The sequence below is a fragment of the Lepidochelys kempii genome, chromosome 7, assembly GCF_965140285.1.
Source record: "Lepidochelys kempii isolate rLepKem1 chromosome 7, rLepKem1.hap1, whole genome shotgun sequence".
Taxonomy (NCBI): Eukaryota; Metazoa; Chordata; order Testudines; family Cheloniidae; genus Lepidochelys; species Lepidochelys kempii.
Window position 1 is genome coordinate 105,038,154 of NC_136386.1, and position 242,737 is coordinate 105,280,890.

The following is a 242,737-nucleotide window of genomic DNA, read 5'->3' on the forward strand; positions in this document are numbered from 1 at the left end:
TAAAGGAAAATTAAAAGGAACAGTCACAAGAGTGAAATGCCTGCAAGTTGCATGGAAACTTATTAAAAATACCATTTTAGAGACTCAAATTAAATGTATACCCCCAAATTAAAAAGAATAGAGGACCAAAAAGCACCATTATGGCTAAATAGAGTAAAAGAGGCAGTTAGAGGCAAAAGGGCATCCTTTAAAAATTGGAAGTCCAATCCTATTGAGGAAAATAGGAGCATGAACTCTTGTAAGACAAATGTAAAAGTATAATTAGGCAGGCCAGAAAAGAATTCCAAGCAAAAGATTCAAAAACTAACAGCCAAAAACAACAAAACACCCCCCCACCATCAGAAGCAGGAAATCTGCCAAACAATTAATCTGGCTGCTGAATGACCAAGGTACTCAACTAGTACTCAGGGAAGACAAGGTCACTGCAGAGAAGCTAAATGAATTCTATGCATCCATCTTCACTGCAGCAGATTGATGGCGATGCCCATGCTGGAGCCATTCTTTTTAGGTGACAAATCTGAGAACTGTCCCAGACTGAGGTGTCAATAGAGGAGGGTTTGGAACAAATTGATAAACTAAAACAGTCATAAGTCATCACAACTAGAGAATATTCACCCAGGAGTTCTGAAGGAACCCAAATATGAAATTGCAGAACTAACAACTGGGATATGTAACCTATCACTTAAGTAAAGTTCTGTACCAGATGACTGGAGGATAGTGAATGTGACACCAATTTTTTTTTTTAAATACTTGAGAGAAAATCCTGGCAGTTACTGGCCAGTAAGCCTAACTTCGGTACCAGGCAAATTGGTTGAAACAGTAGTAAAGAACAGAATTATCTGACACACAGATTAACCCAATTTGTTGGGGCAGAGTCAACATGACTTTTGTAAAGGGAAATCGTGTCTCACCAATCCTTAGAATTCTTTGAGGGGGTTAAACATGGGGACAACGGTGATCCAGTGGATATAGTGTACTTTGAATTTAAGAAAGCCTGGGACAAGGTCCCTCACCAAAGGCTCTTAAGCAAAGTAAGCAGTCATGGGATAAGATGGAAGGTCCTTTCTTGGATCAGCAACTGGTTAAAAGACAGGAAAAAGGGTAGGAATAAATGGTTGGTTTTCAGTCAGGAGAGAGGTAAATAGCTCTGTCCCCCAGGGATCTGTACTGGGATCTGTGTTGTTCAACATGTTCATAAATGACCTGGAAATGGGGGAGAAAGCTGTGAGGCTGCAAAGTTTGCAGTTGATCTAAAGTGACTCCAGCTAGTTAAGTCCAAAGCAGACTACAAAGAGTTACCGAGGGATCTCACAAAACTGGGTGACTAGGCATCAAAATGGCAGATGAAATTCAATGTTGATAAATGCAAAGTAATGCATATTGGGAAAACAATCCCAACTACACATACAAAATGATGGGCCCTAAATTAGCTGTTATCGCTAAAGAAAGATCACGGAGTCATCTTGGATAGTTCTCTGAAAACATCAGCTCAATGTGAGCGGCAGTCAAAAAAGCTAACAATGTTTGGGACCATTAAGAAAGAGATAGATAAGACAGTAGATAGCACAAGCCACTATATATACCATGGTATGCCCACACCTTGAATACTGCAGGTAGTTCTGCTCACCCCCTCTAACAAAATGTGGGTATGTATATATATTAGAAATGGGAAAGGTACAGAGAAGGGCAACAAACTGATTAGGGGTATGGAACAGCTTCCATATGAGCAAAGATTAAAAAGACAGACTGTTCAGCTTGGAAAAGAAATGACAGATCTATAAAATCATGAATAATACAGAGGATGTGAATAAGAAAGTTTTATTTACCCCTTAACATAACACAAGAACCAGGGGTCACCCAATGAATTAATAGGCAGCAAGTTTAAAAACAAACAAAAGAAGTACCTAACACAATTCACAGTTATTTTTTTGGAACTTATTGCCAGGGAATGTTAAAGGCCAAAACTATAAATGGATTCAAAAAAAGATTTGGATGAGTTTGTGGAGGATAGGTCCAATCAATGGTTATTAGTCAAGATGGTCAGGGATGTAACACCCTACTGTGGGTGTCCCTAAGCGTCTGACTGCCAGAAACTGGGACTGGATGATAAACCCATTATCACTTGATAATGTCCCTGTTCTGTTCATTCTCTTTGAAGCATCTGGTATTGGCCCCTGTTGGAAGATGGGATACTGGGCTAGATAGACCAGTGGTTCTCAACCTTTCCAGACTACTGGACTCCTTGAGGAGTCTGATTTGTTTTGTGTACCCCCAAGTTTCACCTCACTTAAAAACCTACTTGCTTACAAAATCATACATAAAAATGCAAAAGTGTGATTGCACACTAACTGAAAAATTGCCTAAATTTTCATTTTTACCCTATAATTATAAAATCAATTGGAATATAAATATTGTACTTACATTTCAGTGTATAGTGTGTAAAGCAGCATCAACAAGTCATTGTCTGTATGAAATTTTAGTTGGTACTGACTTTGCTAGTGTTTTTTTTATGTAGCCTGTTGTAAAACTAGGCAAGTATCTAGATGAGTTGATGTACACCCTGCAGGACCTCTGAGTACCCTCAGGGGTACTTGTACCCCTGGTTGAGAACGACTGGTCTGACCCACTATGTATGTTTTTATGATCTAAAGGATCTTCCATGTCCTCCCAGTCACTCAGGTCAGTAATCTGGGTGTCATCTTCAAGTCAGCCCTCTCACTTTATTCACATACTCCGCCCATGTCTAAGTCTTGTTGCTTCTATTTACATAATATTGTGAAAAACATTGGGTTTTTTTCTGTCTGTCTTGATTGCCCAGCCTCTTGTTCAAGCCCTCATCATCTCATGCCTCTGTTACTATAATCCATTTCTCTCTAGCCTTGATACTAACCCATTGCTCCCCTCAGTCCATTGAAAGCACTGCTGCTAGGATCATCTTCCTAGGCCACTACTCTGACCATGACTTCCCCCCACCCATTTTTTTTTTAAACACACACACTTACTTCAGGTTTCAGAGTGGAAGCAGTGTTAATCTGTATCAGCAAAAACAATGGGGAGTCCTTGTGGCACCTTAGAGACTAACACATTTATTTGGGCATAAGCTTTCGTGATCTAGAACCCACTTCATCAGATGCATGGAGTGGAAAATACAGTAGCAGGTATAAATACAGAGCACATGAAAAGATGGGAGTTGCCTTACCAAGTGAGAGGTCAGTCTGTGAACAAGACAATTCAATAAACAGTAGGATATCAAGGGAGGAAAAATCACTTTTGTAGTGGTAATGAGAGTAGCCCATTTCAAACAGTTGACAAGAAGGTGTGAGTAACAGTAGGGGGAAATTAGTATGGGGGAAATTAGGTTTTGTAATGACCCAACCACTCCCAGTCTTTATTCAGGCCTAATTTGATGGTGTTCAGTTTGCAAATTAATTCTAGTTCTGCAGTTTCACATTGGAGTCTGTTTTTGAAGTTTTTTTGTTGAAGCATTGCCACTTTTAGGTCTGTTATTAAGTGACCAGGGAGATTGAAGTGTTCTCTGACTGGTTTTGGAATGTTATGATTCCTGATGTCAGATTTGTGTCCATTTATTTTTTTGCATAGAGACTGTCCGGTTTGGCCAATGTACCTGGCAGAGGGGCATTGCTGGCACATGATGGCATATATCCCATTGGTGACTTACTTCACTGGCTATCCTTCCTCCACCACAACACAAGTTTTTTCTGTCCTTGCCTTTAAGGCCCTTTGTGTTTAAAAAGATCCATCTAGCAGATCTACTTATCAAGCGGTCAACCCTCAGTCTCCCGCGTTTATTGCACTAATGATGTCAGCCTCGATTATTTTGCCTGTTTCATCTCCTTGCTTTCTCCCATGATGCCCCGGTCAACATTTGTAAAGACGCGATCTTCTTCTCTCTCAGGAGGGATTTATAAGCCTATCTGTGCCATGATGCCAGCAAATCACTTCTGTCTGGCACTCATTAGGCAAGTTATGATATTTCCTGCTAAGTTCTTGTTTTATTGCTATTTCATTCTCCCAGCCCACTCCCACCCAGCTTCTTTGTTTCATCCTTATGTAGTGTCCTGACTGTCATTTGGATCGTGAGGGCTCTGGTGCAGAGGCTGTCTGTTACATGTCTACACTGTGTCTTGCACAAAGGTTGTCCTGATCCTCAACTAGGTGCTTAGGTGCTACCATAACAAACAGTAAGATACATTAATGCTTGAAATAATAAGCCATATTTTTGCTAACTGTGTCAGAAGGGTAGATACTGTAAAATATTTTGTTAAATTAATCATGCCTACCAATGAAAGACCCAGACCACCATGAAAGCTGCATTTCTGCTACTATAAGACAAGATGTCACACTTCTTGGAATGGAGAGGGCACGCTCTTCTGTATTCAGAGGGTCCATCAATCTTTCCCACTGATATTTATTTTCTTTTATGTAACTGAATGAAACCACATAAATGGGGGCCACTCTTTTCAGTACCAGAGGATAAGTCTTTTAAAGTATAATATGGAAAACAAACCATCAAAGATTTTTTTTTCAGACCCTTGGAAAAAAAAGTCAAACTTATATGCATCCATTTCTATTGATTGACAAAACAGAAGTCCTCCTCCTGCATTTCTTATACATTGACTTCAACAAGGAGTTTTGCCACAATATGGAGTGCAGGATCTACTGATTTGATTTAATTAATAGACATTCCTATCCCTCTAATATCTGATCACCCAATGAATTAAGCCTCACAAGTCCCCTGGAGTAGGGAAGAATTATCCTCCATTTATAATGAGGAAACTGAGGCACGGAGAGATTAATAGATTTATCTGAGGTCACACAATATATCTACAGCAGAGCTGGAAACAGAATCCACTGCCATTCCTGCGCCGTAGAAAGGCTTCCTAAGAATGAGGACAGGAATCAATTGTTTGTTGTAAAAAGGGTCTGTTCTATTATGGACTAATTAATAATGGCAATATTGCCCCTTTAAAACCACCACATCATGTATTAGGTAAGATGGTTTGCTTTTAAAATTGCTCATCTCCAGTTACACTAAGAGCAAGATGACAAATTGGATTATTTTGCAAAAGCAGTTTTTTTTTAATTTACACCATAGCAATGTTCAGAAATTAAATATAGCAAGCAACATCTTAACACAGTGCTTTGTATACAAAGTGCTTTTAACACTTAATAAGGCTTATATTCCTAACCATCTGCTTCTTATACAGAACCTGAACAAGATGCTACCATAGTTGTTTAAAGAAATATCAGGGCTTCACAGCTTTCTTTGGTCTCACATGTAAACAAATTATTGAATGCACATCTCCCAATTTGATTAGCATGAATATAGTCTGCTTATGTTCAGGTTTCAGAGTAGCAGCTGTGTTAGTCTGTATCCACAAAAAGAAAAGGAGTACTTGTGGCACCTTAGAGATGAACAAATTTATTTGAGCATACGCTTTCAGGATGAAGTGAGCTGTAGCTCACAAAAGCTTATGCTCAAATAAATTTGTTCGTCTCTAAGGTGCCACAAGTCCTCCTTTTCTTTTTGCTTATGTTCAGTTAATCAGAGGGCATACTGAAACATAGTAAGTAAGCCATACACCAAAGAGTCTGATACTTAGAGTCCTGAGTCTTTTTTATGAAAGATAGTCCATTTATGTTCAGTTAATGAAAGACTGTACAGAATTGTCAATGTCATGTCATAAGGGTACAATCTGATACTTAAACTTCAGGGGACAAATTCATCTCTGTGTATGCTAATTCTACTTTGTCCCCCTCCACTGATGTCACAGATTTGGTCCTAAGTAATCAATGAGGACAAAATCCTTCCGATCAGGGAGGAAATTGAAAAGACCTAGCAAGAACACTACAGTTCTTCTACAAGAGGCCCAAGATGGTGGAAAAAGCCATAGAAAGCAGGGGCGGTGAGTTGCATGGGCCCGTGGTGCCCGGGCTTCAGCAATATTCAGGGCCTAGGGGCCCAGCTCCACCAATGTTTGGGGCTGGGTCTCTCCCCCGGCTCCGCCTGCCACCACCACGTACCTCACAAAAGTGTCCCACTTGCCTCCCCCACACATCTCCTGTGGCCACGCTCCACGCTTACTCTGCTCTGCTGGCTCCTGGCATCAACTGCTGCTGCAGGGTCCTACTGATCCCCATCCAGCCTGCCCTGCCCTGCCCCTGCCCTTCTGCCTCAGACCCTTCCTTTTTCTGGCAGGACCCTCCACCAGCACAGGGGGCCCCCCACCCACAGTCACCGCTCCTGCCCCACACTGGGCAAGGGGCAGCCCCATCCCCCACCCCCAGTGAGGCTACAGTGAGGGGCAGCAGCAGGGAAAGAGGCACACACATAATGGCAGCCCCCCCTCTCCCCCGGCACCCACCACAGGGGAGCCAAGGGGGCTTCCTGGGCCTGAGAGGGGCCGTAGGAGCACAGGCAGTGACTGTGGTGTGGGGTGAGTGTACTGCCGGGGGGGCAAGGAGAGGGGGCCCCTCCCCCAGAGCTCACTGCTGCCGGTGGGGAGAGGGCTGAGGGGAGTCCTCCTTTTTGGCCCCAGCCCCGGGGCAGCCTGCCTGCACCCCAAACTCATCTCCAGCCCTGCCCCACCCCAGAGCCCACATCCCCAGCCAGAGCCCTCACCCGCCCCCCACTTCCCAACCCTCTGCCCCAGCCCTGAGCCTCTCCAACACCCCAAATGCCTCATCCCCAGCCCCAGACAGAGCCCTCATCCCCTTCCGCACCACTACCCTCTGCCCTAGCCCTGAGCCCCTCCCAAACCCCTCATCCCCAGCTAGAGTCCTCATCTTCTCTGCACCTTAATCCTCTGCCTGAGCCCCCTCTGCATCATGAACTCCTCATCCCAATCCCCACCCACAGCCCTCACCCCAAACCCCTCATCCCTGAACCCCCTCCCTCCACACCCCCTCTCACACCCAAACTCCTTCCCAGAGTCTGCACCCCTCACCCCCTTCTGCACACCCCCCCGCTGCCCAAGCCTGGAGCCTGCACCCAGCAACCAAAGTCCATCCCAGAGCCTGCACCCCAGACCCCCTCCCCCACCCAAATTCCCTCCCAGAGCCCAATCTCTCACCCCTTCTGCACCCAAACTCCCTCCCAGAGCCTGCACCCTGCACCCCTCCTACACCCCAATCCCCTGCTCCAGCCCAGGGCCTGCACTCCAGACCTCCTCCCCCCACCCAAACTCCCTCCCAGAGCCTTAGGCAGGTGGGAGGCGTGGGTTCTGGGCATCACCAAAATTTCTACAAACCTGCTACCCCTGCCTGCATCCCCCTGAACTCTGCTGTGTGGGCCTCTGATTTTGCTGGAGAACCTCAGAGGTCTAACCCTTAGGGATGTTTACTGTGAGCTCTAACACTTGTAATCAATGGAACAAAGATTTTGAATCATTATCCAAAAAGGAACCAGTTACTGGGCCTGACATAGGGGAGGAGGAGGATGGGTAGGCTGGGGAAGCAGCAACAGAAACAAGGGGCCCAAAATCTGTACGTTTACACTAGCCACAAACTCCAGCTGTGTGTGTGTGGAGAGGGGCGGGGGGAAGCAAGCAGGATAGTTGCTGCTGGTTCACATGCACCACAACTTGCCTCTTGCTTGTGGGGAGGAGAAGATCTCCTCCCCTAAATCCAGCCCTCCTGTAAAACCTATGTGCTGACATAAGTGGGGAGATTTCTATCCTGAAAGCATTAGTATCAAATGTGACAATGAGGTTAAGACTACTACTAAAAGGAAAACTTAAGGGCTAGATTGCTGACCAGCACAGAATTGCACACTCAGATGCATGACTTCACTGGAAATATTCATGCGTACACGCTGTGTTGTAACTTATGATGACACATTTAAAAAGAAAAAGGAAGCTCCAGGGAAAGAGGAACATGTTGCCCAATGATCTGCAGACTGTGAGTGCCCTTCAGACTATGTTAGCCAATTCAGCAATTAATGATAGATTCAACAGCCTTTGTGCTCCCACATGAACAATAAAACAGAGGATATGAGTTAGAGAATGCCTGCTTCTTTCTTTTTCCCTTCCCCATTCTGTTCCTTCCTCTTGTTGTCTTTCCCATTTTTTCCCTCTATTCTGTCCTCTCCCTCTTTTTCCTGCTCTCACATCCATTCATTTCTTTCTCCTTCTCTCACAGCTCTTCCTTTTCTTTCTTGACCCTTCATCTCTTCCCCTGACCCAAGTTTTGACATCTGTCTGCACCATGACAGTGATCTTGTGAGATCTTTTCTTCTAGTCAGCTCTTTAGTCATCCAGTGGACTTCCTGCTCCTGCTTGTTCTCCAGTGGGAGTTAGTTCATGCTTGGAAAGTTTCTCTAATGACTCCAGCTTCAGAGACTCAACAGGCCTGCATTTTACTTGTGTGCATAGCAGCCTGCCCTCTCCAGGAAAACAAGCAGACCCAGACGCTTCACCTCCTGGTTGGAATTCTGGATGGGTAGTCTACAGTGTCTGACAGACTTGCCAGTTACTATATTTTGGCAGCCGTCTCAATCTGAAAAGTGGGCTCCTAACATGAGTGAGTGACTGTCTCTCTCTCTTCCACCACAAGGCCCTTTGCTGCATTCCTAACGGTGGGTGATACTTAACAAGGGTAGCTCAGGTTAGAGCAGCCAGGTGTGGAAATCCACACTGTGTCACACACAACAGTGTTGGCATGAAAGTGCTGGGAGTGGCACTTACAAAGCAGGCACGAGGGGATAAATAAAGATATATGGAAAACAGTTTAGATCTTTAGGCACCTTTGATTTGGCACTTTAAGGCCTTTTTCGAGTCTGAAAAAATCCCCCAAGTCGTGACTGACAGACATCAATACATCTCCACAAGCTCTGCCTTATTGGAAGCCATTGAGAGGGCAGAATAGTGCAGACAGCTGAGCTGCAGCTTATCCAGCATATATATTCAGTCTCCTTTTGGATACTTCTTACTACATCAAAGACATTGAATGGAACAAATATTGCATTTTGCGAAAATACAATAAATTCTACACAACAGATACTACACATACTCTTCAGCTAACAAAGAAGTGCTATCTGCATCCACACGAATAATAAACAAAGGCTTAAACAGCAACAACGGCAACAGCAACAAGTGGATAGCGCTGGATTGTGGCTGTCTCCTTAATTTTTTAAAGTGACACACTGAGAATTCAGCATTAGTGCGAACAGGAGCTATCATGCAGCAAAACAAAAAGCCACACATACCACTTTGAAAGAATAGCTATTGTACATAAGCTGACAAACAGAGATATCATTAGTTGCACTATGGCCTTATCTGCTAGCTTTCACTGACTCAGTGTACAGTAGCTATCACACAGCAAAAGAGACTGCTTGCTTAACAGCTGTATTGTAATGATGCTTATAGATGTTTCAGGATGACACACAAAGTAACTGTAGCTTTTTAATAATAGATACAACTAATGCTTAATTTCTACTGAGTCCTGGCACCTCTGGGCTTGCTGTGTCCGTTATGAAAGTAAAAAAGTACAGTAAGGTAAAAAAAACTTGCTTGAGCCCCAGCACCTCTTTCAATACAATTTAAGCACTGAATAGGACCACATATGGAGCACTATTTTCCGGTGAAAAGTCACACTGACAGTCAATAACCTTAGCGTGTCTGTTTACAGCTGGTTACAATTAATATGGGGAAAGTACATTGCATCATCCCTAAAGCAATCACCCTCTTTAAATGCACTTCCTTGCGTCAGTGCAAAGACCCAGCCACTTCCTCTTTAAGCAAATGGAAGCACTGTATCCCCTCATAAAGAACACACTCTTTCAAGAAAATCACCTTTTCCTTCTGGGAACACTTACAAGAAGACATATCATAGCCCATGAAACTCGCCCACCATGGGCAGCTGTTGCACTCTCTGCTGCTCCAGCCAGAGCCCAGTATAACAATGTAAACTGCGTTTCCCCAAACCACCCTGATTTCCAGCAAGACAACCCCCTCCCCTTGACCCCATCCCTATTTTCCTAACTTGTTTAATTGAGTTCTATAAAATATTCTGCTCCCTCCTCCCCAGTTATTGTATATTCATGTCTTTACCAGATGATTAAGAAGCAAGGGCCTGTGCTCCAGTCAGGTGTGGGTAAGTAGAGCAAGCAAATAAGGACAGCCGCAAAGTCTAGGGTACTGGGTCCATTCTGTGTGTCCGTCTCCCAGACCCTGCAGAAGCTACTCAGCCATTCTCTGAACATTACTCCCCAAGGCCAAGGGAGAGGAACAAGAACTTGAAGCAGGAACTTGCTTCTTCTCTGGGAGCATGAGCATTCTTCCCCAGCCCTGTTTGCCTCTTCCCAGCAGGCTGAGGAGAGGACTGTATTCTCTCCCCTTCCCACTAATGAGGGAACAGGGTGTGGGGTTTTAGCCAGCAGGTGCCCCTTCCAGCTCAGTTCTCTTTTCCCCAGGCATAGCTACTGTTCTTGACAGCCTTGAACACACTAGGGGAAAAGAGAGAGAAAGACAGGCAAAGGAACCTCTACTGGAAGAGCTGTTTGGCTATTTAAGAGTCATAAAACCATCCTCATTGTTGCTGTGATGTTCCTAAGCAAAAGAAAGGAACAATATTTCAGCGCATTTCAGAAGGGTGGGAGAACCAAAATGGACAGGTTAAAGAAGGTTTTGGCATTGCTGGAAGTATGGAGACGTGTTGCTGAAAAGACAGATTGTAGGCTGATATTCAGGACAAACCACAAGAGATATAACTGCTGGAGGGAGGGGAGTCAAACCCATGGAAAACTGTGGGGGAACTTCATAGAGGGGAAACATTTCTACCAACCTCCATCTCCACCATCACTGCCTCATTCTCTTCCAAGAATGCAGCCAAGCTGCCAATGGATTCCATAGAAAGTAGGGAAGGGGCCAGAGAGTGGCTGCACAGGACAGTCACACTAAGCAGAAATCCACCTAGAAAAACTCCAGAGATAACACAGTAGAAACTGAAGCAGCACCTGTGCACTGTGTGATTCTCCACTGCCCCCTCCTATTAGAAGGCTTAGAGAAGACATCTGTGGGCTGTCCAGTCAATAGCAGCCTGGTTATTGATTAACCCAGTTATGCCACTATAGCAACTGAGAAACTCATAGCGAGAATTTCTCTATATGGCTGGTTGTTATCTGTGGGCTCAGGGACTTGGCATCCCATGGATCCTCATGTTTTTATGGCTCTGCTCGTTCCATGGACTGAGGGGATAATTAAGCTAACCATGACTTTGTACAAGTTGTGTGCTTCTAAGGCTAATGTGTTCCCCTCTCTACATTTAGTGCAGGAGATATGAGTCAAGACAGAGATAATTTTCTTGTAGTTGAGGTAAGTCATGCAACATAGTGACGATCTAGTTTAAGAAGGGATGGTTAACTATGGAGGCTGAAATACAAAAGAGAAGTTTCAAGAATGTGGAAAGAGCACAGAGCTTGTTAAAAGCATAGAAGATATAAATAATAATCATGACAAGAGGTAGTTCCATACCCATTAATATCTTGTAGCAGGCCATGTCTAAAATAGAAATAATACAACAAAGTGCTTGTATGCATAACAAACTCATTATGAAGGGACTGAGGCTAACTGAAGTCACTCTTTTACTCGCTTTTAAGATAAGAAGCTAATAAACAGGAAATAATAGTGTGGGGAGAGAACAGTAGATAGGAAGGGGAGGAAAGAGAAGTGAAGGGATGGTTATTTCTTACAGAGTTTAAATATGAGTGTTTCCAGATTCCCTTAGAATGGGATGAGAGACACCGGTCTCTTTTAGGCCTATCTCAGAGTGTTTGGTTTGCAGGATTTAGAATGTAAACTACATTTTCCTGCAATAATAGAACTGTGAAAAACAGAATAGTTTAACTATTTCAATTAGTCATACATATGGATATCTATCTGTCATAAATATAAAGGGAAGGGTAAACACCTTTAAAATCCCTCCTGGCCAGAGGAAAAACCCTTTCACCTGTAAAGGGTTAAGAAGCTAGGATAACCTCGCTGGCACCTGACCAAAATGACCAATGAGGAGACAAGATACTTTCAAAACTGGAGGGGGGGAGAAACAAAGGTTCTCTCTGTCTGTGTGATGCTTTTGCCGGGAACAGAAAAGGAATAGAGTCTTAGAACTTAGTAAGTAATCTAGCTAGATATGTGTTCGATTCTGTTTGTTTAAATGGCTGATAAAATAAGCTGTGCTGAATGGAATGTATATTCCTGTTTTTGTGTCTTTTTGTAACTTAAGGTTTTGCCTAGAGGGATTCTCTGTGTTTTGAATCTGATTACCCTGTAAGGTATTTACCATCCTGATTTTACAGAGGTGATTCTTTTACTTTTTCTTCAATTAAAATTCTTCTTTTAAGAACCGGATTGCTTTGTCATTGTTCTTAAGATCCAAGGGTTTGGGTCTGTGTTCACCTATGCAAATTGGTGAGGATTTTTATCAAGCCTTCCCCAGGAAAGGGGTATAGGGTTTGGGAGGATTTTGGGGGGAAAGACGTTTCCAAGCGGGCTCTTTCCCTGTTATATATTTGTTAGACGCTTGGTGGTGGCAGCAATAAAGTCCAAGGGCAAAAGGTAAAATAGTTTGTACCTTGGGGAAGTTTTAACCTAAGCTGGTAAAAATAAGCTTAGGGGGTTTTCATGCAGGCTCCCACATCTGTACCCTAGAGTTCAGAGTGGGGAAGGAACCTTGACACTATCCCTTAGGTGCGACATAGGTCCAAGTTAAATCCCTTATACATCAAGAAGTACAAATGATACTTGTAGATGGATAAGCATCTGTGATTCAGGCCAAATTTCCCACTTTGTTCACCAGCTCACTGTTCTTAAATCAACAGTTCACTTTAAATAATCTGTCTCCTATGACGGAAAGCTAGCAGTTCTGTGCTCCTGGCTTTTTCTACAGCACTCAAGGGAAAGAGCTCTTTTTATATTGCTAGCCTGACCAAATACTATGCCAGACACTGAGACTCAGATGAAACTAATAAACTCAGATCATTTCAAATCCAAAGTAGGATTTGAACAGGAATGTAAAGTCAGTGCTTAATTATAGGGGACATTAGAAAATTCTTTCAGGAGATCAAATTGTCTCTCTAATTGGCACTGGGGTGAGAATTTACTCCTCAGTAAGAAATATTCAGTGATGTGACATCTTGATTTACAATTCTGGGCAAATTTTTACTGACAGTTTAATAAACATTTGACACAATGTCAATACTGCAGGTCCCTCCCCCCCCCCCACAACAAAAACAATCTTACTTTATTCATTAGTGTTCTCAGCTGGATATGGAGGATAGCCACTTCTGATAGACTAAACTTAGTGTAAACTTTAACACAGGAAAGTTGAATTAACATGAACTTATTAGTGGAGGTGGTGCCTCGATACGATGGTGATGGGCACAAACAAGAAATGATGCCACTGCTAGCACATAGCAGAAGGCTTAGATTGAGTAAAGGTCCTGGTTCGGATTTCACACTGTTTTTTACATTGAAATGTTCCATACAATGTTAGTCTGTAGTTCTTGTCGTTCTGCAACACTTATGTACCTGAATATAGTTACTCACATGAATAGTCCTACTCAGTTTGACTTTAACCTGCCCACATTCTCCCATCTTTCTGAAATACACTTTACGCGAATAAAGTTACACACATGTATAAGTGATTGTAGGACTGAGACCTATATCAGCTGTCCTGTTACTGCATCATTCTAGAATTACCATGGAGTATCTAGTTTAATGATAGTGGACATGAAACGATCTCTTTTTATGTATTTAGAGAGAAAGTCTTAGGAACATTACACTAGTCATAAATGAGACTATGGTGAAGACAAGAAAGACAGAAATGCATTGGACAACTTTTGCACTATTAGCTACTCTGGTTTGTCTTTTCAGTATAGATATTGAAATTTATATACACTCCAAATAGATTGCAATTATGCATATTGAAATCTATAATTAATCAAAAAGTTTCACATTTATTGTTGTAGTGAGCAATAACTCTAGTTTTTTGGGGATTTTTTTCTATTTCTGGTCAAATAATAGAGACTTGGAAAAGAGAAAAAAAATATAGCATCATTAAAGTCTGAGTCCCTGCTATCCAGGAAGAAGTGATAAGACCAGCTCTGCTCATTAAAATGTCTACTAATTTATTCAACAGAGACTCTGAAAGCATTGGCTGTAATGGAATAATGGCAAGCTACCTGGCAGACAATGCTCCCCAGCATTCACCATTCCTTGGCATCAGAAAGCATGTTCAGATGACTCTAATGTTCAAGATTTTTGTGACCACAAAACCACTTGAAAATATCTACAATAGGAATGAACTCCTTGTATTTGGTATGCAAAACCAATTTCTTTAAAGAAACAATGTACTGTAGAATTGTGAGTGATACCTTCTGTGCACATTACAAGTCCTGTTCTGGAGGGTTTTAGAACTTACTGAAATCAGTGTGCACATTGGGAAAAGTGCCCAAAAGCTATATTCCCATGTCACTGATGTGGAGTTATTCTCCTAACTATTGTACTTTAACTAGAGATTGGATTAAGATGCAAATCTTAGATCTGGATCCTCAAAATTCAGGGGAATTCAGATAGAGGGTTTGGTTCAGGACTATCTACAGTTATATCTGTATAATGCAAAATCTTTGACTTCACAAGTTCATAAATTTGGAAAGTATAGAACCAGAAAATACCTCCAGGGTATCCACTTTGACTCGCTATTTTTCAGAACCACTTATTTTCTATTTCTTAAATCATTCCTATTAAAGGCTGATTGAATCTATTCATGAAAAGTTCTAGAGACAGAGGAAAAGCTGCTACACCTTCCAGTCTGGGTTAGGTGTACAGAGTGCTGCAAAGGGTGAAGCTTCAAGAGGAAGCTTAAAGCTGACTCACATTCTTCAAAACACAATTTACTTCCATACTTCCTGTTGACTTTCCCTCACTTCCTCAAACACTGTGGCAGGAACCAATTGCAGAAACTGTGGCAGTGAATATAGTCAGATGACATAACAGAATAATTAGTATTCTGTTCACTTCATAAAGTTATTTCTTGTTAGCTAAATAAATAGGCTGTCCTAATCCCTGCTGTAGTCATCAGTGAAATGCTACAGAGGAGTAAGAGAAGAGAGGAGAGCTAGACCAGATGCACAGTGAACCCCTGGAGCTCTTGAGTGCAGCTCATAGGCAAGTAGTGAAGAAATGAAATGTCCACCTTAACTATGGATAATACTTAAGGCCCATTGACGTGAACGGGAATGGGTTTTTCAGCAGTAAACAACTTAGGCTGTTCCTTGGCAGCATGACAGGAGCAATACTTACATCAAGATGAAGAGGACATTGTCAGAGTATTTCCCACAGATTAAAAACATTGTTGTTACTCATTATTTATAATAACCCTTTGGAAAAGTTAACTTTCTCTCCTTAAAGAGTTTTAATTGCTTGTCCTTTCAGGGTTTGGTGACACCGAGGCATTTTCTCATGTACACTGGACTGTGGGAGTTCTTCCTGGGAGGACAATGGAAGATGAAATCATTTATTTTAAGATACAAGGAAAATAGCATATGGTAAACTTTATAAACCAAAATCAACAATAAAGGGAGATTAGTTTTGAGGCCTCCCAGCCTTTAAGGTCTCCCTCTAATTAGTTTTCAATGCAGAGCACCAGATGAAAAAACCTTTCAATATCAGAGTTTGTATAGCACCTTGCACAGCAAGGTTCTGATCCATGCCTGAGACGCCTAGGCACTACTGCAGGATAAATTGTAATTAACAATAATACTCACTATGCAAATGTGTTATTTTACTTTTAGCCTAGAAGTACTCATTGAGGTCATTATCCAGCATTTACTTAGTTCTTGCATGGCTAACCCCCCACTGAAGTCAATAAGAATTTGCAAGAGGAAAGTCCCAGATTTTTAATGGTATTTAGGTGTTGTTGCACTTAGTGTTGCAAGCCTAACTAACTTAGGACCACAGATCTAATTTTCAAACTGATTTAGGCACTTGCGAGTCTAAATCCCTTTGGCTGTCAGTGGTCCAAAGAGAGGGACTCAGATGACATCCCCACCTCTATCGCCTCCAGCTGAATCCCAAACAGCACCTGGAATGAAATAAAAGTAGACTTATAGCAACAACAGCTCCAGCCCATCTCCACTAACTTTTTCTCTTTTCCCCAAAAGGACAGTTATTGCCATGTTTAATACCATTTAAGAGACTGGTTTCCTTCAAAACTCTTCAGCTACAAAAAAGAAAAAAAATGTCATTAAAAGAAAAGCCTTATTTCATATTTGACATTTCAAACACTTTAACGGTTTTTTCTTCTGTTCTGAGTCTTTAATACACAGATAAAAATGTTTATGAGTGTGTTTGCCATAGTATTAAGTAGGCTAAAGTCTCTGTATACCAAACTCCAAACCTTATTTAACACTGTATAATGTTAAACAGTAACTAAGTTAATGTTAACTCTTATCCCATTTAGTCCATCTGAATTAATACAACATGTGTAAGGGGGAGGCTGCTTCTTGAAGGATCAATAATATAAAGTTTATTTGACTTTATATAATTAAAAAAGGACACGTCTGTGTTTGAAATTTATGGTCAATTTTGGATCTGGTAAACTCTGTTGATGCTGAACGCTTTGTTGGCAAGTGCTCACTACACAAAAGATACATTGTATGGAGAGAAATGCATTAAAATAACACTTAGTAATTAAGTTTATCTCCCAAGCCGCAATGTCCTAGAAATTAAAAGGAGTGAGAGAAATGAAATAGCTCCTTGTGATAAATAAATACATAGAACAACCATATCTCACTTTGAGAGAGAGAGAGAGAGAGGTCTAAATACATGCATATATATATATATACACATTTGCAACAGGTGGAAATGGGATCTTATTTTCACTCTTATTGGCTATTAAGTAGAGTGGGTTAGAAAATGGAATTTACGTTCCGCAGGATATTCCAGCGTTTCAAATGTTATCAAATTGGAATGAAAGGCTGAAACTTCAAAAATTTCCTGCAGAACAGAAATTCCAAAAAAATGGATTTGGAACCACTGAAATATTTAATTTTGATAATGTCAAAACATTACCATATATACATTATTATATTATATTCATTATATTATAAAAGTCAAAACAAAAACATGAAATGATAAAGTCAAAATGAAACATTTTTGCCACAATAAAATGAAATGTTCCAGTATTACTGAAATGAAATAAGAAAATGTTGTTGAAAATTGAGAAGTTCCCATGAAAGGTTTCAATTTTGATAAAACTGCCATTTTCTGCCAGAAAACTGTTGAGTTGAAATTTTTTGACCTGCTCTATTATCGAGTACGGAGTGCAGTTGCCATGGTACATACAGCCTTGAATGTGTCCTTTTTAGACCACTCTGATGACTGTTTCAGTGAATGCTGTCGAACTAGCAGTCATGGGAAGTCCTTGGCTTATGATGTCCCATCTCAGCAGGGACAGTTTGATATGCTATCATGAAGTTGTCTGCTTGTGCTCCAACCCTGTCTGAGGTATGCAATATGAGCTGCTTCACGCTGACTGACAACTCTATGGTGCCTCATGAGAGCTTAGGAGATCTATCCCTTTAATCATCAGCATCTTCCGCCTGATTCGCACACACACCAGTTCTGGACATCTGGACTAAATCAGGGGTAGCAGCTGTGGGAAGTTTTAGGAAACAAAGTGTAGTATAGACATGGCCTTCATAGGTACCTTGAAAGCACATTTGACTCTATCTTTCTAAAATGAAAAGCCTCATAAATTCATGATTTTTGCTGTTAGAAGTGTATGAAGCACTCAGAAACAAGCTTAGGTGTAATATTGTGTCTGTCAACATCTTGGCTGAGTTTAGATGTGATTTCAGGGAAAATAATGTTTCCTTAGTAGCAGAAAATTGCTTATTTTACAAGATGACATGGAGAGACTTATCTATTTCCGATGTATGGGGCAGCAGTTTTAATACTACACTTCAGTGGTAAAGAGAGACGTGTTTTACAGCACACTTCCTGGTGCTGGGCTTGTATATACAAGCTGCACCTTGACAATTGAAAATACAATAGGGCAGGACCCATATATTTACTACAAAAAAGTAACTAAAAACAGCTAGAAATACTTTCTTATGAGCAACCCATCATGCTACCAGTTGGCCAGATTCAATCTAGTGTAATGATACTGCTCTCAGTGGAGTTACATTAAGGATAAATTTGGCCCGTGATCTGAAACTTTTTGTGGCTAGAAGCACCTTTATTTTCTGATGGGAATAAAATTATTACAAAAGTATACCTGTATATCCAAGAACACTTACACAAGCCAATGTATAAAAGCAGCTTTCTCCACCCCGCAAGTACTATGTGAGGTCAAAATGTGGTCTCAGTTTACATCTGTGTTAATCCATAGTAACTGCACTAGAACCAATGGAGTTGTTCTGGATTTACAAGAGTGTATCTCAGAGCAACATCAGTCTCTTGATCTTTGAGACAATAATGATTTATTTCATGGACCAGCTTAGTTTGGGTTAGAAAACAAGAACAGCCATAACTGTAGGCTTCTGAATTAAAATAAAGTGCCATATTCTGATGCCCTTACTTATGTTGAATAGCACCTTGCTCCATCAGTAGTCCCATTAACTTCAGGGGTACTGTTTATAGTGTAAGGTGTCATTCAACATGAATGAGGGGAGGGGATCTGAATCTGGACCTACTGATATATCTGGTAAAATCTGCAGCAAAGAGGTTTTATTTACAGTACATACTTCTAGAGTGAGGGATAGGCACATCCTTTAAAATCAAAATACATACACACAGGAAACATTCAGAGCTATGGAAAAATGATGTAAATTCTTGGGCCAAATTCAGCAGTAACATAAATGGTGGGGTAGCTCATATGTTCAGTGAAAGATCATCAGAAAACAGGTATAAATAATAAACTAATATAATTTACACTGATCTAGAATGCATTAGGTGTGCAAGCTGACTGGAACTTATATGCCATAGCAACGAATGGGAGGATAATATAAAGTAGGTAGAATGGTATCTGTTGCTTAAATTTGCCTAATGAAGAGCCACTTGGGGCTGAAAATTCACAGTCCTTCCATAGTTCAGTTTTGTTTCAGTAAAGGATCAAGAAAATTGTCATCTAGATGCAGAGAAGTTTCGATGCACAGAGGAAGAAGCATTGACCTTGCAGACCTATGACATCAAAATACACTGGCAAAGAGAGAGCAAGAGAGCCAGATAAAGGTCAGCCAGGGCACAATATAGTAATGGTAATTAAATTACATCATGTCACTAATGAGACTCCTAAGTAGGGGCTGGGCATAGAAGAACATTTTTAGGGTGAAAAAAGATAGAAAGAAAAAAACCAGTCCACTGTCATAAAGGCACCTAAAATCTTCCCTCAGAACTTGGCATGCAGCAATCGGTGCAAAGCTACAAGGGAAGCAGATTTTCTGGGATGACATCACAGCATCAGCCAGCCAGTATTTTCCATTGTGCCGTATAATTCAGGAAGCACAATACTGCTTCCCTCCATGGTATGAATAAAGTAAAAAACACTGGGGTGTTCCCTGTTTTTTTGGACTAACAGGCAGATAGCAAAAGACCTTACTGCCCCTGGAGAAAGCAGAATATCCCTTAGCTGCCTTTGACCAGTTCTAGTTTCACATGTAGAAGATTCCACATATCTGATACAAAAATAATATGTGCCAAATTCTCACTTCAGATAGGGGAAAGGGATAAGTGGTTGGCAATGAGCTGTAAGATGCACCTGAAATCCTGGCAGAAATGGGCATATTTTCTCTACTGAAGGAAAAATTCAATGCAAAAGGTTCAGAAAAGTGCACTGTGCTCAGTGCAGATCAATCCCTAATTGCACTGATTTGGGGTAGACTAGTTCACCCAATGGGTAGAAGACTGGATACTGGCATATGGGTATGATAGGTATAGGTGATTGAATACCAAGGGCATGGGATCTTCATTTGCAGACCAGAAGATATTACTACCCATGCTACACAAGTAGATGATATTGGTAAAAACAAGTTTTTTGTTTATCCTACCTTGTATTCCTCTATGGCGTATTCAGAGGAGCAGTATCCAGATCCATGCAGAAACATTGGAGCTCTGGCATGGCATCAGCACAAAACACACAGAATGGTCCCTAGAGAAATCTTTGTAAATGGATTCCAATCTATTGAGGCCAGCAGGTGTGTCAAAGAGGCAGACAGTGCAGGGGCTGTTATTTGAGTTAGGACTCAGTGCAAACTGAGAGCCAACAAGGGTGGCAAGAATGGTGTTTTTGAGGAAATGGAAAAGAAAGGATACAGGCAGGTAAGTTGTATCTACTTTTAAAGTGGCAGGGAAGGATAGGGAAAAAACCATCAGGAGCACTGTCAACAAAGAACAGAAGCCAAAAGCTTTGACCTCATGAACAATGAACAACCAAAAGCAGCATAATAAAAAAGGGCACATAGGTACCAAAACGATGGCTTGTGTGCCCTTAATACTGAACACAGACATTACCACCACACACTATGGTTACATGATGGATGGGACATATACACCAGTCAGTGATTGTACACTGAACAGAAAAGCACTGTATAAATGCCAAGTATTATTAGTTCTTGTCTTTTAGAAGCTACTTTTGCATTTTTGAGAATGAGTTGGGGGTTCCACCTCCGGTTAGAAGATTTTTAGGAGAAAGACACTCGGCTCAGACACTACAGCAAAGGGGGCAATGTAAGTACCTAAAGTGATCATGATGAGATCAACAGATTCCAATCTTGCAGTCTCTTTTAATAATTATTTAAAGTGTGGTGACACCTACTGTCCTCAGACAGGGAGTAGGGTCCGTTTTCCTAGGCTCTGCACAAATAACAAAGACAGTCTCTGCCCCACAGCTCACTGTCTAGGATTTAGACAACTTGCAACTAGTGAATAAACAGACAAATGAGGTAGAAGCCGGTGGCATGACAAATAACAGCAGGGACAGGAGCATTTCCATTAGTACATATTCTCAGAGGAGGGCATAGTGGCCACAGGTGGTAGTCATGACAAAGGGTCATCAGCCAAACTAAGTCCAGATGGTAGCAATTTGTAGGCATTACAGCAAGGGTAGGTCTGAAAGGGGGATTTATGGCCCAGATCAGCAATCTACTTAGATGTGTGCCTAACTTTAAGTGTGAGAGAGTGGTAATTGTGACATTCCCGTGCTTCAAAAATTAGGCATGTGCTAACCACCATGGAGCCTAAAAGAGGGTAAGTTGGTGGCTTTGCAAATTTTGGTGGCAAGTTCTTCACAAGTGAAAGGGACAGCAAAGGAGGAAGCACAAAAGATGTTTGTGAGAAAAGCGGGGAAGTGGACAACCAGGGCTCCTCAGGGGCTTCAGCTAGAATTCTGCATACAGAACACCTGTAGTTTTGAGCCTGATTTCCTAAAACGGTTTGCATTCCTACAGGATAAGTTTCCATATTAATAAAAACAAAACAAACCCTTACAATGATTTAGTTTGTTAAAACCCATTCTTGTCCTGGTCAGGTTCATGTTCTTCAGAATCATATTCTTTTTATTTTTCTTCATTTACTGAACTGAGGGATCAATAGTCTAGTCACATAAACCATCTAAATCGTCTTTCTTTATCATTTCACTTCTTATGACTTTCCTGAAAAGTTTCAGAGTAACAGCCATGTTAGTCTGTATTCGCAAAAAGAAAAGGAGTACTTGTGGCACCTTAGAGACTAACCAATTTATTTGAGCATAAGCTTTCGTGAGCCTCAGCTCACTTCATCGGATGAAAAGGGTTCACACTCAAAAGAATTTTTACAAAAGATCATTCATTCTATTGGGGTGGATCAAAGCCAAATCTATAATATGAAAGGAAAACAGAACTCAGAAAGTAAGAAAAAAAGCAAAGGGATGTGGGACATAGAATACAGATATTCTTTTAGTTGTGGTTCTTCACCTTCATGTCTCCCACAATGTCCTTGTTCTCATGTAGAAGTGAAGTAGCATTTCAAATATAAATTATCTATTTTCACTGAAGTATGAAAAAGACAGAGAGAATTACCCAAAGATATTAAATTAAAATTAGCATAATTTAGAAAGTATTTAGTAGAGCAATGTCTTCAGCATACATTTGAAATTGCTATGGACAAACAAGCTGTAATTAATAAAGAGCAAGTTAAAAGCTGACGGATCTCACTCTCCAGTTGTGAATTTTGTAAATAGGAACTGATTATAACAAATATGGCCAATCTATTTGACATGAAGATCAGTGACTCACAGGCTATAGGTATGAATGAATGAATGAATAAATAAATAAATCAATAATAGCTTCACAGAATACTGGTATTGGTGATCTTAAGAACTCTAGTTTTTAGCCCTAGTACTGTATATTTGTCCTAGTATGGTTTTGAAAGAGAAAAAAATTCTTTTTTCAGTTTTCTTCTTTCATTTGGTACTACAGAAATAATGGGCCAGATCAAGGGAGCCTGTTATTTACACCATCTGAGGATCTGGCCCATAGAGTGTAATTATAATACGTTCAGACCATGCGTTTATAAACTTTTTGTGCATCAGCCAGTGTCTTACTATATTAGGACAACGTAGTTATTGAGCCTATAAACCATGATGCACCTTATCTGAAACTATCTCAACAAATCTTTGCAAGTAGAAGAGGAAAATTCAATTTTATGTACAGATGGAAAGCCATATTTATCATATCACAATATATTTTGTAATGATATGTCTGTAGCTTTCCAAAGGATCACACAAACACATTTAAGGAACTGGCTAGAGAATTCATAAGCCTGTTCAAGAAGCAAACATAATACGATGCAAAATGGCTGATGCAGCCGTAAAGAAAATAGAATGACATGATTTTTCACCTCCCAGACATTTGAAAAAGGCTTCTGAAACTATGGTTTAGAAGTATCAAAATGCATAAGGGGAAAACTTCATGGCCCTGGCTTAGAGGAGTTACGCAGGCATAAAGATTGTGTCACTGAGTAGAGAATTGAGGCCAATATATTCATGGGCAGAACGTTTCATAGCAACTTGCTAGTATAAATGTATTGGTCTATTATTTCTACCGTTATGCCATTAGATTCTCTCTTGCTGGACTTTACAAGCAACAAATAGATATACATGCATGGAATATGGGTAATTTGTTATTCCTCAAAATCATAGAATCATAGAAATGAAGGGTGGGAAGGGACCTTGGGAGGTCATCAAATCCAGCATATCACAGACCAGGATGTGAGCAGTCATGTCTAATGGTTGGGGCAGGAGTCAGCAGTCAGGAATCAGAACCAGGGTCAGATATGAAATCTGAAGTGAGGAATTGGAGCCAAAGGTCAAAGCCAGGTTACCTGGAGAGAAGGCAAGGCAGGAGCAGGGCTGGGAACAAACAGGTTTGGGAGCTATTATAGCCATGGACAAATGCTATGAGCAGCCGTCCAGCAGCTATTGCTTGTGGGCCCACCAGTCAGGAGCTGTATCCAACCAGGCAATCTACTACACACCAGCTGTACTTGTTTGGTGGCCTGGAGACTGGCTTTGCTGCAGGCCCTGATTCCTGACAGTGCCCCCTGATTGAGGGCACTTCCTAGGCCTCAGATCCAGTTTCTCAGGATACTTCCAGTGGCACTCTTGCAATAGGTCTGGACTGTAGCCTTCCAAGTACACAAAGTACTGGAGCCTTCCCTTAATTCATAAGACTTGAAGATTCTGTGGACCAATACTTCTCCTGTCCACAGACTGTTATGGGTAGTGCTTTGGGTATGTGCGCTCAGGGTGGGGCTTTAAAAGAGAGAGATGAAAGTTGAGGTACACCAAGGATTCAGACAGCTGCAATCAGAAGGCCACTGGCTTTACCCATTTTATAATCTTGAAGGGGCCCATGTATTGTTAGTCTAGCCTGGCAGTTGGGAGGCTTAATTTAAGGTTCTGGGCAGAGAGCCACACCTTATTGTCAAATTGTGGGCAGCCTGACAGTCTTGGTTTGCATGGTATTTATAGGTTTCTTTGATGGACAGCAGGAGTTTCTTGAGCTCTCAGTGCATGTGGAAGGTTAAATTCTCAGCAGCTGGTGAGAATGGACGATGGTGGGTTGAGGCGTAGATTGCATTGTTCTATATTAATTTGGCATAGCACAGCAGGGGGAGGCAGTCATCCTGGCAGTAACTCAGAAAGCAGTGAAGATACTGCTCCAAAATTTGACTGCCTCTGTTTTCCCACTGGTCTGTGGGTTATAGGCAGACAAAGTGAGAGACTCAACACCAAGGAGTCTGAGAAATTCCCACGAGAATTGTGGTCCCCAGTCTGTCAGGAAGCCATGGTAATGGAAGACATTTTTGTAAGGACCTTGCTATTGAACCCAGGCCTGCCAGGTCTCTAGGTGGTATCCTCTGCTGCTGCACCATGACTGTACACTGACTCACTGTTCCTGACCAATAGCCTTAGTGCTAACAGCTTTTCTTCATGCAGAAATTTGCCTTGCAATTGGTATGCCAACATACAGCTACAGGAGGTTTAGTCCAAACCTTGCAGGCCAGATTCACCACTGGCATAAGAAGGCACAAATCTGTTGACTTAACTGTGCCAGCTTACACTAGTAGTGAATTTGGTCCTAATTTTTCTAATAAAACAGAGTAAAAGATGATGAATCATGTATCTCTGTATGTATCTCACAGTAACATTTCATCTAACAGCAGCATTTCCCTTCTTGTATTGGGCCCTATTGCAGGCTGGTGGCCCTTTAAGACTCAGCCTTGCTTGTGACCTAGAAGCTATCCCTCAGCCACACTGGTGAGGTATTAATGTAATGATCATTAGTGATCCCCGCTGGGTGTGATGGAGTTTAATTATAAGGAGAGATCCCAGCTGCCATGGATCAGAGTCAGGACTACTTAGATAGAGCTATAAACTTGGTCTGGGTGAAAAAACTCAGGAGAGCTCTCTGTCTCTTGGGGAAAGACCTGGGGAAACCATGCTTGAAGACCCCCTAAGATCTGTGTAGGTTTTTGTGGGGGATCCTTGAGCTCGGCCCTACAAGGAGCAGGGAAAGCCCTGAAGGGAAGCTGCTAGAGGCCTTAGGGAGGGGAGGCAGTGGGGGAAAAATCTGCTAGGGGAAGTCATATATGGGAAGCTCTGCAGGGGCTAATAAATGGAGAACTTCAGTGTAGCCCAAAAGGCGCTGCAACATTATTAACTAGATGACATTCCAATTCATGGTTGGATCTCTGTTACTATGAAAGGGGACTGAACTTTTATGTGACTTGGCTAAAGGGCCAAGCCCTGGAGCACCCAGATAGATGGTTGGGAAAAGACAGAGAGAGACAGGCCATTGCAGAGCCAAAGAAGTGGCTCTGAGGGGTCACCAATGATGAAGACCCCTTGCAATGCTGTGTCCAGGCATGGGGAAATGGGGCAGCCTTGTGGTAAGGGTGTGCTATTAGAGACCTTGTGGTGGGGTGTTCACCCCATAAAGAAAGACAGTAAGACCCAGGAGGGAACAGACCTTGACTACTGGCTAGAGGGTCCCTGGGCCAAAACATGGAGTAGCTGGTGAACGGGCAGCATATGGGAAGATTGCTTAGGACTGCTGAAGGAAGACTTTAGTATCCCAGAAGACAAAATGCATATAATGACCTGGGTGGAGGGCTGAGTTACAAAGAGGCAGTAGCAGCTCGTAGAGCAAGTGAGGGGCTGCAAACCACGAGAGCACAGCAGAGAGTCAGTGTGCAACCCCAGGAAGGAGTGTTGACCTTGCGATGCTAATCCCCATTGCAGCAGCAGAAGGCACCATCCTAGCAGTGAGTAGAGAGCTCTGTCACAGGCCCCTTCACATGTCTATTTTAAACAAAAGAGACTGTCCTCTCCAAATAAATACTTAAAATATTAAAGCATAAGGGAATTAAGCATATGTCCAAAATATTTACCGTTCATTCATCTGAAGGTCAAATTCAAAATTTATGAGTGTGTGAAATGGCATGCATGCTTTTTGCTTAGGTTTATTATAAACCCTGTTGAGCTAAAATCTCTTATATGAGCAATTATACTCAAGTAGTATGTTCCATAATCTATTATGACAGCATAATCCATTATGAAAAAGAGCAATCAAAAATATGGAAGTTAAGCCAAACTACTGAAAGTGCAATCAAAGGATATTTCCAGAATGTCAAGCATAGATATTTTAAATGCAAAAACCTAGTTATTCAAGGGCAGGCACTGTTTCTTTTAAATGTACAAAAATCAGGTATTTTAAAGTTATTATTCCTACCACACTGAACTCTGTCACACTGCTCATATATTTTTTTTTATAGTTCAAAGACATTTTATATACTAATACAGAAAATTTAACAGCATAAATGGTAATAGGAAAATAATTCATATAGTATGGGCAAAAGCCCTCAAGCTATGGTTGTGGTCAGGAACTTTAAAATTGCCCCATTTAACACAGTGAGAAGCTCAGCCATGACATTGCATTATAGTATGTTTCTGCATTTCATTATCCTAGGGTCATTGTGTTTGTAAAGAAAGAAGAAGTGGGGGGTAGGGGGGAATGAGAAGCAGTCAACATTTTAATATCCCCCAGCAACTTCCAGGGAAACACTGTGGGTCAAATTTCCCGAGAGTTTATAGTAGATTACATTACTGGATTATTCATACTTATTGAAGGTGACAATAAGGGACTGAAGAAATGATGAAATACATGAGCATGGTACTGTACTATCTAAGGGTAGCATGTTCAACACATTTTGGGTATGGATGTCACTGGGGGAAGCCAGATCGGTTTTACATTGGGAAAAGACAGTTTTCTTGAGGCTGAAAGTTGACAGCTCCTAAAGCTGGAAGAAGATACAGTACTTGTCCCTGGGGCTGGGCAGTTGTGACAGTTGCAAATAGTTACGCCTGTCTTTCTTTGGAGTGTGTGTGGGGGAAGGATCAAGAGGATTTGAATGTGTACTCACTACATCGGTGACTTCAGTCGGATTGTCACATATGTCCTGAGGGCTTTATGTTGCTCTCAGAATGGCCACTTGTCAAATTTGCTTTGCATCACTATTAGTATCTATTATTGCAACGATAAATAGATGCATTTTATATCATATATGTATACATATTATGTGACATAAATATCATTAAATATATTTGTACTCTCAACTTTCTGAATGTGCTGTTGCTGCTTCATCAACCATTCTGATTTACAGTGGTCCTTAAAATCAGAAAAGACCTTCTACTGGGGTTTATGCTGACAGCATTCTTTATTTTGTTCAAATGCAACTTTTCCCAACAGACAGAAACAAGCAGCCAGTTTCTCAGGCACAAAAAGTGAGCTGAATAGATTAAAAACTGCCATGGGTTATCACGGCAACCCAAGTTGTGAAAAAAGGTAGGTAGGTTCCAAAACCATGTGATCAAATATGGCACTAGGGAAAACAACTGTGTCAAGCTACTAGAGTATCAAGTGTCCAGAACCAAAAGCATAACTTTAGGTCTCCAGAAATATGCAATTAAAATAAATATATCATCTGATAACTGTCAGAAAATCAGAAATAGTCGCGGACACTTTGATGATGGAACGTGGAACTTATTGGGTCAATATATTTATGCACGAAGCACATTAATTTTCAGACGGGGACACTAAAATCATCCTTAACGTGGATTTATTCATAGAATCATCACAAAGACTACCCGTAACATTGAATACTGTACATGAGATTTTCTAGAACAGAGGCTCATTTTTATTTCCGCATTCTTTTGTAGTTAACATACAAATTCCACGTTTATACCCAGAAATGAATGTTTAAATCATTAAATACCCCATTTGTGCATACCAGTGTCCTGAAGTTCCTGCAGTTGCATAAAGAAGTTTTCCAAATGAAATGCAAAAGTGCATGGACCTTGACTCTCACATACTGAGCCAGAATTCCACACAGTATCTCATTCCTTAGTGGATGAAATTCACCCCTCTACAGAGGCCTAGTGCAAAGCCCCACTATCTATGAAATGGTGCATAGGACTAGTGCTAACTCTTTGTACAGAGGTGAAATAACCTGTTTGTGTCTATTGTATAATAATGCTTTGCATCTATATATCACCTTTCATACAAGGTTCTCAAATCACTTCCCAAACATAATTAAACTTCTCATCACACAGAGGTAGGCACTTTAATAACAGGAAAAATGAAGCACAGAGAAATTAAATGACTTGTTCAGGATCAGTGTTGTAGTTTTGTTGGTCCCAGGATATTAGAGAGACAAGGTGGGTGAAGTAATATCTTTTACTGGACCAACTTCTGTTGGTGAAAGAGAAAAGCTTTCAGGCTACACAGAGCTCTTATTCATGGCTCTTTGTTCCGTAGCTTTCAGTGAGAAGCAGACCTGGCCATAAAACCCAGGGATTCTGACTCATAGTTCCTTGATCTAACCACTAATAATGACTAACAATACTGATAATTAATAACACTTCTATAGCATTTTACACATTCAAAGCACTGTTCAAACACTAAATGATTAATTCATCCTCACAAAAATGATTGGATGGTAGGTAAGGCCCTGATCCTGCAGCCATTTACAGACCTGCTGAACTCTACACATGTGAGTAGTCCCACTGGAATCAATGGGAGTATTTGAGTGTGATGTCAGAGACTAAGTGCTTATTATGATGACTATTATTTATCACCCCCATTGTACAAATGGGTGAACTAGGAAGTTCAGACAAAGAATTTAAATGAGCTGCATGAGGTTACTCACAGACACTACCTCTAAATTCCTTCCTGCCCTGATAAGTCCAATAGTGGTGAGAATAAGAGAAGGAAAACCTGTCTAAATCTCAGAGGAAGGCATTATACGTGTACAAAAAGTAGCAAAATGTATAAAATACCTTGTGATGCTCTTGGAGTATATTGTAAGTCACAAGCAAAGATCTCTTCAACAATAGTAATTTCTGATGCAAAGCCACAGAAGTTGGAGAAATTTGGCTCCACACCAAACTGTCTGAGTCAGCAAGAAATTAGCTTGTGTGAAGAAGCTCTTCTATTATACTTCTGTTTTTGAGGAACCAGGCTGCAGAAAGTTACTGGTAAGATGAGACTTCATGCAAAGGCAAGTATGCCAATATTTTAACCTAAGAATAGAAACATATGTACTGATAATGGGGTAACAACAAAGGTTTGTGCACTTAGCATGAAATTCACCCTTATACAGAATGCTAGCCCAGGTGTTCTGCATTGCTTAAGCTCTACTTTCCTGGCCTATTTCTCAATGGAGTAAATTTGGCCTAAACTTTTATTGTCTACTTCCCAATGTTTCTTTTAATATTCCTGAAGCCAGAATTTCATTGCAACTATGGTAGTAATTGAAAATGATGATGTTGATACGTATTTTTAATTATCTTTTAAAATGTATTGAAAACTATGCAAAATGAAGCAACTCTGTGATGAAGGCTGAGCTAGCCATTCCCCTGCCTCCCCCACCTCTTCTTCCCCCCCCCCCCCCCAAAAAAAAGGAGGATTATTCAGTTTATTGGTTCAGGAAAGATGAGTTTGTATGTATCAGGGAGATTTTCATTCCTTTTTTTTTAAAAAAATGAAACAAGAGGTACTCCATCTCCATATTTCCATACGGTGTCTGGTAAATCAAATGACTGTATTTTTATATCCTAAAAGTGAGCAACTCCCACCCCCCTGGAATATGGTACAGAGTTTGATCCGTTAAGTGCTCCAGGGAAAATTCAGCCCGTACAGAGGCACTGCATAAGACTATTTAAGTCCCATTTTGAGCAGGCCTTAAGCTTGCTCTTTACATAGGGATGAATCTCATCCTTTCTGTACAGAGATCCCGATGAAGTCAATGTAAGTTCCATAAACTGTACACTTATAGCAGCTGAATCAATATTAACCAAATGGTCTTAGGACAGTTGAAAATATCTTTGATTTATGGCTTACGGAGACATAATTTTTGTCCAGCAGCATGGAAATATTTGTCCAGAATAAATAATTCTTATGAGTCACTTGAAAAGAGAGAATGTGTATGTATATAAAGGGCCTGATCTATGCTTCTTGAACACCCACAGCTTCCATTGAAGTAAATGGTGGCTTTGCGTGTGCAAGAAACACATGGTCAGGTTCTGACTGAGGAGTAACAGAGGTAAGGGATAGAAAAGTACTGTATGAGGGGAATGCAGCTTGTAAAATAAACTTCATTCTGATTTCTCTTGAGGTAGTTAAGGTGAAAAGAGGGGTTAAGGAAAGAGAAATAAGAAACATGTATAATTCAAGGACGAGTTAGGATACATCACTGATCAAATTTTAAACACTGCATTTTGTAGTCAGGAGCTGGGGGAGGAATAATAAATGACATGAAAAGAAAAGCTATGCTGAGCACTGAAGTGCATACAAAATGGCCCAGTGACCTACAATTCCTTATCTGTAGCAATGAAATATATTAGCATATGTAATGTTTCTGGGAAGTGATAGTCTTTGCATCTATGACAGAGTGGAATATGTAGTATAGCTGTAGCCATGTTGGTCCCAGGATATTAGAGAGGGGTGTGTGTGTGTGTGTATATGAAGTAATATCTTTTATTGGACCAACTTCTGTTGATAGAGACAAGCTTCTGAGCCACACAGAGCTCTTCTTCAGGTCTGGGAAAGGTACTTCAAGGCTCACAGCTAAATGTAAAGTGGAACAGACTGCTTAGAATAAGTGTCAGAGTTGTAGCTGTGTTAGTCTGTATCAGTAAAAACAATGAGGAGTGTTAGGATATAGATATTCAGGCCTGTCTGCAAAGGCCTGTACTTTAAGAATTTAGGTGTATTCTTATCACTTGGCTAGTTCTAGAGGTATAAAAGAAAGAATCAAAATCACTGTCTGCTGGTGTAACGGCCTTCTCTTACTGTGACAGTCTGAGGCCCTGTGCTTAGGCTAAGGCCTTTGGCTAAGCAGCAGAGGCAGCCATAAGCTAGGAAGCCAACAGTCACATCCTCACATTCCAAACTAGTCACACTGAAATAAGGTGCTATTGGGCTGTTAGGCACTATCAGGACAGGATTGTATTCCTATCACCTCCAGAGAAAGGGAAGTGCCTAGAAAATGTAAAAGGAAACTTAGTTTGATAGCATCCTGTCTGGCAAGAACTCACTTATCAATAGCTGGGATGTGAAATCCTCACTTCTGTGTTGTCTTGTCATTATAGTTCCCACTTTGCTGTTGTTTGTCTGTATAATCTCTGTCTGGTTCTGTGATTGTTCCTTTCTGCTGTATAATTAATTTTGCTGGGTGTAAACTAATTGAGGTGGTGGGATATAATTGGTTACATAATCATGTTACAATATGTTAGGATTGGTTAGTTAAATTTCAGGAAAATGATTGGTTAAGGTATAGCAAAGCAGAACTCAAATTTATATAGCCTGCAGTCAATCAGGAAGTGGGTGGGTGGGTGCAGGTGGGGGAGATTGGAATCATGTTTTGCTAAAGGGGGAAATGGGAACAGGGAATGGGGGTAAGGCAATTGGAATCATGTTTGGCTAAGGGCAGGAATGGGAACAGGGACACAGGTGTAAGGCTCTGTAGTGTCAGAGCTGGGAAGGAGGATACTAAGGTAGGAAACTGGAATCATGCTTGCTGGAAGTTCACCCCAATAAACATTGAATTGTTTGCACCTTTGGACTTTGGGTATTGTTGCTCTCTGTTCACGTGAGAAGGACCAGGGAAGTAAGCAGTGAAGGAATAAGCCCCCTAACAAGGAGTCCTTGTGGCACCTTAGAGATTAACACATTTATTTGGGCATAAACTTTCATGGGCTATAACCCACTTCATCACATGTATGGAGTAGAAAATACAGTAAGTAGGTATAAATATACAGCACATGAACTCCCATCTTTTCATGTGCTGTATATTGTCATGCATTTAACAGGAGGTTTTCTGCAGACTTTTCTGCCATGTTAAAAAGTTCAATGCAAATAAGGGCTTGATCCAATCAAATTTAACCCCTCTGGCTGCTAGCTCATAGAATATCTGCAAGCTTCTTGGTCTCACTGTTATGGGGGTTCCTCCTCATGAGGAAGGTAAGTAGTTCTTTAATTCCCTCTAGCCTTCTTAGAATTCTGAGCTCCGTGCCCACCCCATACTTTGGCATCAGACTAACTCCGGGTATTGAGCACACTTAGCACAGGAATTGCTTCCTCCAAGTGCCTGTTGGGGTGCTAGTCACCCGAAAAGGTTGGGCAGGAGATGAGGCAATGGCCTTGCTTGCTCCTTCCCAGTTAGCCAGGTGTGCTTAGACAGCGAGCTCATGGGAGGCATGCTGTACTCTAATTGTGTGCACCCACCCCCTGCACTCTTGGAAACTCTGCCATCCTGAGATACACATGCTCTTCCTCAGGTAGAGCAGCTCTGCACCAGCCCTAATGCCAGGCCCAGTTCCTAATAGACATAGTCTTGTCCTTGTTCCTAATAGACATAGTCTTGTCACTCCAGCTGGTCTGTTACTCTGAGTCATCTTTGATTGATCTGTCATGTACCTGTGAATTATAGAATGTGCAGTAATGGAAACCCTCAGGACGTTTGAGCTTTGGCCTGCTAAACCCAGGGTTGTGAGTTCAATCCTTGAGGGGGCCATTTAGGGATCTGGGGCAAAAATTGGGGATTGGTCCTGCTTTGAGCAGGGGGTTGGACTAGATGACCTCCTGAGGTCCCTTCCAGCCCTGATATTCTATGATTCTAATGTGCATGTGTGAGCTATTTCTAGTACTACTTTGAACCCTATTCATTTGTCTTCTAAATGGTGTAACTCTTTATTCATATTCCTTTAGAGAATCACATGGTTGTGCTTGAGTCAGGTTTTAATGCCTTAATTTCCCCAAGCATTTAAAATGTTGTACATTTGTAGTAAATTAGCATGCTAAACTTGGCTTGATGTTTGGCTTGATGTAAGCAGTGCCACAAAAGCGTTACAATATTTTTGAACCCTCTATCCGTTTAAAGCTATTTGAATCAATTTCTGGCTCTCCATGATTCCAATAAGTTATTGGTGATAAAGGTAGCAGGGAGGTAATATCCCCTCTCTGTGCTGCTGTGGTGAGATCACATATAAAATTCTGCATTCAGATCTGGGCACCAGAGAACTGTAGACAAATGGAGGGGAATTAATAGAACAGCAATAAAAATAATTAAGGGGCTGAAGAGATTGACTTTTGAAGAAAGATTAAGGGAACAAAATATGTATAACTTGGCTAAATAATGACTAGGGGAAATTATACCCTAAATAATTCCTTTGCCTCGCTGATGTTTGTCCTTCAAGTATTTCTTGAAGGGTATTACAAGGATGTACCATTAGGAATAAAAAACTGAATCTGAACATTTGAAGGCTGGGGATGTATTTTCAGATAGGCCAAATGCTGACATGTTTACTCAATTCTGACTCTGTTCTTATTCAGACAAAACTCCCATTATTTTCAATGAGAATTCAGACAAAGTAAAGGACTCCAGGTATGGTCCAGGAGTTTATGTGCCTATAAGCATCATTCCCAAGGACAACTTTGTAAGGAAAACAGCAAAATCTGTTTTCAAGCTTTAAGAGATCATCTTCCTGTTCCCCAGAATTAAAGTGAGTGGTCTATCTGTCAGTGTGCTTGTCACCATGGTAATAACAAAATCAACAGCTTATCCTCAGCAGCATACTTCTCTCCTATTAGTTTAAATGAGACATATGCAATAGTACTAAGGGGAGAACAGACTATTAAGGAGAATATCATTTCCTTTAACTTCCCACAGCACTATATCCTTCCTCAGAGCCCAGCTTGATAACTCAGACTAAGGGCTGGAGTATCCTCTGTGGTTATTGGGCTGCTGGTGTTCCTCACCCCTGCTTGCCCAAAAGAGACACTACGTGCAGCAGCAGTTAGTGCCCCCGTAAAGCTGAGCTTTGCTGGACACCAGGGGCATGCACAACTTCTGTTCGGGGGGCTATAGATCAGTGGTGTTGTGGGAATCTCAGGAGCGTAATTTACAGCACATTGCATTTTTTGGATCCACCACATGAAAACTCCCATTCCCCATTCAGAGATCTCCACCTGTTGGAAGGAACTACTGTTTAGTAAAAAGAAAAGGAGTACTTGTGGCACCCTAGAGACTAACAAATTTGAGCATAAGCTTTTGTGAGCTACAGCTCACTTCATCGGATGCATTTAGTAGTAACTTTATTTCCGCCCCCAGTTATCTCTTTGCTTCCATGAGCTGTGAGATGCTTGTTCAGGTAGATACTACTCAAGGACTCTCGGGAGGGAAAGTGCAGCCTCATTGACAACATACCCCTTCCCCCACATTTTCCTCCATCTGCAGAGGTGCTCCAAAGACAATGGGCTTTGTGTGTTGTGGGGTGGGGACAGGCCAGAGGACTCACATGCTTTGGAGGTATTATGTCCCCTCCTCTCTACACACACTGGAAGTGTAGGTGTAAGTGAGTGTTGCCTTTATCTGCATTAATTTATGCTGGTCCTCTTATCTTATAGCAAAATCCCATGAGTAAGGTTTTGTGAGACAGTGGCCAATGCTACCATTGAGGCAGGTGAGACTGGGATGTGATGTAGAAAGAAGCATAAGGTACAGCATGGATGGACCAGACCTTCAGTGGATCTCCTGAGTAGTGCAGCTTTGAGAGATTGAACTTTTTTCTCTCTGAATCTCCATCTTCTGAAAAAAATGACAAGGCAGAAACTCCCAAATTTCTATCTGTGTGTGGGAATAACTTAGAGACCCTAACAATATAATAGGCAAACAGAACAACAGACCTTCACTCCCACCCCCAAAATCAGAATCCCATTACAGCTGTGCACAAACACTGACCTTAATTTTAAAATTGACAAATCTGGCTATCAAGACTCTGTACTGCTGATTGCCAAGTTAAGGGGTCTATTTTCTTCTCCAGATGTGCACACTTAAGTCCAATTAATATCAATGGGAAGTACATGTGTATAAAACACCCCTTAGAACCCACACACTGATGCTGCCAGTTACATGCCTTCTTTTCATCAACATCAGTAAAGAGTTTTCCATTATCTTTTCCCAGCAGATAAACCTGCCCAGAGCCAAGCAATATGAACAAACTTGTTTGAAAAGTGTCTTCATCTTTGTGTGCTGGGGAAGGTGCACGTGGGAACTAGTGATGCATTATATTTACAGAGAGGGGGGCCACCAGCTGATGTCTTATGAAAATCAATCTATTTAGAGACGGTTATACTGATACTCAGTATAAATCTCTCCTCCCTTCCTTCTTTTAATAATGATTCATTTGTGTGAGAACAGGATCTTGGTTTTAAAGAACTCATTTGCTCCTGCTGTTTATTTCCCTTCTGAAGCCATAATGTTCTGTGACATCACAATTAATTGCTATAGAGGTGATTTATTATGTCACAGAAGGTTTATATTTTTTTCTACTCTACCTCACTGCAGTATTGCAAACATAAATTCATTCACATTTGTGGAGTGATAAGACTACCATTATGGAGTACCTATTTGCTAGTACTGTTAGAACCTAGGAACTTATCCAACTCCTGTTGACTTCAGTGGGAACAGAATCAGGCCCCTACATCGATTACAGGACAGATCCTCAGTTGGTGTAAATCTGTTGGTGTAAATCTGAAGTCAGTGGAACTATGCTAATTTATACTAGGTGAGGATCTGCCCCTATGACTTTCGTGGGGAGTAAGCCATGTGAGCAGATGAATCCTGTTTTTATGGCAATGTCTTAGATATTAAAACACCAATAAAAAAAGACAGAAAAAAGTCTGAAAATATGATTATGCAAAATTCTTGCTAAGCAGAATGATGTCCAGAGTCCTTGAGGCATAAGCAGGTCATATTTAACCCAGAATAGGAACACAGAATATGTAACTTTTTAAAATTACAGGCTGTATCATGTATCTACCCAGGTGTTTTACCCAGGGAGATGTCTTAAAATCAGTTGTGGTGAACTGGAATCTGTTGTTTAAACCTTTTTTTAATCTTAGGGTTAGGAGAAATTTACATCTGACATGGAATGAGACTGTCTGATACACCCAGAGCCATATGTGCACAGGAATGGCCTTAAAACTGAATTTGTAGGCAGCTATGGGTTTAAATCAGCCCTTTAGAGTTAAACTTAGTTTTGTGGGTGAATAATCACGCATTGGAAATACTTAAATTGCTTGGCTCCCAGTGATGATTCCGTCATCATCATAATAATAGAAACATTCTGCTTTGCATTTTATTATACCAAAAATGATTTCACTTCAAAAGAAACCCCCACAAATTTAGATATCCCTAGGATGTAGTATTCACCAGCTTTGCACTTAGCTACAAGTAAATGAAATGTTAACTCTAACATTATAGAATATTGAACATGCACATTAAAGCTAATCACTGAGCACATCACTATTGGGAAAGAAATGCAAAGGGCTACAGTTCCCATTCTGGTAACATGCAGCCTCTGCAAAGCACATGCAACTCACAGCAACACCACAACTTTTGGTGATTAATGCTTTTTAAAGGAAACTCTACTGTCTACAACCCAGACAATGTGCCTGGTTACATTGCGTGAATAATCCAGTAACAAGCCTCTCCTCCATTGTGATTTGTTAATCAAGGCAGGAGGCTTTGGACTGAGAGCTATTCTTGCCTTTATTGCTCAGCAGAATAGCAAAATGTTTTCTCAACATTTATTTTGCTGCTGGTATATACACCAGCAGCATATATATATATATATATTAATTGGGTACAATATAACCATCCCATCCTCATGGCAGTCTGTCAATCTCTGGTCTACTCCCTATGAAATTTCTTTCCCTTATAAATGACAGAAGTATGGGCATAACTTCCTTTTCTTTTGCTGCTCCGATAAGACTGGCCCAGCATGTAGCCCACAGTAGAAGAGAAAAATGCACATGAACCAAAAGATGAGTGCTCCAATCTGAGTTTGAATGTTCTAATCACCATGCTCTGAGAATAACTGTTTTTTTACTACATTAGTGATGGCTGAGATTGGGCTGCATCTACACAGCCCAAATCCTTCTATGTGGTGGGCCTTAATGGATAAATCTGTGATCTCTCCAGAAGCTGGTCAGACATCTCCCTCTTCCCCACATTGGGCAGAATTTAAATTGGCTGCTAAACCTTTTTCTGGGGCCCCAATCCTAGGACTGCATGCAAATCTACCTGATTGGACTGGTACTGCTGAAGGCATTCGGCTCTCATTTAGGCTGCTATGAATCCTATCATGCGGTTCGTATTTTCCCTCTAAAATGTAAGCATCATACTGCAGGTGTCTTAATGTTTAGTTTTGCTTTTTTAGCTGGTCACGTTCCAAGTGAAAGTAAGTTTTTGGGGCACCATCCTGGAACAACAGGATTTAGGAAAGGAGTAAAGTCCATCCTCTGAACCTAAACACATCTTAAAAGATTTTAATGGTCATTCATCTACTCAAGAATGAGGGAAATAATGACTTTCTTCCCTTGAAAGGACATAATTGCAAAGATGCTTTCTCTAAGATATTACAAATGATCGGATATAAGAACACGGGAATTTCCTTTTTAGGAAAGATTTGCCAGAAGGGATAGAATTATCTCTTGTTAGATGCACAAACAGCTTTTTGTCATTTGAGTTGTCTCCATCTTCTGACACTGTGCTATATCTATCTGTTTGTGGTTTGATGCCTTCAGGAATATGCAGGGAGATTAAGCTGCAGAAGTTTAGTTATTTTCTGTATTCGGATGACACATAGCTTTGCGTCTTCATCTTGATGGACTAGCAAGAGTAACTGAGCTAAGGTTTGATGGACACTGAAAAGAGCAAAATGATAAAAAAGAGGTGCTGTTGGTGGGTTGGGAGAATAAAGCTGTGAAAGATTATACTGGAGCCGATGATGGAGGTGTCTGCCTGCCATTACTGACCAGTAGATAATCTAAGTGCCTAGTTGGACTAACAACTACATTTGGATGACTAAGGAGAAGTGATGGCCAAAGTAGCTTTCCGCCTTCCCCCGCATTTATACTTGACAGGAGGGGTACAGCCTTTGAGTTTGGACACAGCTCTCGCTACTGGCATCTGTGCCTTTGTGACCTCAACATTAACCATTGCAATGTTCCCTTTGGTGTGAGTCTACAAGTAACTCCATTTGACAGGTTTCAGAGTAACAGCCGTGTTAGTCTGTATTCGCAAAAAGAAAAGGAGTACTTGTGGCACCTTAGAGACTAACCAATTTCTTTGAGCATAAGCTTTCGTGAGCTACAGCTCACTTCATCAGATGCATACTGTGGAAAGTGTAGAAGATCCTTTTATACACACAAAGCATGAAAAAATACCTCCCCCCAACCCCACCCTCCTGCTGATAATAGCTTATCTAAAGTGATCACTCTCCTTACAATGTGTATGATAATCAAGGTGGGCCATTTCCAGCACAAATCCAGGGTTTAACAAGAACATCGGGGGGGGGGGGGGTAGGAAAAAACAAGGGGAAATAAGTTACCTTGCATAATGACTTAGCCACTCCCAGTCTCTATTCAAGCCTAAGTTAATTGTACCCAATTTGCAAATGAATTCCAATTCAACAGTTTCTCGCTGGAGTCTGGATTTGAAGTTTTTTTGTTGTAATATCGCAACTTTCATGTCTGTAATCGCGTGACCAGAGAGATTGAAGTATTCTCCGACTGGTTTATGAATGTTATAATTCTTGACATCTGATTTGTCCATTTATTCTTTCATGTAGAGACTGTCCAGTTTGACCAATGTACATGGCAGAGGGGCATTGCTGGCACATGATGGCATATATCACATTGGTGGATGTGCAGGTGAACGAGCCTCTGATAGTGTGGCTGATGTTATTAGGCCCTGTGATAGTGTCCCCTGAATAGATATGTGGGCACAGTTGGCAACGGGCTTTGTTGCAAGGATAGGTTCCTAGGTTAGTGGTTCTGTTGTGTGGTATGTGGTTGCTGGTGAGTATTTGCTTCAGGTTGGGGGGCTGTCTGTAGGCAAGAACTGGCCTGTCTCCCAAGATTTGTGAGAGTGTTGGGTCATCCTTCAGGATAGGTTGTAGATCCTTAATAATGCATTGGAGGGGTTTTAGTTGGGGGCTGAAGGTGATGGCTAGTGGCGTTCTGTTATTTTCTTTGTTAGGCCTGTCCTGTACTAGGTGACTTCTGGGAACTCTTCTGGCTCTATCAATCTGTTTCTTCACTTCCGCAGGTGGGTATTGTAGTTGTAAGAATGCTTGACAGAGATCTTGTAGGTGTTTGTCTCTGTCTGAGGGGTTGGAGCAAATGCAGTTGTATCGCAGAGCTTGGCTGTAGAGGATGGATCGTGTGGTGTGGTCAGGGTGAAAGCTGGAGGCATGTAGGAATAGCGGTCAGTAGGTTTCCGGTATAGGGTGGTGTTTATGTGACCATCGTTTATTAGCACCGTAGTGTCCAGGAAGTGGATCTCTTGTGTGGACTGGACCAGGCTGAGGTTGATGGTGGGATGGAAATTGTTGAAATCATGGTGGAATTCCTCAAGGGCTTCTTTTCCATGGGTCCAGATGATGAAGATGTCATCAATATAGCGCAAGTAGAGTAGGGGCATTAGGGGACGAGAGCTGAGGAAGCGTTGTTCTAAATCAGCCATAAAAATGTTGGCATACTGTGGGGCCATGCGGGTACCCATAGCAGTGCCGCTGATCTGAAGGTATACATTGTCCCCAAATGTAAAATAGTTATGGGTAAGGACAAAGTCACAAAGTTCAGCCACAAGGTTAGCCGTGACATTATCGGGGATAGTGTTCTTGACGGCTTGTAGTCCATCTTTGTGTGGAATGTTGGTGTAGAGGGCTTCTACTTCCATAGTGGCCAGGATGGTGTTATCAGGAAGATCACCGATGGATTGTAGTTTCCTCAGGAAGTCAGTGGTGTCTCGAAGATAGCTGGGAGTGCTGGTAGCGTAGGGCCCGAGGAGGAGGTCTACATAGCCAGACAATCCTGCTGTCAGGGTGCCAATGCCTGAGATGATGGGGCGCCCAGGATTTCCAGGTTTATGGATCTTGGGTAGTAGACAGAATATCCCAGGTCGGGGTTCCAGGGGTGTGTCTATGCAGATTTGATCTTGTGCTTTTTCAGGGAGTTTCTTGAGCAAATGCTGTAGTTTCTTTTGGTAACTGTCAGTGGGATCAGAGGGTAATGGCTTGTAGAAAGTGGTGTTGGAGAGCTGCCGAGCAGCCTCTTGTTCATATTCCGACCTATTCATGATGACAACAGCATCTCCTTTGTCCATTTGGAAGAAATTGCAAAATGTGGCTGCTTGCTGGGGGAGTGGAGCCTCTTCTCAGGAGCATATCACACCTGTGCTCCATCAATTGCTCAGGCAACTTTCTGGCTTCCAGTTAAAATTTAAGATGTTGGTTTTAACCTGCACCCAAAGCAGCCACATTTTCTGGGCAAGGCCCATCTGTTCACAAGGGTAATAGAGCCCTCCCCAGGAGCTGATGTTGCTGCTGGTTTGAAGGTCCTTCATGGCCTATCCTTTCCCTGGACTATGTGATGGGCCTGTTTCTGAGATACTAGCAATGAAAGCTGAGCTGACAATGAAAGCCGTGTTACCTCTCAGGTCCCTAGACCAAGCAGTGAGGTTGGGACCTTTCTAACCTTGGAGAGGAAGAGGACTGTTTGGATGAGCTCCAGATACTGCCTTTTGTCTCCCCAGGACTTAAAGTGGGTGGCAGCAGCTAGGCTTCTGGTCCTCCCCAGCGCACCTGGCCTATGCAATGGAACTGGGGCCTTCCCAGCCCAACCTGAACAAGCACAGTGATGGGAGCTGAGGGGGCAGCTGCAGCCAGGTTGTCTTCGCATGCTGCGCAGTAGGGCTGAAGCCTTCCTCTACTTGAAAAGGATGGGCAAGGGCCTGGGTCCAGATCATTCTTCTCCTAACCTTGCTCAGTCTGTCCCACTGAAGAGCACAGTGCAAATGGCTGGGAGGGGGCAGGTGGGGAAGCAGAGTCTGTTGGGCGTGGGGTGCGTGCTGGGGGAGAGGAGGTCCAGTGGAAGGGCCAGCAGCTGCAGTGGTTGGAGCAGCCCCTCAGCAGCGGCTTTCTGCCTTGGCTCTGTAGCGGGCCGCTGCCTGCAGGCGGACTGCCCGTCTGGCTGGGCGTGGGAGTCCCCTGGCGCGGCACACGCAGGGCGCTATACCCGGGCCAGGGCGAGGGAGTCTCGCGTGGGCTGCACAGCGCTCGGCCGGGGCTTCGCAGCTCCTCTCCAAGCGCCAACAAACGAGCCAGACTTCCGCCCCCTGCCCTAGCCCAGGCCGGGGGAAGGGGCGCGGCGGGGTAACGCCCGCTCCCCGCGGCGGCCGCACGCTTGGCAAGCCCCGGCCTGCCGCCGCCGCTTCACGTGGCCGCCGCTGCCTGGCTCCTCAGTGCCGGCTGGGCTCGTAGCCGCCGCGGCTGGGGACTGGCGGGCGGCGGCGGCGTCTGGCCGGCCGGAGCGGGCTGGCTCTGCAGACCGGGCGGACCCACCGCGCTGCCCGCCTCGCGGCTGCGGGGCTGGAAACCGAGCGGAGCCGGGCAGGCTCGCCCCCGGGGGCAAGTGTGGCGAGGAGACCGGCGAGAGGCGGGGAAGCGGTGAGTGCCACGCTCTGCCGGCCGGCCGGAGCGGGGTGGGGTGGGGTGGGAAGGAGCCGGCGGGCGGGCGGGCGGCTGCAGCCCGGGGAGCTCGGGAGGGTGCAGCGGGCGGCAGGAGGGATGCGGCGGCAGCGGCTCCGGTCTCTGGCCGGCTCCGCTTGGAGAAGTTGCTGCCTCAGGGCTTGCGGGCGGGGCAGGGGGGAGGCAGGGACCCGACTTGCATTTCTTAGCGACCAGCAGAGGAGCGCCCCGAGTTTTGATCACGGGAGGCGCCCCGCGTTGAGAGGAGAGGCGCCGGGAACTTCTGCAGAAGGGCTGCCGCTGCCCTCGCAGCCGGCGTGCTAGAGCAGGCATCGTACTACCTGCACAACACACACTGAGTGCAGACCCAGCAGCCTGCCTGCACCACACACACACAACACACACACACAACACACACACTCTCTGAGGAGCGCAGAGCGGGCATTGTACCTGCACAACACACACACACACACACACACTCTCTGAGGAGAGCAGAGCGGGCATTGTACCTGCACAACACACACACACACACACACTCTCTGAGGAGCGCAGAGCGGGCATTGTACCTGCACAACACACACACACACTCTCTGAGGAGAGCAGAGCGGGCATTGTACCTGCACAACACACACACACACACACTCTGAGGAGAGCAGAGCGGGCATTGTACCTGCACAACACACACACACACACACACACACACTCTCTGAGGAGCGCAGAGCGGGCATTGTACCTGCACAACACACACACACACACTCTCTGAGGAGCGCAGAGCGGGCATTGTACCTGCACAACACACACACACACACACACTCTCTGAGGAGCGCAGAGCGGGCATTGTACCTGCACAACACACACACACACACACACTCTCTGAGGAGCGCAGAGCGGGCATTGTACCTGCACAACACACACACACACACACACACTCTCTGAGGAGCGCAGAGCGGGCATTGTACCTGCACAACACACACACACACACACACTCTCTGAGGAGCGCAGAGCGGGCATTGTACCTGCACAACACACACACACACACACACTCTCTGAGGAGCGCAGAGCGGGCATTGTACCTGCACAACACACACACACACACACACGGGACTCATGAGGGCTGAGCAGGAATTTTACCCGTGGAACATACACAATGAGGTGTGTAAAGCAGGCATTTAACCTAACCATCCACAGGTTTCTGCATATCTGTTTCATTACTGCATTCGCTATTTAGAGGTCTGCGTTTCCTGTTTACTGCCCGAAGGACGTGCAACCACACACAGCTGTGAGGTAGCGGTTTTTTGCTTTGTTACAGAAATGACTTGCTGATACTGTGATCGTTCAACCTTTACATTAAGATCAGCTTAGCTATTACTTTATGTATTGTAGTAAAGTATGTAATAAGATCTGCTGGGGGAGGGGTTAAAGGTGTGCATGCATAGGGGGTTGAGAGAGTGCTCGTACAGGGGTGTGTATGCGAATGTGTGTTGGGATGTAGATATACAGGAATTAGGGAGGATGGGCTGTGTCTATAACAGAGGGTTATGGGGTACTTGTAGGGGAGTTGGGTTTCTGTGTGCAGGTATGTAGATTTGTGTGATCAGATTTCTTGCTAGAAAGAGTTTGTGTTTTATTTGCTTTGAGAGAGGTCTGTAAGTATCCATTCTTGTTGGGCTTGATGCTCTTTGTGTTGGTCACACTCTCCATACAGAAGGAGAAAAAGAGATTTTTGTCATGTGCTGGTGGTTCTTGCTGACAATTTTCAGTAGCAACTGCTGGTGATGGCAAGATGCTTTAACTTTTTTCCCCTCCCCCACATTGTAAAGTGAAATATGACTGTAACTGCCCAGAATATCTTTGCATCAAAGACAGCAGGACCAGCATCCTTGATTGAGCAGGGACTACCTCTGAGGCCTTAACAGACAAGTGTTAAACCCCCTCTGGGCAAATACTAGGTAACATGCTAAGGTGTGTAATCTACTCTTCTTTATGTACATTCTTGGTTAGTCATTTCTTAATATGCACGCTCAGGGATTTAGCCTGGATGCTGAGCTATTCAGCATTTCCATTCTGTAAACAGATCGGGAGTACTTGACTTTTTTAAAATGTGAAAATGTTAGCCGGCTGTAGCGAGGCCTTGGAAGAAATGCATAATTACTGTATTTCAATAATGCAATTTTTGCTGTCATTGTTCTGGGCTGCCTATTGGGTTGATGCCTGTCTGCCTAAGAACTACCAGTTGGCTAATTACAGTAGTTTTATTTGTAAAACAGCTTTTATCTGGAGCGTTTTCCTTCAGTTAACTCAGCGTGCGCGTACCTTGAATAAAGTTGTGGATGGCTATTGTCATTCAGTTATGCATATTTTTAGATGCTGAAAGATGTTTCTTAAGGGCAAGCTGTTGACAATTAAAAATAGCTTCATAGTATGCATTTATTGAGAATGTAGTCAAGGTTTAGTGACCGCTTGTGGTTGACTCTTTTAAGCTATGAATCAGTCTGAACTTTGGAGATGTCACATGTGATCTTCCTTTTGCTGTACTCCTTGTTTTATCATAATACTACAGCCTTGCTCTGCAGGGATCACAGTTTGAATTGTAGGTTAACAGGACAGTATTTTAGCATGGTACTGTCTACATAGTTATGAAACCTTCAGATATAGATTTCATTCTGTAACCCTTGATTTGGAGACACTGCTTTAGTTTGCTTGTAAATGTGGAATTAAAATAGAATCAGTTGGAATGATTAGCCATGGAAGATCTTTATCATCTGATGCAGCTCCAACATACACCTTTTGTTTTGTGTCCAGAAAATGATCTACTTATAAAATAGAGTAATCAAAAGAACAGATTAGAGGCTGAAATTCAAAGCCCTGTATTCATTGGAATTACTCATGAAGAGTAAATATTTTGAAGGGGTAGCTGAAAAATGCCCTCGTTTACTCATTTGTGTCAACAACTGTCTAATCGAATAGTACTTGGCTTAATGCTGACTATACACTACTTTTGATTTTTGCCAAAAAGGGGACATTCTCCTTAAACCAGTAATAGTAAAAATTGGTATTTTTCACTCTGTACTGTGGTATAACTGTCTTTAAATGTTCTGTTTCAGAGTAACAGCCGTGTTAGTCTGTATTCGCAAAAAGAAAAGGAGTACTTGTGGCACCTTAGAGACTAACCAATTTATTTGAGCATAAGCTTTTGTGAGCTACAGCTCACTTCATCGGATGCATACTGTGGAAACTGCAGAAGACATTATATACACAGAGACGATGAAACAATACCTCCTCCCACCCCACTCTCCTGCTGGTAATAGCTTATCTAAAGTGATCACTCTCCTTACAATGTGTATGATAATCAAGTTGGGCCATTTTCAGCACAAATCCAGGTTTTCTCACCCTCCGCCCCCCCCCCCACAAACTCACTCTCCTGCTGGTAATAGCCCATCCAAAGTGACCACTCTCTTTACAATGTGTATGATAATCCAGGTGGGCCATTTCCAACAGAAATCCAGGTTTTCTCACCCCCCGCCCCCACAAACTCACTCTCCTGCTGGTAATAGCTTATCCAAAGTGACCACTCTCCCTACAATGTGCATGAAAATCAAGGTGGGCCATTTCCAGCATAAATCCAAGTTTAACCAGAACGTCTGGGGGGGGGTAGTTTGTGCTGGAAATGGCCCAACTTGATTATCATACACATTGTAAGGAGAGTGATCACTTTAGATAAGCTATTACCAGCAGGAGAGTGGGGTGGGAGGAGGTATTGTTTCATGGTCTCTGTGTATATAATGTCTTCTGCAGTTTTCACAGTATGCATCCGATGAAGTGAGCTGTAGCTCACGAAAGCTTATGCTCAAATAAATTGGTTAGTCTCTAAGGTGCCACAAGTACTCCTTTTCTTTTTAAATGTTCTGTTCATGTTAGTGATGCAAATGGTGTCACCTCTGATGCCACGAGAGCTCCTTTCGTATTCTCTGCTGCTGGTGCCACTTCACACTCCTGGGCATTGAGTCAGAGTAGTCAATTAGCTCTTCACATGCCAAGAAAAAGAAAATGAATTTAAATGCTGAGAAGAAGGAACAACTTGTATGAAAGGTCAGTGAACACTACCAGTTTTTTGATGATACTGGAACCTTGGGGATCCAGAACAACATACTTGTGTTTGTAAATCCTGTCAACATCGAGTCCAGTGCCATATTCTGAAGTCAACCACAAACTGATTTTATGATTCAAGAATTGTGATAGAAAATCCAGTTACAAATGAAAAATGTTTTACATGAGGGTTTATAAGAGGAATGTGGCTAACCAGTTGAAATTTGCATTACAAAATACGTATAATTCTGCTGGTATAACTGAAGATGCTATAATGGACTTAATTATCTTTACTAAGCTAAAACTACAATGGTTGGAAAGTGTACAAAGAAGGAGATAAAAGCAGAATGTTGATATTTCAGTTATTTCATGTGGCTAAATACAAGGACTGGACTAGACAGTCTACCACAAGTACTAACAAGACTCTCGTTATAGATGCATAGTCCAGTACTGTATATATGCATCATATATTATTGATACTTTTTAAAGTTCATTTAATCAATATAGGCAATTTGCTTAAATAGTTTAGTGCAGCAAAATTTGACAGTTGCTTTTCTTACCTGTTCATTTTTGACATTAGGTGTTCCTAAAATTACTGTCCAGATAGAAATTGGAAACTGCTCAGATCTTAATTTGTTTGCTAGAGACAGGCTGGTAATTTTAAAATAAAAGTACTGTTTCATGTTTTCAGTTTTTATTTGTAAAAAAAAAAAAAAAAAATGGGATTTTTTTCAGTGTTTTCTTTCCAAACATTAAAACTGGGATGAAATCAGGTTCAAATTTTTTAAAAAAAAAGGGGGGGGGGGAATTGGGGTTGGGGAAAAGAAAAACAAAAAAAACTTTTGTAATATACGCATTTTATTACTGTATAATTGAAACTTTTTTTTTAATGTACAAAGGTATATTTTGTCTCTCTCAGAGCTAGTTGTTTTTCCAGAAATCCTGGTTTGCATACGCACGCATAATTTCCTTCAAAGTATCCTCACTCATGTTGAGCCTCTTGCTGCTTGGAGGTAGTCCAACTTTGAAAATATGCACTCTGCCTCAACAGATCCAGGGGGTACACTCAAAGCTTGATGTGCTGCTTTGCTGGAGCTGAGAAGTGTGTCTTGATGACTGTTCCAAAAAACCAGCACATCCAGTTTTGCATTGTCAGGATTAGGCAAGTTCATGTATGTAGTAAACTCCCCTTTCAGATTTGAAATTTCTTCTTTAGTGGCAAATGGTTGAAACACAGTGGCGTAAAGACCATAGTCTGCTGCAGATTTCACCCTGAGGAAGAAGTGCAACACCTGGGCATTCTAAAATATATTTTTGGCACCAAACACTTGGGGAATTCAGATTATGAGCCACGGTCATTTCTCATTTCTGAGTGTTGTGTTTGAAGGTTTTGAATGGTTTTTTGGTTTTTGCATGTTTCAGAGTGGGAAAGATTTCCAGAAACAGCTGAGTTTTCTCACCGTGTGTTTCTCCTTCAGTTTTTGTGCTCAGTTCAGTTGAGATTTTGGTTGTCAAGATCCGGTAAACATCTATATTGGCAAACATGTGGGCAGTAGTTAGAGAAAACGCCAGTGTTTTCTGCATGTCACATAATGATTCCAGGTTTTCAGCAATTAACATTACCTTGGTGCTGAGTATCTGGCAGTTATTTTGGATTTGCCAGTCCCTTCAGAGTTTGTGCTTTAGAACCAACAAACTCAGGATGATCTAGGAGACACATCAGCATAGTCCGCGTGTTATTTACATGACAGTCAGTGAAGTACAAGCTCATCCACAGGTGTGGCACAACAGGGGTAGGTAATCTGCACTCATCTCGCTCTGTGTTAAACAAAGCCTTCGACTTGTTTGCATGCTTGAAAACAGCCCCAAATCCAATTATAAAGATTTCACGTCTTTCATTTCTTCTGTAGCAGTAGCAGCTGACAGTGCAAAGTTAATTAGATGAGCAGGACAGGTAATACTTAGCAGTGCCGGTTTCTGATTGAGTGTAATCTCCTGGGAAAACTTAGCCTTGTAGGAAGCAGAATCTGTGTTAGTTATGGCCACATTTTCCCAAGTTAGTTGGTACATCTCAAACATGTCAGTTATTGCTGTGTTGAGAAAATGTCTGTCAGCAGAGGGGATGACTGTCATATCAGCACAAAACAATGTAGGTTTATTCACTTTGAAATAAAAAAAAGAAAGCAAAAGGCTAAGAATCGGACGGTCCAAAGCATCAGGAGACTCATCAAAAAATCAGACTAGACACCATATTTCCATCAGCTTAGATACTAAAACATTTTCTTTTTCTTTCAGATACAACCTCACTGGTAAGTCTCATTAGGAAGGGTTTTTGATGCTGGACATTATTGATGCACTAAGTCACCAATAGACCCCTCTACTATTAACAGTGGCTACCTGGTAAAACAAAGAACACACACAAATTCATTGACACAGTTGTGCTATGTCCTCTCTTTCATTAAAGCTCTGGTGAAAGCTCCTTATATTGTCTGTTTATGCTGAAGCCCACTTTCTTCCTTAAGCTACTTGTGTTGCTTGCTTTCAATATGCTCCTTTATTCTGTCAGTGCGATCACTGACCTCAATGCTGCAGTATTTGTAGCACAATGCATCACTCCCATCTTTACTTTTCTTGCAAATTTCTAACCACTGATTTTCTTGAAATATTTGCATATTTACCGTTTTACTGTATCTATCTGTAACCCCAAGGAGCTTACCTACGTTCCTAGGGCTCTGCATGCTGATAGTTCAGGGAGAGGCACACAATCCCAGGTAGCAAGGGGGAGCCAAGGGCAGACTCAGTCTGCTAGGCAACCCAGAGGAGGAGAGGAGAGACATTATGTAGAACAACGGGGGCCTCTGTTGGTTTGGGGAAGGATTGCGGGCGTGCCAGCTCAGATGAAGGGGCACAGTCACATCATTGACAAGGGAAAGCCCAGAAAGAAGAGCTAGCCAGATCAATAGGGAGTGAGAAGCCTGCCCCTGGGAGCCCTGGAGGGGGGAGAAGCCATTTTGGGAGTAATCTGGACCCAGCCACAGAAAGGACAGGACTGGCTGTGTGGGGATCCAGAAGAACCCTTGCCCATCCATCCAAACCCATTAGAAGATTGGCAATAAAGGAAGCAACTGGGTGGATAGGGGACATTACATATCTTTATCTGTGGAGGATTGATTGTTTAAATTCAAACTAAACGGACACAAAGAGATAGGCGGGCAGCGTCTCCTTGTGAGCCAATCATAGCACGATATTAACGTTGTTTAGTTTTCCGACCTCCACTTAGTATGTGTTCTGTGTTTTACACCGTGGAACTGCTTCAGAGCTGCAGGACACAACAATCACATAAAGATTTAGTGTCTAACAAAAATAAGTATCCCAAAAATACTGAGTGGATTGATAAAAGGAAACTGAAAATGTGGAACACTAAGTAAAAGTAACGTCTGAAGCGTAATTAAAGCTGGAGGTACATTTTCTGTCTACCTTGCAGATTTTGTTTCTCAACAAAAAATGTAACTTTATATTATTCAGAGTTCAAAACCAGTTGTGAAACCAATCAGTTTGACGTACGTAGACAGTTTCAAAATCAATTGACGTGTCATTTAATCTCCACCCCACAATAACCACAAAGTGTCCTTTAAATGATTGTAAATACTGTAAAATATGGGGGATTTTTTTTTAATACTGGTGCCACTAGGCAGCATATGGCAGAAACTGGGGGAAAATGTGCCTCTGTTTTTGAAAGTTACATTTGCAGCAAAATTACATGTGCAGGGTTTTTTTCCAATGATGATCGATGTTCCTAACAACACTCATACATTTCTCTAAGGATTTATTTATATTTAAGACCAGGTTGTTAAGTGGATGGAGTGTTAGCCCTTCCACATTGAAGAAAAAATAATACACAAATATTAAAAAATAACTGCAGATCTTACCAAAATTTCTCTGCTAAACAGGTGTAAATATAGCCTATTAATTCTTAAACAAACCATGCATTATTAAGTGCTTCCTCACATTTGTGTATGAATCAGATAAAAAACAAAGTTGTAGATCTTGTACTTAGCAATGTATTTAGGTTTTCTTTGCAATTCCATTGTTCACTTTAATAATGTCCGATGTGCTTTCTTTAGATTTAAACTAACACCAATGAACTGTACTTGCCTTAATGATATATTGATTTAGGAAGTTAGAACAGCCACATGTTTAACTCCTTCTGTACAGATACATCAACTCAGCAGAAAAGAACCAGACCTAAAATATGTGCCTTTACATTCTCAGACAAGAATCTTCATTAACATTAAGGTTACTAGACTTTATAGCCTATGGATCAGAACTTCAAGGAAATATGCAATTAAGTGATTCAACACTCCAGGGCAGATTCTTTGGTGTAATTTGTCATAGATACAACAAAGTACATCAGCTGAGGGTTTGTCTCCCATTTATATTGCACTCATCAGTTCCCCTTCTCAGCCTTCAGTGCCTCCCTCCACCACGTACATAGTCCACCTATTTTCCCCTCATCCTGAACAGCTGACGAATGACTTGGAGTCCTATCATGTTCCTTGATGGGGACTCTGGTTATTTAGCTAGAGGAGCCTAATGAAATATGGGGGAAAATGAAGACATTTTCAATCGGGAGCATTAAAAAATATATCCTGTCCAAATTTAGTTTATTTTACAAAAAATATACTAAATTGAATGTTTTACTAAATAAAAACTAAAATTCCATTGTCGTCTGAAGGGTTATTGTAGCAAAATTGGAAATAAAATTCAACAATTAAAGTGTGAAACTGAGAGATTTTAATAGTGCTTTAAAGTGCAAATCTCCATGCAACCCGAAGTCTAGAGATTCCATTGATGTGTCCATAAGATTGAACATTTATCGGTATTGCACAGTTATGTACAGATTGTTAATTCAGTCTAGTGTATGTATGGTAGACCGTAATGTTTCTTTTTAATTAAGGGTATGTTTTACAGCCACGCTAGTTATTTGTCCTTATGACCATTTCACTTGTGTGTTTTGACCAAATAACTGAAAATGTGATCATGATTTTGGACTGGTTGCTTGATCTGATTTTTACATAATGAACAGGAGAGGCAGGCTATCTGGGAACTTGAGTGCAATGAGAGCACTGCAAGTCTTTGCTTACATAGCCATTGTAGGCAATGAATGGCACTTTAGGGGCAAAGGGTTAATGTGGCTTTTGCATGGAATATTCATTTATATTATGCCTAGTTTCTAGCCTCTGTTGAACACTGCTTATAAATGCTAGCTTTAAGGACCATACCATCCTTCATGATAGTTTAGATAATGATCATAAAATAGAGAACTTCTAGCACATGATTCTTAGCAAGAACAAACAGAATTAAGATGCCAAGTAATAATGGTTGCTGATAAGGAGAGAAACAGTGTAGTTGTGCTCATTCCACTCTGGCCAGAGGCCAGGAATCCAAAATATGATTGTGAACATTAATTAAAATGGTAGTGTGAATGTTAATAAAAACAAACACAACATTATTGGGCCTCCCACCCAGTGTTTCTCGTACATAGTCAGTGTGTCTGCCAGAAGTTGTTGTGTGAAATTGATGTAAATCCAAAGTAGATCGTGTCTGTGAAACAACATAAGAACAGTCATATTGGGTCAGACCAATGGTCCATCTAGCCCAGTGTCCTGTTTTTCAACAGTGGCCAATGCCAGATGTTTCAGAGGTAATGAATGGAACATGGCAATTATTGAGCGATCCATCTCATGTCCTCCAGTCCCAGCTTCTGGCAGTCAGAGGTGTAAGGACATCCAGAGAATTGGGGTGTGTCCATGACCGTCTTCGCTAAGAGCCTTTGATGGACCTATCCTCCATGAATTTATCTAATTCTTTTTTGAACCAAGTTATACTTTTGGCCTTCACAGCATCCCCTGGCAATGAGTTCTACAGGTTGACCGTGCATTGTGTGAAATAGTACTTCCTTTTGTTTGTTTTAAACCTGCTGCCTATTGATTTCATTGGGTGACCCCTGGTTCTTGTGTTATATGAAGGGGGAAATAATATTTCCCTATTCACTTTCTCCACCCCAGCCATGATTTTATAGATGTCTATCATATCCTCTCCCCTTCCCCGTCATCTCTTTTCTAAGAGATGAACAGTCAGTCTTTTTAGTCTCTCCTCCAAAGGAAGCTGTTCCACACACTTGCACACAATTGTTGTTGTCCTTCTCTATACCTTTTCCATTGCTAATATATATTTTGGAGATGGGGTGACCAGAACTTCACAGAGTATTCAAAGTGTAGGCATATCATGGATTTAGGTGGTGGCATTATGATATTTTTTGCTGTATTGTCTGTACTTTTCCTGCTGGTTCCTAACATTGTTAGCTTTTTTGACTGCTGCTGCACATTTGAGTAGATGTTGTAGAGAACGATCTATGATGACTTCAAGATATTTTTCTTGAGTGGTAAGAATTAATTTAGACCCCATCATTTTGTACGTGTAGTTGGGATTATGTTTTCCAATGTGCATTACTTTGCACTTATCAACAGTGAATTTCATCTGCCATTTTGTTGCCCAGTCACCCAGTTTTGTGAGATCCCTCGGTAACTCTTTGTAGTCTGCTTTGGACTTAACTAGCTGGAGTAACTTTATCAACTGCAAACTTTGCAACCTCACAGCTTTTCCCCACCTTTCCAGATCATTCACTGATTGTTTGGCAGGCTTCCTGCTTCTGATGTACTTAAAAAAAAAAAAAAAAAAAAAAAATTACTGTTCGTTTTTGTGGTGGTCAGTGTTAATGAAGATGGTCAGCAATAATGTTCCGCAGTTGATCAAGAATTCATTGACTGTAACTGCTCAGGGGCCAAAATGTGCAAAATTAGACAGATGCAGGTGGGTCAAAAGCAAGCTGAAATATAAAAGCTAATGTCCCTCAAATCTCAGTTACTGCGTTATGGGCCCAACTCTGTAGCTTTAGTTAAGCAGAACTCCTGTTTACTTCAAAATAACACCATTATGATGATTCCAACTGGAGTTTTGGCTGACTAAGAATTGCAGAATGGGGCCCAATGATTTGAAACCACACCGCATTTGCAGTTACTGGATGATAGATGTTCTCTTATATTTGACAGTGTGCAGTATATACAGAGTGTCTTTTATAAGCTAATTTACAAGCCTTTGGATTTATAATGCACATACTTAATTTTATAAATATTTCTATTTTGTTGTACATTGTCTGCATTTTAAGTATACTGTTTCTCTGTGATATACAGAGTCTGCAACATATGTTTTTAACAGAAACTCATTAAAACTGAGATTTTTTTTTACTCTATTCATACTTTTCAGTATGAAGAAATATACATTTAACAAAGACTTCCATCTTCATCTTGTAGAAAATAGTCATTTTAAATATAACTTAACCTTATGCCAAGATTACTGCTTAACAAAGCTAATAAGATTGCAGAAGGCCTCTTCAATATTGTTACTTATTACATGTATTTGATCAGCATCCCATTATGCTTGTACTGTACAAATACATAGATATGATCCCTTACCAGAGTCTACAGAGTGCATGTAGTCTAATTAAAATCCTTTTGGTTAAATTTGGACAACTGTGATGACCCAGTCTATCCCAAAGAGGAAGGAGCTGTGAGATCAAAGAAATAATACACAGAAATATAGAGATAAGAAACATGAGTAGAAAGTACCAAAATAAGATTTGCCTTTGAAAAATGCAAGTTTCTGTAAGACATCTGGGGGAAAAATAGCAAGAAACGTAAAACAACAGGAGAATTATTTGAAATGCATTCATCTAGGAGAAGGAAGAGATGGGGGAATACTGAAGGAGCTAGGAGAGATATTGGACAGCAAATTAAACATGAGGTGTAATGTGATATGGGTTCAGAAAAAAAAACGAATGCCATTGTATGCTGCATATCTCTTTCATGGAGCAAGTAGGAATAGTCTGTCTCAACATAGCTGTGGTTGATTGGACCAGGAATATTGTGTTTAATTTTTGCACCAAACTGGAGGGAGTTCAGGGAAAGCAACAAATTGTTTGGGTTCTAGAAAATTTGAATTAGTGTGTGAGGAAAGTTGATTTTATATTTAATATTAAACTCATCAGTGACTTAAGCAGGGCATGACAATGATTTACAAATATCTGTTCTTGAAGGTGTTAACACCAATTATAGAATCACAGAATACTAGGGTTGGAAGAGACCTCAGGAGGTCATCTAGTTCAATCCCCTGCTCAAAGCAGGACCAACACTATCTAAATCATCCCAAGCAGAAGAGGAGTCTCTATTTTGTGTGGTACAGTATAGATAGTTCTAGAAATGGGATTAAATTAAAAGAGGAACAATTTAGGCTGAATATTAGGAAAATATGCCAGATGGTGCAATGTGCTTGGCTTTGGAGTAGCTTCCCAAAGGAACTGGTGGAAGCTTCATTCCTTCGGAATTCTTAAAGTAGACTGGACAAAATACTAGAAAATGTCCTATGAGTAACGCACTTTTGCATGAATATAAAATGAATGATCTAAGGATATTATCCATCTCTGACTTCTTTGATTCTAATATCTAATCAAGTTCTACTTTTGTAAGCTTTTCATTCAACTGATTTATACTTTAGATAGCATTTCCCCAAGGAGTGTCAACTGTTTAAGGAATTTGGTAGATATTCCTCACAGATTTTCCGGGAGAGCCCCTCAGGTCAAATCCCCTCATGCCAATAGTGACTTATATTTGTAGGACTATAGACAACTTGACTGCTCATCCCACAAGTAATCAAGTCTGGCTTGCTGGCTGAGGTATGAGAGAGTTTTTGGAACTACTAATCATGCAGTTTCTTGGATGGGTACCAATTTGTTAAACTAGAAGAGTAATAGGCCCTATTCTTCAAGAAGTGTCCCTGTGGGTGCTCCACTTTAGGTGAATCTGCATCCCTGCACCTGCGATCAGAGAATTTCAGTAGGAGTGCCTATTTGGGTCGAACATGTGCTGTCCCCATCTCGCGCTACCTCTGGCGGCTATGTATCACAGTGTGACCACTCCCCCGCCCCAGTTCCTTGTCTGCTGCCCTTGGCTTGAGATGGAGCAATCAGCAGTGCCTCCAAGTTTGCCTTTATCTTAAAATGTAGATTTGGAGTTAGTAATTTTAGAAGCCAGTTAGTTAGCTTAGTTACCCTTCTCTCCCTCATTTATTTTTCTTTATTTAGAAGAATTTTTTTTTATTAGACTAAGTATCATTTCTTATTATATTCTTTAGCAGAGTATAGATACCCTCCCTTGGGAGAAACTTTATTCTAAGTGGCATGCCTGGATCCCTGGGTTTTAAGCACTGCTTAACTTGACAGGAATCAATCCCGGTCCCTGACGACACACTCAGTTTGTCCACTGTCTCAGTGAGAGACACATTCCACAAAAGTGCTCTCATTGCCATAATCTTAAAATCCGCACCAGAAGAGCAAGGGATCTTAAGCTAAAACTTCTCTTGATGGAGAAGTCCTGCACCTGGCTTCCAGTCCAGGATTGTGGACCCCTTCTGGACAATAGTCTCCAGTAATGTCATCTGACAGACATTCCCCATCACCCTCACAGAGGAAAGATCACTCCTGCAAAAAGGTGGCCAAAAAACAGACTATGACCTCTTCTTTATGGGAATCAGCTAAAAAGAGACTATCCCCAACCTGTCAGATACTCTCGGTACCGACCTCACTGAGGCCGACTACCTCTGGGGTGGCAGGACCCTCCAGTACCATGGGTACCGTGACAGCCAAAGACCCAAGTGGGCAGGCTCAGAGAGAAGCAGCAAAGGGCAACTTATGCTCCATTCCTTGGTTCCCCCGGAGCTGCTCAAACATGTAGCACAGAGCAGCGCTACAGTCTATGTCCCCACCTTCTGCCTTGATAGTGCATAGCGCTCAATCATTGGTACTGACAATTGCTGTAATTCCATCGGCACCGCCAACAATGCTCTCCTAGATACCGATGCTCTTGGTACTGAAACACAAAGACCTCCTGGTCTCTTCAGCACCAGAATCTCCCTTCCTCAGTACCAACGTTACTGCAGCATGCTTGGTACCACACTAAGTTACACCACCATCCAGATCAGCTCCTCCTTTCTCCAGTGAGGATGGGGAGATCTACTCATCACGTCACTCCTTGCCCATCCAGACAGCCACCAGACTGGGTCCACCTGAACAACCTGGATAACAACCCAGGGCCAAAACCCATGGGTGGTATAGACATCCATGGATACCACTACCAATGCCATTTCAGCCCCAGTGGCCCTACTGGGATCTGTGGGTGGCGTAGCGACAGCAGTATTCTAAGCCTCCACTTACCCACAGGGATAGTTTGAGACATTCTTCATCACCCTCAATACCTGGACCCTCTGACCTCCTGGAAGAGGCATTCAAAGAGCTGGAGGAAACTTCTGATCAAGAGGTTACCCCACCTACAATTTCTCCTCCTCGTCTCTGGACGAAGCCATCACGCCTCCAACCATGATGGGTGATGATTTAAAACAATTCCAAGAGGAGTTTAGAGGATGCAAACTCATTAGAAATACCATTAGAAGAAGTTTCAGAGTTTCAACACAAGCTGTGGGACATTTTACAAACATCAGCTTCATCCAAGATTGCTTTTCATGGTCTGTATACATTGACCTTTGCTATCACCAAGAGCATCTACAGCCCCACCAGGTACTTGCACACGCTCCACCAGGTCATTTTCTACGTCGATAGCCTATCTTAACAATGTACCCATCATGGATATCTGTAAAGGAGCAACCTGGGCATCAGCCCATAGGTTCACAGAGTATTATGCAATAGAGCAGGACTTGACATCAGATGCTCTGCTTGGACTTTACTGTCTTATCATCCTTCACAAATTCAACTCTGAAGCCCCTTCCTTCCAACGAAGGGCACTGTTCTACAGTCACCTGAAGTGGAGCACCCCCAGGGAAGGTTACTCACCCTGTGCAGTAACTGAGGTTCTTTGGGATGGTTGTCTCTGTGGGTGCTCCACTACCCACCTTCCTCCCCTCTACTTCAGAGGCATTTTTTGCTAGTGACTCTGTGGTAGAAAAGGAACTGAGCGGGGTTTGTTCGCACAGCGCTATGTAGCCGACCGATGTGGCACAAGATAGGGACAGCGCATGTGCGACCAAAACAGGCACTCCTACTGAAATTCTCTGATCACAGGTGCAGGGATTTAGGTTCACCTAAAGTGGAGAACCCACAGGGACAACTATCTTGAAGAACCTCAGTTACTGCACAGGGTGAGTAACCTTCTCTTTGTGCATTGGGATCAGCAGCTGGATCCCTGCATCGTTGATGTCAATTGGACTCTGCACAGGAGCATGGATCTATGCCAGCAGACCCTGATTTGGTATTGGGGCTCTAGAAAGCCAATAAATCAGAGTGATTGCCTGAGATTACATGATGATAGTTGTGTCATGGCTTTCTATTTATTGCATATATAAAGATCGGTCACAATGACTCAAACTTCACTGGGAAAAAACAACATTGTAATACAAGGATCATCACTTCACAATTATGGTGTGATTTTTTTTTTTTTGCAACTCTCTTCCATATCAAAGCAGCTATTCAAGGTTGAGTATTACTGGTCTGGGTTCTGAGTGTCTCATTGGAGCCTTTCTTGAAGTTTAAAAAAAAAAAAAAAAGTGAGAAATTTTATAAATAATAATGCTATAAAACAGTTAAGTACCTCAGATTGAGGATTAATCTGCCTGGGGAATATAGAAGAATAAATCAAGATGAAACCACAATCACTTTTGACATTTAGTGTTAGAATTTCTTTGCAAAGCTATTTATACCAGCTTCAAAATAGTTTAAACAAGAAATTAGATGTGAGAAGGTGTATCTAAACTAAATGAGTCCCATTATTAGAAAGGGAAAACATTCACTTGCACACTACCAGACTATTTTAAATACTTGTGGGACCAAACCCATCACAGAGGTGTAGTCAAGCAGGGTCTGTGCACAACTGATTGCTTTGAGACACTGGTAGTGGTTTTAAGTGAGTTTTGAGTGTGGTGGCTGGAGAACAGACAAAGTGGTTACTGGTTTGTTATTTTCTGTTTGCTTATTTCGGGTAAGGGAAATTGAGGCAGGAAAATCAGCAAAATAGGTTAAGCTCGGAAGAAGCTAGAACTGCACAGGTTACAAATTTCTAAGAAGGAAAGAGAGAGAGAGCCAGCAAGCCCTGGACTTAAAAGACAAAGAATTTGAGGCCCAGAAACAGGCTCAAATTGAAGCACAAAAGGCTGCCCTGGAAAAAGAAAAGGCTGCCCACAAGCAAACCCTGGATTTAAAAGACGAAGAAATTGAGGCCCAGAGACCAGCACAAATTGAGACCCAGAAGCATGAACTGGCTGTATTGGAGTGGAAGAGGTGCACAGAGTGGAAGTTGGGGTCCTGGTGACTGCTGCGGTGGGAACAGACCCCAAGGACTCTGTAGTTGGAAGCAAGCCCAACTTGAGTGAAAGAGGGCAATTTTTCTGGCCAGTGAATGGTCTGTCATAGCTGGTAGCTGGATCAGGGTCATCTTCCCTTTTGGGAGACACAGGTGTGTCTGACTCAGAGGGGAGCTCAAAGAGGAATTTTAGGTATACTGCATTCACCATGGACAGTGTCCAAGTCTCTGGCAATAAGTTCAGGAGGAGGGTGTAATGTTGCACTCCATATGATTTTATGAAAATATGTTAATGAGTGTGAATATAATGTAACTGGAATATGCTTCACGCAAAAGGTCTCTTGTAAGGTATCATTACAAAGCTTATAATCTACTGAGTGTGGTCATCCTATTTGAATAAATGTATCATTCTTGTATCTGAAACTAGAAATATGAAATATAATTCTGAGGTCCTATTGTAATTATGCAAAGTGTGGGCCATTAATGGTGGTTTGGAGTCTTGATGGCTCCCGTCAACTAGGACAATTGGTTGTAAATGGCTCTGTTTACTTGCAAGCCTTCCTGTGAGTCATGCCAGGAAGAACGAAGGCTTGGGGTCTCACAGGACATGTGACCATGTCACCTGGTTCTGGAATCCATCTTAAACCTGGTGCTTTTCCAGTTAGAAGGAGGGGTGGGGACCCAAAGAGACAAAAGATTCCTGTCTTGTGCCAAAGCTATATAATGGGGTGGAACAGAACAAAGGAGGTTCCAGTCATGAGAAATCCCCTAGTTACCACCTGAGCTGGTGCTAACAAGAACTGTACCGGGGAAAGGATTGGGCCCAGACTAGGAAGGAGTCCAGTCTGTGAAAGATGCTTATTGGAACATCTCTTAGGGTGAGATTTTATCTGTAATCAGTTTCTTAATATATTAGGCTTAGATGTGCGTGTTTCATTTTATTTTGCTTTTTAACTTACTTTGTTCTGTCTGTTATTACTTGGAACCACTTAAATCCTACTTTTAATACTTAATAAAATCACATTTGCTTATTAATTAACCCAGAGTAAGTAATTAATACCTGGAGGAGCAAACAGATGTGCATATTTGTCAGTGTTATAGAGGGTGGACAATTTGAGTTTATCCTGTATAAGCTTTTATACAGAGTAAAACGGATTCATTTGGGGTTTGAATCCCTTTGGAAGCTGTGTGTCTGGGTGCTCGAGACAGGAGCACTTCTTAAGCTGTTTTCAGTTACGTCTGCAGCTTTGGGGTGCGTGGTTCAGATGCTGGGTCTGTGTTGGAGCAGACTGGTGTGTATGGCTCAACGAGGCAGGGTTCTGGAGGCCCAAACTGGCAGAGAAAGTGGCTCAGAAGGAGTCTCAACACATCACACATCAGGTGACAGTCCTAAGGGGGTTTCTGTGATTGAACCCATCACATTATGTTCTTTGCAGAGAAGACTTTGAACCTTACCAAGTATAGCAGCAAAAATTGAGAATATTTCGTCTGAGAGAGAGATATATATTGGCATCTTTAAGTCAAGTTTGGATCTCTATTGCACCTCAGTAAATCAGGTTTAGCTCAACTGAAGTTGCTAGAGTTACTCTGAATTTGCACTGGTGAAAATGGGACAGTATCTGTCCTTTCTTTCGGTGGCATATAATTATGTTGCTCAGTATTGTTAAGCACCGAATATGAGCATATCTGCGAGAGAGTAGTTTCCTGTTTTTTGGAGAAGAGCAGAAGACACTTGAAAGATACTTCAAATCTCATGTACACCACAGACTGATTGTCTGCACCCTGGCCGGGGTGGTTAGGGGGCGGTGGCGAGGGCGAGAGGAGGTATTACTCACTGAGAGGAGGAGCCTATAAAATAAGAGACAGTGGGTTCCCCATCACCTCTCCTCCCCCATCTCTACACGCGGTGACAAGAGCATTTGGAAGACAAAAGGAACCATCATTGAACTGTGGGATGGGTGGTCCCAGGATGGAAAGAGACAGTCTGTGAAATGTATTGCTGCTTATGGTGAGACAGCCTGTTTTGCTTTTAGAACTATTAACCTTGATAAAGTTTAGGAAATAGCTTGTGTATTTTTTTTTTCATAACCAATTCTGACCTGTATGCTGTTATCACTTAGAATCACTTAAAATTTATCTTTCTCTCATTAATAAACTTGTTTTAATGTTTTATCTAAACCAATATGTTCTTGATTGAAGTGTCTGGGGAATCTTTACTCAGATTAACAAAGGCTGTTCCATATTCATTACCCTTTAATGGAGTGATGAACTTTATATGAGCTTAGGCGACATAGTGAGTGAACTGGGCAGTGCGAGATGCATATTTCTCGAGATGCAAGTCTGGAACTAGAGAACTGACTGGGGTTTCCCTGTGCGTAGTTCATGAGTGGCAGGGAGAGCATTCATGTAACTTTTCTGGTTGTGTGCTAATGACGGTGTGAGCCGGTCCTGGAGAGGCTGCTTTTCACTAGGAGACCAGTGTAAGAGACACCCTGGTCTGGAGAATTAATATGACAGTAGTTCAGTGGTTCAGGTCACACCTTCGGGGATGTCACATCTATGTCTTAGATTTTTATATAGCCACCTAGGTCAAGTACCAGCAGTGGCATTCAGCCCTCCATTCTGTACACTTGTGGAATACCCACATCTGCTGACCTAGGACGTAAAGGACCCGTGATACTCTGACTCACCTTGCCAGCCTACAAAGGAGTGGTTTAAGCAGTATTGTAGGATATATATGAATAAGGCATATCCTTTTCCAGGTAAGGTAGTAAAAACCTAAGAAACAGTCTACTGTAACTGTCTAGTACTTTTATGCTGCTAGATCTCAGTAATGAGTAGCTTTTAACTTAATGTCACTGCTATTTAGTTTTGTTAAATCAGATTAAGGTCATTTTATGATTGAAATATTTTTTCAAAGTCACTCATTGATGATTGCTAGACACAGTTTTAGCACTTCAGAGTGTTCTTGCTGATAATATATACTTTTTTAAATGTTACAATAAGTTGTTCTGGAATTATACAATGAAATGTGTAAAAAGCTTCTGCTGGCTTTTAATAGTTTTTTTAATGGTACCCTTTAAGTGAATATAGTAAGTTATCGAGCCTTTTAGGCTCTTCTTCAGCCATGGCACATTGCTTAATAAATGACAAAAACATTTAAGAACGTACTGTAGAAATACAAGTGCTCATGTAGGTATCCCACACCCCTTTAGATATTTTGCCAGATTAATTTGATTCTTTTTATTAAAAAGCTATTTCATAGCTAGAGAATAAATGGAAACCTGAATAAATGGAAACTTGATGACAATTTCTGTTTGTTCATTTTTAAAGACCTTCGTATTATTGAATCAAGAAATTCTCCAAATTTATTTTTTTTCAAATAATAGAAATAATTAAAAAGTTACTATTTTGATGACCTTTTGTTTCTTTCATTTAAAAAATGCTTTCATTTCCCATTGCACTATTATTTGCAATGTTGTGTTTAATGATACAATATAGGATTTAAAGTTAGGTATTGTGTATGGGGGATGTGTTCCAGATAACATTCAGGGTGAAATCCTGGCCTGATTAAAGTTTATGTGAGTTTTGCCGTTGACTTGAGTGGGGTCAGGATTTCACTCTCAGAATGAGGTAAACTTGAAATGTTTTAGCTCTTGATGAGTTACTGAGCCTGGAATGAGGGCTGCCCATTCCTCTTTAGATCATCCAGGAAGTGTTCTATAGAAGATACTACCAACCAGGATGGTAGTTAATGTGTGAAAACGAATGAAGTAATATTTTCTTTTGAAATAATAAATCAGTAATTGCCTAGCAGAAGGAGTGCAGACCATGGAGGCACTTAGTATCTTTTGTTCACCTTGATGCTGAGGGTGTTGAGCATCCTGAGGGAGCTGTGCATTTTTAAGGAGGGTCAGGCCCTACAAAGTGTGAAATTCCCAAGTCTCAATTTTTTGCTAAAAATATTGTTTTATTTCATGGTCTTGGTGGTAGCTCTGAGAGTCTTCTTTAAGTAGCAGTATTCAGAACTAGTCATGGCAACATTCCTAGCTTTGTCCTGTTGGCAACATGACTTTCTATGTAAGTGACCTTTCTTCCCCCTTTTCAAGCTTAAAATGAAGTCTCTCCCAGCACATCCTCATAAGAACATTGCATTGTTTAGAGGTAGCTTGCCATCCTCTTTATTTAGTAGGAATATCCTTGAACTTTCGTGTGGTTAAATGCAGCAAGTGTGTTTATATTCCATTTCCTTCCACAAGGATGATATTTATAGAATTAAATTCTGTGTACCCAAATACTTATTACTGATGAAGCCATGATTATGAACCTTGAAATTGCAGTGTTGTAAGTTTTGTACTTCTAGTTTTGGTTGGGCCATATGTGTAGTCTTAATTATCCTGCACAGATCTTGCTTTCCAAGGGATTTTATTTCAACCTGATCCCATAATAGGTGCTGAGTGCTAATTGTCTTATGTTTGATGTGCATGTTTGGGAAAATAAGACTTTCACTGACCAGAGGCAGTCACAGTTGAAGTAGTAAAAGAAGACAGCAAAGATCTTGTTTAACATGTTTAAATATTCACGCTGGTGATTGCAGTGCTCCTAACCTCGGAATGAAAAGAATAACTCTTATCTGTGCACGAGGGTTCTCTGAAAAGAAATAATGTTCTGAGAACACTGAATTGATATTAAATTCCTTAAGCATGATTCAGGGGTAAATTTTCAAAATTTTCTATGCAGAAATTTTAGCTGCATTGCTCTCATTGACTTTCATCGGAGTTGCCTGGCTAAACCTGTGTAATGCTTTGAAAGTGTACCTGATGCATATTTTCCCCCTGATATGCATATGTCACTCCCATATCTATTGTATGCTTTAGATGGCACCATTCTCATGGATCATAGTACCTAACAATAAGATAAATATAAATATACAAGTCTCTATTAAGAAGCAACAAATTAAAAATAACCAGAGAAAAAGGTAGTCTGAAGTTTAGGTTTGAAACTACTTGTTTATTAGCAGTATATTATTCATCCACTTGATGTCTCTGTATGCTGTATAGAATTCCATGCAGTTTGTGCCCCAGGTAAACAAAGGACACAAAGTTGAAACTCAATCTGTGTGGCAATTCGTTAGTCTATAATTTGTAGTAGTTTTTGTGTGTGGGGGGGAAAATTTCCTCCTTAAGCTGGACTCTGATTCCATATAGTCAGATTCTATATGATTCTAGGGACAGAAGGGACCGTTGTGATTATCTTATTTGACTTCCTGTATAACACAGGCCATAGAACTTTCCCAAAATAATTCTTCAAGCATATCTTTTAGAAAACACAACGAATCTTGATTTAAAAATTCAGTGATGGAGACTTGTTAGCCGACGGCCAAGGATGTTTGGTGAGGTGCCAGCTATGCCCGTTTATACCATCCGTGACTTTAACCGCTAGGACGCACTGTCCCTTCGCGGCGGGCAGCCCGGGCTAGGCTGACGCATGCCCCAAGGTCCTAACCACCCGTGACTTTAACTGCTAGAGCTCAGAGCTCCTTCGCAGCGGGCAGTCAATACTGACTGACAGGTGCCCCAATGGCAGCACTAAGAGCCTCTCCACACCCGTGACTTTAACTGCTAGAGCTCAGAGCTCCTTCGCAGCGGGCAGCCAGGATTGACTGACAGGTGCCCCAAGAGTTTGCCCCGTGGAGGCGGCACAACTCAACGCTAGGCTCTTAGTACTCTCACCTAATGGCCAGGCTTTAGAGCCAAAACGGCTGAGGTTCTTTAATTGTGTTGGCTGCTTTACAGTAAACCAGAGAAACAAGTCAGGCTTATGCATAAATGGTTACCAAAATTTATTAAGCTAGATTCTAATCATGTGGTTACAAAATTGCTAGTGCCTACTTATTTAAATGTAGAGATGTTACACACACAAACAAGTTACAAAACTAAAGCCACAATCCCAAAGAAAGAAAACAAAGTATAGAGCTCTATTTCAAAATATGTGTACACTAAAGATAGGAGATCAGGTGTGGGTGCTTCTTACCCTCCTTGCATCTCTCGATTCCAGCGGTGCCAAGCCAGGATAGGTCACTCAATTCCGCGGAAAGACGAATAAGGGACAAGGCGTAGGGACCCTCTTAGCTGCAGAAGCCTTGGGAGGCTGTCACTTATCTGACCAGCAGATAGATAGTGAAAAGCACTCAAAAATCATGGTGCTGTAGGTCCCCTACTTATACCTCTGTACGCCTTTATTCTCTTTCTCCTTTCTTATGCCAGATTGAGGCTGGTCTGTCTGGGTGACACCAGCTTTCGCAAGAGTAGTTTACACTTGCAAGGGAGAGAAACAATAAGTTTCGTCTACTGGACATTTCTTTTATCAGGGTAAATATTTTCCCACCTAGGATGTTGAGGTGTGTGCATCACGTTATTTAGTAGGGTCTAAGAGCCATGTCTGTCACAGGGCCTCTGCCTGCTGTGAGCTTAATCGTTGTATCTGTTCCCATAGGCACATTGTAGCAGCACACCTGTGGTTTCACAGCTTCAAAGGCTGTGCTGGAATATATGTTAAGTGCCCTGTTCCTGCTTCCTCCTGTGTTTCCAGCAATGCTGGTCGGGGGGGGGGGGGGGCTGGCTGTCTGGCTACAAGACTCCACCATGACCATTGGTAAATTATTCCAATAGTTAATTATACTCACCGTTAAAAATGTATGCCTTATTTCCTGCTGTTGGCTCATGTTATACCTTTCTCTGCTAGACTGAAGAGCCTGTTATTAAATATTTGTTCCCCCATACAGATACTGATAGACTGTAATCAAGTCCCCCATAGCCTTCTCTTTTGTTAAGCTAAATAGATTGACTCTATCACAATAAGGATGTTTTCTAATCCTTTAATCATTCTTGTGGCTCTTTTCTGAACCCTCTCCAATTTATCAACATCCTTCTTGAATCGTGGGCACCAGAAATGGACACAGTATTCCAGTATCGGTTCACCAGTACCAAATACAAAGGTAAAATAACCTGTCTACTCTTACTGAAGATACCCTTGTTTATGCACACCAGGATTGTATTAGCTCTTTTGGCAACAGCTTCACAGTGGGAGCTCGTGTTCTGCAGATTATCAACCCTGACCCCCAAATCTTTCTCAGAGTCACTGCTTTCCAGGATAGAGTCCACCATCCTGTAAGTATGACTTACCTTCTTTGTTCCCAGATGCATACATTTACGTTTAGTCATATTAAAACACACATTGTTTGCTTGCACCCAGTTTACCAAGAAATCTAGATCAGGATGCTGCTAATCTATTTTACTTTTTGAACATCTCTTTAATTTATCATGGATCTTTCTAAAAAATCTGTTCACAGTGGAAGATAGTTTTACTAAAGAGTAGGGAAAATGGGGGTTAAGAGTTCTGCATTCATACTGGAGTGTATACCACTTAGTTCTCATAGATAAGAGAGATGAATGTTTTAAGAATCTTAAATGACAATAACATTCATTCTAAAATTCATTCATTTTTAAAAAATAATTGGCTCATTGAATTTTCACAAGGATAAAAGGACATTTTATGCCCTGCGTAACTTTACCATATGAAATGTCCAAGAATTAGAGATAAATATAGCATTTTAAATAAGCATACATCCCCAGGCAAGTTAAAAGAAACAAGATAAGACAAAAACTAACATGGGACTGGGTAAATAACACAAAGCAAGTATATTGACAGCAAGTGAAAGCAAGACTAAAAAAAAATAGTATCTGTAGAGAAGTGAAGGGTCACTTCTGAATTAATGGCCATTCATCCACAATTTTTAATTCTTCAGAGAGTAAAAGAATGATTACTGTAAAAGCAGCTGAAATGTGGGAAAACAGTCACTTGCACAAACTCTTAACCCCTTACTGATATTGGTAAGCAGTTACTCACATAAATAGCGTTAATTAAATCATTTAGACTGCTCCTATGTGTGACATCTCACTAAGGGAAGTGAGGGGATCAGTCTGGCTCTGTGTTTTAAGTACTGATGATATATATATTTTTTGTTGCTGCTTACCAAAGGTGCTATACTGTCAGAGTTGGAGCCCAGTCATGGGCAATGGCTGAGCAAACTGCACATTTATGCTTCAGCCCTGAGCCAAAGTCAGCACCTCTAAGAATCAGGAGTTTAGTTCTTAGGACTTGTTCAATCCTTGGCTTCTGAGGTTTGACTTCCTGTAAGGGCATTGCTTAGTGCCGTGGTGGTGGTGGTGGTGATGTTTGTATTTATTTATCTTGATTTTTAAAATATACAAATATGTGCTAGTTTCAAGTGCCATGTACCCCACCATCAATGAAAAATAACTAAATAAAACAAAAATGGGGATGTCTGTCCCATCGGAACACAAGTATTATTCACTACTGATCTGGGCTAGATTAATGTTGTAGATTTCTATGCCCCATTGACAGTCCCATGAACCACCAGTCTTCACAACACAATCACTCATGGCTTGATAAAACGTCCATGGTTCACACATTGAATGAACTAGATCATGGATCTCCTGCCATCTGCATGGAAGGTATGGATAGGGAGAGCCATCTCCACATGGGAGGAGGAGGCAGGTACCTGACTGAAAATGGATGGGCCTGTAGTTGTCTCACAGAGTTTAGGCAGGAAGGTAGTACGGTTCCATGCAGTATCTTCATGTTGGAGATCCAAGAGGTAATTTCCCAGTTGATGGCTACATTGAAGCTGAGCTGCTGGAGAGTGCTGGGATCCCAGATCTGGGATGGAGGCAAAATTCCTCCTCTGCGGAGCCCAGAGTTTGGGGGCCAGATCTGTGGTTCAGGGTGAATAATGTAGGAGAAGCTCTTCAAGGAGGACCTTGCTGATTTTTTCTCCTTCTGAACTTCCTCCAACTGCTTTTACTGAGGAGACAGTCCTGCCCTCAGTTATATGATAAATCTAAAATAGAAATCAGGGAAAGGGTGCCAAACTAGATGATACTGAGAAGAGTTCTTTGCTCTCGTGCAGAAGACTAGCTCCAGTAGACCAACTAACGTGTATATGTACTATATGCAAATATCGGAAGAAAACTAAACTAAATATAACTTCAAAACCAAACATTGTGTGTGTATATAGATAATTGATGGATTTATTTCTTTGTGAGTTTGAGTATCAGTCTCGTTTATAATACTGACACGTAATAAAGAAATATTATCAGCATATGATTTATTTTGGAAAGAACTGTTTACTTAGCTAGGCTTATAGAATCATAGACATGTAGGGCTGGAAGAGATCTTGAGAAGTTATCAAGTCCAACCCCCTATGCTAAGGCAGGACCATCCCTGACAGGCATTTTTCCAGCCTGTTCTTAAAAACCTCCAGTGATGGGGATTCCATAACCTCCCTTGGAAATCATTTCAGAGTTTAACTACCCTTATAGTTAGAAAGGTTTTCCCAATATCTAACTTAAATCTCCCTTGTGGCAGATTAAGCCCATGACCACTTGTCCGACCTTAAGTGGACATGAAGAACAATTGATTGCTGTCCTCTTTATAACAGCTCTTACCAGATTTGAAGACTGTTATCAGGTTCCTCCTCAGTTGTCTTTTCTCAAGACTAAATGCCCATTTTTTAACCTTTCCTCATAGGTCAAGTTTACTAAACTTTATATAATTTTTGTTTCTCTCCTCTGGATTCTCTGCAGCTTGTCCATATCTTTCCTAACATGTGGCTTCCAGAACTGGACACAGTACTCCAGCTGAGGCCTTACCAGGGCTGAGTAGAGCAGGACAATTGCCTGTTGTGTCTTACATACAACGCTCCTGTTAATATATCCCAGAATTAGCATTTTGCAGCTGCATCATATTGTTGACCCATATTCCATTTGTGATCCACTATAATTGACAGATCCTTTTCATCAGTACCACTACCTAGCCACTTATTCCCCATTTTGTAGTAATGCTTTTGATTTTCCCTTCAAAGTTGTAGTACTTTGCATTTGTCTTTATTGAATTTCATTTTGTTAAATTCAGACCAATTCTCCAGTTTGTCAAGGTCCTTTTGAATTCTAATACTGTATTGCAGAGTGCTTGGAATCCCTTCCAGTTTAGTGTCAGCTGCAAAATGTATAAGCAACAGCCTTCAGTCCATTATCCAAGTTATTAATGAAAATACTGAATAGTATTCAGGACTAACTCCTACAGGACCCCACTAGGTACATCCTCCTAGTTAGACAGTGAACCATTGATAACACTTTTACAGTCTTTCAACCAGTTATGCACCCATCTTATAGTAAATTCATCTAGTCTGCATTTCACTAGTTTGCTTAGGAGAATGTCATGTGGGACTGTGTCAAAAGTCTTACTAAAATTGAGATATATCATGTCTACTGCTTCCTCCTCTCTTCCTCTACAAAGTCAGTAACCCTATGGAAGAAGGAAATTCATTTGATTTGGCAACATTTGTTATTGACAAATGCATGCTGGCTAGTCCTTATTATCCTTGAGGTGGTTATAAATTGATTGTTTAGTCGTTTGTTCCAGTCTCTTTCCAGGTATTACAGGTAGACTAATTGGCCTGTAATTCCCAGGGTCCTCTTTGTTCCCCTTTTTAAAGAATGGTACTATATTTACCCATCTCCAGCCCTCTTGGACCTCTCCTGTAGCATAAGTTCTTGAAGATACTTCCTAATAGTTCCAAGATTGCTTCAGCTAGTTCCTTGAGTGCACTAGGATGAATTTTATCAGGACCTGCTGACTTGAATACATCTAATTTATCTGAATATGCTTTAATTTGTTCTTTGCCTATTTTGGCTTGCGTTTCTTCCCTCTTTTTGTTAATATTAGTTGTGTTGAGTATCTGATTACCATTGGCCTTTTTTAATGAACAGTCACACAAAATAGATATTAAGTACCCCAGCCACCTTGAAGTCATCAAGTTATTGGCTCTCCTTCCCCACTAAGTAGGAAACCTATGATTTTCCTTTCTCTTGCTCCTAAGGTATTTAAAGAATCTCAACTTATTGCCTTTTATATACCTTGCTAGGTTTAACTCATTTTGTGCCTTAGCCTTTCTGATTTTGTTCCTACATTCTTGTGCTATTCTTTTGTGCTCCTCCTTAGCAATTTGTCCATGTTTCCACTTTTTGCAGGATTCCTTTTCGATTTTCAGGTTATTAAAGAACTCCTAATGGAGACATATTGGCCTCTTACTATTTTTCCCATCTTTCCTTTGCATCGGGACGGTTTGCTGTTGTGCCTTTAATATTGTCTCCTTGAGAAACTGCCAGCTCTCCTGAACCTCTTTTTATGGATTAATCTTATACTGTAGTCACATTACTAACCCCCGCTTTGCAAAATTTCAGCAGCTTAACCTCATTCCAGGTCCCTCTCTATTAAGAAATGATGAAGCAGTTTGTGGCTGTCACAGTCTGGAGCCTGAAAATACCTCTTTTAGGTATACCCCCTCCAAATATAAGACAGAAATAGTATGTTTCCATTTGATCTACTGCAAGGCTTTCCTGTAACAGCATCCGAGAGCTCTTTTCTATATCCTGATTCCTTTTTTCTCTCTCAACATGTCCAGTTCGGTCAGTCTTATAAAGTCAGCCATGAGCTTGATTCTGATCTCAGTTACAGCAGAGTAAATAAAGAACTGCTGCACTGGAGCTACAGTGGTAGAAAACTGGTGTAAGTGACAGAAGAATCAGATGCAGCTCTCCTTTTAAAGGCATGTGGGAAGAGATGAATTAGTAGAAAGAGGAGATTTCCAAAAGCTGGGGATGTCCCAAGGGGACAGTGCCAAAAATATTGGCTCTTGCATTAGGATCCATATGAAGCTCCATTGGATCTGAGTCTGAGAAGGTCTATTGAAGCTCCATGGACAAAGCTGCGGAATTTTTTTTTTTTTTTTAATAGAGTACAGTATAGAGTAGAGGTCTAAGTGACTTTGTCCAATACAGATTTTCTTTGCTCTCTGTCTAGATCATAATTTGCATCACAGAGGGATTGATAGTAGTTTGCTGTGGTGTTTGTGCAAACATATATATTAAATTATTTATATCTATTTAGAGAAAATAGGAGAGGAAAAGAACTACCTCCTTGCTTCTGCAGGTAAACGGAGCATGTTTGTGGAGACATCAACATCCCTGCAGCAGTGGCTGCTATCCCTAAGAGCTTCAATAAGCTTGGTAAAAGTGACACTGTCAACTCCATTTGGCCTCAGACTGAGCTACTTTACAAGTTGTTTGTTATCTTAAGCTCCTCATCTACCCAAATGCGTCTGTGTTGTTTTTTTTTTTTTTTTTTAGAAAATGTTCCTTACAGCCCTGAGAAATTGGTTTACGTAAAGTTGCAGGAAAAGTTAGCTTGTTTTGTTTTTTGTTTTAAAGTTTCTCAAGGGCTACAAGGATCAGTTTTATGCAGAAGCATGCCAGAGGTACTTGGGACTATAATTGGCTCAACAACCACTAGCTTTGAAGGTATTCCAGGTTGACCCTCTGTTGAAACTAACAGTTAAGTAAGGCTGCTATGAAAGTCATTGTGTTGTGCAGTAAAATACGCAATCAAAGGGACAAGAGCATTCCTGAGAAGGAAAGAAAAGAGCATAAAAATAAGTTGAGTTTTTATCACGATGCGGGAAGAGATATTTCTGTGACTGTAAGGGTGCTCTTCATATCACATAAAAACATTGGCACATACATCATTGTGGTATTGCTTATGAAACAAATCAACATGGCATTCATTTTTCAAACCTCTCTACTCTTGTGAGGCACTTACCAAAATAACACATTTCTAACATCTATAGAATTGCAATGTGACTAACTATCTGGACTCTTATTAGTACTGGTCAACTTTCATATACCTTACTTATATCATTTTCATTTTTTATAGCATTGTCTGCGTGAAAAAACAGATATTTTATTTATAGCTGGTTTTGTCATCTTTAGCTGACTGCCATATACATTTTCAAAAGAGAAGAATAAGCTTGCTATTAAGACATTGAACTGAAATACAAGAGACCTGGCTTCAGTTTCCTTGCTCTGCCTCAGGCTTTCTGTGACCTTTGGCAATTCACTTAATCTCTCTGTATCTTAGTTCCCCATCTGTACAATAGGGATAATAACATTTCCTTTCCCTCACCCTTTGTGTCATCAATTTAAAATATAAGGTCTTCAGGGCTGGGAGAGTCTCTTTCTATGTATATGTGCAACCCCTAAGGGTTCTTAGGACACATTATTTGGTGGCCTTGGAGTGCAGCCACCAACTCTTGCTGGTGGCTGCTCTCACAGGTGCCAACTTTTCCCGGGGCCGTTTGGTGCTCGACCTGCCCCCGGCCCCACCCCTGCTCCGCCGCCTCCTGCCCCTTCCCCGCCCCCATTCCAACCCCTTCCCCAACTCGGCCCCCCCCGCCCCACTGGACTCCTTCCCCAAATCCCGGGCCCCACCTCTTCCCTGAGCGCGCCGTGTTCCCTCTCCTCCCCTCTTCCTCCCAGCGCTTGCCGCCATGAAATAGTTGTTTCACGGCAGCAAGCGCTGGGAGTTAGGAGTAGAAGTGGGGATGCGATGAGCTCGGGGAAGAGGTGGAGGTGAGCTGGGGCAGGATGGGGCGGGGCGGGGAGTGCACCCACCAATTTTTCCCCACGGAGTTGGTGCCTGTGGCCTGCTCTCTCGCTTTTTCCTAAAATACTTAATTAGCTTTAGGAAAAACAAATAAAGATGCACATATAGCCGTACAAATCATTGTAGTTTATTTATTTCTAGCTAATAAGTCTGTTTTGAAAAGTGATATTAACAAACACATAAGTATCACTTTTCACAGCAGACTTACTCAGCCCTGGAAAGTCTGGGGACAAATTAAGCCCTGGATGAGAGATGTTGGGGAGGCAGCGGGCACTAGGGGCAGTGGGGATGGGTGGGTGGCTGGGGGAGCCGTGAGGGATCCGGAGCTTGAAGCCCCACAACTGGGGCCCAGGATCAGAGATCGAAGCCATGTGGCCAGACCCTGGGGCTGGAACCCAAAGCCCAGCAGCCAGAGACTGCCACCACACCAGAGCTAAAGCCCAAAACCTGAGCCCCCCCACCCCTGGGAAGGTGAGGAACTCACTGGCTGCCTGTTCCTCCAGCGTTGTGCCCCACATGTCTCCAGAGGGAGGCAGGGCCTAACCCCTGCTGGTGGCCCCAGAAACCAACACCAAAGTGGTGCATCCAGGAGCAACAGGGATGGGGAGGTGCTGCTGCTTCTGCCCTCCCCCACATCACAGCCCAGGAGTCTGTGGTCGCAAGAAAAGCCTCTGGGGGCATTTGAGAAATGCTTAATGGGGCCCTGACCTCGTTTGGGGTCTCTAGATGCTACTTTAATAGAATAAATAATTACAAGAAAACCTACATGCATAGTGCCTTCCAGCAAGTGGCAAAGCAAGCTATATTCCCAAAGACACCCTCCCCCCTCTACCCAGTGCATTCCCTCTCACCATGTTGCCACCAACACAGGCAAATTTCTGATGGGTCACAAAATATTTAATGGGACCGTACTCTAAAATGAGGGCTAACTTCCAATACTTAGGAATTCCTTTAAACAAAGATGGTTCTTGGATTAAACACTTTTACAATACTAAAGTTTGGGTTCATAGAACCTTGGGTGGTATTTGCTTGGAATTTTTCTGGAGATTTTTATTTAGGTCTCTATAGAGCCTCTTAGGTCAAATGTTCTAACTCAATTACTCTGGCATCAGGGACTGAAATTTTGGGGTTGTTTTGTTGGTTTCTCCTCTATGGAATATTTCATGAAAGGGTCCCATGTCTCCTTCAGTGAATGCTGAGGGAGTTGATCAGAAGTGAAACTATGTTCTCCGAGGTGAAGTTCCTTGCATCTTTGAGAGTCCATGATGATTTTCATAAAACTGTGTTGACAGTGGGCCTTGAATATTGCTCATGCTGATGCCGTAGGGTGGAGACTGAAATCATGGGTGGCTACAACAAACTGAACCCATTCCATATATTTTGGTGTTTTGCTGTTGAAGCAAAATCTCACAAGAAAATGTAACAACTAAATTTAGGGATGTCTGGGAACGAGATGCCCTTAAATGGGTAAATTGATCCTATATTTGTTAGTAATTGGAATCCTTTTCAACAGAACAGCCAGCTTCTGAATACTTACCAACAGACAAGCTTTTACCTGTGTTTCTGAGAGAGGCTAGCTGCCAACAGTAATTGATAGAATTTGGGTCATTTAATCAAATGTAAATGTTTGACTGCTCACAATATGATCATCTTTTTTTCTTTCCATTTTCCTTAAAACACATTTCCCCGTGAGAAACATTTCAGCAAGTGATCTCTCTGTTAGTCGAACAAAAACACTCCGTATTATATGTGTCTGTCTGATTTCAGTTGCAACTTCTGGGGGGAAGAGACTATGTCTCAATATGTTTGTACAGAGCTGATGATCAGTTAACTATTATATAAGAATAAGCACCTGAGATCATTCCATTTCCTCTGCTCACTTTGGGCCAGAGTGTGTCCTGCTGCTCTGCAGAGCATGTGGCGTTTTTTAGAGGGCAGAAAGATTTGTCCTGTGCTTCTGTGGGATACTGGGGAAAAATTGCAGTGACTTCCCACCATGACTTCTTCCTCCATGTGTCCCCTGAGACACAAGACACACCCTAAAGGGAATAGGGCGCCGGCAGGGACACAGCCCCATTCCCTACTGCTCACCAGCTAGCAGGCTGGAGGAGTAGACAGAATGCCCTGAAGAAGCATAGCATCAGGCATGCGCCTTTTCACCCTATGGTGCTTCAGAAAACATTCTGCTTTTTGGTGGGGGTGGAGGGTGCGTGCCATTCTCCACCCCGTCAATGCAAGACTGGGCCTTAAAAGCACCCTTGAGCCCTTTATAATTTACAATTTAGATTGGGTTTAGTTTGAGCCAGTCTATATTTCTAATACGAGAAGAATTAAGTGGTTAACACCTCTGTTGAAAAATAAAAATAATAAAAATCTATTGAGGTACTTGCTTTGGTTTGGCTCATGACTACAAATTAACACTGTCTGTTGTGCTATAGCAAATGTTGCCTTTTCAGCAGAGAGAGTGAGAGAGTGCATGCCAAATTCTTCTTGACTCATTAATGACTATGCAAAATTGGTGTTTTTTCCTGGTTTCTTTCCATGTGAATTTTTGGTGGGGAAAGATGTGAGGTTTTTATCTTACTTGTTTGATGTAAAGTGCACGTTATGTACATCATAATTTGTGTTCAGATATCATTGGTTGTATTCTTTCCACGTGCAAAGTTAGGAGTTTGAAACTAAACACACACACATTTGTATTGAGGATAGGATCTGTACTAAAAATACAATTAAAGTCAAGTGTCTTAGTTTGTCACACAGCTGTGGTGTGGACTGTCCTGTGTTTCTCTGAGTTTTAATCTATTTACTGGGTCCTGGTTAGGGCCCATGTATGCTACAACATTTTGCTGTGTTGTAACTGGGTCCCCTGACCAAGTTATAAGTTGATAGACCAGGTCTCGTAGGGTATGTCTACATTGCAGCTGGGAGCAGTCCGGGTAGACAGAGTCATGCTAGCAAGGTTTGATATTGCACTAAAAATAGCAGTGTGGATGCTGCGGCTTGGGCTTCAGCTCAGGCTCTTAAGTCTCAGGGGTTGAGTGGGCTTGAAAACCCAAGCTGCAGCCCGAGCCACAATGGTCTCACTGCTATTTTTAGCACACTGCTTGAGCCCTGCTAGCACGAGTCTGTCTACCTGGCCTGGGCGGCTTGCTCCCAGCTACAGTGTAGACATATCCATAGTGATTTAAGTCCTATATTGGAGACTCCTAAATGCTGACAGGCTGGAGAAAGGGTGAGTTGTATGTTATAGTGCATGTGTGTGTTGGTGGAAGTGAATGATGTAGGTAGTGATTAGTTTTTAAACTCTGATTTTGTTTTTATGAATTACGAACGTGTCGTAAGTACTATATCAAGTGTGAGTGACAGTTCTTGCATAAGCCACATAGAAAAATACTAATTGTGACACAAACTAAGCTTGTCCATATGGAGACAATTGAGAGGAGTAGTATCTTATAAAGTGGTCAATAAAATTATTACACTTGTTAAGGGATGGGTGAAAGAATAAGAGAAAAGTGATGGAGTTCAAGCCTTAGATTCGTTGGTGTGTAGTTGTTGAATGGGGAAGGAGACGCTGGAAATGAACGTCATATGACTGCTGGAATAGAAACACGTTGTCTAGGACTTCGGAAGCCACATATTTCATAGGAAAGGTTTGCTTCTGGTTGTAGCCAGAAGTTATTTGCGGGAAGTTTGGGTTTCATCCAGTGATGCCACATTACTTTTACTTTCCAAAACAGGGGCTTCCCTACTGTGTTTTCTTACGAATATTTAGACCTTGCTTTTGTCCTGTCCCTGGACTGTAATTTACTAATCAGCCATCTATCTATGGAACGAGTGTGTAATCCTTTAGTGCTTTAATTAGATGGATTTTTATACCTTGTGTTAATATTTTAAAAACATAAGTTGAAAATTTGTAAAAGTTATTGCTAAGCATGGAACACTTTTTTTAAAATTATTAAAGCAAAACCACAGTTGTCATTTGCTATCAGTGATTAGTTTTGGTAGACTAATTTTTGTTTGAATTTACAAGAAACTTTAATGACAGACTCTAATAGTTTGTCTTTCCAGGATGCAGCTGTGTATGTTTCTTTTCACCCACTCAGCAGTAGATGAAGTGCCCTATTCATGAAAAAAATACTTACGCAGTAGTCATGTATAGTCTAGATACATTTTTTCCACCCATTTTTAACGCATGTCTTTTAGAGAAGATTCCATATTTGACTCATAAAGATAAATCTAATTTCGTTGTGGGGTTTAGGCAACCAGATTTATTAAGAGAAATCAATTCAGGATGTGGAGAAAATCCCTTTTCTTGTAGTGTAATGATCAGGTAGGCAGCTGTTAAAATAAATGGGGATTTAGAATTGTCACACAAATACTACTGTGATGATGACCAGAAGCATCCTGCAGGATAAATCACTCAAATTCAACCCTTAAAAACATAAGGGGAGATAATGTTTTGTTTTTTGTGTGTGTTTATTTATATATATATAAATATATATATGTAGAGGTCAACAGTGTAATCGGACAGTCCCTGTCTATGCTGTATTCTGTTAATTCAGAGGTCAACAGAACATCTTAACATTTAAATGAACCGTAATTATAGGATATTGCTGTATTCATCTCTCTTTGAAATGTATAGCAAATCACCTGCGAATGGTAGAAAAACTGGCAATTGACTTATGTTGATCTGTGTGAATAATTACTGGTGATGCTTAGGAAATGAGTGTCTGTTGTTCGCCAAGGGACTCCAACCTGTCAAAGAAGGCCTGAAATTGTATAAAAAATGGTTTGGGTCCTCATCCTGTATGTCTCGGATCTGCTTGAGGCTTCATGCAGGGGAAGCCTAAACCATAAGGACTGAGATCCCAGTTCTGACTGGACCGCCCTGAATACAAACATTGGGCTATAACCTATGAACTATTTCTGAAAGAACTCTTTGCATCTACAAAGCTTTCCATCTCTGCTTTGAAAATGAGTTTCAAGATTGTATGTACACTGATCTTTTAACCAGTTCTCTCTCTTTTTCTTTTTTAATAAATTTTAGTTTAGTTAATAAGAATTGGCTGTAAGTGTGTATTTGGGAAAGGTCCGGAATATTCATTAACCTGGGAAGTAATGTGTCTGATCCTTTGGGATTGGTAGAACCTTTTTTATGTGGTGAATAAGATTTTCAGTAATCCTCATCATTTTGACTTGGGTGTCTAGGTGGAGGCCTGCAGCTGGGTTACTTTAATGGAAACTGTACTGTTGACTTCGGAGTAACCAGTGAGGTATAATAGAAGTTGGTTTGGTAAATCTAAGTATTGGAATATCCACCAGCTTTGGGGATTGGCTGCCCCATTCTTTGCAGTTCACCCTAATTGTGTGACCTCAGCTGGCTCCCCTGGGATTCTGGTCACAACTACATTATACCAATATTAAGAATCTATCTTAAAACAGCCCCCTACACCAAGAACACTGATTTATTGCAGAGTGAAAAGTATTGTTAAATGGATTCTAGTAGATAGCATTTTGTTGCATTATTTCAGTGAAGCATGTGGTTGTATGCAAAAACATGTTTTACCAAAGCACAGAATAAAGAGACAATGACGATGTTATGTTGTTCACATTCCATTTATTCCTTTTACTCATAATGGTATTCATCCATCTAAAGAATCCTTAAGTTAGCAGCTGATAACTCAAAAACATCTACAGTTAGCGATTAATGCTTTATGCCATTGAAAACTGGCATAAAGCACTAGTTTTCAGATGGTGTAAAGAACTGGTTTCCAGGTCTAAATTTTCTTGAGATAGCAGCTGGCAAAAATCATGTAAGCCTTAAAGTGGAAAAAGAACAACATGGTAATCAAAATAATGTGATTTTTTTTTTAAATGTCCACCATTTTGCAATATGCCAAGCTAGAAACGCTTGGCACGGGCTGTGCAAATACCTTTAGGACAAAATTTTTCCAAGCAATGGCCCTATATTGGTAATCAAGAAGAGAGAGATAAATCCCTTTTTAAAGTGGCTGATTTAGTGTTAACATTTTCTACTATCTCAGCTATGTTATGCTGCATTTTCATATCTCGGTAGAACAGAAGTGAATTAATATCGAAGAGGAGTTGATGTCTCTTATAATGAAGAGTAATGGAATGATTTTTGTCTAGCACAAACTAGGAACATTTACTGACTTCAATTTTTAAGATTAAGGACACCTTCACCTTCTAATTGCTGAAATAGCAGGGCTGAATGGTAATCTGACACTCATGGTAGAGCTAGACTTGGGGGCCTGCCATTGTTCTTTTTCCCTTACATATTGCAGCCAAAGGGAGTGAAATGTGACAGTTTCACCTTGAGTTCAGGCGGTGTGTCACTGCCTACTTCAGCCTATACTCAGCGTGCAATAAAGTGTGTGTGTGGGGGGATAAACACTACTCTTTCTTGGTACAATATCGAGGAGTGACTCCTTGCTAGTCAGCTGCCGTAAACCATGCTCTCCTGTCCCAGCAGAATGATTTCTGTACCTTTCTGAGGTCAACATACTTTATTCCTCCTTACTGTTACACATCTTTGGTAAACAGTAATTCAGCCTAAATCTTTAATCCTGCAGACAGTATGTCAGTCCGTGAGAGTTTTGTTCTGTTTTACTAGCATGCTCATTAAACCTTACTATCACTGCATAATTGGCTTAACTTCCATCTTGTATCTATGGCAGACGTAACTGAAGTAGTCTTGTGGACATGTGACTTAGAGCCATGTTTAACCTGGCTTCTTCATGGGTGTATTCCTGTACTCTTTCCATTACCCAGTTAATGAAGCACGGACAAAAAGGTACAGGGTGTTCTCTCCCCTGTAAATATATATTATTAAAGAAGCTACCGCTCCTGACATTTAACCGTTGCCAGTTTCAGTAACAAGGTGCTACCACAGTAGTGCCAATGCAATATTCTTACAATGATTTGGGTGAGAAATAGACAATCCAAGATTATTCATGCCATGAAATTATCGCACTTTGATTCTAAACCTTTTTTAAAACTCTTTAACATTTTCACTTTACATTGCTTATTAATATAGTGGGCTAAACTCTCCTGTGTTCCACCTATGACAGCTTCCTATGGCTTCAGTGGTTTTGCATGGATGGAACTAAGGGCAGAATGTTAGTCTATAATATTGTGCAATGTATCAAGGGCAGTTTTTAATGGAAATTAAGTAGGTAAATCCAGTTATTTATGTCTAAATATCAGTGATATTGCAGCAGAATTTTTAGAAGCCCTCATAATCTGTTGCTAATTTTGAGCACTCAGCAGGTGATCTATCAGTGACCTGCTGCACACCATCCATCCATCTCCTTACTAGCCACACCTACAACAATGACACACCACCATTCCTTCCATTATGACTATCTCTAGATTATTTCCATCTCTAGTCCTAATGTGACTAAAGTACATAAGTTTGTGTTGATTTCCATCATCAGGGTCTGCTTCTGTCCAATAATAAGCATTCACCTTTTTGTCCATCCAGGAGATATGCAAGAGTCTTCACCAGCACCACATTTCAAAAACTTCAGGTTTTTTTTGTCAGCAGCATTTCCTTTCCAGGATTCACATCCATGAATGGAAAAAATTAGGCTTTTCACCAGTTACACCTTTCTACATTTCCAGATATCACTTTTTTCACACTTCCTTAAGGGAGGCCATAGCTGAATGAGCCATTCCTAGTCGTCTTCTGACGTCTTTGGAACAGCCTCCTTGTTTGGATATATATGATCCCAGATAGTTAAATTAACCCACTGCCTCTAAGTTTGTCCATTAATCGTTATGTCTTCTTGCATTCTGTTTTAGTAGTCATGTCAACATGCATGCATTTTGTTTTCATCACGGTCAGGAATAGTCCATGTTCCTCACTAACTGTTTTTACATATTCCAATATATGTTGCATTCTATTGGTGGTTGTAATAAAGAATGTCATGTTATCAGCCTGTCTGAGGTCAGTTAAGAGGTGTCCACCATGGAAATCCCAACTCCTTCCACTTTGTCAAAACCTTGCAAGGCTTGTCTCTCAATAAATTCTGCATACATGTTAGAGAGGCTTGGGGACAAAGTACGCTTTTGTCTCACACCCTGACCAGTGGAAAACCACTCGCTGTCTCCAACTACTGTTCTTACTGTGGTCTGTTATTGGTGGTAGAGACTTGTCATGAGTTCAGTGAGATGCTTTGGAATCTTCATGTCTGCCGGTATCCTCCCAAGATGGTCATATTGGACAATATCAAATGCTTTTGAATAGTCAATAAAGCCCATGATCAATGGGTGATTGTACTCTCCACATTCTTCAGTGATGTGATGGATATTCATTATTTGGTCATGCATGCCTCAGCCTCTTTGAAACCAGTTTGTTGCAGTGATACTTCTGTCTGTACCCATCATTTCTTGAGATCCTGAATTATGGAGAGCAGAACTTTGCTGACATGTGATTGCAAACTGTGGAATAAAATCAAAACTGTTGTTGTTGAAACCACCAAAGCACACTTTCTGAAAAGTCAGCATTGGACTGCATCGTGGTTAACTGAGAAGGTGTTTGAACTGGCAAAAAAGTGACAGAGTGAAAGAGAATGACTTGGAGATGGAAGAACATAGGAGAGAATATAAGAAAGTGAGCACACCGAGTCAGAGGCGAGATGAACAAATATGAAGCGAAAAAGTATGGAATCTGAGAATTTTAAAGTAGAGTCATAATCCAAAAGGTATGTTCCCAGTGGTAAGACTTCTTACTGAAAGGTTTTCCCTGTGATCAGACATAATAAGAGATCATGATGGCAGAATTCTCACTGATGATATTAAACTCAGGTGTTGAAATTATTGTGCCAATCTGTATGCCTTACCAGAGCCACTCATAATGGAGGATGACAGAAAAGAGAGCATGGGAGCCGGAGCCATCGATCCTGTGAGAGGAAGTGATGTATGCTATTATGAAAATGAAGCCTGAGGAAGCACCAGGGATAGATAATGTGCCTGCAGAATTGTTAAAAAGTGCAGTAGTGATCTTATTTGGACAATTTGTAATGATGTGTGGATAACTGGAAATTGGCTGAAGGACTGGATGAAGGGAATTTTTCTGCCATTAGCAAAGAAGGGAGACAGAGTGTAGTGGAAATTATAGCTGTATTAGTGAATTAAGCACTTGGGACTCACTGAAGTCAAGGTGAGTCTTTCCATTAATTTCAACATTCACTGGTTCAGGTCCTTATTTCTTTAAAGGCCAGATGCAGAAATCCTTACTCCAACATAGCACCCAGGTTGTAAATTCTTCAGTATTTTCCTGTTTCTCCCTTGTTTTTCACACTGAGATTTTAAAAGCTTTCCTGGCATTAAATTCATGTGATTTTTTGCTTGCAAAACAAGTTCCTGGAATGTGAGTTTTAATAACCTTATATCCAGTCAAAATATTACAAATACAGTATGTTGGATTGGATGTAGATCTAGTTTAGTTGAACAGATCCAAGAAATCTGAACACGTCTGTTTGAATAACTCTTGATTGATGCAGGCAGATACAAGAATATCAGTTGAAAATTAGGCTACAGCAGCAAAGTGCCACTTAAGAAGAATTGTAATTAATCTCCTGTTTCCAATTCAAAAAGTTAATTTGATGGAGATGAGAATATGCAGTTTTTATTACCCTTTCTACATTAATCATACTCTTGAGTTGAAGTGCAGTTTAGTAGATCATAGAAGATTACATTGCATCATGATCTATGCTCATGTACCTCTGTAATTAAGAAGCCTTTGTTTTCTATAACATTTTGGCATTGAAAAGTTAAGGGTCGACCAGTTGTGTTTTCAGATCTGCTGTGAATTGAGAGGAAGGATGGACCTTATAGTAAACTCCTAAAAAGAAGTAGGAAAATATGTTCATTCATCTCAAGAGTAGTAATGACAGGGAAAATGGCATCTTTTCTTTTGTTTCTAGACTTTTTATATATATCTCTAAACATTGTAGGGCCAGATTGTGTTTAGCCTCTGCAACATTCACTCAAGGGATGAATAAGAAGCCTGTCTAGGCTATTGCAACATGCTCATCACCAGGGAATTAGGGCATCAGGACACAGTTGTAGTTTGCATTCTCTTGATCTTTTTATATATACAAAAAGAAAAAAGACTAAGATCAAATTCTCCTCCGAGAGCTCTTTCTATCATGCTTATTACTGAAGTAACCAAAGACCAGGTTGTGAGCCTGTTATTGGTCACTAGTACTATTCCCATGAGTAATGGCTTGCCAGTGTAGGTAAGGGGCTCACAATCTGGCCCCAACCAGTTAAATATGCGCCCAGTACTACATCTGTCTCAAATGAGAACTGCATGTATACATTTGAAAGCAAAGTTAAATTCTCAGTTCCTTTTGCAGAGGAAGAGGTGCCACCTGGTATTGAGAGATATTGAGCACCTGGTGTTCCCATTGACTTCAGTTGGAGTTTTGGGTGCTCGGAATTTCTGAAAATTAGGCTCTAATTATTCAAGAAGTCTTCATGTGTCTTAAAAAGAACATTTAGGAACATGAGTAGAACTTCCCAGCAGCAACCTGGTGTGGCGCGTGGGAAGGGGGGACAGAGTTACTATATCCTTTCCAGATTCCCACAGCAGGTATTGAATGCTGCAGTCAGCTACAACTATAAAGGACATTAATGTTGATTGGCATGTTATTTTTCTGCAGACCCAAGCAACCCAGCCATACAGAACAAACAGGGACGGTGTATTTCCCTATATTCAGATAAAGGAATGGGAACAAATGTATCTTTCCCCCTCTCCCCCATTTAAAACTTAGTTTGGTGGGAAGGAAGATACATTTGTTCCCATTCCTTTATCTGAATATGGGGAAATACACCCTTCCCTTCTTTTGAAATAGGTACTGCAGAAGAGCTACTTTAGATGATTACAAGCAATATCTGTCCAGAAACTCAGATGAGGAAGGAGACTTGGAAGCTTGAAAATAAAGTGGGACATTCAGCTGTCAGAAAGAAATGTATGATGAAAAACAGTCTGTGTTTGATAGGGGAAGTCTGTTAATACTAGACCAATTCTTTGCCTTTGGAGTTTTCTCAAGAGAAGTACTCATTATTTATTTTTGACTATAGCATGACTGCAGGACATCGGTCCTGGGGCTGGTTTTGTTCAATATCTTCATAAATGATCTGGAGGATGGTGTGGATTGCACTCTTAGCAAATTTGCGGATGATACTAAACTGGGAGGAGTGGTAGATACGCTGGAGGGCAGGGATAGGATACAGAGGGACCTAGACAAATTGGAGGATTGGGCCAAAAGAAATCTGATGAGGTTCAATAAGGATAAGTGCAGGGTCCTGCACTTAGGACGGAAGAACCCAATGCACAGCTACAGACTAGGGACCGAATGGCTAGGCAGCAGTTCTGCGGAAAAGGACCTAGGGGTGACAGTGGACGAGAAGCTGGATATGAGTCAGCAGTGTGCCCTTGTTGCCAAGAAGGCCAATGGCATTTTGGGATGTATAAGTTGGGGCATAGCGAGCAGATCGAGGGACGTGATCGTCCCCCTCTATTCGACATTGGTGAGGCCTCATCTGGAGTACTGTGTCCAGTTTTGGGCCCCACACTACAAGAAGGATGTGGATAAATTGGAGAGAGTCCAGCGAAGGGCAACAAAAATGATTAGGGGTCTGGAACACATGAGTTATGAGGAGAGGCTGAGGGAACTGGGATTGTTTAGTCTGCAGAAGAGAAGAATGAGGGGGGATTTGATAGCTGCTTTCAACTACCTGAGAGGTGGTTCCAGAGAGGATGGTTCTAGACTATTCTCAGTGGTAGAAGAGGACAGGACAAGGAGTAATGGTCTCAAGTTGCAGTGGGGGAGGTTTAGGTTGGATATTAGGAAAAACTTTTTCACTAGGAGGGTGGTGAAACACTGGAATGCGTTGCCTAGGGAGGTGGTGGAATCTCCTTCCTTAGAAGTTTTTAAGGTCAGGCTTGACAAAGCCCTGGCTGGGATGATTTAATTGGGGATTGGGCCTGCTTTTGAGCAGGGGGTTGGACTAGATGACCACCTGAGGTCCCTTCCAACCCTGATATTCTATGATTCTATGATAGGGGAGCTATATTTATACACAATAGTCTTTCCTGCCTGCCAACCCCCAAACGCCATAGACTGTGGTGGTAAAAATATCCTGAGTGGAAGAGCTCCATAACAGAATCTGTTTTCATGTTTACTGGGACTTTAAATCTCTCCTTTATTTTATTCCTTTTAACATGGGATGATAGTGTGATTTATTCTTTAGAAAAGCATATTGATTGTTAGATCCTTTTAAAATTAATTAAAATAAATTGCTGTGGGGTTGGACTTGTCACACTGTTAGCTCCAACTGGCCTTGCATTTTGGAGACTGCTTTTGTCCTTATCATGGGAAAAGCTGATTCTTTTCCTTTAGTAATATAACCAAAGAAAAATAAATATGGCAAATGCAACTTGAAAATTCCTCAGTGGTAATATGTCAGTGAATGTGCAAATTGATGTGAGTATAATTTCTTTTTAGGTGGTCCCTTTACTGTAACTGGAAAGCTGGCTGTCATTCTGGATCATCAAGTGAATACTATATGCTTTCTGTTGATTATGGATGAAACTTAATTACTATAAACAGTGGTATTTTGTAGCATTTGTGACATTTCTTGATTGACCCAATCCCTAATTCCTGCTAATGAGGAATTGTGGTATGGAACTGTTTCAGCAGTAGTCAAATGGAGGCATCCTACACTGCTTTGATTTCTAGTTTTATTCTGAATACCTGTGGTTTTAGATATGTTTCCAAGTTGCTGTTTTGAGAAAAGAATGTGATCCAAATGGAATGCCTCCTTTAGACCATCTCTAGTTTTGTGGTATGACCTCAAGGACAATATAGGGAGGTTTGCTAAGAGTAGCTATCAGAATGGAAAAGCTATATTAAACTTGACCACACATCAATTTTGGAAACTTTGTACTAAGTGTGGCCATTTTTGTGCGTTTCCTTCTGTGGAAACTTGTGCTGGAGTAATTTATGTAAAGATGAAATTTTACTAAAGTGCAATTTGTTTCTTATTCAGTATAAATCTGAGTCAGTGTTTCTGGAGTGAAAATATATGTGATACACATAGAAACTAAATTATATTAAAATATGAATGGCTAGAGATGTTACACATCAGGGGCCACAATGTTTTTTTAAAAGTGTTTGAAAGGATGAGGTGTTATAGGCCAAATTCTGCTCTGTTACACCTCAGGTGTGAGTGGGAGCAGAATTTCACCCTGTGTGTTTGAGGTGAAGGACTCAGGTATACTAGCTTGGCAATGGGCTCTGACATATGTCAAAGCATTCTCATCATCTGAAATATATAGTATCATGGGCCAGGTAACTGTCAATAATGCCTTTTTTTTTTCTTCCTCCCTTTCTTTGGAAATATTCTATGGGTCCAATTCACTCCAGGGCAGAGCCCTTGCCCAAGGCTCTGTTGCTCCTACTAAAATCTTTGATGTGAATATTAAATGGCATTCAGTTTTGGGAAAGGCCCCTGTGTTGGTCTTTTTTTGTTGTTAGCCAGATACACAATCTGTCTACCCCAAATACAGATCAATAACAATGTAGTCCAAATGCTAATGGTAGTTTAAGGAGCTGGTTCTAATGTAGCACAGTGTTTACCTGTGTGGCTAATCAATCAATTATAAATCATTTGTAAATCAAGAATTGATAGGAATTTTAACTGTGATTATTCATTTAGTGAGAGTGTTCTCTCCGGTTCGGCTTAGTTTAATAATAGAACACCGATACGTTGATTGAATTTATTAATCAAACAGTTAGCAAAGACAGCACATACTCAGAGAAGCATATAATTGCCAACAGCTGTGGAAGACCTTCCCTGTAGTTTCTGACAGCTTGCATCCAGTCTGCTGCTGATTTTAGTTCCCCTGTAATTTAGGGGCTGTTGTGCTCTTGTTACCCTTGTTATGTATCATTCTGATCCATATCGATTTCCTCTTTCTGATACATATTTGTTATTTCCAAGGTTCCCTGTCCCATCTCAACTTTCCATCTGTCTTAGCACCTGATGGTTAGTCAGTGTTTGTCCTTTTTGGATAATTTCATTGGTTATACATCTTGCGGTTAGCACATGATAAAAATATATGTCTTAAAACAGCTGTCAAAGTAGGTTAAGGATTACTGTTCAGTAAAATTCCATTCTTGGTTAGACTTCTTCATCTAATTGCAAAGCATCATGGGAGTCTTACTCCCAGGCAAGCCTTAAAATCTTTCTTAGCCTATCTTCAGTGTCAATACCAGAGAAGCCATTGGCCTGATTCCCATCAGTACACAAGATTTCTACTGTATTTTCTGACTAGAAATAATTTTATTCTGAAAATAAAATATAGAAATGGACAGTCTACTTATACACTGGAGTAAACTGGAGAAGCACAGGTGTAAAACCTCTAGAGCTGGGCAAAGTTTTCTGACCAAAAATATTTCACACTTAAAAGTAGGGTTTTGTTTTTAAAAAAATAATTTTTCTTGTGAATGCCCTCTGTAACTAAATTTTTTTATGGGAAATTTCAGAACAGAATATAATTGTGGGGTTCCTTCCCCACAGATTTTGACCAGCTCTAAAATCTAGTGTAAGTGAAAAGAGAACCAGGCTCAAAAATTGTCAAGCTTCTTTCAAGAAATAAATGCAAAAAGTCTGGGCCCAGTCCTCAGCTGGTTTAAGTTGCTGTAGATCCATTTACTTCAGTGGAGTTTGCTGGTTTACACAAAATGAGGATATGGCTCAGTGTGTGCACTTTTTATATAAGTATGCTGGTGAGTAGGAATTGGAACATGTTTAGATTCAATCTGTTAGGGCAAATTTTAAGTGTTAGGGAACAATTCTGAAGTCATTATTACTGTCAAAACTACTGACTTCAGTAGGAGTTTTCCGGCTTTACTAAAGACTTCAAGATTGGGGCCTTAAACAGTTATGGCAAGATAAGAGTTGAACAACTGTTATGCAAGCTGTGTATATAATCTTTTGACTGTTGCCAAATGTTCTAGCTTTTGACAAAAGGAATATGTTAGTGCTTCCCTTAAGGAAATCATTTGACAAGCATTTTTTTTTAACAGTAATTTTTTTCCCCGTGGATTGACCATTTTTAGCAGGTAAGGAAGTAAGCTTTTTGCAGAAGGTTGCTGACCTTCATAATGAGTCATGTGGGCTCTCAAAACCCTTACAAGAAGTTTTTGTGGTGAAGTTGCAGAGATCAACAATTTCTTATGTCATTTAGTTTTTTGTGGCTGGGAAAGGAGCAGATTAGTTGATTACTCAGAAGTAAATAGCTGTGAGTTCAGGCAAAGTTTATCATCAGAAGGTTAACGTGAGAAGCCAAATATGTTCATCATCCAGCAGAAGGAGAATTAGTTCTCCTCTGTTCCCTCCCCCCCCCATTTTTCCTCTTTAAGGTGATTTTTTAATTGCTTATATGTTTATTCACTGAGCAGGTACAGCATGTGCAGCAGTAGTGTAAATTTCCCCACACTGACCTGCCAAAATGACTCAACCTGTTTTAGAGAGAACATAATTCAGTGTCCACTCCCATTCAATCCTTTCCCTTTCTGTTGAAATCACTAGCTAGGAAGGGTCAGTGATGATGGTGTTCAGGTTTTTTTTATTAACACTTGTCTCTTACTACACTTATCAGCAAAACTGAGTTCATCAACTCATTTTAAAAATGCCGTTGAATTATCACCAGACAACGACAAGGCAAGTTGCTGCTAACCTGAACCAGGTTGCATCCAGTAAATTGGAAATGCAGTGCAGTGGGTGGGAGCTGGAATTATATTATTATTGATGTTCTGCCTGGATACTGAAATTCAACTCTTTTAAAGGACTGATAATGTTATAAAGGTCTCAATTAAGAAAAACAACTTATTTCCTTTTTTGCCTTCACATTAATAGAGAGTGTATCCTTATATAGCTGTAGATAGCTTTTTCGCTTAAGGCTACCCACAGCTTTTTTATAAACTACTTACAACATTGAATTCACAGTATCTTGAGGGTAACGTATTAATAAAAAAGAGGTGCATTTTTGAGTTGCTGTAGTGGAGTATGTTAAGTTTGCTTTACTTTTAAGACTTCAACAAAACAAATGTTAACACTAGCCCCAGTTGAGAATTGCATATATCTTCCTGATTTGTCATGGAAAGCAAGCAGGTATTGAAAACATTTGTCCAGATCACTCATAACAATTATAAAACTATTGATAAAATAATGTTAGGGAAAAAGGGTTCCCCTCCCGTCTAGGGTTAGGAGGGTAGCCTTCCCTGGACTTCTGTATTAGCCAAACAAAACACAGAGTCTTGGCTCTTTGATAAAGTGAGGCACTTTATTGCTAGCGAATACGACAGCTGAAGGGCTCACCAATTCCTTTTCAGAGGAAAATGGTGAAGCCCCGAACAAAGAACAGGGATGAGCTTTTATAGCTTGGTTCAACATACACTGTGATATCTCTTCCAGTTTGAACCGGTTAACCCAGTCTGTTTGAAGTTCTGGGGTAGGTAAGAGCATGGAGGCTTATCTGTATAAGGAATTCTCTCCCCAAAAGCAGGGAGTGCAGGTTACACACAGTTCGCATTCTTTCTATCCATAAACAAAGTAGAAAGGACAGATAAGCATAGAAAAAAGACAGCAGCGTAGCTTTACATGATTATAGGGTCGCTTTCTGGGTTTTTTTCCTATCAGTTCCCCCCTTTGAGCCTGAAGATAATTATCTTACATGGCTCATTATTCATTGTTTAACATGTTCATGTGTTTCTCATCTTGGTTAACACCACCCTTCTTTACATATAGTATCTTTGCTGGGCTCATGGTTTTGGTACATACCCGGTGGAAGAGAGCACAACAACTGGACGCACAGCAAAACAGCAGACCCACAATCATAAGGAATCCCACTCCATACACAAACAAGGTTTTTAGCCATCCAAAGTTAGGCAACCAGCTGGTGAGCCAGCCCCACAAGTCAAAGCCCACACTGGGAGAAATAGAGGCCTGCTTATGAAAGAAGGCTGACACGTTTGCAATTATGTTAGTATCTGTGACTATGCGTCCGCTTTGATTTACATAAAGGCAGCATGTGGCATTGAGAAATGTGCACACCCCTCCCTGTGCACTTAAAAGCTGATCCAGGGCCAACCTGTTTTGCATACTATAGCGAGCTAGTGAGCTTATTTCTTCTTGCAAAGCTTGGATTGCATCTCGAGTGGCGTTAGTAAATATTTCCATTTCGGCTGACATATTTTTTAGCGCGTATTCAAGTTGGCCCACCCCCACCCTCGGAAACAGAATACGGAAGGCGCGCATACCTGTACTGCCTTCCTCGACAATAGGATTATAACTGGTATCTCGACGGGTTCGTCGGGTTGTGTCTCTGATTTTTATTAAGTCTCTACGATGCATCCCTCCTGGCCAGGCAAAGGCCACCGTGCATCTTCCCAACCACCTTGGGGGCAAGGTCTTTCCTGCCCAAGTGCCACATACCCACCATAAGTGATGATCTCCTAATACTATGCTATAGTTGCCTTTATTGCCCCCTGAGTTCTGAGATACTTCCTGCAATCGTCCCACCAGGGATGCAGCATCATCAGGATTGGGTCCTATTCCCCCCCATTTCCATAATGTAAGGCCGGCAAATTGAGTCGCATTTTTTCTGAGAATGTACCCCACATAGCCTCCAGCACGGGCATAGTTGGCTACCTCAGTACCATTGGGATACAGCAAAAGAGTAGTACTTGCATTGTTTCCCAAAATTAGAATTTTCTCACAGCGGGTTTTCGGGTATTTTCCCAGAGTAGTTTTGCCTTGGGTGCGTAGCGACCTCTTTTCTACGCACAAGGGGGCCTTAACGAGCAAGTCTGGGCGATGGTTCGGGATCCAGGTCCTAAAATCTATGGGTCCCCTTCCCCTTTTTCCCTTTTGGCCGTACGACGCCAAACCATTTTGCCAAGAATTGAGGAGCGCTGGAACCGGCAAAATGGGGAACCCTTGCAGTGAATGGGAAGAGAAGTGGGAACACACCCAACAGTCACTAACATTCCATGCGTTGGTTAAATTTTGGGCTAATTGTAGAAACGTATTTTTATCCCAACCCCCCAGGGCAGAGGTCCAGGTTAACGCCCATAGCCATACATACATTATAAACACTACCAGCTACTAACAACTCTAAAAAAAATAATATTAATACAATATTTGTAACAGTATACTACAGAGTTCTGTAACTGCTTCTGATTCCGCTGATTGACCGGTACCCAGTTCATGTAGAAGCGGCGGTCGTGATGGGAGTCGTTGGGGATGTTGGAGCAGGAACCTTTTTACAGTGGCTGCAGTGCACCCATCTATCGATGCCCTCGACCTTCACTGCAGTTGGAGTAGTCAGAAGGACTTGGGCCGGGGCCGACCACCTTGGTTCCAGGCAATGCTTCCTTCGATGGATTTTAACACAGACAAAGTCTCCTGGAAAAAGAGAGTGCGCACAAGTATCAAGCGGTAAAGGTTGGGCATCTTTTACTCTGGCCCATGCATCACTCAAGGCATCTTGCAACATGCGACAATAACCCGCCAACTTATCTTGCCCAGCCATTAATGAAGTTTTTGCTGGGGCAAACCCGTCTACACTGGTTAGAGGAATCGGCAAGGGTCGGCCAAATAGAATTTCGAACGGTGTCAACGAATGCTTCCTATGGGGTGTATTACGAAGATTGGTTAACACTATGGGTAACACTTCAGGCCACTTTAATCCAGTCTGCTCGCATAGCTTTGCCAATTGGGTTTTTATCAGCCCATTCACCCTTTCTACTTTTCCTGAACTTTGTGGATGATAGGGGGTATGCAAGGCTTGTTTTATGCCGAGGGCCTTTGCTAAGTGTTGAATAATTTGGGAAGTGAAATGGGGGCCTTGGTCACTTTCCAAACGAGTCATTATCCCGAAGCGGGGCACTATCTCCTTGAGGAGACACTTCGCTACGGATACTGCATCTGCCCTTCGAGTGGGGAAAGCCTCAACCCACCCTGAAAAAAGATCAACCAGGACAAGCAAGTGTTTTAGTCCTGTCACTGGTGGTAAGTCCATGAAGTCCATCTGGACCACAGCAAATGGGTACTCAGGCAGTTTGCAATGTCCCATAGCTTGTGGTTTGACTGCTCCTTGGTGATTGTACCGTTGACACAATTCACACTGTGCAGTGACGGTCTTCGCAGCTGCATGGACCCCCGGAGCAAAAAACAACTTCTCCATTTGAGCCACTAATCCCCCCTTTCCCAGGTGCGAGGCCAGGTGGAGTGCCTGGGAAACCTGAGGGAGGAGTTGTCTTGGGAGAACCGGACGACCGTCCGGGCTGACGTAGAGGTTGTCCTCATTTAGGTGGCATCCAATGGATTTCCAACGGCTAACTTCGGCCGGGGGCGTCGTCTGCTGGGCAGAGAGCAAAACGGCTGGCGTCACTGGTTGCAGTAGCAGGGGTGCCAAAAAAGGAAAAGGGGCTGGAGCCCCACAGAGGGCAGCATGACGGGCCGCCGAATCGGCTGCAGCATTTCCCTTGGAAACCTCGTCCGAGGCGCGGGAGTGGCCCTTACAGTGTGTAACCGAAACAGCTGCAGGAAGTTGAATAGCCTCTAACAAGGCAGAAATTAAGGCAACATGGGAGATCTGAGAGCCGCTGGAGGTAAGGAACCCACGATGCTTCCAAAGTTGTCCAGTAGAGTGGCATACCGAAAAGGCATATTTGGAGTCAGTATAGATGGCCACAGTTTTGTTTTTAGCTAATTGACAGGCCCTAACAAGCGCCACAAGTTCTGCTGCTTGCGCTGACTTTTGTGTAGGTAAGGCATGCGCTTCAAGCGTTGCCATCAGGGTAACAATTGCATAGCCAACTCGCAAGGCCCCAAACTCGTCCCGACAGGCGGAACCATCACAAAATAATTGGAGGTCAGGATTCTGCAATGGAATATCAGAGAGGTCAGGACGAGGCGTGGAGATCAAATCCACCACGTGGAGGCAATTATGGGGTTCCCCATCCTCAGGCAGAGGCAAAAGGGTTGCAGGATTCAGGACTTCGCAGCGGCGTAGGGTAACAGCCTGATTGGCGAGCAAGGCCAATTCGTACCTGGTCAGTCTGGCTGCTGTGAGGTGCTGCGTGGATCCACGATTAAGAAGTGCTGCAACGGCATGAGGCACTTGAACTAGAAGAGGGTGGCCCAAGGTAAGCCCCGAAGCTTTCTCGACCAACACGGCGGCAGCCGCAACAGCGCGGAGACAGGGCGGAAGACCCTGAGCCACTGGGTCAAGAAGGACCGAAAAATAAGCCACCGGTCGCTGGCCAGGCCCAAAGGGCTGAGTTAGCACACCAGACGCCGTGCCAGATGGTTCATGGCAAAATAAGGTGAAAGGCTTTGCGTAATCCGGTCTGCCCAGGGCTGGTGCAGAAGTTAATGCTTGTTTGAGGGCGGTAAGGGCGTTATTGTGTAGAGTCGTCCATGGTAAGGGTTCGGGAACGGAATCCAGCAGCAAATCGGTGAGGGGGTGCACTAACTCCGCATAAGCCGGAATCCAGGCTCTACAATAGCCACTTGCTCCCAGTAACTGGCGGAGTTGCTTTTTAGTGGTAGGCCTTGGCATACTCAGAACGCTTTCAATCCTGTCCTGAGTAAGTGCAGTAGAAGCATATGAAATACGATGCCCCAAATATTCCACCTCGGGTTGGGCAAACTGTAGCTTGGAGAGTGCCACCTTGTGACCTTTTTTGGCCAATGCAAAAAGAAGGATTCGAGTGTCCTGTACACAGGCAGCCTTGGCTGTAGAGCACAATAACAGATCATCAACGTATTGAATCAAAGAAGAACCCATAGTCAACGAAATAGAGTCCAGATCTCGCTTTAAATACTGGCTGAAGATGGTAGGGCTCTCCCTGTAGCCCTGAGGGAGGCGGGTCCATACGTATTGACATCCGTCAAAGGTAAAGGCAAATAGGAACTGTGAGTCTGGGTGCACAGGGATGCTGAAAAATGCTGAAGACAGATCAATCACAGTAAAATAAGTAGCCCCTGGGGGAATAGCAGTTAAAATAGTTGCTGGATTGGGAACAACCGGAGCTCTCGGGATCACAATAGCATTAATCAGTCGGAGGTCATGCACGAAACGGTAAACCGGTTTGCCATCGGGGCCAGGCTTGGGTTTCTTAACAGGAAGAATAGGTGTATTGCAAGGGCTGGTAGCCTCCTTAATGATTTCTTGAGTTAAAAGCTGTTGTAGGACTGGCCGAATGCCCTCTATGGCCTCTTTAGGCAATGGATATTGCATTTTTCGGGGCAGAGGGACATCTGTACGGTAATTGATATACACCGGTTCTGCTGACTTTAAAAGTCCAGTTTCAGTGGACGCCGAGGCCCACAATGCTTCAGGAATATCAGATAACTCAGCAGGGACAAAGGGGGCGGTGGGTGTAGTGGCTAACAATGCCATTACCGTAGCTTCAGGGACCGAAGTAGGGACTGAGAGATATAGCCCCTCCGGGCTGCAAGTTATAGTTGCTCGTAGTTTACATAACAGATCTCTACCTAATAAATTTGCAGGACAGGAAGTTGCAATTAAAAAGCTATGATCCTCTGATAACGGGCCAAGCTGGACCGTTTGCTCCGCAGTTAGAGGAAGGGCACACACGGTGCCACCAACGCCTATAGCTTTTACGGTTGCAGAAGTGGTAGGAAGGGTGGGGTCCTGTAGAGTACTTCTATCTGCCCCGGTGTCGATTAACATTGAATAAGTTTTTCCTCCCACCACAACTGGAAGCTCCGGGTGGTTTGCATCCAACTGCACTGTCCAAGAAGCGGAGGGGGTTCCTGGCGAAGGGGACGAAGCATTGTGGGTGGCTAGCTTTCAATCAGTACTTCCTTTTCCTCCCCCCCTTTCCTGTACCCTCTGGTAGGCTTGCATAAGAGGGTCAGCTGGCTGGAGGGGGTAATTTGGGCACTGGGCAGCCCAGTGTCCTTTTTGTCGGCACCGCCGGCACTCATCTGGCCCTGCCCTCCCGGGCCGTGGCTGGAAGCTCTGACCTTGTGATCCCCATCCCTGGGTAGAGCTGCCTCCTCTTCTGCCTCGTCCCCGAAAGCCTCCCCTCCTGCGGCTTGCATCCCGTCCCCGAGAGCCGTCTTGGAAACCTTGCAACTGCAGATTAAGGAGCTTTTCGGACCTCCTAGTGTCTAATTCCTTCCTATTCCTCCAGGCATGGGCTGCTAACCCCACCACCTCCTCCAGCGTTTTGTTTTCATAAGCTGGTTGACTACACACATACTTCCGAGCGAATGGTGATAAATTTTTTACATACTGGCCGATCACTTGTGTTTTCGCTACAGGGGAGGTTGGATCTAAGCCGCCGTGGTTTTTCAAAACCTTACAAAGGCGGTGGAAGAATTCCCCTGGGTGCTCATCGTGCTTTTGAACACATGCATCTACTTTTCCCCAATCATACACAGGCTTAGACATATCCTCTAATGCTTCTAAGATTCGCTTTCTCATTTTATCCCACTCTTGAACGGTCTCTGGAACATCCCAATCCATTTCAGGTTTCTCTTGCGGATAAGCCGCCCTGCCTTGCACCGTCTCTCTAGCTTTCTTATACACCGTTTCCTTCTCACCCTCGCTTAGCACTTGATTTAAAATCATTTCCACATCGTCATAATTACAATTATACATTGTGAAAATACCCTTTAACTTTTTAATAAATTCTTCCGGACACTGTCGAAATGAGGGAAAAGTAGATGACCAATTCATTAGATCCGTGCTGGTAAAAGGGACATACACCATCTGTGTCCCCCCCCTACCGCTCGGCAGTTGTCGCATAGGCATTTGGACTGCACTAGCTATTGCAGCTCCAAGAACTTTTGCCTTAGGGGTGCCTAGAGAACCGTGAGACCGGGTCTTTGCAGGGGTTGCATCACTGGGGTGTCGCGGATCAGGACGTGTCAACCCCCGGGTAGAGGTGCCAGCCTCCGGATCGCCCCCCCGCTCTGCGTTAATTGTGGGGGTATCGGTAGCTAGTGGGAGAGTGGGACCGCTCCTTTCCCCGGTTGGGGGAGTGGGTGCATCAGGGTCAGGCTGCGGTACCCCACCCCATAGCCAGCTACATTCTTCCAATGGTATAGGATCCCCCGCTTCTTTCAATGGGAGTTGGGGATAAATAGACTTTGACGTTTTTAGCTTCTGGTCAGCATGACTAGATTCTGGATTGTATGGTGGGGGCCGCATGGCTTTAAGTTTTTTTACCTCAGCACGCAAACTAGTAGTTACACTGGCACTTTTGCGCCGTTCGGCCTCCCTTATCCATACATCAGAATACTTAAGTTGCCGCGGTTGTAAATCATACAATACTTTTCGTAATTGAACAATGTTATGTAACTCAAATGTTCCTTCCCCTGGCCAGCGATTTCCTGGTTCCGGGTCGTCTTGCGTCATTCCCACCCAGGGACCTTGACACAAAAATATAAACTTATACAAAGCTTTGTTGCCATCCGATTGTAAGGCCTTGATATCCCTATCATAATGTTTTAACATATAGCCCAGAGGCGTAGAAGGATCAACAGTTCTACAGGACCCCCCCCCATCTTTTCCCAAAGACGGGACCCCCGGCTGTTGTCTAGACAATCACAAAGGAAAAATTCAGAACTCACCAAGTTCCCACCGGCCGGTGTTCACCAATAGGTCCGGACCCTAGTGCCTTCGGGATGCCTTATTTCGCCGAAGCGGCGGGTGGAAGCGAGACGGGAAGCCTTCAGGGTTAAAGCAACCCGGGTGCCGGCAAGAAGGATTCAGAGTCCCGACCGTCCACCGGTCCGGAGAAGAGGCGATCCCGGACGAGCCCCCAAATTGTTAGGGAAAAAGGGTTCCCCTCCCGTCTAGGGTTAGGAGGGTAGCCTTCCCTGGACTTCTGTATTAGCCAAACAAAACACAGAGTCTTGGCTCTTTGATAAAGTGAGGCACTTTATTGCTAGCGAATACGACAGCTGAAGGGCTCACCAATTCCTTTTCAGAGGAAAATGGTGAAGCCCCGAACAAAGAACAGGGATGAGCTTTTATAGCTTGGTTCAACATACATTGTGATATCTCTTCCAGTTCGAACCGGTTAACCCAGTCTGTTTGAAGTTCTGGGGTAGGTAAGAGCATGGAGGCTTATCTGTATAAGGAATTCTCTCCCCAAAAGCAGGGAGTGCAGGTTACACACAGTTCGCATTCTTTCTATCCATAAACAAAGTAGAAAGGACAGATAAGCATAGAAAAAAGACAGCAGCGTAGCTTTACATGATTATAGGGTCGCTTTCTGGGTTTTTTTCCTATCAATAACCTATTTTAGGCCTGAAGAAGGGCATTAGGTTTATTATATTAGAGGCCATTTGTTCCCATAGAAACTACTGAGCAGACTGAAACAGGAATGTTTCATCTCACACAAGATATACTGATGGCTAAGTATGGCGAAGGTGTTAGGAGCCTAATCTAATTCCCACTGATGTCAGTTGGAGTCTTTCTGTTGGTTTCAGTGACAGTTGGATCAGGCCTATCATGCCTAGAAAATGCAGCTGTGGAATAAAATAAAACTGGGTCTGGTCAAAAATTGTCCATCAAAAGAGTTTTTTGACTCAAGGAGGTTTTTCATGGAACTATCAACTTTCTGTTGAAAATTTTGATTTTTTTCATCAAAAAACCAAAAGCCTGAAAACCTAAATATTTCTGTTCATATACTTGGCATGGTGCCTCATGGAGGTGTAGTTTGGTTTCCTCATGTCCCCATTCTCCTCCATGGGCAGTACACCCCCCAGCTGGACTGCATCTTCTAAAAATGTACCCATGGCCAGGGATATCTCACCTCCCCTTAATCAGAGACCATGGCGCATCATGGGAGATAGTCTGGTGAGAGAGCCTGTCTTTTAGAGGAGAATGGGAGCATGAGGCACCATGGCAGTATTTCCATATGGAAATTTTTCAATTTTCATTTTTTTCCTGAAAAAAAAAAAATCAAAATTTTCCTTGGAAAAGAGCGCATTTTTCAAACACTTGTAGTAACAACATCAAATGCCAAGTCCTCAACCTAATGCAGAAGCCCAGCATCTTGGGAGAAAGGACAAGGCATCATTTTCCCAAGTCCACAGAGCCCTTTCTCAACCATTCCATGGAGACTACTTAAGTTCTGTGCCTGGAGTAGTCCTGTGAAGCCCCTAACTCTGTAGCAGGAACCCACTGCAGTTGGGTTGCCCACTCCCTGTATATTCTCAATCCAAATCCAGGCCACTCCCTTACACAGCAGCACCAGATTGTTTCCACTGCTGATGGGATCTCTGGCCACAGAGTTGGGGCTGGATTTTAAACAAGATCTGCTACATGGTGTTGGTAAGTGGAGTGCTATGTGACATCTTCAATTCTATCTTTCATATTTAGATTTTAGCTTATTTTATATTTGTGTGTTCTCTTCTCCATGGCAGGTGAGTGTATGGCCCTAAAATGCACAAAAAGAGATTCTTCTTATTAAAAGGTCTTGGGGCCAGATCATCATTTAGACTGACACTGAGGTGTCAAGTGAGGTAGCTCCATTGACATCAAAAGAGCGATCCTAATTTATGCCAGTTGATGATTTGGCCAACTATAAATTTGGTATGTTTTAAATAGGTTTAAAATAGGTTAAAAGCATGCTGCTTTCATGTGATACTAAGGGAGGTTGAAATTACTTAAGAATAATGAAGTCAGTATACAATGTGGGGTTCAGGAAAGAAGACTAATGCAAGTCTTATAAGTTTCAGTTACATCTGTATTTTACAGAATTATATGAAAGATAACGCATCAAATATTAAGACCAGTGAACTGAAAAATAAAAGAAATATATTATCATGTTTTGAAAAATGGGAACTACTCCATCTGTTTTATCTCCTGCCATTACATAGATGAGTGATTTAGTTATTAGCATATGAAAGCAATTTGTATTAGCCATATATTTATTGTAGTCTGCTTCTTTTACATTTATGGAAGAGGAGAAAAATGGGGGGGGAATTCTTTGAGCTATTGTGATTTTTAATTTTAAAAAATAGAAACTTGTAATATCTTCTTTCTAGATACCAAAATACAAAAAAATGGGAATTATAGATGATTTCACTTGTTTTATGTTGCTGATTTGGCCAGTTTTTGTTACATTAAATAGCTCTGGAGCAGAAGCTGGTTGATGTTCCAGGATCATTACTATGTTCCTCTCAAAGTTCTTAGGCACAGCAGATCTGCCATACATTGTTAGCTTCTTGCCTTAGATAAGTACTACCTGTCACATTTGTCTCTCTGGTATCTGCTGCCTGTTCTGCCCAATTCATCCCTGGATGACAGGACAGCGAAAGCAGTGTAGAAAGGGAAATTGGAGAAAACTGTCCCATTACCAACAGATGTTTTCAGGAGCATGATCCTTCCACCAAAATCAGTGGAGCAATTCCCGTAGACTTCTGTGAGATTGGGTTGTGTCTTTAAAATAGTTAGTTCTTTTTTTCCCCTTTCTGCTCCTCTGCATCATTCCTTATACCCAATCCATGCTTCCTACAGTCTAAAGTCTCAGCTCCTCCTTTATTTTATGAAGAGGACCGCTTGCTGGCCAAGGGGACTGCAAAAGTTTGATATTGAATCTCAAAGACTGGTGAACTAGGTTAAGACTGGTATACGTTTATATACAATTGTCAAACGCTGTATGGGGATGGCCATAAATAATGTACCATTCATTTCAACAGCGGGAAATTACATGCTGTTATTCAAGAATAGCCAAATAAATTGCTCCTTACGTAAATCAAGTAATATTCTGGCTGAAGTTTTAGAACTGGGAACTTAAAAACAAAAAAATACACAAAATTGTTTATTTCTAACTCAAATGTTTCATGGTCTTTCTTCTGGTTAAAATTCACATCCTTCTTCAAGTCATATCCTACTTTCATTCCTGAAATATAGCAAACGTAAAAGCTGAAAGTATATCTGTGATCAGGGCTGTGTATTGGAAGTGCTAAATGTTAGATCTCAGAATATAAGATACATATTGAAGGAAGGCATCCATATGTAGCAGGAAAACATAATGAAGTCACATCAGGAAAACAGTCCAAGGCTTATTGTATAACATGGAGCTGCTAGATTAGTTGTAACATTTGTTTTGACTACTTTTTTTCTGTATGGGGTAGTGAAAGACTGTGGTATGAACTTAATTAAATTTGAGATCCTTGTTTGGCAAGGAAAGAGGAGATAATTATATTTAGGAATTACCTCCACCCTTTTATGTGTGCACTACAGATGGGTATTTCATTACATGAACATGACAAATGTGTAATAATATAAAAGGCATCTAACAGTTACAAAAAAATCAGTTTATTTTTATTCTGTTTGCTGAGTAGTCTTTTATGTTGCCCAGTGGTGGATCTTCAAATTGATCATGTAATAAAAAGCCCTTTTGTAATGCATATGCACAGATTGGCAGTTATGGTTGCTGACGGAACCTCCTTCAACTCTCAATTTCATTACTTGTTTGATTAAATCTCAACCTTACAGTGGTATTAGCATAGTTTTTTGGGGGGGGCATATTTCAACTTCCTATTAAAGCATTTTCCTCAGCCATCAAAGAGGCAGTTAGCACTATTTCTCCTCCAGTTCATAATATTTATATCCAAGTTGTGTAAAAAGTTTCTCCACCTGAAAAGAGTTGAATAAATTCTAGTCCATTTTATTAACATAGGGACATTAATTCCATAGGATTTGGAAGCCTTCTGTACTTTCTCTAAGACCCACAAACCCTGCATTGGATAGTATAGTTTTGACAGCTCTTTTTAAAAAAGAATGAGAATTAATATCAGTCAAATACCTCTCATATAGGACTTTAGTGGTCAGATAATGGTGGCTCAGATAAATCTGTTCAGTTAATGGCATCAAAAGACAAGTCTCTAAATCTCTTAACAAAGGACTGGAAAATAACATCTGATTAACTTTCTCTTTAGGCAATGCACGCCATGGGGTCTTTCTGAGAATATAAGGAAAAGAGCTAAAGAAGAGTGTTCTGGGACTAGATTAGAGCTATTCACTTGACACTGCATTAACATATAGGATTCCTGAAATCAGAGGAGTTAACTCTAGTATGGATATTGTATAGGGAAGAGACATGCTCTATGCCACATAGTTATTTCTATCCCAGTTTTGATCACTCCATCAATGTATACTTTGGTGGCTCTTCTTCCTCCCTCTCCATGCTTTGTGTGTATAAAAAGGTATTCTACACTTTCCACAGTATGCATCCGATGAAGTGAGCTGTAGCTCACGAAAGCTTATGCTCAAATAAATTGGTTAGTCTCTAAGGTGCCGCATGTACTCCTTTTCTTCTTATGTTTTAGTGTCCGTCAGGGTCCCTCCTCTTCTCTTTCTCTCCATTCATGCTTGGGGACCCCATCTGCTTCAATCTCCTGTATTCTATCACTAAAGATTCCCAAATCTGCCTTGCTTACCCTTGACTTCTCCTCTTCTGCCCAGTCTCGCATCTCCTAAACTCACTCTCCGACATCTTCTCTCAGATGCCCCATCACTATCTGAAACTTAGTCTTGCCAAAATTGAACTTATTTTGTCCCGAACCCTCCCCTTTGCCTCCCTTCTCTATAACTGTTGATTATTCCACTATCCTTCCCGTAGCCTGGGGTCACAATCCTAGTGTAATCCTTGGACCGTCTCTCTCCTTCTCTCTTTTCTCTGCTGATAAAACTCTCTGTGCCTTGGTCATCTCTTGCTTTGATTTTTTTTTTGTAATCTGCTTCTGTCAAGGCTTTCCGTTTTTCTTTTGGATATTTCTTTGTTTTGTGGATTTTTGTTATGCGTTTACAAAAGTACACTTCTTGATTCTGTATATTTTGTATATATATCATATATAATACTATGATACTGCTGAGTCTCTGATTTGGTCTTTCTAGTCATTCAGCCTTCCATCACAATCATACCCACACCACTGTTTGGAACAGGGATTAAAACTCTAATTTCTTCCAGGAATGCTTTTTCCTCTTTTTTTCCCCCTTTAATCATATCTCCTCATGGTGTCTTCCATAAATGGTTATGCTTTGTCTTATCTTTGATTTGTTTGATTGAGACTGTAAGTTCCTTTGGGCAGGAAACATGTCTTTCACTAAGGATCTGATCTCTCAAATGCTTCTGTATGTGTTTAACTTTATTTACCTGAAGAATTCTGTTGGTCAGTGAAGCCACTCATGTCAGTAACGTTAAACACTTGTATAAGGGGTTGTAGGATATATATTTTCGAAGTAGCATTTAAATTCATGATATTGTATAAATGTTTGTTTTAATGTGAATGAATACCCTAAGTTTTCTTATCCCTATGTTTCTTTTTTTTAAACGAGATCTTGAGGAGATTTTACTGGATCTCTGCAAGGCATCACTAATGAATCACAGCAAATTCCAAAGGTATTAAAAGCAGCAGGCCAACCTGCCTTGTATTTTGTTCTCTGGCCATTTTAATTCTGGAATTTTTGGAAAAACATATACCTCTCTTCCAGCCTGTGGGTATTGGGCCAGTTGGACCTCTCACCTGCTTACTTAGATTGGATGTAGGAGCTACCCATACACAACTGCTGTTAACTGGGAGACATATTTGGAAGTTGTAGAATTCCTTTGGGGAGCTTATAAAAGTATTTAATCACATCTCACTTCAGATCCTGCATTAGTTACTATCTTCCTGGCTATTGTTATATGGCTGCAATTGGTACTTGCCTGGATTGCTGCAGTGCCAACGTTGCTATGAATTTGGGTTATTTATATGTAATATGAGAGAGATTACTTCTGTTCTGTAGTAGTTGCTCTGCATCCTGATTAAGGGATTTTTTTAAACAGCAAAAATAGCTATTGCTACAATAGAAGACAATGATGCTTATAAATAGGAAAGTAGTTGTATCATTAGTAGCAGTATTAGTTAATTACATTTAATGACCAGAGCAGAAGACCCTATAATAACTCCACTTTTTCATTCTCTAGTCAACCATCCAAGTGCAGACTACACCTAGATAAGTTAATCATTCTAGTTAGATGAGATCAAGCCTATTTCCCCCCACCCCAGGACACCACTGCTGTCCCTTCAGTCACAATTTAGTATTATTGTGATCATTTATTCATCCCAAGGTGCACGTTTTCATCTGTAATATCATTCTGAGTTTGGGGTTTTAAAGCCCCTGTTAATTATTGGTTTTGTACATAAGAACGGCCATACTGGGTCAGACCAAAGGTCCATCCAGCCCAGTATCCTGTCTGCTGACAATGGCCAATGCTAGGTGCCCCAGAGGGAGTGAACCTAACAGGTAATGATGAAGTGATCTCTCTCCTGCCATCCGTCTCCACCCTCTGACAAACAGAGGCTAGGGACACCATTCTTTACCCATCCTGGCTAATAGCCATTAATGGACTTAACCTCCATGAATTTATCTAGTTCTCTTTTAAACCCTGTTATAGTCCTAGCCTTCACAACCTCCTCAGGCAAGGAGTTCCAGAAGTTGACTGTGTGCTGTGTGAAGAACTCCTCCTTTTATTTGTTTTAAACCTGCTACCCATTAATTTCATTTGGTGGCCCCTAGTTCTTATATTATGGGGTTTGGGGTTTTAAAGCGCCTGTTAATTATTGTTTTCGTATGTTGCTCCTATGCCTGAAACACCACCTCCTAACCCTGTGTAACATGCAGCATCAGAGTGTATGTCTATACTGCAATAAAAAACAGGTGGAAGCGAGTCTTATAGTCCAGATCAATTGATTTGGGCCTGCGGCTGCAGAGCTAAAAACAGCAGTCCAGATGTTCAGTCTCGGGCTGGATGCTAGGCTCTGAGACCCACCTCCCTCACTGCATTTCAGAGCCTGGGCTCTAGCCTGAGCCCAAACATCTTCACTGCTGTTTTTAGACCCGCAGGTGGAACCCCACAAGTCCAAGTTAGTTGACCCAGTCTCTGAGACTCACTGCCATGGGTCTTTCATTGCAGTGTTGACATAACCCTCTTCAGAACTTAGTTTCATCACTGACCTTCACCTTAGACTTCATTCTGGACACTGCTTTGAGTTTCAATATGTATTGTTTAAGATAAATATATACAGGTTTTTAAAATCAGAAACAAAAATAGATTTTTCAAGAAACATACTTGAAAGCAAGTATATCTCAGGCTCTTTCACCCATGTCCTCTCTCACCCTTTTCTCCACCCTTTGTGTATTGTCATTCCTTGCTGTGGAATATTTTAGTTAGATTTCATATCCCTCAAGGTAGGGACCTGTTATTTTTAAGTGCCAGGACTCGTACGTTATGACACATCAGTAATAAGAAATAATACATTAGATGATCAGAAGGTAGGTTTATCTTAAAGTAGTGCAAAATGTGCACTTTATAAATGTGTGTACATATATATTTATATAGATTTAAAATATAGCAATTTTTTTGTGACCCTTCTTTCCTTGGTGGATTAACAGTAATAAGCTTTGTGGGAAAATTGTATTATGGTGGGATTTGAAAGAAGTGGTGGTTTCTTGATGTGTCAGCAGAGGAAGTGATTCCTAGTCATAATGAGAAAAGGTTTCAGAGTAAGTGAGCTGTAGCTCACGAAAGCTCATGCTCAAATAAATTGGTTAGTCTCTAAGGTGCCACAAGTACACCTTTTCTTTTTGCGAATACAGACTAACATGGCTGTTACTCTGAAACTAGTCATAATGGTTAGCATGGAGGAAAGCAATAGTGAGAAAAGGAAACAAAAGGATGAATTAGGCTGGAATCTGTGATAGAATGAAGGAAGAAGAGAGAACAAAGATGTTTGGAAGTCAAGCAGAAAAAGTTGTACGGGGCCTTTAAAATGAGGATGAGATCTTGGTAGTAAAAGAAACTAATAAAGGGTTAGGAGAAGGGTAGTGATAGCAGCAGCAGGCAAGCAAGATGATCATAGCAACAGCGTTTTGGATTGATGGACCGTGGCAAGTTGGGAAGCAGGGAGACCATCACAGTAGTTGGAAGTCAGAGCTCACCAAGGCATGTCTGTATTGAGGACATTGTTTGTAAATTGGACCTATTTGCAGATGACATGTTGCTTTTTATTACAGCGATTCCTTAGTACATTTTCTATGCCATGCTGATATTATTGAATCATTTTTTCTTAAATATGAATAACCAAACATCTATTTTATTTCATATTTTGATTAAGGCTCCTTGAAAAATGTATTTTCATTTAATAGTCAGAAGATGGTATTGAGCCTTTAGGGATACCATAAAAGCTGGCAGAAGGTTCTCTGTCTTAGTCAAGGCCATAGATTAATTGCATTAAAACCATCATTTAATTACCTAGTGTGTGTCTCTCTCTCTCTCCCCCCGCCGGATTAAAGTTAATGTTCTCTTGAACTCTTCACGCTCTCTCTTCTCTGCTATCTCAGCTTTTATCTGCAATAATTTCCTATGATTATTATGGGGAAGCTGGATGCCCTTTATTGATCTTGCACGGAAGGGACTTTCAATTATCTAACCTGCAGGGTTTCTCAATGACAATTTTTTATAAATGGTTTGCTAATGATCCTTCTGTTGCTCACGTTAATATTGAGGCTGCCCTCACAGAGACTAGAAAATAGAATGCTTTTTTATTTCTGTGGAAGTTATCTCATCTCCAACACAACCCACCGTTGTGGTTCAGCCTCTAGTTTCCATTTTCTCCTTGCAGCTCCTATTTTGGAACATAACTGTCTGATTTTGAAATAAAAACTATGTATGAAGGGTGCATGATGATTGGCGATGCAATGTGGCTTAGAAAGTGCTAGAGCAATGCGGAGTAAATGCCATCTCCTTTCATGTGTGCGAAGAAGAAGGAAATAGAAAACAGGGACCAAGATAACGATGTTTTGGCTTGTATTTCGGGACCATAAGGCATTCAATACTTCCATCTCATATGCCCCTTCCTCCTTATCTAACTTGCTTAGCTGAATTATTTTGTGTGTGTGTGTATTGAGAACTGCAGTTTCCCAAGCTACTCTCTTTGCTTAGGTGGTAAATGTAATCTGTTAATACTGTACTGTTCTTTCTAGTCCTGTGAGACAGAGGACTAGAGAAAACACAGTTATGGAACTTTGGAGGAGAACAGAGGCTGTTATCCCTTTCTGAGTTCAGGGACTAGCTATCGGGGACAATTGATGTTTTGTAAAATCCAGTTAAATCACTGCTCTAAATGGCAACCTTGTTGAAGCTCAGTTTGTGGCAGGCCATTGTGTGGATGGCACAGGGAAAGTGGAGGAAAAAAAAATGAGCACGCCCTTGATGTGCTCTTGGAAGCCTACAGAACCTGATGGTAAGCAAGGAGAAAGGATCATGTGCCTACCTCACTCCATAAAAGCATGTGGGCGAGCATGTACCCTCCTAAATGAGGACAACCTCTTCCCCCAAAGCTCGCTATGGGACAAGATGGACCTCACTGCTCCCTATTTAGGCCATTTGGCTCTTGATGTGTAATTCTTTTTGAGACTCCTGTATAGGAAATATGCTTTTAAGCACTGTCACAGATTCAACCATTTCTCCTTCATCAATCACATTTTGCCTACTTAAGTGTGCAATTTTTTTATTTAAGTGAGTCATGTTATTCCCCTGTCTGACAATGGTGACAGTGGCTCAAGGGAGAAATACTTCAATAGCAGAGATTTGTAAAGAGGTATTAGGTCTTCAATTGTTACTTTGTATTCAGCTTCATAGAACACTTAGGTCAGACCAAGCATATTCACCCTCTGGAAGTAGGCATCTTTGTTCTTGCCCAGCATTGGATTACTTTGGAGTACTGTATATACTCAGGTTGTGCACATTCTTGTCATGGTATCACTTAGCAGGGAGACTGAGTATTTAAGTAGCTTTTAATCTTCAGCTCTTTAAGGAGTGGTGAAGCCGTAATTGGCTTCATGCTGTATGTCAAAATACATTTAATCAGAACTGTAATTTTGGTATTGTTTCATGCTACAGAGTGGTAACTCTTTCAGTGTCCACATCTCCACTGCATAGTGTCCTGACCCAAAGCCCAATGAAATCAGTGGGAGTCTTTCCAATGTCTTCAGTAGGCTTTGTACCAAGTTCTAACTTATGGGTATTTGATTCTTATTATCTTTTTTTTTCTGAAGACTGTGAGAAAGGGAGAGACTTCAATAAGATCCCCCTCAACAGAGACGTTTACACAGTTTACTGGTATATTAAAAACAAAATTAAATATTACCCATTGATAACAATGCATCCCAGCTGTTTTCCTCCTTGGCTTCCTTCATCATTTTGCTATCCCTCTCACTTTACATTCACTGTAGTGTTGTTTTTTTTTTTCCCCAAAATTATTTTAAAAGCTTTTCTGGCTTACTTTGCCCAAACCAAAGGATTATTAGATGTTAAATATACCAGAGGCTAGTATATTTTGTTTGTTACCCCAAAAGCTCTGTGTTGGACACCCTGCCCTCCTAGCTTTGTCGAAAACAAAACAAATCAAATTAATTTTTTTTCCTGAATATGTGGAAACTTAAAAGAAGATAATAACTAAATGAATAAATAAAATAAAAGCTTTGAAGCAAATCAGCATATCTGATTTTGAGTTAAGATACTAAAAAAATAAGTTTCTGGCCTTAGTTAAAAGAATGTAACTCTTTTTGGGAAGCTAATGCTTGGATTTATCACTTCTGATTTCTCTGCTCTGAATTCTTCCTGTAGTAGGGTAATTTCAAACAAAACTGCTTTTAAATAAAGAAGTTATTAATGACTTTGCTCTCTGATTTTACAGGAGCACCTGTGTGGTGAAGTATTTAAATGGCAATGATTTAGGCCCCAATCTAAATAAACACTAAAGCACCTGTAAACTTAAGCTTGTGAGTAGTGCCATTGAAGACTTCAGTGCTTGGAAGTCTTTGCATGAGATACTGTATCCAGCCTTTACCCTGATCAAAGGAACTCTGTCTACTATGACTTCAGTGGGACTACTCCCATACTTAAAGATATGCACGTGCTTAAGTGCTTTTGCTGGGGCCTTAGCTCTCAAATGACACTGCTAATATATATTTTTATTGAAGAAACACAACATTCCTAACCATTTCATTGCAAAACTGCCTTTCCAAAATGTAAACTGACTGCTAATGGTAAGTTTCTCAATGACTTTTCTGTACATCATGGGTCATCTGTAGCCCCCCACAACATCCCAGAGCTACCCAGTCCAACTACCAGAGCTCCTATCTTGAGTTCTTGCTCTTGACTGCCAGCACATCCACAACCTTCACTCAACTGGACTCTCCACTCTGTCTTTAAAAGGCCCTGCAGTGTTGAAAGAAACTGTCAAACACCACTTTCCAACCTTTTGAGCCACTGCTTCTATTACTCCTCCCCTCTGGTTAAATGGATTTGTAGCACTCATAAGGGAATATCAGGGTTAGATTTACCTCTGCTCTGTTCCTTTAAGGATTGACAGTCTGCTGAGGAGGTCAAAGGCGACAGCTCTGGTTGCAGTGGGTGCCCTGTGAAAGGATTGAGCAGCAAAGGGGCTTGTGCAAATTGTGTGTTTGCTTTTTGTTTGATGCTGTCTCTGATCTGGGAATATAATAGAGGCAGTTTCCATGAACAGGAAGAGGGTTGGGTATTCACATATTAGACTCTTGAACACTGAGCAGAAGGGGTGGAATCCAGGATGCTACTTAGTGCCTAAACCCAGATTTAGGCAAATAAGTTCTGTTTTTTGGGTGCCTAAGTCCCTCATTATGGTCCTCTTGAAACTGTTCCACAGTGGATAAATGAAGAGTGATTGGAACAGAGGGACTTGACCCAGGGTTTCCTGCCCCCCAGGTAGATGCCCTACCCCAGGGGTGGCCAACCTGTGGCTCTGGAGCCACATGCAGCTCTTTCCCCTTCCCCAAAGGTCCCTGCCCCTTCCCCTGAGTCTGCCATGCCATTGCTCCTCCTCCTCCCCCTCCCCGAGCCTCCTGTATACCACAAAACTGCTGATCGCAGCAGGCGGGAGGCGCAGGGATGGCGGGTTAGGTGCTGATCAGCGGTGCTGGCGGGGGGGAAGCTGACGGGGGGCTGTTGATATGTTACTGTAGCTCTTTGGCAATGCACATTGGTAAATTCTGGCTCCTTCTCAAGCTCAGGTTGGCCACCCCTGCCCTAACCACTGGGCTACAGAGTCCTTTTATTTGTGTGTGTGTGTGTCGCCCAGTGACTGTTTAAGTATTATTGTACAGTCAAGCAGATTCAAAAGGACAGACTGAGGGAAGCCCCATGAGAATATCCTGGAGTCTCAGACACCAGAGTCTTCTGCTGAGAGGCGGGAGACCCATGTTCAAATCTTTTCTCCCCTCTGCCAGGCAAGGGGGAATTGAACCTGGGGTTCCCACTTCCCAGGTGAGTACTCTAACCACTGGGCTAAAAGTTATTAGGTCATCACCACTGACATGATGGCCCTGATGTAAATCCCGCTGGAATACTGTTCCAGGTCTGGTGTTTACAATTCGAAAAGGACGTTGATAAATTGGACAGGGTTCAAAGGAAAACCACAGGAAGATAAAAAGGGTTAGAAAATTTGCCGTATACTGTTAAACTCAAGGAACTCAGTCTGTTTATTTTACCAAATAAATAAGCTTTTGTTTACCCATCTCTAAAATGGATATAATACTTTCCTACCTCAGAGGGATGTTGTAAAGCTTCATTGTTCATTAACATTTGGAGAGCCTCAGGTGAATGGAGTGCCAATATTATATGAAGGGACATATAGACTTACACAGTTGTATTTGGATGATAAATGTATTGGGAGTTTTCATCTTTGATTCAAAATATTTACCATTATACAGTGGTTTTATATTTAGAGTTGATGGGAAATCTTCATGTCATGAGAAATGAAAATGCAGGGGATACATATCATACATAAAGGAATTTGCAGTTAATCATTGTAGGACTTTTGGGCAATTGGTGGATAAATATGGATGGATAAAAGAGAAGGTTAAGGTGTAATTGGATTAACCTTATAGGTTCCTACCTGGGAAACAAATATTTGATAAGGGGCTCTTCATTCTGGCAGAGAAAGGTATAGTATGATCCAATGGTGGAAAGTTGAAGCTAGCCAAATTCAGACTGGAAATAAGGCATACTTTTTTACCAGTGAGAATAACCATTGGAACAATTTACCAAGAGTCATGTGGATTCTCTGTCACTGACATCTTGTAAATCAAGATTGAACGCTTTTCTAAATGATATGCTGTAGGAATTATTTTGGGGGAAATTCTATGGCTTGTGTTATACAAGAGGTTAGCGTTGATGACCACAGTGGTCCTTTCTGGCCTTGGAATCTATGACTCTATGAAAAACCCCTACTGTCTGTGGCTCTGGCTGTTTCACATGGAGTGAGTCAGGCACCTAACTGGTTCCTACAAGAAATGATATAGGCACCTAAGCTAGGAGAGGGGTTCCTATTCGTGGATAGCTATTAGAGGTAGGCACCTCCCTGCAGCCTGGATTTAGGTGCTTATCTCTGAGAAAGGGGTGGGCCTTAGCACATCAGCATCTCCCATTGGCTGGTTTAGGTAAGGAGCCGTCTACCATGCTCTCTTTTGTGAATCATATTCTAAGGCACCTGTCTCTTCCCATTCATCGTATAGGGAGCCTAGGTTTGTGGATCACAGTGTTGTTCCTATGATTTTCTAGGTACTTTAGGTGCCCTAACACGTTAGTTTGTGATGCCTAAGGGCCTTCATGTATTCAATTGAAGAGATCTCCAAAGAAAGGGCCAGATTATAAACTGTTTAGTTACAGTGGTGAGCAATTATTGAAGACAGTGGTGCAACTTGAACAAGAGTAACAGATCAAGAGAGTGAGCAAAGGGCTCTCAATCTGAGTCTAATTACGGGTTAAAGAGAGTGATAGTTGATTGGAAACTTTTAGCTGAGTTTCCAAATTTTCAGTGTGTTTAAGTTTTGTAACTATACTTTTTTTGTCTTTAAGTAGAAGATACATTTCAATTAAGGTTGCTAAATTAACTAAGAATTTGTTTGCAAGTTATAGATCGTACTTGTATTGCAGCTGATTAATGTAATGGCTTATCCATTGGCATATATCCATATATATATTTTGTTTTGTTTTATTTTAGGTTATGCAACACAGATCTTTGAAGCTACCTTTATGTAGATGAAACTTTCAGAAGCAGCACTCCATTTTGGAACCTACCTTTTTTGAGAGCATATGGGACTTTCCAAGGCACCTTCTGTCTGGGCTACATATATTGCTTACTCCTAAATACATCAGAGGACAATGAGGTCTTTTTATTTTTTGTGTACTTTCACACTATATAGTGAAGTTTCTTCCATCTCATTTTGTTCAATGGGAAAAACTTGAGCAAGACTTGTGGTTGCTTTTTATTTTACTAGATTTCCCTTAAGGAGCCAAATCTTTATGAAACATGTCCACAGTACCTTTATTTGTATTTTTTTCATTTGTGACTGAGGCAGTGTATTAATTTCAGCATATTTTAGGTGTTTTGGTTTGAACCTGGCTTTTTGAATTACTACATCATAATAATGCAAGGAATTAAATTATTTCAAGTTTTCAGAAAATAATTTGTATGCATCAGAAATATTTTCTGGCTATTCATGGCTCATTAATAAGCAGTTTAACGGTACTAATATGAGGCATTGCATTAATTGTTGCATACAGTTATTACCAAATGACTTGCACAAACACTGTTTCAGATGCCGTGGGTCTAATCATAATAACCAGAAGTGTCCTGTGTGCAAACAAGAAAATATAATTCCTTTGTATGTGGATAGTAAGCAGATGAGCTTGCTTGCAGTTTTGGAAGTAAGGACTGATCATAATGAAAGCTGGAATGGATTTTTTTGCTTGAGGAAAGGGAAGCTATGCAGCTTGATATTTGGGTTGATAATAATGACTTTAGTGATGGCATCATACATACTGACTGGAGCCAAACATGGCCTATTGCTAATACCTTCGCCATTCCATTATGGAGCTTTTACTGGCAATCCAAACTTAATGGACAATGAAAGCCTTAGTGAAATGAAAGACCATTACCAGCCTTCTAAAATTAATATTTCATATGTAAAGGATTATCCAAGCATTAAATTAATTATTGACACTATTACTTCAAAGATTGAGTTTATAAACAGACAACGTCCAGATTTAGAAGACCTGAAGAAACAAGAACTGCATGTAAGTATAAACTAAACTCCCCCTGAAACTGATGTATGTTTTTTTTGTTTGTTTGTTTGTTTCAAGTATTCTGGGCTGGATCCTCAGATGAGGTAAAACAGTATAGCTCAATTGAAGTCGATATGCCAGTTTATGCCAGCTGAGGATCTGGAACACCAACTGCTGCAGACTTGTCTCTACAGATAGATACATCTGTATATTTATAATATGCAACTGTCAAATCACTGGACCATGGTATATGCATAAGCGGTCTAATCAAGTGCCTGATGAATCCGCTTATGGCTGACAAGCCCAAAACGAGAGCAACACAGCTTGTTACAAATTTCACAGTTTCATGTGTTGTCTGAGTTGTAGTCCAAGATTATAGCACGCTGCTTTCTTCTTTCTTGCTTTGCTTCCATCCTCTAGATCAAAGCTGCTTCATGTTGAGCTGTATCCAGTGCCAGACATTCTGCACTGGGATTCTGTGCGCCCCTCCCAGCTTTCTACATTGATGCTGAACAACTTCATGTCATTTTTGCACACATCGTTGTAACACATAAAGGGTGACCCCACTTTCTAGAGCTGGCTCGAATCTCAGCGTACAAAATATTCTTGAGGATACAGTCTTCTCCCATTCTCCTGACATGACCAAGCATTTGCAACCTCTTCTTCTGGATAGTGGTTTCTAAGTGTGTCAGTCTGCATGCTCCAGCACCTCTGTGTTTGGTATTTTGTCCTCACACTTTATTTTTGGGACCTTGTGCAGGCATCTCATGTGGAAACTATTCAATTTCCCTATGTGCCTAGCATGTGTAGTCCACGTTACTGAACCATAAAGCAGGGATGACCGCACACAAGTCTTGTAAATTTGCATCTTCACCTTAGTCAATAATTTGCTGTTATTCCATATACATTTCTGTGTGTGTGTGTATGCATGCATGCATGTATGTATTATTTGTATTTGAGCCACAGGCAAAAGAGATGGATTATATAAATGATCTGAACATCTGAGGCAAGAAGTCTGACAATCTTGCAAGAGTAGTATAATTACATTGAACTTATTCCTTGTCGTTTTATTCAAAATAATTCAGAGGAGTTAGTCAGATGTGCCAAAACATTTAACTGATAAAATAAAAAACAGCCTCCCTTAATAACTGAATGCTAGTGTACCTTCCCAGAAATCTAGTAATTGGTATTCCAATCACTCATGCAAATCTTGTATTTCAGAATTAAAAACTGGAAGTTAATTTGATCTGAGTATTTTATCTTTGGCTAAATCAGTGTTCCTAATGATTATTCTTTGCAAGCTTATTTTAAGGATTCCATAAATTAAGTAGCACTGCAGAGTCCAGCAGGCTCCACAGAGTTTAGCTGAGCTCGCAGCATAAAGATAAGGCCTGATCCTGAGAAGGCCGAGCATCTCAGCTCCCACTGGAGTCAATGGGCTAAATTGGGAAGTCTTTCAGTAAAATCAGAAATGGGATTTATCCCTGAGTGAAGGCTGAGTAAAACTTGAGTTAGGATTTCAGGATTTGGCTGAATGGAGGCTGGAAGCACTCAATTTGTCATCAAAGTACAGCACTTAAGAAAGAATCATACAGTGCCTCTGGTTAGACCTGATAGAGCTAACAGCAGAAGACGGTTTTTTACTACATTGATTTTGTCCTCAATCTTTCCTTCATTAACGCCCCCAGCGACCCTCCCCCCTCAAAAAAAACAAAACAAAACAAAAACAAAACTTCTGGTATTAAGTGATACAATACAATGGAAAATCTGTTCAGTTTTATTCTCAAATATTTCTGGACTCAGTTGTTTCTTTAGGACCTAAGCCAATCCCCACTGATGTCACTGGGAGCCTTTCCATTGTCTTCGACAGGAATTGGGCTGGACTCTAAAAGTGCCAGCAGCCATTGGGGTGGTTCGGGGATGCATATTCTCCGGGGGAGCTGTGAGAGGCATTGTATGACTCTTGATTAAGTGCAGTACTTTGACCGTAAATTACTGGGATTTATCACATTCACTTATGGATTCAGGAGGAAGTATTCCTCCACTGTAGGAATTACTGAGTGAAATTCTATGGCTTATGTTATGCAGGAAGTCAAACTAGATGATCATAGTTGTCTCTTCTGGCCTTAAAACCAGTGAGTGTATGAATATTCTCCTTTCTCCATCTAGCTCTGCACCCTCTCTCCACCTCATGCAGCTGTGCAGGATCTGACTCCAGTTCGGTCAGCAGGAGAGGTTTATCTCTACTGTGCAATTGCCAAAAAAAAAAAAAAAAAAAAATAGAAAGATTATGATGATAGTGGTTGCATTGTGTTCACTAATTGTGTTAAATAAGAAAGTGTGATTATAAACTTTGCTGCTGCCTTGACTGAAATTACTGTTCTTTATGTTGCAGATGTTTTCAGTAATTCCTAATAAATTCCTTCCAAATAGCAAGAATCCTTGTTGGTATGAAGAATATAGAGGCAATACTACCACAGATCCTTACACAACAAACTCATATGCACTGTATTCAAAGCGTTTTCGGACCATATTTGATTACCTCAGAAAAGTATTTTGGAACCACTTGTATCATTATAAGGATAAGCACTATCGGCTGCGCTGTCTTCCTCATTTCTACATAATAGGCCAGCCAAAATGTGGAACAACTGATCTTTATGACAGGCTCAGGTTACACCCAGACGTTAGATTCTCAGCAATTAAAGAACCACACTGGTGGACAAGAAAGCGATTTGGTGAGTAAACATGTATTCTAACATTTCAAAAGAAGTGCAGCTACTGAAATGGAAGCATAACTCTTCAAAGAGTAGTCCCTTCTTTTCAAATTATGAGTAAGTCCCCCATTAACTTTTGATAAAATGATAGAGGAGTATATCCGAGGAGGAGGGGAGAAATACCAAAGAACTGGAAAAGGGCAAATATAGTACGCATCTAAAAAAAGGGAAATAAGGACAATCCAGGAAATTATAGACTAGTCAGCTTAATTTCAGTACCCAGAAAGATCATCGAGCAAATAAAACAATCAGTTTGCAAGCACCTAGAAGAAAATAAGGTAATAAGCAACAGTTAATATGAATTTGTCAAGAACAAATTATGTAAAACCAACCTAATATCCTTCTTTGACAGGGTAACAAGACTTGTGGATGCGGGGGGAAGCGGTAGATGTGTTATATCTTGACTTTAGTAAGGCTTTTGGTACTGTCTCACATAACCTTCTCGTAAACAAACTAGAGAAATATAGCCAAGATGAACCTACTATAAGGTGCATGCACAACTGACTGGAAAACCATATTCAGAGAATAGTTACCAATTATTCACAATCAAGCTGGAAGGCCATATTGAGTGGGATCTCACAGAGATCTGTCCTGGGTCTGGTTCTATTCATTTTCTTCACCAATGATGTGGATAATGGCATAGAGAGTACACTCATAACATTTGTAATTGATATTAAGCTAGAAGGGGTTGTAAGTGCTTTAGAGGACAGGATTAGTATGCAATATGGTTTTGACAAACTGGAGACATGGTCTGAATTTAATGATGAAATTCAATAAGGACAAATGCGAACTACTCCACTTAGGAAGGAATATCAACTGCACAAATACCAAATGGGAAATGACTGCCTAGGAAGAAGGACTGCAGAAATGGGTCTGGGGGTTATAGTGGATCACAAACTAAATATGAATCAACAATGTTAAACTGTTGCAAAAAAAAGCGAACATTGTTCAGGGATGTATTAGCAGGAGTGTTGCATGCAAGACATGAGGAGTAATTCTCCCCCCTATACTCAGCACTGACAAGACATCAGCTGGTGTATTGTGTCCAGTTTTGAGCACCACACTTCAGGAAAGATGTAGCTAAATTGAAGAAAACCTAGAAGAGAGCAACAAAAATGATTAAAAGCCTAGAAAACACAGTGGATCTAATTTACCTAGATTTCAGTAAGGCGTTTGATACTGTTCCACATGGGGAATTATTAGTTAAATTGGAAAAGATGGGGATCAATATGAAAATTGAAAGGTGGATAAGGAATTTGTTAACAGGGAGACTACAGCGGGTCCTACTGTCAGGCTGGAGGGAGGTTACCGGTGGAGTTCCTCAGGGATCGGTTTTGGGACCTCAGCACAAAAAGTGGGAGTGTGCTAATAAAGTTTGTGGATGATATAAAGCTGGGAGGTATTGCCAATTTAGAGAGAGACCGGGATATCATACAGGAAGATTTGGATGACCTTGTAAACTGGAGTAATAGTAATAGGATGAAATGTAATAGTGAGAAGTGTAAGGTCATGCATTTAGGGATTAATAACAAGAATTTTAGTTATAAGCTGGGGATGCATCAATTAGAAGTAACGGAGGAGGAGAAGGACCTTGGAGTATTGGTTGACCAGAGGATGACTATGAGCTGCCAATGTGATACGGCCGTGAGAAAAGCTAATGCGGTCTTGGGATGCATCAGGCGAGGTATTTCCAGTAGAAATAAGGAGGTTTTAGTCCCGTTATACAAGGCACTGGTGAGACCTCACCTGGAATACTGTGTGCAGTTCTGGTCTCCCATATTTAAGAAGGATGAATTCAAATTGGAACAGATACAGAGAGGGGCTACGAGGATGATCCGAGGAATGGAAAACCTGTCTTATGAAAGGAGACTCAAGGAGCTTGGCTTGTTTAGCCTAACTAAAAGAAGGTTGAAGGGAGATATGATTGCTCTCTATAAATATATCAGAGGGATAAATACCGGAGAGGGAGAGGAATTATTTAAGCTCAGTACCAATGTGGACACAAGAACAAATGGATATAAACTGGCTATTGGGAAGTTTAGACTTGAAATTAGACGAAGGTTTCTAACCATCAGAGGAGTAAAGTTCTGGAACAGCCTTCCAAGGGAAGCAGTGGGGGCAAAAGACCTATCTGGCTTCAAGTTTAAACTCAATAAGTTTATGGAGGAGATGGTATGATGGGATAACATGATTTTGGCAATTAATTGATCTTTAAATATTAATGGTAAATAGGCCCAATGGCCTGTGATGGGATTTTATATGGGGTGGGATCTGAGTTACTACAGAAAATTCTTTCCTGGGTATTTGGCTGGTGAACCTTGCCCATATGCTCAGGGTTTAGCTGATCGCCATATTTGGGTTTGGGAAGGAATTTTCCTCCAGGGGAGATTGGAAGAGACCTTGGAGGTTTTTCGCCTTCCTCTGTAGCATGGGGCACGGGTCACTTGCTGGAGGATTCTCTGCTCCTTGAAGTCTTTAAACCATGATTTGCGGACTTCAATAGCTCAGACATAGGTGAGAGGTTTTTTGCAGGAGTGGGTGGGTGAGATTCTGTGGCCTGCGTTGTGCAGGAGGTCGGACTAGATGATCATAATGGTCCCTTCTGACCTTAATATCTATGAAAAAAAGTGACCTACGAGGGAGAAACTGAGTTTGTTTAGTCTATGGAAGAGAAGACTGAGGGGGGACATAAATCTTCAAGTATGTAAAATTGTTATAAAGAGGAGGGTGATAAATTGTTCTTTATAACCACTGAGGACAGGACAAGAAGCGATGGGCTTAAATTGCAGCAATGGAGATTTTGGTTAGACATTAGGAAAAACTTCCTAAATGTAAGGGTAGTTCAGCACAGGAATAAATTACTTAGAAAGGCTGGGGAGTGTCTATCGTTGGAGGTTTTTAAGAAAAGGGTTAGACAAACACCTGTCAGGGTAGTACTTTGTCCTGCTTCAATGCAGGGGACAGGACCAAATGACATGTCAAGGTCCTTTCAAGTTGTACATTTTTATGATTGTATTCCTTAGTTTGGTTTAAAAGCATATACTTTTTGCATTAGCATATGCTAACGTGTTTTATCTTTTTATTTTGCTGGGATTTTATATCCTGCACAGGGAAATTGTTACGTGCCCTTTTTAGATTTTATTTGTTTTCTTCTTTAAACTCCCTTGAAAAGTAGCCCTTAGTGAAAACACAACAGTGTTTCATTTCTGGAACAGCAGCTCTATAGAAAGTTGGCTCAGACTTAGGCCATGCCTACGCTACAAAATTAAGTTGACTTAACATATGTTGGCATACAGTCACCACAGTAATCACATTGCTTGTGCATGTCTGCAGTTTGCTCCTGATGTCAGCGGTGCACATCCTCACCGGGAGCACTTGTATCAATTGTACTGTCAGTGTCGGGCATTGTGGGATAGCTCCTGAAAGCTAGTAACAATCAACACAAGCAATGCAGTGTCTACGCTGACACTGCGTTGCCCTAACTATATTGACCTTGACTGTACACCGCTCATGGAGGTGGAGTTAAGTCGGCATAGCAGGGCAGTTACGTCAGCAGGAGTGAAATTAAGTGTAGACACTTCCATAGTTAGGTCAATGTAAGCTGTCTTGCATTGACCTAACTCTGTAGGGTAGACTAGACTTTAGAAAAGCCCAACTTTCCTGATTCACTTCTAATAACATCTGTCATATTTTGTGTAATGTTCATATATGTACCACAAATGGTTTATTTATATAAATATCCTTGAGTGAAGACTGAGTAAAACCTGAGTTAGGATTTCAGTATTTGGCTGAACGGAGATTGGAGGCACTCTGCATTTCTCTGGTTAGACATATAGATCTTGACCCCGCACACATGGAAAAGGAGGTATCTATATCTGTTTACACACACATTTTATATTTGTGTGTGTTCACACACATACGGGGAAACAAAATGAATGAAGGAAAGGATAGATAGATATCTCCTTTTCAACATTAGTTTTTCCTTGTCTGTTACCATAAATAATGTATTTAATTTATTATTATATTTAGATTTCTAAAATGTGCCCACCAGATATTTTGAGTGCACAGTCATAATTTAGGAATCACACAGTATAGCACAAGTACAATCAAATAGATTTTCCCCCTCCAAATTAGACATAATAGGAAAGAAACAATTCCTTCTACTTTAGGAATCACTGGGTGAAATTCTATGGGCTGTACAAAGCAGAAAGTCAGAGTAGATGATCATAATGCATTCTCGCCTAGTCTTAAAAATCTATTAAAATCAAATTCATTCTTCACAGTCAGCCCTTCTGGCAAAAGCCTGGAAATAAATGATAAGCCATATATCATGACCTGATGGTTAATAGGCTCAAGTTCTATCAGATCAATGGAGGGAGTGAATTTCAGATCCTAGAACCTTCCACAGAGAATACCCCGCTTCTAATCTCCAGATGTTTAAACGTAGAGCTTGTCAGCCAAAGCATCTCGGCTGATTGTGTCTGCCATGATGGTGCATATGGGAGAGATGGCCAAATTCAGAGGTAAAGTGTAACATTAGATTTCCTTACATTAACAAACTCCCTAGCACTTAGACTCCCAAAGATCTAAATTGGCGTAATTTGCAAGTGAAGAGCCAGGATGGGTAAATCAAAGTAAGGCAAGGGCAGCTTCTTAGAGCTGGGCCTTACTAATCTCTAGAATAAGAAGCAGGAATGCAGAGACTGGGGGGAACACACAAGAGGGAATGGGGAAATGGGAAGAGGATCAGCAACAAGTGGAGAGAGCAGGCACAAAAGAGGGAAAAGGAGCAGAGGATACCTAAGAGGGGCCGGTGATGCTGGAGATGAAGAATGAGGGCTGGTGATACTGCAAGGTGAATATAGAGGAAAAAGTAGCATAGGGATTGGAGTGTTTTGCTATTGGCTTTCATAGGAATTGGATCCACCCCAAAAGAATAAAATAGGAATTATACCTTGAAATAATCTTGTTACCAGTTCAATTTACTATTATTGTTAATTAGATTGGTAGGTGAAAAGAATTAATAAACAAAACATCTCCTCCAGATTTTTTAATTCCCCTTCCCATCTTGTTTGAAAGTGTCTGTGAAATCCATTCACCCTTAGGCAAAATTGTTGTCGAAGCCAAGAATTGCAGAAAGGTGCTGTTTGCTTCAAATTTGGAAGACAGTCCATGTTGTTAATCTGCTGATTTTCTGATTTGTTAAATGTGGGTGTAATTGACAGATTCAGGGCCAGATTTTTCTCTCAGGCACACCAGTGTAAACCAAAGTCAAGTGACTCCAGTTACCCTGGTGTAAATGAGCAGAATCTGGCCCTCTATGTTCATTTCAAAAGCTAAACTTAGAAGAAAGTTCAAGCTATTCATTCAGGGTCTATAAAACATAGCACTTCAAAATATTTCCTCTCAGAATGAATTTATATCTTAGTATTGTAGTATCTTGAATCACAACTACTTCATAATTGGCTTTTTATCTTAATGTTATGCTCCTTGGCTTAATTCTCTGCTGGTGTGAAATGCTGTAGATTTATTGATGTCAATGGAGTTTTGCTGATTTACTCCAACTGTGGATCTGGCTTTTGAGTTTCATTTTCTAGCTTCTTTTTTTACTCATTAGGGTTTTGTTTTTAGGAATAATTCGTCTGAGGGATGGATTCCATGATCGCTACCCAGTGGAAGATTACCTTGATCTGTTTGACTTGGCTGCACATCAGATTCAGGGTGTGTTACAGAGTGATGTAACAAAAGGGCACAGCAAGATGAACCACATCATCATTGGTACTGCAAATACTACTTATGAAAATATGTCAATGGTACTATATTAGTTGTAACATTTATAGTGATGGTAAAATCAGCTTAATCAAAGTGTCTTGTGTCCGGGGTAAGTTAATCATAGCAGAGGTCATTCATGTCAGTTAAGGCCCCCATCTACAGATAGGTGCATTATTTGTTTTCCTCTGGAGGCAGGTTGCTTTCATTTACCTAAATGGATGTGCTGTGCCTGGCAAGACTGCAGTATTGGGTCCTGTGAAGTTCTGCCATCAGGGACATCTGCAGATAGTCCTGGTTTTTATATTACAGTCTACAATACTTTCACAGTATTGAACACTTAGATAAATTCAGTTCACTTATTTAAATTAGCAGCGTACATTTTTAAGTACTTTTACCTCTTGTTACAACTTTTTCTAAAGTTCATGTTTTTTCTGTATTCTCAGTTTCCCTTATCGCTAAGGTTACTTTGGCCCTTGTTAAGTTTGCAGGAAAAGTTCTGAATTATTATGCTCATTAAATCAGTTTTTTATGACCTCAGTAAAAAACAGTCTAGTCTAGAGACAGTCTACATGATGCATGAAAATCCGGTTTCCTTAGAATGCTGCATTGTTAAACTTCAGATTATTAAAAAGGGAAATTTAATTAAAACTATAAACATTCCTTTAACTTTGTCATGTAACAGTATTTTCAAATTCTAACCATCTTTGAGTCATACCTTTATTGGGTAATATATTTTCTCAAATAAAACAGTAGATCTTTAGAAGACCTATAAAGTACACTGCTATTCTAGCTTCAGGCATTCTAAGCAGGACTTTTTTATTTACAATCATTAATCTGATAAATTCACAAGAATGTTTTATGAAAACATGACATGATTTTATTCCATTAATCTCAAGATAAGGACAGTGTAAATTTATTCTTTAATGAAAGTAGGCAGTTTAATCATACAGTATGTGCTTTAAGTCCATAGGAAAAATTGGTATATATTTGATTGTGCTATGATAATTTGATATATAAATGCAGGGGATATAACAGTGATTAATTCAACATGTGTTGAATAGAGTACTCTCTTTACAGATATTAGATCTGTATTCGGTGTAAAGAGACACTGTCAAATGAGTAGGAATTAATTTCTTTTTCCTTTTAGCTCCTCACAGTCATCCTGTTTTGGTTCCGAACACAAGCTATACTGAATTAACAGCACAAAACCCAGCATCTTTAGCTTAAAGTTCACTCCCCTGAATGAGTAAACTGAGAGCAAGTATACAAAAGTAAACATGTGGGCCAAATCCACATGCAAAGTAAGGACTAGACTCCACTATTCTTATTCTTGTAGGTAAGGACAGCAGATTCTGGTCCTATGTGGGTTGTTGTGCAGAAGAGTTCCAAATGAGTGCAGGCGAGAAGGACTATTTTAATTGTTCAGACACCACGCTTATGTCTGTGGGATAGCTGGCTGGCTAGATGGATGAAAGGCTGCTGATTATTTTCAGAGGCTTTCTGGCACAGTTACTGTAGCCTCTGTAGCTGCTGCCTAATGCTTCCTTGGTGGGTAGATTCATGAATATATGGACTCATGCTTGTGCCTGCACCCGTGCCCTGGACAGCTGCTTGGCCCCCCAAACACCTCTGTGCAATAGGATGGATGGAGTCCACTGTCTGTCTGGATTCCTCACTTCCTACCCTCTTCCCACACAGTAGGACAACATTAGTTCCAATGCATCTGGGGCCTAACAGAGCTCTTAAATTGGCTGGAGCTGTGGGGGAAATTCTCTGTTTTAAAATCGGTGTAATTCATAGACTTCAGTGAAGCTGTGCCAATCTGGATTGTCAGAGTACTCATATATCTAAATGCACTGCTCTTATTCAGTCCATGCAAGATTTATATTCCACATATGCCTTCACACATATTTACAGCACTGGACCTTGTTTGTTACACTGCTAATACAAATACAGACTCTCACTCCTGGTTTGGTGGGGGGATTTTGCTCCAATGCTGCATTTAGTCTTTTGCGGTTCCACTTTATCCAGCTTTTGAGCTGAACTGACCGCTACTGAACTAACATGTCAGATAATCTGCTCAAGGTCATGTAATAGTGTTTATAATTGATTTGGAATGAGAAATCAAAGATCTTCTGGACTTCCAGTCTTAGACTGTAGAGCCCCAGCATCTCCTGTCAAAACAATGGGAATGAGAATATCAGTAAATAATTCTGGTCTCTAATGACTTTCAGGCTCTTTTAGGGAAGTACATTAAGTAAAAGTGGAGTCTAAAGAAAGTGATAAATGCTTATTTAGTATAAAGGCTTTGGCAATTTTTATTTTAAATTTAAAAACTTGATTGGATTTTTCCAAAATGAGGATTCAAATGCAAAGAAGAAGAGGAGGCAAAGAAAGAGAAAAGGAAAATTCCTTACAATAAGAATATATTTGCATATATGTACTTGTACATGATTAAATCACAGAACTATCAATTACAAGGTGTTTTTTTTCCTCATCCCTTTTGGTTCAAAAACTCATTAACAGAAATTAGTGCCTCCCACACTGGCAAAAAGAGAGAGCTTGAAAAAGGCGAAAGCGTACATTTTGTTGAATCAAATTTTGTCTCATAAATTTTAGTGTTACTCAGCAGAAGGAGACAGTACAGTTTTAAAAGATAGATGTAGTATGTGGCACTATTGGCTAGATTCTGATATCCTTTACTCAGTTGAGTAGTTACTGAGTAGCAGCCTACTCCAGGAGTAGTCCTATTAAAATAAATAACACTGCTTTCAGAGTAAGGTTTTTTCTTGACCTAAAGACATCAGAATCTGGTCTTTAACTGTATTTTATTATTCATTGTGAAATCAGTTTATTTTGTCTTCCTTTTAAGTGCATATCTGTACTTGAGACTATGGGACATGATGCTATTGTACAGTATCTCTTATGGTGTACAATAAAGCTCCAATAATAACAGAGGAGAAGGAAAGATTCAATACACTGTAACACAGCAAAGCTGACTGATGCTTTTATTCCCACATTGCCTGTGGATCTCTCAGATCCTCAGTTCATGGGCTAAGCAACACTGATTGGTCTGGTCTGGTTCTTTACATTTTTATCTGGCTGGCCAGTTACAAATGATGTCATTCACTTAGGGCTTACTTCCCTGCAATTAGGGAAGTGTTAAAAGTAACTCTTAGAAAGTATCTTCAAGATAAGGTGGAATTGAAAATCTTGATGGGATATAAGTTCTTCCTGTCTGGACAGTAGGAAATAGTTATAGTACCACTAGAGTACAAATTTTGTCCATTATATAATTGATCACACTCTTTTAAAGTTAAATATATTGGCATAATGATAGTGATAATTTGTGTAATTATATAAATGTCTTTAACTATAACTACATTTAAACAGTAAGAGCTTCCTGATTCTGCAGAAAGATGGGCCAGATCTTCAGCCAGTGTAAATCAGCATTAAGTCCATCAAAGTCAATGAAGCCAGACTGATTTACACCAGCTGAGGATCAGGATCTATATCTTTTGTGCTAATGTAAAGAAAAAAAACTAGTCAAAGATACTCATTGTAAATACTTTTCATTTCTAGGAGAGGCCAGTGCTTCTACAATGTGGGATAACAATGCCTGGGTTTTCTTCTATGACAACAGTACTGATGGAGAACCTCCATTTTTAATCCAGGATTTCATCCATGCTTTCCAGCCCCATGCCAAACTTATCGTCATGCTAAGGGATCCTGTTGAAAGGTTAGCAATAAAGCAATGCGTGGAATTCTTTCTCACTAGAAACAAGAGTTGTGTTTTTTTTTAAGCTGTAATAAGTGTACTTATACTGTTTATATGCCCAAGGTCTAGTTCTTTTCTGGTATAAGTGTTAATACTTGTAAAATCCCTGTAGCTTTATTGATTTATAATTAACTTTAGATTTTGTAAATATTTATGGCTTCATTCCAAGTGTTCTGAAATTTTCAATTTTAATAACATTTGAAAAAAAATAACTGGCACTGGGTAGTGCTTCAATTCAGATTAGGAACAATGGGTAGTAGGGTTTACATCTCCAAAGGGGCAGAATATTTAAAAGGAAGATTGGTAATGGCCCACAAATAAGCAAATTATACAAGGTTTCAGAGTAGCAGCCGTGTTAGTCTGTATCCGCAAAAAGAAAAGGAGGACTTGTGGCACCTTAGGGTATGTCTACACTACAAAATTAGATCGAATTTATAGAAGTCTGTTTTGTAGAAATCGGTTTTATAAATTTGAGTGTGTGTCCCCCCACAGAAAATGCTCTAAGTGCATTAACTCGCTTCCACAGTACCGAGGCAAGCGCCGACTTCCGGAGTGTTGCACTGTGGGTAGCTATCCCACAGTTCCCGCAGTCTTCACTGCCCATTGGAATTCTGGGTTGAGATCCCAATGCCTGATGGGGCTAAAACATTGTCGCGGGTGGTTCTGGGTACATATCGTCAGGCCCCCGTTCCCTCCCTCCCTCCGTGAAAGCAGCAGCAGACAATCGTTTCGCGCCTTTTTTCTTGAGTTACCTGTGCAGACGCCATACCACGGCAAGCATGGAGCCCGCTCAGGTAACCGTCACCGTATGTCTCCTGGGTGCTGGCAGACGTGGTACTGCATTGCTACACAGCAGCAGCAACCCATTGCCTTGTGGCAGCATGTGGTACAATAGGACTGGTAGCCGTCATCGTCATGTCCGAGGTGCTCCTGGTCACGTCGGCCAGGAGCGCCTGGGCAGACATGGGTGCAGGGACTACATTAGAAGTGACTTGACCAGGTCATTCTCTTTAGTCCTGCAGTCAGTCCTATTGAACCATCTTATGGTGAGCAGGCAGGCTATACGGATTGCTAGCAGTCCTATTGTACCATCTTCTGCTGGGCAGGCAAGAGATGAGGATGGCTAGCAGTCCTATTGTACCATCTTCTGCCGAGCAGCCATGAGATGTGGATGGCTTGCAGTCCTTCTGCACCGTCTGCTGCCAGCCAAAGATGTAAAAGATAGATGGAGTGGATCAAAACAAGAAATAGACCAGCTTTGTTTTGTACTCATTTGCTCCCCCCCCCCCGTCTAGGGGACTCCTTCCTCTAGGTCACACTGCAGTCACTCACAGAGAAGGTGCAGCGAGGTAAATCTAGCCATGTATCAATCAGAGGCCAAACTAACCTCCTTGTTCCAATAAGAACAATAACTTAGGTGCACCATTTCTTATTGGAACCCTCCGTGAAGTCCTGCCTGAAATACTCCTTGATGTAAAGCCACCCCCTTGTTGATTTTAATTCCCTGTAAGCCAACCCTGTAAGCCATGTCGTCAGTCACCCGTCCCTCCGTCAGAGCAACGGCAGACAATTGTTCCGCGCCTTTTGTCTGTGCGGACGCCATACCAAGGCAAGCATGGAGGCCACTCAGCTCACTTTGGCAATTAGGAGCACGTTAAACACCACACGCATTATCCAGCAGTATATGCAGCACCAGAACCTGGCAGAGCGATACCGGGCGAGGAGGCGACGTCAGCGCGGTCACATGAGTGATCAGGACATGGACACAGATTTCTCTGAAAGCATGGGCGCTGCCAATGCATGCATCATGGTGCTAATGGGGCAGGTTCATGCTGTGGAATACCGATTCTGGGCTCAGGAAACAAGCACAGACTGGTGGGACCGCATAGTGTTGCAGCACTGCTTCGGGTCCCTGTTATGGCCTCTGTCCTTCATGCCCTGGGAGATTTTGACAAAGGTTTTGGCATTTCGAAAACTGGAACAGAGTTCTGATAGCACGGATTCCTGTCCCCATACAGCGATCAGATCCCATACCTCCCGTTCAGTCCATGCTGGAGCTCTTTTGCGATTCTGGGACTCCATCATGGTCACCTCTGCTGATGAGCTCTGCATGGTCACCTGCAGCTTGCCATGCTGGCCAAACAGAAAATGAGATTCAAAAGTTCGCGGTTCTTTTCCTGTCTACCTGGCCAGTGCATCTGAGTTGAGAGTGCTGTCCAGAGCGGTCACAATGGAGCACTCTGGGATAGATCCCGGAGGCCAATACCGTTGAATTGTGTCCACACTACCCCAAATTTGACCCAGCAAGGCCAATTTAAGCGCTAATCCACTTGTCAGGGGTGGAGTAAGGAAAGCGATTTTAAGAGCCCTTTAAGTCGAAATAAAGGGCTTCATCGTGTGGATGGGTGCAGGTTTACATCGATTTAACGCTGCTAAATTCGACCTAAAATCCTAGTGTAGACCAGGGCTTAGAGACTAACCAATTTATTTGAGCATAAGCTTTCATGAGCTACAACTTACTTCATTGGATGCATTCAGTGGAAAATACAGTGGGGAGATTTATATACACAGAGAACATGAAACAATGGGTGTTACCATACACACTGTAACGAGAGTGATCAGGTAAGATGAGCTATTACCAGCAGGAGAGCCGTGGGGGAGCGGGGGGAACCTTTTGTAGTGATGATCAAGGTGGGCCATTTCCAGCAGTTGACAAGAATGTCTGAGGAAAAGCGGGAGAGTTGGGGGGAATAAACATGGGGAAATAGTTTTACTTTGTTTAATGACCCATCCACTCCCAGTCTTTATTCAAGCCTAAGTTAATTGTATCCAGTTTTCAAATTAATTCCAATTCAGCAGTCTCTCGTTGGAGTCTGTTTCTGAAGGTTTTTTGTTGAAGAATTGCCACTTTTAGGTCTGTAATCGAGTGACCAAAGAGATTGAAGTGTTCTCTGACTGGTTTATGAATGTTATAATTCTTGACATCTGATTTGTGTCCATTTATTCTTTTACGTAGAGACTGTCCAGTTTGGCCAATGTACATGGCAGAGGGGCATTTCTGGCACATGATGGCATATATCACAGATGTGCAGGTAGATGTGCAGGTGAACGAGCCTCTGATAGTGTGGCTGATGTGATTAGGCCCTATAATGGTGTCCCCTGAATAGATATGTGGACACACAGTTGTCTACGGGCTTTGTTGCAAGGTTAGGTTCCTGGGTTAGTGGTACTGTTGTGTGGTGTGTGGTTGCTGGTGAGTATTTGCTTCAGGTTGAGGGGCTATCTGTAAGCAAGGACTGGCCTGTCTCCCAAGATCTGTGAGAGTGATGGGTCATCCGTCAGGATAGGTTGTAGATCCTTGATGATGCGTTGGAGAGGTTTTAGTTGGGGGCTGAAGGTGATGGCTAGTGGCGTTCTGTTATTTTCTTCCCTCCTCTCCTCCCCCACCCCGCACTCTCCTGTTGGTAATAGCTCACCTTACCTGATCACTCTCGTTACAGTGTGTATGGTAACACCCATTGTTTCATGTTCTCTGTGTATATAAATCTCCCCACTGTATTTTCCACTGAATGCATCCGATGAAGTAAGCTGTAGCTCATGAAAGCTTATGCTCAAATAAGTTGGTTAGTCTCTAAGGTGCCACAAGTCCTCCTTTTCTTTATACAAGGTTTTTTTGTTTGTTTGTTAAAATCTTGGAAAGACTTGGTAAAGTACTAAGCTAAAATGTCTGGGGCATATTTAACTTCCACAGCTAACACTTACTTAACAGGTCATCCTTGGACTTGCTGACTTCGGCAGTGGTATGGGGTTGAACTTTTACAAAGATAAACTGTTCTTGAACTATTTTTCCTGTGTATTAGACACAAACAGCGTTTTTTTCCATTTATGTTTTAGCTCTTCCATGGGCAGCTGTGCCCTAGCAGGCTGTCAGTAGAGAGGGATTTGTACTGTGCTCTCGTTTGCACTGTGGTGCAGAGGGTAGCAAAGGCAAAGAACAGAGGCCCTGAGGAGCAGAGTGAAGCTGTGCAGCATGATCCACAGTCCCTTCATGGCAACAACACATTTTGTCAAATATATATTTTCAGGGCAGTTCAACCACCTGCAGGGTAGGGCTTCACCATCCTTCAAGGACGAGGTCTTCGGTAAAAGGTCCCTACCTTGCACAGGAAAGCGGTGAGGGGACCTGAGAGGTTAGTGGAAGAGTAGATAGTCTTCACTGATGTTATAAGGACCACACAGTTTGGGCCAAAGTTTCCCATGTATGCTGTAGCTTGTGGTTGTGGGCCATGCCTCTCTAGGTAGCCTCTAATGCCACACACAAGTGGCAAGAATCTACAGTGGTGTACTTCCTCCAATTTTTTATAGCACTGGAGAACTTTTGACGTTAGTTCTCCTTTACTACTGAGCTAGACACATCTGGCCAAATACACAGTTTCAAAGATAAAGGCAATATATTGAGGACCACAAAAATGGGGGTGAGGGGAAGCACATAATTCTAACGAGGCTATCCAAAACAGGGCTGCACCAAATAATTCCAGCGCTAGACACACGCTTCATGGGTTTCAGTGTGCCCTGCCACACTGCCATGGCTCACCCACGGAAAAGGCATCTACTACGCTGGTAGGGTCCACAAACATGTTTGTTTGGGCAGGTTACCACCCCAGAAAAAACATTATAGGGTGATGGCAGCAAGGGCTACCCACGCATACTATCCCTGTGAGTGAGTGTTGTCAGAGGCCCCCAGAACAGCAGTATGCTGAATTAATAACCCATTAAAATGCATGGGGCAGCTCTCCCATTTGAGAGCAGAACTATAGTTAAAGGCTGTCTATGGACTCAGGCACTGATATCGCTTGGGTCACGTTTTCAGGCTTTTAGAAATATAAAGTCAGATCATCAGTTGATGTCCTCACATAACTCTTGAGCTGAGACACTAGGCTTGTGCCTCTGAGGTCTGATCCAACACCCACTGACCCAGTGGGAAGACTGCCATTGACTTCGGTTGGCATTGGATTGGCCCCATAGGATATGTCTGCACTGCAGTTAAATACCTATGGCTGGCCTATGTAAGCTGATGGGCTCGTGTGGCTTGGGCTAAGGAGCTGTTTAATTGGGGGCCTGAGCCTGAATGTCTACACCACAATTAAACATGAGCCTGAGTCGGGTGATATGGGCCAGCCGTGCCTGTTTAATTGCAGTGTAGACATACCCATAGTGCCTATGTCTTAATCAGTTCCTGTATCTACATGAACTAGCTAAATGTTATTGAGTGATTACAAGGTGAGATCCCATTATCACTCTTACAGAGTTTTATTCCATTTTTAACTAAGTCCGAGATAAACGTCAGCAGTGAAATTTCAGTTCCTCAACAGAGGGAACAGCAAACCCATCTTCTCTCCTGTCCTGTAAATTTTGATAATTATTTTATCAGTACTGTGCTAGAAACCATGCACTAAACTACATCTGGAGGAAGGAGGTGATGGGTGAAGACTTGCCCTTCAGGGCAGGAATTGTCTCTTGTATGTTTGTGTAGCGCCCAGCACAATGGGTCCCCATTGGGACGTTTGGGTGCTAACATAATACAATTTAATTAAAATTCAATTGGAAATTGACAACCTAAGCTAAGGCCTAAACTTATTATAATCTATCCAAGTTATTTAAATTAAATACAAAAAATATTAAGCAACACATGTGTGCTGCCAAATTTTAAAGAAAGTCAAACTATTGAACTGGTGGAAGCCACTATATAAGTACCTAGAAACAAAGTTAGTTGAAATGAAAAACTGACTTTTCACAACAGCAGCTGCAGAGAGAATATTTTCTTTATTTCAGTTTATTCAACAAGCTGAGTTCAGTGACTAGTTCACTAAAAGTTAAGAAACCAATTGGGAGTTGAAAAAGCAGGAATGCTTGCTTCCCTTTCCCAGCATATGAATAAAAATTAATTGGAGAGGATGAGATCTACTAATCCTAACATCTTGAAGGACATATTAATCAGAACAATCCATTCAATTCACTAACTACCAATAATACTTGCTTTTGTATAATAAATCAGTTAGTTTTAAATGCAAAACATGTTTTGATAAGCTTCTAGATAATTTTTTTCCTTATTTATCCAGCACTTTTACAGTAGTTTTATTCAATAAAAAGACCTTAAAATGCTAGTGTTGTGCATATTTAATTGAATTTCCATCAAAATATAACTTGACACAAATCTCAAGTAAAAATTAATTGCCTTTTAATAAATAAAGAATGCATCATTCACCATTTTATAACAAATTAAAAATATAAAATTTAGGAATTTTAATAAATAAGTGATATAACTACTTAAATAAGTGTGTGTGTGTAGTGTAGTGTATCCTTCTTGTGAGCCAAATGAAGCACCAAAATTAGTGTGAAGGCTATATTTAATTGCCAATCAATATGGTTTATTGGTATCAACCAATAAGAATCAAACTCTTCAGAAAAATAACTAAAGTACAAATGCAAAGCATGACTTAAATCAAGGTTTCCTGCTTGCTGATCTGAAATCATGATTAAAATCAGTTATCTAAATTGCTTTGATTTACATCAATCAACATATAAATATTTAATAAGAAGTCATCCCAGGCAGGCTTTCTGAACATGTTTCGTAATAAAGCAGGGCACATCCCTTCCATTTGCACTGGTGGAGGAGAGTGGGAGTTGGCACTGAAATGTTTAACCCAGGAGCATCATATCATGATGCTTACGTATCCAGTCAGGTTGCATGGTATTAGGTGGCAGGTCATCTGCTGTGGTTTCTCCTTGACTAGATTTCCTGACATCATGACTTTGCAAAACAGGAACTGCCAGAGTGGTCCCTCCCTGTTTGTCAGCTGTAAAGAGCCATGCCAGCGTTTCCTGACACAGAGGACAGGAAGAGCATTTCCCAACTGTTAAATGCTCCTCCTGACCTTAGGGTTTAAGACATGATAATTTTATGCAAGAGAGCTGGTTGAAGTACCTCCCTCATGTTACTTATCCAGAATTTTCTCATTACTTTACCATCCTCTGTAATACGGGTGTTTCACTTTGCCAGTTGTAATATGGGTGAGACAAAAAGTGGGTTCCATTTCACTAACTTGGTATTTACAAGGAAGTAGATTCTGTCTGTTTATTTCATTTGCCCTTTTTGCTTGTGCCTCATCTGAAATCATAGGAGCAAGTTTAGCCCTGTCATAAAAGGCTGCAACTCTCATTGGTCCAGATTCTGCTGTCAATTACATTAAGAGACTGCTGGTACAGAGGGCATTCTGGAATGTGTTGGTGCAGTCAGAATTATGGGAAGGGGTGTGGCCAGGCTTGTCTTCAGCTGCTGCAAGGCTCATATGGGCCTTGGACAGCCAGTACACTGCATGAGCCCCTTATTCTGTCTTTGGCTCAATACAGTCATTCTGCATTTAGGGCCTGATTCTGCTTCCAATGAATTCAATGGGAAAGTTCCCAGTGACATCAGTTGTGTAGATTCCCAGTGCAGTTGAGATAAGAAATTGTCCCACTGGTTTCAGTTGGAGTCGCACGTGCTTATATCAGGGTTGACTTGTTTCATAATCCTTTGTGGGTGCCATAACAGTCATGGCCATGTTATTTACTTGTGTGAACTTATGATTGAGTATAATGACTTCAAGTGAGCAATAAGTACCAGGAGCAGCTGAAATCCTAATCAACAAAGATTTTATTTTCATGCAGCTGTCCCTAGAATTGAAAAACAGATGGAAAAAAATATAGAAAATGTAGGCGGTTGAGTAGAGAGAGAAATGCTTTCCATAAGGTGTCAGCAGCTCTTCAATTTAAAAAACATTATTTTAGATGATTAGAACAAATAATCAGAAAAATTAAACCTTTTAAACAAACTGCAGTTATGGCTCATCTTCAAAATGATTCTTGCTGGCTCCATTCCTCCTGCAAGCGCCAGTTCTCCTGTACCCTGGATGGCAAGAACTGTCAGCCTGATCCTATTCTCCTGGAGAGAGATTCTTCCAGCCTGATCCTCATTTAGGGTTTTTGTTAACTTGCCATTACCAAACAGCAGTCTTTGCATGCCCATGTATTACTATGCACTTCCAGGAGAAGATACTGCTGCGTGCTTAATGCCTGCCACATATAACTAAACTCTGCTGTTTATGTCCCTCAGCTTCTCCCCCATCTTTTTCTCATATCCTCTACTCTGCAGCCTGATCTTCCATATACACCAGAACAGACAGATGCCTAAGGCAGCAAAATAATCCGGGCAGCCAAATACTTAGTGGCTGTTTCTTGTCAGTGAGTAGGGGCTTAAAGGGGCATACATTTCCCTGCCTGCCTTCATCAGCCAAACACTAAAAGCTGGTGCCTTCTACTCTGACAATTACCACACTTTTTTTTAATCAGATTACACTAATCAGTTTATTTAGGGGCAGGTTGTGGCCTGACCCTACAGGACTGCATGGAGGCCTGTAAGAGAGTAAGATCCCCCACCCTCCTACATCTTCATGGCTTTCCTAGAATCCATCTCCAACATTTGGCTGCTCAACTGGTATTTCCCTCCTCACCTTTGCAGATGGATGGGAAATATGCAGAGCCTTGGTTCTCTCCCTCAGGTGCTAGAAGGGGGAATTGAAATTTCCGGATGGATAGTAGGATTTTCCTGCCAAAAGCCTGTTCCCTTCACTTCTCATCATGGAATCTTGTCAAAACATTCCTTAAGAGAACTGGTGTTTCTGCAACTGGATTGGAGTGATGTGCTTGAGAATCATACAGTTACAATTATTGCTTACTTTAAACTCTATGGCCTTCTCCTTAAAGAGAAGAATAATTTTGAAGTAGAGAAGCTGAGGCGCTTGATACTTAAAAAGTATCAGTATTTCCTATAAGCAAAAATAACAGGACAGGATTAAATCCATTGGTGGCCATGAGAAATTTTACAAGCAGTCCTTAAACAGAGCATTGAAATGTGTCTATGACTGTGCACAGTCAGAAACGCAGGGCGAGAAGACACCTAATGAAGCCATCTAGTCTATCCCTCTGTGTCAAGGCAGAGTTAAGTGTACCTAAATCATTCCTGACAGATGTGTGTCTAACCTGTTTGTGAAAAGCTCCAAGAAGGATTCCACAACCTCCCTAGGTAACCTGGTCCAGTGGTTAACTATTCTTATGGTTTGAAAGTTTTTCCTAATATCTAACTTAAATCTCCCTTGCTGCAAACTAAACTGATTACTTCTTGTCCTACCTTCTGTGGACATGGACAATGATTAATCTCTGTCCTCTTTATAACAACCTTTTACATATTTGAAGATGTTACATCCATTCTCAGTCTTCTCTTCTCTAGACTAAGCAAGCCTAATTCTTTCACATTTTCCCTATGTTTACTTATATTTTTTTTTATTTTTGCTCTCCTCTGGAGTGTCTCCAGTTGTCCACATCTTTCTGAAAGTATGGTACCCAAAACTGGACTCTCCAGCTAACGCCTCACTAGTGCCGAGTAGAGTGGAACAATTACTTCCCATGGCTTAAATATAGCACACCTGTTAATACAACCCAGAGTGACATTTGCCTTTTTTCCAGCAGCATCACACTGTTGACTCTCATTTAATTTGTAATCCACTAAAAGCCCCTTTTCTGCAGTACCGCTGCCTAACTAGTCATACTACATGTTGTATTTGTATATTTGATTTTTCCTTCCTAAGTGCAGAACTTTACACTTGTCATTATTGAATTTCATATTAGTGTTTTCAGATTAATTATCCAACTTATTAAGATCATTTTGAATTCTAATCCTCTCTCCTGTTGTAGTAGAATATTGCTAAAAACTGTTAACTTCAACAATACAGGTGAACCAGTTTTGTTTCAGTACATAAACAGAAAGATGCAACTAATGTAGGCCCAATCCCATATCACTTCTGCAGATAAATCTAGAGGAATCGATGCACACTTGAAATTTTGCCAAGGAGCAGAAATGTAATAACAGAAGGCTCTGACTGCCTACCAGTTAAATTTTCCAAACAAGATCTATATTTCTCTATGGAAATTCTCTTCAATCTGCTAACAGAATTGCTGGGCTGGGGAGTGGCCAAAAATTAGAAACCATACTGGACAGGGCTCTTAATTGGGTCTCTGGTGACAGACAGCTACAGATTATCTTTTGCTTTTTGAAGAAAATACAAATCATGTCCTTCCTCCTGACATTGCCAGCTAAGGATCTGATTGTGCAAGCCTTATTCATATTGGAGAAGTCTTATTTAGGCGAGCACCGGGTATGTATGTCTACAATGCAGCTAGGAGAGAGCCTCCCAGCCCGGATAGACAGACCTGCACTAGCTCTGCTCCAGCTAGCATACTAAAAATAGCAATGTGGACATTGTGGGATGGGCAGTGGCTTGGGCTAGCCACCAGAGCTCAGATCCAGGGTGTTGGGTGGGCTTGGATTTGGGTGGCTAGCCTGAGCTGCTGCCCATGCAATGTCCACACTGCTATTTTTAGCACTCTAGCTCAAGCAGACCAAGTGCAAGTCCATCTACTTGGGCTGGGAGGCACGCTTCCAGCTGTAGTGTAGACATACTCTTTGAAGTCAATAGGGCTACTTGCATGAGTCCATGTTCACTGGTTTGAGAAAAGGTTGCACAGAGCCCTTAGTGTCTCATCATCAGTTTCTCAATTTTTCTCAAGATTTCAGTACTGTTTTTTGAATATGTAAAAATGAAATTAAAAACAAATCTAAAAGTTCAGAAATTAAGAGTCTGTCTATATGAAACGCTATCCTTTTATTCCTCCAACCTCTCTCTCCTCTACTTACTCTCACCCTTTCATTTGTCCTTTCTTTCTGTCTTTTCATTTTTTAGATGAGTTAGGAGTTCATAAACTTATACTGTGATAAATGCCCTGATCCACCAAAGCACTGAAGCACATGCTTGACTCCAGTGGGAGTGCTCGTGTACGGAGTGCTTTGCTGAAACAGGGCCTAACCTCTCTAAATAAAAAGTAGTATTTTAAAGCTTCTGTGGAAATCTCTGGCCAGCCTGATATTTTTGGTTTAATAAAAATGGGAAGGGCATCGAAGATGGAAGTGGATTCAGTGTTCCTCCGGCATTATAGTTGTGAAATAAAATCCACTTTTACATTTAGATCATGATTTACATAAACGTATGCTCTTACGGAGAGTGAAGTGTATTCAGGATCTCTCGAATTCTGTGTCCAAGAATGGATTCTTTGGGCTCCTAATACTTCTGTACTCTCACCCTTGCTGCAGAGATTGGCTCTGAAGTGGTGCAGAATTTTCAGGACTCTGGATATATCTTATGAGCCCCAAACAGGTGAAAATGACATATGTATCTCATTCAAAGGGTGATAAACTATCTTTTGTTTGTCACATCCTGGCATTTCCCTTATGTTTGGTTTTAAAATGATGTTGACATCTAGATATTCTAATCAGAGTCCCAGGGATTAAAAACAAATAAAATAAATATTTCATTTTACACTTTTATGTCCATCCAAATGAACCAGAATTTGTCATCTTTGTCTTGTAATATTTAAGAAACTATAAATGTTTGAAATGATTTGCACAAATATTTCATATTTGAAATCACAGTGCACCCTGCCATTTGCACCGTAATTCAAATTTGTATGGCCGAGATGGCTAGTAAATAGCTGCAGAGCAAGGTATTGCAGCATGGTTGCTTATAATATTGGTATTGTGTATATATGTGGACCGTAGGTGCTGTAGTTCTTACTCAGGCAAAACTCCTATTGAACTAAATGGGAACTTTGCCTGAATAGAGACAGCAGGAGTGAGACCACAGATTGTGCCATGATACAGCTCCTCATCACGTTGCATACCAAGCATACAGAGAGGCAGTGTGGACTAGGACTCAGGAAACCTGGTTTCTATTTCCAGCTCTCCTACGGGCTGTCTTGGAAAAGTCACTCTACTTTTCTTTGCCTCAGTTTCTTCTCCCACTCTTTGTCCATTTTGTCTGTTTAGACAGTAAGCTGTTTTGAGGCAGGGTCTGTCTCTTACTATGGGTTCATTCAGAGCTTAGCACAATAGGACCCTTTTTAGTTGGGGCTTCTAGGCATTACTGCAATACAGAATAACAATAATTAATACAAAATAAACAAAGATATATTTCAAGAGTTTCTCTTCAGAAAAGGATTGGCTCCTAACTACTTAGGGCCTAATCCTGTTAGATGCTGACTTTAATAAGAGTGGAGGATGCTTAGCAACTCACAGGATTGGACCCTTAAGGTCTGAGCCGAAGCCCGCTGAAATCAACTTCAGCAGGTTTTGGATAAGCTACTAAAGGGTAAATGTTACATTCAGGCCCTCTTGTCTCAAGTAACATTGCTATCTTATTTTCAATAATATAAATTGATTTTCTTGAATTTCATTCATCATTTACACATGTATTTCATTCACAGATTGTACTCGGATTATCTGTACTTTGCAAGTGCGAATAAATCCGCAGAAGACTTTCATGAAAAAGTGGCAGATTCCCTGCAGCTGTTTGAAAATTGCATGCTGGATTACTCACTGAGAGCCTGTGTCTACAACAACACTCTTAACAATGCCATGCCTGTATGTATTTCCAGTAACATTTTGATTCCTTGCTTAACAATAGAACATTTTGTCTGGATTATTAAAATACCAGGATCCTTAGCAAACTATTAATAATAATTATAATTATAATCAAGATGTGGTTCAGTTTGTGACTACCAACAAACTTTCCTCCTTTTTTTTTTTTTTAAGTTGGTGACATAAAAATATATTCATACATGTAAAAACTGATGTGCTGGCTTAGCTGTCTCTTCAGTCTGTTCCCTGATGAGCGCCAGCAGTAAAAATACATTGGTTCTCGTGGGCAGGAGCATGAAGAACACATTTAGCAAAGATTACAGTTTAATCTTCACTTGCAAACCTATCCAAAAAATAGCTCTGGCAAAGATAAGGCAATTTCCGAACTGCAAGTAAGAATACATCATTTATGCTGGATTTTTTTTTCCCAGGAAAAGGCTATTGATAGCTAGATTAAATGTGCTCTCTCTCACGCTTTTTTAAAACTGTGCACAGCAGAAAAGGGCTGAATCTCAGTGTGCTTGGTCCAAAATCCACATTTTTAGTGTTGATTTGTTTCTATATTTTGTTTGAGGGTGAAAAAAGGGTTTTTGCAAATATCTATATCTATCTAGAGATACATAGCAGTATCTCATGTTTACTATGGGATGCATTTGTAAAGCACCAGGTGTGTGTGATCTAGCCCTTTACCTCCCATTTTCTTGATTTGGGTGGAAGGACACTTTACTCCTCCTCTCTCTCCAGATTACAGTAAATTTCATCTCATCATCATTTCCTCCAGTTACTAAAGTAACCTCAGAGGAAATCATGTATCATAGGCCCAAGCCAAAGCCCATTGAAGTCAGTGAGAGTCTTTCCAGTACTGGGAATGGGAATCAAGCCCCATGTTCCTTACTGTTGCTGTTCTCGTCATCCAGAAATGGAAGTTGAAAGAGACACAGAATAGCCGCTTTTTTTTTTATCTAAAGTGAATTTTGTAATGTGGTATTACACCAGCAGGGGTTCGGCTCTAGTGGCTACAGTTTCAAGCTCAACAGAAAGAAAGTCACCTCTGCTACTTGTTTCAGATTTAGTCTCTAGGAACACATAAAGACCAAGGATCTGGACCACTCCCACATTTACAAGTACAAGGTCTAGTCTGTTTTACAAATTTTATTCAAGTTAAAACTAAAGTTATGATTACTCATGCATATAAAAATTCTATAAAGACCTCTGCACAAGTTATAAATATAGCTATACTCACATCCTTAATGATATTCTTAAGGTCTGATGGCTGCCTTGCCAGTTGATCATTTAGTAGCGAGATGGTTCCTGCTGGAGCTTTCCCATAGGGAGCTCAGTTTTCCTGGTCTGGACACCCTCTTTTTATAATGAGATTCTGACTATACCTCATTAGTATTTATGCACATAGTGTACCCTGCAGCTAAGGCATGTATTAGAAAAATATGACTACTGGGTATCTTGTAAGCAAAACATTTTGCTGTTAATTTTTCACAGTATCACAGTATCTTTGGTCACTTACTTATGCCAAGCATTTCTTAAGCCTATGGCCTAGTATGGCTAAGATGACATCTTACAGGTCTCAGCCTGTAGGCCTTGTGTTTCAGCCCTACATACTTAGATACCTAATACATAATTATCACTTCTAACTACTGATCCATCTTGTACTTCTATAATCCTACAACTTAACTCTATTTAGCATACAATGATTATATATGACATAACATATTAGTTAATCATAACATCGCACAATAAATGAACAAAAAATTTAAATCTTTGGCTACAACAGTCTCCTCCCTCCTCAGAGACTGACTATCATGCCCACTCTGGGAATTGCATCACTGTAATGCAATGCTTGCCAACTGTCTCCCTTGCACAAATGTAGTTGCATTGTGGCATGAATACACTTGCTCAGACCCCTCGTATTCCCCCAGGTGCCTAGACCATCATCATTTGTCCCACAGTTTATTCCCCTTCTTAGACAGCACCTTGAAGAAGGTACTTCTGAAAATTAACTCATTGTTCTTTCTTTTGAGATCATTTATATTTCCAGAAAGCTACCAATGGGTATCCTTAATAAAGCATGGAATGCCAGCTAGGCTCCTGAATGGACTTTTCAGCTTCCTCTCAGGCATAGCTGGCAAAGTCTATATATGTGTAATTTGTTATATATTGAAAGACTAGATTTTTTTTCTATGACCTTGGATGTTAGATCAGTAGCTGTGTGACTACAGCAGAAAAAAAGTACTCCTAAGAGACCAGAAGAAAAAGTAGCATAGCGATTGCCACTGCTGATAAGTAACCCTCTGTACAGAGAAGGGGCGTTCGTCAATTTATCTTCACTTACCATCAATAGAAAGTATATTAACCAAAGAAAGGGAAGGAGAGCCAGGGGTGTCAAACTAAAATTGGAGAGACTGCAGTCAGGGAGGATTCTTTGGAAAATGCTCAGTTGCACTGCATAATTTATAGGGGGAAAGCAAATGACTTTCTTGAAAAGGGGATTTTGTTTTGGAACAACAGTGGCAAAACACAGGCCTGTATATCATGCCATTTTTTCAGATGTCCAAAAAGAAGTGAAGGTGACTATCCTGGGCAACAAAGGGACTTTATGTTTGAAGTTCTTACTGGATTAAGTGAGTGTTAATTCTATCCCAGAATTCTCTGTTTGGGTAGAAGCTCAGTAATGCTATAAAATACAGTATCCCAACCTACATTACACAACTGATACTGGTTTCTTACTTGCCCCAGTACCATCCTGTTGGGAGAAAGAGGAATAAAGATGAGGAATACATGTAGATGATTTGCTGTATGATTGTACAGTGCCTAGAATAATGTGGCTCTGATCCTGTAATACTGCAATATGTGAGGCTAATAGTTAAAATAAATTATTTACAGCTTATAGCTCTGGCATGTAATGGTGGTGGTGGGGATACTTTCCTAAATTTTTGCATTATATACAATATGTACCTAAGGAATTTTGCTGCATAGGTTACCCTGTAACTCACAAGCAGCCCAAAACTAATGTCAGGTCACAGTTTCTAAGATAACCATAATTATTAGATTGTAAGATTTTGGGGAAAGGAACTGTCTTCTATTGTATGTTTGTTCAGTACCTGGCATAATGGTTTGTAATGATCATGATTGTACCTCTGGGCACTACTGTCTGTGACAGGGTCAGGTCAGATGGCTACAGGAGTGTGATAGAAGGTAGATACATTAGCCCTAGGTTAAGCAGGTCCCTTTTCCCTGAGTAAGATAATGGGCTGTTCCAGAATAATCAGGAAGTTGCTGGAACCAATTATGGCAGGCAGGCTAATTAGGACACCTGGAACCAATTAAGAAGCTACTAGAATCAATTAGGACAGGCAGGCTAATCAGAGCACCTGGGTTAAAAAGGACCTCACTTCAGTTAGTGAGGCGTGCGCAAGAGGGCGCAAGGAGCTGAGAGCGAGAAAGCATACTGCTGGAGGACTGAGGAGTACAAGCATTATCAGATATCAGGAGGAAGGTACTGTGGTGAGGATAAAGAAGGTATTGGGAAGAGGCCATGGGGAAGTAGCCCAGGGAGTTGTAGCTGTCACACAGCTGTTACAAAAAACACTGTAGACAGCTGCAATCCACAGGACCCTGGGCTGGACCCCAGAGTGGAGGGAGGACCCAGGTTCCCTCAATCCCCCCAACTCCCTATTGGATACAGGAGGAGTTGTCCTAGACTGTCCCACCAGAGGGGAAGGTCCCTGGCCTGCCCCCCGACCCACTAGGTGGGCCAGCAGAGACTGCAGAAATTGTTCTCCTTCCTTTTTCCCCTGCTGGCCAGTGATGAGGTCAGCTGAGTGGACGGCAGGTTTGAGCCATAGCAAAAGTGGCCAAACTGAGGGCTGCCGTGAATCTCTGAGGCGAGCAAATCCACCAATAAGCGCAGGACCCACCAAGGCAGAGGAGGAACTTTGTCACATATGGTACAAATAAATAATAATAATACAATGAGTTAATAAACTGTGGGAACTGTTTACTCAGAAAGGAAATAGTCCACATAACATCTGAGCCAAGAGTAAGGACTGAATTTGTTGAGAGAACTTTTGAATGTCAGTTTCTAAATCTGGTTTCAGAGTAACAGCTGTGTTAGTCTGTATTCGCAAAAAGAAAAGGAGGACTTGTGGCACCTTAGAGACTAACCAATTTATTAGAGCATAAGCTTTCGTGAGCTACAGCTCACTTCTTCAGATGCATATCGTGGAAACTGCAGCAGGCTTTATATATACACAGAGAATATGAAACAATACCTATTCCCACCCCACTGTCCTGCTGGTAATAGCTTATCTAAAGTGATTTCCAGCACAAATCCAGGTTTTCTCACCCTCCACCCCCCACACAAATTCACTCTCCTGCTGGTGATAGCCCATCCAAAGTGATGGTCGCTATCTTAAAACAAAAAAACTTCAAATCCAGACTCCAGCGAGAAACTGCTGAATTGGAATTCATTTGCAAATTGGATACTATTAATTTAGGCTTAAATAGAGACTTGGAGTGGCTAAGTCATTATGCAAGGTAGCCTGTTTCCTCTTGTTTTTTCCTACCCCCCCCCCCCAGATGTTCTGGTTTAACTTGGATTTTAACTTGAAGAGTGGTCAGTTTGGATGAGCTATTACCAGCAGGAGAGTGAGTTTGTGTGTGTATGGGGGTGGGGGGGATGTGAGAACCTGGATTTATGCAGGAAATAGCCCAGCTTAATTGTCATGCACATTGTGTAAAGAGTTATCACTTTGGATGGGCTATCACCAGCAGGAGAGTGAATTTGTGTGGGGGGGTGGAGGGTGAGAAAACCTGGATTTGTGCTGGAAATCACTTTAGATAAGCTATTACCAGCAGGACAGTGGGGTGGGAATAGGTATTGTTTCATATTCTCTGTGTATATATAAAGCCTGCTGCAGTTTCCACGATATGCATCTGAAGAAGTGAGCTGTAGCTCACGAAAGCTTATGCTCTAATAAATTGGTTAGTCTCTAAGGTGCCACAAGTCCTCCTTTTCTTTTTAGTTTCTAAATCTGTGTGCCCAAAGACTGTTTTGTATGTACAAACAGCTACTCTAATGCAAATTAAAAGTTTTTCGGCTTGCAAAAACTCAGGTATTAAAACTTAAGTGCCCAAAAATGTAGATGTGCAGTTTTGAAAGTGCATATGCAGAGATTGCTTTGGAAAATTGGCTCTTTAAGTTTGAATAGATTTTGAGTCAGGTTGAATAGATTAGTTTCTCTACTTGTCATCATCTCATAAAGTAGAAACCAAAATATTCCATTTATGTTCTTGATTTGTAATTGTAATTTAATAACAATGATCTGATAATAGTTGGATCAGATTAATGTTCCTTCTATGCTTTACTGGCAATTCAGAAAGCAGAGTGTTTCTTTTCAAATCACATCAATAAACAGGAAGTGTAGGTTGTTTTATAGATTAATTATAATAATCTCTCCATTGCTGTAGTAATGATTCAAAACTTGACTTCTTTCAGCAGTATTTAGGTCATAACTGCAATTACTCAAGTCAACTAAAAGAGCACAAGACATAGTTGTCTGCTTTTGTCAATTCTATGCTGACTGTGACTCCAAGATGTACCAAGCTTCTTTTATCAAAGGCAGGTTTTCACATCCTCTTTTCTGTTTCTGTGTCTGAACGGGTAAAAAAGAAACAAACACAGGTACAAACAGGAACTTGGAGTTTTAAGAAGCCTAAACTGCACCCTTAAATGTTCGTGCAAAATCGAGCAAAAATGGAGACCAGGTTAATGTCAGACTGAAAATTTGTCCCTTCACATAAAAGAGAAGGATCATATTTTCCTCTACAGTATAATACAGTATAAGTCTTCTGTTGAACAGTTAGCCGGTGTACTACTAAATCTATCTAGGTATTTATGCCATGCCCCTAACTTTAGTTTGGTTCTCTAGGAATTACTAATATTGACTAACAGGAGTATAGTTTAATAGTACACAAGTCCTTCGCCATCTTCATTTTAAGATAAGGTTGGTGACCTTTTCCTTCTGGACATTTGTGAGGTTGAATCTGCCAGGCCCAACTGTCCAGTGATCATTCTTCATCAAGCAAAAGATAACAGATTCTAATTGGCTTGAAAAAATGAGGCTTGTGCCATAGTAATTCATGCCATTCTACGGAATAGTCCAACAGCTGAAGGGTGGTGCAGATATTTTGATCATATCAAAACCGAAGAGGTTTTATGGAAGTATTTTCTCTTTGGTATATTCTGTGACTATAAAGTATCCTTACAGAATGCATGTTTGATAAGATAAGAGGAATGAATTGCAACCCCAATACATCATAAGGTTTGTAAGACATTTCTGAAAGGTGCTGAGTGCCTTCAGCTACCATTGTGCACAGATCTGCACCTTTTGGCCCTGATGAAGGTGAGTTTACTTGTACATATGTTTAGCTTTAAACATCTCCATGAATACCTATTCAGTTCAATGGTTGAGGGTCAGAGTGCTCAGCACTTAGCAAGACAGGGCCCTAAGCACCTGGGCTCAGGCCCTTACTGAATTGAGATATAATTTTACAAATCTAGGGATCCAACTCTGAAGGATTTAATTATGTAAGTAGCCCAACTGAAGTCAATAGCACTGCTTCATGCATAAGAGCTACATGATCAAGGTTTAAATTTTTTCTAGGCATCATATTTTTTAAATCTTCTAGATCAAATCCAAAATAGATTTTCCTTCCCATGGAGAACAGTGGGATGAATATTCATTAATTTTGATACAAGATAGAATCAATGAATTAACTCAACATTTTTGTTTTGTTTTTTGTAGGTGAGGCTACAGGTTGGCCTTTATGTTGTGTATCTCTTGGACTGGCTGACTGTTTTTGACAAGGGTCAGATACTAGTTCTCCGCTTAGAGGATCATGCGTCCAATGTTAAATACACCATGCATATTGTGTTCCAGTTTCTGGATTTAGGTAGGCATCATCTAGCTGGTTTGAGTGAAGTGCAAAAGTCATGCTTACATTCTGGATTGTTAATGCTTACGGAGACACAACATCCAAGATGTGCATCTGTGTTCACAGAGGGGCAAATTGTGCTGTCCTAACTCAAACAAAATTACCATTGGTTCCAAAGCGTGCATTGTTTTCAATGGGAGTTTTGTCTGAGTAAGGACAGTGCAAGAAAGTGTACAAAGAATTAATAACAATGTTATAAAATCAGAAACCTGGTACTTCGTTCATGTGTTTGAGCATGTAGGGCCTGATCCTACTTCTGTTAATGTCAGTGGGAGTTTTTGTCATGAACTGCAGCAGGAGCAAGAGCTGGCCCAAGTGATCTAGACAGCCAGGTGAAATGCTTCAATGGTATGATGTGTTTTGTTGCCAAATCAGCAAATCCAGAATCTGAGTATTTTAAAAGGCAGCATTTCTAGGGTCTTGGGGAATATGTTTTGACTGTCATTGACTGAGACATCAGTTGCTGATTGTCAGAACAACATTGGCAGACAGAACAATGCCTGATATTGGGAAGACAGGAGGAGGAGGAGGATGGAGATGTGGCTGCACATTAACCTGGTTGAGTCCAAACATTGGTCTAGGTAATTAGATTTAGCAGATTGGACAGATAAGGAGTCTGGCCCCTGCGCCTCTCATCTAAGTTGCATTGAAAGAGGTCAGTGCTAGCACAATCAGGCCTGCGGTGCACAAGTACCACTCAGGAGGTAAAGTTTGCTCCTATACTGAGAGTCGTCATAACACCACTTATCCCACCAAAGTCCTTAAAGAGGACTGCAGTCAGAAATAAGTGCTGCACTGTTTGACTGGGTGAAGTTCACCCTGACAGGTATCAGGTGGCTCCTTCATAACATAACAAAAATTAGGAAATAAAATGAAATAATTGTTACCGAAGAATGCACATCAGTGGTTATTTTTACTGTCCTATTTGTTTTCTGAAAACACATCTCTACCTCTAGAAATGATTTATGTTGCTTATTGCATGGATGATTAATTGATATGAAAGGAAAACAAAGTATTTCCATGTATTCTAACTGTGATGTATTTTACGAAACTAAACCCGTAGCCAATATTCTGGAACATAACCACTGCTACCAAAATTCCATTAATCTTTTCTTGACAAACCTATTTACTTGGCCATTTACATTCTTTACCATGAACATTTTGGGAAGAAATACATTAAAATAATTTTCTGTTGACTGCAGGGCCTATAAGTGAGAAACAAGAAGCTCTGATTACAAAGAGTCCTGCTTCAAACACTAGACGTCCTGAAGACCGAAATCTGGGACCCATGTTACCAACAACAAAGGCGATTCTAAGAGACTTCTATAGGCCTTTTAATACAAAACTGGCGCAGGTTCTTTTTGATGATGCTTTTTTATGGAAAAAGACATAATATGTAAATTCACTTCCACAAATACAGTGCTTTAAGGAGTTTTTATTTTTTAAAGTCTATTTTTGCGTGCACATTTACATTTTATCCATTCAAGGAGAAGCAAAACTAATGAGATGAGAGTTCTCTTCCATTAGCATACGATATTTCACTGAAGCTAGATCACATTTTCCTCGTGAGAATGTAAAACATCCTGTTTATCAATCTCTTGCCATTTCTTTCCCCCCCAGCAACAGAGCAGTATGGAAATAGCCTTGGAATGAAGGAGTTCTTTTACACTGTCTGACTGTGGTTTTGAAGTTTAATCTTCTCTAAAACAGTACAATACATAATTAGCATTGGTCTCTTAGAACTACACTTATGTCATCACTTTCAAGGTATGTTCTCCCCTCATTCATTCCAAAGTAATAAAAAATATCCATTAGCCATTAAAATCTTTATTTGAATTAAATCCAAAATTATTTTTTTATAACTACAGTGCATCAACACAGTGCAGAATCACCCAGATTAATGGTATTACCTTACATTAATTAACTAATCTGATACATTGAAAAGTCACTTGGTTATGTTTTTATATATTACTGCATTTAAGTAATTCCCAAACCTAATTAACTCCTCCAATATGCTACAGTTTGTAGTAAGAGAAGAATTGCATATTCAGTGCAAGAATGAGTAATTTGAAAGTATTAAGTTAAAGAAAAAGCTATTCACTTTTTGGCATAATATAGAATAACAGAAATACACAAGTTTCTATTTGATTTTTTTTAATTTTATTTATTTAAATGCACATATGTAGAGTCCACTCATCTACCTATTTTCCCAAGAAACCAATAATGGGTCTCATGTTAAGTCCAGTGATATCAGTGGAAGTCTTTTATTTCAGTGGGATTTGGATCAGGCCCTACATGAATTATTGTGTAGTATTCCATTATAAAGAAACATGTTGATTTTCTGAAACCATTTAAAACTTAATCACTAAATTCATACACTGGTATCATACAGTATCATGCATGACAATATAATGCCTTTCATTCTAGTAGGATAGGTGCAGATAAACTGATGAAGTTGCACAACATTCTTTGTTTCCCTGTTCAGAGTAAGTTCAGCTGTGCAATATTTCATGTTTTTTATTTAAAATACAGCAAGCTATATTCACTTTTTATAGTTACACCCACAGAATCTCATTGAAGGTGGAATTTGGCCCAGCATATATGAACTGTAAAGTTGATTTTTAAAAAAAAATTAGAGTGGATTATAGCCAGATAAAGACACTTATTTCAGTATAGTTTCTCTCAAGGACTGCGTGATATCTTCACTGAAATGACTCCAAACTGGATCAACTAAAGCTGATGCACCAAAGTCCAAAGAACCAGTTCTAACTAGTATATTGTGCTCTTACTTTTGGATACTGTTATTTTGCTCTTGTGCCTGTGTCCATAGTAGAGCTGGCTGAATAATAATAATAAAAAACAGATGCGCAAACATATTTGCAAATAATTATACTGACTTCACTGCATTGCTGTCTCTGCAGTCATATTTATTATTTACCACCTCTCCCTTGACTGACACACAGTGTGGAAATTGTTCACAAATTCTGAACATTTCACAAATGAAAATTCATGTCAGAAGTTCATCATTGGGTATTCACTATTTGCAAATCTCCTGTTTAAAAAGGTTCAGTCATCCAATCTGAGAGCAGAAAAAATACCATGGGATTCAGGTGACCCATTCTCACAGCGCAAATGTTAATAGTTTAGAGACAAGTTGGGAGAAGTAATATCTTCTATTGGACCAACTTCTGCTAGTGAAAGAGACCAGCTTAAACAGAGCTCTTCTTTAGGTCACAAACATTTTATATTCAAAATTGTTCATGAGAACTATTCAATTAATACTTACGATATTTGACACATTTGCTGAAATCAGAATTGATTCAAACATTCTGTGAACAGAAATAAGGTTTAAACTTTCAACAAATATTATTTACATTGAATAATGTGGTCAGCCCTATTGTATACCAGAATCAGTAGTCAGGAAAGGTGGACGAAAACTACCAAAAACATTTTTCTGTGGGAGTTCACTGTACTGGCTCGTTTTCTCTGGTTTCCATTCAGTTGTCAATAGCACAGATCCTGAACTGGTGGTACAGATTCACCAGTGATAAATGCTAAAGATATTTTTGTTAGCACTTTGTATCAGGAATGACTGTGATCAAATTGCATTGAGCTACAATTGTACAGCATTCATCCATGTTGAGCAGCGCTAGCTCACATAAATAGTCCCATTGAATTCAGTGGTTGCAAAGGGTTGTGGGCGGGAGGCAGTTAGGCCCCAGGTGGCTGTTACACCCAGTGGTTCATCTCTGGTGACAACCTCGCCTTGTGAGTGCAGTCCACAAACAGCAGCTTTGCCTAATGGATACAGTTTTTGGCGGCAACCCCACCTAGTGGGTTCAGTTTCCAGGCAGCAGCTCCACCGAATGGGTACAATTCTTGGTGAAGGAAGAGGAACACGGGCCCTCCCGCTCCACCAGGTTCTACCTTCACTCACCCTGTGGTATCTTGTGTCAGCCTCAAGTCAGCTTCCCTGGGTCGCTTCCTGCCTCCTTCTGTATTCCAGCTGGCCGTCGTCAGTCCTTGGGGAACGCTGCGTTCCAGGCTTCCTGCCCTAGTTCCAGTCTATGGGGCATAGCCCGAATCACAGTCTAACCTTTAGCGATCAACACTTTTGTATTAAGACTTATTTGCCCCCAGCACCATGCTGGGACATTACTCAATTCTAACTCATGGTACAGAAGAACACATCCTACCTGTTCACCAACATTATTGCCCAGAGCACCCTGACTTTGTGTTGGAGGATTCCTACTCAAGTTTGGACAATAATGGGACCACAGCCAGAGACCATTGGGTCACAACCAGATCATGTACAGCAACATATCGGAAGGATGCCAGCTGATAATTGGTACAAAGGTTATGGATTCAAAAATGGAAAACGGGGGGGGGGGGGGGGGAAACTAGTATACTCCAAAAAATGATTGATTGAAGATTTGGAAAGATCAGATTTCACTTGTGCTCAAAAGAAGTGCTGCTAAATGTACACAGGCTAGATCTCTGTCTAAGTTTGCCTTCATTGAATGTAAAAACAAAGAGAAATATCTGAGAAGAGCTAGGATGTTTTAAGGTTATCATCATGCATTTATACATGGTTTTGTGTCCTAAGGTTGCATTTAAGATGTATTGCTGCGCTCCAACAAACTCTGTACTTTATCAAATGCCAATTATCATTACTGATTTCTCAGGTTACTGTAGTCATTAGGAAAATGGAAGTGACCTTCTTTCTAACTAGGCTGCTTTTATTGCCCCATCTCTTCAGGTGCTGCCTAAAAGTGACATCACAATTTGACAAATTGCGGCATCATAACACAGGTTTATGACATCACTGGGTAAAACAGCAGGAGCAGGTTGGTAAGGTGGGACTTTTCCATTTATGTGCAGATATCACTGTTGATTCCCAGGATTGGAAAGAAAATATCAAACTAGTGTCTCTCTCAGTAGAATAGCGTTTGGTAAATTAGTAGTCTTCAAAGATGCCACGCTGACAGTTCTCGAGATCCAAACCCTCTGTTTAGCCAGAGAACAGGTATAGTATGGGCGGCATCATGCAAGCTTCCCAGTGCTGCCTATCCAGGGACTTGAAGCCTGACTTGGCAAGAAGCTCTCTGTGGGTCAGAAGATGGATAGTTCAGTTCCCAAGACCCTTTGTTCCTCTGCGGGACAATAATTCAGTGATGATAGCTGTTGGACACTATGGGTGGGGGTTGGATTCTAAGAGGTAAACCAGGTGGGGGAGGCAAAAGTAGTAGTGCTGTTTGCTCTAGCCCAGAGCCATCCAGCACCCCCATAATGGTACTTCACTTTAAAATATGTATATATTTTCAGTATAGTGTGTTTTAAGGCTTGCCAGAGTGTGTCAGTGGCTCTTTACAACCTGAAATACATAGAATACATGTGTCTCACCCACTGTTTTCACTTAATCAGGAAAGCTGGAGATACCCTGGTCCCAGAGTCACTAAGGGAAGGGCCATTTCCAAATGTTGTCTCCACTGTAGTAAAGTTCAGCATCACGGCAGAAGAATGCAAAATGTGCTTTCTGTAAGACCCTCGGCATTAAATCTTAGTATTTTTGATAGGTGGAAAAAAAGAAGTAAAAACACAACAACAAAAGCCTCTTACCAAGATAAACAGACTTTCTTATTTACATAGAAAATGATACATTGTTGTCTATTGATTCCACTATATAGGCTTGTATGCTTCAGCTTAATAAACTGGCGATAAACAATGAAGTTGTTACAGCTTTGAAAATGTCTTCCTGCCAAGAATTAATATAATTTCCAACTAAGCCAAAGGGTCTGCTATAACAGGCAAGACAAAACTGTGTGGCAGAAAGTGATTCACGTAGATACAACATGTAAATCTAATACAGGCATGTGGAATATTAACATGCTGTACTGTGTGAGTGACTGTGTTTCGTCATGGTTTTGAAATATTATGGTGCCTCCTTTACGAAAAAATGCTTATGTTGCAGTGCCATCTTATGGTCAATGTGGGGAAATATTATTTGTCCAATAAACCAACTTCTATTTCTTCTAAGGAGTAAAATAAGAATATTTCAGTTACACAAATATTTGTCCTACTGTATAAAACAGGAATTTATTTCTCAACCCTGTGTCTGCAGGGGATGGAAAAGGAGGTGCGAAACCTTTTTTAATTACTGTCATGAGGTCTTATGCATATTTGCTAATGTCCACTCCATGGATACATTTTCAGTCTTTGATACAATAATGATGAACATTTCAGGCATTTAATTCATCCCTGCTGGTGCAGAAAGATTTAAATTGCACAGCCTTCCAGTAATGGAGACCATGCACTGGAGAATGACGTGCAGCATTTGCACAGCTGCTCTTCCCTGGGGGCTCCACCGTGGGTGAGGATAGCTTTACATTTTAGTTCAGGCTCCTTCTGAGCCCTGCCAGGAGATACTGTCTGGGAGGTGAGCTCAGTCTGTTTCTGTCCATGGGTGGTTCCCTTCAGAGAAGTCACTGCAAGCACATTGTGCTGCAACAAATGCCTTCCAAGTGGGCTTTCCCCCACCAGAGGTCCTTGTCCCCAAGATTCCATTGGTACAATCCACTGTGAGCCCAAGCCGAACCATTTATGGAGGACTGTTCACACATAGGACCTGATCCCGTAAGAATACCATGACTTTGTTCCAGCGCCAGTTAAGTCAGTGGGAGTTTTGACATTGGCAGCAATTGACACTCACCGAGCTCCCCTGTACAGTCAGTGGGAGTTCCGTGTATGTCTGGCTTTCAGGATTATGTCCACTGACTAATTATTCTTCACAATGCTTCTTAGAGGAAAAGTATTGCAATCCCCATTATAGAAGTGGGGAAACTGACGCTCTAGACCCCGTTGCCTCATTCTGAAAGATCCTTTTTTACTGTAGCTCAAATAACAGACTATGATAAAATGTCAGCTTCTGTATGGAAGGGTTCATTAGCACAGATCTAGTTAAAGGTAGAGCCAACTTCTGGCAATTGCCAAACCTGTGCCAGGGACCCAAAAGTCTTAATTCAACATAGGACTGTGAAGTCTGTTGCTTAGTAATAGTAATCAGTACTTGTAGATGTGCTTACCCTTAGGCAGAGGAGAATGAGTGGGGCAGAGCAGCTGCCAAAAATATTCTTGTGGCTATGGGGGTGGTGGTGTAAAATCCTAAAGCCAGCTCTGGTGAGGAGACTGTCACACTTCCACTGGCAATCTACATTGTTCTTTATCACCCTGATTCAACATCCATTGAAGCCCATGGAAAGACTCCATTTGTTTAAAGATTGAGCTTGATACATTTACGAAGGGGCTGGTGTGATGACATTACCTGCAATATCATATGGCCTATCTGTGACTGCTATTAGCAAATATCTCCAACGGCTGGAGATGGGACATTTGATGGGGTGGGCTCTGAGATACTATAGAGAATTTTTTCCAGGTGTCTAGCCGGTGAGTCTTGCCCATATGCTCAGGGGCTAACAATGCCATATTGTGGGTCAGAAGGAATTTTCCCCAATCAGAGACCTGGGGTGGGGGGTCACTTTTCTCTGTAGAGTGTGGCACAGGCCACTAGCTGGTTTGAACTTGAGTAAATGGTGGATTCTCTGTTACCTGAATTCTTTAAATCAAGATTTGAGGGCTTCAGTAACTCAGCCAGGTTATGAGCCTATTGCAGGAGTGGGTGGTGAGGTTCTATGTCCTGCGATGGGCAGGTCAGCCTAGATGATTAGGATGGTCTCTTCTGGCCTTAAAGACTACAGTATAAGTCTTTGAGCGTTGAATTAGGCCCCACATGTGCAATCCTTTGACAGATACTAGCCTCAGTTGATTTCAGCACTGGTAAGCTTCTGCAGGGAACCTCTGTTCTTAAATATCAACTTTCGTAAAAACTCTGCTCTCTGCTCTGCATCAATCAATACAAAGGCATTTAAAATGATTATTGGTCAAATCTGCACGGCAGGGGTCTAATGACTGCCAGGCTCAAGTTTGCGGTACAGCATTAGGATCCTGCAGTGTATATATTAAGCTGCATTTAACAGAAATAATTTTTTTAAAAGATCCAAGCGGTAATCACCACATTACATTTCACAGGAAGGAGATATTTTTTGCCATTTTAGTATCCATATGCTCAATAAAAACAATTGCTTGTGTAAAGTACATATAATTTTCTTAATGCCTCAGTCAGTTAAATGCACTGCAAAAACATTTCATAAGAACAAGTGCTGCTCTTACTAGTACACCTTTGGCAGGGAGTTGTAGTGAGCTGTATGCATTTCAGCACCACTGGAGGCCCTTAGTCCTCAACCTCTTGCTTCCAGGGCAAGCATATATTTCACTGTAACGACTTGCTCTTGGGGGCTAGGCTTTTTTGATATGGCAAAGTAAAACAAAATAAAAATAGTTCAGATTCTGAGGTACAAGGCACAGGCTAATCCTCTGGGGCAAGGATATTTGTGATCTGTGTACTTTGCGGTGCTGGAGGATACTTCTGGGTAAAAGGGCTGGAATAGCAGAAAGGGGCTCTCAGTGTTCTGGAATTGGCAAGGCAGGATTCTTCCTGCATAGGCACTGCAGAAGGCAGCCATAAGGCTAACCTCAGAGGATCCTCTCAGGAGCCCAAGTGTAGGGGGAGCAGGCTAGGGCAGGTGATTTGACACAGGAGCATATCTGGAGCAGAGCCACAACACAGTGCTGGAGCGATTCCAAGCAGTGCTGCAGTCCGTAAGGCAGCCCAAGGAGGTTACCATAACTTAGCTGGGCTCCTTGGCCTAAATTATATAGAGGCAGCAGCCCAGCATGGGGTGCAAAGCTGCAGTGTTTAAACCTGAGTTTGTACAGGTTGGTCCAAAGCTCATTTAAGTCAACGGGAATCTTCATTGACTCCAGTGGGCTCTAAAACAGGTCCATAGTGTTGTAAGTACTCTAAAATGCCCCAGCTCGCTGGTTAGTGTCTTATGTGAGAAATGGTGAGTAGCTCCCATTTCAAGTGACATTGGAAAAGCTCACTTTACAAAACAACAAAAACCCTTCTCATTTGTAATGCGTTTCCAACGGTCATGCACAAGAGCTATTTTCTAGCTTACTAGACTGTCACACAGCAAAAGCAGCATTTCAAATATTCTGAAACTGACAACTCAGCTTTGTGGGGTTGTCTTAAAGTTGCTCCAGGAAGGCAGGCAATGGTTGGGGAGTGGGGGCAGAGAAGGAATTCAGGCCACAGAAAATAAGCAGAACCATACTGAAGGAGAAATAAGAAATGTATGGCATTTTTGCTCCTTTAATCTTTGCAGTGAAGTCTGGGTGGGAGGTAGCCATCTCTTCTAGCCCCCTGCCAGGGCTGGATTAAGGCAGGGGCTTTAGGACTGCAGCCCAGGACCCTCGCTCAAGGGGGGGGGCACAAAAATAAATTACAGGAAGCGATCTCTGGGCCACTAAAAAGGGTGCTCAGGCAGGCTACCTGCCTGCCATAGTCCCCCATCTAGTTCCCCTTCGTTTGACCCTTTGACCGCACTCCTGTCCCTGTTATTTCATTATTTGTCCCCTGTACTCATTTGCCTTCCAGGTCCTGTGGATCCCCCTCTTAGGCTGGAGGGGGATCCTTTAGCAGCATCCACTTCCTGGATCCCAATAGGATAGTCCCACGCTGCTCCTTGAATCAGCTGGCTGCTGGCACGTCTCTGTGGCCCCTGGCAAGTGCAGGGGAGGCTGCTGTGTGCACTGCCCCTGCCCCCAGCACCATCCCTGCAGCTTGTGGGCACAGGCAGCGTATGGAGACCAGCTGTCCCCCTCCCCCCAAGGGGCACACAGAGACGTGCCAGCAGCCAGACGCTTCCAGGAGCAGTGTGGGGCTATGGCGGGCAGGCAGGCAGCCTGACCCCTGCTGCACCGCCAGCCGGGAGCCATTTGTGGTAAGCGCCTCCCAGCCGGAGCCTGCACCTCGCACCCCCTCCTGCATCCCAACCCCTTACCCCAGCTCAGAATCCCCTCCTGCACCCAAACTCCACCCCCTCTCCTGCCCCAGACCCCACACCTCCTCCTGCAACCCAATCCCCTGCCTCAGCCCACTCCTGCACCAAACTCCCTCCCAGGAAAAAGACTTATTTTCCATGTAGATTGCAGAAATGGGTGGGGGGAAGCTTAGAGAGCACAGAACGTGCTCTAAGCACAATTTACTATTTCCTGAAGCTTACCAATTCCTTCCCCTTCCCCTTACATGGTACACTATGTGGCTACCTTTTGGTTATGCATAACAGACATGGAAAACCAAGGGTGAAAATGATGAAAGAGCATGTACAAACTACAAGAGCTTTCAGCCGGCTATTTGTTACCACAGCAACTGCTGCTTTGGTAACTCATCACATGGCACTTGTGGCATCTGAGAGCTACTGTACATGACACGTTTTTAAAGAAAAATACAGATGTGCTCTCAGAGAACACTGCTTCTTAGTGTCACAAAATAATATGGTTTAAGTCACATGTTCTCTTTAAATGAAATACATTTGGGGTGCTGCACACTTTGAAAAATATTCCCCTCTATGTTAAGAAAGGGGAAGCGTTGCATTTGAAGTTGGATGGGAAGGGGTTGGAGTCAGGGAGTCAGTGCTGTGATGTGACAATAGCTCCTATGGCATTTGGAAGAGCTATCTGCCCCTGATCAAAGCCCATTTAAAATCAACTGGGATCTTTCCATTGACTTCCGTGGCTTTGGATCAGGCCTTAATAACACACAGAAATGGTGACTCATGAGGATACTGCCTGTGTGAATTTCAGGTGTTGCCCACATATTTGCGTATGATTCTTCTCTGCCAAACCACCCTCTCCCCAACCCTCACCTCGCTTATACTGCAGTATCATCTAGGGATTAGAGCTAAAGACTAGTTCTCAAGATTTTCAAATTTTCTATTCCTGTGTCATGGATTTGACTTTGATATTGGGTAAATTACCTAACCTCTCTTTACCGTGAAAAAGGAATTAATACAATACCAACATGGTGAACCAGAGCGTGATTATGCGTCTTGGTGGTTGTTTTACTTCCCAAGCCAATATATCCTCTCTCAACTGTGCTCCACACCTTCCACAGCACAGCTCCAGTCTCCTCCAGCCGTGACAACCAGCATTGCTAGATTGCTGCAGAGGATCCTGTTCACTGAACTCTAAGCTAGGGGGACTCTCACAGCCTAGCTATTTGTGGCCTTGAAGAAGTTGTCTCACAATATATATTACCAAGGAAGCCAGTAAACAGGATTTGAAGGATGAGCTCCAGGGAAATGCAACTCTAAGGGATCAGACTTAAAACCTGTTGGTCAGTCCCCGTCATTGTGCAAAATGTTTGGATTTCCCCAGAGACCATCAGATAGTTGGGGTTACCTATATCCTGGGGTACTGTGAGTCCCAATTGATTATTGTTTGCAAAGAGTTGAGTGGTCAAAAGTTTTCAGATTTTGAAATTTCAAACAAATGATTTGTGGGGAAAAATTTAAAATATTTTATAACACTTTTTTTTTCGGTTTTGGTTTTTATCAGTTTGTACAGTAGTCAACATTTGCAATAATGTTGAGAATTATTTTTTAAAAATTCTCTCTAGTTTTCAACCTAACCTGTGAAATTCTGATATGGAAGGAGCATAAAAGGGGTCAGTGTTATTTATGCTCAAATAAATTTGTTAGTTTCTAAGGTGCCACAAGAACTCCTTGTTCTTTTTGCTGATACAGACTAACACGGCTACCACTCTGAAACCTGAAAAAATGCAGTACACATTGAAATACTTGACTTGAGAGTTAGAAATAATTATGGGCCTCCATAAAATCAAACCCTAAGCACTACCCAACGTTATATCAGCTATGCATAAAGAGGACACAGTGCAGAATAACTCTCCTGAAGTATATGGAATAACAGTGTAATTCTAAATAAAAGAGCAATAAAAAGATGCAACATATAACGTTTACAAAATAGCATAAAGGAGTGAAAATGAAGAAAGCAAGCTCATAAAAATGCACTTGAGCCAAATAAAAACTTGGAGTGGTAAGAGAAATTGATAGGTCAAAATTGCACTGAGGAAAATAAAACCAGGAGATGTAGCCAAAAAAAAAAAAAAAGAAGAAGAAGAAGAAAGAAGAAATCAGACAGAAATAAGAAAAAGAGTAAAGACCTATTTTTTGTAGGGGGGGAAGTGGGAAAAAGAAAAATGGAATTTTTGATAAGCTGAAATGGCTGCAAGAAAGAAGAAAAAACAAACTAACAAAAACCTTATAACATCAAACATGCCATATCTCTGGGTGTTGTAAATGGATGTAGTTGGAATGCCCTTAGTGGCACTGGTCCTACGTTTATAACATTTTAGTGAGGTGTATTGTGATTTATTATTTCAAGTGATTATTTGGGATTCTAACCTTGTATTAATAAAAATTTTCCTTTAGCTTGGGACACGTGGAATAGGAGCAGTTCATCAGAGGAAAAAGGTAATATTGACATTATTTATGTACATGGTCATGGTTCTCAGGGTTTATGTGACATCAATTTAGGAGAAAGGGTAACGGAACAAGGTTATTAAGTAAAGAATAATTATTGCCAACTAGTCAGTCATCCATCCTTATTCCGCAAAGCACTTAAGTGCATGATTAACCTTTGGCAAGTGCTTAAATCCCAGACTTTAGTGGGACTTGAGCACATACTTAAGGTTAAGCATATTCTTAAGGATTTTTCTGAATAGGGATAGACTTGATCACTATGGCCAACACCACCATCTGTCTGTCCCCTAGATCAGTAACCTGGGCATTATCTTTGACTTGGACTTCCCTCTAGATCCTCATTATGTCTACATTTTGCAGATTCTTTCGGCATAAAATCTTTAAGAGACACCCATTCTGTCTATCCGTACAGTTAAAACTCTTATCCAAGCTCTCATCCTCTTGCATCTATGTTATCATAAATATCCTTCTTTCTGGCCTTGACAAATGCAATTTTCCCCATTCAGGTCCATTGAGAAAGCTATTGCAAAGATCACTTTCCTAACCCATCACTTTGATCATGCTACCTCTCTCTTTGAAACCCTCCAGGGGCTCCCCGCTGTCTATTGAATAAAATATAAGCTGCTTGCATTCATTTTCAAGGCCCTTGATGGTTAATCCCCACCCTATCTATCATCTCTCATTCGTGATTGAGCTGTCAGTGCTCACTTCTGATCATTTGTTAAATTTCATACAAGTACCTTTGTGCTTTCTCCCATGCTGCCCAACAGCTTGAGAGATGCTCACTCTGGACATCGGCAAAACTGCCTCATTATTCACCTTCAAATCCCTCCTCAAAACTCTCCTTTGCTGGGATGCCAGAACAAACTTGACAGCGGTTAAGCTGTTGGTACACGGATACCACTGCCTATCATACTCAGCAGTTTGTTCTCATCGCTCACAGTCTGTCAGTCTGTTGTCTCCTGTTTTATACGTAGATTGTAAATTCCTTGGGGCAGGGACTGTCAATTTGTTCTGCGTTTGTACAGTGCCTAGCACAATGGAGTCTTGGGCCATGACTAGGGCTCCTAGTTCCTTTGGTAATACAAATAAATATTGATAATAGAATAACTTAAGGATGAATTGGGTCCTCAGTCTCAATGTGAACATGGCCCTGGAGGTTTCATTTTAGACCCCCAGAGAATATCAAAACCATTCTGCAGTTCATTGCACAGAACCACTGTCATTCTCTACTGCAGAAATGCCCCAGAAATAACTACCAAACAGTTTTCCCAACTCCACATATTCAAAAACCATGAGTCCGGCTCACAAAAAAAAATCATGATATTGGCTTTAAAATCATGAGATTATGTAAAAATAATAAATTTGGTGTTATTTTTATTTGCCTTCTGCTTTTTGAGCCTTTAGGGTGCACTGGGGTCACATTATGAAGCTTTCTCCAAAGCCATGAGGGCTAGAAACTTACTTTTTCTTTAAGAATGAAGACTGAAATCATCACATATCCACTTGACTTCAGGAGCTGGGGCTTTAAGGAAAACAATAATTATAATGAGATTTATGACAAAATCATAAGAGTTGGCCACACAATACCAAAGGAGGTGCAGGTCTGGAATGAGGCATGATAGAAAGGGGTCCCTAGAAATTCTTGCACACAGTCTAACTGCATTACAGCTGCTTCCAGCAAGTGCTTTCATGTCCTTACTTTAATAAGCACTGTATACATTCAAGTTGGGAAAAGAACAAATTATGAAGAGTTAGAAAGTTCTGATCTGTATTCTCTGTGGGAAAACACAATTAAGGGATATTCTGTAGTATTAAGAATTCTGGAGAGAGGCTAAATCTACATATGAATTTAAGAAGAGGAAAGAGTGGGTGTTAGAGATATTCTGTGTGACTGTTACACAAGTTATTTAATATATAGTTTAAAACTATCAAGGACAGTGTCAGCTAGACAAGTCACTATTATAAATCATTGTAAAGAGCCTGACAAATATTTGGGTAACAAATATTGCAGGGGTAAAGCTATTAACTCAAAGAATAGGCCATGGCCTCTCTCTCGTATTTCTGTATTACCATTTATGATGAAGAGACAAGGTGGGTCAGGTAATATCTTTTATTGGACCAACTTCTTTTGATGGAAGGGACAAGACTTTGGGCTGCACAGAGCTCTTCTACAGGTCTGGGGAAGGAAATCAGCGTGTCTGAGCTAAATACAAGTTGGAACAAATTGTTAAGCATAAATCACTTTGTTGAAGTGGGCAACTGAGGATTATAATTTAGATGATTATGCATAAGGAGTTGAAACATTGTAGGAAACCATTTAAAATGAAGTAAGCAATTAAGAGTCAAGCAGTGGGGTGAGTTACAAATTGTTATAATGAGAAATTAAACCAGTGTTCCTGTTAAGTCCATGGTTTTTGGTGTCTAGAAGAGTTATGAATTTAAGTTCCTGGCTTGTATTTTGAAGGTGTTGTGCTGGTTTCCTTTGAGGACGAGTATTGAACAATCAAATACGAAGTGATCACTTTGTGAAAAATGTTTACCCACAAATGATATGGTGTCTTTTATAATTTTTCTGAGTGAGTTCATTCAAGGATGTAGTGATTGTTTGGTTTCACCCACACAGTTGTTATTGGGGCATTTGATGCACTGCATGAGGTATGCTACATGGTCTGATAGGTATGTGTAAGAACCATGAATCTTGAAAGGTGTGTCGTGGGGGGTGTTGATCATTGTAGCAGTGGAGATTGTCTACAGGTTTTGCATCTGCTTTTCTGGTGGGGTCTGGTGCTGCTTTGAGTTGGAGTGTCCTGGTCTGTGGGGAACTTGCTTTGGATGATGGGCTTAGTGAGATTCAGGGTTTGTTTGAAGGCCAGAAGAGGGGAGTTGGGAAAGATTTATTTCAGGATGCTTGTATCCTGGGGCCAACACAGCTGCAACAACATTGGAGGAGATATTTACTGAATGACAGTGTTTGGCATTGGTGGTGATGGTGGACACTTCATTGAGATTACATGAAAGATCCCCGTGAAGGCGTATAATGTGGCAGATCTTATGGTGGTTGAAAGTGCTAGCCACAGTGTTCCTGCCAGAGGAGACAGGACACAGAATTCCATGACATGATGACAAAAACACCTGGTCCCTCTCTGCACTAGTACTCATGCTGTTCTTAGCACCCTGCAGCTCCACAGCTACTGGAAAACCAGGTGTGAAATGTTGCCATGTAGCTGGACTCCTTGAGACGTCAGAAGCCATTATAGGAGTGCAGTTGTCCAGCTCAGGGAGCATAGCCAGTTAGCCAACCAGTTTGTAAGCAAGCTTCCATCAAGCTAGTTGGAGCACAGGGCGCACTGTTACAGAAGACCAGTAGTTACAGCTGGTAGCGAGTTTCTTGACAAACCATTTTTTCATTGGAAAATGCCGATTTATCAAAATCAAAACTTTTTCCAGGAATGTGCCAGTTTTTACGAAACTTTGTCAGGAAAGAATTCTCAGGCACAGGATGGAACGTCTGGTCAAAAACAGAGAGAGACCAGAATAGCCAGTAGCCTGCTGGTAAATAAGCATCTACTGTGAACCTCAGAGAGTTATGAACACCAGAATTACAAACTGACCGGTCAACCACATACCTCATTTGGAACCAGAAGTATGCAATCAGGAAGCAGCAGGGACACACACACACAAAAGCAAATATAGTACAGTACTGTCTTAAATGTAAACTACTAAAAAAAGGGAAAGTTTATAAAAAAGATTTGACAAGGTAAGGAAACTGCTTCTGTGAGTGTTTCATTTAAATGAAGATTCTTAAAAGCAGCATTCTTCTTTTGCATAGTAAAGTTTCAAAGCTGTAGTAAGTCAATGTTCAGTTGTAAACTTTTGAAAGAACAACCATAACGTTTTGTTCAGAGTTATGAACATTTCAGAATAATGAAAAACCTCCATTCCCGAAGTGTTTGTAACTCTGAGATTCTACTGTACTTTATTTGTCCAGGAACAGCCAGAGAGAGAGAAGCATCCCCCCTGCCTGACAGGAGTATGTGGATCACCTTTTGGTGACTTGCCTTAGCTCTCAGACATAGAGAACATAATTTGTCTTATATATTCATAACTGCTCGCTCATGTTTATATGTACATTTCACAATGATTATGAGGACCAGTGTGACACAGGCTTTCAGTACAGACCTTATATGACATCCTTTGGTGAACTAGTATGTAGATGCAAGACCCAGGGGATCCCTGTCACCCTTTCACTGCCCTGCTTTGCCCTCTGGTGCCAAGAGGTCTTTGGGTCACAGTTCCCTAACCACCAGACTATTGGCTATTATGGAGTGGGTGCTTTCTCAGTCTTCCCTGGTGGAGCTATTCCACTTTGTATAAATAAATGTTCATTGGAGCAGGAACTTGACCCTAGGTCTCCTACATCCTAAATGAGTGACCTACCCACTGGGCTATAGAGTCAGTCATCCTAGCTCTTTGGCCCAATGAATATTTAATGGAGTGCATGACCAATGGGTTGCTGGCTATTCTGTGTGTGTGTGTGTGTGCGTGCGCGTGTTGGTGGAGAACTTTGGAAGGTGTTGGCTTTGTCTTGATGTGCAATGGGAAAATTGTTGAAATCTTGAAAAGTTTTGTGGGATGGGAAAACTATTTCTCTCCCAGCTCTACCAGCAGCGAGTGCTGCTGCTGCTGTCCATCTTGAGCCATTCTGCCCAGCACCAGAAGGATGGTTTTGTCCTGTGACTGTTGTAGGGTTGGTACCACCCTACTCCACATGGAAGGGCTAGATTGTATGACCTTACTCAGATTGGCATTGTTTTATGGTCCATGCCGGTAGTTTTTTCAGGTGACTCTCTGTCCTGACTCATAGATAGAGACATTTCAGTGATGTAGCTGTTCAAGAGAAGCAGGTTCTGATTGGGGGAAGTTGGAACACTGTGGATTTTCAGATGCCAAAAAGAAGGTTTTAATTTTTATTTTAAAGGCTATCCTCACAATTTTGGATTTCCCAATTTGAAGCTGTTGATGGAAATGATGGGATGCTGGGCCTGGAGGCGGAAATTACAAAAATGTAATTTCTAACAGCCTGCTGCATCTTACAGGGCCTTTCAAAGCAATGTTCTTAATTGACAGCAAGGATGGTCAATGATCCATCTCCCCTATGCACACAAATATAGCTTAGAGTTTTAAAACTTCTGGTACCTTTACAGTATCATTGAGGACTTGTGTAGGATTAACAAAACAAAGTACCACAAAAGGGCAGGATACACCTGGAAATTTAGCAGTATCAGAAATGACTCATTAATGGAAGAACTAGAGAAAGTTCAGCACAGGCTAATACCAGAGTGATGCTGCTGCTGGTGGATTTCATTGGGTCCCTTTCTGATGGAAGGAATGTGAGGGAAAGGAATGGCATTTGGAAAGTTACTTTACTATGAGTTCATGGCTAATCAAACTGAACTGGTCATAACCTGACATGGAAGTATGCATGGGAGAAGAAATCTCTGGGAAGATTCCATCATGGAATTTGCCTTGAGTCATTTCTTCTGGAGAGGGTTGAGGATGGGTTCTGCTCCTCCCTTCTAAAAAATGAGCAGTGGTTCTGTTGCACATTACAGGGGCTTTCCCCACTGTCTCCAAGACCCCATGTAGCTCTCCTTGGCACCCTAAGAGCATAGTTCCAGTGGCACTGAACTTCTAGTCCTTCCCCCAGCTGCCACCATGCAGGACACACACACCTCTGTAAAGGTTTCCCCAGTGCAGAGGACTGTGGTGGATCTTTTAATGAACCCCCAAGCAGCACTGAATCTCTGCTGACTTTTCTGAGGGCCTTGGGAATGCATGTTCTATTATCATAGAATCATAGACTATTAGGATTGGAAGGGACCTCAGGAGGTCATCCAGTCCAACCCCCTGCTCAAAGCAGGACCAATCCCCAACTAAATCATGCCAGCCAGAGCTTTGTCAAGCCTGACCTTAAAAATGTCTAGGAAGGAGATTCCACCACCTCCCTAGGTAACGCATTCCAGTGTTTCAACACCCTCCTAGTGAAAAAGTTTTTCCTAATATCCAACCTAAACCTCCCCCACTGCAACTTGAGACCATTACTCTTTGTTGTGTCATCAGCTACCACTGAGAACAGTCTAGATCCATCCTCTTTGGAACCCCCTTTCAGGTAGTTGAAAGCAGCTATCAAATCCCCCCTCATTCTTCTCTTCCGCAGACTAAACAATCCCAGTTCCCTCAGCCTCTCCTCATAAGTCATGTGTTCCAGTCCCCTAATCATTTCTGTTGCCCTCCGCTGGACTCTTTCCAATTTTTCCACATCCTTCTTGTACTGTGGGGCCCCAAACTGGACACAGTACTCCAGATGAGGCCTCACCAGTGTCGAATAGAGGGGAACGATCACGTTCCTCGATCTGCTGGCAATGCCCCTACTTATACATCCCAAAATGCCATTGGCTGCCTTGGCAACAACGGCACACTGTTGACTCATATCCAGCTTCTCGTCCACTGTAATCCCTAGGTCCTTTTCTGCAGAACTGCTGCCTAGCCATTCGGTCCCTAGTCTGTAGCAGTGCATAGGATTCTTCCATCCTAAGTGCAGGACTCTGCACTTGTCCTTGTTGAACCTCATCAGATTTCTTTTGGCCCAATCTTCTAATTTGTCTCGGGCCCTCTGTATCCTATCCCTACCCTCCAGCGTATCTACCTCTCCTCCCAGTTTAGTGTCATCTGCAAACTTGCTGAGGGTGCAATCCACACCATCCTCCAGATCATTAATGAAGATATTGAACAAAACCAGCCCGAGGACCGACCCTTGGGGCACTCCATTTGATACCGGCTGTCAACTAGCCATGGAGCCATTGATCACTACCCGTTGAGCCCGACAATCTAGCCAACTTTCTACCCACCTTATAGTCCATTCATCCAGCCCATACTTCTTTAACTTGCTGGCAAGAATACTGTGGGAGACAGTGTCAAAAGCTTTGCTAAAGTCAGGAACAACACGTCCACAGAACCAGTTATCTCATCATAGCAAGCAATTAGATTAGTCAGGCATGACTTGCCCTTGGTGAATCCATGCTGACTGTTCCTGATCACTTTCCTCTCCTCTAAGTGCTTCAGAATTGATTCCTTGAGTACCTGCTCCATGATTTTTCTAGGGACTGAGGTGAGGCTGACTGGCCTGTAGTTCCCAGGATCCTCCTCCTTCCCTTTTTTTAAAGATGGGCACTACATTAGCCTTTTTCCAGTCATCCGGGACTTCCCCCGATCGCCATGAGTTTTCAAAGATAATGGACAATGGCTCTGCAATCACATCCGCCAACTCCTTTAGCACTCTCGGATGCAGCGCATCTGGCCCCATGGACTTGTGCTCGTCCAGCATTTCTAAATAGTCCCGAACCACTTCTTTCTCCACAGAGGGCTGGTCATCTCCTCCCCATGCTGTGCTGCCCAGTGCAGTAGTCTGGGAGCTGACCTTGTTCATGAAGACAGAGGCAAAAAAAGCATTGAGTACATTAGCTTTTTCCACATCCTCTGTCACTAGGTTGCCTCCCTCATTCAGTAAGGGGCCCACACTTTCCATGACTTTCTTCTTGTTGCTAACATACCTGAAGAAACCCTTCTTGTTACTCTTAACATCTCTTGCTAGCTGCAACTCCAGGTGTGATTTGGCCTTCCTGATTTCACTCCTGCATGCCCGAGCAATATTTTTATACTCATCCCTGGTCATTTGTCCAATCTTCCACTTCTTGTAAACTTCTTTTTTGTGTTTAAGATCATCAAGGATTTCACTGTTAAGCCAAGCTGGTCGCCTGCCATATTTACTATTCTTTCTACACATCGGGATGGTTTGTCCCTGTAACCTCAAGAAGGATTCTTTAAAATACAGCCAGCTCTGCTGGACTCCTTTCCCCCTTATGTTATTCTCCCAGGGGATCCTGCCCATCAGTTCCCTGAGGGAGTCAAAGTCTGCTTTTCTGAAGTCCAGTTGCCCACCCCAGCCTTCCACTTTATGCCCCACCCATTCCTCCGTCACACTGTTAGCTCTGTGACATCCTGGGAAAGGGAATGGTGCTATAGGGGACTCTCTTCCCCACCAAATATATTCTGTGTGGAAAAATGGGATCCTTGGATAGCGGCGGGGAGGGGGATTCTCCATGAGGGTAATGTTGGAAGACAACCTGGGCCACAAAAATGAGATGAGAGTGTTGTGAATTCACATTCTTTTGGTTTTGACTGAAAGCCCCAAAGGAAAGCATGAGGGGCAACTTCAGTTACATTTATTACTTTCCTTTCCTCGACTTGAAGATTCAATTTCACGAACATAAAAAGTTCCTTGGGAGAGTTGTGGAAAAGACAAAAACAAAAGAACTTGAACAGCATTAGTCTCTGGGTTTTTAGTGTAAGGCCTGAGAGACTTGACCTAGTATTGACTGTATCCAAACATAGATATTTACATTAGCTATGATTTTTCCCCTGTTTCTCTCATACATAACACACACACTCGTCGATCACTTGAAAGGCAAATTGATATACAGAGCAACAGCCACATGCTGGCCATTCAACTACACCAGTATAAATTAAACATAACTCCAATCCAGTGCACTGAAGAATCTGGCCCCAAATCTGTACACAATAAATTACAGTATTTAGATGGCACTAAGTGACAACTTCATTTTCCTATGATGCCAGGCAATATTGGAGGCAAACCTAAATCTGACAGCCTTACTTCTGTCAGTTTATTATTCAGATGCATTATTTATATATCGCACAGCATCGTATAACAGAAAAAAGACATACTCATCATCCCTACTGACACATCTGTTATATATATCTACTTCACAGATGCATTTATTCTGTAACACATTGGTGTTTATATAAAGCCATCAGCTTATGACTTTACAGAATTATTTAAAGGTATTTAAAATTTTTATTTTCCAGCAAAGTCATATACCAAATGTGTCTGGTATTAAGGTCCCAAACATATTTTGGCTTTACATTTGTACATTAAAATAAGAAATGATTGTTTATCTTTTGCAGGTTTCAGTTTTACCATGCCGCAGAAGTAAATACACTTTAAAAACCAACTTAAATAATTCCCCAAAAGACACTTAAGGTCCCCATCCTTGCATAGGCATGTACCAGGAAAGATTTGGTTAGCGCTGTGTATCACAGAACAGGATCGTTCCCCAAGCTTTTATTCCAAACACAAAGCTAAGTAGCCATGCTGTCTACAAGGATAATTATAACTCTTATTATGGCAGCTCTGGAAGTTTGATTGTATGTTAAATGTACCCCTTAGTGTCACTAGATGGCAGTCCTGAGCAGTTTAACTTTGGTTTAAGGACAATATAACTTTTGTAATGATTTATGATTATTGTATTTGTGATGGAATGTTTTCATGTGCTTGCATTCATCTGAAATGTTTTTAAAAGGTCTTTATTCTTATGAATATAGAAGTCTGTATTACTTAAGCAGAAATTAACATACCTGTAAGGGAGCATTTTTATGTAAGCTGAGGTGGGGGCTGAAAGAAACACAACATGAACTAAGAAGGGTGTTTGAAAGAGAACAACTCAGCAATCAATCAAAATCAGAAGCTTCTGCATCCAGAAGACTCTGAGCATTAAGAATTTGGGTGTGATAAAACTTTTAGGAGACAGGAGCTGTAGGAGGCAGGAAGTTTACGGTTTTAGTAGTGAGGTTCAGGAACTTGAAGGAGTAGAAGATTTAAGATCCAGACCCATGAAAGGGCCAGATACAGCTCTAGTATGCAGCAGAGGCCACTTTGTTCCAGTGGGATTCCACCAGCACGCTGGAATAGTTTGGCTGTGTTGTAAAGAGAACTGAAAAATTCTTCATTCGAAAAATATGGGCTGCTGCTTGTCCTCACTTGGCTTCAGGGAATTAAGAAATGATCCTGGGTTGAGACTCAGAGATTAGAATGGTTGAAACTGTAAGTGTGCCAACCAGGGGCATTTATATGGTATCCCCACAAGACCTGCTATAGTCCAAGGTAAATTAGCTTCGATCTAAAGCTATGTCGCTTTAACTGATGATTTTTAATTTAAACTATTTTATAATATATAATAGTGAAGCTGACGGTGTCCCCAGTGGTGAATGCCGAGTGCTTGAAAATGTGGCCCTGAGCTCTATTGAACATGTGGTGCTATATGCACATGTTTTTGTTTAAATTTTCTTAATTTTTATTAAGTGCCTTGTTAGATCAGAGATTTGCTCCAGCGAATCAACTGTGTAGGCAGTAGCCAGTAACTAACGCAGGGGAAAGAGGGTCTTGCAGCTGACACACTACATTAGGACTCAGGAGAGGGAGGTTCAATTCCTGCTTCTGTCACACACTTCCTATGGGATCTTGGGCATGCCAGGAATTCTCTCTGTGCCCTGGTTCCCCATCTGCAGAGACAATAAAAGTTCCCTCCCACACATGGGGTGTTGTGAGGCAGAATTCATGACCATTTTTCAGGTGTTGAGATTCTGCTCTAATAGGGGGCTGTACAAGCACAAAGTCAGATGCCTCAGAGAAAAGCAAAGTCTGCTTTCAGAGAGCCTAGCCTAGCTTTGTAAGGCCTGTGGTATGGGGTAATGTCGGGAGAAATTTTACTGCTGCAAATGACCAGCTTGTTTCCTGCTGGATCAATGGACTTAAAACCAACAATATTGCAGTGTAATATGACGAACAGAAAAACCCTTTAAACTATGCAACTTGAAAAATATATTCAAGCTGGGCTTCAAATACTTCACCATGTCCTTTTAAAATTAGACTTTTTCACACAGTAGGGGTACAACAGTATAACAATCTGAAAGCAGCCAGCTACTGTGTGTCTTTGAAGCTAAGGGTAATGAAACCATTTTGGCTGCTTTATCAAATTTCTGTCCAGAGAAGATAAACATACTTTTCTTTTCTTAACTGTCATTTTACACACAGTTTTTCCCTCTCCCAAAGGAGTCATGTGGTTGATAGACATGCAATTGAGCCTAGTTTCTTACTGAATATTTTTTATTATATATCCATTATTTATCTTGTATGGAATAATTGCAAACAGAATCATAGACTATCAGAGTTGGAAGGGACCTTAGGAGGTCATCTAGTCCAACCCCCTGCTCAAAGCAGGACCAATCCCCAATTTTTGCCCCAGATCTCTAAATGGCCCCCTCAAGGATTGAACTCACAATCCTGGGTTTAGCAGGCCAATGCTCAAACCACTGAGCTATCCCTCCCCTCCGAAGATATGAGTCTTCTGTACTAATGCTTCAAACAGTCAGAAAGCAGTAACAGTACTCAACGCAATGGAGCAATGTCCATAGCAGATATCAACTTCCCTGCTTTCAGGGCTTAGAATGTTTCAATTAACAGCACAGGTTACCAGTGCAGTACCTCACATTTTCCCTAGAGCATGTCAGCAAGATTAACAAAGGCCTATGAACTTTCTTTTGTGTGCTATTGCTCTTTTAGGAGGCCTTGTTTAACTTCTGTTTGGTACTATGTCTATGGGAGTATCTAACGAGCAAAATTTCTAATTTATTTAGGCTGTATAGAATTTATTGTTAGTCTAAGGTATTTCAACTACAAAGAAAGTATTGTATTTTATTAATTTGCACTTAGTCCCATTTTGCCGTTATACTTTTGTCCCAGTTTTCCTCAAAGTGACTGAAACCTGGACGAGTTCTATAGATTTTCATTTCTGCAGCCCACCTGAGTCCACCATGATAAGCAGACTTTTGTTCCTTGTGATCTTCAAAGCATCTTTCACACTAGCCTTGTTTTAATGAGCAGAACTGATACAGATAACAAAGCATCAGGTTTGCAGGTTAGACTGATGTAGGTGCATGTGGAAGCTACATCTGAAATGAATAAATCATCATGAATAATCTTCGCAGTTGGGCTCAGAGTTTCCTTTGCTTTCCTTATATTTAGTTATTTATAGAGTCTAGATGACCACAGTAAGTCCTCATGCTTTGTGCACAGAGGGTTATTGTAATTTTTTGCTCACTTTCACCCTAATATGACATCTCAGCCTATGTTTTCAAAAGGTTAGCTTCCAGAACTAGTTGTGAAATTTTGCCCAAAGATAAGTCCTTTTATTTGTTAAAGAATTTTTAAATTTAGAATTTTTCTACTAGTTTTAATAGCCTTTCTTTTGTAACCACGATTTCAACCCGTACTTTTTGCCACCCACAAAATTTACAAACACAAGTATTAGCTAAATACGTAGTGTACTTCTCTATTTAATGCTTAGGGTTTGTGCTTGGAATTCATTTGCATGCACACACACACACACACACACACGTAGCAACAAAATTAGGGGGTTGCGAAACGTTTTCTTGAAATGGAGGCTGCCAATGGTGACTTTAGTGAAACCCAGCTGAAAATTTAGCTTTTCATGACTGTAGGAGATTCTTAATGTCCGATTTAGCTGTGCGATTTCCTGTGGGTGCAATCAATATTTACCCCTCTGTTCATCATGCGTATCAGTCACTACATCTATATGTTTTATTTATAAGATATATAAGAATAATTATTATTGTAGTGCGTAGAGGTCAAGATTGGATCCCTAGTATACCAGGTACTGTACATACGCATAGGAGGACAATCCCTCTCCCAAAGAAGTTACAGTCTGAATATACAAGACAGAGGATGGGGATATTAACATATCCCCATGATATACAGGGAAAATTAGTCACCAAGGGATTAAATGACTTGCCCAAATTCACACAGGAACTCCATAGTGGAGTCAGGCTTTGAACACATCTCTCCTAAGTCCAAACTGAGTGCTCCACCATAAGAACATTATTCCACTATATAATGAGTCACTTCCGTGAAGCTCCATGTAAATCATACAAGCATAGAAAGGTAGGGATAGAAGGTGTTCTCTCTGGACCCAGTAGAGAAGGTGATTCAGACACAGAGGAGCTCATTTAAGCACAGCTACCTGCTGTGGAAATGTTAATTGTTCACAATTGAAGCCAGCAGGAAACTGATGCATTTCACTGGGGAGGGGAAGAGTGCTCAAACATTTAAAGGTACAGGACATCACGAGGGGACCTTAAGAAGTAATCAAGTCTAGCCCCCTCTACTGAGGCAGGAGCACGTAAACCTGAACCATCCCTGTCAGATGTTTGTCCAACCCAGTCTCCAGTGATGGGGATTCCACAACCTCCCTTGGAAATCTAGTCCAATGCTTAACTATCCTTATAGTTAGAAAGTTTTGCCTAATATCTTACCTAAATCTCCCTTGCTGTGATTAAACCCATTACTTCTTGTTCTACCTTCAGTGGACCTCAAGAACCATTGATCACCCTCTTCTTTCTAACAGCTCTATTTGAAGCCTGGCATCAGGTCCTACCTCAGTCTTTTTTTTCTCAAGACTAAATATATCCAGGGGTTTTTTTTTAAACATTTCCTCATAGATCAGGTTTTTCTAAACTTTTTTTAATTCTGTTGCTCGCTTCTAGACTCTTTCCAATTTGTCCACATCTTTGCTAAAGGGTGGAACCCAAAACTGGACCCAGTACTCCAGCTGAGGCCTTACTAGTGCCAAGTAGCATGGGACAGTTAGTTCCCATATCTTACATGGAAAAATTCCTGCTAATACACCCCAGAGTGATATTAGCCTTTTTCACAACTGCCTGACATTGTTGACTCTCATTCAATTTGTGATCCACTATAACCACAGATGCTTTTCAGAAGTAAAACCACTTAGCTAGTTATTCCCCATCCTGTAGTTGTACATTTGTTTTTTCCTTCCTAAGTGAAATACTTTGAACTTATCTTTTATTGAATTGCATCATGTTGCATTCAGACTGATTCTACAACTTGTCAAGATTATTCTGAATTTTAATCCTGTCCTCCAAAGTGCTGTTCTCCTAGGTTGGTGTTATCCACAAATTTTATAAGCATACTTGCCACTTCATCCAAGTCATTAGTGAAAATATCTAATAGTGCCAGGCCCAGAACTGACCCCTGTGGGATGCCACTAGTTACATCCCCCCAGTTTGACAGTGAACCACTGATAATTACATTTTCAACCAGTTGTGCACCCACCTTACAGAAATTTCATCTCGACTGCATTTCCCACATTTGCTTATGAGACTGTCACAAGAGACTGTGTAAAAAGCCATACTAAAATCAAGATATATCATGTCTACAGATTTCCCTCATCCACTAGGCCAGTAACTCGGTCAAAGAAGGAAATTAGGTTGGTTTGGCATGATTTGTTCTTGACACATCCATGTGTAACCCAGTGTGTGGTGTTTTGCCCCATCTAGTAGCACCGAGACCACTCATGCCTAGTCTACATTGCGGGGGGCGGGTGGGGGGTTGGATCTAAGTTACAGAACTTCAACTACGTGAATGATGTAGCTGAAGTCGACGTACTTAGATTGACTTACCACGGTGTCTTCACTATGGTGAGTCGACCGCTGCCGCTCCCCCGTTGACTCTGCCTGCGCCTCTCGCTGAGCTGGAGTACAGGAGTCGACGGAAGAGAGCTCGGGGGTTGATTTATCGTGTCTAGACTAGACGCAATAAATCGATCCCCACTGGATCGATTGCTGCCCACTGATCCTGCAGGTAGTGTAGACATACCCTTAGAGAGAGTTAAGTAAGTCTGCTCTACAGCCCTAGCTAACAGCTAGTTAGCTTTTAGTTCATGCTGTAGAGGCTCATGCGCGAAGCTTCAGAGGTGTCCGGTTCGATCCCGCCAATGACCAGGGTCTGTTGGCATTACACATGCTGTCTATTCCTTGTAGCCCTGTTATCCTCTAGGTGCTTACAAACTGATTGATTAATAATTTGTTCCGGTATCTTTCCAGGAATCAAAGTTAGGCTGACTGGTCTATAATTCCTGGTGTCCTCTTTGTTCCCCCCTTTAAAGGTAGGTACTATGTTTGCTCTTCTCCAGTCCTCTGGGACCTTACTCTTCCTCCAGTAGTTCTTAAAGATAATTGCAAATGGTTCTGAGATTGCTTCAGCTAGATCCTTTTGTACCCTAGGATGAATTTCATCAAGTCCTGCCAACTTGAGTACATCTAACTTATTTAAATATTCTTTAAGCTGTTCTTTCCCTATTTTGGCTTGCATTCCTACCCCTTGCTGTTAATATTAGCTGTGCTGAGTATGTAGAAAATTAAATAAACACACAATTATGTATTACTCCATATGTTTGAAAAGTGAACCAAAAAAGCTAATCATCCCTTCTGTCTCTACAGATACATGATTCTTTCTGTAACCATGCTTCCTCATACGCTGCAGGGAAATATTTGAGAAAAGAGCAGGGCTATGCTTTGCACTCTGAAAGATGTAAGAAACAGTATTACGTTACTAGTGTGGGAGTGAATACGCTTAAAGAGATGATGTAATGTTAATGAGGGAGTGACTATATTAAGTTTCTGAGCATATCCAGTGTAAACTTAAACCTCCTAGGTTTGTTTGAATCATTGCTTTTGATACATTGTCCTGCTGGAGCAGGGGACAAGAGTGGGGTATGGGTAGTGATGTATTTAAACTTTACCCAAATATAACGAGAAAGGCTACCATTTAAAATGTGTCCGAATACCCTGGTTTGGCAGCCTTATAAATGTTTGCAAAGAACAATAAATAATAAATATCTCAATAATAACTTAGGGTAGTTGAGTAAAATACCAAACAATTCCGAATTATCCTCTTAAATTCAATTTTCAGTTAGTATCTACAGATATATGTGTATCAAGCTCTGCAAGATATATTGCATGAAGAGCAATGATAAATTTGACCCAGACTGACACTGCAGAATGTAATTTAGACAATGAATAGACATAATATATCCACAAAAACCCTGTGAGCAAGTTCTACACCAATCTGTGCATCTCTGAAACTAATTAAATGGGAGCCATTTCCCCATGTGGTTTACTAATGCTTTAATAAAATCTTCTGTGTACTGCATGTTATGTTTTAACCGTGATCCCTAATCTCGCCTACTTTAGGGCCGTGCTACTCAAAGTGGTGGGCCACGTGCGCTGACCCGGCTCATGCTGGCTCGACCCTGGCCACCGCAGCAACAGCTGCCAGCGACTCTGCTGCGGCCGCTGCCATTGGCCGGGTCGCCTCCCCCGACCCCCACCCTTACGCCTCAGAGCGGGAGAGGCGCTGCCCGAGCTGCAGCATGTGTAATGTATGTGTGTGTTTCCTGCACATTATGCCATCCATTCACGCTGCCCCCCGCCCAGCCCCGAGCAGACAGAGCCCATGGACACACTCATAAGGAGAAGACTCATTAATCTCTGGCAATTTCTTGGGCTTGGCTGCCACCCCCTCTCCTTTCCTCACCCCTCCACCCCACTCCAAAAAAAAAAAAAGGAGCCCCGTGATGTTGGAAGATAGTTTAGCGCAGGTTTGGGGAGAGGCAGATTAATTATTATTGTTGGTGGTGTTGCTCCGTGAAATTTGACGGCATCTGCACTGATCAGTGGAGCTGGTGGAGGAAAAAGACACTGCAGCAGGTTGTCGGGTGGGAGCAGATAAGCCCCCTAAAAAATGTCTGCCAACTTTTATATCGGAAACAATATAATGAGTATAATAAATTAATATTACTACGAATGTTCAAATAATATTTTCTTGGATCGTAAACGAATAATAGTCATTTTATACTATCTGCACAGACGCACAGCCTTTCAGTCCATCTTCAATGTATTTAAATGGGAAAATCTCTGCGAGTACGCCACACTCCCATTCCAATTAATACAGTGAAGAATGTTAGATTTTCTGATCTGATGTGCTGCGTGCCTATGCGAATATGATAATAATATGGCACAAATATGGTACCAGTCTCTGGCAAATATGGTACCGGACCCTAGCACATTGGAAAAAAAATTGCCGGTTCGCCACATCAGATAGTTTGAGAAACACTGATCTAGGGGAATGCCCAGATATTGTAGGGCTGGCATAGATGGTTCTATTGTACTTGCAGACGCCAGCTGAATAAGGGAGGTGTGGCCAGCGTCTCATTGTGCTCCAGTGATTCCTGACTGCCAGACAAGCTCCTTGGAGGCCACTGAAGCCAGGTGCAAGCTAGAACAGTCTTGAGGATGCTCTAACTTGCTCTGTTCCAAGGCTGGGAGGGGAACTGGAGCATCTCATCTGCCTCTATACCACTGCCCATCTCACCGCGCACTGATGTCTCCAGGTGCACTGAGCCAGATAATGCCATGATGGGACATTGGTTCAACACTGACTCAGAGGGAGAATGTCATCTACTGAATCACCAGTTCCATTTCCTGCTGTGCCATTGTTTTTCATAGAGGCCTCCTGGCCTTTTACTGATCAGACCCAATGTGCTTAGCCTATGGTAAATTATGAGATCACAGTCCAGTGTTTCTAAAAGTCAAGAAGAAGAATGAGTTTAGACTTTCAGAATTACAAATGAAGGTTAAAGTAGCATTTAATTTCATATGGTATGATCCTTAGACCCTTGGTAGCACTGTATAACACATCAACAAAATTACAGACCAAAACAATATCATATTTTAGCATTGATGTCCTTCAGTTATTGCATGCTTAGAATGTATACACTGAGATACAAACCCAGGAATTATTGCTCAGTAACAAGTTCTGTGAATTCGTCATAAGAGAAAAATTAAATCCTGAAAAGATATGTGGAGTAACATTTACTGCAGTTTAAAAATTCCTTCAAATATTCAAAATCTATTTAAAATGTATAGTAACAGAAGTAATGGATTTTTACTTGTCAAACATCTTGTTTTTATGATAATTTACTGCATATTGAAACCAATACAAATTATTTGCAAGTTTTTTTTGGAAACAGGAATTACAGAAACAATCATGTACTGCAGTAGATATTCTTTTGAGACAAAATATTGTACTTTAGCTATGTATATCCATTTAAGCTGGTCTGCATGGGGCACTGTAAGGTTCTGTGAGGCATATACTTTAAAATATAAACATAAAACCATCTTGTACGTTTCAGTGAGATGCTACCATGCCTTTCCGAAAGAGTGACTGAAAATGTGATAAGAACCATTAATGTCAAGCAGGCTGTCTAATCCAAACAATCCCTTAGTTATGCTTTTATTCTGAGCCATGGGAAAATCCATTTAGCTGGCGTCATTTCCCAAGAGCTGCTGCTGTTTGTTTATCATTCTTTTTCACTTGCAGTATCTATGGTACTTATGTAATGGATGGTTCAGCTTCACAATAGTCTTACAGGAAAGTGTAATTGTTACAGAGAACTCTGGGGCCCACCCAAATGGTCCAACCCATCTTGAATTGTAATAATTTTAACCAATGAAATTCTGGACCACAGGCTTATGTTCCAGTCTTCAGCTGGTTTATCTTCTCGGGGTAGTTGTAAACAGACCTCTCAGAATAAGGTTATTGTGTTATAATTTGAAATACATCTGAGGGTCATCCTGTCCCAAAACTACCAGCCAAGATTAAGGCTTTGTCTACACTAGTACTTTTGTTGGCAAAACTTTTGTCGGTCAGGAGTGTTGGAAAAAAAACACCCCCTGACCAACATAAGTTTTGCTGACAAAAGCACCAGTGTGGACAGCACTATGCCAGTGGGAGATGCTCTCCCGCTGACATAGCTACCTGCGCTTGTTGGGTGTGGTTTAATTATGCCCCTGGAAGAGCCGTTGTGCCACTTTAAGGTTCGTAGTGTAGACAGAATCTTAGTAATGGTCCATCACATCGGTGGTATAATTTACCCAATAGGTAACCCTCTACATAAAGAAATATAGATATCTATCTCTGTAAGCACAGGCTATTATCTTATAGGTTGTTGTTATTATTATTATTATTTTAGTTCAAGGTTCCTCTCCCCAAATATCTCACTGGGTACTGTCAAATGCCCAAGTCAGTCTTTTGAGTCACAAGTGCTTCTTATGATTTCCTGAAGAGATGGACTCGACTCTAGTGATGCTTGCTTGAAACGGGGCACAGTAGACCAGACTCACTGGATATGAATGACCTTTGGTTCTACTGTTCCGGATCTCTGGGACCACATGTATCAGTCGTAGGAGACCACCAGAACCGATGATCAGGAACAAGCAGGAATTGATGCTCCGGAACACGCCCTCAAAGATGGACTGATGTGACCACTCAGCTGTAAACTAAAGAGACCGTGTTCTGCATGTCTGTCTGTCCTGTTCAGCCTCAGTCTCTAACTTATTCTTGGTTTTACACAGTCCTGGTTTTCCTCCATTCCTCTGGCTGGCCTCTCCCCTCACCCTGTTTCTCTTGGTTTACTCACAGACTCTGTTTCTCTCCATCTCTCTCTCTCAGGCTTCCCCTACCTTCCTCTGTCCCTAAATTTAATTAGAATTCAGTGAACAATTCTGTTGATGATGCACAAGAAGGAACTGAATCCAGCTCAGTCTTTTGTAGGTGTATGGGCTCTGCATGGCTAACAGGAGTAAAAAGTAGTAAAGTCTTATTTGCATTTGCACAGAACCCATAGGAAAAAGGGATGCAGAGCTATAGTGCCCCAGAGGGAGTAGCAGGAGGCATAATCCCTCAAGAAGGCAGAATGGCTCCCAGAGCTCCTAGGTGTGCAGTCTCTGTATGTGGAACACAATTGTCTTCCCCCTGTGTGGACAGTGTGTAGAGTGGGGCAAAGGGGTAGCTGCTTCCTATGCCTTTGGAACACCATTCACTGCGCTGGAGTAGGGATGGAGCAGTTCTTGTGCTTCCCAGCGCACAGTGACTGTAATTTTACTTGGCCCTTATGGAGGATGTGCCAGGGCAGGGGAAGGCTTCTTACACCCTCTATTCCACTTGGCACTGGCGAAGCACAAACTGGGCCTAAGTGAACACATACCGCTCTGACTCTGAATACACAGCAGGAACTGCTCTCCTAAGTAAGAAGATGTCATTTTTACATTGGAGTTACAGCTCATTACAACAATCTATAACCTACTAACCCTCCTTTGTCCCTGGATTGCAGAAGTGTTAACTGCCCACTTCACTCTGACTGGTCTTTTGCAACGTATGTTATCTCCTTATGTTTAACAATCTGTTCTACCTTATATTTAGCTGTGACAATCCGAGTACCTTTCCCAGACCTGAAGAAGAGCTCTGTGTAAGTTTGAAAGCTGGTCTCTTTCACCAAGAAGCAATAAAAGATAGCGCTCTGTCCATCTTGTCTCTCATTTTTACATAGTCATTTTTCAGAGTAGGAATCTGGTTTTCAGTAGCAAACAAATTCAAAGCTAAAGTACAGCTTGTGGGGAGACTGTCTGAACTGTACGGCTGACTGATCTAAACTAATTTAAATAGAGGGTTGGGTTTTTTTAGGTGAAATGCTGAATCTTTTAACCCATATGAGATAAGGCCTCATCAAATTTTAATATAGCCGTAGGATGTTGGTGCTTATAACAAGAATTGTAGACTATTGCAGACACATAAATGGCTTAAGACATCAGAAATGATGTCTAACAGAAAAAAACATGAGGGAAAGAAATAAGAGCTCAGAAATGTAATTAAAGGATGAGGGGAAATATATATTATCTATTTGCTAATCTCAGAAATGTGAGATTTTTATTCTATGGTTCCAAAGGAATCCTCCTTCATTCCTGGGGTCCAGATACTGCAAGCAAACAAAATCTCCAGAAACAATTATTACAAATCATACCATTAAGTGTGATCCCTTGGTGTGACCTATCTACTTTCTTTCTGGGAGAAAAAATTGTTAGATAAATTAAATAATATTTCCTTTCAACTAAAAAAGAAAAGAAAAATATGCCTTTAGTCTGGGTTGAGAGCCAGATTTGCAGATTTTGCCAGTCTGTCTACACAGAAAAAGTAATGCTTTTAGGAACTAAAAGTTTGATTCAAATCTTTGAGATACGGATTAAAGTACAGATATAAGGTGTTTGGACTGGTTGCAACATTTTAAAATGCCTCATTTCATTCATTTCTTTTTTCTAGTTAATAAATCCTTATTTAGTTAATTATAGGATTGCCTACAAGTGTTAGTTATCATGTGAGATCTGATGTACAAATTAACCTGGGGTAAGTGGGCTGATCTCTTGGGACTGGAAGCAACTTGATTCTTTTGTTATCTTTGTATATTTTGTATATGGCGATCGACTATCATGTAGTCCACTTTGCCTGTGTGGTAAGCTATATTGGAGTGCCCAAGGGGACTGTCTGTGAGTCCATAGTAAGGCTGGTATAGTGCTTCAGGAGTTCACCCTTGTTCCTGGGTTGGTGAAATCTAATTATAGAGCATGCCACCAGATTGGGATGTCTGCGCTGCTTTTTGACAGTCTGCCATGAGGATGACAGTTGTGGGCCATTCCAGATAGCATGACATTGGCAGCTAAATTATCCAGAGGTTCTGTCTGCACTGAGCATGCTCCATCGCCTCACAACACCTGTGTGCCAACTGGCTTGTGCATGTGCCATCCTCCAGCCCAACTGAGCAGTCTCTGTCCCAGGGCTGCAGGGGCTGAAAGGGTTTTTCTCTGTAGTTGCTTCTCCCATGTGCCAGAGGCCACTGTGGCACCAGGCACAGGAACTGAGAACTAGGACACTCTCTCTCCTGTAGACTTAATGTTCTCCGACCTGCTGCCCAAGCAGCCTGGAGGTGAAGGAGGAAGCTGCCTTACTGTAATGCACAAGGGCAGTGGTGCTCAAACTTTTCCAGTCACGCCCTCTCTTACCAGTAACGGAATCTGTCCATGCCCCCTGTCCATTACTGCACAACCAAAGCTTCCTCAGCAGAGGAGCTTGGCTGAAAGTGGAGCTGGAGCTAGAGGCAGAGCTAGTCTGGGGCAGAAAGGGAATGAGGGCAGAGTCGGGCAAGGGGCGAAGTGGAGCTTTGGGTGGGGACAGAGAGGGAGAGAGGGAAGAGCTGGTCTGGGGATGGAGCGAAGCTGCAACTGGGCTTGGAGCTGGTTTGGGGGTGGAGAGGGAGTGAGGGTGGAGCTGGGCATGGTGGTGGAGCAGGACTGGGGGCTGCATGGGGTTGGAGGCGAAGCAGGCATGGGGGCGGAGCAGGGTTGGAAGCATGGCGCTCCCTCCCCATGGGGGCTGGCCCCAGCCCTGCCACATGCCCCTCTGAATGTTTGTCTGCGACCCTTAGGGGGGCATGAGGCATACTTTATGAACCACTGCAGAACAGTAACAAATGTGAGTGGGGAAGAGCTAGCTGCAAGGTGGTAGCACAGGGGCCATAGACTGGGGTGGAGGGGACTATGAGCTAGAGCCAGGAGGAGAGAGAGGGGGTAAGAGTGATGGTCCTATGGAAAAAAAATATGTGATCACAGATAAATAGATTTTAAGGACAGAAGTGACCATTATGATGATCTAGTCTGACCTCCGGCATAACATAGTCCAAAGAACCTCACTGATAATTTCTGCATCAAGGTGACCATAGCTTGTTAATCATGTAATTAAAGATTGTATCATAAGGCATACTCACAAGGAGGTTGAATTAAGGTTTCACAAGGTTTGGATCAGGCCCTAAATTCCCTAGGATGGGATACTCCCATGGCCTCCTGCAAATGGTATGCCCCTTCCTTTGATTCAGTTCAGACACAATTTGGCAACAAACAGGTGCTCTTCTTACAATAGCATTATGATTAGTGACACTTTTCAGAGCTGCTGGTCAAAACGAATGAGATATATTGCACCCAATGTACTCATAAATCTAGAAATGCTGGAGTGCAGAAAACGGTGTCTCTTCAGAAACTCATGTACTTAAAAAGGTTTGGCAAGATTATCTTCTGTTTCAAATCTCACTAGTTATTGAAAAAATTCTGATCTAATTGTTAAATCACTCTGATGCTAATTTGCTCCAGGTGGTCCTAAGCTGCTGGGAACTGATGCATGTTTCATCAGCATTGAGAGTTTACAAAATGGAAACACGGGAAAGGCTGGCATTTATAATGTGTTTGGTCTAATGTTTATAATTTATAATGGCGTTTATAATGTGTTTGGTCTAATGTGTTAGCTCCTCCTAAACTAAAGTGTATCTGTTATAAGCACGAATGCTACTTACCATTCTACATTTCCTTTTGGGTCCTGATGCATATCATTTACAGAGCTATTGGCTCATCTTGGAATTCGGCTATTACCTGAGCTTAAAACACCAAACCCCTCTGGAAGGAAAGTGGAGCTGAATGAGCAGATGCAGAAATCTGGAAAGGATAGTACATAGGGGAATGCATGGACTTGGGCAATGCAGTGTATGCTGGATCTGCATGTGGCACCGAAGATCCTGAAGTGGTAAATTTTTTCTAAAATATAGGGTACCTATCTTGGATGTAGCTTCAGTTTCTTTACAATGTAGTGTTCTATATTATCTTATTAGATAAAGGAATTATTTAGTTCTTAGACTTGCTCCAAAGTCCACATAAGTCAATGGGAGTCTCATTTCTTATCAGATGTGTTGGGTATTTAATGCCTAGATAACTGTTATAAGTGATTACCCCCATACTGCATACCATATGTGTTTCCTCGAAATGATTTATAAGGAGGCCTTCACAAAACTATGAGTAATAACAGAGCAGATACTTGGGATTTTTACAGAGGTGACCTAGGATGAGCCAGGAAAATCAAGCAATTGTCATTGATTAGAGAAAGAATGGGAATTTTCAAAAGCAGCTAAGTAATTTAGGAGCACACGTCCCATTGATTTTAAATAGGATTTGTGCTTCTAGGTCACTTTGGGCCAGATTTTCCAAGGTATTTAGGTGCCTTAAGATTCAGATATGTGCCTTCCTGCATTCGTAGGCACATCGAGGGATTTTCAAGATCACCTAAGCAGGTTAGATGCCTTACTCCCACTAGGAAGCTATCTGCAACTTTAGGCACCTAAATGCCTTTGAAAATCTGGCCAATAGGCACTTTTGAAAATTCCACCCAAAGTATAACATGGACCCATATATTTCTGTAGGATGCTCAGATAATGCTGTAATGTGCTAGATACAAGTGTCTACACAAACAGATTAACAGACGGACCGACAGACAGATAGGCAGGATGTGGTGACTGGGCACTAGTTGTGGAACTGTTCTGATGGAGCCACGGAAAATGCACAATGTTTTCCTGTGTATCTGTATCCTGTACAACATGCCAAGAGGACACAGATGCATCTGGCTGAAGACTGGCTGGAATGTAGTGGAAAGAAGGAGGAAGAATTCAGCTAGCAAAGAAGTAACTTACCCAGTGGTATTGTGACTTCATCATGCAGGATCTTTTATACACCTTGATTTGTTATCCAATCGAAGAGACCATGGCATTTACAACCTTTAAATGCATTTACATCATTCCCACCATATAGAACATATTTATAATCGTACACACCTATATTTTTATACAAGTCCTTTTGATAGAGCAAAAAAGTCTTCACTGTCCACGTAGCTGCCACTGATGGCTTATTTTGCGAGGGGTGAGAAATGTCCAGAGGAAGTCAGTCAAAGGAAGACCGAAAACCCTTTTATTTTAGACTGATGTTGGGAAGAAACATCATATGTTTCTCAGTGAATTGAATAGTGTTGGGCTGGCAATGTGAGTGTGCCAAACTGGGCTGTCAATCCGGGTACGTGTATGATATGTGGGTACAGTGAACGGCAGTTGCCCTAACTCAAAGAAGTAGTGTAATAGAGGTCATCTCTAATTCATGTATGTGTCACATGTATACGAGTTTGAGAGTAAGGTCCAATTTTTCAAAAGAGCGCCTTTTTTTGTGTGTGTGCCCACTTGGTACCTGTGATTGAACGGCTTTGGGAGGTCTGCCCATTTAAGTTACTCCCACCCCCTGCATTGCTGGGTAGAGGTAACCTGAGGCTCTCTTGCTATCCAGGACCAGCCCTATGTATGGAGAATAGAAAAGCATCATTTCATAGGAATGTTCATGAACAGAATCCTATGGCCCTCTAGTCCTGTGGTACACCTTTTCTTCCTCTTACAATTCTTTCTTTTTATTTTTAGTACCATACATGACTGCTTGAGAGACAGAGATTTTCCAAATGTTTTCAAATTGTTTTGTTTAACTGGTCAATTTGCTAGTTAAAATCTTTTTTGAAATGTTTGTTTCAGATGTACAGGATGTTATTTCCACATCAATTCCTAGTGCTCATTTTTGGCATTTCTACAAAATTTAAGCTAGAATTTTTTTCTTTCATATATCCTGTTTTTGGCTTCAGACTAGACAGCTTTTATACAAGAGCTAAAAATGGCTGCAGTCATCTCTTTGTTTATGAAACTATCTTTGGATATTTGGAGCTTGCCTAATTTCAGAGCTACAAGTTCTCTGCCATTTGAATTTGAGCTTTTGGAGAAATTTGTGGCCATTCTTGTCACTTGTTTCATATAACTGCAATTAGGTTTTGGGATCCAAGTTACTGTGGAAAGAGTTTTATATAGGGTTGTCATAGGGTGACTGGCCCCTCAAAAGGGAACTTGGGCCAGTACATCTAGATTTATTAACTGATTGATTAAAAGGAGGGCACCTGGGCTGTATAAGGGGCTGAGTGCTAAAGACTGGTCAGAGTTAGAAGGGGTAGTAGGAAGTAGCCCTTGGAAACCAGATAGTAGTCCAGTTGGGTACTCAGAGTCTAGGTCAGCATGTTTCAGTAGGACCCCTGCTGACCCAGTGGTGGAACCCTCTGTTACTGTTAGGACTCTGGGCTGGGACCCGGTGGAGTAGGATGGGCCCGGGTCTCCCTTCTCCCTGCAACCAACCCCACTCTGGAGTGGCCACCTACCTATCTTAGACCAAGAGGCCTGTGTTTGCCTGCTGTCTTCCTGAGCGAGGAGACCAGGTGAAGGACTACTGATTGCTAAGTGCCACCTTGAGGGTCAGAGCCCTCTATAGACTATCTGCTGTCTGTCCTAGCCAGGAGGCTGGGCTAGAGATTGCTCTGCCCCGCCCAGAGGAAGATCCTGGCACACATATATCTTGAGTGCACAAGGTTGCAGCTCCTTTTCTGGCTCCTCCGGAACCTTCTCCTTAGGTTTTGGCTACACTTTATGCACATCCCATCCATGGCTCCTTGAAATGGCGAGATCTCCTCAGCAACCTCCTTCTGGCGCTGGCCAAGGTGGCCATCTATCATACTAGGAGAAGGGTGTTGGATGAGAAGGTGCTCTGCGACTGTGGGGCCTATTTCTGATACTCCCTTCGATCACGCATCCAGGCAGAGTTCCTCTGGGCCACATCTGCTAGCTCCCTAGGTACCTTTGAGGAGCAGTGCACGTTGTCCAGGGTTCTGTGCTCGGTGTCCCCCTCTGGCTCCCTGCTTATGACCCTGTGAGCCTCACTCCTGTCTCTGTTTTATCCTTTGTTGCCCCCCAAACTTGCTTGAGGCCTGGGTTTAGTAGCTCCTCCTCTTAGGCTGGCATAGGGGCCTTCAGATGTAGGTGGTCTTGTGCCCGCTCAACCCCTGGGACTTCAATAGGTGTCCCTTTGTTGTAGGTGTACCCCTGAATTCCCTGAGTGGCTTGAAGGTTTTCTTTTGCCAAGTCACCAGCATAGGTAAGCGATACTGCAAGAGGCCCTGGGACGGAGATGGTGTTTGCTGCCAGGTCTCTCGCATAAGGTCTAGCAATTGCCAAGGCTGGTGACCATATAATAACTATTTGGTTGAAGACTGTGGAAGTTCCCGGATGGCTAGCAACAGCATTGGAATTAGCTGATCCCTCCGGTGGAGTTCTGTTAGGATATAGATATTCAGGCCTGTCTGTAAAGGCCTATACTCTAAGAATTTAGGTGTATTCTTTATCACTTAGCTAGTTATAGAGGTATAAAAGAAAGAATCAAAATCACTGTCTGCCAGTGTAAGGGTCTTCTCTTATTGTGACAGTCTGAGGCCCTGTTCTTAGGCTAAGATCTCTGGCCAAGCAGCAGAGGCAGCCATAAGCTGGGAAGCGTACGGTCACATCCTCACATTCCAAACTAGTCACACTGAAATAAGGCAATCTGGGGCTGTTAGAAAGGTGATCTGATCTATCACCTCCAGAGGAAGGGAAGAGCCTAGAGGATGTAAAAGGAAGTTTAGTTTGATAGTTTTCTGTTCAGTAGGAACTCACTTATCAATAGACACAGCTGGGAAACACTTATGTCTTTATAGATGTAGTTGTGAAATTCTCACAGGGAGAGCCCAAAGGGTCACGGCACACAGGACCCTGGCAAATCCCTGCTGGTCTCATCCCAGAATGTCAGGATAGGCTAGCCTAGGGCTGGCCCCACCATCATGACTCTGGTCACTCCATTCACCGTCAACAGAGCCGCACACAGTCTATGGCCTGGCCTCCTAGCTGAGGAAGGCAACAATCCACAGTCTAGTGTCCTGACCCTCTGGGTGAGGTAGAGCAATGAGCAGGCTTTAGTCCAAGGCCTCCCAGCTTGGGCAGACAGCAATTGTCAGTCTAAGGGCTCTGACACTGTGGGTGGGGCAGAGCAATCAATAGTTCTTCGCCTAGTCTCCTAACTCAGGCAGACATCAGGCAAACACAGGCCTCTTGGCCTAAGGTAGGTAGGCAGACACTCCAGGGGTGGGGTTGGTCATGGGGATAGAGGGACCCGGGCCCGCCCTACTCACTCGGTCCCAGTCCAGGGCCCTAAAAGTGGCAGAGGGTTCTGCCCAGGGCTTAAATTCTCATAGAGTATTTCCCATAGCCCTGTATGTCCCCACCCCCAACATGCTATGAAAACTCCCTGGGTTTGAAAATATTTACCAGAGCTTCACCCTGGACAGCTCCAGTTGAATTTAAACCCTGGTTCTGCCACTAGGTCAGCGGGGGTCCCACCGAAACTGAGACTGACGAAGACTTTGACAACTCAACCAGACTACTGCCTGGTTTCCCTGGGCCACTTCCTACTACCCTTTCTAGGTGTACCTCTGGCCCCTGAGGTTCCTTGGTCTCCGGGGTACATGGCCAGCAGTAGTCCCAACAACTCCTCTGAGTCCTCATCGGTCGGCATTCCCGGCAACTCTGCTGGGTCTTTGGCACTGTAGTGCTCAGTCTCGGGTACAGGACTCAGCCGCAGGTGAGAGACATCTGCTTCCTTCCACAGCTCTCACAAAACTGAGCCTGTCTTCTAAGTTTCCTGTCCCACCCATCTGCTTCCGGTGTGGGGAGGGGGCATGATTTGTTCGGCTCAACCTACTGGGGGAGCGGTGTGTAGTCCCTCCTGTCAGTCTCAGAGGGAGGCCACGCCACCTCGCTATGGCCTATTAACTCTGCAGTCAAAGGATAAAAAGAGGAGGTTAGTAGGTTATAGATTGTTGTAAGAAGCCACTATCTCTGTTCAGTCTATGATTTTTAGTGTCTAGCAGTGTAATTAACTTAAGCTCCCAGTTCTATTAGTCCTCATCCTCAAAGGAAACCTGCACAACATTTTCAAAAGATGAGCCTCTGAGCTTAAATTCATAACTCTGCTAGACACTAAAAATCATGGACTGAACAGAGATACTGGATTTATGGCTTATTACAACAATCTGTAAGGCTATGTCTACACTAGAGACCTAACAGTGGCACAGCTGTACGGCTGCAACTATACCGCTGTAAGGTCTCTCGTGTAGCTGCTATATGCGGACAGGAGAGAACCACCCCCAATGAGCATCAATGGGAGAGTGTCTCCCACCGACATAGTGCTGTCCACACTGGCAAGTCTGGTGAAACTTACGTTGATTGGGGTGTGTTTTTTTCACACCCCAACTGACAAAAGTGCTAATATAGGCATAGCCTAACCCACTAAGCCTCTCTTTTTATCCTCTGACTGCAGAGGTGTTAATGGGCCACTCTACCTTGAATGGTCCCTTACAATAGGTGCTAACTGCTTAGGCTAAACAATGTATTCCTCCTTGCATGTTGCTGGGATGCTGGGGAGTATCTTTCCCAGATCTGAAGAAGAGCTCTGTGTGTCTCGAAAGCTTGTCTCTCTCGCCAACAGAAGTTGGTCCAATAAAGGATCTTACCTCACCCACCATGTCTCTCTAATGGCCTGGGACCAATGCGGCATGAGATCAATTGTGTTTTTTTAATTTAATTTTGATTGGTACGGTGATACTGTTTTCAAATATGGTTTACATCATTATCATTATCTCCAAAATAATTATACTCAGGTGTATTTTTCATGAGTACAATGAAGGATACATGATTATGATATTGAGCAGGTATTTCTCAGCTATCGAAGAATAGTTGTCTTCAAACTATCTATGAACAAAACGTAGCACAGCATAATCAAAGTGCTAATTTCCAGGCCTCTGCAGGACATTATTAGAATACATGATTTCTCTTTTTTGAAATGAAGAGCATTACGCCAAAACTGTGTGGCTCCACATCTTGCAATATTTATAAATTCAGCTTCTTCATTTAATAATCGTGTTTCTCTTGCAGTGAGAGCTGTCTCCTATCAACTAGGAAAGAGCTGTATTCACATTTTGTTTCTTGTTTGGAGGACTGTGTTGCTGCCAGTATGACACATACCCTTGTATTTTCAAGGATAGACCTGTTGTACACTGTAACTTCACGCTGAGTGGCTGATCAAAAATCCATCTTGATGAGTTAAACATGGGAGAAAATACTTCTAGGATATTAACTAGATTAAGCAAATATGATCCTATTATGCTGATCTTTAGGGGACTGCACTCAGGTAATTTATGCAGTTTAAAATGAGTTTAATGTTCTTTAACTTGACAGTTTAATTTCCTCTATCTGAACTGGGCTTTATTCTTTTTATCACAAAGCAGATTAACATCTACCTACCCTTTACTAAGTAATACTCTGTTCTTGAGCAATCCTATTTGTCATCACTAAATATAGGTTCATTTGCAGATTCAAGGAACATTTAAGCTGGCATTTTAGATGAACTGAAGAGTTGGCCAGCCAGTTCAGAAAGAACTGTGCTCCAGGTCTCCAACACAGAAGCATAGTGAAGAGCGTCTAGCTGGCCCCAGATCAAGTCTCACCCACACAGTGTGAGGAAGAAAACACTAGCTAGAAAGCTGCTTACCCACATTGAAAACCTTAGACTCAAGTTCTCCACTCTGGAGCAGGTCGAGGGGATTTGCTGATCATCTGGGTTACCATCTTTCAGATCCCGCCCCCCCCAAAGGGCACTGCCAGAGAGTGGGGGAGGTGGAGGTAAAGTTGGGAGGTGCTGGAATGGGGTATTTGGGGAGTGTTGGAGTGGAAGGTGTGTACTCAGAGGGAATATTTGGGGGGTTCTAGAGGGGTGTGTGTACTGGGAGTGGGTATTTGGCAGGTGAGGGGGTATTTGGGGGGTGCAGGAGGGGTGTGTGTCTACTAGGAGTATTTGGGGGATGCTGGAGGAAAGTGTGTGTGCTGGGAGGGGGTATTTGCAGGTGTGTGGGAGGGAGTATTTGGGGAGTGCTGGAGGGGGTTGTACTGGGAGGAGGTATTTGGGGGGCGCAGGAAGGGTATTTGGCAGGTGTGGGAGGTGTGTGTGTACTGGGAGGGGTATTTGGGAGGTGATGGAGGGGCGTGTACTGGGAGGGGGACCTGGGGCCTCACTGCTGAGGTAGGGGGCAGTGTCACTTCCTGTCATGGTGGTTGGGGGGCAGACACAGGCCCAAGACACAGCGCTTGCCATCTGTCAGTGCCTCCCTGGCTCTCCCTCTCCCCAGGGCTGGGAGCCGGGGCCTGGGTGGGTGGTATCTGTCAGCTGTGGCTGCAGCGGAGGGACCAACTGGGACGCAGAGTGAGCTCTTTCTGAGCTGCAATGTTTGATCCACACAAATTCCGGACATTTCCTCTTATTTGAAAAATCCACCCAGACAGAGGATGGAAGATCAAAAGAGAGGAAATTTCCAGGAAAACCTGGACTATGGTGAAAATCCAGAAAAGCTCTATGGGACATAAGTCATAGATAGACCTCTGTTTTCAGTGAATTGAGGTTTCAGTGAAAGGGAGTGCTAACATCTACTGTGTGTGCCATGTCGCCAACCCCAAATGTGAAAAAAATCAAACACGAGTTACCCATCCATAAAAACAGGAGATTTTAAAAATAAATAAAATTGGCTTTCTTTTGGTCCGTCTCCTAGGTTTTGATCCTATTTAAAAACAAAGGGAAAGACTGTGGGGCCCTTACTCATGCTAAGTAGCTAGCACTGCAATTGGTTCAATTAATTTCAGTGCCGTCACTTGAGTAAAGTGCTATTGAGTAGGAGTAAGAATATAACAATCTGGTCCAAAAAGCTGCTATGTGAGGATGGCTTTTGTTGTCTGAGCTCTTGGCACTTAGGGCTTGATCCTGTCAATACTACTGTGCAGGGAATCAGCGTATTGAAGCAAATGCACAGTGGTAAGTGTTTGCTGCTTCCGGGGTTAAGGATGTGCAACCTTTTGGAGCAGGACTGTGTCCACTACTACTAACAAATGCAAAGTTAAAATTTCCCATTTGTTGCCAATATCCTATTAGCCCCACAGATGTTGGTTAGTTAAATATATCAGTGAAGTGATAAGGAAACTGTCTTTGTGAAGTACTACAATACTTACTGTTCTATTAATTACAGTATTACTGAAGTAGTAATTATTTTAAAAAGGAAGATAAATCTGCTGCTCTTGACACGTAGCCAAGTATAAAATTACATTCTTGTTAATACTCTCACCTGCGAAGACAATAATTCCATTGAGGCTCATTAAGACACTAGAAATATAATACAATTTTTTCCTTCTTTTTCCCACTGCTGCTTATTTTTGAAAAACATGTGATTGTCAGAATTAAAAAAAGAAAATCCATTAAAAAAATCTTTTAACTACCACTGAAAGCCTTGGAGGTATTTTCTTGAAAAAAATAAAATGATTTGTTACAGCCCCCCTGGAGAGAGATGAAGATCTTGTGCTGTTGTGATTTGATTTTACTGAGGAACCATAATCTAAGGTTAATCATCAATCTATTTTTCAGTGATCAGAACAATGAATTATGACTTTTTTGTAGCAGAATGAGTGAAATTGGGTGAAACCCTGGTCCAGTGAAGTCAGCAGACGTTTTATCATTGACTTCACTGGGGCCAGGTTTCACCCATTGCACCTTATTCTTACACTGTAGATTACTGTGCTGTTATAGCCAAAGGGCTAGGTGATGTAATATAGACTCCCATACACTAGACTCCTTTACATTCAAACTCTCTTAGCTCTACTTAGATCCACTCTGCTGTAAGGTAGTCTAACTCGGTATAATTTAGAGACTGAGGAGCTGGAAGAAGGGGTAAAGGAATCACCAACCTGCTTTCATTTACACCTCTTACATATTCTTTTGATTCCTCAGCATGTAATTTATACCCACACAGACTCCCGTAGACCTGCTTACAACTACTCTACAAAAAACATAAGGAAGTCCAAGTATACGAGAATCTAATTTTAGTGTAATGGAGTCTTCACCGACACCACTTTAAATGTCACTTCTGAATTTGGTTCATAATCTATAGACCTTAAAAGGAAGAGTAATCATGGATCTATGTGTGTGGGGGAGGGGGGAGTTGGTGTAGGATTTGATAACAATAAGTCTGTACAGAGCAGTACCCTTATGTTCTCTTTGATTGTGTAATTTACAGCTCAGCAGCAATTCTTCTCTCCTTAAATAAATGGTAGCTTCTCTGACTCAGTAAGCTTGCATTCTCTGGGGAGAACAGACAAAATAATTGGCTCTGAGTCAGAGGAGATCCTAGGGCAGCCCAGAAATTCTCTTTCATCTTTATCTAATTATGAGATGTCTTAGATCCAAAGTCACCTTGCTAGCAGGTAGTGCCATGTGGCTGCAAACCCAACATTAAAAGAAATGTTTGGGCTGTGGGTGAAATTCACCCATTGTTGTAGGGTCAGGGGAATGCCATCTATGCTGCAGAATCCTTGCAGGATCCCTGGAATGGGGTAGGAAGAGGGGTTGAATCTTCTGTGCACTGGTCCAGAAGAAAGTGTAAAACCTTGCTTATGACAATGCAGGGGGCAGGTATGAAGAGGGGCAGTGGCTGCTTCTCCTGCCCACAGACAGAAGTCTCTGCTGCAGAGGATCTTAGATGGGTTTATCGCCAAGTTTGAAGCATGGGGTGGGGTGAAGTGGGAATAGAATAGGGGTATGTGGATCTCATCACTCCCCGACCCCAGGCAGGACAGTCTCATAAAGCCTGATTACTCAAGCTTTATGTGGGATTTGAGAATAAGCAGTGATCATGGTTCAGAATTCTTCTGGCTTGGGTGTGTGCTCCAGCAACTTCTTCACCAAGCTGGTCTTTCTTGTGTTTCTACACTTCATTTGGAGAATTTCCCTGGGTAAGTTATGTCACCAACGCCCCCATAGAGAAAGTGGCAGCTGCCACCAACAAAACACATTTGAATGTCTGTCAAGGATCTGCAGATCTTGGTGAATCTATTGCTGTTTAGCAAGCCAGAGAAGCTGTCTTTGGGATAATGTCTCAGATTGGGGGAGAACTCTTTAGAAATATATTTTTGTCCATATGCGTCTTGAGTTTGATTTCACTCACACTAGTAGAAATGAGGAGTAACTCCACTGACATTACATTGGTACAAAATTAGTGTGAGAGGAGAATCGAGTGGAGGCAGGAAAGAGAGAAATCCAAATGGGATAGGTCTGCTGAAACTTATGAGAGTGTCGTTCTGCATAAGTTGCTGCTGTCCTGCCATTTGAAGTGGAAAGCTTTATGGCTCTGTTGGGCTGCTTATTAGCATCAATGCTATTCTACCTCGTAATAGAGAATAATTCTAGGGTTTAAAACAACTTTTGATCTTATGAGTACAGGAAAGCTTGGAAGTCATGGACTTGATTAACTGCATCTGGTAGTTCTTGGAAGTAATTTTAGAAGCTGAATTTGTTCTTCCCCCACAGGTGGCTAGAGCCTTTCATGTCCATGTGGTTCCCCCGGAGGTGTTAGTCTGGGAATTAGAAACAAGAATCCAAAAAAACCAATGCTTACATGGTTGAAAGCTTTCAGTATTTCCTTCTTATCGTCTGGAGACAAAGAGCAGGTTCTATCATGTTTGGTTTTTTTAAAGAAAGATTTTGATATCCCGAAACTTGCTCCCCAATAAGTCATGTAAGGCACAGTCCAGATGGTGTAATTTATTGAGATGTCATCTTACTAACATGAGGGAGACAAAACATTTTTTTTCCCCAGCAAAGCTCTGAGTCACTTGAGGGTAATATGTTTTTTCACGATAATGAAGCGAACACATTTTTGGCATCTAAACAGGAAGAGGATTCTTTATAAGAGAACAAATAAGGACTCTGAGTTTTAATTTGGTTATAGTTGCTCTGTATTGGGATGGTTAATGATTCTTACAATAGTTATTTAAGCTCTGGGGCTTATTACCTGCTATGATATAAACAGTATCGGTATTGGTCTATTGTTATACACAGCCTCATGCCAGAATATAGTTTCCATTTCTGAGAAGCCTGAACATCTGTCACAAAGGTACATGTGCTATTTCTCCTGGGACTATTCTTCTTTTTCTCCCATTAGCAAATATTAAATGACTATTTAATGGCAAAGAAAATGTCACCAATGCAGAGTTAAGGTTGCCCGATGATAGTTCGTGCCCTTCAGGAACATCGAGTTCAGCAAAACTCAGCCTTCTGAAAACCAAGAAATACAGAGGTCAGGTAAACACCTGCACAACCTCAACTCCTCCCCTCTGGAGCTGGTACTAGCCACTGGGAATTATCTGCATGCATTCCAGCTGCAGACACTGCATTCAGAGTATCTGTATTGAATGGTGGAGAATGAGTTGCCCTGCCTCCTCTTTTTCTTTTCCTGAGCCTGTAGACTGGGCACAGTGTCAACAGGGCTCCAAGAGAGGAGTGAGTTCTGGCACTTTTTTTCTTGAGGGCTCAAGCACTGTCCCAGTTCACGTGAAGGTGTTAGGGAGTGGGGCTCAGACACCGATAGATAGGCAAGCCCCCCTCCAGAACCTGACTCATATGACGTGGGGCAGGGAAGGGGGGGTCACACCCCACAGATTGGCAGGGCCCCCTAGAGCTTGGCACACACACAGGGGGCAGGGTAAGGAGTGGGGTTCAGACATCACTGGTGGGCAGGGACCCCAGATCCCTGCTCACGCAAGGGGGTAGAGGGTGGGGCTCATAGCTTCCCAGCTTTAAAAACCTCCTCAAGAACCTGCCTTATATGAGGTGGGGCAGGGAAGCAGGGGGCATCACATCCCTGTAAGTAGGCTGGGAGCCCCAGATCATGGCACACACATGAGAGGGGAATGTGGGGCTATGTGCCCCTGCCACTGTTCTCCCCCCAAGTTCTGCTGTCACTCACCGCTATGTTCCTATTCCCAGGGCCCGTCCCAATCCCCAACCCCTCCCCCTGATTCCCACCTATTCTTCCACCCCAATCACCCTCCCTTCCCAGTAAGTGTTTGCATGTGTAGTTTATTTTTCTTTTAAAAAAATAGCACCAGACCCTTCTGAATATTCTGCTTCACTCAGATTACATTTCCCCACAATAGGAGTCCTACCTTAATAAAGACAGATTTGAAGCAACATGCTTTTTTTCTTTTTTTTTTTTAAACTTCAGATTTCTGCCCTGCATTGGATTTGAACTCAGAGTGCCTAGTGAGAAGCTCAGAATGCCTGACTATGTCAGTTCATCAAAACCACTGCGCTCCTTTAATAAAAAGGTTTTTTACCACATAGTTAATGTCTCTCCCTCCACATGCTCAGTATAATCCTTTAGCACGTCACTTAGTGCATGAGGCTTCTGACACTCTAAATGAGGGAGAAGCAAAATCTTATTCAAATAACATTTTAATTTGATTTCCCCCAAAGGGCTGGTTGAGGTAACTCTTGAATGCTGGCCCTCAGGTGCAGTGATCTGAGCTCTTGTTTGCTCTCTATTAATGAGCAAAAAAAAAAAAAGGTTGCCAGAATCTCTCAACTTTTAGAAAAGCTGTTTTTTTCTGGGGGCTGTATCTTGGAAACTTCTTGGTCAAATGGCACCAAATTTGGATCATTGGCAGAACATTGCACCCCCAGGAAGCACACCAAATTTCAAGGCAATCCTTAACCATGTAGCTTTTACAGCACTTAGAAGAGTTGACTTTTAAACAGAAACCTGATCTTAATCTTAACTATAGCAGGTTTGCTGCTCTGTTATAACTGAGATCATAAGCAATGAGAACAGAATTGATATTTTTCTCTGTTTCTTTTGAGTCACAATAGTACATGTGTATGAGATATATCAGCAATGTAATTTCATGTGTTATTTTATTTTTGCACTGTCACAAAAACAAACCCACAGTAAAACATTTCCTGGAAATTTTTTGAAAGTTTTTACTTTTGTGTGTGTGTGTATGTATGTCAATTTTTAATGGTCAAAACCTTCCAACAAGGTTTTTAGCTAGTTAACATTTTTATTAATGTTTGTATTGAAAATTTGAGGGTTTTCCATTGAAAAATTGAATTTTGATTAAAAAAGTTCAATCATACTTGAAATTTTGATCAGGTGTACCTACAAATTACAATGTAGTCTCCTGTAAAGAGAACTATTGTTTGCAAGATGTTGGCTCATCCAGCCCACTGGTAAATATGTTACTATACCTATAAGCCATTAACAGGAGTCTGAAAAACAGAACAAAATGGAAGTCTTCAATTTGTTGAAAGGGCATTTTAGTTTGGGTGGAGGGGAATGGGGAAGAAAATAAAAAGTCCCTGTTCAGTCATTAATTTATTAAGAGGACCTCATATTATCAGACTGTCATGCAAGATTTTATAGCTAAGGTATAATCTGCCCCATAAACCAAACCAAAGTATGCATAAATAAAAGAACATTAGTACAATCAGTATTTCCCTTCCATTCACCAGTGGAATCTGCACTGAGCTCTCACAACAAGGCAGATTATGATGAGAAATCTCTTTGTGAGAGGGTAATAGCTTTTCTACATCAGCCACAGTACTACTATTAGACTACGTCACTGTTGGAGGAACAGCAAAAAGGAGACAGCTATCTGAGATTCTCTACACTGACTCCATCCTCTTTTGCCCCATTTGAGTGGGGCTAGAATCTGGCGGCAGCTACCAGTTTGAAAATTCCTCTGTTGGGGGCGGGAAGGGGGGCTCTCAGGGGATATAAAGTGGGCAGAGCTGGCTTCTTCACTAACTGCCCCTTCAGCCTGATGTCACAGGGTACTATTTGGAGCATTAAGAGGGATACTGAGGGTGCACGGCAGAGGATAGTTACAGGCCACCAACTTTCCTTAGTGACCCCAGCTGTGTAAGTTACAATAGCCCTTAGGCTGCTCTAAGTTACCCCAGGACCGGTTGAGAATAACAGCCTTCACCCTCTGTCTTCTGTGCCTACATCTGCTCAGATTCTGGCCCTTACAACTGTGGGGACTTTTATAAGTCGGGGGAGGGTTTTGGAAGAGCTACTTTTTTTTCTTAATTTTGCAGAAAGTTTCCAAAGCGTTTTTAAAGTGTTGCCAGTTGTGAATTATTACAGTGGCATTAAGGCTAGCAATGAACAAAGCCTGATATACATGACTAGTATGAATATAATGCTCCTGTGACAATAGTTGCTAGTTTCTACTGTACTGGCTGACTCCAGGAGGGTCCCTGGGGCCTTCTGGTGTTGTATCCGATGAGCTCATGATACTTACAGTGTTAATAATTATATATTATTCCCAACTGGATGGGCTGACAGACAGATTGTCAGAATCTGCCTGCAGGGTAAAAACTGCAGTGAAAGCATAACACAGGACTAAGGGATTCATCTGGTAAGGTGCTGAGTTCCTTCTTCTCCCACTGAAGTCCATAGGAATTGTGAATGCTCCAGCCCTCCAAGGGGCTGCCCAGCATTGTGCAGGATCAGAACCAAACTGAGAAACTGAAGTGGAAACAAACTAGACATTTTCAGGAAATGAGCCTAGACCTTAGCTAAGCATTTCTGTTAAAATGAGTTTAATAGTGAGATTAATGAATCTCATTCTTCATGTTATTTTCTATATTTGTACTGGCTTAATTGTAAGTGTTTTTTAGCTTTATATGCGTCAGATCTCTGATTGCTACAGGCTAGAATAGATAGTGCCCCAGGCACCACCAGACACAGCAGCTGGAATGCCTGGGGGTAACTTCGGCTGAGTCAGCCAAAATTCCCCCTGGGGGCTTCCAGGCTGTGCCCACTGACACGACAGTTATACCACCCTTCAGGTTACGCCTCCCATCAGCTCTGCGGAGGCTACATGGAGGGGAGGCAAAGCAATGGCCCAACACTCAAGGCTTGTCTACCCTGACAGCGCTGCAGCAGCGCAGCTGTTGTGCTTAGTGAAGACCCTACCTACGCCAGTGGGAGGGCTTCTCTCATCAGTGTAGGTACTCCACCTCCCCGACAGGCAGGATCTACATGGACGGAAGAAGCCCTTCCATCAACAAAGTGCTGTCTACCCTGGTATGTCACTCAGAGGTGTGGATTATCGCTTTAGCGATGTAGTTATTGTGACATAAGTTTGGAGTGTAGATGAGGGCTCAGCCTATCCCTTCCCTCCCCATTTCTGACACCTGGAGCTCATGGCTCTACTAAGAGAGAGTAGGATGTGTGATCACCTATGGGTTTTGGCCAGCTCATATACCCAGGCCTGGAGTGTGGGAGGCTCCTCGTACTCTCTTCCTTCCCCCTACCACATCCCTGTAGGGGATTTTCTTTTGTGGGCACCGGTCCCTTTTCAAAGCACTGGTTTCTAGGGTTTCTTGCACTTGGACATTCCTATTAAACTCATTGCTTCCTCAACTATGGTGTTTGCTATTTATCCCCTGGGGTCTCCCGATAACTGGTCTTTAAATTAAAAGGGACTTGGTGGCTGTGTATCCTATTTTTGTAGGTAGGTTTAAAAATATTCTTAAAATGCGTTTATATGAAATATTAGTAACAAAAGCAGGCTGAGGAGCAATAGTAATTCAATCAAAAATAAGCCACTGCATTAAATGCCATAACATGGGACAGAGCAAATCCAATACGAGCCATTATTCATTTTAGAAATGTAAAATTAAAACAAGGGGGATTAGTTTACAGTCCTCTAGAATGCTTCTCCTTAACAAAATTCTGATACTCCAGATGTTAGTCAGCAGACAGTGATTCAGCCCCTAAACTAGCAATATGAAAAATGTGTTTTTCTCCAGGAGTCAAGACTCCAGCTTTGGTATCTGTTTAAATTTATGAGTATATTCCAAAGGCGGCCCAGGGTTATGTTAGTGCAGATGATTAGTGGGAAGCAATTTTTAGCTTGCTTCTCAGGGAGAAGAGAGGCAATACACAGCTGAAGCCGGGTTTTCACTGCCTTCACTAGTGTATGTGCAGGTGTAAGACTGAGCCTGTATTTTGCAGAGGCAAATACAAGAAGTGATAGCCGAGAGGTAGAGGAGTTGGCTCATTCTTCATAGACACAGGAGGCCACTCCTGGTTCGGGATTATAGTTTTGACAGACAGTGGGGATAGGGGATAGACTTAGAGCACTAGAAACAGTGATCAGTGGGTGTCATAAATATAAAGGGAAGGGTAAACCCCTTTGAAATCCCTCCTGGCCAGGGGAAAGCTCCTCTCACCTGTAAAGGGTTAAGAAGCTAAAGGTAACCTCGCTGGCACCTGACCAAAATGACCAATGAGGAGACAAGATACTTTCAAAAGCTGGGAGGAGGGAGAGAAACAAAGGGTCTGTGTCTGTCTGTATGCTGCTCTTGCCAGGGACAGAACAGGAATGGAGTCTTAGAACTTTTAGTAAGTAATCTAGCTAGGTATGTGTTAGATTATGATTTCTTTAAATGGCTGAGAAAAGAATTGTGCTGAATAGAATAACTATTTCTGTCTATGTATCTTTTTTGTAACTTAAGGTTTTGCCTAGAGGGGTTCTCTATGTTTTTGAATCTAATTACCCTGTAAGATATCTACCATCCTGATTTTACAGGGGGGATTTCTTTATTTCTATTTACTTCTATTTTTTATTAAAAGTCTTCTTGTAAAAACTGAATGCTTTTTTCATTGTTCTCAGATCCAAGGGTCTGGGTCTGTAGTCACCTATGCAAATTGGTGAGGCTTTTTACCAAACCTTCCCCAGGAAGTGGGGTGCAGGGTTTTGGGAAGTATTTTGGGGGGAAAGACGCGTCCAAACAGCTCTTCCCCAGTAACCAGTATTAGTTTGGTGGTGGTAGCGGCCAGTCCAAGGACAACGGGTGGAATATTTTGTACCTTGGGGAAGTTTTGACCTAAGCTGGTAAAGATAAGCTTAGGAGGTTTTTTCATGCAGGTCCCCACATCTGTACCCTAGAGTTCAGAGTGGGGGAGGAACCTTGACAGTGGGGATACTGAGAACCATGCAGCCACTTGAGGGGGCTGATCTTATGAGACATCTAGATGAACTTCTAATTCTCCAGAGTGCTGGGGAGGATCCCTTGGCCTTTCATTAAATGCACAGAGGAAAAATATTTTTTTTTTATTAGTGGCTGGCTGGGGCATGAAGCCACATGGGAGATTTCTTAGCATCTCTGTGGGCTAGTCTCACCTTGGAAAGAAACTTCTAAAGGCACATTCTTCCATAATTGCCCATTATGGGATGGCTTCCTCCTTCCTGTGACACAATCATGAATACAGCAAGCATGCACATTACACTCTAGCTCTACATAAAAGCATCTCACAAACTATGCATATGGTAGGAAATTGGCAAAATGATCGATTTAGCTTATAAAAATACTGTTCATATTTTACCGCACATTGACACTCTTTAGTTCATTCTCTCTCTTCTAAAGTAAGTCTTAGGTGTTTGCAGTAGGGAATAGTGGACTGAAATGCTGCATGAAATTTTATTTTTATTTTAAAAGACCAAGAGCTTATTTTTGGTTTTCTTTGCCAGCATAACCTTCCCCGTAACTTTTCATGATATGAAGCTGGCTGCTTGTTCTCTCGTATTCCTTTGACTTTCTACATAGATGTTTATTCTTCCATTGTGTCTTGTGGAATAAAGAAATACTTCACTTTCCCTCAATATCCCCTAGTATTTGGCTGTACAATTAGATTAAAGTATATAATGCAATAATTTCCAAACACAAGGGGTCCAATTCATCCTTGATGGAACTCCACTGAAGTGATTGGAGTGCTCTCAAGGATGAATCTGGCCCCAATTTTTTCTGTTTCCTTAAGCAGAATTTTTAATTAAGTTATATAACACTAGGTACTGATTCTAAAGGCTGTTCTTGAAAGTCAAAGATTATAAAGGCTTAGGGCATATGGTAGAGACCTGCTATTCATTAAAGAAAAATAGAGAGTGGAAACTTGGATGTCTTCAAATCTTTCCTTTTGTCATGGCTAGATTGTGGGCAGCCAAACCTAATGGTCAGAGCCAGAGTCAACAGTGAGGATACCAGGAGATCAGAACCCCACAAGCTAATAACCAGAGTCAGGCTGGGTCAGGATACCAGAGGATCAGAGGCAGGAGACAAGGTGGAGATCAGATCAAGTCAGAGGTTAAGAGCAAAGCCAAAAAGATGCTAGGAAGTAAAGGAGCAGGCACAAGATACACTGTCCCATATAGGGTGGATCCCAGTTGTTCAGACATCTTCCTGGCCCTACTGCTGGTTTAAATAGGGCTAGCAGGCCAATGGGCTGCTCTGGGACTCTACCAATAGGGTATCGGGAAAGAGCTTCAAACTGGGGCTGGGCTTCAGGGGGTCCTGGGTCCATAATTCCCAACAGGCTGCTCCCCTGGACCCAGGTTCAAGGCCTGTAGGTCTTGACACCTTTACATTGGACAAAAGGAAGAAAGTAGACTGTGGTATCTGATTCTGTCCAGCACTGACACTTCTAGATGGAGTTTGATAATTCCATTGCAAGTCTTCTTTCTCCACCAAGAAAACATGAGAAAGAATCACAAGAAGCAAAGCATGGAACAGGAGAAGAGAATGAAGATATTTTGGTAAGTGAGAAACTCTAGAGAAATAAATGAATAAGGGACAGCCTAGGGGGAAAAATCATAGACTATCAGAACCATAAACAAATAGAAGTGTTTTGGGGGAGTTTTTATGTAACAAATCATGCTGGACAATCTTGATCATTTTTACAGTTAAGTGGTGATGAGCATGCAGTCATGTAATACAGCTGGCTTTTTATAAAGCTTTTGATCCATTTTCTCACAAAATCTTATAGGAGAAAGAAATTCATGTTGTGAACACTGGCAAATGGATTGAAAACTGGCTGAAGAATTACAAAGGATTATGGTAGATGGCTAATGGATCAAGATACTGGGATGTGCCCAGTGTGGTGCCTCAGTAGTTGATTTTATTTGGTATCTTTATTAATGACTTAGAATAGTATTATTGGTGGAGGTGCAGGGTGGGAAATAATCTGAAACATAAGACAGGATAGCTGGCCCCTGAGTCCGCAAAGGAGAATGAATTAACCCAGATCCACCAGTGAGGAGCTAATTACCTATGTGGCTGTGCAGCAGTTAATTGGTTAAGGAACACCTGGGCCCAATAACAGCTCATACGGGTTCAATCAGGAAGACAGTGCTCTTGAGGAAAGACTTTTCAGCTGAGCTCGTTCATGAGGTCACCAGAAAAAGGGGACCTAGAAAAGATGATCCTGGAGGGAACAGATTCCAAAAGGGCTGGTAGTGGCAAAGTGCTAGGAAGGCCCAGTCTCTGCAAAAAGACCTCACTAGAAGGCAACAAGAGGTTCACATAGTGGAGGAGCAATACGCTGTTCTAGGGAAGACCTGCAGCAGTTTGACTTTTGCAGGGGCTCAGTATCTAGAGAAGGATCCCTTCCCCAGATGGTGGCAGGAGACCTGATTCCATAAGAGCATCCCTGCTCAGGCGGGTCTTGTTGGTGAACAGCCTGGACAGAGGAGTCTGTTGGACTGAGCGGGGAATATTATCACCCCCCCACACACACACCCTGCCAGGATACTGCAGGAAAAGACTTTCTTAAATAAACTAGAAAGGGTACTATTGGCTATATACAAACCTCACTGAACTTACTAATGTCCAATAAAGCATACTAAGGCAGGAACACACCTGTTGCTCCATACTGAGCTGCTAGTAGGTATGTGGGACAATGTTAGTGTTGTTAAAAAGGGGGGCTCTAGAGGGGGATCACCAATGCTATTATGGATATGCAATATGAAGGAGCTGCTTGTCAAGCATTAATGTCCCAACAGTAGATGATAGATGAGAGACTGAAGAACATACAGTCTTGCTATGGAATATGATAGTAAAGAAGCTTATGTGATTTGGGGCTGTGTATACCAAGGCATCATGTCATGGAACTGGGAGTCCTTTTGTGTGTGGCTTTTGTGAGGTTTCACCTAGGATATTGCAGTCCATTCTAGGCACTTCATTATCTGTAAGAGGTAAACAAATTGGGGGAGTTTAGAGAGGAGGAACTAAAAAGAGGATTGGAGTGGCCGACCTATGAAGAAAAATATAAATATTTGTAAGGTAAAAGATTATGACGAATGTGGAGAGGAAAAAGCGATGATTATCTACCAGTATTTGAAGGGTCAGAGTAATTTGAGGTGGTGCTAGGACTAAGTGGTGACTTTGAGCAAAGGACAATTTAGTCTGAGCCTTATGGAAACAATCTAATGGAGAAGCATTAAACAGTAGACTAGTTCACCAAAATCAAGTTTTTTAAGCTGTCCCATGACTAACTTATAGCTAGGTTGGACAAAGCACTGGAGAACATGCTGTACTGTAAGGGACCAACTTTTTGCACTGTAAGAATGATCCATAGGGCCATATTTTTGCTACTGATATTTATAGTGATATTCATATTCTAGAATGTTTAAAGCAATGTTGAATTGAGTGCTTTGTTCAAAGGGGAAGTCTTCAAATGGGAGATTTAGTTCCAAATTGGACCACTAGGGAGGGCTGTTCATTGGGGCCCCCAGCAGAGGGCAGAGAGATTTCAATAGAAGAGCAATATCCAGCCCGCTGAGGGGGTGTAGAGACTAGTTGGTCTTTCAGTGTGGCTGGGAATAATTTTTCAGCTCAGCTGGGAAAATTGCTGGAAAAGTTAGAGAAGCCCATTGCAAAGGCAGATGAAGACTAGGAAGAGCTGCGTTCAGACAGGAGAGCCCAGCCCAGGGAAGTTAAGGACTCACTGGGAGAAGTGACTGTATCAGACTTATTGCCCTCAAGTTCTCTTCAAAGCTTCAGATGCATATTTCTGTGCTTGTTTTCTTCCCAACCGCTCTTCCATTCACAATGCAGCAAAGCCAGGTTAATCACGTCTCCAGTTTGTAGATTAAATTCATCTCCTGTGCAGATGGCCACGCACAAGTATGCATCTCTGAAATTGCACTTAAGGTCTGTTTTGCGGGCTTGTGCTTGTTCTCTGTGCAGGGTGAACTTCACCATCTGCGATTATATGAGAGGCAATTGGGGGTGGAAGTAGGGAAAAGGAGAAACCAGATGACTAACATCTAGCAAGCTAATCCAAATAACTTAATATGTCTGTTAAAAATAAAGTTTTAAAATAGAATGGACCCTTTCCTTTTCTAATTTGTCCTTATTTTTTTAAACATTATTGTCAAAAGTGTTTTTCCATTATTTATCTTTTTTTAAAAATGTGCACTCTGGCATCTTCTTAAAGGAATATTTTCTATTCCCCTCGATACATCTGTAGTTAATATAAACCAAAACTTAGAGGTGGTCGTGATCCCTTTAAAGAGTGAATTAAAGGAGCAGACAAAATGAAATTAAGCATAGAGCATTAAGCTTTTTATTTAGCAACTTAATAATAAAGGCCTTTGCTGCTCTTATGCAGGTCATAAGAAATGACAGGGAAATGCAATAATATCATACAGTAGTAAGTACAAAGTGAATGGACTGTTGTGGTTCAGGCTTCGACTACCTCTTCTAACCTGGGAACAATTACAGCACAAAGTCTCCAGACTGAACTACACAGTGTGTGTCTCTCTCTACACATATAGCATGTAGTCTGTAGACCCTGAAGAAAGAATTTCTTCGTTAAAGGGAAACCAATTATATGACCTTTATATTTCAAAGATCCATCAGGAGAATTTTAATCACCCAGACAGCATGAATGATTCAAGTCAACTCTGCTTACAGTCAATCACAATTTGTAAGCAATTTTATTCTCACCCCAAACTGGCTAAGAAGGTACCTTGAGAGAAGCAGTGATGCTTACACTTGTAAACGATAGCTTACATTAATATTTTTCTTCTTTCTGATTCTGTATTAATGTAGTGGCAGGGAAAACTTTAGGAAAAGCTAAGGTTTGGAATATATGTAGCATGTTCTCCAGTGTTTAAAAGATGGCCACTACTGATGATTTTACCCATTCTGTTAGCCAAGTTGTGCTCTGTTACACCAGACCAAGTTTATTGACCACATTAACATCTTTAACCAATCAGTATGGATACTGCTTTAGACTGTGGATTCAAAAGAGGGATTACAAGAGCAGACAGGTCTGAATGGTGCATTTTGAAATTCAGTTGCCTTTTCCTTTGTGTTCTGTGAGGTTTTCTGGAAAGGAACTGAAACAAAAGGTTCTAGGGTCATCTGTCAGTGAGGATACATAATGGTGTCTTTGATTTTAAATAGCAAAGGAATTTAGCTTTTCTTCAGTATTTGGAGGGGGGGAACGATAAGAGAAGCAAAATAAGGTAGGTGAGACTTAGAAACGTGAGGGTCTGGAGAAGAGAAATGAGTAGGTAGAAGTAGCGAAGGAATCAGAGGCTGGAAGACACTAGCCGAAATTTATACAACAAGTTTGCAAGCTCTACACTCATGCAAGTTACCGGTGACTTGATTAGCTAGATCTCTGCTCAGTGGAAGAGGGGACCTACGTCGATTCCAGAATGGAAAAGAGGGTGATAATATCCAAAAGGATGAGAATCATTGGTCTAAAAGTCTAATCCAAATTCGCAGGCAATGCTTATTAAATACACAGTTCCAGATTCTTCTTTCACTGAAGGCAGCTCCGAATCAATTCTGTTAGACTGGTGTAATATGGGCTTAACTGAGAAGAAAGTCACCGCTTTTCTTTCTGGCTGTATATGTCCTCCACAGCCCTTAAAAATAAGCTTCCCCCCATGCTGAGAGGTAAGATATGATGTCTAATATCTTGCTATATGGTGCACGAGAACATGTGATTGATGCAAGCGTATGTCAGGAGGCTTAACATCTTACATATGTCCGTGAATTTGGAAGAGATGTCTGTATTATCAATTTTTTTTCTGCTAAAGTGTTCCATGTCTCATGAAGAGACACTGTATATGTCCTTGTGACGAAGTGGGAATGTTCTTAATGTTTTCTCTGAATACTGTGTGAGTGCCTCAGTTTCCTCTATGCAGTTATTAAGTATCTAGGTGGTGGGATAAGCTGTGTGATTGTTGCAGAGTCTAAGAGGGCCAGTGTGATGCCATCTGCACAGAGAATGTCCAACACCCTGTCTCCTGGCAACTGATGGCCTGGGCCTCTCCTCTGCAAAGATGCCAGCTGAAGGTGTTGGAGAACAAAGAGATCAGGTGGCCTCTTGGCCCAGGAAAGAGACAAAGGCTGGAGGAGGGGCTGAAGAGTTTTAGTTTGGAGCTGGCTGGGGAAATGGAGGGAGGCCCAGATGAGGCTCTAGCCTCCCTGCCCCGCAAGATGGACCTGACTGAGGGGACCTGTTCTTGGTACCTACAAGCTCTGTTTTAGACTGCGTTCCTGTCGTCTAATAAACGTTCTGTTTTACTGGCTGGCAGAGAGTCACATCTGACTGCAGAACTGGGATGCAGGGCTCTTTGGCTTCCACAGGAGCCCCACCTGTGTGGACATGCTGTGGGAAGTGCATGGTGTGGAAGGAGATGCTGAATGCTCTGAGGTCAGACCCAGGAAGGTGGAAGCTGTGTAAGCTTCTTGCCCTGCTCACAGAGAGGAGGCATGCTCCCCCAGAGTCCTGACTGGCTTCATATGGAGTAGTTCCAGAGCATTGCCCGGTGAGCCTGTGACAGTCATGCTTCTACCAGACATTTTTGGTGGGTTCTCAGATATGAAAATATCATAAATAAAGTAACCTCTAATTGCCAGAACTCCAATTGTGCATAGATTAAGTACCATTTCCATATGGTGGTGTCACGTATAATAATCTCTTCTTGTTAGCATAGCAGAAATTATTAGAAAACAGTATTCCCATTTTACAAGCCATGTTACACACTAAAAATAGACTATTCACTCATTTTAGGAGCATTTTTCTCATAACATTAAATAGCAAATGTTAATTTCAGGTTTTGAGCTGGGATTGATGTGGCAACTCAGTTTCTAAAATTTCACTCTGACTCTTGTCGCTTATAGTTTAGACAGAGCGTGTACCAAAAATTTTGGTCCCAGTAGAATTTTGGAGTGGAAGAAGGCTAGTATGCCTGATAGCATAGGGGAGGTCTCACCCCAACCATTTGGACACCATCACAATGCTCTGAGCAACAGTATGAGGCTTCAGTTAGTAAACCCTTCACCCTCTTTGTTCACTCCACCTTAATCCACCAGCAGACCTGCAACTCTCAGTAGGGTCCCAGTGATGAGAATGGGGCGATGTTCTGTATTATTTAAAATGTGGTAGCATCTACAATCTTCAGCCAGGTCAGGGACATGCTGAGCAATAAAGTTGGTGGTTTTTCTTCTTTATAATTACTTTGCATCAAATTTTGAAATTTAAAATGTTGTGACCAGTGCTACTGACAGAATATATTACTATGATCTCTGGGCCAGACCCCTTTTCTTCGGTCATTTGAGTCACACTGAGGTGTGAACAGACCAGTGAAAATCAGGGAAGCTATTGCTCACTCTGCCTATCCCGAGCTAGTCAACTCTGTTATAAATTGTCAATAACCAAAGCCCAAGACTCATGAAGTTATCCATAGAAAGGATTATATCTGGGCTTGGCAGTCCCAGAAGCTGAGAATGGGCAACAGGGGATGGATCACTTGATTAACTATTCTGTTCCTTCCCTCTGAAACACCTGGCATTGGCCGCTGTCAGAAGACAGGATACTGGGCTAGGTGGACCTTTGGTCTGACCCAGGATGGCCATTCTTCTGTTCTTACTAGTGCAAAACTTTCACATTAAAAATCTCAAAACAGTCAATACTTCCACCTAAATGTAAGTTTTATTTCAAACCCAAATCTTGGGATAGACTTGCTGAAATATTTCAGCAATGTGCGTTAGCTTATGGCTTCGATTGGAAATCATGCACAAACTGGTGGGCTTGCATGGTTTTGATCTAAAACCAGGCAAAACCACGGCAGTTATGGACAAACTTCTGTATTCAAACTTCTTCCTTTGTATGCCTGGTGTAGAGCAGCAACTGTAATTTCACCAGAAGTTGATTGAGCCAAATGGGTACATCAGGAGTAGCAGAAATGCCTCCTTTGTATTTATAAATTGGGTAGTAGGTGGCGATATGTTAGATGGTCTGTCATGGGGAGCCAGAGTCACACGCCGAGGAGTCCTTGATTTTTCCATTTGTGCATTAGATGTCCACATCTACCATGGTTGGTTCAGAGTTAACCAAGATGACTGTGGAAGGTCAAACCCAGGAACCTTCTGCATGGGATCTGGCACAAGGTGCTTATTTTTAAAGTCTTATTTAGCTCAATCTGCTTTCCAAGCCTCCTTCTGAATGTAGACTGATTGCATGAGGCTAAGCGAATGTTCCCAGAAAGTCTTGTGGGACTTAAGACACTGAGGGGGTGAGGGTGAGGGGGATGTTGTCAAGGTATTGGTGGATAGAAAGACCTCTATTTTCCTGGATTTGCTGGGGTTTGGAGTGTTACGGCAGTTTGGCGTATCAGTGTGGGAACGATGTTAGAACAGGTAGCCATGGTATTGGAGGCGACTTAAGGGTTCTAGAGGCACCTTAGAGACTAACCAATTAAGAATTGAATTAAGAACCAAGATTAAGAATGAGCTCTCAAAACTGGATACTCTCATTTAAATAAATTGGTTAGTCTCTAAGGTGCCACAAGTACTCCTTTTCTTTTTACGAATACAGACTAACACAGCTGCTACTCTGAAACCTGTCATTAAGGGTTCTAGTGATGCACCACTTCACTGTATTCAGCTGGGTGTCAAAAAGGGCATGTGGCTGCATCTGTTCCATAGTGGTGTACAATATTCATCTGCCGAATATACAAGTGCTATTGCAGATGTTCACAACACTGATGCCAATGCACCCCACGGTGTATCTGCTAGTTTCTGGATTATGTTGGCTCTCATTTTTATCTTTGCAGCTTCCTTCTCAAGGTGATCATAGAAGATGAGGGTGCGGTTGAGTTTAATTCTGAGGTATGTTGGGGTGTAGTCACATTACACATTTGTACCACAGAAAGCTACTTTCCATGTGTTTTGGGCACTCCTGTTTTCAAGATGAAATTAATTTACTATTGTTTTTCCAGGGTTTGGTTTGAGGCTCCATTTCTGGAAGTATTGCTCTATAGATTAGAGGTCCTCAGTTAATGCTTTCTCAGTGTCATGGGGGTTTGGTGCTTGGATTGTCATGGCAGGATATGTCTGCATATCCAAATGTTCATGACTGTATTCAAACTGAAACTGTTGGAGTGCAAAGAGATGCAAATCAGAATGATCATCAGAATCCCACTCACTCCTGTGTCCTGAGCTCAGGACATCTTGCATGGTTTGAGTAGAAAGTTTACATAGACTTTAGGCCAGAAGGAATTATTATAATCCTCTAGTCTGGCACCGTGCATAACACAGCCCATAGAATTTCACTGCATGATTCTTTCTTGAAGCCCATACATTTGTGTTGAGCTAGGGATATACCTTCAGCAAGGGAGATTTAGGTTAAATATTAGGAAAATCTTTCTAACTATATAATTACTAACTGGAATAGGTTTCAGAGTAGCAGCCATGTTAGTCTGTATTCGCAAAAAGAAAAGGAGTACTTGTGGCACCTGAGAGACTAAATGCTCAAATAAATTTGTTAGTCTCTCAGGTGCCACAAGTACTCCTTTTCTTTAACTGGAATAGGTTACCAAGGGAGGTGGTGGACTCCCTGTCCTTGGAGGTTTTGAAGAGCAGGTTAAACAAACTCCTGTCAGGGATGGTCTAGGTATACTTGGGAGGGTGGACTAAGAGGTCACCCTCAGCCCTTCACTTCTGATTCTAAGACATCCAAACTTGACTTACAGGCTTCAGGTGATGGAGAACCCACCATATCCCTAGGTAAATTGTTCCAATCGTTAATTAGGTGCAATTTTTTAGCAGTGCTGCTTACTCCTAGTCTGAATTTGTCTAGCTTCAGGTTCTAGCCATTGGATCTTTTTATGCCTTTGTTTGGTAAATTAAAGAGCTCTCTACTGTAAGAAATCTACTCCCAGTGTGGGTACTTATGGGCTGTGATCAGGTCACCTGTTAACCTCCTCTTGGATAAACTTAAATAGATTGAGCTGCTTTATTTTCTCTTGGTTGCTTTTCCAGGCCTGGAATCCTTCTTGTAGCTGGACCCTTTCCAATTTGACAACAATTGTGTGGGTTGTGGTTTGAAACACTGCTATTTCAGCTCTGGTGAAATTAAAATGACTTCTCACTCTTTCAGATTTAACATAGAGTCTCAGTTTTCAGTCTGAAACATTTAGAGACCGGAGAAATACTTACCCCGAGTATTACATTCTGCTTAGACAAAACCAGGAAAGTGCCAGCAACAGCAGTATATAAGTGGCAGCTTTCACTTTTATTTGAGAGGACACTATGTGATGTATTTCCTTGGATGGTATGTCATGACACACATGCTACATTCAGACCACAAGAGAGAAATGAAACAAAGTTAAAAATAGCAGTAAGGTTGTAGTGTTGGAAAACTGAACCAAACCTTTATCTGAACTCATAGAAAACTGGGAAAACAGTAAAAAGGTTGAAACACTCCAAAAGCTCTATTTTTATAGCACTAATTTAAAAAATGATTCTGTCTAAAAGGAAACTTGGAAATGTCTTTTACAGAGAAGAATCATTCATATGGGGAGAGAGCTTCTATGGAATAAATTTGGTTACTTGCTGAGACTCCCTAATTACATTCTTTGGAAATTAGTGAAGAAAGATATTTATGTTCCAGCTCCTGGTAGCAGGGCCGGCTCCAGGCACCAGCTTTCAGGGGCGGCATTTAGAGTGGGGCGGCAGTCCGTGTCCCGCGGCGGCAATTCGGCGGCAGCTCCGCCACTGTTGCAGCGGTGGTGATTTGGCGGTGACTGCTTGGGGTGGCAAAATGGGTAGAGCCACCCCTGCCTGGTATTATTGTACTCTTACTCAGACAACAGAATCTGGGCCCTCTCCTACTTTCATTGGAGTAAGGAGATTTAATCTTTGGGGCCCATTCCAGGTGCTCTGATAACTTTGCAGTGCAGAGCAGCCATAAAGCTGCTCAAAAGAGGCAAGTGAGGTTTCCTCCTGACACAGGGAAACACCTTAGGTGACTGAGCTTGCCACACCCACTGTCCACTGTGCTGTCCCTCCTCCTCTCCATGTAAGGGGCACATAGGGACAGAAAAGAGGAGCTGGTGCTGAAGCTGTGGCTGGCTGCAGATAGGATAAAGAGCAGGTTTTCTCCCTCCAGACTACACCCAGTATGAACTTTGTGCAGCTGAACATTGAACCCAAGGAATTTTGTGATTGATCTCTATCGGAGCAGGATTTGGCCCTCTACCCATTCCAGATAAGCATAGGCATCCAGAATGAAATACTAATTTTTACTGTGTTGGATTTATATCAATATACTGGTGGATGTGCATCACGTATTTAACTAATCCGTTTAAAACAGCATGCCCTCTACACTTAGATATCTCAGCACCAGTGGTTCTCAGCATGAAGTATACTGAAGGCTGGGTAACTAAACACATACGTTTCTTGCAGCTGCATTCTTAATTAATTATAACTGGAATTTCTGTAATTTTTTATTTGATCCAAAACATTAAGAGTGGCTTTTTAAGAGAATATTTGAGATTCCCAAACTAATAGGGTTTCTTCAGGCCATACAGAGGAACAGAGCTGGCCTTGGTTCAGCCTGTATTACCAATGGCATCATTACAGAATTCTTTACATGGATCTACAGTTACAATGTGAGTTGAGTTAACTTATGTCTGTCATTTCACCTGCATAATGATCACTTATAGCAGGGGTTCTCAAACTGGGGGTCATGACCCCTTAGGGGGTCGCGAGGTTATTATATGGGGGGTTGCAAGCTGTCAGCCTCCATCCCAAACCCTGCTTTGCCTTCAGCATTTATAATGGTGTTACATATATTTTAAAGTATTTTTAATTTATAAGAGGGGTCACACTCAGAGGCTTGCTGTGAGAAAGGGGTCCCCAGTACAAAAGTATGAGAACCACTGATTTATAGCAACAAAATACTCCCCTTCCCTTGACACCCAAAAAGGATCCCAGGACTACAATCTGTGGCCCAAATCTTGCCACCACATAAGCACATTCTTAACTTTATGCATGTGAGTAGTTCTACTGTCATCCTGAGTCTGTTACAATCACCCAGTGTTCTCTCCCTTTTTCATTATATATGTCACTTGAACAGCAAAATGACTTGCCTTAATCTTTGCCATGAGTTGTCATGTTAAATGTCTCTGTTCTAGTTTTCCTGGTTTTGTGGCAGCCATAGGCCTGATCATGCAAATATATCTATCGAAGAGGGACACTCATCATTGCGGTATCTGACTGCATGCACCTGGGCATAGTCCCACTGATGTCAGTAGGACACCAGCTGGAGTGTAAGCTCTATGCCAGCAGTGTTTGCATGATCACCCGCACAAAATAGTTTGATAAAAGAAATAATACAATAGTCCGAAAACACATTAGTATATCGTGCGTAAGGTGATGAAAAAAAAGATGAAAAATTCATAATCATTACTATAAATCCCAAATTATAATCTTAACTGCCTGTTTAAATGATACAATACACTGGGCAGTTACAAAATAACAGCCAAGTATTCTGTATATTGCTACCTAAACTATAGCCTATGGCCTGGTTCTGACTTTTCTTATGTTGGTGTAACTAGCAGTCATTGCAGTACTCCTGCTTAACAGTGATGGGAGATTTGAAAAAAAAATCATACCCCTATGGCTAGGAAATCTAACTTTTTTTTTAAAGCTATTTATTATCACATGGGTGATCCATTTATCAGTGGTAGGGATACTGTCGATTTTGATAGGAATCCCATCTCAATTGCCTCCAAACTTTAAATAAATCCTTATCCATCCTAGAACATTGTGGGCAGGCACAGAACTCATGAATTTCACAAAACACAGGCTCCTGGCGGTGAATCCAGCTCTGTGGTCAGAAAGGACTGTTTTGAGAACAATGAATGGCCATGTGACCAGAAAGCTACTGAGGGCTAGAGACTATAGTTACTGATTTATGCCCACAAAGACAGAGAATAATCTCATATCAAGGGCTTCAGAAACTCTACCCTGTGTGTGTCTGTTTGTGTGTAATAGTAAATGGCTAGATCAGCTGTGTGTGATTTTTTTTAAGTGGTATTGTATTTTATTTGCAGTTAGCTTAAAAAAAACAAAACAGGTGTGGGTAAAGATAGAATGGTAGCTACTTACGCCAGTGGTGAGTGACCCCCGTATGTATTAGTAGTATTAACCTTTTGCAACCATAATGCATGTCAGGCAATTAGGAAATAAAGATTAATTAATCTCTTACAAGCACTCCTACATGTCACACTTATTAAAAAAAACTCCATAAAAGTTTTTGTTTAGCGAATGTCACAAGGCATCGCTGGGAATTATTGCCGTTTTGGTGTTAATACACTTGTTTCCCCTGAGTATACCTAGAGAGGGCTAAATATTCAATAATATCAATTCTTACTATCCAAATCATAGGTCTATTCCTCAGAAATGGCACATATTGCAAGGAAGTGTGGCAACACGTTGGACCTTTATAAGGGAAAGTTACATATCATTATCTATACACAAACACATCACTGATCCCATTTAAAAAAACCCACTCTCATTAGCAGTACTGTCAGCCTAGTCTGAATCCAAACAGGGGAGAGCATTAGCATCTCTATCTAATGGGAAAATACTGCATTAAAACAAAACTGTCATTAAGGTATAGGAAGCCAGTTTTGCCAACAAAAACACTTCTTCCTACTGCTGGGCAGCTTTTTAGTGATCTATTTTGTGTCTGAAATGGTAGTGCTCCATTGTGGACTTTTCACTAACTCAGTCACTACTTTTCTGTGAGGTATCCCATTTATTTAGGCATGAGAACTTTAAGTTTTTATACTACACAAGAAAAGGCTTCTTCATTAGTCTCTTGACCCCTAGTAAATACTGTTTTAAATCTGCAGCCTTTAGGCTGTGGTTTTCCTAGCAAATACGGAACATCTTGCTCTCTCAAGCTACGTTCTATTGCTGAATGCATTTCCTATTAGCCTGAATCACAAATGTAGCCAATGACCAATTACATAACAATTAGCCATAAAGTTTTGACAGCCGTATAACCCCAGTAAATTCCATACTAATATTACTGGATTACTAAACAAATTCCATGTCCTTTATATTAAATAGGTACAAATAGTTTGTACTCAAATTACAGGCAAACAGAGAATGGGTCAAATTTATTCTGGATGTAACTCTACTTTAATTGGTGCAAATTTAGTAAATACCCTAATTTTCAGGAAATAGATTCAAAGCTTCTTAGTCGACACAGGCTGAGATTTTTCTTAGGCTTTCCTCCCTTAGGTGTTTTTGAGAGTCCCATGTGTCATTTGCAGTTTTGATAACAGATAATCCACACCCTATCTGGAATTTCAGAGTTAAAAGACCTCAAGACAATTGTGCAGCTTATACATTTCAACAGAAAAGGTGGTGGTAACAGAAAGGATGCTAACAGGATCCACTTTATAAGAAGCATCGTCAGAAGATTGGCTAGCAGTTTATAAGTTGTAAGTTCATGATGAAGAATGGTGTAGAGAACTGACCAACCAGAATCACAGGTTTCAGAGTAGCAGCCATGTTAGTCTGTATTCATAAAAAGAAAAGGAGTACTTGTGGCACCTTAGAGACTAACCAATTTATTTGAGCATAAGCTTTCATGAGCTACAGCTCACTTCATCGGAGGTTGACACACGTTTAGCAGCTGTCAACACACTTCCATCATTGTTGCTGCTGTCAGTGAACATATTAATGAATCTGCCTGGTCCAAGTTTTTGGAGCAAAGCTATCTAATAATGTGAAATGTACAGTTCCAGTTGTGAGATGAGAAGTTTCTTTAAATAATACTTAGTGCTTTGATAAGCACTTTTACAAAGGAGAATAAATCATGGTCCCATTGGCAGATGAAGCAATTGAGTCACAGAAAGATTAAGTGATGGGCCAAGTTCACACAGCAAGTCAGTGACAGCGCCAGAAGTAAAACACAGGGCTTTTATTTTCTAGCCCTTTGTTCTGAGCCAGACTGTCTCATGTAGCGTAGTAGTAGGTGTGTCAGTCACAGGATATCAGAGAGACAAGGTAGTTGAGGTAAGAAGAGCTCTGTGTGGCTTGAGAGTTCATAGAATCATAGAATATCAGGGTTGGAAGGGACCCCAGAAGGTCATCTAGTCCAACCCCCTGCTCAAAGCAGGACCAATTCCCAGTTAAATCATCCCAGCCAGGGCTTTGTCAAGCCTGACCTTAAAAACCTCTAAGGAAGGAGATTCTACCACCTCCCTAGGTAACGCATTCCAGTGTTTCACCACCCTCTTAGTGAAAAAGTTTTTCCTAATATCCAATCTAAACCTCCCCCACTGCAACTTGAGACCATTACTCCTCGTTCTGTCATCTGCTACCATTGAGAACAGTCTAGAGCCATCCTCTTTGGAACCCCCTTTCAGGTAGTTGAAAGCAGCTATCAAATCCCCCCTCATTCTTCTCTTCTGCAGGCTAAACAATCCCAGCTCCCTCAGCCTCTCCTCATAACTCATGTGTTCCATTCCCCTAATCATTTTTGTTGCCCTTCGCTGGACTCTCTCCAATTTATCCACATCCTTCTTGAAGTGTGGGGCCCAAAACTGGACACAGTACTCCAGATGAGGCCTCACCAATGTCGAATAGAGGGGAACGATCACGTCCCTCGATCTGCTCGCTATGCCCCTACTTATACATCCCAAAATGCCATTGGCCTTCTTGGCAACAAGGGCACACTGCTGACTCATATCCAGCTTCTCGTCCACTGTCACCCCTAGGTCCTTTTCTGCAGAACTGCTGCCTAGCCATTCGGTCCCTAGTCTGTAGCTGTGCATTGGGTTCTTCCGTCCTAAGTGCAGGACCCTGCACTTATCCTTATTGAACCTCATCAGATTCCTTTTGGCCCAATCTTCCAATTGGTCTAGGTCCTTCTGTATCCTATCCCTCCCCTCCAGCGTATCTACCACTCCTCCCAGTTTAGTATCATCCGCAAATTTGCTGAGAGTGCAATCCACACCATCCTCCAGATCATTTATGAAGATATTGAATAAAACCGGCCCCAGGACCGACCCTTGGGGCACTCCACTTGATACCGGCTGCCAACTAGACATGGAGCCATTGATCACTACCCATTGAGCCCGACAATTTAGCCAGCTTTCTACCCACCTTATAGTGCATTCATCCAGCCCATACTTCCTTAACTTGCTGACAAGAATACTATGGGAGACCGTGTCAAAAGCTTTGCTAAAGTCAAGAAACAATACATCCACTGCTTTCCCTTCATCCACAGAACCAGTAATCTCATCATAAAAGGCGATTAGATTAGTCAGGCATGACCTTCCCTTGGTGAATCCATGCTGGCTGTTCCTGATCACTTTCCTCTCATGCAAGTGCTTCAGGATTGATTCTTTGAGGACCTGCTCCATGATTTTTCCAGGGACTGAGGTGAGGCTGACTGGCCTGTAGTTCCCAGGATCTTCCTTCTTCCCTTTTTTAAAGATTGGCACTACATTAGCCTTTTTCCAGTCATCCAGGACTTCCCCGGTTCGCCACGAGTTTTCAAAGATAATGGCCAGTGGCTCTGCAATCACAGCCGCCAATTCCTTCAGCACTCTCGGATGCAACTCGTCCGGCCCCATGGACTTGTGCACGTCCAGCTTTTCTAAATAGTCCCTAACCGCCTCTATCTCCACAGAGGGCTGGCCATCTCTTCCGCATTTTGTGATGCCCAGCGCAGCAGTCTGGGAGCTGACCTTGTTAGTGAAAACAGAGGCAAAAAAAGCATTGAGTACATTAGCTTTTTCCACATCCTCTGTCACTAGGTTGCCTCCCTCATTCAGTAAGGGGCCCACACATTCCTTGGCTTTCTTCTTGTTGCCAACATACCTGAAGAAACCCTTCTTGTTACTCTTGACATCTCTGGCTAGCTGCAGCTCCAGGTGCGATTTGGCCCTCCTGATAACATTCCTACATGCCCGAGCAATATTTTTATACTCTTCCCTGGTCATATGTCCAACCTTCCACTTCTTGTAAGCTTCTTTTTTATGTTTAAGATCCGCTAGGATTTCACCATTAAGCCAAGTTGGTCGCCTGCCATATTTACTATTCTTTCGACTCATCGGGATGGTTTGTCCCTGTAACCTCAACAGGGATTCCTTGAAATACAGCCAGCTCTCCTGGACTCCTTTCCCCTTCAAGTTGTCTCTCTCATCAACAGAAGTTGGTCCAATAAAAATATTACCACCTATCTTGTCTCTCTCATACTGTCTCATGTCTGTTGTGAAAGAAAATAGCTAGGAAGGGGAAAAGGAGAAAGTGGGTGGCTGAGTGAGAAACTTAAGGGATAGAGGCTTCTTACCACTGAAATCCTACATCTGACCCTGAAATAACTCAGTGATACTAAAGTTGAGCATGGGATTCTGTCTCTGCAGGATCAAAACCTGTAACGTTTTCTATTTTATTTCTAGAACCACAATCAAAGTCCCTATCCCCTAATAATCAAAATAATAAACATGAATTTTTAAACCTTTATTTGCATCACTGATACGCAGTATCAGGCAGCTAAACTAAAGAGAGTGACAAACCAAATACTCAGCAAAGATTGGGGTGTAACAATGAGACTACCCCACTAGAAGATGATTAAGCTGATAATAAAATGTATTTCAAATGGGGACAAGCTCTGTCACGATCATATACTTGAAAAATCAAAAGCTGCAGAAGCTGGACAGCTAACGGGCCATTTGAAACTCTTGCACTGGTAGTAAAACTCTTCTGGAGCTAGTACTGAAGAAATCACACCACAAAGGGATAGATCACAGAAAGGGGACTCAGGCTGAGCGTAGCAATACCAAACTTTTGACACCCTGCTACCCAGTGGATGCCTCACCCTGAGTTAGGTGCTCAGACTTCTTATACACTGCAGGGGGAGAGTTAGGCATCTCAGGGCTTGTCTACACAAATAATTTGCTTGCACTAAGCTGAAGTCTAAATCTATGAACCCATGCTATCCTGCTGCGTACTAAGTGCCGAACACTAAAAAAGTTCCAGAGTGTGCTTTACTCTATCCTGTTTCAATCTGGGATTATTAAAAGATACCAGAGTCCACCCAGACACTTAGTGCATAGCAGCTAGTATTGGGTAGATTTACACCCCAGTTTGCCGCATAGTAAGTGTTTGTGCAAACAAGCCCAAAGAATGGGATTCACGGAAGCCGGCAAGGTGAGCAGGGAGCTGCTTAAGATAGCCAGTAGAAAATAATGAGGGGCAGAGTTAGACGCCTACCTCCAAACCCTCTCCTGAAGTTAGACACCTAAGCCAGGTCAGCCCTTTCTTAACAAATAGTGGTAGTAGTGTCACCACATATCCTAGTGGTTAGAGCACTCATGGAGGATGTGGGGAAACCCAGGTTTTAGTCTTCTCTCTACCTAATTCAGACCAGTGACCTGAACCCAGCTTGCCTGCCTCCCTGGTGGGGGACCTTGGGCATGGGTCTCCATCAGCTTTACTGCTGAAGCGGTTCTACATTGTATAACATACTTTAATATTTATTGGGGCAGAGAGAGAGAGTCAGAATGACCAGTGGTTAGGACACTCACCTAGAGACCAATTCCAGTATAATGAATATTTAAATATTTGTTCCAAAGGAGAACAGGTGAGAGTGGGAATCTTGTGCCAGAATACCCCATTGCTAGCCTGATGGTTAGGGCCTTCACTTAGGCTATGGAAGATCTGGGTTCAAGTCTATACCCAAATCAGGCAAAAAGTAGAGCTGGATTGTGTTTCCTACATGCAATTTGAGTGCTCTAACACCTGAGATACTGGCTATCGGGGGGTGGGGGTGGGGGTGAGGGCTCTTCTGAATTAGCTGGCTTAGAACATGCCAACCAGCTAAAATGTAGGTACCTACAGGACCACTGGTGCAAATTTAGGTAGCAGCGGAGTAGGGATTTTGAAGATGTAATTTTTGGACCTGGAGCATAATGTGGCACTTAGGCACCTAAATCCCTTTGCAGATCTAGCCCAAAGTACATTGTTTTAATTCAAACCTAATTTAGGAGACAGTAAGTATAAGATATCTAGTCCCATGTTGTTGCACTACGAGGCTTCCACTGTAACACTATAACTTGTAATAGCACCTCAGAAAGTCTGGAAGTTTGGTTTGGATAAATATTGCAAATGCTGGCCTGGATCAGCTCATCCCATGGAAAAATCCATAGGATGAGTGCTATGGGAAGAGCTCTCTGCGTGGCTCCCCTTGTGGAGTTCCTCCTATGGTGTCCTGTGTTGACATTATGGGTTGCTCTGTCAGAAAAAGCTACAAGGCACATCTGTAAACTTTGGCCCAGGATACTGGCCATTGCTTCTGCTACCCAGGCTTATTCAACCACTTGCAGATCTTCCCGAGCCTGGGGAGTCCCAGAGCTGGACATTCCCCCCTTGTGGTCGACATCTGCATGAGGAATGTGCCCATAGAGACAGGAGACCAGAGCCTGGGCAGGCATAGAGCAGGAGCCAAGATAAGGGAAGCCACAAATAATGACTTTGTGGCACGCTCTTTTAACAGCTTTAGCACACATTCGGTGCAGCTGAGAATCTAGGCCTAAAATCCAACCGGACATGAAAAATGTATGTACACATTTGTAAAAAATACTGTAAACACTGTTCCATTAGGCTTTTCAAAAGTAAACCTTTATAAATTAGGGCTGAGAATTCTGTTTGCACAAAGTTTACAATGAGTGGACTTTACATTCCACGTAGGGTTATAAATTGGATTGTTAAGCCTTGCAAGTCAGACTCTTGGTCAGCCTTCAGTGCTGATCTCTTCATGGTCACAGTTGTAGAGAGCAGTAGGGATATGTTCATTTAAGACCAGGCATATAACTTGAAGTGATAGCCTATTTGACCCTCCCATGCACACACAGAGCTATTTTTTAACAGGCATTTTGTGTTTTTACCCAGATTGGCCCATGGTTGAAGTTTTGAAAAGTAAGAGCGTTACTTAGCATGGTAAAAAACAAAGTCCAATAATCTACTCAGAAACGGCAAGGTTTTAATTATTTTCCAGTATATTAAGGATTATCTGTGGAATTTGGCTAGTTTTGTGGAATTTAGTTAATCCTGCTTTGCTTCTTCAGTACACTTCTGTTCTGAGCTACCAGTGCTTTCCAATTCTATTTCAGCATGGCCTTATATGTATTTTTCATGCCTGTAACAGCCACAGACAAGCAGGCAGAGAGGAGTTTACACATGATTGGGTATAATAACAAGAAATATTGTTCCTGTTGCGATTCCAAGCTTGACCTCCTCAAATAAATCACGTATGAAATATGATTTTAGTATTGTCACCAAATTTTTCTAGTTTAAGGAAGATTAATGGTAAAGTGACTGCACTTTGTTCCATTAATCTGGCGTGTATGATAGATTGTAATTAAAAATGAACTGAGGAGAAAACAGCTGTAAGTGATCTGCCATGTTTGATCCTAAGTTTAGTAGCAGATTTTTTCCATTATAAAAGTGAATATAAGAGCTGTGATAGTAGTAAACTCTTAAGGGATATCACTTTTATCTTTGTTATATTGTCCCTCAGTTTGTTTAAAGCTTATTTAGGGCCCAGTCCAGAATTTGGTGGGAGTTATGCAGGTGTAATAGCTACAGGAGAATAACAGGGACCATGTTACACATACTATACAAAGATACATATTGTGAGAAGTAAAGAGATGTTTCTATATTGAATAAGCGTTATGGCCTATATTCACCCCCTCCAATGTCAGCCTGTCACTCACTTATGAAATTTTCAAACAAGTACCTTCATGCTTTTCCCCATGTCCCTCATGCTTGGGAGGATCTCCCTGTAAATATTTGTGAAACTAGCTCATTATCCTCCTTCAAAACCCTCCTTAAATATCTATTCTGTGGTGAGGCCTACAAAAACCTGACAACATTTAGACCGCTGGTGAGCTGACACCACTGCCTATCATGCTGACTGATGTGGTCTCATTGTTTTTTTGTACTACCCCATTTGTCTGTATCATTCTGTTGTCTCTTGTCTTATACTTGGATTGCAAGGTCCTTGGGGCAGGGACTATCTTTTTGTTCTGAATTTGTACAGCACCTAGGGCAACAGGGACCTGGTCTATGACTTGGGCTCCTAGGCACTGCAGTTATACAAAAAATAATAACTCCATGAGTTTGACCTAATGGAGTTTTACCAGCATTTTCTTCTCAAAGCAGAGGGATTTGTAGCATTAGGAGGGGGCACAGGGTGTGGCTGAGAAACCCTGTGTAGAGTGCAGATCTATGAGGATAGTCAAGTCCATCGCTGTGTATCTCAAGGCCCTATTACTGGTATCTATGTGCCCCTCCTCCCCCCCATCAGGCAGAATCATTCAATGAAGTCACTTTGCAGCCAGTGTCTGGAATCCCCCCCACACATTATTCAGGGGTTGTAGATGCACATGTGAAGTTAATGCTGCTTTGAGAAGTATTAACATATGTGTAGGTGTCCACATTTGTTTGAGGAACTCACAAAATGTTCTTATATTTTAGCAGTAAATTTACTAATCACAAAAGATGCAGAATTAACGATCCTGGAGAGTGACATTCTCTATTAATCCATAGAACAGATTGCAGCTGTTTGCATTTCCCCACAGGTGCCTCAGGCCTGAGGTAGCAGGACTATGATTAGGACTGAAAGGGTAGTTCACTTTCTGGGATCATCCTGTCCTTGGTGCCTCTGCTCAGACTTTCATCAAGGATGCTTATTAAGGTTTAATGGTGTTGGGAACACTGGGGCATGGCCACTAGGTAACTCGAGGGGATGGAAGACCACGAGTGTCGATGAAGCCCCCTCGCACTAGGCCCCGGTGTCCTTGCCCCCCCCCCTCCTGCCTGGAGGCACTCGCAGCAGCTCTGCGTGCTAGGCCCAAGTGTCCTTGGCCCCCCCGCCTGGAGGCACACACAGCAGTTATGCTGAGAATCTGCAACAGTATGTTGCAGAGTCAGATTGCCTGAAACTAAGCAAGGCCAAACAGGGGAGATATGGAAGAACAATGCTGAATAAAGCAGCTTTATGTATAGTTTAACAAATGATACAGAGAATCAGGGAACTAGCTGGGAACTGGATTGGCTGGCTATATGGATACTTGGAGCAGCTTGCTATTGGATAAGTATGCTGGGAAAAAGGATGTATAAAAGCCTGTGTAACTTCCTGCTCTGTTGTACAGGATTTGAGATTCAAATCTCCCTGTACCTTTTTGAAGCTTCAAATAAACTTTTCTGCTTCTCCACCCCGTTGTGATTATTGGGTGCAGCACACCGGGTAACGAACCAACTCAAGCTGTTGTTCAGCCTCTCGGCACTGGGTGCCGGCAACAGCTTTTGGCGTCCCTGGGTGGGCGACGAGGCTGCAATTTAGCCTTGCCCGGACCCCTCCTGGAGGTCGAGGATTGCGGCGAGAACCGACGCCCAGCGCGCACCGGTGAGTTCATCGGGGGCCTCGGAGGAGACGCGATTTGATCGACCCCAGAGGGCACAACGGTGCAACGCACTCATATAGTGGAGAAGCTGTTGTGGACGGCGGTGAAGAACCAGTCCCTTAGACGTGGGGGAGGAGCAGCTACAGGACGGCGGTGAAGAACCGGTCCCTTGGATAAGGTAGGAACCTTTTAAAATCCGGATTATATGCTCTGTTGGAACCTGGGGACGCCCAGAGTTACCCTGTAGGTATGGGACAGGGACAGAGCTCAGAGGTTAGGGCACGGTGTACGCCCCTAGAGTGCATTCTAGCAAACTGGAAGGTATTTGGTGCGGATCCGATGACTAAGAGCCAATTAAAATGATTCTGTACAGTTGACTGGCCTCAATATCAACTAGAGGACCAGGAGTGGTGGCCACCAGGAGGGTCAATTAATTACAACACGATCCTTCAGTTACTCCTGTTCTGTCAGAGAACAAGGAAATGGAATGAACATATGTATGCGCATTTGTTTCTGACTTTATGTACTCGACCAGATATTTTACAGCGCTGTAATCTGACTCCAACTGGTTCGGTAGCAGCTAATGTTAGTCCCCAGACTCCCACCCCCACTGTAATGGCAGAGCCGGTGTCCCCTTCGGCCCCCACACCCCCACCGTATAAGGGTAGGATGCCTCGGGTTACAGAGATTGCCCCCTCGGTGGTACTCTATCCTTTGCTTACCGAGACGGTTGTGGCCTGCCCAGGGGCAGATGGACGTCAGGCTACCACTATGCATGTTTAAACCCATGTGCCATTCAATCCAATAGACTTAGCAGCTTTTAAAACACAGGCTTGGGAATTCTCAACAAACCCAAGCAGGTTTATTTCAGTCTTTAAGGGGTGCCTCAGTAGTCACAAGCCGATTGAGACGACTGTAATATCCTCCTGAGAACCCTGTTGTCTGAGGTGGAGAGGGATCAGGTTACAGCTAAGGCAAGGGGAGCGTCAGCGTTCAAGCGAAAGGAATCTATCTGTCAAGTTCCTCTCCAAATAATTGTGAGCGGCTCAGGGCATTTCTGGGTATGGCAGGCTTTTGCAGGATATGGATCCCAGAGTTTGGACAGTGGGCTAAACCCCTGTACGACTGTGTAAAAGGAGCAGATCATGACCCCTTCTATTGGACCCCAGAGGCTGACAGGGAATTTAAAATCCTGAAAAGAAAATTGATGGAAGCCTCGGCTCTGGGCCTGCCAGATCTCTCTAAGCCGTTTCAGTTGTATGTACATGAACGAAGGGGGGTGGTCCTAGGAGTGCTTACACAGCTGTTAGGAGCATGGAAGCGTCCTGTGGCTTATTTTTCTAAGCAATTGGATCAGGTTGCAAAGGGTTGGCCGGCATGTTTACGGGCGGTCGCAGCTACTGCCCTATTGCTTGAGGAAGCCGAGAAGCTAACATTGGGAGGGGTTATGCAAATCTATACTCCCCATATGGTCCAAGCCTTATTGGATGCAAAGGGAGGGCTTTGGCTCACCCAGGCTCGGATTGCTCGGTACCAGGCTAAGCTGTTAGAGAACTCTGAAGTCACCTTACAGCCTTGCCCCTCCCTTAACCCAGCCACTCTCTTGCCAGAAACAGAGGAACAGAAACACGACTGTTTAGAGATCACAGATGTCCAGTACTCCAGCCGTCCGGATTTAAAGAATGTACCTCTCCCAAATGCAGATTATGAGTGGTACACTGATGGTAGCAGTACTGTAATAGATGGGCAAAGGAGGGCGGGTTATGCTGTTGTGACCCTCCATGACACTGTGGAAGCTGAAGGTTTGCCTGCGGGGACCTCTGCCCAGCTTGCCGAACTAATAGCCCTGACCCGTGCACTTGAACTGTCAAAAGGAAAGCGGGTCAACATTTTTACTGATGCTTTTGCTTTTGGTGTGCTGCATGCTCATGCTGGCCTATGGAAGCAAAGGGGAATGCTGACAGCCCAAGGCTCCCCAGTCAAGTACGGGCCCCAAATCCTCCGGCTCCTAGAAGCTGTACAACTCCCCTCGGAAGTGGCGGTGGTACACTGTAAAGCCCATCAAAGGGAGGATCAAGATGTGGCCAGAGGTAACGCCCAGGCAGATAGAGAGGCTAAGCATGCTGCCACCCTGCCATCCCCTCAGGCTGAGAACGCCCATATGCATGCCCTTATCCCATCAGTAGGGGAGCTTCCAACCCCTCAGTACTCTGGGGAGGAGAGACAGCTAACTGACAAACTCGGTCTCTGGGAAAAGGAGGGATGGCTCCATTCCCCAGAAGGGAAGGTCCTCTTACCAAAGGGCCTAATCCGGCCAGTGCTGCAGAAACTACATCAAACCACTCATGCTGGCAGGGAAGCACTTATCCAGCTAATGGGAAAATACTTTATCACTTCCGGACTCCAACCCCTGGCTGCCCAGGTACAAGCGGACTGCTTAGTCTGCCAAAAGAATAACCCCCGACCGGGACATCCTGTGCCACCAGCTGCCCTAGAACCCACTCCGGGCCCTGGACAAGTGTGGCAAATAGACTTTACTAAGTTTCCCCGGACCCAAGGGTTCAAATATCTCCTTGTTATAGTGGATCGGTTCAGCGGATGGCCAGAAGCCTTCCCATGCCGTAACTGCACTGCCAGGACAGTGGCCCTCAAGTTTGTTAAGGAGATCATTCCTCGCTTTGGACTCCCCCTGTGGATGGAATCTGACAATGGGACACACTTCACGTCAAAAATCATTCAAAGCATCTCACATGCCTTACAGATCCCCTGGAAACTCCATACGCCCTGGAGACCGCAAGCCAGTGGGGTAGTGGAGCGTACCAATCAGACCCTTAAACAGCATCTCTCAAAAGTGTGCCAAGAAGCCTCACTGCGATGGCCTGATGCTTTGCCCCTCGTCCTACTCCGTATCCGCGTTCTCCCAAAGGGTAGATTAGGGCTCAGTCCCTTTGAAATTATGTTTGGAAGGGCATGGCCCATGAATGGCACCCCGGTTCTGTCAGGGGAATGGGAGTTGGGTAATGTTTTTTTGTCACAGTATATGTGTTCCCTGTCTGCTGTTCTCTTGTCTCTTCACAGGTATACCAAGGATTCCCAGCCTCTCCCCTTGGACTCTCCCGTTCACTCCTTACAGCCCGGTGACTCTGTGCTTGTTCGCACCTGGAAAGACGAGCCTCTCCAGGAAAAGTGGAAAGGACCCTATACCGTCCTGCTGATCTCCCATACAGCGGCAAAGATAGAGGGACACAAGAACTGGATCCATCACTCTCGTCTGAAGGCCGTACCTGCCCCCTCGTCAGCAGAACAGTGGACCGTCCAACCTGCTGACTCCTCATCTAGTGACGATCTCAGGCTAAAGCTACTGTTTAAAAGACACAAATAGCGGGCTGGGGTTTGTCGTCTTGGCTTGGTGGTTTATTTAGCCTGCTATTGAAATTTCTCTTTCCTGTACTGCTTGTATTACTGGTATTATGCTGTGCGGTATCATGTGTCAGGGCCCTTTTGCAAAAGTTAATAAGTCATTCTCTTCAGGGCTATCACAAAGTGCTTATGCAAAGTCATATTGTAAAAAATAAGTAGGCCAAGTGAGAAAACTCAGAGCCAAGGCTGTTGAGTGTTCTCAAAGGGGGGAGTTGTTGGGAACACTGGGGCATGGCCCCTAGGTAACTCGAGGGGATGGAAGACCACGAGTGTTGATGAAGCCCCCTCGCACTAGGCCCCGGTGTCCTTGCCCCCCCCCCCCGCCTGGAGGCACTCGCAGCAGCTCTGCGTGCTAGGCCCAAGTGTCCTTGGCCCCCCCGCCTGGAGGCACACACAGCAGTTATGCTGAGAATCTGCAACAGTATGTTGCAGAGTCAGACTGCCTGAAACTAAGCAAGGCCAAACAGGGGAGATATGGAAGAACAATGCTGAATAAAGCAGCTTTATGTATAGTTTAACAAATGATACAGAGAATCAGGGAACTAGCTGGGAACTGGATTGGCTGGCTATATGGATACTTGGAGCAGCTTGCTATTGGATAAGTATGCTGGGAAAAAGGATGTATAAAAGCCTGTGTAACTTCCTGCTCTGTTGTACAGGATTTGAGATTCAAATCTCCCTGTACCTTTTTGAAGCTTCAAATAAACTTTTCTGCTTCTCCACCCCGTTGTGATTATTGGGTGCAGCACACCGGGTAACGAACCAACTCAAGCTGTTGTTCAGCCTCTCGGCACTGGGTGCCGGCAACAATGGTATGGATACTAGTCCACTAAGGACCAGATTCTGCCTGGAGCTTATGTTGAAGAAGGAGGAGGGTGTAAAGAACCTTCCCCATTGTATAGGCTTTGTGAGGATCCAGCAAAATTGCAGCCCCCGTATTCTGGGGAGTGTAGAGGCTGCTCCATCCCAATGCACAGTGTCCCAGAGAGGGATGGAAGGAACAAAGAGGAGGATGTTCAGTGAGAATGGAGACATCTACTGGACTGTCATAAATATAAAGGGAAGGGTAAACCCCTTTGAAATCCCTCCTGGCCAGGGGAAAGCTCCTCTCACCTGTAAAGGGTTAAGAAGCTAAAGGTAACCTCACTGGCACCTGACCAAAATGACCAATGAGGAAACAAGATACTTTCAAAAGCTGGGAGGAGGGAGAGAAACAAAGGGTCAGTGGGTCTGTCTATATTCTGTCTTTGCCGGGGATAGACCAGGAATGGAGTCTTAGAACTTTTAGTAAGTAATCTAGCTAGGTACGTGTTAGATTATGATTTCTTTAAATGGCTGAGAAAAGAACTGGTGCTGAATAGAATAACTATTTCTGTCTGTGTATCTTTTTTGTAACTTAAGGTTTTGCCTAGAGGGGTTCTCTATGTTTTGAATCTAATTACCCTGTAAGATATCTACCATCCTGATTTTACAGGGGGGATTTCTTTATTTCTATTTACTTCTATTTTTATTAAAAGTCTTCTTGTAAGAAAACTGAATGCTTTTTCATTGTTCTCAGATCCAAGGGTTTGGGTTTGTGGTCACCTATGCAAATTGGTGAGGCTTTTTATCCAACATTTCCCAGGAAAGGGGGGGTGCAAGTGTTGGGAGGATTGTTCATTGCTCTTAAGATCCAAGAGTCTGGGTCTGTAGTCACCTAGGCAAATTGGTGAGGCTTTTTACCAAACCTTGTCCAGGAAGTGGGGTGCAAGGTTTTGGGAAGTATTTTGGGGGAAAAGACGTTTCCAAACAGCTCTTCCCCAGTAACCAGTATTAGTTTGGTGGTGGTAGCGGCCAATCCAAGGACAAAGGGTGGAATATTTTGTACCTTGGGGAAGTTTTGACCTAAGCTGGTAAAGATAAGCTTAGGAGGTTTTTCATGGAGGTCCCCACATCTGTACCCTAGAGTTCAGAGTGGGGGAGGAACCTTGACATCGTGGCAGAGTGGTGGGATTAACCTGAAATCATTTTGAGATCCAGTTGAGATTTTTTGAACTAGAAATACAGATTTTAAAAAGGAATATTTTTTCCTTTGTAGCTGCTAGAAAAGCAGCTTGTTTTCTCTCTGCTTTGGAGCCAGAGCTGAGACAAAATCTTTGTGAATTGCAGGTTTTCTTTGCCTGGAGGCAGGGTACTTAACTCCTGCAGGGAAATTCACAGTCTTCCAACCCAGAGGTTTTTTTTTTTTTTTTCCCTAAAAGTAAATAGGGAGGGGGGTGTTCTACTCATTTGCCTGGAGACAAAAAGGTCAGGGTTTTTTTGGGGGGGTTTTTTTTTTTAGGATTTTGATTTTTTACAAGGAGCACAAGTTTAAAAAGGATTTTTTTTTCCCTTTGGGCTGCTGGTAAGCAGATTTCCAAGTAGTTGGAGGTTTTTTGCTTTGATTTGGGCCCAGAGCAGAGACAAGGGAATTGTCTTTTTCTGTAGGCTGACAATCACCATCAGAGAATAGGTATTCTATTCCAGCACAGCAAAATTTTACAGCCAAGTTTTGTTTGTTTATTTCTAAACCTCGGGTGTAAAGTTAGTTAAAAACGGAGAGGTTAGAATGACAAAATCCACGGCTCGACTAAAGCTGGAATTAGCCAGATTTCAGGCTGAGGAAAGACAAAGGGAACATGAAAGACAGATAGAACTCATGCGGCTGAAGAAGGAGGAGAAGGAACAAGAAAGGGAGGCAGCGAGAGAGGCAGAACAACACCAAGCGGCTGCTCACAGGAGAGCTATGGAAGCAAGGGACAAAGAACTGGAGGAGAAGGAAAAAGAGAGGAAGTATGTGGAGGAGATGGAGAAGATAAAGGCTCAGCAGAATATCCCAACAAACCCTAGTAATCCTTCTCCAAGTACCACTTCCCATCCCAGAAAGTTCCCCACCTACAAGGGAGGCGATGATACTGAGGCCTTCCTAGAAAACTTCGAAAGGGCCTGCCTTGGGTACAACATCTCTACTGACCAATACATGGTAGAGCTGAGGCTGCAGCTCAGTGGACCCTTAGCTGAGGTGGCAGCTGAAATGCCTAAAGAACACATGAACAAGTATGAACTGTTTAAATCCAAGGCGAGAGTCAGAATGGGGATAACACCCGAGCAGTCTCGTCGGAGGTTCAGAGCCCTAAGGTGGAAACCAGATGTGTCATTTACCCGACATGGCTACCACATTGTGAAACATTGGGAAGCCTGGATATCAGGAGCAAGCGTTGAATCTCCAGTAAATTTGCCCTTCCTAATGCAAATGGAACAATTCTTAGAGGGTGTTCCTGAGGAAATAGAAAGATACATCCTAGATGGGAAGCCCAAAACTGTAATCGAGGCAGGAGAGATTGGAGCCAGATGAGTGGAGGTGGCAGAAAAGAAGAAAACTGGTCACAGTTGGAACGGAGACCAGAAGGGACAACCCCAGACCACACCCTATTACCGGGGGCCGCCCAAGGCCCCACCTACCTCGCAAAGAACCCTCCAGACCCCTTATCGTCCCACCACCCCATTCTCCAGCAACCCACCTCGCCCCAGTGACCCGTCAACTGGACGATGTTTTAAATGTAACGAGCTGGGCATGTAAAGGCCAACTGCCCCAAGAACCCCAACAGATTACAGTTCATTGCACCGGAATCACACCAGAGGTCCGCAGGCCCAGATACCCTTGGAGCGGAGGGAAACTGTGAGAGTGGAGGGACACCGGAGCACAAGTGTCAGCTATCCATGCTTCCTTAGTGGACCCCAATTTAATCAACCCAGAGATCCAAGTGACGATTCAACCCTTCAAGTCCAACTCTTTCAATTTGCCTACAGCCAAGTTGCCTGTCCAGTACAAGGGCTGGTCAGGAACGTGGACTTTTGCAGTCTATGATGATTATCCCATCCCCAAGCTGTTGGGGGAAGACTTGGCCAATCATGTGAAGCAGGCCAAGAGGGTGGGAACGGTCACCCACAGCCAGGCTAAACAAGCCGTGAGGCCTAGCTCTGTTCCGGAAACTTCTATCAGGACCCGGTCAGAGGTGATGGACCCGGACCCCAGGCCAATGTCTGCAACAGCAGTAGTGGATCCAGTCCCAGAGACCCAGATGGAACCAGTCCCAGAACCGGAACCAGCCGAACAACCAACACCAGACCCAGTGTCACCACTGAATCCAGTACTTGCAACCTCAACACCAGAGGGCCCCACCGAACCTGAACTGGCAGCAGCCGATAACCCTACACAAGAGGCTCAGCCGGAGCCTGAATCCCAACATAGTGCACCAGCAGAGAGCGGTTCAGTCAACAGAAACAGCTCCATCCCCTATATCGCTTCCAGAGGGACCAAGCCTATGTCCCCAATCCAGTGAGGAACTGATGTCTCCAGCATCAAGGGAACAGTTCCAGACCGAACAGGAAGCAGATGAAAGCCTCCAGAGAGCTTGGACAGCGGCACGGAGCAACCCACCACCTCTCAGCTCTTCTAATCGATCCAGGTTTGTTGTAGAAAGAGGACTTTTATACAAGGAAACTCTTTCTGAGGGACACCAGGAAGACTGGCATCCTCAGAGACAGTTGGTAGTTCCAACTAAATACCGGGCCAAGCTCTTGAGCTTAGCCCATGATCACCCTAGTGGCCACGCTGGGGTGAACAGGACCAAAGACCATTTGGGGGGGTCATTCCACTGGGAGGGAATGGGCAAGGATGTTTCTACCTATGTCCAGTCTTGTGAGGTGTGCCAAAGAGTGGGAAAACCCCAAGACCAGGTCAAAGCCCCTCTCCAGCCACTCCCCGTCATTGAAGTTCCATTTCAGCGAGTAGCTGTGGATATTCTGGGCCCTTTTCCGAAAAAGACACCCAGAGGAAAGCAGTACATACTAACTTTCATGGATTTTGCCACCTGATGGCCGGAAGCAGTAGCTCTAAGCAACACCAGGGCTAAAAGTGTGTGCCAGGAACTAGCGGACATTTTTGCCAGGGTAGGTTGGCCCTCTGACATCCTCACAGATGCAGGGACTAATTTCCTGGCAGGAACTATGGAAAACCTTTGGGAAGCTCATGGGGTAAATCACTTGGTTGCCACTCCTTACCACCATCAAACAAATGGCATGGTGGAGAAGTTTAATGGAACTTTGGGGGCCATGATACGTAAATTCGTAAATGAGCACTCCAATGATTGGGACCTAGTGTTGCAGCAGTTGCTCTTTGCCTACAGAGCTGTACCACACCCCAGTTTAGGGTTTTCCCCATTTGAACTTGTATATGGCCGTGAGGTTAAGGGGCCATTGCAGTTGGTGAGGGATTTACACCTTCTCCAGGAACTAACATTCTGGACTTTGTAACCAACCTACAAAACACCCTCCGAACTTCTTTAGCCCTTGCTAAAGAAAACTTACAGGATGCTCAAAAAGAGCAAAAAGCCTGGTATGATAAACATGCCAGAGAGCGTTCCTTCAAAGTAGGGGACCAGGTCATGGTCTTAAAGGCGCTCCAGGCCCATAAAATGGAAGCATCGTGGGAAGGGCCATTCACGGTCCAGGAGCGCCTGGGAGCTGTTAATTATCTCATAGCATTCCCCACCTCCAACCGAAAGCCTAAGGTGTACCATATTAATTCTCTAAAGCCCTTTTATTCCAGAGAATTAAAGGTTTGTCAGTTTACAGCCCAGGGAGGAGACGACGCTGAGTGGCCTGAAGGTGTCTCCTATGAAGGGAAATGTGCTGGTGGTGTGGAAGAAGTGAACCTCTCCATGACCCTTGGACGTATGCAGCGACAGCAGATCCAGGAGCTGTGCACTAGCTACGCGCCAACGTTCTCAGCCACCCCAGGACTGACTGAACAGGCATACCACTCCATTGACACAGGTAATGCTCACCCAATTAGGGTCCAACCTTACTGGGTGTCTCCTCAAGCTAAAACTGCTATAGAACGAGAGATCCAGGATATGTTACAGATGGGTGTAATCCGCCCCTCTGAAAGTGCATGGGCATCTCCAGTGGTTCAAGTTCCCAAACCAGATGGGGAAATACGTTTTTGCGTGGACTACCGTAAGCTAAATGCTGTAACTCACCCAGACAACTATCCAATGCCACGCACAAATGAACTATTAGAGAAACTGGGACGGGCCCAGTTCATCTCTACCTTGGACTTAACCAAGGGGTACTGGCAGGTACCGCTAGATGACTCTGCCAAGGAAAGGTCAGCCTTCACCACACATCTCGGGCTGTATGAATTTAATGTACTCCCTTTCGGGCTGCGAAATGCACCCGCCACTTTCCAAAGACTTGTAGATGGTCTCCTAGCGGGATTAGGAGAATATGCAGTCGCCTACCTTGATGATGTGGCCATATTTTCAGATTCCTGGGCAGACCACCTGGAACATCTACAAAATGTCCTTGAGCGCATAAGGGAGGCAGGACTAACTGTTAAGGCTAAGAAGTGTCAAATAGGCCTAAACAGAGTGACTTACCTTGGACACCAGGTGGGTCAAGGAACTATCAGCCCCCTACAGGCCAAAGTGGATGCCATCCAAAAGTGGCCCGTCCGAAAGTCAAAGAAACAGGTTCAATCCTTCTTAGGCTTGGCCGGTTATTACACGCGATTTGTACCACACTACAGCCAAATTGCCGCCCCACTGACAGACCTAACCAAAAAGAAACAGCCAAATGCTGTTCAGTGGACAGAAAAGTGTCAGAAGGCCTTTAACAAGCTTAAAGCGACACTCATGTCTGACCCTGTACTAAGGGCCCCAGACTTTGACAAACCGTTCCTAGTAACCACAGATGCGTCCGAGCGTGGTGTGGGAGCAGTTTTAATGCAGAAAGGACCTGATCAAGAATTCCACCCTGTAGTGTTTCTCAGCAAAAAACTGTCTGAGAGGGAAAGCAACTGGTCAGTCACTGAAAAAGAATGTTACGCCATTGTCTACACTCTGGAAAAGCTACGCCCATATGTTTGGGGACGGCGTTTCCACCTGCAAACCGACCATGCTGCACTGAAGTGGCTTCACACCGTCAAAGAAACTAACAAAAAACTTCTTCGGTGGAGTTTAGCTCTCCAAGATTTTGATTTCGACATCCAACACATCTCAGGAGCTTCTAACAAAGTGGCTGATGCACTCTCCCTTGAAGGTTTCCCAGAATTAACTGGTTAAAATTGTCCTTGAGATGTAGAAAATATTGTTAGTCTTTACGTACTTGGTAGTATATTTAGAGATGCATGTGTCTTATTAACTCTGTTTTTCCTAGAGCTCCAGGAAGAAATCCCAGCCAGTGTTTCACCCTAGCTGAGATTTGGGGGGCGTGTCATAAATATAAAGGGAAGAGTAAACCCCTTTGAAATCCCTCCTGGCCAGGGGAAAGCTCCTCTCACCTGTAAAGGGTTAAGAAGCTAAAGGTAACCTTGCTGGCACCTGACCAAAATGACCAATGAGGAGACAAGATACTTTCAAAAGCTGGGAGGAGGGAGAGAAACAAAGGGTCAGTGGGTCTGTCTATATTCTGTCTTTGCCGGGGATAGACAGGAATGGAGTCTTAGAACTTTTAGTAAGTAATCTAGCTAGGTACATGTTAGATTATGATTTCTTTAAATGGCTGAGAAAAGAACTGGTGCTGAATAGAATAACTATTTCTGTCTGTGTATCTTTTTTGTAACTTAAGGTTTTGCCTAGAGGGGTTCTCTATGTTTTGAATCTAATTACCCTGTAAGATATCTACCATCCTGATTTTACAGGGGGGATTTCTTTATTTCTATTTACTTCTATTTTTATTAAAAGTCTTCTTGTAAGAAAACTGAATGCTTTTTCATTGTTCTCAGATCCAAGGGTTTGGGTCTGTGGTCACCTATGCAAATTGGTGAGGCTTTTTATCCAACATTTCCCAGGAAAGGGGGGGTGCAAGTGTTGGGAGGATTGTTCATTGCTCTTAAGATCCAAGAGTCTGGGTCTGTAGTCACCTAGGCAAATTGGTGAGGCTTTTTACCAAACCTTGTCCAGGAAGTGGGGTGCAAGGTTTTGGGAAGTATTTTGGGGGGAAAGACATTTCCAAACAGCTCTTCCCCAGTAACCAGTATTAGTTTGGTGGTGGTAGCGGCCAATCCCAGGACAACGGGTGGAATATTTTGTACCTTGGGGAAGTTTTGACCTAAGCTGGTAAAGATAAGCTTAGGAGGTTTTTCATGCAGGTCCCCACATCTGTATCCTAGAGTTCAGAGTGGGGGAGGAACCTTGACATGGACAAACTACAAAGAGGTGCATTAGCAGCCATGCCCTTCAGCCCCATGAGTCATACTGTCTCTCTGAGGTAACATATCCCCTGGTGCTCCTGCTGAGGAAGGAAAGCTTTTCCACACCCCTTTCCATGTGCTATGCTTAAATGGCACAATCTCACCCTAAAAAATGGACAGAGAATACCAATTCACTGCACACTGAATAGCTGTCAGATGTAGTGATTTTGCCCATCACTAATGTCATAACTATAAAGGGAAGGGTAAACACCTTTAAATCCCTCCTGGCCAGAGGAAAAACCCTTTCACCTGTAAAGGGTTAAGAAGCTAAGACAACCTTGCTGGCATCTGACCAAAAGGACCAATGAGGAAACAAGATACTTTCAAAGCTGGGGGGCGGGGGAGGATACTGTGTGTGTGTGTGTGTGTGGTTTTTTTTTGCCAGGACCAGAGCAGGAATGCAGGTCAGAACTCCTGTAAAGGGCTAATAAGCAATCTAGTTAGATATGCATTAGATTCTGTTATGTTTAAATGGCGGATAAAATAAGCTGTGCTGAATGGAATGTATATTCCTGTTTTTGTGTATTTTTGTAGCTTAAGGTTTTGCCTAGAGGGATTCTCTATGTTTTGAATCTGATTACCCTGTAAGGTATTTACCATCCTGATTTTACAGAGGTGATTCTTTTACTTTTTCTTCAATTAAAATTCTTCTTTTAAGAACCTGATTGCTTTTTCATTGTTCTTAAGATCCAAGGGTTTGGGTCTGTGTTCACCTATGCAAATTGGTGAGGATTTTTATCAAGCCTTCCCCAGGAAAGGGGGTGTAAGGTTTGGGGAGGATTTTGGGGGGAAAGATGTTTCCAAGCTGGCTCTTTCCCTGTTATATATTTGTTAGATGCTTGGAGATGGCAGCAATAAAGTCCACGGGCAAAAGGTAAAATAGTTTGTACCTTGGGGAAGTTTTAACTTAAGCTGGTAAAAAATAAGCTTAGGGGGTTTTTCATGCAGGTCCCCACATCTGTACCCTAGAGTTCAGAGTGGGGAAGGAGCCTTGACAGCTACCAAACTGGGTTGAATTCCAGCTGGCTCCAATGTGACTGACTATACGTATTCCAATTTGGTGTGACTACACACAGCCCAACTGCTAGGTTCAGCTTATCTGTAAAAATGTACCTTTAAAAGGGCTTACTTCACCTTCTATTCATGGATACTTTGAATAACTAATACTGACATCCAGTGAACCATAGGGAGAGATGTTGTCAAGGTTCCTCCCTCACTCTGAACTCTAGGGTACAGATGTGGGGACCTGCATGAAAAACCTCCTAAGCTTATCTTTACCAGCTTAGGTCAAAACTTCCCCAAGGTACAAAATATTCCACCCGTTGTCCTTGGACTGGCCGCTACCACCACCAAACTAATACTGGTTACTGGGGAAGAGCTGTTTGGACGCGTCCTTCCCCCCAAAATACTTCCCAAAACCTTGCACCCCACTTCCTGGACAAGGTTTGGTAAAAAGCCTCACCAATTTGCATAGGTGACCACAGACCCAATCCCTTGGATCTGAGAACAATGAAAAAGCATTCAGTTTTTTACAAGAAGACTTTTAATAAAAAATAGAAGTAAATAGAAATAAAGAAATCCCCCCTGTAAAATCAGGATGGTAGATATCTTACAGGGTAATTAGATTCCAAAACATAGAGAACCCCTCTAGGCAAAACCTTAAGTTACAAAAAAGATACACAGAGAGAAATAGTTATTCTATTCAGCACAATTCTTTTCTCAGCCATTTAAAGAAATCATAATCTAACACATACCTAGCTAGATTACTTACTAAAAGTTCTAAGACTCCATTCCTGGTCTATCCCCGGTAAAGACCAGCATATAGACAGACACAGACCCTTTGTTTCTCTCCCTCCTCCCAGCTTTTGAAAGTATCTTGTCTCCTCATTGGTCATTTTGGTCAGGTGCCAGCGAGGTTACCTTTAGCTTCTTAACCCTTTACAGGTGAGAGGAGCTTTCCCCTGGCCAGGAGGGATTTCAAAGGGGTTTACCCTTCCCTTTATACTTATGACAGATGTAAAGAGAGAGTCACTTACAGAGCCACTCTTTTTGCATAATTGAATGCCTTTCCCTTTTTCTCCTGGTTCAAATCTCTTCCCTTACATTTGCAAATTGAAGACAAAGTGCATGAAAGCAGAAGAATGTTCTGCAGTCCCAAAATAGAAGTCACTGAGAGTTCCATACATAGAGATCTTGCAAAAGAAAGCAGTCATATAGTTACAACTGTAGTTTCAAAGGAAGAAACAGCTCTCTCAGTAGTTTAGTTCATTATAAGAACTCAGGAGAGAGAATCAGTTCCCTAAGGTCATGTCTGTATTAGTTTGTAAAACTGACCAATGCACACATGAACTGCCTTTAAAAAGCATTGAGGTTCTTAGCTGTGATTTAAAATCCATGTATGGCAAATTCAGTGGCCATTACAAATCCTACCAATACTTATAGAGTACTATGTCCAGTTCTGGGCACCACACTTGAGAAAAGATGTCGACAAACTGCAGAGAGTCCAGAGGAGAGCAACAAAAATAAGAGTTTATAAAACCTGATCTACAAGGAAAGGTTAAAAAAAAATGGGCACAGAAATGTAGGACTGGAAGGTACCTTGATAGATCATCTTGGCCAGATCCCTGCACTGATGCAGGACTAAGTATTATCTAGACCATCCCTGACAGATGTTTGTCTAACCTGTTCTTAAAATCCTCCAATGATGAAAATTCCACAACCTCCCTCGGTAATTTGTTTCAGTGCTTAACTGCCCTGACAATTAAGAAGACTTTCATAATGTCTAACCTAAATCTCCCTTGCTGCAATTTAAGCCCATTATATCTTGTCCTGTTCTCAGTGGATAAGGACAACAAATGATCACCCTCCTCTTTATAAGAACTTTTTAAGTACTTGAAGACTTATGTTCCCCCTCACCCCTCGTCTTCTCTTCTCTAGGCTAAACAAAACCACTTTTTTCAATCTTTCCTTGTAGGTCATGTTTTCTAGACCTTTAAACTTTTTTTTTTTTGTTTTTGTTTTTGGACTCTGGACTTTCTCCAATTTTTCCACATCTTTCCTGAAGTGTGGTGCTCGGAACTGGACTCAGTACTCCAGCTGAGGTCTTATCCGTGCTGAGTAGAGTGGAAGAATTACTTCTTGTGTCTTGCTTACCAACACTGCTCATACATTGCAGAATGATGTTTGCTTTTTTTGCAACAGTATTACATTGTTGACTCATATTTAGTTTGTGATCCAGTCTAACCTTCCGAACCTTTTCTGCAGTACTCCTTCCTAGGCTGTCATTTTCCACTTTGTATTTGTGCAATTGATTATTCCTTTTTAAGGGTAGAGCTTGACATTTGTCCTTATTGAATTTCATCCTATTTATTTCACACCATTTCTCCAGTTTGTCAAGATCCTTTTGAAGTCTAATCCTGTCATTCAAAGTGTCTGTAACCCCTCCCAGCTTGGTATCATTCACAAACTATGCAATCATCCAAATCATTTATGACTATATTGAATAGGATTGGACCCAAGACAGATCCCTGTGGGACCTCACTCAATATACCCTTCCAGTTTGGCTGTAAACCATTGTAACTACTCTGAGTAGGTCTTCCAACCAGTTGTGCACCCACCTTATAGTAGTTTCATCTGGCTATATTTCCCTAGTTTATTTATGAGAAGGACATGTGAAACAATAACAAAAGCCTTACTAAAGTTAAGATATCCTATCTACTGCTTCCCCCCTATCCACATGGCTTGTTACCCTGTCAAAAAAGGATATTAGTTCTTGACAAATCCATCTTGACTGTTACTTATCACCTTATCTTCTAGATACTTAAAAACTGGTTGGTTGATTTTTTTGCCCTATTGTCTTTCCTGGAACTGAAGTTAAGATGACTGATGTATTATTCCATGTTTAGTCTTGAAAAAAGAAAAAGAAAAAGAAAAGAAGACTGAGGGGGGACATGATACAGTGTTCAAATATGTTAAGGGCTGTTATAAAGAAGACAGTTCTCCATGTCCACTAAAGATAGGACAAGTAGTAATTGGTTTAATCTGCAGCAAATTAGATTTAGGTTAGGTATCAAAAAACTTTCTGACTACAAGGTGTGGAAAGGCACCTCTTCTTGCCACATCAGCCTCTGTGTTTTCCCCTCTGGTGGTGGGGCAAGGGGGAGGGTTGAATGAAATCAGTCCTACTCTGGAGGTTTTTAATTCTTAACTTTGGTTTATTTATACTATTATAAGTGGGCCTCAGGGTAGGCCCAAGTAGTTCTCTGAATCAAAATAACCTGCAATGCAAAATAAATAGATCTCCCTACTCCCACCAGAGCACTGATTTATTATGCTGGTTTCGGGTTATCAGCCCTCCCCGAAAACCGAAGTAAACTCAATGTTGCCCCTAGAGGGAGAACAGCCTCCACTTAGAAGCCTTTACTCCATGGTGGTTCTAACCCTATTGCAATTTGTTTCTTCTCATAGCTCCAACTGTCTCAACAGAGGAGGGATTTTTAAAGGTCACTGGCAGCCCTTAATTGGACTCAGGTGTCTCTAATTAATCTGAGGTAACCTCTTTTCAGTTCAAAGGTAAAAGGGCCTTCACCATCCTAGGACTTACATATCTGGCATTCCCCACTCTTTTATAGCTGTTAGGTCTGACTTTGTCACAGGGGATAGTTAAGCACTGGAACAGGTTTCCAAGGGAAGTTGTGAAATCCCATCAGTGATTTTTAAGAACAGGTTAGACAAACAACTATCGGGGATGATCGAGGTTGATTTGGTTCTATTTCAGACCAGGGGACTGGACTAGTGACCTCTCAAGGGCCCTTCCAGCCCTACATTTCTATGATTCATGGATTTGATACTGTATAAAAATTATGCCATTTCTGAATACAAATAAGCATATTCAGACCCATTCACCATCTCTAATTTACACATTCTGGACAAACTTCCAACAGAACTCACAGGGAATCTCACTTAGTGGTTCTTACCCAGCTAACAGGGCAAGGGTGGAGATGCATTTTCTTCCACTCCAGAGAACTGTGCAAAGCAGCCAGAGATTTTGATTACTTATTAATGTTGAGGGCTGTCTGTTGGTTCCAAGGACACTTGATGTATATTTTAACTGAGATCTACGGTTAAAATGAGGTCATTTTTTTGTATTTCTAAACATCCATTTGAAAGTCATAATCATGCCAAAAAGTCACCATTGTATACACAACCAGGCTATAAATGACAAATTCAAAATCTCCAAAGGCTGAATAGAAACATCCTTTTTTAAACTTATTTACATTTCTTGGAATTGTGTAATATAATCACTTATTGATCCCTTGGGAAATCCTTACAGGAAGAAGGAATGTGCCTTGTCCCGTTTTATTCACTACATAGTGCAAGCCCTCTGAGTATTTATTTATTTCTCTCTGAATGTTGGCCTTTTTTTAACCTGTCACTTAACTACAATTCTCTTATGTTCTACCATTCGGCACAAGCAGATTCAAAAGATACCGAGAGAGCAAGTCAGAGCCTTGCAGGGCTCCTAGGCAGCCAACATCTCCACACAATAAGTGGTAACCTGGCTGCTCCCTGAAACCCACAATCTGTGGAAGATGCACACTACAGAAAGTTCCACCTTGACTGATCTGGCTGACAGTTGTCTTGGTGATTGATGATTGGCTCCTTGATCCTATATAAACCCATAGGGCATATAAGGAAGTGTCCAGGCAACCATATGGATTTCTAAGTAGCTGCTGTGACTGTTCTGCTTCTGAATTCCTAGTATTTACCTCAGCTCTCACTTGGATACTGAACCCCAATCAACTCCTGGAACACCAACACTGACCCTCCTACTAACCCTTGGCCTGATTTTGACTCTGTCTCTCTCTGACCCTGAGCCTGATTCTTGACCTTGACATAAGTTCTGACTCCTAGCTTGCATCAGTACAGCATATTTTACATCATTTTTTCTGAGTTTCCCTCTCTGATTTCCAGTGGGGTTACCACCTGTTCTTGTTTATTTCAGACAGAAGTTCTAATGACCTGATTCATCCATCATCACAAATCTTATGAGAATTCTTATGAAACAGAACCATGAGACTGTGGAGCAATGAAGCATGGTACAATCACAGGTGCGAAAGCAAGTCTCAATATGAACATAGGTCTTAAAGCTGTGAAAGTGACACTGAAGAATAGGGAGCCTGTTTAGCTAGGTATCTGAGGAAACAACATAAAAGTTGATGCTTCATTCTGTTAGACATCTGGATACCCTGATGTCAAATCCAAGAAAAGGGAAGCAGATCCAGAGGCGTGGGTGGATGGGTGGGATGGTAGCAGAGGTCCTAGGTAATAATATTACATAACACCATTACAAAATGACAGGAAAAATTAGATCTTTCTTTATACAGGTTTTGTTTATCAATTTAAATGACAATGGTAAAAAAGAAAACTGCCTGATTGGACTATGTTCAAAAAGAACCAACATTTCCTTTTTTGGAGTCAAACAAGTGATTTACGTATCACTTTAATATTATTTAATGTTTCTAAGGGTGGGATAAACTGTTTATATTCTCAGGACAGGGCCTCTGAAAACATTTTTCACATTCCTTTTCTTCGTTAGAAGAGTTAGTGAGATTTTGCTTGGGTTAAATTAGCAGAAAACTTCAAGAAAAACTATTCAAATATACTTCTGTGTGTGTTTTTGTCTAAGCTTTAGTGTTTCCAAACATTCAGACTCAGTGGGCCAAACTCATCTTTTGTAAGGAACTCATGCAGCCTATGCAAGGCTTGTAATTGATTTAGTATAGCTTACCCCCACCACTGGTTGATGCCCACTGGAAGCCACCCAATGCCGGCTGTTTAAGAACTCAGCAAGTGCCAGTCAGTCTGCTCAACACAGTGGCTGCCTGGCTCCTTACCCGCAAGGTGCTGTGTTGTGTTCTTGGAATAAATCTTGCTGCTGCTTCAGCTGAGTCTATTATGAGTGTTATCTTGTTCCATTACCGCCTTAATATAACTCCACTAAAGTCAATATTCGTATTATTTTCATTACAGTGGTGCCTAGAAGCCCCAGCTGAGATCAGGGTCCCATTGTGCTTGTCACTGAACACAAAGGTAGTAAGAAACAGACCCTTCCTTTAAGAGCTCACAATCTAAATAGACAAGTCAAAAGGAAGATGAGAGAAGAAACAGATGAAGAGAATCACCTAAAAACACATAGCCGATCAGTGGCAGAGCCCAGGTTTCCTGATTCCCAGTCCAGTGCTCTGTCTCCTAAATCAGGGGTGGGCAAACTATGGCTCACAGGGTGAATCCGACCCCTCAGGGCTTTGGAGCCGACCCCCGGGATTGCCCTCCCTGGTGCCTGTGGCCTGGGGGGAGGAGGGGAGAGGGCTCCATGCATTGCCCTTGCCTCCAGGCTCCGCCTCCCCCCCCCCAGCAGCTCCCATTGATCGGGAACAGGGAACCAATGAGAGCTTCGGGGAAGGCACCTGGAGGCGTGGCAAAGGCAGTGCGCCAAGCCCTGTGCCCCCCCTACTCCAGGGGCCGCACAGGAACGTGGTTCCGGCCACTTCCTGGAGCGACGTGGTATGGGGCCAGGGCAGGCAGGGAGGGAGCCTGCCCTGGCCCCAGTGCATGCCGCTGCCACCCCGGAGCTGCTTTAGGTAAGCAGCGCTGCTTTAGGTAGGCGGCGCTGGGCTGCAGCCTGAACCCCTCCTGCACCCCTCTTGCACCCCAACCCCTGCTCTGTGCCTCTGCTGTACTCTGCACCACTCCTGCACCCCAGCCCCCTGACCTGAGCCCCATGTCGCATCCTGCACACTTCCTGCGCCCCAACCTGCTGCCCTGAGCCCCCTCATATACCCCACACCCCTCTTCTGCCCCAATCCCTTGCCCTGAGCCTGTTCCTGCACACCTCACCCCTTCCCACACCCCGCACTCCCTCCGGCGCCCCAACCCCCTGCCCCGGCCCTGCGTACAATTTCCCCACCCAGATGTGGCCTTCGGCCCAAAAAGTTTGCCCACCCCTGTCCTAAACCATGCTCTCTCACATTACAGTTAGCACTAAGCCTTCAATTTGTCCAAATCTGTTAATTGCATGTTGTGAGTCATGACCAGAAAGGGTTAAGCATCCTGCAGGATAAATTACCCAATTCAACCTTGAGGGACACATTGGTAGATAACGTTTGTGTTTTTGTGTGTTTACATATATATTGTTAGAGGTTAACAATGTAATCAAACATTTCCTGTCTATGCTGTATTTTTTTAATTCAGAGGTCAAAAGGAGATCTTAATATTTAAATGAACTCTAAATATAGTGATATCACTGTCTTCATATTGATTGTCTGCAAATGGTGGAAAACAGGCAATTTGCCTTATGTTAATCTGTGGTTTCAGAGTAGCAGCGGTGTTAGTCTGTATTTGCAAAAAGAAAAGGAGGACTTGTGGCACCTTAGAGACTAACCAATTTATTTGAGCATAAGCTTTCGTGAGCTACAGCTCACTTAATCGGATGCATCTATGTCGCTAATTACCCATGATGATTAGGAAATAGGTCTGCTTCAGAGTTTCAATTATTGCCTGTTGTTCACCTAAGAACACCGAGCTGTCAAGAGAAGGCCTGAAACTGTATAAAAAACCCTTCGGTCCTGATCATTTTTATCTCAGATCTGCTAGATGCTTTATGCAGGGGAACTTTTGAGTTGTAAGACTTGAGATCTCCAGTCCCACCTGGATCACCCTGAATATGAACATTGGACTATAACCTATGGTCTAATTCTGAGCTTTGCAAATACAAAGCTCACCTCTACTACAAAGCTCATCTGAGAACTGTACTCATGTCTGCATGTATACTGATCTTTTAACCAATACCTTCTCTCTTTTCTTTTTTAATACATTTTAATTTAGTTAATAAGAATTGGCTGTATGCATGTATTTGGGTAAGATCTGAAATATTCATTAACTTGGGAGGTAATGTGTCTGATCCCTTGGGATTGGTAGAACTTTCTTATATGATGAATAAGATTTTCCGTAATCTTCATCATATCTGACTTGAGTGACTGGGTAGAAGCCCAAGGCTGGGTTGCTATAAGGGAACTGTGTTTTGGCTTCTGGTCAAAGGTATTGTAGAAGCTTATGCTCAAATAAATTTGTTAATCTCTAAGGTGCCACAAGTCCTCCTTTTCTTTTTGCGGATACAGACTAACAGGGCTGCTACTCTGAATCCTGTAGAAGGCTTGGTAAATCTAAGTATTGGGCTATCCACCAGCTTTGGGGATTGTCTGCCCCATTCTTTGCAGTTTGCCCTAATTGAGTAATCTCAGTGTGCCCCCCACTCCCCGTCACACATGCATTTTGCATAGATCGAAACGGTGATATTGTATTGCAGAAATTCCAGAGCTACATAATGTGCATTAAACTACATATTAATAATCATCTCCTATCTTTAGACGCTAAAGATGCAAAGAGATTTTATCACTTCACCTTTTAAACAGCATTATCTAACATGCCAGCACAAACCCATGTTTAATGACTACAAGTCAGGTAGAAACAAGTTTATTACATACCTGTGAAACTATATTGTCATAATGAGTAAGGTAAAAATCTGTCATGAGTCTTTGATGCTTGCTGTATGACAAGTTAGAATTCATTTTACTGACTATGTTCTTTATGAATCATTCAGGTTCTTCACTGTTTTTATAAGTGAAATGTTGTTATTGATGGAATTTAGTATATATTAAGTTTAGTGGAGTATTATTGTCCAAAATTACATGATTATGAAGGTTAACAAAATCAGGTATTTCCACCTTCAAACAAATGAATTGGCTGTAAATAATGCAGCCTCCATAAATTATGTCAGTTCATATTTGGACAAAGCTTCTCTTCTTTGTGTGCCAGGCATACAAAGGCATAAGGATCCCAATAAAAGTATTACCATAAGGTGCACTTTAACCCATGTGACAGTCAGCTGTTCAACTAATACTCTAGTATATCTGAGGGAAACACTATTTCCTTCTCTTGCTATAAAAACAGCCCTATAATCTGTATGGCACTGGGAATAACTGGACAGTGTAAGTGTAAATTGGTGAGTTTATTGGGAACTTGCTGGAAGCAGGTGTTTTTTGTTTGCAACAAATTAGAGGGACATTGAATTTAGAATTTGAAGGGCGTTTTATTTACACACCATTTTCAGGTTTTGTTTATAGATAGTGAGACCATTCTGTCCCGTTGTTTCTCAAAGTTATGTAGGATCTGTGTTGTCCAGCCTATTCCCCCAATTTGCAACATATTTATCTGTTTTGATTAATGCAAATGTCAAAATCACATCACTTAAACCAATCATTAAGTCAGAGCTACAGTCTTTCAAATGCAAAAATGTCAATAAATTAATCTTAGTAAGTAGCTCCTCTTCCTTCAGCCAGCCAGTTTTACAAATGTTTGGAGCACCTGTGAATCTCTTCAGTCCTCCTTCCTAGTTAGGCTCCTACTAGTATGAATCCTGGAATGTGATTGCCAAATGCCAAGCCAGTGTGGTGTCAGCATTAAAACTACCAGTCATGCTGGGGCCTGGAGGAATTTGGTTGCCATCAGTATTGTTTTTAAAAGTACCAGAAAATACTTTTCACCATGTTTACAGCTTTCTGAACATGTCACAGAGACATTGGTTGATACTGTCTAACCTGCTTCCTTTCCATTCCATTTCTCCTGATCTGTCTCCCCTTAAGGAATGGAGCATTAAAAAAAAAAAAAAAAAAAAAAAAAGGAAGAATATACACCCTCAAGAATAGAGATGGGACTGACCAAAGATGTCCAGTACAAACACCCCTGCGCTGGAGGGGTAGGGAGTTCTGGGATCCAAACTCTGATTCAATTCCAAAATATTTCTATTGTGGACTGAGCCAAAAGCCCAGACAATTTTGAGGGCACAAAATCCAGATCTAAACTGTGCAGCTCAGGACCATCTCTAGCCAAAAATGGGTTCATGTGATGATCATGAAATCATAGCCTGGGGGAAGTATTAGATAATGAGGAACCTTTAGTTTCCATGGCAATTTGAGCTCCTTACTCATTCACACAAGTACAAAGAATGATCTTGTGAAGGTCATGTTATTTTTTACCAGAAAAGATAGAGAAAGCACAGTGCTATTTGCTCTACTTGAGAGTTGTGCTCCATTTCTTAAATGATTCAAATAAGTGATTTCTAAAGGAAATTGTCTTAATTAATGTCATCTGACTATTTTAGACATTGCTTTCCTAGAGGAAATAGCAACTTTTCTTGAGCAAAGGGAGCATTAATGGCTATTCTTAGTTGTAGTTCAGATTTGCAACAGCTTCTGATGTGCTCAAGGTATAAAGAGAAGGTGTCTAATATTTTTGGCAGCCTCCACTTGGCAAAACCATGAAATTCTGTTTATACTAAGAGCCCACTTTAAATGAATAAAATGGGCTAATATGAGGTCATTTTCAATGTCCAGCCACCGTTTGAAGACAGGCTTGTAAGAGGCATGGTTCCAAAATTTAAATGCAGCTCAGGACCGGCTCTAGGCACCAGCAAAGCAAGCACGTGCATGGGGCAGCACATTTCCAGGGGCGGCATTCCGGCCGTCCTTTTCTTTTAAGGGAAGTTGTGCTCTTGGAGCTGCGCCACTTAGACAGGGCTGCAGCGGAAAGGGGAAGCCCCAGCCCCAGGATGCTGAGCTGCCAGGGCCCAGCCGCTACCTGGGGAGGAGAGGGCGAGTCCTGCCGGGGAGCCGGGGCTGTGCCACCTCATCTGCGCACTGGCTGCTGCGCTGCCTTGTGCCACCCCTTATACCAAGGCTTCTCTGTGTGGCCGGGCGGGGGAGGGGGTAAAGCCCCTGCAGGCTCTGGGAGAAGGTGACATCACTCCCTCTGCTTCCAGCGCCCCCTGCGAGCCCCAGCCCCACCTGAGCTTGGGGTGGCAAATGTTTTGCTTGGGGCGGCAAAAAACCTAGAGCTGGCCCTGATGCAGCTTACTTTGTATTTTCCAATAGCACTTTAAGGTTTCCCTTTCCTATGGTGATATATTTTGCCCCTGTTGACAGTAGGAGTAAAATGGTTTATATATGTGTGGGTGGGTGGGGGAGGAAGGGGGAATTACTTCCATTTACTTCATTTTATGGTCCATGATTTACTACACATCTTAAGTGTAAAGGGACACACACTTTCCTGCTGCATGGAAGAACAGTTATTGTTTTGTTTCCAAAGCATATAGAAACCTTATGTGCTATCTCAGAAAGTTACTGTGGAATAGTAACGAAATAAGGCTGGTTTCAGAGTAACAGCCGTGTTAGTCTGTATTCGCAAAAAGAAAAGGAGTACTTGTGGCACCTTAGAGACTAACCAATTTATTTGAGCATGAGCTTTCGTGAGCTACAGCATCCGATGAAGTGAGCTGTAGCTCACGAAAGCTCATGCTCAAATAAATTGGTTAGTCTCTAAGGTGCCACAAGTACTCCTTTTCTTTTTGCAAAATAAGGCTGCTTTTTTTTTTCGATTACAAGATTATTTTTTTTAGTGAATTTAAAAAAAATACAAATAATTAGAAAGAAAAGTTATAAAGGTCACCCGGAGGTTTAAAATATAATTAAGTGATACCAAAAATAGGAGCATACAGTGTCTGATATAAACAAAAATTAAGGTCCAGAATCAGGAAAGCACTGAACATGTGCTCAGCTTTAAGCATAAGTATGTGCTTATGTGCCTTCCTGAATAGGGAGATACTTTCCTGAATCAGGACCAAAGAAAACTGTTTGTCAGAACACTAGCTATGAAGAAGCA

The 242,737-nt window shown here is 42.0% G+C and overlaps 1 protein-coding gene across 5 annotated transcripts; it reads left to right on the top strand.

Moving 5' to 3' along the window:
• Positions 1–41,233: 41,233 nt before the first annotated feature.
• Positions 41,234–170,260, top strand: CHST15 (carbohydrate sulfotransferase 15). Of its 5 annotated transcripts, XR_013636089.1 has the most exons (11): positions 41,234–41,634; positions 109,938–111,013; positions 113,397–113,736; positions 119,407–119,553; positions 123,130–123,286; positions 135,740–135,896; positions 142,715–142,862; positions 144,107–147,252; positions 147,664–147,751; positions 155,315–155,356; positions 170,204–170,260. XR_013636089.1 is itself a non-coding variant. In XM_073354128.2 (8 exons), the coding sequence occupies exons 2-8, from the start codon at positions 110,471–110,473 to the stop codon at positions 144,295–144,297; spliced, it is 1,683 nt and encodes a 560-aa protein (XP_073210229.1). In that variant the 5' UTR covers positions 41,234–41,634; positions 109,938–110,470; the 3' UTR covers positions 144,298–147,281. The 5 variants fall into 5 exon arrangements, 2 of the variants coding, with proteins under 2 accessions (XP_073210229.1, XP_073210233.1); XR_013636088.1 differs by lacking the exons at positions 155,315–155,356; positions 170,204–170,260 and having other exon boundaries at positions 147,664–148,919; XR_013636090.1 differs by lacking the exons at positions 41,234–41,634; positions 155,315–155,356; positions 170,204–170,260 and adding an exon at positions 41,713–42,939 and having other exon boundaries at positions 147,664–148,919.
• Positions 170,261–242,737: the final 72,477 nt, after the last annotated feature.

Bases quoted from the DNA above. Each gene is read 5' to 3' on its own strand.
- CHST15 (XM_073354128.2), top strand. From the start codon at position 110,471: ATGAGGCATTGCATTAATTGTTGCATACAGTTATTACCAAATGACTTG. The intron at 111,014-113,396 runs GTAAGTATAAAC...TTTATGTTGCAG, and splicing joins TGAAGAAACAAGAACTGCAT to ATGTTTTCAGTAATTCCTAA. The intron at 119,554-123,129 runs GTACTGCAAATA...TTTCATTTCTAG, and splicing joins GATGAACCACATCATCATTG to GAGAGGCCAGTGCTTCTACA.